Below are 254,110 nucleotides of genomic sequence, written 5' to 3'. Positions count from 1 at the left end.
CTCAGCTGAAGCAGTCATCAGTTTGGGCCAGCTTTCGTGTTGCTCAACTGATAGCAAGCTGCGGTAAACTTTTCAGTGAAGGAGAGTTTGTCAAGAAATGTTTGAATGTTGTCGTGGAGGAGGTGTGTCCCGATAAGAAAGATGTCTTGAATGCTTTGAGTCTGTCGGCGAGCACAATCACCAGACGTGTGGAAGAAATAGGGGGTAATGTATATGCCCAGCTGCAGCAGAAGACGAAAGAATTTGACTTTTTTTCATCAGCACCGGATGACAGCACGGACGTGCAGGACACAGCGCAGCTTCTTATTTTTATTCGTGGAGTTAGAGCAAACTTTGAGATGTGCGAGGAGCTGGCAGCCCTCCAAAGTCTGAAAGGCACTACGACGGGGGAGGATATTTTCGACAAAGCATGTCAAACAATGGAAGAGTTGGATCTGGACTGGGCAAAGCTCACGACTGACGGGGCTCCTTGTATGGTGGGCGCATCTCGGGGCCTAATAGGACGCATGAACTGCGAGATGGAAGAACGGGGTCTCACCGCCCTGCTACAAGTCCACTGCATAACACTGCATTCACCAGCAAGCGCTTTGCTGCAAAGTGTTGAAGTGGGATTCTGTCATGAAGGTTGTGGTATCATGCATAAACTTCATCAGAGCAAATGGACCTAAACACAGGCAGTTCCAACAATTCCTGTCTGAACTGGAGTCTGCGTACGGAGATGTGCTGTACTACACAGAGGTCCGATGGTTGAGCCGCAGCAGAGTTTTGAGGCGTTTTTACGAGCTGCTACCCGAAATTAACGCATTTCTTCATTCAAAAGGCAAAACGGTCCCAGAGCTGATTGACCCAGAATGGAAGTGACACCTCGCATTTTTAACAGACGTGACAGAAATGCTGAACGGCCTTAACTTGCAGCTACAAGGCCAGGGGAAACTCATTTGCGACATGTATTCCCACATAAAAGCATTTGAGTTGAAACTAGCGCTGCTTTTGGAACAAGTGAAAAAGCACAACTTCACCCATCTCCCTGCTACCCAAAACCTTTCTGCAGAGAACCCAGCAGTCCCGTTCCCAGCTGAAAAGTGTGTGGAAGCACTGGAAATGCCGAAGGCAGAGTTTGATGTGCGATTCCGTCAATTACATGTTCATGCAAAAGAAATCTGTCTTTTCCAAAACCCCTTTGTTGCCCAGCCAGTTTGAGCTGGCTGAGTTACAGAACTGTGATGTTCTGAAAGACGCATTCAAGCCCAACAGTCTCGTTGACTTCTCTGCCGCCCTCCCAAATGACACGTACCCTAACATAAAAAAAAAAAAAAAAAAAACACACAATGAAGATGTCCACACTTTTTGGCAGCACGTATATCTGCGAGCAAACCTTTTCACGCATGAAACTCCTGAAAACTCTGATGAGGTCAAGATTGCCAGATGAACATCTGCATCAGTATTTGAGACTGGCTGTGACTAGAATGGACATTCAACTTCTCACCGGCCAGATGCAGGCCCACAGTTCACACTGATGAACATACAGTACATAGGTAAGCTCACTTTTGTGACTTGAATTGAGTCATTCTGAGTATAAACAAATATAATCATGAGAAAATCTACTGGGATAAAACCCATCTCTACAACCATACTGGTATTGAAATGTATTGTGCTGTGTAGGTGCTGTATCACTTAGTTGGGTTTCTCAGCCTGCTTGCTTTGTGGTTTTCAGAGGGAAGTTGATGAGAGAGAGCAAACAGTGGTGTCTACTAGGCTAGCCTACTGGAACCTACAAAACTGGATTATAAGGAAAGAACACAAGAACTTTGAGAGACTGCTCATATGAGTCATTTAAGAGATTCTGCTCTGACAACTGAAGCTTAACTTTTACCTAAGATTGTGCACAGGACAACAGAAACTTTATTTCTGTGAAGAACCCAGAGAGGTTTATTTGATTATTTATTGATTTCATAATTAGTGTTATTAAATATTTCCTGAGTTAATTTTTTCTGTGAAGAACCCAGAGAGGGTTATTTGATTTCGGAAAGGGTGTTATGGCCCTGGCCATAATCTGTTTTGGTGGCTGTGTTTTCTTTGTCTGTGTCTTTAAATCTTTGCAGGCCCTGATTGGATGAGCTGACGGCTGCTGATTGGTCCGCGGATCATGTGGCCGCATTCAAAATCCATCACCAGCAGTTGTCCCGGGGCAGCCACTGACAGCAGCAGCAGCCATGATCCTGGCCTCCAAATCCATGACATTTGTGCCTGTGACTTTTGCAACTTTCTCAGTTCTGTATATAGTGTGTACATTAGTTTTCATTGTAAATAGCACATTGTCAATAGCACTGGAACAGAAGGGGTGAGCTGCCTTATTGTTTTTCCTTGCACTGTTTTCTCCTGTTTATCACAGTTAAGGAGTTAGGTGTAGTGCTTGTCTTTTGTTTGGTTTTTGATTTCGCATAGGGTTTTAGATAGCACCTCCTCCTGACTTAGCTTGTTTTGTTTGTTATTTTGGCCTTTGTTCACCCCGGAGCTTCTTTTTTCCAGTGTAGCAAAATAAACCACCATTCACTAAGAAATTGGTTTTCCCTCTGTGTATGGTTTTGGGGACCAGGGCGGGGCCATCTTTTCAAACTTATGTTGCGTTCCTGTACCCCTAGACTGGGGCGTAACAAAGGGTTATTAATATTTGGTTATGTGTGGCTTTCTGGAAAACAATAAATGTTTACATTTCGGCAAACCTGCGATTGTCACACTTTTTCTGTTACAAACTGACCCTGGCCCCCCATCAGAGAAGGGAAAAGTTATGTGGCCCTCACTGGAAAAAGTTTGGGGACCCCTGCTGTAGGGTGTCAGGCTGACAGCATGTTATAATTTATACACAATAAAGCATTAAAGTTTTTATATAACCCTTACACTTTGGGCTCTTGTTTTTGCTGTAATCAGACAAAATAATGTAGATGGTCAGATTTATGTGTGAAGTAATGCTACAGGGCTACTATGTGAAAAACAGTCAGAACAATCTAAATAAATAAACGTTTGATTATATGGTGAAAACGTTTTATATTATTACTGTTGTTGTTTTTAATAATAATAATAATAATAATAATAACAACTCTAATAACTCTTTTAGTTGCTCCCTTAAGGGTCACCACAGCAGATTATCTGCATCCATTTCACCTCATCCCCGGCCTTCTGTCACACCAGCCCTCTGCACATCCTCCTCCATCCATCAGGTTTCTTTGTGATCTCAGCCTGGCAGCTCCATCTTCAGCATCATTTGTCCAATGTAGCCAATATCTCTCCTTCGGACACTGTGAAACCATATCCATCCAATAACATGAGAGTAAACCTTTGCCAACGCAGCTCCCCCTCTGGCAGTATTTACTTTGAAGGGTATATTATTGTACTTTGTTTGTATTTATTTTAAAGGGGTTTTTTTTATGTTGTTATTTGACACAATTTTCTTTCACAGTTATTTTGTATTATTTTTCATTTATGTGGATATAGTACATGTGTAGTATTCATTTCATTGTTTAGTATGTTCTTTTACATGCTTATTATTAAATATTAAGTAAACATGTGAAATTGTTACATATTTAAACAATTATAACCTGTTACTGTAATGTACGTAACAAAGTCATAATAAAGTTATGTGCTATTTCAAATCCCAATTTATCATTCCCTACATTTTTTTTTTTTTTTTTTTTTTTTTTTAATTTGTTCATTTCAGGCACAACAATAAAGTTGAACATAAAGTGCACAAAAAACAAAAACAAACAACAAAATGTACCTGAAAAGGAGTGGGATGAAGAAAACTTATTAAATCCCACCCCTATATTCACTTATCAACAGAAACAATAAACTTCCCGCAGCTACGCCCAAGCAAAACAAATAGAACCTTCATAACTGAATACAGAATATATTAATTATAAATTGCGTTACCACAGGTAACAGGCAATAATAATTACAAGTAACAAACACACATACATATACATACATACATATATATCTACACACACATGTACATATATATACATACACACAAACTTTTTTTTTTTCTTTTTCTTTTTCCCCCTTGGAATCCATACCAGCAATGGTAAGAGAACAGACATTTCAGAGCACACTAACACCATCATTGAGTATACTGTGACCAGACCAACTGTTTGTAGAGAAATTTAAATCTATGAATATTTTTGCATTGTTTCAGTTGTAAACTCAGACTGTTCCAGATTTTCACACCACATACAGACACACAAAAACCTTTACGGGTTGTTCGAGTTCTGGGTAATTTGAATTGTCCAAAGCCTCTCACATTATAAGCCCTTTCTCGAATTTCAAATATAGATTGTAAATTTGCAGGTAGAAGTTTATTAAAGGCTTTGTATAAGATTATGGATGTATTGTAATTAACCAGATCCTGGAATTTAAGTAACTTTGCCTGTATGTTCGCAATACAAACAATGACAGTAAGACTGACACGGTATTATTATCACTTTCACTTTCAGATAAGTTTATTGACCTTGTGGGAGAGGTCAGAGGTCAAATGTGACATGGTTCTTTCTACACACTTGTAACATATCTGTTTCTAAGTAAAAAGACTTTTTGTCAATTTTCAATTAATAAATCATTAAGTTGGCCCTGAAGACCTCGGTGGATATAAGCCAAATGTTAGCGGATGGTTGACATCACCCATCTCTAGCTGTCCTCAAAGTTTTATCAGAATTCATTCAAAACGTTTTGAGCTATTGTGTGCTGACATAATGATGACGCAAACACACAGAAACAGGACCAAAAATATGACGTTCATCTTGGTGGAGGTAATAATCATAATCATAATCATAATAATGAGAAGAACATAATACAGCAGTTAAGTTTTAGCTAGTTTCTATGCAAAAATCTCTGTTCCAGTTCCTCAAATGTGCACACGTTACTGGTTTTTGTCATTACTTTACATTTTTATTCCAAACTCAGATTTATGGAAAAATTATTTATTACATTTAAATGAAAACTGAAATCAATTTTACAAAGTGATGTCTCTCTCTCTCTCTCTCTCTCCCTCTCTCTCTCACACACACACACACACACACACACACAATCACAACTAATGGCAGACATGACAGCTCACTCTGCCAGAAGACTTAATCAGAGAGAAACTGTTGCTCAGTTTCTGCACACTTCTTTCTCACTGTTTGTCCAAAGCTGTGTGTTTGTAGCACCCAAAAGACTTGTAACACATCTTTATTTTTATTGATTGATTCATTTTTAAATCCAGAAATAACATTCAAATAAAAATTTAAACGCCTCTTTATTCCATGAATTAAGCTAATGGCAAAATCTTTTTGAAAAGACTAAAAACTTTCCCAGATGTCTTAATGTTTCTAAAAGAAACAAAAGTCTAAATGTTTTCTTTTCAAGAGGTTGGAAAACTGTTCAGAAGCCAAAATCTCTGTATGCGTATGTTGTCATGACTGTGAGCCCAGTGCAGTATCAAGACATTATTACAAAGTCTTTAACAGAACAATGACCAAAATGACATTTGCATTTCAATACAAACCAAAAACATAAAATGTCAGGGACCTGAAAGCTGAAAACACAGTCAGGACTCAAATGCAGACACAATGAACAGCTGATTCCTCTGAATGAGGATTTTATTAAACACAGGAGACTTGGTTTACAGGGAATTGTAGGGAGTGAGCGTCACAGGGGAGGAGTTCACTGAAAAAGAGCAGAGGCAGATTACTCCACTTAATTTGAACAGTTAGGTTGGGAGGACATTCTCTGAGGACTGAGTGCTGTAGAATTTCTTACTTGGGAAAGTGGAGAGCAGTGATTGTGGGGTAGGCAGCCAGGTGAGTGTGTGAGGGAGCTGAGATGTAGTGATGGGATGCGCTGTGCCGAGGCTGCAGCGTGTGTGTCAAGAAATCCCGGAAGTGTTTCATCTTTAAAGGCCAATGACATCTGAAGCCTCAGAATTTCAGACAGTGTTTCAAGTGAGTGCTAATTTATGAATATATATAAAGCACAATGGATTCCTGCAAAAATATGTGTGATAGTCTTCATGTTCGAGTTTCACCTGTGACATAGGGGAAGGGTTTCCCCCTGTGTGGCAACACTTTCAGCTCATCCCTCTCAAAAATGTGTTCGCATAATGTTCCTGTAAATCTCTGATTGTTGATCAATGGTCATAACAATTTGCATATTATTGGCGACTGTCAAGCCTCTGAGTCGCCGAGCAGCTGAATAGGGGAATAATGTTGATGCGCCAGCTGTTCAAAACGTAAGTCAAAGTTCCAGGTTAAAAACTCCTTTATTTGTTATCGGGGTGGCTGTAGCTCAGGTGGCAGAGCAGGTCAGTCACTAATCAGAAAGTCGGTGGTTCTATCCCAGGCTGGGCAAGATACTAACCCCATGTTTGCCTACTGGTGGTAGTCAGAGGGCCCGGTGGCGCCAGTGTCTGGCAGCCTCGCCTCTGTCAGTGCGCCCCAGGGCAGCTGTGGCTACAATGTAGCTTGCCATTGCCAGTGTGTGAATGACAGAATAAGATAAGATAAGATGGCCTTTATTAGTCCCACAGGTGGGAAATTTGTTTTGTTACAGCAAAAGTGCAAAGTTATGTAGCAGAAATTAGAAAACACTGGAATGCAATAAAATAAAATAAAATAAAATAAAATACTATGTACAATAGAATAAAATAGAATAGAATAATATATACAATAGAATAAAATAGAAATACAAATACTATATACAACTGAGTAGGAAAATACAAAAACACAACTTCGTCAGAAGAAGAATTGCACATATAGCAGTCTTATTGCACATGTGTGGGTTTGTGTGTTTGATCAGCTGCAAAAGTCTTTATTGTAGAGTCTGACAGCAGTGGGGAGGAAAGACCTGCGAAATCTCTCCGTCCCACACCGTGGGTGCCGCAGTCTCCCACTGAAGGAGCTGCTCAGTGCTGTCACAGTCTCCTGCATGGGGTGGGAGATGTTGTCCAACAGGGATGACAGCTTAGCCGCCATTCTCCTGTCACTCACCACCTCCACTGGGTCCAGAGGGCCTCCCAGAACAGAGCTGGCCCTTCGGATCAGCCTGTTCAGTCTCTTCCTGTCCCCAGCAGAGATGTTGCTGCCCCAGCAGACCACACCATAAAAAATGGCTGAGGCCACCACAGAGTCATAGAAGGTCTTCAGGAGTGGGCCCTCCACTCCAAACGACCTGAGTCTCCGCAGCAGGTACAGCCTGCTCTGCCCTTTCCTGTAGAGGGCGTCTGAGTTATGAGTCCAGTCCAGTTTGTTGTTCAGATGAACACCAAGGTACCTGTAGCTGTCCACAGCCTTAATGTCCATACCTTGGATGTTCAGTGGTTGCAGTGGAGGATGCTTGTGCCTGCGGAAGTCTACCACCAGCTCCTTGGTTTTACTGGCATTGATCTGGAGGTAGTTCAGCTGGCACCAGTCCACAAAGTCCTGAGTCAGTCCTCTGTACTCCTTGTCGTCCCCATCAGTGATGAGGCCGACTATTGCAGAGTCATCAGAGAACTTCTGCAGGAAGCACTGGGTGGAGTTGTGGGAGAAGTCTGCAGTGTAGATGGTGAAGAGGAACGGAGCCAGAACCGTTCCCTGTGGGGGCCCCGTACTGCAGACGACCCTGTCCGACACACAGCCCTGAGTCCTCACATACTGTGGTCGGTCGGTGAGGTAGTCCAAAATCCAGGTAGTGAGGTGATGGTCCACTCCAGAGTTCTCCAGCTTGTCCTTCAGAACCGAGGGAAGAATAGTGTTAAAGGCACTGGAGAAATCAAAGAACGTGATTCTCACAGTGCTCCCAGCGGTCTCCAGGTGAGCGAGGGAACGATGTAGGAGGTGAATGACGGCATCATCCGCTCCAATGCCAGGCTGGTAGGCAAACTGAAGTGCCTACCATGTAGTGTAAAGCGCTTTGGGGTCCTTAGGGACTGAGTAAAGCGCTATACAAATACAGGCCATTTACCATTTTTTTAATCAAATCCATAGAATGTTTTTGATCACTGTTTCACTAATCACTAATCCTTCCCCATTTCTGGCGCTGCTGAAGTTGTGGCAAGTATTCTTTAGTCCATCTTTTCCAAAAAAGGTCAGATATATATTGAACTTGTCTCCATCGTTTACGTGCATAGAGATCATCCCTCCGGAACAGGCCAGGTGGTAAACATGAGTTGGACTTGAGAAGAAGGAGATGGTTTGGTATTAAGGCTTCCAAATAATTTGGATCGGTGGATTCCAGTGTAATGGGACTACTGTTGAGGATTGACTCCACTTCACAAAGAGCAATTTGGAGCCCTTCTTCGTCCAAATGTTGTGTTTGGAGAGTGGAATTAAGGACCTTTCTGACAGAACGAATCAACCACTCCCATGCTCCACCATGATGCGATCCAGTTGGAGGATTAAAGATCCATTTCACTCCCTTCAAAGACAGAGCATCAGAGATCTTTTCCTGATTCCATAGCTCGTCTCAGCTCGCGCTGTGCACCCACAAAGTTAGTCCCATTGTCTGAGCGCAGTTCTTGTACCTGACCTCGTCTTGCGATGAAACGTCGTAAGGCGTTAATGAAAGAGTCAGTGTCAAGAGATGAGGCAACCTCAATGTGTACTGCTCTAATTGCCAAACAAGTAAAAATAACACCATACCGCTTCACAAGACTTCTCCCACGCTTCACTTCAAATAAACCAAAATAGTCCACTCCAACAAAGCTAAATGGGGGTTTCTCAGGGGTCACTCTGCTTTCAGGCAACTCAGCCATCTGCTGCTGGCCTGCAGCTCCATGAAACTAAGAAATTTTTTCGGCATATCTTTTCCTCTGAGAGAACTTAATTATTTGCATCTCAGCATCCTCAATCTCTCCCAATGAAAGAAAGCCATGCCAGAACTCAACTTTATGTTGAGCATCTTTAGACTGAATTGTATCAGATGCAGACTGGAAATGTATCTTCCTGCGATGCAATAGCAATGTCTTGAACCTCAAAATCCAACCCATCACCCTGATGAGACGAGTCCAGGATGAGGCACGATGGATTAAAAGGGTCAGAGGATGATCATCATCGTGTGCTTGTGAGCGACTGTTGTGCAGCAACAGGTAGGTAACAGCCCCATAGCCCTTCTCACTCGCATCTGCAAAGTGGTGCAACTGAGCAGTGGTCGTCTCTCCAAAATCAGGAGGTTTTAAACATCGTCCGATGCTGATGTTGTTCAACAGATGCAATTCTTCTACCCAGCTTTTCCACTCTTGAGCAACTGCTGATGGTATGGCATCATCCCATCCTATCCCCCTCTGGCACAGATCTTGAAGGATCCTCTTGGCTGTGAAGATAACAGGAGCAAGTGTAACACATGATACTTTACCACTACTGAATGTAGAGAAAGTTAGGATCTTGAGCTAGGTTCTCCAGGAATTGACTAAGGAGCGAATGACACACAGCTAAAAGAACAGTCAACATTTATTCAAAACAAAACCAAAAACAGTCATACAACAGTTCCAATAGTCCATATTTGTCAGTCCGTGTATTCAGTTTTAGAGTTCAGTGTTCAGAGTTCTTTTCAGTCTTTTCAGTTCAGGTGTGTGAGTGTGTGTGTATAGTGTTAATGTTAGTAGTACTACCCGGGTAGTGTATTGTTCTGAGATCTCATAAGCTTATCTGTCAAGAAGTAACGCAGTTGTCACTTCTAAGTAGGCTGGAAACCTTTCCTGCATCGCAGCTGGGGATCCGGAATCCTGGCTCGCAACTTTAGACTCCAACAAAAAAACCAACCGGAAATGAACAAAAACCACAAAAACAGAGGTACATCGGCATCAACAAAAAGTGTCTGCGTTTCCCAACAAGCGGAAGAGTAAAATCCAATTTGTGTCTTTTTCTTGAACAAGGATTAAAGAAAAACTCGGTGAGTAGCTCTGACCAGCATACGTAGCCTTAGCACTATTCTCCTTCTCTGCATCAACTCAAGTTCACAAGCACTAAACAATCTCATAGTGCCACCTACTGATATTCTTTGGGAACAGCAGTTCATCTTCATGAGGCAAATTTTAGGTGGGTTACACAAGGAACCCCAGAGGGTCATAGAAGGAGCTTACTGTGGATAGGATCCCTCTCCGAGTCAATGGCCTGTTTGGGATGGATATGCAGAACTTAAATGCATCTGACTGTAGGCACCACCTCACTCCCAATGTCCGCTCAACAGGTAAAAGGTCACAATCCAGGTCTAGGTCCTTAACTTCATTTGCTCTTTCCTCCTCAGGTATAACTGCCAGAACGCTGCGGCTATTGCTGATCCACTTTGTTAAGTGGAAACCACCCTTGGCGCAAATGTCTCTGAGGTCTGAGTAAAGATTGATGGCTTCTTCTTCAGAGCATATTGAAGCAAGGCAGTCATCCACATAAAAACTATACAGAACGGTGTCAATCACCTGCTGGCTGAAGTATGCTTTGTTGTCCTCTGCGCATTTCCGCGGGGCATAGTTAGCACAGCTTAGAGAGGATGTTGCCCCAAACAAATGAACACCCATTCTGTACTCTTGCATGCTCTGATTGAAGTCACCACTGGGCCACCAAAGAAACCTCAAAAGGTCAGCATCTTCCTCTGGCACATGCACCTGGTGAAACATAGCCTCGATGTCAGACATCAAAACAATAGGCTCTTTTCTGAACCTCGTCAGTACGCCAACCAAACCGTTTGTTAAGTCAGGACCACTCAGGAGCTGCGCATTAAGAGAGACACCCTGGAATGATTCTGCACAGTCAAAGACGACCTGCATCTTCCCCTTGGTAGGATGGTAAACCCCATGGTGAGGGATATACCAAAGCTTCCCATCACTGCGCTCTAATTCTGCGACTGGCACTCTCTTCGCATATCCTCTAGATATGAGATCTGTCATGAAGACAGTGTAGTCTTTATCTCTGATTAACCTTTTCTTCAAACCTAAGGCACGTTGCTCAGCAATTGCACGGTTGTCAGGCATTCTTATGTCTCGGTCTTTCAGTCGCAGGGCAATGCTGTAGTGCCAATCCCTCAAAGTCACCATCTTGCTGGCCAATTCCAGGAACTTTAAGTCTTCCTTTGACAGCCCCATCTGTTCATCATCGCTGCTCTCAGGAAAGTCCATCTTGAACTGCTGTTTCCATAGCTTGTCCAGTGTGACAGCAGAAACTCTGTTGGCAGTAACTGTTACCAAACATCCTGGCCTTCCACAGCATTCTCGATTAATTGGCCCATTCACTGTCCAGCCAAGCACAGTCCTAATGGCAAAAGGTCCATCACCTACACTCCGGATGACCTCCAAAGGTTCTAGAGCTCTGGGCATATTCATGCCAATCAAAAGCTCCACATTGGCCTTAATTTCTGGCAAATGAACATGCTTCAAATGTGGCCAGTCATCCAGGTCCTGTTGATTTGGGATGTTACCAATATCTAAAGGCATTTTATGCTGAGTGAAGAGGTTAGGCATATCACAGTACACGTCACTGTCCAATCCAGCAACTTCAAGTTCAGGTACAATGAAACTGTCCACCACTTTCTCCTGTCCCATGGTGCGCAGGAGAATCTATGTCCTCCTCCCAGCAATATTCAGCTTGTCCATAAGACCCACTGTACAAAAGGATGCTAAACTCCCTTGGTCCAGAAAGGCATACGTTTCCACTATTCTTTGACCTCTCTTTGATTTTACTTTAACTGGCACAATGGCAAGCTTACAGTCTTGTTCACCGGCCCCAGTAAGACCACTAGTCTGGTTTGTAACAGGAATGTTATCTGCCTCATTATCAGGTTTGACTTCGTTCTTCTGCTTGTGGTGGATATGGAGTATACTTGCATGTCGGAGACCACAGATTTTACATGAAAGGCGTTTTCTGCATTCTTTGCTTATGTGCCCAGTACACAAACAGCCAAAACAGATGCCATTCTTTTTAAGAAAAGAAATCTTCTCAATTTAAGGTTTCTTATCAAGCAGAGCACATGACTCCAGTGTGTGTTTGCCTTTGCAGAAAAAACAAGCCTTCATAGTACTGTGGTGATCTTGAGCCCCTGTCCGATTCTGTCTCTCAACATCAGAGACTGTTGTGCCAAAGCTACTTCCTTTAGCTCTTTGATTTGGAGAACGTTTCCCTCCATTATTGCCTTTGGCTGCTAGATGTGTTGCTGGAACGTCACATAGATTTCCAAAGACGGGATCTGTAGCAATTTTAACTTGATGCTCGAGGAAGGAAACAGTGTCAATAAATGCAGCTCTGCAATGTTGCCTCTCCAGGATGTCACATGCTACTGTTCGCCATTTGTCTTTTAACTTATATGGCAGTCTTCTAATCACAGCAAGCATATTGGCAGGTGTATTTAATTCAGAGAGATCATTAATCTCTTCCATTGCATTGCAGCATCCACGCAGGAACAAACAATATGCCTGAAGAGCTTTTCCATCTTCCTGTCTAATCAGTGGCCATGAGTGAACTTTGTTCAAATAAGCAGATGCAATCACATATCCATTCCCGACGTGCTCACACAGCAGAGTCTTTGCCTTTACATATCCAGCACTCTCAGACATATGTTGACAGCTTTTAACAAGTTCATTGGGCCCTTGGTGTACTGTGCAAGATAATGCAGGCAGTCGCCAGCATCGCCAGTCTTTGCTTCTATGACCTGTTCAAATGAGCGCATAAAGGCCTGAAAATGTAAAGGATTGTCATCAAAGGTTTGAATCTCCCTTTTGGGCAGTGAAGAAAGACTTTGCTGATGGACCAACATACAAGTTAATTCATGTTGTTTTTCCACAATGGACAACAGATTTTCATTGGCTATTGGATGAGCAGCTTGTGGCTTAGGCAAAGGTGGAATTGGTCCAAAAGCATCAGAAGGCCCCATAAGAGGGGGTGCAGGCCTTTCCCTTTTCATATTCTGTTGTACTGTTTTTACTTGAAGCTCTGCATTCCCGGTGATTGCATTTCCCTTTGTAAGCATCTGTAGAACAAAAGTCTCTGCATCCGGATTAAGAATTTCAAGGTTGTTTCCTTTTATTTTAAAATATGATTTCATTCCATTAGATTTCCATGAAGCGACGCTCCGCATAGTGGATCCAGTTCTCAGCACGTTCACCTTTGCAACAGTTGCAGCTATATCTGCTTCAAGCTGAAGTTGTTCTTTCTTTCTCCTCAATTGTTCCTCTTTGTTACGCCCCCAGTCTAGGCGGGTGGAGACGCACATAAAGGTTGGAAGAGAGAGAGACAAATACCCGCCCTGGTTCCCAAGCCAAACATCCAAAACCAGTTGTGAGTAAAAAAGTGATTTTATTAAAAGTGATGAAGCATAGCTCCAGGGTGAACCCAGGCCAAAACAATAAACAAAACCAACTAAATCCCACCAGAGGAAACTAACTAAACCCTATGAAAGAAATAAAACAAACAAATGACAATACTAACCCTCGCTCCCTAACCCGGAAAACAGAAGAAAACTGTTCCAAAGAAAAAGGCGGCTCACCCCTTCTGCTTCAGCCTATAAGTGCCTAAGCACTAAGTTAACACACTAGGAGCTGCTCTCACTGAACACGCTCACACAAATACACAACAAAAGGTATAAGCTGGAAACCAGGGCCAGGACCGCCTCCGTCACCAAACCCGCCGCAACCTGGCTAATCGGGTCAAATGTAGGAGACTGAACTGCGACAGGAGCCTCCGCCCCCGACGTCATTCGCCCCTTGGAAGGTTTCGGGACGGCCCCAGCAGCTTCCGCCCCCACCGCCGTCTCCAAACTCCCAGACCCACCCGGCGAAGTTTTCATCCTCCCAAACACTCCCCTGTCCACCAGTTTGTCCACCAAACACTGTTTAATGTTTAAAGTTGTGTTTTTCTTTTTTGCTTTGCTCGTGATGTCGTTTGACATGGATGATTTTGCACAACAGCCCTCCATTGAGAAGTTGGAGCGGTGCACAAAAGCGGATTTGCTATTAGTGGCTAATTTATTCAATGTGGATGTTCCGTTGAATTCTAAGAAGGCGGAAATTAAACAGTAAGGAAGCCAAAAAGTGTTGGTTTCGTTCGTTCTACGTCTGCTTCCACTTCACCTGACAATGAAGTGAGAAGTGACAGCCTTGATGACAGCTACCGTCCTTTTGTGTCGGAAGGATTTGTTTCTCTGAACGGAAAGGAGGAGGATCGGGTGCCGATCACGATTCTGCGTGACACCGGAGCCGCGCAGACACTTATTTTGAGGGGTATTTTGCCTTTTTCTGATTTCTCTTTTTGTGGTTCGGATGCTCTTGTCTGGGGAGTGAAAATGGATGTGTTGCGAGTACCGCTACACAAGGTGTTTCTCCAATCGCCGCTCGTTTCGGGTCCGGTAACGGTTGGAGTGCGCGATTATCTGCCAGTGCCCGGTGTTGCGATGATTTTGGGGAATGATTTAGCAAATGGGAAAGTGTTTTTCACCCCGAGAGTGGTTGAGAATCCTGTGCCTGATACTTTGATATCTGACCCTGCTGCGGAGCGCTCCCACTCTGTTTTTCCTGCCTGCGTAGTAACTCGCGCGCACAAGCGCAGGTATGGCGACGTTGATTTGTCGGATTCTTTTCTCTGCGCTGGTGGTGAGCCGGAGTCTGAATCTAAAACCTGTGACCCGCTAATGGGCGACTCGGAGGCGATGCTGTCTGTTAGCCCATCCGTGACATCTCAACTGCCTTCCGGAGTTAACAAAAAGGATTTTGTTTTGGCACAACACAGTGACCCGACTCTGGTGGGTTGTTTTTCAGCTGCCCACTCTAGTGACCAGTACCCTCGTGTTTATAGTGTTGAGGATGATGTGTTGATACGTACCTGGTATCCGCCTGCAGCTGGTGATCTGGGTTGGAATGTGTCTAAGCAGGTTCTGGTGCCTCAACAGTACCGGCACAAAGTTCTTAGTCTTGCCCATGACAATTTTTCTGGACATTTAGGTATTAGGAAAACCTACCACCGCATTCTGCGCCATTTCTTTTGGCCAGGACTGAAGAGTGACGTTGCTAAGTATTGTCGTTCTTGTCACACCTGTCAGATTAGCGGTAAGCCTAACCAAGTCATTCCACCCGCTCCATTACACCCTATTCCAGTTTTAGGGGAACCTTTTGAACACATACTCATTGACTGTGTTGGTCCACTTCCTAAAACAAAATCTGGCCACCAGTACCTCTTGACTTTGATGTGCGTTGCTACACGTTTCCCTGAAGCGATTCCATTGCGCACCCTTAAGGTTAAATCAGTTGTTCGGGCGTTGGTAAATTTCTTTTCTACGTTCGGGTTACCAAGAGTTGTCCAAACCGACCAAGGCTCTAATTTCATGTCTAGGATTTTTGCTCAAGTTTTGCAGTCGCTTGGTGTTAAACATCAAAAATCCAGTGCCTACCATCCAGAGTCTCAAGGTGCACTTGAGCGGTTTCACCAGACCTTGAAATCCGTGATGCGAAAATTCTGCCTTGAGTCTGGAAAGGAGTGGGATGAGGGGTTGCCGCTGCTCCTTTTAGCGGTGAGGGAAAGTGTGCAGGAATCGCTGGGATTTAGCCCTGCTGAGCTGGTGTTTGGTCACATGGTGCGTGGCCCGCTGCGACTGCTCAGGGAGAGTTTCCTGTCTGACACCGTTGCTCCAAAGGAAAATGTGTTGGATTATGTGAGTTCTTTTAGAGAGCGTTTGCATAAAGCATGTGCAATCGCACGTGATGCTCTTGTGGCAGCGCAGGGTAAGATGAAGAGAAAGTTTGATAAGAAGGCTGTGCAAAGGAAATTTGAGGTCGGTGATAAGGTTTTAACCCTTCTACCGGTCCCTGGTTCTTCTCTCCAGGCAAAGTTCAGTGGTCCGTATACGGTGCAGGCAAAGTTGAGTGACACGGACTATGTCATCGACACCCCAGAGCGAAGGAAAAAATGTCGTGTGTGTCATATTAATATGATGAAGCCCTACTTTGCTGGTGGTGTGTCAACAGTTGCGACTGTGGGGGTGCCAGGTTTAGAAGCCCGGTATGACCCCGTAAATGATGATTTAGTTTTCGGTTGTGCGGAGGGCTGCGCACGTCTTAGAAACTCTGAAATCCTAAGTGACCTCAGGTCCCATCTAACAGATCTAGATGATGATGTTCAAGATGACGTGTGTCAGTTGATTGAGAATCATCTTGATCTTTTCTCGGACACTCCATCCTGTACTACCGTGCTGGAGCATGACATCGATGTGGGGGGCCATCCTCCAATCAAGCAGCATGCCTACCGGGTGAATCCCACTAAACGTGCTCTTTTCCAGACAGAGGTCTCTTATCTGTTGGAGAATGGTCTTGCTGTTCCTAGCTCTAGCGCGTGGAGTTCCCCGTGTCTCCTAGTGCCTAAAGCGGACAAGACCCCACGGTTTTGTACAGATTTTCGGAAGGTGAACAGCGTGACCAAGCCTGACTCATATCCTCTTCCCAGAATGGAAGATTGTGTTGATAGGGTCGGTTCTGCGAAGTTTGTCACTAAGCTGGACTTGTTAAAGGGCTATTGGCAAGTTCCTCTAACATCACGTGCAGCCGAAATCTCTGCTTTTGTCACTCCTGACCATTTTCTGCAGTACACTGTCATGCCTTTCGGGTTGCGCAACGCCCCCGCCACATTCCAACGACTCATGAACATTGTGTTGGGAAGCGTTCGCAAGTGTGAAGTGTACCTAGATGATATTGTCGTCTACTCAGACACCTGGTCAGAGCATATAGAAACACTCACTGACGTGTTCCATCGCTTGGGAAGGGCATCCCTTACCCTCAATCTCGCCAAGTGTGATTTCGGTAAAGCCATGGTGACATATCTGGGGAAGCAGGTGGGTCAGGGCCAAGTGCGCCCTCTTCTGGCCAAAATCCAAGCCATACTGGACTTCCCTGCCCCTCGTACTAGGCGTGAGCTCCGCCGTTTTCTCGGCATGGTGGGCTACTACCGGGGTTTCTGCCGAAATTTCGCGGAAGTGGTCGCACCCCTCACTGGCCTCACTAGTGTATTGAAACCTTTTGTGTTGTCTTCTGTGTGTCAGAGTGCGTTCCTGGCTGTTAAAGCGCTCCTGTGCAGTGCGCCAGTGCTGGCTGCCCCTGATTTTGCGCGCCCTTTTAAATTAGAGGTGGATGCCAGTGCAAACGGAGCAGGTGCTGTACTGCTACAGGAAGACCAACATGGTGTGGATCACCCAATCGGCTATTTCTCAAAAAAATTCAATGTCCATCAGCGACGGTATAGCACGATTGAAAAAGAGGCCCTTTCTCTGCTGTTCGCATAGCAGCATTTTGAGGTGTATGTCGGTTCCAGCCCCTCGCCTGTGATCGTCTATACCGACCACAATCCCCTGGTGTTCCTGATGCGTATGCAGAACTCGAACCAAAGGCTTATGAGATGGTCTCTTCTGGTGCAGGATTTCAATTTGGACATCCGCCATAAAAAGGGGACAGAGAATGTGTTGGCGGATGCACTGTCCCGTACCTTCCTTTAAACGTGAATGTCAAAACATCTACAAGGGCGATGTCTTTGATTTTGGGAAGGGGGGTGTTACGGCTGCGGCCATATGACCACTGTGTGCTGTCTTGTTCTGTCTCTCTACTGTGTTTTAGACTCTTTGCAGGTCCATCCTCTAATGAAGAGTAGCGAGCGGCTGATTGGCCCGTGGAGCACGTGCCCACGTTCAAAAGCCGCTCTGACAGCTCCGGGGAGAGAGAGAGAGAAGCGAGCAAGCGGTTTGACAGCCGACGCGGTCCTGGCCCTGGTTTCCAGCTTATACCTTTTGTTGTGTATTTGTGTGAGCGTGTTCAGTGAGAGCAGCTCCTAGTGTGTTAACTTAGTGCTTAGGCACTTATAGGCTGAAGCAGAAGGGGTGAGCCGCCTTTTTCTTTGGAACAGTTTTCTCCTGTTTTCCGGGTTAGGGAGCGAGGGTTAGTATTGTCATTTGTTTGTTTTATTTCTTTCATAGGGTTTAGTTAGTTTCCTCTGGTGGGATTTAGTTGGTTTTGTTTATTGTTTTGGCCTGGGTTCACCCTGGAGCTATGCTTCATCACTTTTAATAAAATCACTTTTTTACTCACAACTGGTTTTGGATGTTTGGCTTGGGAACCAGGGCGGGTATTTGTCTCTCTCTCTTCCAACCTTTATGTGCGTCTCCACCCGCCTAGACTGGGGGCGTAACACTCTTGTTCTTCAAGAGTGTTTTTCCTTCAGCATATGTTGACGTGCGAGCAAGGCAGCCATTTCAGCTTCTGCCCTGAGACGTGCAGATGAAGTAGATGATACTCTTGAGCTTGACCTACTGCCTTAATTTGACACACTGTCGGACGGCAACAAGTCATCATTAATAAAAATGAAAAAAGTCACCAGGTGTTTGGCATCCAGGGGCCACAACTGAGTACAGGAAGGCTGACCAGAGGGTAGTTAACATATTTCTTTTTACAAATAGACTGGGAACTGTTACTGCAGTTTCTACATAGAAGGAAAACGAAGGTAAATATATTTATACTTCAAACTAAATTTACCAAAATGAAGTAGCATGAGACAGGGATTGTATTTGGTGATGTGAAACTCATTTTTTCTTCATTACACATGTTTTCACTCTGCCATGACTGCTGAGTGTAATGCTAGCTTTGACTGCCAACCTTTGGGTTATAGCTAGTTAGCTATAAGCTAAGCTAAGTTTTCTCCAAAAGTTGATTCTGTTCATCTGGACGTAGCGTTTTGTGGGAGAAACGTTTCGTCACTCATCCAGGTGACTTCTTCAGTCTCAGCTGACTGCAGGTTTCCCCAATCTTGTAAGATGGCTTCTTACATCTTACAATGCTGTGATTGCAGCCATTCCCCAACTCTCTGTGAATGATACTCATGGCCATTGATCAGTGGTCTTTGATCAGTGGGTTTTGGTCAGTGGTTGTTGATCAATGGTCATGAGAATTTGCATAATTATGATTAAGGAACTGACCTCCCAGCCCATTGTTCCTTCAGTGGGCTGGTTTCAGTCATTATGTAAATGTACTGTTTATAAGATTGGGGAAACCTGCAGTCAGCTGAGACTGAAGAAGTCACCTGGATGAGCGACGAAACGTTTCTCCCACAAAACGCTACGTCCAGATGAACAGAATCAACTTTTGGAGATTTACTTTCCTGGATGATTGAGAATGCATCAAGACGTAAGCTAAGTTTGTCAGCAGGAGTTTCCAGAATCGTTATTAATGTTGATATTGTCACGGTCTGGCAGGCAGACCGTGGGGATATGGGGAATGAGGACCCAAAATGCAGACTCTGCGATGCAAACAGTGCTCTTTATTTACAGTGAAAAGCTGTAAACACAATTAATCCCCGTTGCTCCCTTGAACCCCGTGTGTGCTTCCCTCCGACGTCTGTGCTCGTGCTTGTGCTCCCCGCTGTTGTGTTTCCGCACACCCCGTGCGTGCTGCCTTTCTGGACCACTCCTCCTCCTGCAGGAAAACCATAGAAGCAGCCGTCAACACTAACCCTTGGCGGGCATACACGAACAGCACTGACATATACTGACATATGCTGACACACACTAACTTGTTATGATAACTCAATGCTCCCGCGCCGGTGGGAGCTCCAACACTCTCCTAAGTAGCTCCCCCGACGAGCCCTGATCACCAACAGGTGTGTGGCAGGAACTTCAGGTGTGGCCAGTCCTCCTGCAGGGCCACACCCATCAGGCCTGCATGTGGCTGTCCTCCAGCCACACCCGCAGACACACATGTACACACCCACACCCTGCCTAAGCATATAATGAGTGGAACACAGAATAACACAGCATAGTGCAGAAAAACACACATATCCCCAAATAATAACAATAATAATAACAACAACAGTCAAAACTGCTCACGGACCCCCGAGTCCTCCAGAGCCGGGTCCGTGTGTAAATACAGAAATAAAAGCCTATATGGCATTGCCACTGAATGAGTTTCTGTTAAACACTGAGATTTAAAGCACAGTAGACAAAGCCCGGAAATGACTACATGTTGCTAGAGATCTAGGTGCATACTGCCACATGCTGTCCCTGAAAGTGTAAAAACATGACTTTAAAATAAATAAGCTCATTTGTACATGCAGTTATTAAACCCCTGTTTGAAAGAGGAGTTATCTGACTCTTTTCAATTGTATTTATACAGCACCATATCATAACAACAGTTGCCTCAAATTTTCACAATTTCCTCTTAAAACTAAGTAAAAACTTTGTACAGTTGTGACTTCAGACACAGAAGTAGCTGTTTTAGTGGTATTTAAAAGTAAAATTTGTCAAGGCAGGAACAGCCAGTACAAAGTTGGGACTCAAAAGCAGACACAATAGGCAACAAGTGCAAAGCGTTATTGAACAGATGAGGCAGGGAGAGCGGTTCGCAGGAGTGGAGCCCACTGCAACAGAGAGAGTCAAGGTGAGTCTATTAACTGACAGAAGTGGTTGCTTACTTGGACCTGGCAAAGAGCCAAGGTCCCAGAGGGGAGGGTGTTGCCGGGTGAGTGCCAGAGAGAGTCACAGAGTGGAGAAAACAACAGGTCTGACTTTGAGGACTTGCAAAAAGCAGGATGGCAGGCAGGCAAGATATCTGATCTTTGAGTTTCCAGAAAGCTGGGGAGGGATGAGAGGCAGAAGCCAGCAGGTGAGTGTTTTTGTCAGGCAGCAAAATGCATAACCTTGGTTTGCAAGTCTGTATACATTCATTTCTACTTTCCAATCACAGTTTAAAGAAATATTTTCCACAACAGAGAAACACTTTATCTGCACAAAACAGATTCCTTTGTCTTTTTATATCCTGTCACTGAAAGTCAAACCGTCTTTCACCATCCATGGACCTGTTGAAGTGAAAAACAAAGTCTGCAACTTAGATGACATCATGTTGGGGTTTCATCTGCCTCCATTCTCACCTGTTCCTTACCTTAACCTACATGCTCTGGCACCAGCCAGCAAAATGAACTTCAAGTTGAGGCTTTGCTGCAGTTTTACTGGTTTATGGCAGTAGACAAAGTGGTTTTACAGCTGAACTCACACCAAAAGCAAATGAACAGATCCAGCTGTAGCAACCTTGTTTAGTGAGTGTCCATCTCACTGAATGAACTTTACATGACTTCTCATCCTCGGTTGACATTTTGATGCTCATAAATTTGAATACATAAAAAGTGCTTTAAGAGCTTAAGTAGAGTAGAACAGCTCTATTCAAGAATCAGACCACTGAGATTCTTCCAACTTGACATCATTTGAACAACCTTTGCTAAAAGAGGCCTCAAGCGCTATTATCAATTGTTCACCATCTCTTGGCTCTGTTACATTTCGGCTATACTAATTCTTCTGCTCCCAAGATCTGCATTTGTTACAGCTGAAGATGGTATTCTTACAAAAAACCTTGAATGCTGCATTAGAATGAAAGACACTGTTCTTACCTGTGTTATTCCCTGGACAGACGGATTGCTTTGTTGCTGTAATGTAGGAATTCTTCTTATCCCAGGGGTCAATTATTGTACTTATTGTATGCTTCCAATTCCAATTCAATTCAATTCAATTTATACAACACCAAATCACAACAACAGTTGCCTCAAGGTGCTTTATATTCTAAAATAAAGACCATACAATAATACTGAGAAAACAGAGAAAACCCCAACAATCAGATGCCCTCGTATAAGCTTTGGTGATGGTGGGAACAAAAAACTCCCTTTTTACAGGAAGAAACCTCTGAGAGAACCAGGTTAGGGAAAGGGGAGGCCAGAACAACAGTCAACAGCAGTGGACCTAATGCAGGCAGCCACCGCTGGGTTGTGTGCCAGTCTCCGGAGTTTGCACTGCTCCAGATTGGATGCTGGGCTGTGGTTGCTGCTAGGTCCTGCAATGCTCTTCCCTGCTGGACCAGATCTGAGTCTATGCTCTCTGGGTGACTGTTTCTCTTCCTGGCTCCTGACCCTGTGTTTTGCCCTGGGATGAAGTTCTGGAGGACACGCTAACTGTAAACTAGAGACTTAGACTCATGGCGAGTGGTTATAGGTTGTGTGATATCTGCACTGGGCTTATGGTCTCCTGGTAGGCCTTGGTATAATACTGTGGCTAAATCTGACTTTGTTTTTATTTGTTTTTATTGTTTATAGCTTTTAGAAAAATGTTATTCTCTCTGTGTTAACTTAAACTCTACATGTGTTGTGAGCAATAATACTAGTTCTTGTAGTTGTTTGGTTACCAGAAAAAGTATGCACAAGAGGCTATTAATGATGCTTTTATTGTTGTCTGATATTCAGCCTAACCCTGGGCCCCTGGCTTTATGTGATACATCAGCAGATTTTAAAAAACTTCCTGGTTACTGTGGCCCGACCCGGAAGCCAAGCCCAGGGATGGTGCGCAAGGGCGAGTGCCGGGTGGCCGGGCCTTAGCCCATGGGGTACAGCCAGGCACGGGCTGTAAAAGGGACATGGGCCCACCCTGCTGTAGGCCCACCACTGACAGGAGGCACCATAAAGTGTTCGGTGCAATGTGTGCGAGGGTGGAGACCGTGGTGGACTGACCCCAGCTACCAAGGCTAGCGACTGGGACATGGAATGCCACCTCTCTGATGGGGAAGGAGCCTGAGCTTGAGCATGAGGTTGACAGGTACCAGCTAGGTATTGTCGGGCTTGCCTCGGCTTGGATACTGGAACCAGTCTCCTGGAGAGGGGCTGGACTCTGTCTCAGTTTGGAGTTGCCCTTGGTGAGAGGCAGTGAGCTGGGGTGGGTAACCTGGTATCCCCTTGGCTTGCTGCTTGTACATTGCTGTTTCTCCCACTGGACGAGAGGATTTGTTCCCTGTGCCTTGGTTTTGAGGAGCAGGTCCTGACTTTCGTTTGCGCTTAAGTGCCGAACGATGGTTCAGACTACTCAGTCTTCTTGGAGTCCCTGGAGTCCCTGACCCTGGATCAGGGTTGAGTTGGATCAGGTTGCCGGGGAGGATGCTGGACAATCCTGGCGTTCCTAAATGTAAGTGAGGGTGCGCTGGGAACACCTGACAGATGCTCTGTAAATCCCTTTAATAACTCTCCCCAAAGCATTACTCGGGTCTCAATAGAACCACACTGCCGGATATCACACATGGGTCTCATCCCATCCACAACCTCGTTCCCAGCCCCATGGAGCTGCAATCCATTGCTGCTGCCCAATGACAACTTCACCTAACTTGTATTTTCAAAAGATGACTTTCTCCCACTGAATCAAACAGAGAAACAGCCATTTTCATACTCCATGTTTTGGGAATGATTAAAAGCCCATTTCTGTGGGGTGATCATTTCCTTCTCTGCCCATCTGAATAAAACCTGTAGAACTAAATTTAAAAAAATTATTTACTCACATTGCCACATTAGATCAGCAGATTGTTAGCTGTCTTTCGTTTAATTTACTCAACCAATGCACAACGGTAGACAGAATATGACTTAATTACTACCTCAGAGACAGAATGCCTTCTTCTACATTCGCTCCATGTTTTTTAAATATGGTGACAACCCAAGCACACCAACTACACCGTAATGCTTCCTCACGTCTGATACCAAAAAAAGAAAATGATCCAGCTGGCTAGCTAAAATCCAAATCCGCTTTATTTATATAGCACATTTAAAAAACAGAAAGTTTGCCCAAAGTGCTGTACAAAAACAAAACAAGAAATAAAACGAAAGATAAAACCATTCACATTAAAACACTCGCACAAAAGCATGAAAAGTATAACAACTCACACCGGTCCAAACTGTCACAGTTCTGGGTTGGTTCGACCCAGCATTCTGAGTTTATTATGTTTTGGTTTAGTCTTGAATGATCGTTTTGTTACCTTCGTGATTTGTTGATTATTATTAGAATTCTATGCTTCTGTTTATTCATGTTAAGGATTTGTTCTTCGGTTGTGTCTCACGTTTAGTGTAGATCAGGTTCCATGTGTTATATTCTGTCTGTCTCCCAGTGTCGAGTCTGCGTCCTTGTGTAGTGTTTTCTTGTTTCCTGCTTTATTTTGAAGGATTGTGTCTTATGTTAGTGTGTCCAGCTTCGCTCCCCCTGTCTCGTTAGCCCTGATCTCTCCCTCCTGTCTTCCATTCCCTGATTACTTCCTTGTGTATATTAGCCCTGTGTTTACCCTTGCTCAGTGTCGCATCGTACCCTCACGTTATCCGTGTGTTCCACTGCCTGCCTGCCTGCCTACCTAGTTTATTTTTGTATCCTCAGTTTAGTTTAGTTTCTGTTCCGTTTCTCCAGCAATAAAGCTGTGTATTCTGAGTTCACGTCTGCCTCCGAGTCCTGCATTTTGGGTCCTATCTCCCTGCCTGCCTACACACAGACATGACACAAACGCTATTGAAAAAAAATGGAAAAAGAGACTTAAGAACAGGAAGTGAAGATGCCTGTCTAACATTCAAAGACAAATTATTCCAAAGTTTGGGAGCCACAATTGAAAAAGCTCATTCTCCTCTAACTTTCAACCTAGTTTTTGGGACAACCAAAAGCAGCTGGTCGGCTGATCTAAGGGCCCAGGGGGGTATATATGACTGAAGTACATCAGAAAGGTATGGAGAAGCAAGACCGTTCAGGCATTTATGAGCCAACTTTAGGACTTTAAAAATAATTCTGTGATAAACAGGAAGCCAATGAATAGAGGACAGGATAGGTGAGATATGTTCATGCCTGTGTGTACCAGTTAAGAGACGGGCAGCAGCATTTTGAACAAGCTGAAGACGTGAGAGGGATCCTTGGCTGACTCCAGCATAAAGTGCATTGCAATAATCAAGCCGAGTTGAGATAAAGGCATGTATTATTTTCTCCAAGTCATGCCTCAACAAAACTGACTTAAGCTTTGCTATCTGCTTTAACTGGAAAATGTCACGGCTGGGGCAGCAGTCGTGTGGGGAAGTGAAGGAGGACCCAAGTTGCAGACAGCGGCAGTAAATGTAAACCTAAACTGGTGAAAACTAATAACAAACAAAACCTGAAACTAGTGATGGCCCGCTTGAAGCTGATGCTTCGGAGCGTGTGTCGAAAAAAACAACACACTGGTTCAGAAGCACTGTGTCGAGGCTTGCTTCGTTTGGCAAAAGTCACGTGAGCAGTGATGTCCGAAGCTTCATTACGCACGTAACTGCTTCGGTACCTGATTCAAACGGATATAAGGAAGTGAATCATCCACGGGATTTGTGGAGTGTGTTGATGGTGACAGATAGCGAAGAGGTGATCATTCCACTGACAGATATGGAGCCAGCGAGGAAGAGGGGACGTTCTGGCGTGTGGGAATATTTTCAGTTGATTTCGGTCAATCGGGTAGGTTTGCCAGCTTTGTGTTCTTGTTTGCCTGTTTTGCATTTGTTTATTTTGACTGAAAAGTATATATGTACATATACATATGTATATATATATATATGTATATATGTATATATATGTATATGTATATATATATATATATATATACATATATATATATATATATATATATATATATATGTATATATGTATATATATGTGTGTATATGTATATACATATATATGTATACATATACATACATATGTGTGTGTATATATAGAAAAGGATTGACTGCCCACAGGGGGCGAGTGGGGAATTTTTATATATCTAGAATATTCTAGAATATTTTATATATCTAGAGAGATATATTTTATATATCTAGAGAGAGGGAGATATCTATCTATCTGTGTTGGGGGGGTCGTGTGCATAAATAAGACCAGAATTACTCCATGTACTATTTAGGTTCGGTGTTTGGTCTGTGACCAGCAGCTGGCCTACAACAACAACACCTCATCGATGCTGAGGCATTTCCGTGCTAAGCACGATGCAGTCCCATCTACGAGTACAATGACAGTGAATCCAAGCATTTATGGTATGGATGGTTTGGACATCAACTGTCATTCAGTCATTCATTCATGTCTCACATCACTAGCACAAAATGTCACTAATTGCGTTTGACTTCACTTTCTGGGTGAGAGGATGCACTGGTTGGTGGTTCTTCCGCTTCCTATGAAATGTCCGCAGGCTATTGGTAAGATGGGAGACCCATTTACTTGATCCCACAACACATAATGACCATTGAACTACCTGCGAATAATGGCATTAAAGCCTAATCAACTTATACAACACAGTTAAGCCTATTTTTATCCTCATATTCAAATCTTTTTGTGTATTGAAGGGATCATGAACACAAAGCCCACTCAGACCAGACAGCAGGTGGTCGATGCTGCTTTGGTGAACATGATCGTGAAGGACTCGCAGCCCTTTTCCATTGTTGACGATGCTGGTTTCAGACAGTTTGTTGGTGTCTTGGACCCAACCTACACAATCCACCAGAAAGGCTCTAAAGGAAATGGTGGCGGAAAAGTTCAAGGAGGAAAAGCAGAAAGCAAAGAGAGAAGTGGAGAAGGCTACAGCTGTCAGTCTCACCAGTGACATGTGGACATCCATTCATATGGATGCCTACTTGGCTGTGACATGTCATTTTGTCAATGAACAAGATACACTGTCCACAGTGTTGCTAGGAGTGGGACATTTCTCCAAGGCACATACAGCAGAAAATATTGCTGAGGTGAAAAAGGTTTTGATGGAGGAGTGGGGCATCCAAAATAAAGTCAGATGCCTCGTCACTGATGCAGCACCAAACATGATTTCCTCATCTAAAATATTGAAAGTGCGCCACACAAAGTGCATTGCACATACTCTGAACCTCATTGTGAGAAAATCAATTGACAACACGCCTGGGCTTGAGGAGATCAGAGGTAAGGCTCGTAAAATGGTAAGCTATTTCCGATCTAGCGCAACAGCAAAGGAGAAGCTCTGTCAAATGCAGCAGCAGATGGGCAGATCACATCTAAAGCTCCTTCAGGAGGTTGACACCAGGTGGAACAGCACATACACCATGCTGCAGCGTCTGTATGAGGAGAGAGAGCCAGTTAGTGCTGCCCTTGTGTCAATGAGAACAGATCTCGCACCTGTCACTGCTGAGGAGTACCACTCAGTGAAAGAGTGCCTGGAGGTGCTTTCTCCTTTTTACACAGCCACTACTGAACTTTCTGGAGAGCAGAGAGTATCTGGGTCCAAAGTCATTCCACTTGTCTGCATGCTGCGGTATGCAATTGCTAAAAAACAACCTCAAGTCCTGGATGACAAAGCCCGCCAGCTATGCATGAACCTCACAAGAATGCTGGGTGAATGTTCGTCTCACTTGGAAACAATGAGTGTAATGACCATTGCTACCCTGCTTGATCCAAGATTCAAGGCTGTGGGGTTTTGCAGTCAGACCAATGCTCAAGCTGCAGTGAGACGTCTGACTGCAGAATGTGCCACCATCATTGAAAATGAAAAAGACCAGATCATGCCTGTCCCTCCTATCCCATCTACCTCGTCACAGCCAGAGCCAGCAACCAGTTCTGCAACTCAGTCAGGTATGGCTTTTGTTGACCTGAAGTCCATAACACAATGACAGGGTTCCAGCATATTCTAAAAATTTCTCAATAGTAAGAATATGCTTTAATATCCCAAAGTTTCAATTCTGTTATGGGAAATATGTGACTATAAGACGTTCTTTACAAAACTAAAGTCTGCTTGTCAAAATATAAATCTCATTAGATATCTTTAGTATCACTTACATTTGAATATTCACATTTGATGTAATGAGCGAACCAAGATATTTCATTTTAAAATACATCTGAAAATGTCAGTCTACAAAATGTGCAGCTATTTAATTTCATTAGTCTTTCAGGTGGTGGTCTGTGGGATTTGCTGGACAGCCATATGGTGGAGAGGCAGGTGAGGAATGCCACAGCAGATGCCACAGTGGAAGTACAGAGGTACATGGCAGATCCTTTGATTCCCCGGACAGAGGATCCGCTCCACTTCTGGGCAACCAGGAAGAATGTATACCCCCATCTTCATAAACTTGCTTTGCAGTTTTTGTGCACCCCAGCATCATCCGTTCCATGTGAGAGGATCTTCTCTAAGGCAGGAGAAATTATATCCAAGAAAAGGAACAGACTCAGTCCTCGCACAGTGGAACAAATTCTTTTCTTGAATAAAAACCAAACAGGATAACCTTTTAATGCATCATGTTTTTATTTGACATGTTCGCAAGAATTCTCCCCTCCCAGTTCACAATCAGTTCTTTCCCCAGTTTCAAAATATATCAGAGATTTAGCAAATATAATATGATTTATAAACATACCTGTCCAGGTGTCCAGTGGTTAATTGCTAAGTACCTGGAGGCAGGACCTCACAGCAGAGGCATGCGCCATAATGTGTTGTATGTTATTATATGTATTTTGCATGTATTTTATTTACCAACATCAGGAAGTGACAGGCAAAGAAATACCACACCATGGTGCATGTTTACATAAGAACGGTTTATTGATTAAATCTATCCATTACACTAATGATGGCCCGCTTGAAGCTGGTGCTCCGGTGCGTACCCAAACAACAACACACTGCAGAAGCACTGTGTGGTTTGGCCAGAGTCACGTGATCAGTGACGTCCGAAGCTTCATTTAGAACACAAGTGATTCAGTGGTTTATAGGCAAGTGAATCATTCGCGGGATTTTGAGTTTATTTTGCTCAATTCATTTTATCTGCCGAAGCGAAAAACTTGTAATGTCGAAAATCATGTTTTCATAATGTAAATATCATTACAGCATATGACTTTAGGAACACTTCCATGTGAATTAAAGCTAATGAAGACTACAAAAATGTATTTGACACTATACGTACATTACATTGCTACACATTTTAGTAAATCATTTTGTTTATTGTTTTTAGGTGATAGTCTGCAGGACCCAGGAATACCTGCATATCTACCAACTTGCAGTGTAGTTCCTGCACTTCACAGCCTCTTCTGTTCCATGCAAGTGGATTTTCTCCAGGGCAGGAAAAACTATTTCTAAGAAAAGAAACAGACTCGGCCAGCGCACAGTAACACTAATCCTCTTTTTAAATGTAAATAACAAAAGGGCTACCTTATATAGATCATGTTTTTACTTTGCAAGTTCATGATTAGGGGTGGGTTTTGATCATCGCTTTTCTGATTATAATCCATGCTAAATTGAATAAAGTGATATTGATTCATTCAAATCCTGTGTCGATTTGTAAATTAACGTTATTATGCCTGAAACGTCAGCATCTCAGGTTAAACCTCACAACATGTCGTCAAACACCATACAGCTAAAACAGTAACTGGGAGCAGGTTTACGGATTCTGCATACAAACGTAAACACAGAGCGCGGACCCGACGTGTCAGAATCAGATTTTGATGTGTCGGCGGGTCCGCGCTCTGTGTTTACCTCTTTTTTCCCGCTGGCTTCTGCAGCTGCAGGTTTCATAACTCTGTTTACTAAGTTTATTAAGTCTCACTTTTAATAGATACGAAATTATGGATATATACTGATAAATGATCAGAATTGTAATATTTCTGACTGAGGCAAAACTTTCCAGATTCCAATCAAATTGAATCGGATCCTGTATCGACTCAAAATGATTCTACAAATCAGTGACGATGCAGCCGTACTCAGCCCCCTAAGCATTTTCCCTTTCCAGTTCATAATTAATCCTACCCCTAGGTCAAAAATATGTATAGGACGATTGGCCTAATGTAATATTTTGTATGAACCTGTCCAGCTGTCCAGTGATTAAATGACAAGTAGATGGAGGCAGGACTTCACAGCAGGGGCATACTCCATAATGTGCTGTGCATTATCATATGTATATTATATATATTGCTCACTTACTGTATTTACCAACATCAAGGAGTCATGAGCAAAGAAAGGCCACACCATAGTGCATGTTTAAATAGGGAAAGTTTATTGATCAAAATGTATTACGCAAATATGCATTACATTTTTTTCAGCCCCCCAATCGCGAAAACAAAACCAATTACATGTTCAAAGCAACTGAGAGTTATCACTCTCTGATATTGGTGGCCCAATATCAGAGAGAACTCTACTCTGTGGAGTGAGCAGTGATAATTGAGCAGTCCGTTTTATTTTGCAGATTCAAGCTGCTCTTCAAAATTTCCACCACCAGATGTCACCGGAGAGGACTATGTTGAAAAGCTTCAAGTAATGAACCGTTTTTCAATACAAGCTTCAGTGCTTCAGAAAGCTTCATTTGGCCATCACTACCTGAAACCATAACTCTCAGAATCACATGCAGGGGAAAACATAAGGAGGTTACGCTGGGGATGAAGAGCAGGGAATGGAGCGCAGAATGAGGAGCAGAGAGACACGGAGATTACCAAATAACACAGATGAACCGACAAGGAACACAGGCAGGCAGGCACACACTATAAATACACACAAGGTAACGAGGGAAAGACACACCAGAGGGGAACACAGCTGAACCTAATTAGACACAACGAGACACAAACCTTCAAAGTAATACAGGAAACTCACAGACTGTTTTACAACACAAACTCAGGGACACGAACAGAGCACAGGAGAGAGACACACAGGTAGCAATAATAAAACACAAGAACCAAGCCCTAAGAACTAATACAAAATAAGAATTAACACAAAACATAAGATGATACCAAAATGAAACACAAAACGCTGGGTCTAACACGCAGGACCACGACAGAAAAAGCTTTTTTGCAACACAGAACTGATTTGTTTGTTAAATTTAAAATCCGAGTCCATAATAACTCCCAGATTTGTGACATGCTGTTTGATGAGTGACCCAAGCCAACCATAATATAGCCCACCAGATGCTACTGAGATGTAAAAATTGTTAGAACTTCAAGTTTACTTAAATAGACTGTTGTTGATAATCTTGACTCACCATTCAAAAGGTGATTGATGCTCACAGACATAATAATAATAAAGCTTCTGGCCATGATACATTTTTCTCAAAAGTCTTCAAAAGGTTTCATACTAAATTGACTCTATTGCTACATTCAGCCTATCTTGCATCCATTCAACAACGTTCACTCCAACCACTTTGGCCAACCAACACTCTCCCATATATTATTGCACAAGAACTAACCAGATTCATTCAGGGTGTCTTTTGTTTTACAATGTTTTCACCTTCTTAAATGTCATCCATTCACAACTTGATACTGCAACATCTGAAGTAGTCATCTCACTTGATGCTGAAAAAGCTTTTGACAGGGTTAAAGGGAACTGTTTACTATTCTTACTAGATTTAGTACATGGAACAGATTTATTTTAAGGGTATGCCTTCTATACACATCCCCACTGGCCTGCATGTCTACACACTACACACTAATCTTTTAAAGTCCTTGGGCACTAAAAGTTATCCCCATTAGTTTTTGCTTTGCTGTGGAACCACTGGCAATCTGTGAAAGAAAATCCCTCTCTTTTGCTGGTCTTTCCTGCTCTGGCACCAAATTTAAATCTCTTTATGCAAATTATCTACTCCTATATGTCCCTGATCCAAACAACTAGATCCCGGCAGTCCTATCGACTCTCCAAAAATTCAGTTTAAGGCCTTGAGGTTACAACAGTTAGATCTCCCTTTAAAGTTAAGCCACTCTGGCTTCAGATACCAGGGGATTCATTACCATAACACTAACCTCACTTTTCTCCAAATTATTTGGCTGATATTTCCAAAATGAAGCAGGAGTTCCAAAGATGGGCATGTCTCCCGCTCTCACTAATAAGCAGAATCAATGTTGCGAAGATCAAGATTAGGAATTAGGCTCGGCCTTTACGCTTTGGTGTGATAGAGTTGTGAAATGTTTTAAGGATCTTTATAAAGATGGTGTGTTTTGCAACTTCACTGTTTTATCCTTCAAGTTCTCCCCACTGCCCTCCTACCTCTTTTGTTACTTTCAGATTACAAACTGTGCAAAATCACAGTTTCCCATGTTCCCTGCTATAGCCCCTAAGCAGATGTGGGGGAAACTCCTTTGCTCTGATGTGCATTAAAAGTCATTTATTTCTAATATGCACGGCAGACTCCTTTCTGTTATTTATTCCTCAACATCTAAGGTTAAATCTGCATAGGGGGGGCGCTAGAATCAGCCATGATTGGTAGGAGGCAGCTCTTATCAAACTTTCATTGCCTTCATATGCACACAGTTCTTTCTTGCACAAGTGAAGGTTTTCAGTAGCATTCACCTATCAAAAAAAGTTTACCAGTGTCATTGACCACTGCAATAAATGTCAAGCTCCACATTCCAACCACTCACATATTTTACTACTATTTCCTTGCTTACGAGTTTTGGGAACATTATCATGACACCATTTCCAAAATATTTTCTTAACACATGACATAGTCATCCGTTACATGACCCTTTCTTTTTCTTCCTGTCGTGTTCAGGTCAAATCTGACCGATTTACAAATTAAAAAACTCATAAATATTGTGTTTTACATCCGATTTCCTCGAGGCCTTATGACATCCTCCACAGTTGAACACACTGCATTTGAACATATAAAAGTGATGAGCACCTCTTTCGTTGTGTGTATGTGTGTGTTTGTGTGTGTCTGTTTGTGTGTGTGTGTGTGTTTGTATGTGTGTGTTTGTGTGTGTGTGTTTGTGTGTGTCTGTGTGTGTTTGTGTGTGTATGTGTGTGTTTGTGTGTGTCTGTTTGTGTGTGTGTGTTTTGCTACTTCACATTTATGTACCATAATTGTATTTTTATTTTGTATTGTAGCAGATGGTAAGTATAAGTTGTAACTTCATTTTGAACAAATGTATGTATGTGACAAAATATATCTCGAAAGTATTCACAACGCTGTGATGCCTGACAGGAGCTTCCATGTGGTATTGAGGCAGGTTATTGGCCCTATCTTGGATGTCTGGTTCCTGTTCAGGGAGGTTGCTGTGGTCTGCTCTCAGACCCAATAGCCACCGAGCACTGCCGTTATGTAGAATAGAATAGAATAGAATAGAATAATCCTTTAATTGTCCCACAAGGGGAAATTTGGTTGAAACAGCAGCCAGAAAGACACATATACAAACAAACAGTACACAGGACACAGAACAGAAACATGCACAATTTTTCTTACATATTTACAGTAAGGACAATGGTTACTATAAACAGAGTACTGTACAGTTATTAAATTAAATATAAATAACTACAGATAAGAGGCAAACCAGGTTGTAGTGCGAATCGGTTGATTAACTTATTGCAGTTACAGCACAGATGTAAACATCTATGTTTGTTGGGAGCAGTTTTGATTGTACAGTCTGACAGCTGCAGGGAGGAAGGACCTGCGGAAACGCTCCTTCATGAATCTAGGATGCAGCAGTCTGTCACTGAAGGAGCTCTGCAGTTCAGCAACATTTCCATGCATAGGGTGGGAGACTCTGTCCATCAGAGATGTTATTTTGGCCAGAGTCCTTCTGTCTCCCACCACCTGCACTGGGTCCAGGGTGCATCCCAGAACAGAGCTGGCCTTCCTGATGAGTTTATCCAACCTCTTCCTCTCAGCTGCCGATAAACTGCTGCTCCAACATACCACACTGTAAAAAATGACAGATGCCACCACAGAGTCATAGAAGGTCTTTAAAAGCGCTCCCTGTACTCCACATGACCTCAGCCGCCTCAGCAGGTAGAGTCTGCTCTGACCCTTCCTGTAAAGAGCATCAGTGTTGTGGCTCCAGTCCAGTTTATTATTCAGGTGAACACCCAGGTACCTATAAGAGTCTACTATCTCAATGTCCACTCCCTGGATGTTCACCGGTGTCAGTGTGGTGGGTCTGCGTCTCCGGAAGTCCACCACCAACTCCTTGGTTTTCCCGGCGTTGATCAGCAGGTGGTTCTGCTGACACCAGTCTACAAAGTCCAGAGTCCACTGTTTGTACTCTGAGTCGTCCTCACCTGTGATGAGGCCAACTATGGCAGAGTCGTCAGAGAACTTCTGTAGGTGGCAGCGTGGGGAGTTGATGGAGAAGTCTGCAGTGTAGAGGGTGAAGAGGAACGGTGCCAGCACAGTTCCCTGTGGGGCCCCCTTACTGCAGACCAGCGTGTCAGAGACACAGCCCTGTGACCTCACATACTGTGGGCGTTCTGTGAGGTAGTCCAGTATCCACTGGGACATGTGGTGGTCCACTCCCGATAGCTCCAGCTTGTCTCTCAGAAGTCGTGGCTGGATGGTGTTGAAAGCACTGGAGAAATCAAAGAACATGATCCTCACAGTGCTTCCAGGCTTCTCCAGGTGAGTCAGAGCTCGGTGCAGGAGGTAGATGATGGCGTCCTCCACCCCAATGCCAGGCTGGTAAGCAAACTGCAGCAGATCCAATGAAGACCTCACCAGGGGGCGCAGATGGTTTAGAACCAACCTCTCGAGGGTCTTCATCAGATGCGAAGTCAGGGCTACCGTCCTGTAGCTGCTGAGGTCCTTGGGATGGGAGGTCTTTGGTACCGGTACCACACAGGAGGTCTTCAACAGCTGTGGTACTTTCCCCAGTGACAGGCTCAGGTTGAACAGATATCCTAGGATGCCACACAGTTCATCTGCGCAGCACCTCAGGAGCTTGGAGCTGATGCCATCTGGACCTGCAGCCTTCCGCACCTTGATCTTGCGAAGCTCGTTCCTCACTTGAAGTGCTGAGATAGGGCTTTGGAGTTGACGTCACGCTGCAATGCATTGTGGGAGCGCAGCACCATTTTCGGTGTCTACGAATCAAAACAAACACACTGTGTTGGAACGACGATTACAAGATGCTTAAAAGCAGCTCAAAAGAGAATGGACTGTATAGAGACCGATTGCGTCCAGAGGCGAAGCGGCGGTACCTGCAGAAATAGCGTGCATTCGAAATGTGGACCCGTATGAAATATGGCCGTGGAGTAGAAACCCTGAAGACCAACTACTATTGACATAGCCTGACATATTTTCATACCTTATCTGTGGAGTCAGCACGTACAAGTCGTCATTCAAACAAAGGTAAGTCAGCTCGAGTACTGCGAGTAAAATGCGTTTGATTTTCCCCGAACATTCAGGTTAGTGCAGCATAAATTCATTCATGAGGGGAAATTACAGTGAGAACATGTGGAGGCTCTGTTAGAGGGATAACATAGTGAGTTCAGTGCATTGATGTGACATTGTCCTGAAGGATTTAGTCATTCTTTATGGTTAAAGAAATTGCAATAATTTATTCATATTTATTATAAATAATTCTAATTATACATCTTGCTTCAATATTTGTATCTTGTGTCACTAAAAATACATTTTATTTTAGTTTTATACATTGATTAATGACCTGCATAATCTCCTTATCATATTAAGTGATTCATAATTGTCACTTTATGCTTTCTCCATCTCTAAAGTGATGACATCCTTGCATTACATACTTTAGGTTCATTTTCTGCAGGCAGGTTTCTGACAGAGAGCAGGCAGATTTACCCTATAAAATGCAGCGTTCTATAGATGGATGCATAAAGAAATGAAAAATTACATGTATGTGCTAACTTTCTAAACACTTTGTTACATTTATGATAAAGTAGATAAAACACATCTGTGTCGGCCTTGGCTCATAGTTCTTGTCTTTAAATTAACTTTGTGTGTGTTTCAGGTACTGCACTCTCAAAGACTGAATGAACCAGCATTGCAGCCATGGGTCACTGTGAGCATCACAGGGAAGGTTGAAGCCGCCCACTGCACCTGTATGGCTGGAGTCGTGGACACCTGCAGCCATGTCGCTGCTCTTCTGTTTAATGTAGAAGCAACTGTGCGGATCTGTGGCACAAGGCCTGTTACAGATGAACCTGCATACTGGGTTTTGCCTGGTAATATGACCAAGATACAGCCAGAGGTTGGCCATAAGATAGAATTCTCCTCTTCAGCTGCCCAAAAAAAGGCTCTTGATCAAAACATAAACAGACCATCCATATTGAAAGGTAAAAGGAGCCGTCCTCAAAAAAGAAAAATCCCACCTGCTACTGTGGAGGAGTTGTCATCGCTATAATGCCATAGTGTTTTATCTAGGGGTCTAGATTTATGCCTGAAGTGCACTGCCATGTAAATAATTTGCATTTACTGAATATGTACTGACTGAGTCCCACTGTTCAAAAATTGAATAAAGAAACAAACTAATTTTTGCCTTTTTTTATTATTATTAAAACCACTTTATAGAACATCACATCCGTGACAATGTAGAATCCATGTCATTTATAGTTTACAAATGACAAAATGTTTACATAAAATCATGACAGTGTTTACATGATATCACCCACTACTAACATTATTTACTGTATCTTTTGGAAAAAAAATTACCGCTATTTAAACAGCACAAGACTTAAGAATATTTAACAGGAGCAAGTTTCATTTTCCCTGGTTTTACTACCACACTGTTCACCAAACGCAGCAAACCTTCACCATCTTATCCAGAAGGGTCACCTCTTCACCCTCACATGGAAAAAGTAATCTGGTTTGCTGCAATAATGCCAAATAATTAGAAACTCTATAAATAGAAGGTAGTTCTGCAAAATCACTCAGTAGGATGTTTGTTCTAATTTGCTATGACCTCAGAGCGCATCGAAAATAAAACTAATAGGCTATAAAGAGTGATATGAACAGATTTAGAACTTACTGGAATGAAAATGTCTGGAGCACCAACAGATATTTGGAGATGGAAGAGAACTGGATATCAGCTCGTCTCACAGCTGCTATCCAGGCTAGACGCCTTCGTTTGGTAACAGATACACGAGCTGCCTCATGTTGCTTCCAGGTTGAGAAAGAATGAAAAGATAAACCATTTTCAAGCTTATTCTCTTGACAGTCGTGCGATCGAACATTGCAGCCGACCACACAGCAAATACGAACCATGGCTGTTGTGTATGCCTTCGCTCCCTTTTCACTTGCGCTAGACCCCCAAAATGGCGGATCGGGCCAAAATCCTTTCCACGCCCACCCCCGTGACATCACGCTCCAAAGCCCTATAGAAAGAGTGGATTTTGGGGGAGGGGGGTGTATGTTGGAGTCCACAGAAGCCGGGGGAGGGTGTGATGGCTGGGAGCTGAAAGGTGTGAAGCTGAGAGGTGTGAAGTCCTGAGATGAAGGACAGGCAGTCCCTGAAGATGAAGGAGATTGCAGCAGGGGGGACGATGCTGTGGGAGGGGTGGGTGTTTGATCAAACCTATTAAAATATTTATTTAGGTCATTCACCCACCCCAAGTCTCCTGCAGCCTGGGGGGTTGGTTTTTGTCCTGAGATTGTCTTCAGGCTGTTCCAAACCCCTCTGATGTTGTCCTGTTGCAGCTGCTCTTCCATCTTCCTCCTGTAGTTTTCCTTTCCTTGCCTTATCTTCCATTTCAGCTTCTTCTGAACAACTCTCAGCTCCTGTTTGTCTCCAGATCTAAAGACTCTCTTCTTCTCCTTGAGGAGAGCCTTAATTTCAGGATTTATCCATGGCTTGTTGTTAGAAAAACACCGTACCTTTTTGATGGGTATGGTGTTGTCCACACAGAAGTTCATGTAATCCGTAATGCAGTCTGTGATGCTGTTGAGGTCATCCTCCAGGGGGCTGCAGAGGTTGTCCCACACAGTAGAACGGAAACAGTCCCTCAGGGCCTCTTCAGTCTCTGCTGACCATTTCCTTACTGTGCGTTTCACTACTGGTTCTCTGTGTACTAGAGGTTTATACACAGGCTGGAGATGAACCAGGTTGTGATCTGAGCCCCCCAGGGGAGGGAGAGGTGATGAGCTGTATGCCTCCTTGGTGTTGGCATACAATAAGTCCAATGTTTTATTGTCTCTGGTGTGGCAGGTAACATACTGGGTGAAGGTGGGGAGAGTGGAGGACAGGGAGATGTGATTAAAGTCCCCAGAGATCAGGAAAAGGGCCTGAGGGTGCTGTGTTTGGAGTCTGCTGGTTACAGTGTGCAGGACCTCACAGGCTGCTGCAGCGTTAGCAGAGGGCGGGACATACACAGCTATCATAATCACGTGTGTAAACTCTCGCGGTAGATAGTACGGTCTCATGCTAACCGCTAGCAGCTCAATGTCCTTACAGCATAGCGTCTCTTTGATAGATAAATGCCCAGAGTTACACCATCTGTCGTTCACAAACACAGCCAGACCCCCTCCTCTCTTCTTACCACTCTCCGCTGTTCTGTCAACCCGGATCAGATGAAAACCGTCTATGTTTATGTGTGAGTCCGGAGTTAGTGCAGTTAGCCACGACTCTGTGAAGGACATCAGGCTGCACTCCCTGTAGCTCCTCTGATGTCGCGTAATGCTGGGCTTACACTGTGCGATTTTTGGCCCATTTTGAGACGATTTTTGAGTCGTGCAACAGTTTTGGTGATCGGCCCGAGTTTGGCCTTCATCGTGCATCGTGTAGTATACGTGGGGTAACGAGAAGCGATTAACACCTCATGACCAGCTCCCGATCATCAATCGCTTTTCAAACCTGTTTGAAATCCTCACGACCGTCGTGAGGGTGTCACCGTAGCCGCTCACACTGCGCACGCGCAAACACATAAACGTCGGTGAAAAAGACGGAGTAGCACGGCAGTGCAGCGTGTGATCTGGACACAAGCGATGGAGGCACTTGTAGAACTTTGGAAAGCTCATCCGAGCCTTTTCGATGTGGCCTCACAAAATTATCACGACCACAACAACTGTGAAAATAGTTGGATTTACACTACTGCTCAATCACAGCTGCCTGATCAATGTTTTTCATTAGCAATTTAGCAAAGTTGATGGTGGTGGTGTGAGTCTGTGTGAGTGAAAGACAGAGAGGAAGAGCGAGCGACAGATTTTCTGTTATAACCTTCATGTTATGGACGCACAGTGTGAGCACTCAGGTTGCATCAGAGCATCGGGCCGTATAGTGTGAGACCCTGCATCGTGACCTCCGAACTTATAACCCCTGCGAGTCAATCGTACAGTTTGAGCAGAAGCTGAATAACGCGACTGAAAAAAATCACACAGTGTATGCCCAGCATAAGAGCCGCCAGTTCATCTACTTTATTGGGAAGAGATCTCACATTCCCCATAATAATAGATGGAATCGCTGGCCGGTACCTCCTAACTTTACTGTGACGCCTGATCCCGGCCCGAGTACCGCGTCTCTTCCTCCTCACCTCGCGGGGGATGTTAGCTTGCTCGGCGGTAGGCAGGGCAGCGGAGGCTCCGAGGGCTAACAGCTGATCCCTGCTGTAAACAATGGGAGGTCGGACCTCCACGCGCTCTCCGGACAAAGACGCCATAAAAAAACGGGGCACTCGTGGCTGAAGAGTTGGGAGTTCGCCTTATAATCGGAAGGTTGCTGGTTCGAGCCCCGGCTTGGACAGTCTTGGTCGTTGTGTCCTTGGGCAAGACACTTCACCCGTTGCCTACTGGTGGTGGTCAGAGGGCCCGGTGGCGCCAGTGTCCGGCAGCCTCGCCTCTGTCAGTGCGCCCCAGGGTGGCTGTGGCTACAACGTAGCTTGCCATCACCAGTGTGTGAATGTGTGTGTGAATGGGTGGATGACTGGATGTGTAAAGCGCTTTGGGGTCCTTAGGGACTAGTAAAGTGCTATATAAATACAGGCCATTTACCAAAATGTAAAAAAGAACACCATTGTCCATAGAATTCTGAGCTCCATTGTGTGTGACAGCAGTCCACAATAGAAAAACAAAAACAATAAATAGAAAAACAACAAAGAAACATATATTAAAGAGAAAAAAAGGACTCGTTCAGGTCGGAGCTGCTGATACTGGCTGCCAGCTCGGAGCGGCGCCGAAGTATGTGTTGCGTCCTTCGAATTGAATTGAATTGAATTTTATTTATGTAGCGCCAAATCACAACAAAAGTCGCCTCAAGTCGCTTCATAGGCACAGAGAAAAACCCAACAATCATATGACCCCCTATGAGCAAGCACTTTGGCGACAGTGGGAAGGAAAAACTCCCTTTTAACAGGAAGAAACGTCCGGCAGAATCAGGCTCAGGGAGGGGCGGGGCCATCTGCTGCGACCGGTTGGGGTGAGAGAAGGAAGACAGGATAAAGACATGCTGTGGAAGAGAGAGAGGTTAATAACAGATATGATTCAATGCAGAGAGGTCGATTAACACATAAGCTGTGTCCCAAAATGTCGGCTGCATCCTCCGGAGGCCGCATATGAAGGCCGATTACATCACAGCCCGGCGACGAAGGCTGTCCCAATTCGTCGACTCCTTCAAATGCAGCTGACAAATGCGTCCTTCATTTCCCCGAATTTGAAGGATGGGTTGGGTGTGTCCTTCGTGGCCCACCATATCCCAGAATTCATAGCGCGGTCCAGCCAAATTTCAGCTGCCAACAATGGCGGCCGCTACTAAGTTTTAAAATTAGTCTTATTAATCTTTCTGGGTCACAAAATAAACTTTTAACATATTTTCAGGCGAGAAAGTGGCGGTGTAAATTTCAAATATCTGCTTGGTTTATCAAGACATCGCATATTTGCAAAAGTGCGCCGACGTTTTCGGAGACGTCTGTTACCCACCCGCTTGATAGCAAACCGGGGGGTTCAATGGTCGCTCGAGCCGGCGAGAGCAGCGGACTCCCGGCTTCATCGTTTTCAGACCCCCGCTCTTTCGCTACTCAGGTTAAACATGATATATAAGTCACTCGGATAACTTAAAAATGTAATTGTTTGCCTTATTTCGGTGTTTTATTTGTTCGTGAGTAAATTGGGTTGGCTGAGATCAAAGTTATTAGATTATTAGATTAAATAAAACTTTATTAATCCATCGGGTGGGTTCCTCCGGGATTTTCACACAGCTGAATAAACGTCAAACAGAAAACTGATTAAACAGAAGTGTGAGACAGTCGAGAATTTACGCCAGTGTCCTGTTATATTTTAGATAGCAAGGAGCAGATGGCCGAGTTTATTAAACTCCACCGACACAGCGGTGACGCAAATCTGAAGGCTAGACCATCCAATTTCACAGCCTCGCACTTCCGGCCTTCTCGGTCTTCGAAGGACCCGGCCCACGTAGACTGCGAAGGCCGGGTCCTCCGAAGGATGCAGCTGACGTTTTGGGACACAGCTATAGTGAGTGAGAAAGGTGACTGGAAAGGAAAAACTCAATGCATCGTGGGAATCCCCGGCAGCCTACGTCTATTGCAGCATAACTAAGGGAGGATTCAGGGTCACCTGGTCCAGCCCTAACTATATGCTTTAGCAAAAAGGAAAGTTTGAAGCATAATCTTAAAAGTAGAGATAGTGTCTGTCTCCTGAATCCAAACTGGAAGCTGGTTCCACAGAAGAGGGGCCTGAAAACTGAAGGCTCTGCCTCCCATTCTACTTTTAAATACTCTAGGAACAGCAAGTAAGCCTGCAGTGTGAGAGCGAAGTGCTCTAATAGGGTGATATGGTACTACAAGGTCATTAAGATTGATTGATTGATTGATTGATTTTATTGATTAGCATTTAAGTATCTCAGTGAATACAGAATACAAAATAAAGATTACCACAAAGCAAAAAATCATGAGACAAGGCTAATCAAAAGGTATTGGCTGAAGCATTTGCTTATTATGCCAACCCTTTTAACAAAAAATCTTTTGCATGCAGCTCCTGTACACAGGGCTCGAAGCAAAGAATAAAACAAAGCAAAGCAAAAACAAACAAACAAACAAACAAAAAAACTTTCCACCTTAGATAACTACATCAAAGCAAAACAATCAAGAGTTTCAGAATTATTATTTTTGCTCTTTTCATTCTTGATTAATATATTTTTCTAATACTCTATTTTTAAACATGTTTTTAAACAAGGAAAATGAACTACACCTTTTTAAATCACTGTCATAACTATTCCACAGGTTAACTCCTCTAACAGAAACACATCTTTGCTTTATGTTTGTCCTTATCTTGTTTTTTTTAAAGACATCTGTTCCCCTTAAGTCATATTGACTCTCTCTGACTTTAAACAGCTTCTGAATACTGCGGCAAAGCAAGTTATTTTGTGCTTTATACATTATCTGTGCCATTTTATATTCGACTAAATCATAAAATTTTAGGGTATTCAGATTAATAAACAAAATGTTAGTTGGTTCTATATAGTTTGATAAGATGGGGCCTGATTATTTAAGACCTTGTATGTGAGGAGCAAGATTTTGAATTCTGGATTTAACAGGAAGCCAATGAAGGGAAGCCAATACAGGAGAAATCTGCTCTCTCTTTCTAGTCTCTGTCAGGACTCTTGCTGCAGCATTTTGGATCAGCTGAAGGCTTTTCAGGGAGTCTTTAGGACATCCTGATAATAAAGAATTACAGTAGTCCAGCCTGGAAGTAATAAATGCATGAACTAGTTTTTCAGCATCACTCTGAGACAGGATATTTCTAACTTTAGAGATGTTGCGCAAATGGAAGAAAGCAGTCTTACATATTTGTTTAATATGTGCGTTGAAGGACATGTCCTGGTCAAAAATGACTCCAAGGTTCCTCACAGCATTACTGGAGGCCAAGGTAATGCCATCCAGAGTAAGAATCTGCTTAGATACCATATTTCTAAGATTTTCAGGGCCGAGTACAATAACCTCAGTTTGATCTGAATTAAGAAGCAGAAAGTTAGCGGCCATCCAGGTCTTTATGTCTTTAAGACATTCCTGCAGTTTAACTAATTGGTGTGTGTTACCTGGCTTCATGGATAGATAGAGCTGGGTGTCATCTGCATAGCAGTGAAAATTTATGCTATGTCTTCTAATGATGCTGCCTAGGGGAAGCATGTATAATGTAAACAGAATTGGTCCTAGCACTGAACCCTGTGGAACACCATAATTGACCTTAGTGTGTGAAGAGGACTCTCCATTTACATGCACAAACTGGAGTCTATTAGATAGATATGATACAAACCACTGCAGTGCAGTACCTGTAATACCTACAGCATGTTCTAATCGCTCTAATAGGATATTATGGTCAACAGTATCAAACGCAGCACTGAGGTCTAGCAGGACAAGCACAGAGATGAGTCCACTGTCAGAGGCCATAAGAAGATCATTTGTAACCTTCACTAAAGCTGTTTCTGTGCTGTGATGAGCTCTGAAACCTGACTGAAACTCTTCAAATAAGCCATTCCTCTGCAGATGATCTGTTAGCTGTTTGACAACTACTCTTTTAAGGATTTTTGATATGAAAGGAAGGTTGGAGATTGGCCTGTAATTAGCTAAGACTGCTGGGTCTAGAGATGCTTTTTAAGTAAAGGTTTAACTACAGCCAGCTTGAAGGCCTGTGGTACATAGCCGATTATTAGAGATAGGTTGATCATATTTAAGATTGAAGCATTAATTAATGGCAGGACTTCTTTGAGCAGTTTTGTAGGAATGGGGTCTAAAAGACACGTTGATGGTTTGGAGGAATTAATTATTGAAGTTAACTCAGAAAGATCAATTGGAGAAAAAGAGTCTAACTTAACATCGATGGTATTAAAAGTAGCTGTAGATAATATTACATCTGTGGGATGATTATTGGTAATTTTTTCTCTAATGATAAGAATTTTATTTGTGAAGAAGTTCATGAAGTCATTACTAGTTAACGTTAAAGGGATGGTTGGCTCAACAGAGCTCTGACTGTTTGTCAGCCTGGCTACAGTGCTGAAGAGAAACCTGGGGTTGTTCTTATTTTCTTCAATCAGTGATGAATAGTAAGATGTTCTGGCTTTGCGGAGGGCTTTCTTATAAAGCAGCAAACTATTTCTCCAGGCTAAATGATGATCCTCTAAATTTGTGACACGCCATTTCCTCTCCAGCTTACGAGTTATCTGCTTTAGGCTACGTGTTTGAGAATTATACCACGGAGTCAGGTACTTCTGATTTGAGACCTTAGTTTTCACAGGAGCTACAGTATCCAGAGTCGTACGTAGTGAGGAGGTAAAATTATTAACCAGATAATCGACCTCTGTTGGAGTAGCGTTCAGATAGCTGCTCTGCTCTATGTTGGTACAGGGCATTGAAGATGATAACAGTGGGTGGATTATATTCTTAAACTTAGTTACAGCACTTTCAGAAAGACATCTACTGTGATAAAGTCTACTCTCCACTGCTGTGTAATCAATTATTGTAAATGTGAATGTTATCAGGAAATGATCAGACAGCAGAGGGTTTTCAGGAAACACTGTTAAATGTTCAGTTTCTATGCCATACGTTAAAACAAGATCTAGAGTGTGATTAAAGTGGTGGGTGGGTTCTTTTACATTTTGAGAGAAGCCAGTTGAGTCTAATAACAGATTAAATGCCATGTTGAGGCTGTCATTTTTAGCATCTACATGGATGTTAAACTCACCCACAATAATTATTTTATCTGAGCTGAGCACTAAATCAGATAAAAAGTCTGAGAAATCAGAGAGAAACTCTGTGTAAGGCCCAGGTGGACGATAGATGATAACAAGTAAGACTGGTTTCTGAGTTTTACAGCTGGGGTGGACGAGGCTAAGCATCAGGCTTTCAAATGAATTAAAAGTCTGTCTTGGTCTTTCGTTAATTAATAGACTGGTGTGAAAAATTGCTGCCACACCGCCCCCTCGGCCTGTGCTTCGAGGTTTCTGGTAGTTAGAATGACTCGGGGGTGTTGATTCATTTAAACTAACATACTCATCCTGCTGCAACCAGGTTTCTGTAAGGCAGAGTAAATCGATTTGTTGATCAATTATTAAGTCATGTACTAACAGAGACTTGGAGGAGAGAGACCTAATATTTAATAATCCACATTTCACTGTTTTACTCTTTGGTTCAGATGTGGATACTGTATTGTTCTTTCTTTGTGATTTTTTATGTTTAAGTTGTTTATTGCTGGTTTTTAGTTTGTTTGTTGTCTGTTTGGGAGCTGACACAGTCTCTATGGAGATGGGTTTTTGGGGGGGTAGCAGGAGGAGAGAAGCTGCAGAGAGGCGTGTAAGACTGCAACTCTGCTTCCTGGTCCCAACTCTGGATAGTCATATTTTGGGGGGTTTAATAAATTGGTCCATATTTCTAGAAATGAGAGCTGCTCCATCCAAAGTGGGATGGATGCCGTCTCTCCTAACAAGACCAGGTTTCCTCCAGAAGGTTTGCCAATTATCTATGAAGCCCACATCGTTTCTGGGACACCACTCAGACAGCCAGCAATTTAAGGAGAACATGCGGCTAAACATGTCACTCCTGGTCTGATTGGGGAGGGGACCAGAGAAAACTACAGAGTCCCACATTGTTTTGGCAAAGTTACACACCGATTCAATATTGATTTTAGTGACCTCCGATTGGCGTAACCGGGTGTCATTACTGCCGACGTGAATTATGATTTTACTGAATTTACGTTTACCCATATGCTCTTCCAGTATTGCTCCATCTCCAGCGTTCCTCCCCCTTGCTGAAGCATTTTTACGGCAGAAATTGTTGTACTTCTGGATGGTTCGTCTCTCTCCAAGGAGCAGCGACAGAGCTCTGTCAGAGATGTTGGGTGTGGCTTATGGCTCAACTGCAAGGAAGGGTTGGTGCAGTGGGTTCAGGTGCAAGTTTGAGGGGATCATCTTCAGGTCATGGCTCGCCTATTTGATGTCTGTGAAGGTTCTCAGTCATCCAGGTCATCGTAGTCAAAGGAGTTTGCAAAGAAAAGACAGGACAGCCACTTCACAAGCGCATGGCACAACATAGAAGAGCCACCTCCACAGGACAAGACTCAGCAGTCCATCTGCATCTTAATTATAAAGGTCACTCTTTCGAGGATGCCAATGTTCACATATTGGACAGAGAGGACAGATGGTTTGAAAGAGGAGTGAAAGAGGCCATCTATGTCCACTGTGAGCGACCATCTTTGAACAGAGGCGGTGGTTTACGACACCAACTGTCTGCCATCTATAATCCAGTTTTGAGTTCCCTCCCCAGACGCCTTAACGCCCACTCACATCCTGGGCCATCTGACCTCAGGAATTCACATGACAAGGTGGGGCCAGGTTTCACAATGGGCTCACCCGAAACCCTGGCTGATTAGGTCCCACACCCGCTTTCACACCTTGGCGCATGTGATTAGAGGATCACCAGGGGGTCCTTTGTCCCTCCTTGGGGGGATACTCCCACTGGGTTTAAATCTGGGACTCTCGGCCATTTGACCTTAGAACTGAAGAAGCTTCTCGGATGAGAGGTGAAACGTCTTCAAGCAACTCAAAGAAGTCCAGACGCTTTTCTTTGCAAACTCCTTTGACCTCGCCTATTTGAATTGCATGGCAGGACCTGCAGAGGGAAGGAGCCCTGAGCAGATGGCTGTGCAAAGATCAGTTGCGACAGTGGAACATTGTGAGCTAGTGGGCAGTGTCAGCCTGAAAAAGGCAATGTGTAAATAAAGGACTGTGATACTTTTAACAACTGTGTCCACATCTCACTCAGCCAATTAGCACTAACATGTGTTACAGGGAGAATATATCAACATACTCTGTAGTTCTTGTGCTTTAATATTTTGTAGAGAGGGGTAAATGGGCTGGTTCTTACATAGTGTTTTTCTATACTACCTGAGCACTCATAGTACAACTTACTGTGTGTTTTCCTCTGCACAGATTCCTCTGGATTCCTTCCCTTGGGTGTTGGGAGCTTGCCCTGAGTTTGAGAGTGTTGTTTGGATTCCAGATGTGTGGATTCCCTTGCTACCTGGACCTCTGGATCACTATTCCACTTTGCACTGTGTGTTTTTCCTGTTGAACTTTTAGTAAAGAGTCCTGTCTTTGAGTTTTGCCTTCCTCAGTGGCCTTGACAGTATATACATTTTATGAACATTTCATACTGACACTGATACCATGAGGAACAATGTCAGGCAGAAGGACAGAGTAGGCCTAATATAATAATGGAGTTTCTACTCTGGGTCACGACTTGACAAAACTAAAACCATTTTAGGTTTTTGTTTCCTTGTATTTAGTGTATGTTTACAGCAATAACGCGGCCTCTCTTACTTTACCCCTTTTGTGTTCGAGTCCTGCCGTTGGATCCTACCTCTGCCTGTCACACAGCGACACACGACAAAATTTCAGTAAACACCATCAACTAGTTTATAGAGGATGGGAGTCCTGTAATGGCATCACCTGGCTAATTCCTCTGGTAAAGGAGTTGTTGTGACAGTTTTTAGATAAATTTATAGTAAGTCTTCATCAAATTATGATGCAGGATGTGTACATACTCTATCCTAAATCAGCGTAATGTTCCAATCCTCAAAATGTTAGAAATAGTAGAGTTAGTCAGTTTAGACAACAGGGCAAGACTCTTTTGAATGACAGTGCAACCGTTATTTTTCCTCTAAAGAATGCATACAGGCTGCATTGTTGTTTAATTTATAGCAAGACACTTTGAAATTCAAAAACCATCTAAATACCCTTAATTCACTCCACCTCACTGATTCACTAATGACTCCTCCTGTGGTTTTGGAAAGTTCTTGTTTCCATGTGCATGACAAACAATACCCTCTCCTAAGGTGATTTGAAAAAGGGGTCGCAAAAATGGTGTCTGGTTGACTTCCCTTTATTTTTTAACTGGTGCCTTAGTGCATTTGAATGAATAATAATAATGGATTGGATTTCATATAGCGCTTTTCAAGGCACCCAAAGCGCTACTGTTGTAGCCACAGCTGCCCTGGGGCAGACTGACTGAATCTATGCAGGACTACAACTTCTATACTTTAGCACAGTTCTAAAATTAAGCCAAACAGTTATTGTTTCATTTAGCCTCCAGATAGCTTTATGATATTAGTGGGACCTCTGTTGTTTGTCTCCTGTACAGTGCTCCACATCAGGACTCAAAGTACACGATACATTTAGAGCTTGGCATGTACACCTCCCAACACTGTGCATCACTTAGCATGAGCAGATATGAGCATTAAGGTGAATCTTGGGTGACAGCAAGAGAAAAAGAGCATTTCAAGCCAAGGGTTAGAGAATTAAGTTGATCAAAGTATCACTGAACATGAATACTGGGCTTCTGTGGCAAGTTTTTGCACAGTCTATCATGTTCTGATAACTACAACTTCAAAAACAATTTTAAATGTGTAAGTTAAAGCTGGGAAAGTAAGAGTAAGAAGAATTCACCAGCTTTGCTCTGTAAAATCAACACTGAGGCTGCAGAGGCACCGGTGGGAGGCCACACTAAAATGCTGAAACGGTTACATTGTGGTTGGCACATTCATTGAGCGGTGTAACCCAATGCCCCTTTTCTCTGCAGAGATACGGGAACAGGAACAGGAAGACCAGCTTGTGGTTTACAAATCGAAAATCAGCAATGGCAATGTTTTTGACTCCACTGGTGGCTGTGCTAGTTCTGCAAAACAGAATGCATGAGCGATTTAAGAGATAACTAAATGAGTGTAAAACTGGGTGGTATTGGTGCCAGATGTCTGTGGTAACTCTAAAACCAGCTGAGTGCGAGTGTAAACACAGAGTGAGGTGAATGTTAATACAATAAATCCTGAGCTCTGCCCTCATGTGCTCATCTGAAATTACTTCATGATAAATGATAGTGTTTATTTTTGCTGATGGCTGATCAATTAATCATGTAGATTAACAGCCACACCCCTTGCCCACACTCTGTGAGTGTGTGAGGCAAGAAATGAGTCACAGGATTTGGCATAGGCAGGGTTTCCTTTATGTTCTTTAGGTTGAGCAGGAAAAAGCTTCACCAGCAGCAGACTGCGTGGTATGGTACCCAGGTAAGCAGCACAAACTTGTTTTGATTTGTTTTCAGCGATTGGCTGTTAGTCTCTACTATATCATAATCATGAAATACAGCTGTTTGTGTTTTCAGATGAATGAAAAATGGGGGGAAAAGTTTCCCTTTTCTCTCTCTTGAAACTGTTCTGCTTTTAGACGCATGTTTGTGGTGTTCCCAGCTGTCACTGTGGCACTTTCATTTCAGAAGACTGCTGTTTAACAAATATATGAAAGAGATCAGAAAAGGAATGAAATATAGTCAGACATTACCTTGATGTTTTAATTATTCGATGAATATTTGATTATTAGTAAAAGAAACGCTGGATTTTTAAAAAATGAAACCTTAATCTTTTCATTTTTAGCAGCTACAGTTGGTGTAATGAACATACTGTTCATTCAGAGCAGAACGATGACACATTTTGAGTAGCAATGGCAGGGGTTGTGTACATACAGGTGTCATGTATGGGCAACAATTTTCCATATTAGAGCTAAAATAAAATGAAATTGTTGCTACATGCCTTCCACAGTTTCTGTCTTGGTTGATTACATCTTGCTCATGTGCAGTTCCTGCACTGAAGAGAGTGTGTGTGAAAGTTATAATAATATTGCTGATCTACCCTTCCTTCCCTTTTAGTGTTCCATACCATTGATCGGTGGCCTTTTGACCTGGAATACACCCAGCAGCCATGACAACATCTGGGCCAAGAGCCTGCTTTATTCTCTTCTTCTTGCATGTTGTCATTTTTCTCTCACTGCTGTTCTACAACAGCTTCTTGACCCACCGCGCGCTGCAGAGTCACCCCAACAGTGCTCATGGAGACATCAGGATCCTGGTGTGGCACTGGCCGTTTGGCCGCTCCTACAGTCTGGATGGGAACAAATGCCTCAAGATGTATAACATCAGCCGCTGTTTACTCACTGATGACAGAGCTGACTTCTCTGCTGCCGACGTGGTTGTGTTCCACCACTATGAGCTGAGCAGAGGTCTTTCATCTGTGCCCCTACACCTGAATCGACCTACATCTCAGCACTGGGTGTGGATGTCCTTGGAACCTCCTGTCAATAATGTGAACCTCACACAGCTCAACGGCCTCTTTAACTGGACGATGAGCTACAGGCGTGATGCAGACATATCCATTCCTTATGGGAAAACAATGTTGGGAGGTGATAATCTAAGTTTTCCAGCTGCTCCAAATCGCTCCTGCTTTGCCAGCTGGGTGGTCAGCAAATACAAGCCTCATCAGACTCGGGCTGCTTTTTATCAAAGACTAAAGAAGCATGTCCCCATAGAGGTGTATGGCAGGTGGAACAAGAAACCCTTGCCAGACAAGAAGCTTTTGCCCACCATTTCAAACTGTCTGTTCTACCTTTCTTTTGAGAACTCGGAGAAAAAAGACTACATCAGTGAGAAACTCTGGAGGAACGCTTTTCAAGCAGGGGCCGTACCAGTGGTTCTCGGCCCCAACAAGGCCACCTACGAAGCCATGACCCCCCCACATTCCTTTATTCATGTAGCTGATTTCAATAGCCCAGCTGATCTGGCAACGTATCTCAAGGTTTTGTCTGTAGACAGGCAGGCCTATGAGAAATACTTGGAGTGGCACAACACCTACCGAATTAAAACCTACAGTGACTGGAGAGAAAGGCTGTGTCAGATCTGTGTCAAGTATCCCAGTTTACCAGCCAGGAAAGTCTACTACAACCTGGACAGCTGGGTGAACAGCTAGTGTCTAATTTCTTCACCAAAGGGTTCAGACTGCTGATTCTGCTGAGTTTCCACATGCAAATGTAAAATGCCAAACACTGGAAGTACAGTGGAAGAGAACTTGCTGCACAGTCAGTCAGTTAATTGTGGTAAACGGTGAGAAACTGCAAATTGCGAAAGCAGATCTCAAGCAGGTGGGTAGGCTGCTAATAATCACGTTACACATGTTCGAACTACAGTGTATAAAGTGTGCGACTGAACAAGAAGCACAGTTTTTGTTAGTACTGTTTGCTGGTGTGTAGTATCGTCTCAAAGGACATGGGCGATGGCAAATATACACTACAGATAAATTTCATTACATGGTACCAGACTGAAATAATAATTCAGGGCTCCATGCTGGGCCACTGTGTCTTATTTAGGGCTGTCACCGTGTCAGATATTCTTTGTGCTACTGCTGGACATTTCTCTGCTGTTTATCAGAATATTGGTGCCCCTTCCTTGGAAGGCACATTAACATTTGCTCACTTTGTTCAATGCCGCTTGTTCAAATGTTCTTGATGTTCCTTTTTAAAAAACTAAGTGCACTAGACCTAAAACTGATCCCTGGTTAAACGATGTCACTCGGGCCCTCAGAAGGACCTGCAGAAAAGTGGAAAGAAAATGGAAAAAGGATAAACTCCAGATTTCCTTTGATATGTTAAGGGAAGCCCTGTTTCTTTATCAGGATGCTGATTGAAAAGCAAAAACTAAGTATTTATCAGATATCATCTCTAACCACAGCTACAGGCCAGTGTCTTAATCAACACCATTTATTCTGTTGTCAACCCTCCACCCACCACACATTTACCAGGGTCTCCAGCCACCTGTGAAAACTTATTACGGGTGTTTGTTGATAAGGTTGCTACTATCAGGTCCAGCCTTTGATCCCTCTACTCCCCCATATTCCTCGCTTGATCACTTTGAGCCTGTTTTCTCTTCTAATGGGAACCGTCCCAGTCAATCTTAAACATGCCGTAGTGCACCCATTTCCCAAAAAAACTGATCTCGATGCATCAGTTCTTTCAAATTTTAGGCCAATCTCTAAACTTCCCTTCTCGTCCAAAAACCTGGAAAAATTTACCTTTCTTCAGCTCCAGGTTTTTCTGGAAATTAATGAAATCTGAGAAACATTTCAGTCTGGTTTTAAAGTGCTACATAGCACTGAGATTGTGCTTTTAAAAGTTTTTAATGATCTTTTATTAATTGCTGACTCTGGTAACTTTGACATTTAAGTGCGGCATTTAATACAGTGGATCATGAGATTCTCTTATCAAGACTGGAGAGCTGTGTGGGTATTAAAGGAACTGCACTTGAATGGTTCAGATCTTATTTAACTGATAGAAGTTTTTCTGTCAGGTTTGGTGGCTCTTCATCCTCATGATGAAGGCTCTATTTTCAGGAAACATGGAATCTCATTTCACTGTTAAGCCAATGATTCTCAGATTTACTTAAAACAAATTCTGCAGACTCTCTAAAAGTTTTGCTAGACGGCCTTGATGACATTAAATGATGGTTTGCATTAAATCTTTTGAATGAGATTGAACTATTTGGACCTTCTGACCCTCGCTTTTCTCTTAAGGTTGACCTTGGTCCTCTGGAAAAGTCCAGAACTCCCTTTGCAAAGAATCTGGGAGTGTTCTTTGATAGCAGCTTTTCATTTGAGAAACAAATAAATTCTGAACATTTTGTCATTTGCTGACTTCGAGAAAGTGATCCATGCATTTTATTTCATCAAGGCTTGTTGACTGTAATAGTCTTTATTTGTGTATCAGCTCTGCTCTCTAATCTTCAGCTAGTTCAGAATGCTGCAGCCTGACTCTTGACAGGCACTCGTAAACACGACCACATTTCCCCAGTCTTGGCTCGTTTACAGTCATTGTACAATTGATTTTAAGATTTTATTGCTTGTTTTAAAATCTCTAAATGGATTAGCTCTGGCATACCTCTCTGATCTTTTAACTAAAAATACTCCAAACAGAACTCTCAGGTCAGCTGAGAAGTTGCTTCTAGTTGTCCCTGTCAGCAGGCTAAAACACAGAGGAGGCTAGGCCTTTGTGAACGCTGTGCCCAAACTTTGGATCAGTCTCCCTCTTCATATTAGGATCTCTCCAACACTTGACATCTTTAAAGCCCGTCTGAAAACACATTTTTACTCTCTAGCTTTTAACTGTGACTGAGTTTTTTTGTTTTATTCTTTGTGTGTGTTTGTTCTACTTTTCACTTTTTTACTTTGGTCAACCTGTGTTGTTTTCAAATGTGCTTATAAATAAATTGATTGATTGATTGTGTGATTTAAAAGAACTCACCTTAATGATATTATTGGATGTCTGCTATGTAATAATAAAATGAGAGTGCTATCAGTTAACTGTGCATTTTTTGTCTTTTTGGCAAATGATTTACACCCAATAAAGGCGACTGGAGCTGGAGAGCGTCTGTGTTTATACCGGACAACCGGATAATTTTAACATGTTGTTATTAACGTGATATTTTTCAGTTTGAAATACTGAAAAATATGTGTGTGTCTGATAGACGAGTCTGTCTTAACACGGAGTTTTCAAGGTGTGTGAAGGCTACCATCCAATCAGCCAGAGTGGGTTAAAAGTTACTCTTCAAGCAACAATCAAAAAGTATATGTGGAAATATCAGAATGAAACAGAACATAGATACAAATAGGCTGCCTCTAATTTTGTGTTTTAACTGACTTGTTCTCTGTACTTCAACATTTAGCTGCATCTGTTTTTTAAACTCACTTTTTCACCACCTTTCCATTGACACAGACACGATTTGCTGAGGATGACACGGACTAATTTGATGCTGGTTGAAGCTTCCGTTTAAAGTTGTTCTAAAACATGCTATGATATGCATGGTTTACATATGGTTTGGTGCATTTGCTCAGTGAAAAAGGTTCATTGTCTCACTGCAGTATGAACCATTTTTCACAAGATGCAAAACAGAATGCGAAGCATTTCTCTGAAGCATAAAGTGCCACTTCCTCCTGATGAGGGTGGAGTTGATTCAGTGCCAGTGTCCAAATCTCCACATCAGTAAAAACTTGGTGTTCGCCCCTTTCTTTGTGAAATGCCGGTTTGTCACAAGTCAAGTCAGCCAATGATTGTGAGTTATTGGATGAATAAAGAGAATAACAAATAATAAAAATGTGGTGTGTGTTATTTCAGCGATAGGTGTGATGGGTGCGTCGAGTGAGATAAAAGCATGTGGTTTCACACTCAAATCCACCCCTCACTAATTCAAACTCTGTGTGGAGGTTGGGGCAAAAACTTCAGAGTCGAGACTTCATTATACCACGACATCACTGTGGCCATGTTTCACCCCCTGTGGTTTCATCTGCTATGAGTGTCTGAGTTTCTGTTTTTATTGTGATGACCTTTTAAAATGACTACAACTAATACAAATGGCCCATCATGGGTGAGGTATATACAAATAAACAATATAGTTGAAATAAAATTGCCAAGAGCAGCTGGTAAGGGTCTTATAGTATAATATATATGTCAGTGCCCCAGTGTTTTGAGTTTTACATTATTATTGGACTTTGATTTTTCTCATTATTTATCATTTCTAGTCTTTTGGGTTCAGTTTTAGAGTTCTTAGTCTTCTGGTTTCTGTCTCTGTGGTCCATGGTTGCTGTCTATCCTGTCAGCTGTATCCCCTTGTGAAGTCCACATCTCTGTGTTATGTTTCCTGTTTTACTTTGAAAGTCTATGTCTCATGCTTCTGGTTTTGCTTCCCTTGTGCTGTTAAGTCTGATTTTCCCAGCTGTGTTTCCCTCCTGTCTCCCATTACTCCAGTGTGTATTTAAGTCCTGTGTTTTCTTTTCTCTGGTTTTGTACTTTCTCTGTGCTGTAGTTTCTTCTCTTGTGTTACTGCAGCTTAGTCTAGCTCTCAGTCTAGTTTGTTTCTCTTTTTCGTTTCTCCTAGTTTCTAGCTTCCAGTATACAGTTTAGTTTCTAGTTGTCGTGTTGAGGTTTTGGTTTGTTTTTGAAGTTTATTTCTGATGACAAGTTTTTCCAGCAATAAAGCTGCCGTTTTAAGTTCATTCCTCTGTGCAGAAAAGTTGGAACACCTGTAGGAATTAGTAGCACCAGCTTTCAAGGCTTGATCAACCTCCATTGCTCCAAATTGTTCACCCATGTTGTGCTCCCTGAAAAAGGCCTTTTTGTATAATTCTGAATGTACATTATTTTTCAGTTTTGGGTAACCTTAGCTTTTTTTTGTAAACTTTGGTAGTTCACCACTTACCTTTGTACCATTTCAAGCTATTCATCGGACATGAATTGCAATAAGTAACTGGAAAAATTTGGGTGTTCTAAAACTTCTGACCGGTAGTGTATATACTATAATTCACCTGAGATGTTGCCAGCAATGAGATGTTTATGTGTGGCAACACAGTGTAACAAGCATTTAATGCAATGAATAACTCTGTGCTATTATTAACAAAAATAATAAAAGATGGCCAAATTCAGAAGTTTTTAAGAATCACAGCACTAAGTGAATGGGTAACCACAATGAACCAATGAACCATAACCACAGAAACATTGAAATAATGGTCTAGTTGTATTAAAAAATTGTGCATTATATTACAACCAACAACAGTAACGAAAATAGAGTATGTGCACATATACCAAAAACAAAAATAAGAGCGACAGTAAATAAACTTAGACCCGGGTCTTTGAAAATATCAGTGCTATCCAGTTCAGGCCTTTTGGGTGATCTAAGCCATTGACTGTAGAAAAGATGGACGACGCGACCCCGCCTCCTACCATTGTGCAAAAATGAAGCCAAAATACCCCGTTTGTGGAGGCTGCCATCTTGCAAATTTGGAGCCAGAGTCTGCGCAGTAGTGACTTGAGGTGGAGCGACTGTGTAACGCTCCCGCCAACACACCCGCTGGACGTGACCGCAAACACGCCCTCTACACTTTTTACGTAGCCCGCCGACTCGAGTTTTTTGCTGGTTTACCACGACTGACGACTCGTTAAATTACGGTAAATACAACCATGTCACTGTTATAAAAAAAGACGCACAGCTTATCATCTTATAGTTCTAAAATCACTTTGTTGTTAATTCGTTAGTTAGATTAGCCGCTAGCATACGCACTGTGTTGGAGGCTTGTTGCTAGCTAGTTAGCGATGCTACACACCTGCTACTCTAATAGTCTGTGTTATTGAAGGATTCAGCACTTCTTGTGTTTGTTATCCATTTTTAGACAGCGATGAGATCATCTGCACACGCTACAGAGGCCCAGAGTTACTGTTAATATCAAACATATAATGCTGTCCTTTGAGATTTTAACATAAGACTGTGAGTGTCATGGATCTAAAACTGTTTGAATCTTCAGAGCCGTCTACAGCCTGGTAACATGGAGACTTTAAAAACATCAGCAGAACGTTTCAGTAGTGTAGTCTAATTTGTTCTTTTCATTTAATAATAATCCATATTTTATCAACAGCTACATTCACCCTGGAGAGAAACTAGTGAGGGAGACCACCAGGACCAAGCTGGGTTTCCTGTGTCCAGAGGTTTGGAGAAACTTCTTCCCTTTCTTCATCACAGCTGTCGTGTGCCAGAAGTTCTGTTGACCCACTGAGAGAGGCTTCATTTAAGAAACACCAGGAAGACTGAAGCTCATCGCATTGATCAAGCAGGACTCATGATCTTCACCAGCAGCTCCCTCACAGGGAAATCTTCAGCACTCCTCCGTAGGCCCGATCCAGGAGATGGATAAACCCAGCATTTCATGAACACTGTGATGGAGACCTTTGGTTTGTGTAATGTTATAAATACTCGGATACTCCCCAGAGGCTCTGGACTTTTACATAAACATAATATATTCAGTCCTGTAGAAAGTTATATATTTAAAAATATATGATCCTCTCTGGTTACTCTGGTATGAATAACTCTGCATCACTTTATGGTAAATAACACACTATCTGCAAAAAACTGTGAAAGAATTCCAGATGACAAGTTTGTAGTTCAACATACAAGTGACGACCTTTGACCTTCATCATGTTTTATTAAATTGTGTTAGAGAAAATCTCATATGCTCTTCATGCAGCTGAGTACATCAAGTGTTTAAAACAGAAGCTGTGCAGGTCTGAGATCAGCAGCTTTGTGAAACACCAAACTGAGGTCCTGTTAATGCTGATATATAGTGACACAGTTACATGAGTGATTAATCCTTTTGTTTTTTGTCTTTAACTTTATCAATAAAGCTGCAGCTTTCACTGACAGCACGTGTGATACTTTAACCTTTGTACTGTTTTCATCAGTTCATTTTGCAGTTAACATGTGAACATGTTGGATGATCTGTCTGCTGTCACTGGGTGGTGCTGAGGTCTGAATCTGAGGGCAGCTCCTGTAATCACAAAGAGAACAGAACCATCAAACTCAGATATAAATTTTATCCCTCAACATTGAAATAAAGCTGATCCTTCTGTCCTCACACACTCAGGATCTGAAGTTCTTCTCTTACATTTTTTCAGTATTACAGTACACTACAGTACTTTAATCCATAGTTCCTGATTAATGAGGAGTTACTGAAGTACAAGCTTTTAAAAAAATGTTACTGTCTTTACAGATGTGGCAAGAGACTGAAAACATGCTGTTGTTTGCACATATTTAATATTCAGCTCTGCACAGGAGCCGCAGCAGGGTGCAGCCTGTTGTTTTTAAAGTATAATACTTGTAATAAAAGTACAGTAACAGTAATTAGTGACTGAGTAGCCCGGGGCATTTCTCTTGATTTCTTTAGTAAATTCATTCACCTGCACAGATTAGCTAAACGAACCCTGACAGCCGAGTGCTCATTTTAGCTAGCTAGGTCTCAGGAGCTAGCCAAGGACGGTAGTTACGGAGTAGCTTACAAACACGTTTAACTTACCGAAAAAGTGCGGCGGGGCCTCGGGTCCTTCTGTCGGGTAGTCCAGTTTACTGAAGAACACCTCAGGCTGTCAGGTTAAAACACTCGGTCGTGTTTTCGTAGCGTAAACGCTGGCCCTCCTCTCAGAGCCTACGCTCTATCTGCTATTCCTGAACAGAGATACGCAAGTTTCTCCGTGACTGCAGCTGCCTGTCAAAGCTGCTATGATGACGTTTCACCCCAATTTAACATCACCGCGGTAGGAATTAGAATCAAACTTATGGGAAAGGAGACCCCTTGGACATCAATCAGCATGATGAGAACTATTGATAACAAAAGAAAGAATCTTTGGAAAAAAATTATCTAAGGAGAATAAATTTATTTTATTCTGACCCCAGTCCCATCCGCTAGCATGGAGGAGGCGGGGTTTATGACCTATACTGCAGCCAGACACCAGGGGGCGATAGAGACATTTTGGCTTCATTTTTGGGGTGCTGTCGCGTCGTCCATGTTTTCTACAGTCAATGATCTAAGCAGTTTACTGGTATGAAACCAGTCCAAGGATCAATGTATTTCTTTTCCTGGATTTTTTTGGAGGCAATGGCGGAGGCGTGCCAGTGGCCCACGGCGGGTGGTGTTGGAGTCAAATTTTTAAATTATGTCATTGTGTTTCTTAAATTTGTAAGTCTTGGTTCAAGCAGTGGGATCAAAGACATTCCTTTGTCTCTGACCACCTCTCCAGCTACTCTGGTGCTGGGGGAGGTTTTATTAGGCACATCCTATCTGAAAGATCTGTTTCTTGTGTGGCAAGCTTCCTGCTTTTATGATCCTTTTGGTGAGCAGGAGATCACACAAACGCACCCCCAAACACATTCTTACACACACATTCTCACATACTCACACGTACACACACACACACGTGCATACACATATACATACATAGTGCCTTGTCTTTTGTAACCAAGGGGGGTTTTACGGTGGGAGGTGCTTGTGTTGTGTAAACTGTTGTGTGTAACTGTTTTTCAATAAAAGGCAGCAAGCGGAGGTCGGAGTTGGGGTCATTTTGTGGTAGGATTCGAAGTGCGTTCCTGAGATACCAACAGGGGCCTCCCTTGCGCAAGTAAAACCAATCGAACGCTGACTGTCTTGTTTTCTTCATGAGGAATAAGTCTCTAAACTAGCGGGGCCTGTGGAAGCGCAGACTCAACAGGTGGTCACTGTGGCTACTGCCCCTGCTATCCAGGGAGGCACAGATATGGCCAATGAGCATGATGCCAGCATCTATCCTAGACTGGCTGGGGCAACAGCCAGTCCTGGCCCCAAGAAGAAGGCTTCCTAGCCCTCTACCAACACCGCCGGCTGTGGAGGAGTGAGTGAGGCAGCATACTAATCCCTTCCTCTCTGCTGTGTCTGCCCAAGTACCGGCAGCCTCCTGTGCAGGTGGAGCGGGTGGTCCGCGTTGCCCATCACCTTTCCCCAGTCCAGGATGGATGTACAGCGTTCTGTTAAGGTACCAGGGGGTATATGCCAAGCTATGGTGGACTTGGGCTGCACACAGATCCTGGTCCACCAAACCCAGGTGGACCGGGAGCATTGCTAGAGGCAGTGTGGGTGGAGGTTAGGTGTGTGCATGTGGACATTCATAAATATCCCATAATGCTGCTGCAAATTAAATCCAGGGGAAAATGCATAGAGTAAAGACTTCAGTTAGCTTGTGCCTGACGCATCCATTAATTCTGGGGACAGATTAATAACCTGTAGGGGCAGAGTGTGGGGCTGCATTCATGACCTTTAACGGCATTAAGTGACACAGGATGTCTGACTCTGGGAGTGATTCACTCCACGGGAGATTTCCCACTAAAGTAGTCTCACGATGACACTCTATGCTTGGCCTTTGACCAAGTGATGAAAACTGATGTTTACTTGGTGCACTCTGAGGTATTTTGTATTGATCAAACATAGGCTTTATCGAGTAACTCTTGACTCACATAGACGAGGAACACACTCGGTTGTTAGTGCCTCAAAGCCACGGGGAAATTATTTACCAGGTGGCTCATCATAACCCCATGGCAGGGCATATGGGATATGACAAAACTCTGGAGCAAATTATGGCCCGATTTTATTGGCCAGGCATTCAGGTGGATGTGTGCTACTGGTGCACGTCCTGCCCAGAATGTCAGGTGGTTAACTAGCTGGCCATTCCAAAAGCATATTTGTGATCGTTACCATTAGTGGAGGTGCTATTTAACCACATTGGCATTGACCAGGATATCGCTTTATTAGCTTTGGTCGATTATGCAACGAGATATCCCAAAGCAGTGCTGCTGTGCACCATTACTACATACAGTGTGCTGCATGTTTCAGGTCATATCCGAAGTCGGCAAAGAGATACTGACTGACCAAGGCATGTTGTTCATGCCTCGCACACTAAAAAAGCTGTAATGAATTATTGGCCAACCAGCCTCTACCACGCTCAGACTGATGGGCTGGTGGAGCAGCTGAATAAGACTTTAAAGTCCATGATTCACAAGTTCATTCATGAGGATGAACGCAATTGGAATCGCTGGTTAGACCCTGTGTTATTTGCAGTGCAGGGGGTGTCCAAGGTGTCCACAGGATTTTCTGCCTTTGAATTGTTGTTCGGCAGGAAGCCACGTGGGGTGTTGGACCTAAAGAAAGCTGGGAGGAAGGTCCAAGCCCAGCTAAAAACACGTTCTGCCCAGAACGTACCAGAACGTGTCAGAACAACCTCTTTGGGAAAATTGTCAACAAAATTTGCTCCAGGCCCAGGAACTGCAAAAGCACCTGTATAACAGAGGGGCTATTCTCAGGCAATTTTCACCAGGAGATAAAGTCCTTGTTTTACTTCCTTCTTCTAGCTCAAAGTTACTCACCAATTGGCAAGGACCCTTCTTGCTCACACAGTGAGTGGATGATATTGACTATGAGGTGATATGGTCGAACAGGGGAGGAGCCACACAGGTATATCACCTCAACCTCCTAAAAGCATAGAGAGAGGCTGAAACTGCTTCTCTGGTGTGCCTGGTAAAGGAAAGAGATGAGCTGGGGCCAGATGGTGCTAAATTTTACCATTCCCACCTCCCTCCACTGTGATAACCATGTCACACAGGTATCCAGAGAGCAGATCTTGCTGCACAGTGGTTTGCAGATGTGTTCTTTCCCTTGCTGTGCTGTACCAATCTCAGCACCATGCTGAGACATGCCCAGGTGTGACGGTTCAATTCAATTCAATTCAATTCAATTTTATTTATATAGCGCCAAATCACAACAAAAGTCACCTCAAGGCGCTTTATAGTGTACAGTATACTATATAATAACAGATACAGAGAAAAAACCCAACAATCATACTTGTAGAGCTGTGACGGTGCATTCACAGCTCTACAAGTTGGCTGAACATAAAAGTGTGGGAGCCACTTTCAGTTGTTCAGAGAGAATTGGCTGAAACGCTAAAGCTGGGAGTGATAGAAGAGTCACACAGTGCCTGGTGTAGCCCCATCGAGCTTGTAGTGAAGAAAGATGGGTTTATACGTTCTGTGTTGACTATCGCAATCTGAATGAGGTGTCATGGTTTGATGCTTATCCCAGGCACCAGGTCAATAAGCTCCTGGACCGGTTAGGCACTGCTTGTTTTCATGACACTGGCTTTAACCAAGGGCTACTGGCAGATTACTCTGTTCACAGAGACTAAGGAAGAAAGGCGTTCTCCACTCCGTATGGTTTGTACCAAATGGTAAATGGCCTGTATTTGTATAGCGCTTTAATAGTCCCTAAGGACCCCAAAGCGCTTTACACATCCAGTCATCCACCCAATCACACACACATTCACACACTGGTGATGGCAAGCTACATTGTAGCCACAGCCACCCTGGGGTGCACTGACAGAGGCGAGGCTGCCGGACACTGGCGCCCAGCAAAGGTAATTGCCCAAGGACACAACGACCGAGACTGTCCAAGCTGGGGCTCAAACCGGCAACCTTCCGATTACAAGGCGAACTTCCAACTCTTGACACTGGAGGCACTGGAACCTGAGCTGAAGGTGACACTGGAGGCACTGGAGCCTGAGCTGAAGGTGACACTGGAGGCACTGGAGCCTGAGCTGAAGGTGACACTGGAGGCACTGGAGCCTGAGCTGAAGGTGACACTGGAGACACTGGAGCCTGAACTACGGGTGACGCTGGAGGCACTGGAGCCTGAACTACGGGTGACACTGGAGACACTGGAGCCTGAACTACAGGTGATGCTGGAGACACTGGAGACTGAACTACAGGTGATGCTGGAGGCACTGGAGCCTGAACTACGGGTGACACTGGAGACACTGGAGACTGAACTACAGGTGATGCTGGAGACACTGGAGACTGAACTACAGGTGACGCTGGAGGCACTGGAGCCTGAACTACAGGTGACGCTGGAGGCACTGGAGACTGAACTACAGATGACACTGGAGGCACTGGAGCCTGAACTACAGGTGATGCTGGAGGCACTGAAGACTGAACTACAGGTGACACTGGAGGCACTGGAGACTGAACTGAAGGTGGCTGCTGGGCAGCTAACTGAGCTGAAAGTGGCTGCTGGGCAGCTAACTATGGGGCGCCGTTTGTAAACTGAAACATGCCGAAATTAGCGACAACATTTTTCCACATTTAGCGCTAAATCTTACAAAAACATGTTTTTTTGAGTCATATTTTTACAACATTTAGTAAAATATTTGTAACTTTTTATATTTAAAACAGAATTTTAAATGTTAAATCTAAATGCTAAATGTTAAATCTAAATGTTAAATGTTAAATGTAAATATTATATTTAAATGTAAATGTAAAATGTTAAATGTAAATATTATATATAAATCTAAATGTTAAATGTTAAATGTAAATATTATATATAAATCTAAATGTTAAATGTAAATATTATATATAAATCTAAATGTTAAATGTTAAATCTAAATGTTACGGGAAACTAAATATTTAGCTAATATGCAAATTTATTGTACGGGTCAACAGAAATACCAAAATAAAAGCTTCAAGAAAACCTCCCGCGCTAAAGTGTGCCGGTCGTGTTCAGGTTGTGTGTCTGCGCTCCTCTCAGGGTCACTTTTGACTGCCATGAGTTGCTTCACCTGTTCCCTACCAGCATGTCCAGCGATTTAGCTGAAAACATTGGAAGAGCCGTTTTGTCGGCCATCCAACGATTCAGCGGTAGTGCACCCTCAACCTCACAAACGCCGCAGCACTTGGTAAGTTCATTGTATAGCATTTTGGACGGGTTGATAGCAGTGTTAGCAAAACTAGCAAAGCTAAATTACTTAGCTAGTCCTCAATTATTTCATTTGGTAGGCAGCAGACAGAGATTGAACATCATACAACTCTATTTATTTATTTGGTAGGTAACAGTCGTTCTTGATGTAAATGTTTCCTTAGGGATCCAGCAATGCACCTGGACCAAGTAGACCTGCCGTCTCCACTGGGATACCGTACCGCTCGGTAGGCCTTCTTACACATATCATTTAGCTGACTGGTTTTGATATACAGTCAGGTTCATAAATATTTTGATACAGACGCATTTTCTAATGTTGCTTCTGTACATTACCAGAATGAATTAAAAATGAAACAACTCCAATGCAGTTGAAGTGCAGACTTTAAGTTTTAATTCAATGGGTTGGACGAAATGATTGCATAAAAATGTGAGGGGAAAAAAGTAATTTGTAAACACAATCCTATCATTTCAGAGGCTCTAAAGTAATTAGACAAATTAAATAACTGAAAATAAAATGATCATTTCTATTACTTTATTCAAAATCCTTTGTTGGCAATGACAGCCTGAAGTCTTGAAGTCATTGACACCACCAGATGCTGGCATTCCTCCTTACCAGTGTTGGGACTAACGCGTTATTAAGTAACGCGTTACAGTAACTACGTTATTATTGTGGTAACGAGCACGGTAACTAGTTATTATGCCAAAACCAGGAACGCGTTACTCGTTCCTGGGATTTAGATAGGCACGTTATTCGTTACTTCGTGTGGTGGCATCGCGGAGCTTCCACAGATTCAATAACATTAGCAAGTGGTGGAAGCCAGCAGGTGGATGAAGGAAAAGTGAGGCACGAGGAGAGCGGCCGCCGTGTCAGGTGAACTGAACTTCAGGTAAGAAGTTATGACCTGCAGTCTGTCTGGGTCAGATATAAACCAAGTTTAGGTGGAATTTATTTTCGTTATGCTGACTTTTTCGTACTGCGTGCTAGCTAGCATGACGGAGTTTCTATACAGCTGGGTGGGTGCTATGTTACTGATGTTGAACTTTATTTTGTTCATACGGTTAATTATTAGAGTTGCCAACTGTCTCAGAATCGTCTCGAATTCAGAGAAAATATTACGCGTTTCGTATTGAGGTGAAAAGGAACAGTTTGTCCCGGACTTCAGCTACAATGAAAAAGACACAAAGCTGGAGTTATTCTGTCGTTACGCTGCACAGCTGCCTCTTCTTCTCTCATTCTCTCCCCTCCCTCTCCTGTTTCTACTTCAATCATGAAACTGATCAATGATCAGCTGATCGGCTTGTCTCTCTTGTTTATTTATCGCCCACTTTGCGCCAGAAAGAGGAAACCAGCGGATGTCGCACTAAACAACAGCAGCACGTTTAAGCTTGATCAGCTGTTGTTAGAATTTATTTAATATTAATTGCTAGTATCAGCTGATGTTTGCTGGAGCCACAGCTGTGAAAGCTGCTGGTCATGATATCGATTTGGTTATCTGGTTAGAGGGAGACGTGAAGATGAAACCAGGAGATGTCCTTACTGAATCATCAGAGCTGAACAGGTGATGGAGAAACAGGTTTACCTGTTAGGTGACATGAATGAGTTGAAGGGAAGTTATGAACTGTTTCTGAGAGACAAATAACACCAGGATGCTTTCTTTCTTAGCTTTCTCTAGCTTTTAAAAAAATAATTATCTGAGTCTTACAACAAACGATTGATAGATTGATACATATATACCATCAGAACTAGGGATGCACCGATACCGATACTGGTATCGGGTATCGGGGCCGATACTGTAAAATGTGTGCGTACTCGTACTCGTAAAAGTTAACCGATACCATGAACCGATACTAATGTAGCCCGAATTTGGGAGTAGATACTCATAATTCCCATGGACTTGAACGCCACGGTAACATAAGGTGTTCACAGTTATGTGATGTAACTGTACCCTGAATTTAATTTGCCCTGTAATATGTCACAAGGTAAATACAGGTAATTAGAGCAATCAAACTGTTATGTTAATCATAAAGTATTATTTTATGGTATGTAACTCTGAAGGGAGTTAAAATATTGTTCAGAGTTCTAATTTTCTGGAGGCCCGTGAAGGTAGCATAAAACGGGACCTGTGTATCTGTTGCAATGGAGGAGGAGAAGAGAATGGCATGGAGAGATGCACGAGGTTAGCTGAACCAAAGTGAGAGACTCGGCTAGTTTTACTGAGGTTAACTAGCACAAAAGAGTGTGTAACTAGAAAGCTAACCGTGTGGGAGCTTCGCAACAGAGTGTGGGTGAAGTGACTTTTTGTTTCAACGGTCGCACCACCGTGGAAAACTGTGTTTCCAGCTACGATCGCCGAGGCTAAAGGCTAGCCCGGACTGCTTGGCTGCACCACGGAGGCAGCCGCTATGGACTGTCGGAGAGCTGGACAGTGACTGGCTAACGTGCTGTAGCAGAGACAGCATCGGGTCCGCAGGGAGTGGATTTAGTGTGGGACTGGTGAATGGCGACCTACCGAGCAACGGAACTGTAAGTCAGACTTTTGTGCTCTTACTGGGGAGAAGAGGATTTTTCTCCATCGTCCAGCGTGAGCAGCAAACAGGCCTGCAACAAGTGTGAATGTGAGTGTGTGTGGGGCCCATGTGTGAATATTGTATGTTTAGTGGAGTTATATAACGTGTTTTGGAGTGTATATTAGTGAGTCACTTACCAAAAGGTGATAACATAAGTTGGGTTGTTTAATATAATTTGCAAGGGAATTATTTCATTTATACAGTGTATTTCATTTGGTTAAGGAATTGGAATATCATTTGAGTTTTAAAAAGGGATGTGTTGTACAGTATTTGTCTCTGCCCTTACCTTCAGTAAACGTTTCGTTTGTGTTAAAGAGTTGTCTGGGGTCGTTTCTTTACTACTGGTTAAGTTTAACTTGTGTGTGGTAGAAGTATCGGATTTTGTACTCGGTATCGGCAAGTACTCAGATCCAAGTATCGGTGTCGGATCGGTTTGAAAAAATTGGTATCGTTGCATCCCTAATCAGAACAGTGTACACCACTGTCACAACAGTGTTTAATTTCATTCAAAGGCTTTATGATTTTTCCTATAATGGTGGGCCGGTCTCTAATTAAAATGCCCGGGACAATTTTTTGTCCCAGTCCAGCTCTGTATGCAGCTCATCTGCAGTCTGGTGTTACCTACATCTTCCTATTCAGAAGGCAGAATTTCCGAGTTCTGAGTACAATCAAAAGCACCACGACTGCAGTTTTTGTGTTGGATGTAAAAAGCAGGCTAGAATCATGGCGGCGGTCAATGACGGTCCAGGCGTGGGATTTCTCTCGTGGAAATATGCACATAATTTTTTCCTTTCTATTGGTAGGTGGCACAGTGCACGTGTGACAAGTAAGCAAGCTAGAAGACTGGCAATCTTGCTGGGTATCCAGTTACGGAAGCAACACATTAACAAGAGAATTCTGAGTAAAACCAAAGTTACTTTCCCTAGTAACTAGTTACTCTGAAAGTAACGAGTAACTTGAAGTAACTGAGTTACTTTTGTATAGAAGTAACTAGTAATGTAACTAAGTTACTAATTTAAAGTAACTTACCCAACACTGCTCCTTACTAAGGCTCTGCCAGGCCTTTACTGCATTGGCTTTCAGTTGCTGTTTGTTTGTGGGCCTTTCTGTCCTAAATTTAGTCTTCAACAAGTGAAATGTATGCTCAATTGGGTTAAAATCCAGTGACTGACTTGGCCATTCAAGAATATTCTATTTCTTTACTTTAATAAAGTCATGGGGTGCTTGGACTGTATGTTTTGGGTCATTGTCCACCTGTATTATTAAATGCCGCCCAATCAATGTGACGACTTTTAGCTGGACTTGAGCAGACAAGTATGTCTCTGAACACATTCAGCTGCTTCAGTCCTGTGTCACATATTCAGTAAACACTACCAGTGCCACTGGCAGCCATGCATGCCCAAACCATCACACTGCCTCTGCCATGTTTTACAGATGATGTGGTATGCTTTGGATCATGAGCCGTTCCATACCTTCTCCATACTTTTTTCTTGCCATCATTCTGGTAGAGGTTGATCTTGGTTTTATCTGTCCAAAGAATGTTTTTCCAAAATTCTGCTGGCTTTTACTAGATGTTTTTTTTGTTTTGTTTTTTGTTAAATCCATTCTAGCCTTTCTATTCTTGAGGCTTATGAGTGGCTTGCACCTTGCAGTGAACCCTCTGTATTAGGGCCGTTCAATATGACGATATAAAAACATCTATCATTTCATATTATATGGTATCATTTATTCTGTGGTGTCGCAAAATAAATTTTACGTCAATATTTTTCATTGTTTTGATGGTCACTGTAGTGGCTATATTAATTTCTTAATTTTCTTTTTTCTGTTATGTTCTCTTCGACCGCATGTTGTCTGTTCACAGTAAAATTTTCAAAATGCAAACACTACGTCTCAAATCAATTCCAGGCCTTTTATCTGCTTAATTGGTAATGACATCATCATTTTAATATGGATACCCTAAATTAAAGCTGAGTCTGCACATCATGTTCATGATATAATTATGATTGGAAAATGTTTCAGTAAACGGGCAACAAAATAAAACTTGTTAGGGTCCAAATACACATTGACCTAACTGCAGGCCTTTTCTACTCTAATTGAGTGCTCAAAGCACTTTATACAACACATCTCATTTACCCATTCACAGGCACAGATTAATACAAGCACTTTTTCTGTCCAACATTCGCACACAGTCATACTCAGATAAACCCATTGGGAGCTGTAGATTAGAGCACCTGGGGACTGAATCACCAACTTGACCAACAATCACCAAATGCTAATCTACAAGATACAAAAGGTTCAGTTTTCTGTGTAATGGGTAGACAATAGTAAGATGGTCTGAGTCTATTGTAATGCATAGATGTCTATCTGTATCTGTGTTTGAATTCATTTCAGGTTCCTCTTCCATCAGTTCCTCAAGCTCATGCTACGCGCTCACATTTTGTGAGAAAAAACAAGACCTGCAAACACTAGACAAAAGATGTCGTGTGCTTGCCCTTGTCTTCAGCATCAACGTTTCTCATACCGAGAGGAGATTCAAGAGCAAAACTAGCACAAGATGGCCTTATTGGGAAGATCTCCTTTACATCTGACTGGTCTGAAGCACAACTTAGAGAAGAAATAGCAGCAATCTTCAGAAGAACATTTGCACTGTCAACTGGCCAGACATTCCCTTTTGAGTATTTGAGTACAATTAGAGGATGTAAACGACTAATGAAACCAAATGTTTCTAGCAGTTTTCTTTGGGGTGGCCAAGAAGTTGGCTCGATTTGTTCCTCCACCTGCCTCTATATAATGGCAGGGATACAAAAACCTGCACAGGTAAACATTTTATATTGCAGTGCAGAAATATTTATTGTCTAAAAAGTTAGTCTGTTCCCTTAACATAATTTTATTAATTGTATTATTTGATATTGCACTTTTAGCAGGTGTAAACAGTTTTTAGTGCAGCCATGTGCCTCTGTGTTACCAGTGATTTGGTGCAACTGTATTTGATTTTATGTAGAACATGATTTCTTTTCCCTCAGGAGGAACCAGAAGAGCTGTCTGATAGTGACTTTGAAAGTCCAGTCTGCCGGAGAAGACGAGGTATGTGGCGTGAATGAAAACCTAGTTATGTTCTAAGCTCAATGACCAGTTAGATTTTGTTACTGCAGTGAGTAATAATTCCTGGGAGGCTTGTTTGATGAGAGCATCATTAATTTGTCAGATTTTAATGTTTACGGATTATCACAGGTGATTACAGCCAAGGAGGAATATGTGCCCAACTTTCACTTGAACTAATATAAGGATATACAAAGGCTCTGTTAACATTATGAAGCAAGTCATGCTGACCTTCTTTCCTTTGTTCAGTGCATCATGCGTTGCCTACAACACCAGGTGAAAGTGAGGCCAAGCATCAGGAAACAGAGGGCTGCATTCAGGAGAGTGAAAATGAGGGACAGCAGATGTTTCCATATAATGTGGCAGAATTTGTGTAAGCTGTTGTCTAGGGGTTAAAGACATCCTTCATTTTAGATGTTGTTTAGGATATTGTTTCGATGCAGGTTTCCAATTTGCATGTTTGGGGTTTTTTTGCTGAATGACTGCAACTTTAGTATTTACATTTAATTTCTTTTTTTAATGATGTGTGAGAAATTCTTCAAGGCTGACATGTTTTATGATTTCTAATATCTCTTGTTTACTTAGCCCTATTTTTCTGGAGGAAGATGAAGCTCTTGAAGAGGCAATTCAGTGTTGCCTCCTAGAAGAGTCTGATAGACAAAGTGAAGTTCATATTTCAAGGTAAGATTTGAAAGTAACCTTTGGTAATTGAATATCTTATTTGCATCTTTACTTGCATCATTTTTTTTGAAGTTACACAATTACAGAGGTAATTGCTCATTTCTGACTAATTTAATATGGACTATCACAACATAATTATCTGTAACTCTGTGCACTTGAGTCAAATGTACAGCAAATTTCCATTTTTCCCCAAGATCTGTTTGTCATTGTCCCTTTTTTATATAGGTCTTTTAAGAAGCTCAGCAAAGAAGAAATTGAAGGTCTTCTTAGAGCTCATAGTGAGAAAGTCATTACACCAGGAACAAGACAACTCCATATCAGTCGAGCCAATGTGTGGTCGACTGCTTTGCGTCAGTTCAAGAGACCCAAGTTTGCAGAAAGCTGTGAGATGCTTTATGTCACATTTGCAAGCGATGAACATGATACAGAGGAAGATGCTGCTGACCTTGGGGGGCCAAGGCGGGAGTTTTTCCGTTTACTGGTGAAGGCCATCTTTCAGGACAGTGGTGCTTTTGAAGGTAATATGATTTCATAGACAAACTAACTTACTTACTCAAGGCCTAAAGGCTTGTTGGCGACACTCATTTTTATAATGTTACAAACGCAACAACCACCTGATCTGAACATTGTTTGACAGAACATTAACAAGTTAATAAATAACTACAGATAATAAATCTGTTATGTTATCTTCTGTGTGTCTGAAACAGTAAAAAAAAAAAAGAGTAATACATTTTTGTCTGTCAATCTCAAGATATCAGTTGGTGTCTGCACAGAATATACTTTTTGTGTTATTTTTCAGCTACACCAAATGGATGCACACTGAAATTTAACATCCTACACTTGCAAAATGGAGTATATGAACCATTGGCAGGATGTTGTCCACGATAATAGTGCAAGGTGGAGAAGCACCAGCCTTTCTCTCTCCACATGTAGTAGACTACATTGTGTCAGGAGACATTCTTCAAGTACACCTAACACCGGATGATATAGGTGACCCTGAGTTAAGAGAGAATCTGAAAAAGGTGAATTGCAATATTATAACAAGAATATTGTAATATTTCCTATATTCACAAGTCTTCTGGTCTTCTTTTATAATATATAATAAATACACTTTTGGTTATTAGAGGCAATTCCATGTATTATATTTTCAATTTGTTTCCTTTTTCTTTAAAAAAAAATTATTGGTTAAATACAGCCAAATAAACCAAAACAAAAACGTTTCGAGTCCAATTAAAATGAACCATCTGCAGTATTTGTGTACACTGGTAAAAAAAACAAACATTTAAAGTGTTTTTCTTAAATATTTAGGTTGTAAATGCAACAACTCAACATGATTTGGAGAAAGCAGTCAGCTGCTGCGACTCATGGCGATATCAAGTTGAAGGTCTTCCACTCAGTCACCATGGCCAATAAAGATCTGTTTGTGAAAAATGCAGCTCTATACCTTGCAGTCCTGCAACGGCAAAGCTGTTTCGATCAACTAACTGATGGCTTGTCCTACTATGGAGTGAGATTTATATTTTTTCTGTATCAATTGGTCATTATTTTATAATAAACATTTAGAGTGAGCTACTTTTTGTATTTAAAACTGGAATTTAACCATTATTTAAACTTTTCTGTCTTCATCACTCCTGAGAGAGAACCCCAGTTTGCGTGTTCTGCTTGACCTATCGGGGGAGGACAAAGATCTGACAGCCAGTTTAATTGCTGGGGTTCTCAGGCCAAGCTATTCTGTCCTTGGGAGCAACAGAAGAGTTAGAGAGGAGCTGATGGTGGTCAAATTTCGGGAATTTCTCCAGTGTGTCGAAAGTAAGCAGAAATTCACATATAATGTAGTCTGGCCATGAAACAATTCAGGACACTAAAGTAAAACTTAATTTGTCTTTTTATGTCACATGCACACACAAAACAGGAATAAAGATGTATGAAAGCTTACAACTGACAAGCAAAGCAAAGACAGAACCTCTATTTTTTATAAATACATTAGCCATCATTTAGTTAGCTCAAGCTTTAACTATTTTAGTGTCCCCAGGTTAACGGGGGTTTTTCTTTGTTTTTAGATAAAGAGCTGAGAGACGCACTTGGAGAAAGGACTCTTACCAAGGATGAAGAGGCATTTGTGAAGGCTTTTGAGGCCTAGTCACATCTTGGCTTTTGCCACCGGGAGCAGCAGCCATAGGTTTTCAACCAGCTCCTAAAATAACATTCATTCACGATGAAAGCAAACATCTCCCGATTGCACACACATGTGCAAATGAGCTTCTGCTTTTTGTGAATGAAACATCAATGGCTGATGATGATGCTTTTCATTACTGCTTCTTAGTAGCACTCATGAATGGAGCTTTATTCAGCACCATCTAAACATGTTCCAAAAAAGTGAAATTAAAATGGTGGGTTTGTTAACTCTAATCCTGTTCATTAATTGTAGTTTCAAGTAACTTTGCTTCATACAAGATAGTTGAAATAAATTCTGACTGCATTTAATGTTGAAATGTAATAATTTTCAAAGCTTCAATAGATTTATGAAAATGCTAACTCTGTATTTTCAACAACAAATCAATAAAGTCACTGGTGTAATACAATTAATAATTTTATTAAGCTTTTTCTTTTTTTAAACAAGGACATTTCAAAACAGTTTATGCACAGAGTATACTAAACATGCTTTGTAGAACAAGCCAGGATTACTTGGACATCTAACAGCAACATTTATTAAGACTATTGCAACTTTAAAATGATTAGCACAATACTGTAGATAATCTTGTGAATTGATTTAAAGACTGACTGTTCCATGTTGATAATTTTCACTGTTATACTAATACTATTGTATTACACTGTTAAGTGTGAATTTGATGGCTTTACTGCAATTTGAATAACTGTTTTTACCCATAAACCAAATGTAGTTGTAGCCTTCTGAATAGCCTATGAGTCACTATCAGTCATTAACTTTGAGTCCTTATGCGGCAGGAGGTATCACTGCTAGAGGGGAGGGGGCTTCTGCAGTAGTACAAAAAACACATTTGCTGTACAGCATTTAAGAATACTAAGTGTCATCACTCTTTGGAACATCACTGGTATCCTGTGGTTGAGGTCACACATTTACAAGTTTGTTAAAAATATACTGCTGTGTTCGTTGAAACAATGTTTTACCATTATTGTTGTCTTCTTCAAAAGGGTGAATGCTTGTATATAGCTCTTGCAAATCGCTGTCATTTAATGGGACAAACCTACTTTGAGAGTTTGACAAGGAGGGTATGGAGACCTCTGCTGTAGAAAGTTCTGGGTTGTGACGATGAAACACATGAGTTCCGCAGGCAAAAAGCTGGATGGGAGTTCTATTACCTTCAGTGGAAACAGAGTGATTGTTATATCCAGCTTTGAATTCCTTCAAAGTGTGGTTGATTCGTGGTAGAAACACATAATGAAGGCAAAATAGGTCTGTTGCATTTTCTAAGTCTATGTGGCAGCACGAGGTGGAAATAAAGTAAATGCGCTTCACAGTTTACAAGACAACGCCACCCTGGGAATTTCACCCAGAGAATACTGGAGGTAACACTAATCACCAAAAAGGCAGTTAGGTTTGTTATACTCCGTACAGAGACGAGGTTCAATGATAAAATAAGTTAACAATTTATTAATTAAAACAACATAAAAGCACAGTCCTAAATATCAGTGTATAAATAGGCGTAAAAAAAAAAAAAAAAAAAAAAAGGTATCCAGAGCCGAGGCTTACCAGTGGAGGGGCAGGGATGCCACGCACAAACTCAAAAAAACAGAAAAGAAAACACACCAAGACACAAGTGCAGCAAACTATCACACACTCACGCTAATAAACTAAGAAAAGGCAGGTGTGTACACTCAGAGGATCCCACCACCAAGGCACCCTAGTCTCCTCCACGTCAGCACTCCGCATGTGAATAAAAGAAACAAAGAAAATTTAATATATTACAACAAAACTAATATTCACACGCTGGGGATAACCCAACTGCAGGAACACACTGGTGATCCGCAGCTAGAAAAAGGGCCTCCTACCAGTGGTGTAACAAAAACCCAAACTACAAATCAAAACAACAACAAAAAGAACAAACATACAGCCTAAATAAAACTTTAAAATATGGAGCAGACGGAATCGCCGTAGTACTCCAACTGGCCGTCTGCCCGACTATAAGTTAATCTTCCAGTCAGTCAATCAATATGCACGCCAGCTGACTCCCGTGGCATGCATATGGCCGTTGTCCACGCAGACGTCCACTTTAAAGGCTGGCAGCAGTAGGAAAGAAACCTCGCAGCCGGAACAGACAGTAAAAGTAAAGCAAAACAAAACAGCAGCACTTCAGTTCGCGTAGCGTGGCGTAAAACTAAGGCCCACACTTCCTGCAAAGAATAAGTAATTACTATAAAAGAACAATAAAAGGCAGAGATTGTAACAAACGTGGATTACGTACCGAGTAAGCCGCGTCATAAAACATGAGCAGAATGGCTCAACGGAGGCTTCTACAGCTACGACCTACAAACAATAGCCGTTTACCACCAAGTAAGGTAATGTACACACTACAATGAGTAAACACCTACCAGCCGCGATGGAGGCTTCAGAAGTGTAACCCGCAAATAATCTCGGCAACACCAAAGGGAAGTCAGGTGACCAAAAAGGAGCTCACAGGTAAGCGATCCAGGGACACTCAAATGGCCACTATTTATACTAGCGCCCCCTAATGCGCCAGGCTGAAAGTGGGTTAAACCAAGGAATAACATTCATCCTGCCACATCTAGGATACCAAGTGATTCCAATTCATAAAATATAGGTGCATAAATGCGGCTACAGTTATTGTTTAAGTCTCGGTTGAAACGCTCAATCCTCTGGTTGTGCACAGAACTTCCCATTAAGACAGAGCTTTCACCCCTGCTTGCTCGCATGTCCTCCCAAATCTGAGCATTCTCTCCTCCATGATCAGTCCTGATATGCAGGGGTCTGCCAAATTGTCCAACAGCTGCAGTAAAGAGAGCTTTCGCAGTCTCAGCTCGATTATTGCTGGAGCACTGAAGAAACTGATCTGATCTAACTCATGGTCACTGATTACATTGAATTTTGACACTGAGATATTATAGTCTTGCAGTAACTTATACAGAGTGGGATAGATGCAGCTTCAGTAAAAGATGTTTTCAGGGAAAGAACATTTTGCAATTCCTCTTTGGAAATCTGAAGCCTTCCTTGGTAACCATCCTAGAACACGGTACAGATAATCTCAATTAGCACAATTCTATAACAAAAGATGGGTAATTTGAGGCAATTACACTGTGACAGATTAGCTAGAGTGTAATATTTTATCAATAGTTTTAAAATATTAAAGTGAGTAATCAAAAGACACTTCACAGCAAAACAGTAATAAAATATGACGTAAAACTTGTGAATGTTGTTGGTGGTGATGTGACACTGCTAATGATGGACCCCTAAGAAGATGAAATGTATGTAGAATCAGAATCATTACTTTGACAGGATTTAATTTAAGGTGACATATTACACCAAAGAAAAAACAAAAACCAGTCAGCTAAATGATATGTGTAAGAAGGCCTACCGAGCGGTACGGTATCCCAGTGGAGACGGCAGGTGTACTTGGTCCAGGTGCATTGCTGGATTCCTAAGGAAACATTTACATCAAGAACGACTGTTACCTACCAAACAAATAAATAGAGTTGTATGATGTTCAATCTCTGTCTGCTGCCTACCAAATGAAATAATTGAGGACTAGCTAAGTAATTTAGCTTTGCTAGTTTTGCTAACACTGCTATCAACCCGTCCAAAATGCGATACAATGAACTTACCAAGTGCTGCGGCGTTTGTGAGGTTGAGGGTGCACTACCGCTGAATCGTTGGATGGCCGACAAAACGGCTCTTCCAATGTTTTCAGCTAAATCGCTGGACATGCTGGTAGGGAACAGGTGAAGCAACTCATGGCAGTCAAAAGTGACCCTGAGAGGAGCGCAGACACACAACCTGAACACGACCGGCACACTTTAGCGCGGGAGGTTTTCTTGAAGCTTTTATTTTGGTATTTCTGTTGACCCGTACAATAAATTTGCATATTAGCTAAATATTTAGTTTCCTGTAACATTTAGATTTAACATTTAACATTTAGATTTATATATAATATTTACATTTAGCATTTAGATTTATATATAATATTTAGATTTAAATCTAAATATTATATATAAATGTTAACATTTAGCTATCATATTTAGATTTTACATTTAGCATTTAGATTTTACATTTAAAATTCTGTTTTAAATATAAAAAGTTATAAATATTTTACTAAATGTTGTAAAAAAATGACTCGAAAAAACATGTTTTTGTAAGATTTAGAGCTAAATGTGGAAAAATGTTTCAGTTTACAAACGGCGCCCCATAGCTAACTGAGCTAAAGGTGGCTGCTGGGCAGCTAACTGAGCTAAAGATACCTGAGCAGGCGATAAGCAGTTTGTATTGCTATCCGCCGCATAAAACACAGCCCCTGAATGAACAGTCACACAGTCTGAAAAAGAAAAAGAGTCCTCACTCACCACAGCCAGCGATTCAGAAGTCCCAAAGTCCGTCTGTGGGGTGACGCGCCGGCGGCGTGATCAGCGTTTCCTCCCCGCAGACGACTCCGACGGGTCGGGCAAAACCACATCCAGCGGGTCGGGCAGCGATGCAGTAGTGGCTTGGAGAAGGTGTGGTGTGTTCCGGAGAAAGGCCTGCATGGTCGGGGGAAGCGAACCAAGCAGCCACGGAAGGCCGGAAAAGAGCCGTTGTAGCCGGCTTTCGACGGCGCGGCAAAGCTCTTCCGGAGGGCCTTCTAACCACAGCCCGAGGAGAATCTCCACATTGTAGATAATGTCGTCCCGGAGCTCCTCGGACGGGTTTAATGCCGCTGGGTCCATAGTGGCTGGTTTGTACTGTCACGTCCGGTGTAGCAGACGTGTGGAGTTGTAGGTAGGACCCAAAATGCGGCAGCTCTGGTGCAGGTGAGTATTTAATGAACAAAAGTAGATACAAACAGAAACGGCAAGGGTGAGCAGGAAACTAAGAAACCCTAAACTGGGAAACACTAACAGAAACTAACCAGAACAGATACGCAGGGAGGTACGAGGAAATACACGGAAGACGGACGGAGAGAAGCAGGAAGACCGAGGGGAACAACACAGACGAACCAGCAACCACTAAGACAGAAGACACGACTTAAATACACCCAGAGAAACACAGGGAGATAGCACACAGGTGGAGGACACAGCTGGGAGTGATTAACATGACGAGACCAGGGAGGCAAACCGAAAACACTCACATAAGACGCAGACCTTCACAATAAAACAGGAAACACATACACGTAATGACACAACACCCAAACTAAACACAGACTGGGGGGCACAGAACATAAGAACATGAAACGTGAAACAGAAGAGTACAAAAACCCAAGATAACCAAAACCACAGAATAAACAAGAACACAGAATATTATAAAGAAACACAAAACACTGAGTCGTCAGACTCAGGACCATGACAGCTGCCTGCCTAAGTTCATCCCTCTGTGTCTCTTGAGTCCTGCACTTGTGTCCGCTTCCTGCCTGCCACAGCCACACATGAAAGAACGACGTGACCACGACGTGACCACGAGATGGACCCAGTGGAGAGAGGGGCCTCAACTGTTCCAGAATGTGGTGAGGTGCATTTTCCTCGCCTTGGATGCAAGGATAATATCCGTCAGGCTAAACGCTACTGAGACAATATTCGAGTAAAGCCCTCACCTGCACCAGCTCTCTCAGGCTGCAGACTTCATTCACGATCTGGCCCAGGCTAGATCGCTTTGTCCGGTGTTGTAGCAACGTGGAGAAAGGGGTGCTCAAACCAGACTTGGAGCACCACACAGCAGCATCCGCAGCAGAGGAGGAATGCTTCTTCGTCACAGCTGTGGAATCTCTCCTCTTACATCTCCCAGTCTGACTTCCTGGCAGCAATGTGGTCGGAGGATGAGGATAAGTTAACCACCACATCGCCATCATCACTGGCCTCCTCTGTCATCTCTCCTCTGACAACGGCATCCACCCAACCAAGGCTTGAACCCAGGCCCTCCTCAGAGTAACCGGCCATGGTCAGTCAAAAAGGCTTTTATCTACTCCGGCCAAGCCTGGAGAAATAAAGACTGTTTATTTGGAGGTTGTTAATTCAAGCTCTATGGACTTAAAAGACTCATTTCATCCCGCTCCTTCCGAGCCCGGAATTATTCTGTCAGAGACCTTGTTACCTGTTCATGGGCACATTTATGAAAAGACTGGTCAGAGTGTTCCTGAGTGCTCAGGCTCCAAGTCTGTTTATTCTGGTGCCATTATTTCCAGCTCTGTAAAAAGAAGAGACTGTTTTTCTCCCTCTGAGCCTGGAATTATAATTTCAAAGTCTGTTTACTCACACACTGTGTGTTGTACAGCCAAATGGACCCATTTAGACACTAAAACTCTCCCCAGGGCCTACCCAGAGGCTGAGCCTGTGGTCTCAGCTGCCTCTGGACCCCCCAGAGGTTTTGCAACCCACACATCCTGGAGCTCTCTGCTGGGAACTCAGCCAAGTTGATCCAGCCACCACATGTTTCAGCAAAGAGCTCAGGCGAGCTCATTAAGGCAGCTATGGACTTCATGTTGCTGTCTTTGTCTGACAAGTGCCCTGAGCTGGTTGCGTGCCTTGTGCAGCTCCACCCAGCTTTGCCTCAGCCAGAGGTTTCTGCACCTGCTGGTCCTGCTTTGCCTCTGCCAGAGGTTTCTACATCATCTGGTTCAGATCCTGTCCTCGCTGGGGGCTCTGGAGAGTCTGCCAAACCGTCTCCAGCTGCCACACGGCCATCCGCTCAACCACCCATTCTGTCACCTGCTCAACCACCTGGTCAACTGCCTGTGGCTTCTCCGCCGCCGTCTGGCCCAGCTCCGTCTCTGCCAGAGGTCGTCGTGCCATCTGTCCCTGTTACTGTAGGTACCTCATATCCAAGAGTGAATAGGATTGTAGTCTTGTTGGTTCAATGTAGTGGCAGGCATCCAGCCATGTTTAGAGTGATATGAAGCATGTACAATGCTATCATAAAAGCCATCCCTATACACCCCTATACAGTGAAGTCCTTGCAACCGAATAGCACTTTGCCAATGTACACTATATTGTGTAAGTGTCACTGCAATAAGAGTTAATCTTTTAATATGGTTAAAAAAAAAATCCTCTTAAAAATCAACTATTCAATGATGTGATAATAAAATCAACAAGTTTGAGAAAACTCAATTTTGAGGCACAAAATCATTGTTTGTTTGACAAAAGTAATGGTTTTAACAACATATTAAATACATGAAAACATCGTGTTTTTCATGAACTACCAGGATCAAATTAAAAGATGATGAGAATCCAAATCATCTTAGCCTTAGGTACAATGTGTCATGAACCGCAGTTCACGAACACAAGCAGGACCCAAACGCAAACTCAATACGCTTAGTGCGAGCAAGCACAGGTTTTATTAATTCAACAAAAGGTGACCCGGAACAACTAAGGGAGGCAAAATCGCGGAACTGAAGGAAACCGGGGGACAAAACACACAGGCAGGGGAATGGAGAGGCGCAACAAGACAGGGCTATAGTAATCTGGCTTATGATCAGAGCTGGACCATGGAACTCGGAGGGGGGAAGCATTTCCTTGGAAGGCAAATCCGGGGAGCCAGGGACGAGGATAGATGGTGCACCCAGAAATCCAAGCAGGCAGGAGGACAGGCAGGTGGCAGGTACAAAACACCGGATAGTAACCTGAGCACACAGAGGCAGAATTAACACAGTTCATGCAACATTTTGAGCCAAGTTACCACTGAGGGGTGACTGACGGACTGGCGTGGAGCATCCGTCTGTGCAGGGTTAGATAGTCCTCCTGGTAATCGCCTGGAATGGGATGCAGGTGTGATGGTGATGGCCCAGCCCGGGGGTGTGGCCATCGGGTCATCCCACAAACTCCTCAGACACAGAGCCACGGACCATGACACAATGTCACATAAGCTTTTACCCTTTTGGATGCAACATCTGCTGCACAGATCATTCCTTCTGCTTTGGGATTGTTAAGCTGTGTTGCCTCACCTTCAAGGTAGCAAATCTATCAGTGATGTTGGACTGCATACCTTTCGTGGACCCCCTGCACACAGACTCACATCCAGTCACTGTACTCTAAAGACTGCTAAAGACTTCTGCAATTATCTTTTTTACCTTTTTTAAATTTGTATTTATTTATTTATTTATCCAACTTTTTTGTATTGTCTTCATCACCGAGGGCACCACTGTAAGTTTTATATTCTAGCAACATAATGACAATAAATAAATCTTGAATCAGAAAAGTGCTGCTCAAGTTAAGAGCATTCTGTCCAGACAACGAAAAACAGTTTCCTTTTGCGTTCCTCTGACTAAGTATTATTATTATTATTATTATTATTATTATTATTATTATTATTATTATTATTATTTTTGCACTCGTGTTCTTGCCTTGGGATGGTTTGTGTTTTGTGATTTTCTGGGTTTCTGGGTTGGTGCTCCGTCTGTTGGTTCCTGATGTTAGTGTTTCCCCTGTCTCATCAGGTTATTCAGGTCCAGCTGTGTCTCCCACCTGTGTGTGATTTCCCAGTGTCCCTTCGTTCTTGTTCCCTTCGTTCTTCTTCCCTTTCGTGTTCAGCTTTGCCATTGTATAGTTTAGTTTCTCCCAGTTTAGATTGTCCTTAGTTCTGTTTTTGCCATCCCTACTTTGTGTTCTGTCTTACAATAAACCTCCCTTGCATCTCAGTAAGTGCCTGCATTCGAGTCCTTTTCCCACACACCACACGACTGCTGCCCCAGCCGTGACAACTTAAGCCAATCACTGCATCTTTTTATGTCACTGCTTGGAACAGGTATGGTGTCGGTTTAAACCTGCTGTTACACACAGGAGAGTCTGGAAAAAGGACAGCATATACACTGAGGAGAATTGATAGAGTTTTGTCTTCAGTCCCACTGCCACAGGTGCTGATTCTTGAGAGGCACTCCATGGTGGCGGGGAAACTCAAGCAATTTCTAGCTTCAATTTCAAGTTCACATGGCTCCAATCCTAACTTTGAAACTGCTCTGCAAGTGTGACACAATGTGCGTAATATATTTGCATCTCTGACTTCATCAGCCATAATGGGATACATCCCTGGTGCCCTCTCACTTAGAATGGTTGCAGTTACTTCTAATGCAATTCAAGTCATTTAAAACCCTGAAACCAGCTTTGTTTTCCCTGTCAAACTGATCCTGTGGGTACATAGACAGCTTTAAGTGTTTAGGACCAGTGTTCTTGTCCTCTACGTCACTCGAAACGTCCTGAAATTTGTCTGTCTGGTCTGCTCTCCCACTCTACTCCCAGCACCTCTCCCTGTATTTCCCTTCTCTCTTGTACTGTGAATTTAAACCAATAACATGGTTAACTAGAAAAACATTTCGATGAATATATTGTAATTAGAATGTGCACAGACATGTTTTAAGTATGTTAATTCACTAGCTGAGCCCACGTCCTCATTTTAGGTTTGACAGCGTTTTAGTAGGTAAAGGTGGAGGCGTGGTCCCGCTCCTTAAATTCCGATACATAATCTCCAATAGAAAGCACACAAGCATCCATGAATTGAAATTTTTTTGTGACATGCAAACTCATGCCAAAAAATTAAAAACACTTCCAATAAGTCAGATTTGCTTGAAGTATTTAAGCCACTGTCCTTAAATGTAAACCAACAATGAAGCCCAATTTGATTGAAGGAAGAAGTCAGCATGAAGCAGAAACACCGCTTTGTCAAGAATTCCTTTGAACAGCTTTAAGAGCACCTTGCTTAGTTCCACTGCAGCACAATAAGGGCTGCATCTTCCCACACATTCCCTCTTGTTCTCTGGTTCCTCAGCCTAATCCTGCTGTGTCACCTAGTTGTGAACACAACATTACCCCCTTATTTGAAAAACTGCATGCACCCATTACAACACATCAATGAACATTAAGCTTGTTTAACTGCCTGTGTATGTGATATCATACGCATAACCTGAACTGTAATCACTTCTAGTTAAGCGGTTACCAGAGTACTCAAAACCAAACAAGGAAATATATTACCACGTGTAAACAAGATTGCAAAGTACAAGACCAGTTGTTTCTACACAAGCTTTTACCGTTAGATAAGTTCAACCTCTAACATGTAAAACACAAACACTTTTATTTTGGTTTATTTTTTTTAACCTTGTTTGAAGTCCACAACTGCACGGTGGTTAGCACGGTTGCCTCACAGCAAGAAGGTCCTACCCGTGTTTGTGTGGGTTCTCTCCGGCTTCCTCCCACAGTCCAAAGACATGCAGTGAGTGTGGATGGGTTAATTGGAAACTGGCTTTGTTGTTCTGAGTGTGATGTCTGCTGAATGAAAGCCTGGAAACTTGTCACTGAGTACAGAAGTACTTCCTAAACAGATAATGATGGTGTAAACTCCTTTGCAAACATGGTCAGGTGTTTTTGCCCTCTCCAGGTCAAATGTTGGTTTCTTTGCTCCACAAGGCTTGTCAGTGTACAGTTTAGACTTCTCCTGTTTTGTTTCACTGTCTCTTTGACAGTAGTTCATTTTTGGCTTCTCTATGGAATCAGGAAGATGTTCACTTTTTTTTTCATCCTCCTGTTGTGCAGGAGTTCTGATGGGGATATTCCAGTTGTGGCATGGGCTGTTGCTCTATAATTTTGCAGGAAATCAGTCATTGCAGTTTTCCAGTTTTTCTACATGTGTTCAGCAGTCAGGATAGTCTGTTTAAGTACTTTATTCCATCTTTTCACTGCACCGTTGTACTGTGGATGGAAACCACTGGTGTGAAGATATCATACCCCCTCTCTGCATAGAAAGTCTGCAAAGGAGCTGGAGAGGAACTGCCCATTGTCAGTCACTATGTAGTCAGGGTTCCCCTGTCTGCTGTAAATGGAGTGCAAAAATGTGACAGTAACTTCAGCAGTTACAGTGTGAGAAAATGAAGCCTCTGGCCCCATACTGTAATAGTCCACTAATGCTATAACAAATCTACAAGCTGAAGAAGCAGTTTTAAAGGGACCCACAATGTCCAACGCCACTTTCTCCCATGATTTTTGTGGCAGTTCAACAGGCTAGAGAGGAAGTCAGGTGAAGTCAGAGCAAATTTGTTATTCGTCTGGCAGGTAGTACATAAAGAATTAATAGACTGCACTGCAAACGACAACCTGATGTGTGTCATGTGCTAGATGAATGTAGCATGCAGAGAAACAGGGACAATGTACCAATGCTCACCTCTCATGAGCAGGGCCTGAGATGCAGGAAGTGAGGTCAGTGCCAAATGATCAGTCCTTAGTGTGAAGCGTCGGCCCCAGAGATCCAGTTTTTTTTAGCCCACACACGAGAATGAGCCTCCTTTTCATCAGTGGAGTATTTCCATTCTGTAATCATAGGAGTTAGAGATGCAAACGCCACAGGTCATCCAGTATTATCCGGATTCATTGAGGTCAGGAGTCCTCAGGTGAATGTTAGTTAGAAAGCACTAAGAAAATGTGATTGTGTGAATGGGTAAATGCACAAGTTGTGTGAAGCGCTTTGAGTGCTCAGAAGAGTAGAAAAGCACTATATAAGAACCAGTCCATTTACCAAAAAGAGCAAGCACTCGACTGTTCAGTAGAAATATTTTTTTAGATCCTTAAAAATGTGATCAGCTCCTTCAGTCCATGTAAAACCAGATTCAGCTGCATCCGTCAGTACAGCTCGCATTGGCTCCACTACTGTAGCAAAGTTGGCAAGGAACTTACTGTACCAAGAGATTAACCCCAGAAAGGAACACTGAGATGCAAGATCATGTGGTGGTGGCTGCGCTGTGATCTGTGGCAGGAAGAATGTCATCCTTGGAGATCATATGGCCTAGAAACCTGAGGCTGGACTGGCAGAATAAACATTTGTGCATGTTGAGTGTCAGACATCCGTATGTAAGATGCTGGAGAACAGCACACAGGCATCCACCATATTCCTGTAGTGAAGATCCTGCAACAATCACACCATCCAAATAATTATGCACACCGGGTAAACCTTTAAGCACAGTTTTCATCATTTCTTTTAAGCAACACAGCACTCAGTCCACGTAGGGCAAGGGTTGGCTGTCAGCAGCAGTGGTTATATTAGGTTCTCTTAAATCCACACACAGTTTTCGTCTGCCCTCTTTTCTTGTTGTCACCACAATAGAAGAAATCCAGGGAGAGATATCTCTGTGCTCAATAATGCTCTCCCTCAGAAGCAGGTCCAGTTCATCCGACATTGCTTCACGTATTGCAAAAGGAAGACGTCAGAGTTTTTGTTATACTGGCACTGCTTCCTCATGTATTTTAACTTTGTGCACAAAACCAGCAACATGGCCAATGGAAGCAAAGTCTGTGTTTGTTAGCAATACAGGTGCAGCAGAGGGAACATGACCAAAGTCAGAGGGTCAGAGTGTCAGAGTGTCCATTTCAGGGCTTTTGTTAAAGCCATCCCAGTAAAACAGATCCTCCTTGAATCACATACAAAGAAGCAGGAGCAGTGTTCGTGCCGAGGGTAACCATAGTGTCCAAACATCCGAGTACAGGAATGTCCGCTTGTAAGTTACTAGTTTCACATAAGGTGCAGTGAGAGGAAACTCAGGAAAATGTCTGTCGTACAGAGTCTCTGGTATGATGGAACTGATGATCCTGTGTCAAACAGTAGCTCACAGGCAGTGGCCTCCCCTGAAGCAGCTGAAAAATGCACTTTGCAAAACAGTCTGTCAGTAGTATTAACTTCCTTTTTCAGTCATCATGAGCACAACTATTTCAGGCATCACTTTTCTAACTATAGAGAAGGGAGGGTTTAGATCAGGGGTGTATGTCAAACTCACATACAGCCCCTTTGATCTAAAGTGGGCTGGACCAGTGAAAGTCCCCTTTCTGTCAGAGTAAAGAAGTAAAGAAGCAGCTGTCTGCTCCACCCTCACTATCACGGGACACCATCGCCTCATCTTAAAACCATCTGTTCAGAACTGCATAGCCTTCATCATGATTCTGTCTTAGTCTATTTTACCTTGTTTAGCTTTTATACTTTCATACTTGTTTGTAAGGTGTTCTTGAGGGTCTTTAAAGCCACCTATAAATAAAATGTATTATTATTATTATTATTATTATTTTTATTATTATTATAATATATTTAGTCTTTTTCTACATGATAAAGAAAAAGCTCCTGTGACAAAGACAGAAATCTGCCAGCATGACTCTTTGGACAGTTAGAAATAAATGTATAAATTACAGAGAAAGGTAGCGAAACCCAGACTGCGAAGTTATTGCTGCTCTTTGTGGAATTAGCTGAATTCAAAACGATATAAGCAGATTTTTCAACTCCTAGATGCTATGAAGCATATGTAAAAGGTGGAATTCAGTGAGTCTTCTTCATCATCATCATCAACAGAAACAAATGTAATTTAGATTTAGCCAGTCCAACAAAATGCATCACTTTAAATTTTATCACAATACTGCAAACAGATCAGTTTATGCTCCACTAAATTTACTGGGTTTTTTTTTAATCCAACATAAAATGTGTATATTTGTTTTTAATGTTAACGTGATGAATATTGATTTTCCAGCTTTACAACTGACGACAGGTACACATTGTACTGGAGCTATTTGCATTTCTGTTTTCAAAGTTTTTTGAATTGACCTATTTCATACACAAAGTTGAGGTCAGCATGGAGTTAATGCTTAAACTCATGAACTGGGCAGCTGAAATGTTCTGATTTGTTTTGTGTGATACAGGTCAGGATGAAGTGTGTACGCATCTGTTCATGAAGAGATCTGGAAGCTCACCAGAGTGTCATTCAACAAAAACACTGGAGCCTGTCTGTCGCAGCAAACCTCTTCCTCCTTTAGAGCAGTGAAATGATCAGGTGTGCAGTGGAAGATTATCTGGTTCCACCTGATTAGTACTCTAAGTGACCAGCATGAGTAACGGGCAGAACAATTACATTCTCTTCCACTAGAGGGCAGTGCAACTACCTGTTGTAATTAAATGGGTTTCAAACTGCCAGTAAAACAGAAGAAGATGAAAAATTACATGATGACGCATCAATAGATAAATATTTGAAAAGATAAAGTAGTCAGTCTGACCTGGTCTTGGAGAAAACTCCGACCCAGATTGATGCCCGAGCAGGAGTAGTGGTCAGAAGAAAGCAAAAAAACAAAACAAAAAAACACTGGGGACAAACCGAGCCTACACGTGGTGCTCGGGGAAAACTATCAATATGGTTTTTGTGACAATAAATCACTGAAATCTTCGTGCCTTGTCTGTAATAGTTGATCTTCCTAATGCATTTCTGTGTCATAGGGCCAATGTAAAGAAACAGACATAACTGAAGAAATCCTCACATTTGAATTTTATTTATAAAGATTAAAAATTCATGATTTACAAGATTGTTGTTTTTCTTCTGGTCGTTCCAAAGAAAAAAGTTTAAAAGGCATCCAATATGACATCAGGTGTACTGAACTTCAAACCCATTGTGCTGTATGATTTAAAACATTTGATGATACTATGCATGAAGATGAAAGTGAATTTGTGTAACTCATTTTTTCCTTTCTAGTTTATTTTGGTGTATTACATTCAAATGTTTCATGAAATGTAAATACAACCTAAGTAAATGTAAAATTAATTTTATGATCCTTTTACATCCATTTTATAATTTATCTGATTAAAATAAGAAACATGAAGACAAAGTGCCACGTGTTGGTGTTGTTAAAGTGTGACCTTTATTATTTATTAACTGCATCTCAGTCAAATGTGCTGAAAAGAAACATCTTACAGTATAGTTTTACTTAGTTATTATATGTGGTGCATATTTATATAGCGCACATATGTGAAAGCCGTTAAAGTGAGCTGGAACCTTGTGGAACAGTGCTCAGTAATAACTTCAAACAGCTCTACAAATATCCCCAAACACACAAACTGCTCCCATTCAGATTGTCTGTAAGATAAATACACTGTAGCTGTGTGATACAAGGACTGACAGGGTGCATGTATGTGTACCATGGAACGTGGAGCTCAGTCGTTTCTGAAGTCTTTCACTGCTCCTTTTTCCACTTGTACTTGAAGCTGTCTGCAGGCACAATGTCAATCATGACCACATAACTGGTAAAAGGCTGGAGCCTGGTACACTTATGCTGCAGCACAGAGATGATTACAACAATCTGAAATGCAATATTCTGAAACCCTAAGACCTGGTGTTGATGCAAAATCAGCATGTCAACAGTATTCTTGGACAGTAGAAAGCATAATGAACTCCATCACATATGGCAATACCCAGAACACACCACATCCCAATATTTAGGATTTAGGAGTGTGATCGTAGGCTCGAAGCAACGACCTATGGGTGTGCATGGCCTAATAAGCCAGAGCTGTTTTGGCAGCTTAATGTATTAGAAACATGTTTTTAAGAATAATAATAATGAGAATAGTAATAATAATAATGCCACCACCTTAGCTTGGTGGAGGGGTTTGTGTGACCCTATGAGTCAAGGACCTATGTTGTCAGGCTTTACCTTCTGGTAGAGTCTCTTAAGGCAAATTGGTTCTGGGTGAAGGGGGCAGACAAAAAACAATTCAGTTAACACTTATAAAAGAGGAATAAGCAAGAGCTACTGTACCCTGCCCAGGATAGGTTTACCAGGGCCCCAACTTAAAGCCAGGCCTGGGGAAGGAGCTCAACGGAGAGGACCTAGTGGCTGAGGCTTTCCCCAAGGGGCCCGCCCTGCGATAGGCTGACCCCCCTTCAGGAGACACCATAGGGTTTGGGTGCAATGTGTGTTGGGTGGCGGTCAAGGGCAGAGGCCCTGGCAATCCAATCTATTGGGCTATTGGGACATGGAAGAAGCCTGAGCTAGTGTGTGAGACTGAGAGATGCTGGCTAATATAGTCAGGCTCACCTCAACACACAGCTTCGACTCTTGAACCAGTCACCTGGAGAGGGGCTAGACTCTATAAAGTCTCGATTTACCCTCGGTAAGAGGAACTTCCAGTCCCTGTACAGATTGGACACTGTGTTTTTTTAGTCAGAAATTTAATGCTTCATGGCAACATATCAAAAGTTGTCATGTACTTGGATTAAAACTCACAACTTTGAACATAAAGTAACACCCTAAGATTTTGCTGACAAAATTTGAGATGGCTCTGATCAACCATCTTGAAGCTGTACCTGAAAGTGTAAGACATGCCTGTGACACACCACGGACCCACACAGCATTTTTTTAATGTCTTGGGTTGTTACATGCGTGGACCATATGGTCAGCTCAATCTGTACGCTGGGAATACTTTCAGAAGTGGCGCTGTGGAGCCTTTTTATATTCTCCAAATGTGAAACCCATAAAATGGGCAAATCCTCAAAAGACCTGCTGCATGTGTAGAATTTCATGAGTTTTAGAGTATGTTTAGGCTCTTAGGAAGACCATGCATTCGCCTGAATAATATCAATAATCAGAGCAGATACAATAAGGCTTTCACAGAGTGCTCAGGTCTTAATCATAACCATCATATTTCTAAATTTATACAATGTTTTATTAATAAAAAATGATAATATATAGTTGTCACAGTGCTGATGGTCTAAAATGATGCAGTGCATGTACACTGCATATGTACAGGTTTGTGAAAAAGCAGGTTTCAGTTTCATACCAGAGAAACATTCCTCCTGGAATCCTGTAAGACTGGACAGAAATATTTCCCTGACCTATGAAATGTTGGATTAAGATGATGCAAAAAAACAAACTAACTAACTAACAAAGAAAGAAAGAAAGAAAAACAAACACTTTACAACTAATCAGATTTCTTTAGTGATTATATAAATATTTATTTCTTTCAGCTCTGGTATATCCACAAGCATGCTAAACATGATGGTAATGAAGTTCTCCTAAATGTACAGAATCATAACACTTAGCCTTCAAACAGTCTCTATCACATGTAGCTCATGTAGAGAATGACTTGTTCTACAGTTCCTTTACAACACTCAGAGAACAACACTCATTTTGCTGCACAAGCTTAAGAGGTTTGGATTCAACAGTCTGTATAACATAGTAAAGGGCTTCCGTGTTAATATTCCCTGGTAGATATATGAGTTTGGATGTGGACACTTGTACAGCACATGAGCAGCTCCAGTGAAGTTTAATGTGTTCCTCCAGTATGGAAGTGCTGACAGGCTGAGGAGAACGGCAGCAGGATGAAGAAAGGAGCCGCAGACAGCGACTTTCCTGAGAGACGCGGTTACATCCAGGTTTCCTGGACTGTTTCACTGTTTGCAGCTTTCACTGGACACTCATTCTACATGTATGACGAAAATCTATGAGCTATGGAGTAGAGCTATATGAGGATATAAGGAAAGGCAGTTGTGCATATTATTTTCTAACCAGGTCAGGTCAGAAGAACAGCTTTAGTAAAGGAAAAGCAGAGAACGCCCAATCAGTAGAAACACAATCCAGTGTTTCTACTGTTAGTGACAGAGACCGTCTGCAAAGAAAAGGAGATTTTTTCATTTATTATAACGGTGCAGTTTATTAGGCAGAGCCCACAGAGCACATGGACTACATACTGTGCCTTCAGTAGGCAGCTTATTGGATAAAACTAATGCATTCTAATATAAAAGCCCTGGAACAAAGGCAGCTGAATTATATGGATGGCCTTTTTACATGATGATGAATGACAGGAACACTCTGTACAGTGCAGGTAAACAGTTTGAACGATCATAAAGGGAGGATTTGTTGCAAGTTTGCATTCGTTGTTTTAGATGAATGCATCGATGGAAATGTTGGAACAGTGAGTGTAATATTCAATCCATAATATTTAAATAAAATCATAAATCAAACTTCATGTTATTTGACTGATTATTATGCAGGACAAAGTAAAATGCACAAACATAGATTTGACAAAGGAAAGAAAACCTGATCCAACGTGTGCCAACACATGTTCTGGTTTCTCTGCATCTAGAATACATTTTTAGGACGCTGAAATAAAAATGTTCCCATCTCTTGGGGAGTAAATGTAAAAGCTTTGGATCGAATATTGGAAAAGGCTGCAATCCCACACTGCAACTGTTCATGCATAAAGGAAACTCTGTTTCTGCGACGCTTAAAGTTTTATATTTCTGGGGACTGTGGTCGGCGCCGTTTTTAAAATATTCTCAGTTGCTTGTTTTGTTCGGATTCTTTTATTTTAAGTTTCTTTTATGGTGATGTGTCCACAGCTACGTGGAATTTTCCTTTTTTTCATATTTTTGTTGATGTCTCAGCAGATTGAGACCTCTTCAAAGTAAAACTGGGCGGGTATGTTGAACATGAACGTGTGGCTCCTTGCTGCTTTCGTCATAATGGGTACAACAGTCGAATGCATCAAGTTTAACGTGTTATACATGACATTGTCTATTCCCAACAAATACAAATTCACATTAAGAAATCGAATAACAGATGTGTATTTGACACAGTACTCAGGATCTTCTGTACACCACACTGACTGACTGAGAGGTAAGATATCTCCTGTACATATCAGCCACTATTTACAGCTCACAAAACCATGAAAACACAATGTCAGCTGTAGACCAAATATACAAGACCATCTGAGTTCATACAGAATTTCCAAATTATACTGTGTGTGTGTGTGTGTGTGTGTGTGTGTACAACTGGTTAAGCCACCCTTAGCATCCAACGTTTGTGATAACTGGCAGTCGTTTGCAGTTCTCTCGGGGATCTTTGGCTCACTCCTCTTTGCACAATTCTTTTAATTCAGTCACACACAGAACAGTTTTCGAGAATGAACCACCTTTTTTAGGTCATGCCACAGTATCTCAATCAGATTCAGGTCAGGACTCGGCCACTCCAAAGTCTTCATTTTGTGTTTCTTAACCCATTCCGAGGTGGACCTGCTGGTGTGTTTTGGATCATTGTCCCGCTGCAGAACCCAAATGTGCTTCAGCTCGAGGTCACGAACAGATAGTCAGACATTCTCCTTCAGGATGTTTTGGTAGTCGGCAGAATTCATGTTTGCATTTACCACAGCAAGTCTTCAGGTCCTGGGACAGCAAAACAGCCCCAGACCGTCACACCACCACCACCATATATGACTGTTGGTATGATGTCCCATTTCTGAAATGCTGTGTTACTTTTACATCAGATGCAATGAGACACACATCTTCCTGAAAGTTCAACCTTTGTCTCGTTAGTCCACATTCCCACTCACTTTATCACACAGGGCTATGCAGGTATGGATTTTTCCCCTCTTAATAATAAACACCTTCAGTTTAAAATTTAATTTACTTGTGTTATCTTTGTCTAAAATTTAAATTTGTTGAATGAAGTGTGTGTGTGTGTGTGTTCATAAGAATGAAGAAGTGCAGATGCATGTAGACATGGTGTCAGCAAGATGGAAATCACCTGAAAAACAATGTTTACGTAACACATGAGACAAGTCGCTCAGCTGCATGGAGGTGTGTTCAGGAAACACCAACATTACATCTTTTTAAAATGCTGAAATAAAAGCAAAGCTCAGTGAGCTCATAAATACTGTGTGTAAGCACAGCATGTATGATTGAATATGTGTGTAATAAACAGTAAATAAATATGTAAACAAAATGGGAAAAACCAAATGTAGTATGGCTATTTAGGGTATGTGTCAGATCTGTCCACTGAAATAATTAAACTGATGTGTGTGGATTTGTGGATGTGTGTAAATTGAGCTATTTGTACATACAGGTGCTGCATTTAGCGTATGAAATGTCTCTGTGTCCAGGTTCATTTGTGGAATCTCTGCAGGTAGAGGGTGGAGTCATCAAACAATGGGTTCTTCACCTCCATTTCCCCCGTCTGAAGGAGAAGAAAGAGACAGATCGAAAGATTTTGGATTAACACACTTCCTGTCTTGGCCCTGGGTATTTGTTGAAGTTCAGTTATTGTTAAATATCATCAGTTTATTCCTCAGTTTGCTTATGTTTCTCATATATCTTTGTGCTTACTTTGCTCTTAGTTTTGGCCATTTTGAGTTTTGTATTCTATCTTTTCGTCTTCATGACTCTACGTCTTTGTTCTGACTCAGCAGAGTTCAACTTGAAGGAGCAGCTGAAAGGTTCGAGTGTTGCATAGAGAATCTCTGAGAAACCATCCTCTTCACACAGAAACAGCGTTGGAGACACTACAAACCTTGCCACAGTGAGTGCATGGTGAATTAACTTTCTTCTTTTCTCGGTTCACAGCGTGTAATCTTCTGGATTTTAAAATTATGCAATCTGTTCATTATTAGTAAAACTACTGTTAACACAGCTACATAAAAATGAATTCTACATAATAATTTTTAAAATAATTAAAATGTTTATTTATTTATTCATCGTCATGATTCAGACAGTTCCTGTAGTTTCCCATAAATTTTGTGTGATTTATTCCCTAAATTCAGGTTGACGGGTATGATAATGATGATGATGATGATGACGGTTTGATTGCACAATCCCAGGAAATGTGACAGAAAATGTGTTGGCTGCTGGTGCTGGAAGCTCATTAAGACCAGGTTGAAAGCTAATAACTGATAATTCTCTCCTACCTGTCCGCACATTTTTGCACCTGAGTATTAAAATTCACCACAAAGGTGATATACTAAGATTAGCGGCAGACAACTTAAATAAGCAGACATGCAGTGATGGGAATAACGGCGTTACTAACGGCGTTACTTTTTTCAGTAACGAGTAATCTAACTAATTACTATTCCTATCGTCACAACGCTGTTACAGTTACTAACAAGGAAACGCGGTCCGTTACTATTTTTCAACAAACGGAAGTAGCTGTAAGTAATCTGGACGCTACAGCTTTAAGCAGCTGCGCGCTCCCGCGGACGGTAATCACGATCACTGTCTAGCACAACACCTGGAGCTCAGGGGGCAAAACAATCGAGTGCTGCTGTTTGACTGAGGAAGAATAAAGTAGTCGTGGTAAGCCAATCACGTGACCACTTAAAGACAAAGCAACACGGTGCCAGTTTTTAAATTGTGTCGATAGGCCACGTAAAACCAGAGTCATGATCAACAATATATACGCGGCGTTTTTTCCTCAATAGTTTCGCCACGTTAGCGCTAGCAAGCACTCTCTGCTTATGAGCAAAAAACAAAACAAAAAAACAGTTTTAGGAGTGACGGCGAGAGAAAGAGAGAGGGAGAGAGAGGGCAGGAAAAGAGAGAGAGCGAGTTTTGAGATGTGAGATTTGTGACGTTTGGCGTGTTTGGAGTGTGTAGTTAATGTGTTGTCTTGTGTAGTTAGTGTGTAGTGTTGTGGATAGTTGTGTGTTGTGTGTCAGAACAATGAGGTGACTGCTGTCTCCAGGTATCAGGCTGTGATGTTCTCCTTTGTAGTGGACACAAAATATTTTTTTTGGAGTGGCACAAATAATTTGTGGCATCTTATTGAAGAACAGCTGATTGTTCTGTAAATAGTTTGAAATGGTTATTTAAAAAAATCAAGGTAAAGGGATGCAAATAACTTTGTTGTTTGCAAAACTTGTGCATAGGATTTTAAAATTGACAATTAATATTTGCATTTGAAGTTATGAAATATGATCCATTAAACATGTTTGTGGTTGTTACAGTAAAAATATAACTTTTTCTACTCTGATTTTAGATCAATTCTGGTTAGACAGTATGACAAAATGAGAACATAACTGTAAATTCAGGCACGTGAGGTTGTGCTAAAAAGAATGATACCAAACAAGGCAAAGCAAATAGTTTTTAAAGGTAAAATGTGGAGGGAAAATCAAGAGTAGTAAAAAAATGGCCAATTATACCCTGGACCCCAGGGGGTTAAACGTTCTTTGTTTTTTTTTAAAGTAACACAATAGTTACTTTTCCAAGTAATTAATTACTTTTAGAATATTGTAACTCAGTTACTAACTCAGTTACTTTTTTGAAGAAGTAACTAGTAACTATAATTGAATTACTTTTTCAAAGTAACTTGCCCAACACTGCAGACATGATTGTGAACGTTTCCACTGTGACTGATAATTTATTGGGAAAGTGTAAATGGTGAGAACTGCCGGTCGTTTTAAGCAGAGTGTCAGAGCTTACTGAATCCCTGAACAAATGTAAAAGATATAAATATACAGTGTAGCCAGCATGTAAATGAATGCACCATCACACTGCTCTTGGATACACAAGATATTACCACCAGTTTTCCTAAATGCTGTTTAGGGGCATTTCTACTCATGGTTGCATCGTCCACATCACAGGCGGGGCATATCATTACCACCAAGCAACAGCTGTAATCAGGCAGGAATCTGTCACACATTCACAACTGTCCTGTCAGTTCAGTGGCTTTATCTGAAGTACTGCCAAAATTGATGAATTCCACTGGCTCAGCATTACACCAGCACAATGACACAGTGGACACAGTTGAACTTTTACTGAACGTGGAGATAATAACACAGAGTTTACTCACTGGTGCAAGTCCAGGACACTCATACACTGTGAAATCTCCATCTTCATTCTCCTCATCTGTTGAGGCTGCGGAGTCAGGAACGTTTGGCTCAACCCGGTGTCTGTGGAGAGCACACACACGTGCAAACACACTATTCACACAGTAAATATTCACCAAGGATAGCAGCGAGACAGAATAGAGATATACATGCCGAGGTAGGATGACCATGTCTGTGCAGGGAGGGTGACTCACTTTTTCAGGGAGAGCATCTGTTGCTTCTGGTGCTGGTAGTGGTACATTTGGGCACTGTGGGCCAGCTTCTTGTCCCCAAGCTGGAAGTAAACAAGGGGCAGAGAGGGGAGATGAGAAGGTTCCTTCCCAAACAAGTAACCATCACAGTAACGGACATGCAAGAAAGAGTCTCAAGCCCGAAAAGTTGGACTGCAACCAGACCCTGACATGATTCACGCCTACTGGCTATAGAAGCTAACTGCACACCATGAGTGTCCCTGGATGAGAGACACCAAGAATAACTGAAGGCATGACAGTCCTGATTCCAAGGACCCTCAGAAGGAACCAGTCCCGTCCAACTACTGGCCATAACTTGGCTCAGCACTGGAAGCTCCTGTCTGGCATCATAGCGGCTAAGATTAACAGGCACATGGCTCAATACATGAGTGGGTGCCAGAAATTAACTGGCAGAAACACCAGAGGGACAAAACCTCAACTATGGGTTGACTACAAGTAATCCCCTCAGTGCCCCAAACATGGATCCTGGAATGCCTACAACTGTAGAAGATAAACAGAACCTTAAGAATCTTCATCAGGAATTCGATAGGGATGTGGCGTACAACACTAGAGGCCAACCTTTAGCCTTTAGCCAATAGGTAAATGGTAAATCTCCCACTACTGTTCTGTATGGGCCTCAGCCTGATCATTAACAAGACTGGCTACGCATATCGACTACAGCATGGAGCAGTTGTTAACCATCTCCTGTACATGGATGACATCAAGCTGTATGGCAGGAGTGAACCAGACATCAACTCACTGATCCACACCACTAGAATCTACAACAATGACATGGGAATGTCATTCGAACTAGAGTATTATAGTCGGATGGTAACAAAGAGAGGAAAGGTAGTCAGAACTGAGGGGATCAAACTACCAGAAGGCAACATTGAGGACAGCTACTCAGGCAAATGGAAACCATGAAGAGGCCGCTAGGAAACCTGCAACCACCAAATACCTGCAGAGGGTCAGGGAAGCCCTGAAGAGTCAGCTGAATGGGAAGAACATTACCCGGGAAATCAACACCTACACCATCCTAGTTGTCAGATACTCTGCTGGAACTGGAATATTGTCAAGGTAGAAGGAATCATCAAGAAAGAAGGATATATTTATAAAGATTTTGAAAGAACACCTTTAACATTCATCAGCAAAAAATGGGTCTGGATCATGACTTTGTCTTCCTACACAATCCAAAACGGATGAAGAACCAAAGTGAACATTCCTGACTGGCCTGCACAAAGATTTAACTTTAATCACACTGAACATCTGTGGGATTAAATGAAGATCAAGATCCATACCAGAAGAGTATCGAATCTAGAGGAGCTTGAGAGATTTGCCAAAGAAGAATGCACTGGGATCGTCTGTACTCCAAGATCCATCCGGTGTGTGTACTGTCAACTACAAGGGAGCAATAATACGATGGCCGGCTCAGCTGAGACTGAACAATCTTAGAAGGAAAGGAGGAAGAGGAAGAAGAAGAAGTGGCAAGTGGACCTACAGCAGAGCACAGCAGCTTCCAGGAATAAGAACCAAAAGCAGACATCCACCAAGGAGTCTCTTTAATGGTGAAAAAGATCTGATGGTACTTTTCTGAATTCATAATTACATCAATTTTCCCCAATCCATCCCAGAGCCTCCATCATGACTTTTTACAGATGCCCACAGAAGGAGCCCCTCCTGATCTCAGTAGCTCTCACATGATGATAACTCAAACCAGAAGTGTTTCATTTAGATTCATCATTTTAGAAGTCACTGATTTTCAGCCTAGTTTTTATGTAGTTATGGATACCTTACTGTTTTCTCCCTTATTTAAATAATTAAAGCCAAGTGCATTATATTTGAGTTTTTGAGGCTTCTACATCATCAGTTTGCTGGATTTGTTTTAGAATAAATTTGCTAAATTGCAAAAAAAAAAAGTCTGATGTAGCAAATATGATAAAAATATGCAAAATACTACAGAATTTTTTTAAATTTTAAATTTGAATTTTCCAGCGATTACTTCATGGTTGGGACTTTGAAGGGTTAAGAACTGCTTCTGGCAAACAATTCTTCCACTGGGGCCATTTCTGATGAGGCTTCTGTCAGCAGATGGAAACTGAAGGGCCAAATATCTCAGATCCTGTGTTTCCTATTTCGTAAGGACATGACTTTCAGATACTGTTCATCAGTTTAAGATTTTTGTTTAAGGCATTTTGGGTATTTGGTTTACATTATGTACATTTATGCTCACCAAATAGCACTCAGATTATGTACTGCATATGGAGCATTGGTGGTAAAGTTTAAATCCTTGCATCGTTCAGCACTGAATACAGTGGTGATCTGAGATAAATAAAGACACTGAAAAAAGTATTTTCAGTATATTTTCCCCCAAACATTTAGTCACATTGTTTTCTCACCAAATTCTCAAATGCCTGGGCACTCATCAGTCCAGATGAAGGGTAGTCCACTTTCTGACTTATATGAACACATTTCTGAAACCTGCAACAATAAAACAAAATAAACAGAACAAAACACACACAGTGAAACATTTGGAACTGACTGAAAAGTGCTGATGAGTTGTATTATAACACATTAACAGTAACACTTAAGGTTCAAAACACATTATCTTATGAATTTCACAACAAGAGTCAATGAGCAGCTCTTGACTCTGTTGTACTCCCAGTATGGTTGGAACAGCTCAGCACTCTGTGACTTACATGCAAACAAACCATAAAGAAGACTTAAGAAACGACAGAGTACACTGCAGGTCTGAAAATTGTCTATGTTTCAATATTTTGTTATCATTCAGATTCATTTAAAAACAGATTTTTTTTCTCCATCAATCTTCACAGAACACTCCTCAGTAATAAGTATGTGGAGTGTGGCACCTAAATGACTCTCAGACCATAAAAACCTAAATCCTGTAGTGGTGTAATGAAAGGAAGACTGTCCACAGTTTCCAACAACGTATTCCTGGGAAACCTGGAACTGTCATGGATGGGTAGACTAGTGAGGGAAAGTCAATTCAGAAAAATATAAAAATGTGTATTTCTATGTGAAAGCCTCTTCTAGAGTGCTCAGGGTGGGGCAGAGTTTACAGCTAAAAAACAAAAAAACACTGGGTTAAGGAAATGTGTGTGTAAGCCTGGGAGGCTCAGTCAGTGTCTGAATCTAAAGGGAATGAAAACACTTGAGTTTAAAGATTAAGATGTTTGGCCCAATACTTTTGCCCGCACAGCAGTTTCCTGTTCTCTCTATGATCACATTGAATAGCTGTTTCTTTGTCATCTCTTTTTAAGATTTATCAGAAAAACAATAAATTACATGGAAATACTGCAAATCAAATGGTTCCAATCAATTTAGCATCTCTAACAGAATGACTGTAATGATGATGGAACTGCAGGCCATCCTGTCCGCTCCTGAGAGGGATAGTGGGGACTTTTTGGTTTATGCAGCACCTTAGAGAGAAAATAATAAGCTTACCTGACCCAACAAGCCAATGCTACCACCAGTGCCAGGGAACCTGCCACAATGACGACGCTGCTCATGACTGAGAGGAGAAACCAACAGACAGCATGAATGATAGAAGTGTTTGCTGGTCTGCAGACATCAGAGTAAGACATGATCCTTTAGTGAAAGCTTGGAGAAATGAGGCAAGAGCTGAAAGGACAGCAGCTGAAAATAAATAGATGTAAGTGAGTCAGGCCTGTTTCCTGCAGCAGCACAGAAAACAACATTGATAACAGTAATGCAGTGTGGCAGAACTAATCACAGCAACATCTGAGTTCTGTCGTGTGTGTCCTGCATTAAACTCAGGTTCAGTCCCAAGATTTTAAAGTAGGCGGGGCTTAGATTTAGTTTGAGTTGATACACATGCCATGATAACATCAGGACGAGTTACTGACGAGTTACTGACAACAGTATTTTTGACAACCATTACTCCCATGAACTTGGCTGAAGGCTGAATTGTTGATTATGTGTGCTTGAGTGCATGTGCCTCCCACACTGACCATAGCAAATCCAAGTCAGCATCTCTTTTGGGAAATTCTCATCATCCCCTCTGGTTTTACATATTTTTGTCACATGATTATGTCTGTTGGTACAAATGATGCGTGCACTTGTTTGAAGATTTTATTGCCGATATTGTGCGTGTACATTTTTGGCACAATGGTGTCCAGAGGGTGCAAAAATTAAAATGTGACACTAAGATACTAATGCAATCAAATGAGTTGTGTTGCTAATATTTGACATATCCAAGCCCCACCTGTGGCCCATCCCCCTAATGCTCAGTACATGGGAAATAATTAGGGTTTTTTTAATGTGGTTTTTTGATGAATAATTTATAATTCAAATTTAAATTGGCACTTAAAGGATTAAAATCCTGAAAATGATTGCATATTTGATCATTTTGATGAGGTCTAAAGTTGATAAAGTGATTTATTTAAAAAATGTATGTGTGAGGATTGTGGTTTTAATGTGGGTGTACATTTGTGCTACACACAATTCTAGAGGGAAGTCAATTTGAGGAGGGGACAAGAACTATTTCTCTGGAACTCTACTGGATGATGATGGTCCAATTGGATTAAGACTGTGAAAGCCACGACATATAATTTACACCAGCGGTCCCCAACCTTTTTTGCTTCACGGACGGTTTAATGACAGACAATAATTTCACGGACCGGCCTTTAAGGTGTCGCGGATAGATACAACAAAATAAAATGATACGACCGAGACAAAAAACGGTGGTATTTTGTAAATATAATAATAAATGCAAATTCACTGTGTAACTGTGTAATTAGCAGCGTCCTCCTGAAATGTGCCAACAACATTGAGAGTAACATCCTCCTCTCTGCCCCTTAACGCCCTCTGGTCGCTATGGTAACGCATAAATGTTTCTTTCAAAATAAGACACACAACTACAACACGGGAAAAGACCCAGGGAAACCGAGTCAATGATAAAAACCCTGAAAACCATAAATTTCACACCTGAGCCTCAACTCTCGCGGCCTGGTACCAAACGGCTCACAGACCGGTACCGGTCCGTGGCCCGGGGGTTGGGGACCGCTGACTTACACCATGACCTCTTGCAGCAGAACATAAACCTGAACTTGATTTCATTTAGTCAAACAGTACCTTCTATAGTGTGTGTTTGTGTGTGTGTGTTAAATACACAGACCTCACCACAGGACTCAGGACAATGTTGGTAACTGAAAGGAGGGGTCAGCTGTATCTACGGGCTCCCTACCAGAAATACTGCCTTCGTTTTATGTGAGCGAGCTGCATTTTACTGCATAATTGCTTTTTTCACACATGTGTTCAGACATCACACAGACTTTGTACTAAGGTAGGTGAAAAGTAGTTTAAGTTGAATCCTCACATGGGCCTCTGTAAGGTGATGTCTTCTGTTCTATTGTTCAAAACGACTCTATAGCTCTCTTGAAATTAAGTTGGGTCCTAACTCAAGGACAGAAAGACTTACCAATGAAGACATGGTCATTAGATGGGTAGTGAAGGATGATGGGATTGCTCAGAGCTGCAGTGTGGTTCACAGTGATGGGTGAAGCGATGCTAGTTAACAGGACACTCTGAGTAGGAGGCTGTTCCACAGAAGATGCTCTGTGAGTGTAGCCATGCTCTTCAAACTGCTTGGATGTGATCTCCTGGGAGGATGGGGCTAAAACAAGAAAAGTAAAGAGTGTGGATTAATTACTTCTTTAGGGAATTTTGTCACATAACAAATATGGATAAGGAGAGTGTAATACCTGAGCTGTAGGACTCAGGTCTCTGTTCCCTGATGATTGCAGAGAGAAAGTCAATCTCCTCATCGAGTTCAGGGTGTGGGCTCACTTTATCTGGAGGAACACAAAACCAGAATTCTTACCATCTTCATCTGAACATTTGTTTACTAAAGCTCAGGTCCACCACTGAGTAGTATCTTAGCTGTTCCTAGGACAGACTGCGCTCTTCTGGACAGAGATCTCCGATGTTGTTGCTGAGATCTGTTGGAGCCACTCGCCTAGTTTGGGAGTGGCTTCACTGAGTGCTCCGATTACCACTGGGACCACTGTTACCTTCACCCACATCTTCTCGAGCTGTTCTCTGAGCCCTTGGTACTTCTCCAGCTTCTCCTGTTCCTTCTTCCTGATGTTGCTGTCATTCAGTATCGCTACATCGATCACTACGGCCGTCTTCTTCTGTTTGTCTACCACCACTATGTCCGGTTGGTTAGCCACCACCATTTTGTCCATCTGTATCTGGAATAGGATGATAAGTCGGCCATTCCTGACCACTCTGGGAGTGCATCTTTACACAGACTGCACATGGATCGGCCTCTCATGGATCAGGGTGCTGGACTTGGGGTGTGTATGTGTGTGAGTTTTGTATTATGGATATTTATCCCATACCACAAAATCATCAGCTACTGCTCCGTGTCGTCTCCTACTAATACATCCAACCACAGTATGGAGTAGGTGGTATGACCAGAGTTGTGCCGATGTACACAGGGTGAACAGTTTCACAGTTTTAATAGCAATGTCGTTTGCACAGTTATAACCTGCCTTTGCACCTCCTACACTCATATACACCAACACATGCACCCAACATATCACTCCCAACATCTTCGGTATGCTTGTATGTGTGCCGTGTATGAGACATGCCAGTTCTTGGCTCCAGGAGAGCTGACCTCTGGTTCTCTAGGGCTCTTGCCCTTTGACCATGAGGGCTCAGTGAGTCTGAGGCCTCCCTCCTTCTCCTGCTGGAGTGGTCACCCCGTTGTCATGGAGATGTATGGCTTTGAGTCTTCAGTACTGTTCGAGGGCTGGAGATGCTCTGTGTCTTCTGGGTCATTTTCCTGGAAGGCATCACCCTCATTATGAAGTATGTTTCATGACACACACACACACACACGCGCGCGCACACACCCCCTCAGTGAACATCCAGCAAACAACCAGTTAGTTTAAACATGACAACATGGAACATGTGGACTTCTTCTAAGGAAATTGTTAATTAGTTAAATGACTTGTTTGCAGGGAGTCATTGTGTTTCCTGTGCGGAGCTTCATTTGTCCAAACCGTCTGTACACACTCACTTCTCCAACTCTACCAAAGAGGTGCAGCCATATTAATGAACAGAAAGACAAACGTCGCAACTTGCAACACTATAACAGATCCAGAAGTTAGATTCATAATAATTCTTTAATCAATATATGCATGCATGTAGTACTAGTATTTATGGAGCAAATGTTAATGACCTCTCTTTGTTACATTGTTTTTCACCTCACTCTCTGATTACTGACACCACAGTTATAGTACGGACTTCAACCTTCAACCCAGAACCTGCCAGGCTCAGTCCAGCAGTGAGTCAAAGAACCTGCACGTCTACACACAGTCTTACACTCTGAGTGACTTTGGTCTGTGCAGAGTTTGGTGTTCACATCATCCTACTCTCAGGGATTTCATCTCCTCTTCTTCAGTACACCACTCACACTCTCGTTTAGTTAGCAGCTCCATTATGATGGATATTACAGACACTCAGATGCCCTCTATCACTATCAGTGCACCAGTCACATCACCAATTAGGAACTGGAGATTTAATACTTTATTACTGGAAAAACTGGTTTCAATGTTCGAAACCTGAGAAATTCTTCAGAATTGTATGAGGTCTATTAATGCTGGGCTTCCACTGTGCGATTTTTGGCCCATTTTGAGCTGATTTTTCAGTCGTGCGACCGTTTTGTTGATCGGCCCGAGTTTGGCCTTCATCGTGCGTCGTGTAGTATACGTGGGGTAACGAGAAGCGATTAACACCTCACGACCAGCTCCCGATCATCAATCGCTTGGTCGGGAGGGTGTCACCGTAGCCGCTCACACTGCGCACGGGCAAACACATAAATGTCGGTGAAAAAGACGGAGTAGCACAGCAGTGCAGCGTGTGATCTGGACACAAGCGATGGAGGCACTTGTAGAACTTTGGAAAGCTCATCTGAGTCTTTTCGATGTGGCCTCACAAAATTATCACGACCACAACAACTGTGAAAATAGTTGGATCTACACTGCTGCTCAATCCCAGCTGCCTGATCAATGTTTTTCATTAGCAACTTAGCAAAGTTGATGGTGGTGGTGTGAGTCTGTGTGAGTGAAAGACAGAGACGGAGAGCGAGCGACATAATTTCCATTATACCTACATTAGACCTACGAACTTCTAAAACCTGCGAGTCAATTGTGCAGTTTGAGCTGAAGCTGAATAACGCGACTGAAAAAAATCGCACAGTGTGAGCCCAGCTTACACTGAAGAAGAAACACCCAGTGCATCATGGGAATCCCCGGCAGCCTACGTCTATTGCAGCATAACTAAGGGAGGATTCAGGGTCACCTGGTCCAGCCCTAACTATATGCTTTAGCAAAAAGGAAAGTTTGAAGCCTAATCTTGAAAGTAGAGATAGTGTCTGTCTCCTGAATCCAAACTGGAAGCTGGTTCCACAGAAGAGGGGCCTGAAAACTGAAGGCTCTGCCTCCCATTCTACTTTTAAATACTCTAGGAACAACAAGTAAGCCTGCAGTGCGAGAGCGAAGTGCTCTAATAGGGTGATATGGTACTACAAGGTCATTAAGATAAGACGGGGCCTGATTATTTAAGACCTTGTATGTGAGGAGCAGGATTTTGAATTCTGGATTTAACAGGAAGCCAATGAAGGGAAGCCAAAACAGGAGAAATCTGCTCTCTCTTTCTAGTCCCTGTCAGGACTCTTGCTGCAGCATTTTGGATTAGCTGAAGGCTTTTCAGGGAGTTTTTAGGACATCCTGATAATAGTGAATTACAGTAGTCCAGCCTGGAAGTAATGAATGCATGAACTAGTTTTTCAGCATCACTCTGAGACAGGATATTTCTAACTTTAGAGATGTTGCACAAATGGAAGAAAGCAGTCTTACATATTTGTTTAATATGTGCGTTGAAGGACATGTCCTGGTCAAAAATGACTCCCATGGCTTCTTACATATTTTCTATTTCTCAAGTTACCTGTTGGAAGATCTTGTACAAAAAGTTAATGCATGTTCTGCATGAACTAATATGCACTAAAAGTTGGAATACAGAATCTAATTGCGTGAATACAGAACATTCTGGTCATCCTGTGAAAAGAGTCTAAGTAATATGAGGTAGGAGCACCTAGCACCTACCTTTAACAGAATGAGTGTGAGGAGCATGTCTCCTTTTGACCACGCAGCGTCCACGGGAGTTTTCCACCAGGGGGCGCAGACAAGGCCCACAGTGTGAGCTGCCAGGTTGGCAGAAGTGTCTTCCTGCCAGGGCACATTCTAAACTCCGAGGGCACAGAGGAGAACCTGTACATGAACAAATGACACAGCACAGCATTATGTTTCACAATACTCTGAAGTGAAGATGTCTCATGTTTCTATTTTTATTTTCATTTTACACTTTGAAAATTTAATTTTACTTTAATTACCTTTTTATTTCAGCATCTCAGTGGTCACATTTTGCTCCCTGGATTTACACTGAAACACTTTGTCTCTCTCAGCCCATTAGTGACAGAATCATTACAACAGCGCACAATTCATCGTGTATGTTTGTGGAAACTTCCTACAAGGTATAATTTAGATATGTGTTAACATACCAACAGAGTGACGCCTCCTCTGTTGGTTAGCACCAGTATGGAGGCATACATGATATTCTTCTCCAGCAGCTTGAATTTCTAACAAATATTCAGTAAGTCGAAACAGAGAACAGCTATTCTGACAGACTTTTGTGCAGTGATGGTAACTGAGCCGTGCTTAACTCTACAACACACTGAGTGTAAAAACAAAAATAGAAAAAAAGTCTCCTCAGACAAGCAAAGATCCGTAAGTGAAACCAACAAAGTGACACTGGGCCCTCAAATGGTACCAACTTGTCAAATAGATGATTAAGCAGGACCATCCTAAAGCATACTCCGCTTTATATACTTCTGAATGCTAATGAGGACCTTACAAAATGCACATCTCATCATGTTCAATAGAAAATGAAATTAGCAAATGAGCCCAAAAACTTGTCTTTTCCTGACAGACTTCTATAGAAACTACACGTCTGTTTGCAAATGAACAAGTTTCTTTCAGATCAGGAAACAAGCTGTTAACTTTTTTTCTTTATGCATCACAAACCCACACAGAAGCTGAACAAGCTGGGCTAAAGTATTCTGAGATATTCTAGTGAGATATTCTATGTGCTAGGCTAAGCTAAGCTACTGTTTATAGCATTTTATTAATATTATTGAAAATGTCTTTAAGGGACAAATATATCAAACAAGATATTCTGTTCAATTTGGTGCTAAACTCAATAGATATTCTAAATATTTATAAGAAATATAAAGTACTGAGCAAAGTCTTAATGAAGCCCCTTTCATCTCTTTATGTATTCCTTCCAATTAACAATTAGCCTTATAACTATAAAGGGGCTTTAAGCCAGCGGTGTCAGAGTCATTTTACTCTGTGGGCCACATACAGCCCACTTTGATCTTAAGTGAAAGAAGCTACATGTTTAACTGTTTTTCTACAAGATAAAGAAAAGGCTGCTGTGTCAAAGAAGGAAGTCTGTCAGCACAACTCTTTGGACTTAAGCTGTAAGAACTAAATGTATGAAACAGCTCATTGCCCAGACTGTCCAGTTTTTTGTTTTGTAGTTTAAAAAAAATCAGAAGAAATGTCTTTTATTTAAGACACAGCTAAGTGTTTTGCATTTTCACATAATTTGTGAAAGTTGAAATGTCTTTGGTGTCCAGTAGCAGAAATTAGGCCTTCTTGTCAGAGGTCATTTCGGGGGGAAAAAAACAAAAAATCAGCAACATTGTACACAACTGTACAGTGGTGTGTAACGAACAAGCAAACAGATACAACAGATGTGGTGGTACAGCTTGTTAAACCAGATGTTCTGGCCTGTACCTGTACCACTGCACTTCCTGTCTTTGGAACATCTGCCCAACTGCAGACTGGCTGCTTTTTCAACTATTTTCAGTCTAATCTTTGTACCTGTTTTTTTTTTGTACCTGAACAAACAATTTTTGTGTGTGTTAAGTCAGTTAACAGAGTTAATGGTGACATATGAATTCTTCAAGCATCAAAAAGCCGCCTATGAAGCAGGGTTGTGTCTAAACACACAGTTTAATATGTGCAAAACTAATTTTGTATTAACAAGACGATTCCCAAATAGCTTTTAAAGATACACATAAAGTGTTTTATTTGTCATTTGTACACATACACTAGATGTGGGTACATAGAAATTTTGTGCAGAGCTAAGAGTCAGGGTCAGATAAATATAGACAGAAAAAAAAACACAACATGTCAAGTAGTTTCAGATAGTGCTGTGGTATGAGAAAACATTTGTCATTTAGAGATGTATTGCATGTTGAACTGAATTAGATTGTGTGTGCGTTTAAGTCTGTCCTTATTTTGTTTCTCCCATCAGGAATACTGTGGCAGGAAAGAAGCTGTTGTGGAAGTGTGCTGTGTGTATATCATCAGACTCTCTGCACTGCTGCAGCTCAGGCCGGATGTTCATTTTTTTGGTCTGAGGAGGCTGTGACCTGGATGATAACTATCTCTGATGATAGAGTTGGTACCAGGACATCAGGTGCAAAGACAGTGAGCACAGGGACCGCCAAAGCCGTGTGCTCAGTCCACTCCTGTACAACCTCTTCACATAAGCACTTGTTTTACTTCATTTATTATTTTCTACGATCAGAGTCCAGTTTATTCTTTATTTTAGTTAGTTGTTTATTTTGTTGTGTTTTTCCTGAAATCTTACGCTTATTTCAGATGTTTTGTCTATGTTGCATTCTCTTCTGTTTGGGCCATGATGTTTTTGATGGAGTCCCTGTAAGTGGACTCAGCTGCACTCTTTATGAGGCCCAGGATGCTCGTGTCATCAACATACTCGATCCTGCCAGTGTTAAGCTAGGTGGCAACACAGTCATGGATGCACAGGGTGAAAAGTTTAGCCTGAGACAGCAGCCCTGTTGTGACTGACTGTGAGCTCAGAGAAGACCCTGCCTCCCATCCTGAACACCTCTGCTCTGGACATCAGAAAGTCCAACTTTCCGGGTCTGATTGCGTTGAAGACAGAACTGTAATCCAGGAAAAGCATAGGTTCGATTGCTATCCAGGTATTGCAGGCCAGCACATGAGTACCAGTGGCACCAGTGCACTTTCTGTCCTGGTATTAATAGTTCTCACTGTGACTAGGCTAGCCTTTAGCTGTTTGGTGTAGGCGGATCTTAGCAGACATGGTCAGATTTACCAAAGGCTTGGGTTCAGCAGTGCATGACTTCCTGATGTTACTGTAACAGCGGTCCAGTGCATTGTTCCTGAAAACTGATGCAGTTCTGGCATGCTTTGTCAGCTGATCCAGGGATTACTGTCTCTTAGAATGATGAGAACACTGTCCAAATATGTGTTTTTGTGCTTACTGATCATGTGGTGCATCCTTTGCACAGGTGGGAATGTACACAACACTCAAAATGTTGCATTGCTGTTGTCTGGATAAATAAGAAGAATTGCACTTTAAAATCAGGTATTCCATATCCACTAGCTTAACATTTGCCAGATCTTGGCATGGAGTCGCCTTAAGCATTCTGAGGACATTGGATAAATAGATGAAAAAAAGTGGCAGGCCTAAACAGCTATCTGCAGCTGATGACCAATATCTGAAAGTCACATTCTTAAGAAGTAGGAAAAAATCTGGCAAAGACATTACACAGGACCTGAGAGACACATCTGGAACTTCTGTTGACCCATTTATGTTTCATAAAGGCCTTAATGGAAGGGTGGATGTCCCACATACCAAGTTCTGACTGTGTTGACTATTTGTCTAAGGTTCAAAACATCAGTGGTGAATCCACACACCTTCACACACCGTAGCTGAATATAAGTGTGTCTCCTTAAAAGACAAAGGAACTTCGGATCTGTTTGCCAATAATATTGGTTTCCACTCCTGAATTCCGAGTCCCCAAAGATCGTTTAGACACTTAATATGCACCTGCAGACCAACAGGGATCAGAGAACAGCACCAACTGTTCCCTACCATTATAAACTTGGTGGGCACCCAAAGCCAGTCAGGGCATGCCTGCTGTATCTAGGCCAGATGGACAGATGGTCAGCTTAACACTTATAACCATGATTTTAGGGTGGCATGGGACTTAGTGTCAATCACTGGCTAATGGCTGTGACCTCACAGGGTAAGAGAGAATCAAAAGAGAGTTATGCAAATTACTTCTAACTGGCAGGTTGGATGGATGGATGGATGGATGGATGGATGGATGGATGGATGGATGGATGGAAGGTTCTTCTGGATAAAAAAGAGAACTTCAGTTTTATTAATACTGGATCCAGATCCCAATGCTACCGTGAGAGCGATGTCTCTCCTCATCCTGGTGCAAGGAAGGAGTCAGGAGGCACAGAGAAAAAAAGAGTAATGAGAGCACTCCCTGCACCTTTTTTCTTAATGACAAACCTTCATATTTTCCCCAGGAGTCTCAAGGAGGCTTTATCTTCTGGGAATAAGCAACTACAACTGAGAACCACAAACTGCTACTTCTTTATTTTACTCCCACCTCGCCCCTTCTCGGGTTCCTTCTTCCTGATGTTGCCGTCATTCGGTATAGCTACATCTGTCATGTAACAGACAACATACAACAACTTCCTCTGCTTGTCCAGAGCTACTATTACCAGTTGGTCAGCCATCACCAGTTTGTCTGTCTGTATCTGAAAGGATCTCAGCTCTGTCATTTTCAACCACTTTGTATCCCATTTTGATCCCGGGACAAATGTTCCTGTATTACTACGCCAGTCAGTAATGTTATGGCTCTCCATGTATGCCATGCACCCTGCTGGATTGTCTCAGGAGCATCTTTACACAGCCTGCACCTGGGGTCTTGCCTGGTGTGATAGACCCCAGCCTCTATGGATCTTGTGCTCAGAGCTTATTCCTGTGCTGCCATGATTAGTGCCTCTGTGCTGTCTTTCAGTCCAGCCACTGGTAGGATTTCTCAGTATCAGCAACTTCTTCTATCTGCCTGTGGTACACGCTGTGCAGGGACCAGCCCTTCCATGATGGTGCCTCTTCATGCTTGGTTATGAAGGGTATCTGACGACGGGCAGGGCGTCGGTGTTGACAGCCCGGACCTTTTGTTTAGCATTCAGCTGACTCCTCGGGACTTGTGTGATCCTGTGCAGGTGTTTGGTGGTTGTGGCTTTCCTAGTGGCCTGTTGGTTCCCATTTCCTTGTGGAATTCTTTGTATTACCTGTAGCTGTCCTCCTGTCTACAATTTTGCCTTCTGGTAGTGTAATCAGATTAGCCCTGACCACCTTCCCTCTTTTACATATATGTGTATGTGAGTATGCGGTCATTTAATAATCACACACACATAGAAATAAACACATATAATAAAATATGATAAATTACAAATATATTAAAAATATAATAAGAATTTTTCTCATAAAAATCTTACAAATCACAAATAAATGTTCTTTGGGTAGTAAAGAAACAATGAAGCAAAATATTTTAGTTTTTTTTTGTTTCTTTGGGTATTTTTAGGGGGATCAGCATACTTGATGTATTTCCAACTGTATTTCCTCGTTACTTTAACAGTCTTTAACTATAATAGCTTCCATCAAACAGGCATTGCCTTATTTAAGCATTAACAGCTCCACATGTGTATAATGAGATAGGATTGCCATACTTTATAAAGAGTTGTGCAAAGGTAGTTTGCATATTGTTTTCTGACTGTTACACTTTCATTGGACAGTTTGCTAAACATGGCAGGGTCTAGTGGATTTACACATTATACCTAAAAAACAAACAAACAAAAAACAAAAATACATGAGGCAATGAAAAGCAAAAGAAGAAATTTCTATCATTTTTATTTCCAGTATGGCAAAAACATCCCTCTTTAGGAATATTAACTGCTATGGAGACTTAAACATTTACTTGAAAAACTTTAATTATTCAACAATGACTTTTTAAATGTCCACTCATTAGGCAGAGTACCCATATGTTACCCAAGCACATTTCACAGAAATAAGACAGCAGCTGTGTCTCCATCACACAGCATAGTCCATAATCAGGTTATGTGGTCCAACACCCCGAACAGGAGTCTAGATTTAGCTCATCAAGAGTCATTGCTACAGGCCTGACGTGTCTAAACTGAACGAACCGAGGTTCTTAACAGTTCATTCATCTGACAAACACTCGTTTGGACCTTTGTTTTAATAAAGCTACTACATGATAAGAACACCAGCTGATCCCTGGCACATTTTAGGCGTTCAGGCTGTTTGCGCATCCAGCAAGCACTAATTTAGAAATGGTGATTGAGATGGTCATTACTACCCATAAAACCATTGTTGTCCATGAAGTATTAGACACAGTGGGCTACCACGGTGAACTGAGCTACATGTTCTTTCACTGAACACACAGACTGTGATATTTTATGAATCAGTTCTGCATGTACCCCCATTCTGCCACACACAATAACTAAAGCACCAAATGTGGCTTAATCCACCACTGCATACAGAAACAACTACTTTTTTTTAAAAACTATGTATAATGTTTTTAAAAGTATCACAGCTCTATAGATATGAGCTATAAAAGCAACTGGAACTTTAGACCAGCATGACTGTACGTGGCCGCTGACGTCTGTGACAGGGAGCTCTTCAGTTGCGACATCAGGAATGTGCTCCTGAGAACCTCCAGGCCACAGCAAACAAACGCTGTTTAGATAACAGATTTGCTAACAAATGCATCTGGAACAACACCTGGAAAACATGTTCTTCCTCTTCGCTGCCTAATAGGATTTGTGCTGTTGTGGTCTTCCAGCCTGACACAACAAGACACATCACAGGGTGAGAATACCCCAGAACTACTGTAGTACCACCCCCACTGTCTCCACTGCACTGACATACATGCACTACAGCCCAACAAACATATAGGGACATCTTAACCCTCGAAACTAAAGACTCAGTGAGGACCAGCATGATGCAACAATAACAGGCTATGCTGTAGCATCACCTTTAACTTCTTTTTCATAGGGCAGCTGTTACTGACTCAGTGTCATCTTAGTCATCTTCAAATAAATCAGTATATATAGGCAAAAACTGATAATCCCCATTAGGATAAACACTCTGTCCCTGCACGCTGACAACATCAAATCACTTTGAAATCCCATAATATACACAGCAATATGCTCTACACACTAAATGAAACAAACAGTAATTGGCTTCATATATTCACTGGGCTAACATATAACCGATGTCCATTAGATATAATCCTCATAGACAGATTTCTGTAGAGAGCACCTCCTCACACCACAATAATAACTGTTTCCAGGGTGATGGTGCGCAGTGCTGGAGGCCCGGCGCGGTTTCATAAAGCCTCCAAATGTGTCTCCTTACCTGCCAGGCAGCTTCTCACCGCCAAAAGGGCAACGAACACCACCGTGTGTCCGAGCAGCCGAGCCCTCATCCTGGGCACAGACACCAGACGAAGGCGGAGGACGGGGAGATGGTGGCGGCACTGATCATTCCCCCATCCTCCGGTGTTTAGAGAGGAGAGGGACGCAAGAAGACAAAGGAATAACGAAAAACGGCGAAGACACGAGGATCAGCGAGTGTCGTCGGGACGCTGCTCTGTGTGTTTTCCGCAGGATGTCTGCATTTTTCCTCCGGCCCTGCTCCTACCATCTACCGGACAGCAGTCCCTGCTGCCGCTGTGGCTCAGCTGTGGCAGAACGACACCAGGCTATGACGTAAGCACGCTGCACTGCCTTCACGTGCCGCTGAGATCAAACGCGTCTAAAGTCAGATATAACTTAGACTTTATACAGAATTACCTCACTTAAAGACACATTAAAAAACAACTTCTGTTCATCATTTTGATTATAAAGTCGAATTTTCAAGATTTCTGAGGAAAAGGTGAAACTGTGCAGATTACCTTTGTTGTTTCCTCTACAAAATGCCCTGTGCAGATGACTTAGTGAGACAAACCGGTCAGCCGTCTTGAAATACACGTACATCCTTAGTGGACGAGCGTGGAACCATCGACATCCTTGCATCTGTCCACTGCCGGCTTTCTGCACCATGTTTTCAGCGTCCTTATACTCATCGTCAAAATGTTTGTGTGCAAAAAGAGAAATCCTTTAATTCCTTGTTACTAAAACCAAGCCTGAAGCATGATGTCACTCAGAGGGTACAGCAGTTTGTCTTGAAATGATAACTATATCTTTTTTCTTTTAAATAAAACCAATTTCGAGTTTTATCTCAAAATGATACTGTTTTTTCTTAATGTGGCCCTAATACTCCTTTGTATGGTCTATAGCTAACCTGGTGAAACCTGGTGAGCAATGTGCGATTGGACATGTGGGGCATTATGTCCACTCAACAAATTTCTTAAAATTTCTCAAATACAAAGAAATAGAGGAATTGCTTAAGAAAGAAACACAGTCGACTCTTTTAACGGACTTAATCTTTACATCCGGTGGGAATGAAAGCAACAAGGAAATGCACAGGCTTTTAACTCGTAAAGGAAACGTGCTACAGGGTTATTTTGCCACCACTGATCCCTAAAGCATGTGGAAGGGTGGAAACACATCGCTACAAAAGGAGGGACGTGGACTGCCCTCAGCATCCATTATTATCTGATGAGCTGAATACCGCACGCTCTGCTCGAGTCATCTTACTCCACCCACAGCACCAACCTTCCACTTTCGCTGCTCTCAGTGTGGCTGCGAGGACACTGCAGAGGATCATCTCCACGAAGAGTTCATGAAATTAGTGCCATAAGGTGTCCTCTGCACTTGGTTAGTTTATATATTATTATTATTATAATTATTATTATTATTATTATTATTATTATTGTTGTTGTTGTTGTTGTTGTTGTTGTGTTAAGTTTTTTATTTTATTTCATTTCATCGTTTGTTTGCTTGTTTGTTTTTAATATGTTGAATAACGATAAAAATGCTCTTTTTTCAACAGTGGAATTTTTGAATTATGAGTGTACAGCACACAAAGTACTGTGACTATATGGGTACAGATAAGAAATTAGTGATTCTGATTCTATTATTGATATCACTTATTGATTCAGTTCTTTTTCGATTCTCTCATCGATTCTCAAGAAGGAGAATTAATTTCCATGAATGTAATGACTCATGCAAATTAACTTCATGCTGTGTGGTAAAATGTCGGTGCATGTTGGAGGCGTTTCCCCTCTTTGTTGGGGTAATTACTTAGAAAAAAGTAATGTATTACACAGAACACTTAATAATGTAATGCGGTAGAGTACTTAATTATTCACAGGAGAAAGTGATTTGTTATGTTACATTACATTACATACATTACGTTACATTAGTTTTGTGTTTTTCTGTAAAATGATCTGAAGTGCATTGTCTCATTATTGCCTCACCTGCACGTGAACCTTCGCCGCAGAGAGTGGACGTCACCACCAGGGTTTTAATAGTTTTGCAATTTTCATTAGTTTTTTATTTTTATTTCGTTTTGACTTCAGATTTTCAATTTTTATATTAGTTTTAATTAGTTTTTACCAATTGTTTGCTAGTTTAGTTTAGTTTTTATTTTTTGGAAAATCCTTAGTTTCAGTTTAGTTTTGATTAGTTTCAGTTATAGTTTTAGTTGTGTTTGCAATAATTAAGTGTAACAAAATCCCAGTTTCATCATATCAGTCATTCTCTTCTGCTTATCCTTGGGTATGTTGCTATTCCAGCTACCATACCCTGCACCCTGCACAGGTCGCCTGTCTGTCACAGGGCTAACACGCAGAGACAGACAACTCACATTCCCACCTATGGGTTCTTTAAATAAATAAATAAAGGCAGATGAACAACCATTGATACCAGGCAACTATAAAATGTATATCTTGGCCCCAATGAGACTATTAACTCTTGCAGCACCGGGTGTTAAGGCAATTGACTCACACAGTTATGTAGATATCCCAGTCCTGTTGTCTCGGGATGCATCACGCTGCCTTGCCTGGTGTTAGCTTCTGTTTCTGGGGATGAGGGTTGGGCGTGCTCCCTTACCTTCTCCAGGTAAGCTAGGTTAGCCTTCTTGTGTGAGCTTTTCAAGTGCACTTTAAGGTTTGTGGGATTTCTTTCCCTTTAGAAATGTCCCTCATAATTTGTCTCGTTCCACTACAAGACACTTGCTTTATCCAAAACAGTCATATTCAAAGTAATCCCAAATTGGACTCGTGGACGGAGCGGCAACACAGACGACCCGACTGAGGTACTTGCCACCTGCAGGCATAATAAGGCACAGCAAGAACATAACCTGGAAAATACACTTCATTCTCACCCTACACCAGGGGTCTGCAACCTTTTACACCCAAAGAGCCATTTGGACCCGGTTTCCACGCAAAAGAAAACACTGGGAGCCGCAAATACTTTTTGACATCTAAAATGAAGATAACACTGTATATATTGTTTTTTATCTTTATGCTTTGTGTGAACAACTAAGGTGTGTTGCTTATGAAATCCATGAAGTGCTACAGAGAAAATTAAATTATATTTATGTAATCAACACATTTTGAACTCTTAAAGAAATATAACAAAAGGAAAGACACCAACCTGAACTAAAATGATCCATGTAGCAAAGAAAAACTGTTGTGAGCCGCCACCCTTATATCGCCTTTGGGCTGTTGGAGCCTTGACCTGACTCTCAAAAAATAATTTGAAAAAAGCACTATGCTGCTAAAAGATGAAAAATAGATCTTTGCAAAATTCTGCCTAAATATGTATTTTACCTGGTTAGTGCGTGCGGCGGGGCGTGGTTTGCAGCGCCGCTGCAGGGGAGTCGGACGCAACTGAGCGGCACCCGCAATCGCGCCTCGCCCCCTTAAAGTCTGTGCTCTCTCTGCTGTTGTGTTGTCGGGCTGTGAGCTGAAAAGCTACAGCCGGCTGTATGTGTACAGCAACCGTGAGAATCTCAATAAAGAGATTCTCAAAAGCATGCTCATGCAAACATCGTCGGGTCTGCCGTGATTTGTTTACAATGGGACTTCTGCTCCTGAACCTCTGCGCACAGAGTCCGCAAATCGGGGCTATAGAAGTCAGTTTACGCAGGACTGTAAGCTGTCATCTGTCAGGCGTGAGCGGTGTTTGTCTTTAACATAGTTCACGGTGGAGAGCAGCTGCTGACATAATGTGGATCCGAAGATCCATAATTGGCCTACCTGGGGTTGAAAGTCTCGATAAATGCACGGCGTTTCGGCGGGTACACCGGCTTCCGCGAGTGTGACTCTTATTTTGAGCGATGAAAAAATAATAGAATATAATTTTATTTTTATATTTCAATATCACAATAATCTTCCAATTTAGAACTACGAGTTAAAAAGAACTAAAATAAATAAAATACACTTCAGCTAAATACTTCTAATTTATTTGCCCAAACCACGCGGAGCCGCAGTATAAGGACTAAAGAGCCGCATGCGGCTCCGGAGCCGCGGGTTGCCGACCCCTGCCCTAGACTAACGTATGACACATACACATCAACGAAAACTAAACACATTTTCTCTATAAATTCAGTTAATTTTAGTTAGTTTTGTGAACGGTCATTTCAGTTTTAGTTAGTTTTCCTTTTATTGCAAAGTCTCGTTTTTATTTTTATTTCCGTCAACGAAAATGTTTTTTATTCGTTATTTCGTTAGTTTTCGTTAACGATAATAACCTTGGTCACCACCAATCTTCGGCTGCCCACTCTCTTGCCTCTCCGCTCCTTGCTTGTCCGCCTGCTGCCTCACTCACAAGCGCTCCCACCTCGTCGTGGCGTAACAGCTCCGCCTCCAATCTCAGCTTGATGGTGGATCCGTTGTTCAGTTTTCCTGCTGTCACCGCCAAGAGGAGCCAAGGCTGAAGTAAGCTATATCTAGCCTGTACCTCTCAACGTCACACTAGCTCCTGCTGGGGCCCATGATCCAGGTCATCCAGCCTTTATCCAGGGGATGCCATACCCTGCATTTATGGACTTCCTAAGATCCACAAGGAAGGGGTCCCACTCAGACCCATAGTCAGTAGCATAAACTCAGTCACTTATAACATTGCGAAACACCTTGCTACCATCCTGGCACCTCTCGTGGGGAACACCCCACACCACATCAAGAACTCCACCGACTTCACCGACAAGGTCCAGAAACTTACCCTGGATCCAGATGAAACCATGGTGTCCTTTGATGTAGTCTCTCTCTTCACTTGCATACCCACCACGGAGGCAGTGGAGACTGTCAGAAAACGACTACAAGAAGACAGCTCCTTGGAAGACAGGACCAACTTCACACCCGATCAGATTTGCACACTGTTAGACCTCTGCCTTACCACCACATACTTCAAATACAACGAAGGCTTCTACAGACAAAAACATGGCTGTGCCATGGGCTCCCCTGTGTCACCTATTGTAGCCAACCTTTACATGGAGGAAATGGAAAGAAAGGCTCTTGGCTCTTTCAAAGGAAGAGCATCCAGCCACTGGTACAGATATGTAGATGACACCTGGGTCAAAATCAAGACACAAGAAGTGGAATCCTTCACTGCGCACATTAACGCCGTGGATAAAAACATCAAGTTCACCAGGGAAGACACTAAGGATAACTGTTTGCCTTTCCTGGACTGCGCTGTGCACATTGAAGAGAATGGCAACCTCAACATTGAAGTTTACCGGAAGCCCACACACACGGACCAGTACCTCCTCTTTGACTCCCATCACCCTCTGGAACACAAACTTGGAGTAATTAGGACCCTACACCACCGGGCAGAACATGTTCCCTCTAAGCCTGAAGGGATAAAGAAGGAACACACACATGTAAAGGAAGCACTGAAAACATGCGGTTATCCTAACTGGGCGTTCATAAAGTCAGCAAAGAGGCACAGAAAAGAAGATCAGACACCAGCGAGGGAGGATAAGAAAGACAGACGCAACAACGTTGTCATCCCCTATGTAGCCGGTGTATCAGAGAAACTCAGGAGAGTTTTCTCCAAGCACGACATCCCAGTGTACTTCAGACCCAGCAACACACTCAGACAGAAACTGGTTCACCCGAAAGACAAAACTCCAAAACACAGACTGAACAACGTGGTGTATGCTGTACAGTGCAGCGAGGAATGCCCAGACCTCTACATTGGAGAGACCAAACAGCCACTTCACAAGCGCATGGCACAACATAGAAGAGCCACCTCCACAGGACAAGACTCAGCAGTCCACCTGCATCTTAAGGACAAAGGTCAGTCTTTCGAGGATGCCAATGTTCACATTTTGGACAGAGAGGACAGATGGTTTGAAAGAGGAGTGAAAGAGGCCATCTATGTCCACTGTGAGCGACCATCTTTGAACAGAGGCGGTGGTTTACAACACCAACTGTCTGCCATCTATAATCCAGTTTTGAGTTCCCTCCCCAGACGACTTAACGCCCACTCACATCCTGGGCCATCTGACCTCAGGAATTCACATGACAAGGTGGGGCCAGGTTTCACAATGAGCTCACCCGAAACCTTGGCTGATTAGGTCCCACACCCGCTTTCACACCTTGGCGCATGTGATTAGAGGATCACCAGGGGGTCCTTTGTCCCTCCTTGGGGGGATACTCCCACTGGGTTTAAATCTGGGACTCTCGGCCATTTGACCTTAGAACTGAAGAAGCTTCTCGGATGAGAGGTGAAACGTCTTCAAGCAACTCAAAGAAGTCCAGACGCTTTTCTTTGCAAACTCCTTTGACTATGTTGTTAATACTCCTAGACTGTAGGGGGAGCTAGAGAGCTAGAGGGGGTTACCTCAGAGCAGACTGTGATGGCGAAGCTTTGTTTACATGTGAACCACAGTTCGATAAAATACCTTCTCTTCAAGTAATGGTGTCATTCTTAAGAACCCACAACAACATAAAGAAATAAGACAACCAGCAGAGCCCCAGAGTTTGCTCGTGACATTTTATATGGTCTGCTGGTTCCATTCCATCACCCTGCAGGATAAGAGCCATCTGCACAACATTGTCAACATTGTCTTTGTCAAGGTGTGTTCAAAATTACTGGACTTTCTTCCCTCTCCCTGATATCTGTATACAAGCATCAATGTTCCCGGCCTGGCTGCCCACATTTTCAGGGACTCCTCCCATGGTCTTTCTCCTGCATTTGAGCAGCTGTCAGGACCAAGAGAATGACCTATGTTCCTCAAGCTTTCTTTCCTCAGAAAGGAAGATGATGATGAAGATGATGAGCAGAAGACATCATCTGAAGATTGAGTCGTAGGCCTCCACTGCAGCAAGTAACAACAAAAGAGCCAGCACCACCTGAACACTGTGGACCCTCTCTCTCTGCTCATTTTTGGTGTTTTACAGTACGAATTTGGATTTGTATTGTTTCCTACTGTCTCCCTTCCTACTGGGTTGTATCTACACAGAAGAAATAAGTGCATCTTCAGGCCTCGATGTGCTCGTTCTCCTCTTTAATCTCTCTTCTTCCAAAGAGTAGAATAAAATCAACATTAGCTCAGAGTTTAATTAGATAAATATAATTCAAGTGATTTGATTATTTCACTTTGTGAAACAGTAAAGATAAAAACCTGAGTGTTATTATTCATTAGGATGAACAACTCTTACAGGTTACTCCAGCCCTTTAAAGCTAACAGACACTTGATGCTTAGTTTTTAAAGCCACTGAATTCAACCGGTTTAGTTACAAGTGCACAGATCTAGATGGGAGCTGCCGTTAACGGGTGTGACTCAGTTATACAAACGCCAGACAAGAGTAACACCTGTCGGCATTCTTAATAGGGGAGACAGTACACCTGTCACTTGTTGAAGAGTTATTTGTCTGCTTAGCTGTGCTTGAAAGAGCAAGAGCAGAATATTAAATGCAAGTTATCTCCACAGACTTGCAGCTGTCATAGAATCAGTGTTTGTTCTGCACACTGTTAAACCAAGCTAGAAGCTGCTGTGACATTTTTAAATAAACAAGATTAAATGTCTTTTCCACCTAAATGACTTTCATTAAGGTATCATAAGCTAACTGTGACTAACTGCAACATTTCACCCTTTCACACTTAGATCTGAAATAGTCGAGGTTCAGAAGTTTAGTGGACGATGAAGTTTGTTTGTAACAAACACTGCTGTGATGGGATCTTGTGATATGAGCAGGCTGTTTGACTCAGAGTCTCAGGTTTTGCTTCCACTGAGCCTGCATGCCTTTCTGCTGTTTATGAGATATTTCCACCAGACATGTTGGTGGAAATGGAAGAAGAGGGAAAATCTCATTTGTCTCAAGAATTGTTAATACATTAATGGATGTGATTTCTCATGAATTTCACACTTTTTTCAGCTGCACAGAATTCTGCTGATGTGCTAAAAAGTGATTTCCAGTTTTTCTATGTGTACCATTGCTTACAGTAGGAATTTGAAGGGTTTATAAAATAAAATAATGACTTGCTTTGCAAGTATCTTTGTGACTTCATGACTTTCAGTTATTCCCGTGCTTTTAAGCAGCTTTAAATCTCTTGATAGTACTGTGATGTTTCCTCTGCTCCTTTAGTGAAATCTGTGTTGAAAATACATTTTTAATGTCAATTACATTTAAAAAAAACTTTTTTATAAAAGCGAAAAACTGGTAGCAGCTTTGACCTTTGACCTCGCATGTTCTTTCTGACTCATCATTTTCAATTATTCATCAGAAACATGTTTGGAGCAAGTCATTCACAATAGTTCAAATATGGGAAATCAGTTTTGGGCAAATAGCCGACCAGAAATCCCTCTTTGGTTAAATGTAGAGAAAAAGAATAGAGTTGAATTACAGCTGAAAAAGTCTTCCTGTTTTTCTCTCTGAAAGCACAGCTGGTTTCTGTAGAGGTGCTTTAATGAATTTACAGTGCAGTGTGCTGCTCTCTCTGTTGATATGAGTTAGTGGCGCTCACCCAGCATCCTTTTACCAATCTTGTTTATAAACATGATCAAATACGACGACATGTTGGCTGATACTGTCGTCCATCCTTATTTACACTTTGGATTCTGGTATTTAGGTGGATGGATATCCTACATTAGTCTTCACAGTCCACAGCAAAAAATAATGATTTTCTTTTATACATGTGTGTGTATTCAGATGGTATTAATAATGTTTTGGTTTGATATAGTGGATTGTTTCTAAATCTCTACACGAGTCCATGAACCTGTCCAGCACCAGGTCAGTGATCTCGCTCTGCTGCTCACAGCAGGAAACGATCTCGAGCAACAAGTAACGTTTGACTGCCAAGGTCAAGGAGCAACTCTGGATTTACAGCAGTGTCAGAGGAACTGTTCAGATTCTTCTGGAAATATACTAATCATAGATTTAAAAAAAACGGCATATAAGGAAAAATACTCACTGGAGAAAAATGTCCTCAGTTTATTTGTGCTCAGAGTTTAAAAAGTGAACACAGACACCAGGAAATACAGCACACAGTGGAAAAGTGCACAGAGGACTGTTCACGTCACCCTCATAAAAATCTATAGTTTAAAGCAGATGTGATCATAACCTAAAAACACTTTATGCAGTAAAAGATGTCAAGATTCAACACAGTTTATTTTAATCCAGGGAATATGGTTCAGAAATTAAGTGCAAACTGAAAAGACAAATACAGTTTAAATTCTTTAATTTTCTACCAACAGTGATGTGGGGATGTGTTTATAAGTGTAACACACAGAGATACAAACCAGAGCAAAGGATGGAGGACGATCAGTCGATGCAGCAAACTGTGTTACTGTTCACGCAGATACAGAACTGCTCTGTAATAACACCTAAATGTCAAATATTAAAGAAAATTATAGCCTCAGTGATTTTGTTCATTTCCAAGTTGAACAGAAAGTTTTCTCTGTTGTAAAAGGAACAGTTTACATTCTGCTCGTCTCTACAGGGAAGACCACACCAAAAGTGTTCTTCAGGATTCAGGTCATCATCTTTAGAAGGTAACGTGTGATTTTAAGAGTGTGGATCATTGGAAATATGGGTTACACATTCACACCCATTACCTTTGACCCTATTCTATGTATGTACACACATACACTTGCATTCTCCCGTGATGTAGTTCGTAGGTGGAAAGGACCTCAGAAACGTCCTGGATCACCTGGAACAGCTTATGTACGGTGACGTTTAACAGAGTGAATACCCTTGTGTTTCTTATTGGTCCATGAGCAATCAATACATCAATCACTGTTTACATTTTACTAACTGAAATAAAATTTTCATTATAGCTTTAAGTTTTGTTTTAGTTCTCTATACCAACCTTGGTGTGCACACGTGGCAACAGAAACGATGACAAATAAATTTTTGATCGATAATTTATTATCAATAAATCATTTGCTTCAGAAACTTCAATCTAAAAATAAAAAAGTGTGCAAAAAGATGAAATGATAGAAAATGATGTAAAATTACAGTTAATAAAAGCTTTCTTGGTAAAGTGGTTACTCATGTAAAACAGTGCCGTTCCCACCAACCCAAAACAAACTGTCGGTGCTGACATGGACACGATCGTCTGCATTTAGGATTCATTTTTTTGTCACACGTTCTTTAAGCTGTTCATTACTCAGTGACTTTTTAATGCTTACGGTTTGAATCAGAGCAGTTAGAAAAGTCAGATTGAAGGTCAAACACACCCAGCTTCTTAAAAGGCACCTCAATCCTGGTGTTCTTGCACCTTGTCACATTTATACACAGCACACAGACTGGTGCATGTCCACCGTGCTCATGTTTCTACCATGTGAAGACAAAGTTTGGGTTGTTGTGGTTAAAAATTATATTTAGTGTCTTAAACTTGGTATAAACTGGAAAAGCAAAAAGAACCGGGCAGGATTCACTTTAGTCACTGGTCTCCTCCTGCAGCTACGCTCGTCTCCTTAATCTCAGACTCCTTTTGTGCTGCTGGAGCAGGTGGCAGGAGTAAAACCTCCTCTGACTCCTCCTGCTTGGATGATGGCTGCTCTTTTGCCACAGCCTGACTTTCCTCTCCCTCTCCTTCCTCAGCAGACTCGATCGCCTGGAATTCCTCTTTCTGCTGCTCCTCGGGTTTGTTGTCGTCTTCTGGCTTTTCTGTGGAGGCTTTGAGACTTGCAAATCCATTCTGGTCACACAAAGGCTTGTTTTCAGAGTTCTCCTCAGCTCCATTCTCTTTCTGCCCCTCTCCATCTTCCTCTGGTATGTCTTCAACACCAGGCACCTCCAGGCATGACTCGCTGGGCAGGACCGTACTGCCTTCCATCTGGATCAAGGACACCACCTGCTTCACTCTTTTCTTCTTCCGGGACGTCACACTTTTCACCTCACCATCGTACTCAGCATCATTCTCTGCCCCATCCTCCTCCTCCTGGTCGCCGCCGTACTGTCCTGCCCAGTCGATGGAGGGATTATCTCCAAGCAGATGCAGGTTGGGGTCACTGTTGCTCAGAACAATACTGTCCCTGTACAGATTGTGTCTCCTTTGGACTGCTGCCTCCTTTACAGCTGCAGACAGAGAGAAAAGGGTTCAAATGCGGATTCTCACAATAATGATTTATAATTATGTTAAGTGCACAGAGAATACAGTGGGGACCAATATGAATGATGATGTTCTCCCAGTTTAAATGGATCCAAGATGCCACTTTTATATCATATTTTAATCTTAATATCTTATCATTGTGAAAGCAGCTGTGAGCACTACACTGAGACATTTTTTAAACACTAAATGCTTCTTTAGAATTCAAGGCCTACTTTTCTTCATGTTCTTTTCATAATGTACCAAATGTAGGAATTGGATGAATTAGTGGATGACCTGTCTGGACTCTAGGAATGCTGGTAAGCATCTGGACCTCTCTGGGGAATTGTGTTGTTTGAATGTGTTTTGGCAATATCCTCAAAACTAAACACGACCTTCCATGAAAAAGACTTTCTCTGGATGGCAGGATATTTTGCTTAAAAACCTTTTTGTCTTGTCCAGCATTAATCATGTCTTGTCAGATTTGTTACTTTGTGAGTCTATGCAGGCTTTCCTCATGACCTCTTAATGGTTCCCACTGGCCTGTGTGATTCCAAGGTCCAAGGTGCCCTCACTGTCTGCAGTGTTGCCTCCTGGTAGTATAACACCCTCAGTTCTGACTACTTTCACTCAGTCTTTCTTCATCTATATAGATGTACCACCAAAGAAGACTGACCCATTATAATGTCCTTCATGACTGACTGCAGCACAACCTCTTCAAAGATGTTTTCTACCAGGATGAAGCGGGAAAAGTCCTCGAAGATCAGCTCCTCAAAGCGTGGCAACTCCTGGTGTTTCAAATAAGAATGAAACCAAGGACAAATACACACAACAATAAACCAGTCACATTGCTTTTCTTTGTTAAAAAAAACAAAAACCTAACTGTGCATTATTAATTTTCCAGGTTCTTGGGAAAAGAAATGGTGATGTACTCACAGATACAAAGCAAGGGTTGAGCTGCTTTAGAATGTAGGGGATGAAGATCTGCAAGAGAGCCTCGCGGAAGAAACGCTTCCTCACTGTGCTGCTGTCATAGTCAAATTTCTGAACCACAGGAAAGAAGGAAAAGGACAGCTTTACTGTGTGTGTGTTTTGCTACTTTACATTTATGTACCATAATTGTATTTTTATTTTGTATTGTAGCAGATGGTAAGTATAAGTTGTAACTTCATTTTGAACAAATGTATGTATGTGACAAAATACATCTCGAAAGTATTCACAACGCTGTGATGCCTGACAGGAGCTTCCATGTGGTACTGAGGCAGGTTATTGGCCCTTTCTTGGATGTCTGGTTCCTGTTCAGGGAGGTTGCTGTGGTCTGCTCTCAGACCCAACAGCCACCGACCACTGCCGTTATGTGTTGCGTCCTTCTCCCATATGCTCTTCCAGTATTGCTCCATCTCCAGCCTTCCTCCTCCTTGCTGAAGCATTTTTGCGGTAGAAATTGTTGTACTTCTGGATGGTTCATCTCTCTCCAAGGAGCAGCGACGGAGCTCTGTCAGAGAGACCATCCGGTTCTTGGTGACCTCCATGACTAAGGCACTTCTGCCCTGATAGCTCATCAGGCCACGAGTTCCTGCCCCAAAGTGGAGGAGTTCAAGTATCTTGGGGTCTTGTTCATGAGTGACGGGAGATTGACAGATGGATTGGTGCTGCGGCTGCACTGATGTGGATACTGTACCGGTCTGTGAAATGAGAGCTGAGCATAAAAGTGAAGCTCTCAATTTACCTGTTGATCTATGTCCCTACCTTCACCTATGGTCACCAGCTGTGGGTAGTGACCGAAAGAACGAGATCGGGGAAAGAAGCGGCGGAAATGAGCTTCCTCCGAAGGGTGGCTGGCCTCTCCCTTAGAGATAGGGTGAGGAGTTCGGCCATCTGGGTGGGGCCCAGAGTAGAGCCGCTGCTCCTCCACATCAAAAGGAGCCAGCTGAGGTGGTTTTCTGACAAGGATGGACCCTGGGAGCCTCCTGTGTGAGGTGTTCTGGACATGTCCCACCGCGACCGGCCCAGGATAAGCAGAAGAAGATGGATGGATTAATATGCTCACACTCTATATGGATGTTGTAAAGTGGAGGGGATCCAACCACCAACCTTCAAATCTAACCCCAGCCCTTCTCTTCCTGTGTGTTTTTGGTTTAGGATAAAGTGGTGATCTAACAGGTTTTTACTGATCATGTGTTTTACCTTAATAACTCTGTCCTGGCAGCGCTGGATGGTCTTACAGAGATCCTCACTGCCCTGAGACTCCAGACTCTGATGAAGGATCTGCTCAAATGTATAAACAGCATTGTCCATTTGCTGTAAACAGACACAGAGATGGGGACACTATTTTATCATGAGTGCATTCAAATGTATCAGTATATTTTATAATATCTTGACTTTGATAAATATCACAAAAATATGATATGAAATAAGATCTTTTAACTGATCCAAAACTTGATGACTCTGCTCCATGATGTGCCTCCACCTATTCATACTTCCCCTTCTCCTAAGCTTGCCTTCCTGCAGTTCTGTTGTGTTCACAGTAGTCAATTCCTCTGCAAACTGAGCAGCAACTATTCAAGTTTAATTTATTCTTACAACACTGAGAGTAGAGAGATGCTCACGCAAAATTAAAGCAGACGTAAGTACTGTATGTTGACCTCAGAAAAGGAGGCAGGAAATGTTTCGAGTTCAAACATGGACAGTAAGACTAACAAAACACCAAGTATTTCATAATTCAATAATAACTAAACTGTTCTCTTTAGAAATAAAACATACTAGACTCATTCAATCCCTGAGAAATCCACCTCAGTGAACATCCCAATTCTAAGAGATGAAGGCGACAACATAATGTACTTTGTATGTGATTTAACACACAGGAATGGAGTATATTTACATAAGAGATGCTCAGTACATCACACAAAGAAGCTCCTCAGTTTAAATCCAGACTGGAGCATTTCTTTGTGGTGTTTCATGCTTTAGCCATGTCTGCTAGTGCTCTCTGGGTACTTAAGCTTCTTCCTACAGTGCATAGGTATACGTCAGTGATTCTAATGCATTTACCTTTTCATGGAAGTCCGCTAATACAAGTTTGTGTGTTACTTGTTTCTTGAGTCACTGTTTTCGTTCCCAACTGTATTTTGTTCTGGAGGTTTGTGGAGGCAGATCATTTTGTTTCACTATATTCATTTTGATTTACGTTACCTGTATTTGTTATACATTCATGGATCTGAGAATGGGTAAGTTCCTAATACAGTGGGGAGTTTGTTTTTTAAGGAAGTATGTGATGTTTATTTACCAGTAAGTGCTGATTGTAACCTCCTCCCTCTCCTCCGTTTATATCGTTTGTAAAGTGTTGTTTCATAAGAAAATGTAATAAAATGAATTTTTCAACAAATAAAATGCAGATTTTTAAAAATACATTTGACCAGAATAACATTCATACAGTAAATTATGATTGTAATTAATACATCATTTAGACCTCCAGCAACATGTTTAAGCATGCAGTACTGCTTTGAAAAGCCAGCTGCCAGTATGTGATCATCACCTCTCTCATGAGGATCTGGACCCTCTGGATGAACACTGAGGGACTCGAGATGTCAAATCTCTGATCCAGACCTTCCAGACTCAGCTGCATCACCTTCTCATAGCAGCTGTACATCTTCACTGGATGGAAGGCAAGCATTGAGATCTTCTCCATGTGCTGAGGAAGAGGAAAAGATTACAAACACTGAATGTCACTAAATGTTTCTGAGTTCAATGGAGGCAGAGGGAGTATCTCCTTAACTCAATTCCCCTCTCTAGAAGGAGTACCTGTTCTACGTGCTCACCTGTGCCACCACCTCCTTAGTGCCCTCATTCAGCACGTTTTTGCTCATGTCCACCAGCTCTCGGAAGAAAACCTCGCGGACCTCGAAGAAACCTCGGCTGGTGGGCTCCATCAGGGCCTCTAGGATGGAGCTGATGTAGGGTTGAATGCTCACCTTCAGCAGCTTCTCTGCTTTGGGAAGAACCACAGCTGCAAAACAAGAGAGAAAAGCAGACTTGCAGTTTCAGGCAAACGTCTGTGATCGTTAGGTCAGATTAAAAATGTGTGACAACCTGTAAACAAAGTATGCCTGGCTTCAGGGATGTAGAAACATGGTGACATAGCCTTGGTCAGGTTGCTGAGTTTTAATCTGATTTAGTGCTCAGCTCAGATAAAAGAATTATTGTGATTTTAACATCCATGTAGATGCTAAAAATGACTCAACACAGCATTCAATCTGTTATTAGACTCAATTGGCTTCTTTTAAAATGTAAAAGAACCCACCCACCACTTTAATCACACTCTACATCTTGTTTTAACATATGGCATAGAAACTGAACATTTAACAGTGTTTCACTCTCTTATCTGATCATTTCCTGATAACAATTACAATCATTGATTACACAGCAGTGGGGAGTAGACTTCATCACAGTAGAAAAGCCTCCAGCTGTTCAGTTATAAATCAGTAATTTGTCTACTACCTGTGTATCTACCTTCCTGTATGTCACCTAAACAGACAAACTAAAACCTCCACTCACAAGCTTCTATCAGTCACTGTTCCATCAGTACGTACAGAACTTGGGGGAAAGGCATTTTCTTACAATGCTGAACAGCTGAACTGAACTGAAGGGTTTTAAACAAATCCTAAGGACAATGGAGGAAGCACCAGGGCTGCTCCTGTTCGTCATGTTTTATTGTTACTGTCTTTTATTTCATTTTTAGCTGTATTTTTCCAGTTAATTGGTTGTTATATGAACTATAATGACTACAGTATGTTTATCAAGCTGTACTTTTGTAAGGATATTTAAAACAGGTTGCTGCTCAAAATGAGACTTTGTGTCTCAATGAGATTTACCTGATAAATAAAGGTGAAATAAAATAAATAAATAAAAAAAAGTTTATCCAAAATGCTGCAGCAAGAGTCCTGACAGGGACTAGAAAGAGAGACCAGATTTCTCCTGTTTTGGCTTCCCTTCATTGGCTTCCTGTTAAATCCAGAATTGAATTCAAAATCCTGCTCCTCACATACAAGGTCTTAAATAATCAGGCCCCATCTTATCTTAATGACCTTGTAGTACCATATCACCCTATTAGAGCACTTCGCTCTCGCACTGCAGGCCTACTTGTTGTTCCTAGAGTATTTAAAAGTAGAATGGGAGGCAGAGCCTTCAGTTTTCAGGCCCCTCTTCTGTGGATCCAGCTTCCAGTTTGGATTCAGGAGACAGACACTATCTCTACTTTCAAGATTAGGCTTCAAACTTTCCTTTTTGCTAAAGCATATAGTTAGGGCTGGACCAGGTGACCCTGAATCCTCCCTTAGTTATGCTGCAATAGATGTAGGCTGCCGGGGGATTCCCATGATGCACTGGGTGTTTCTTCTTCACTCACTATGTGTTAATAGACCTCTCTGCACTGAATCATATCTGTTATTAATCTCTGTCTCTCTTCCACAGCATGTCTTTATCCTGTTTTCCTTCTCTCACCCCAACCAGTCGCAGCAGATGGCCCCGCCCCTCCCTGAGCCTGGTTCTGCCGGAGGTTACTTCCTGTTAAAAGGGAGTTTTTCCTTCCCACTGTCGCCAAAGTGCTTGCTCATAGGGGGTCATATGATTGTTGGGTTTTTCTCTGCATGTATTATTGTGCGATCTACTGTACAATATAAAGCACCTTGAGGCGACTTCTGTTGTGATTTGGCGCTATATAAATAAAATTGAATTGAATTGAATTGAATGTCTCCTATCTGCAGCTGAAACCTTCTGAAACGGTCTCCCTGCTTTCTACTGGTCAACAGTGATGTTAAAATATCAAACTGTAAGATATTGCTATATTTCTATTATCTTTTTTTTTTTTTTTTAAACCAAGACAATGTAACATCTATGATGCTGACACACACACACACACACACACACTTTTACAATACATATGTTATGTATTTTTACAACTATGTAACAGTAAGTTGGTTCCTGATTAGCTGTGGCCTTTTTGTTAGTTTGTGTGTTTTCTTTGTGCTTGCTTGACTTTTTCCTGGCTAGTCTCTCTCTCACAGCTACATTTAGAACCAATCATTTAACTGCATGGATGCATGTCTTCAGCTTGATGTCATGGATGGATACACGGTCATTCCTTGTTCTAGCGTTCCAAAAGCAGGTAAAATATAGGCTTCATAGGTTTATATACAAGCATTTTCACTGATATATTACTGCCATGGTGCAGTTTTAAAAACAAGCAATAAACATTCCTATTAAGATATGAATCTACATTTACAGCTAAAAATGAACCCACACTAAAGAATTTTAAGCCTTGTAGATATTTAGAACAACACTGCTTTAACATTTACAGTTATTATTACGACTTCTACTTCCATGAGTATTCTATCGATGAAGGGTTATAACGAACCAAATGTGCTGCTAGTATTTGAACAAGGAGAAGTGTTGCTTTATGCCAACCTCTGATCTTGTTGGTCACGTGTTCCTTGGATGTGATGATCTGGTCCATGTCTGTTCGTACGGAGGCCTCTAAAGAAGAGCGGTTAGCCTCACACTTCTGCAACACTGCTTCATACTGAGTCTGGCACTGCGCCTGCACCAGGCTGTACACAGCATCACTGATCTACAAACACAAAACACACAGCTGAAGCCTGAAGCTAATGTTGCCAAACTGACACCTATGCGGTACATCGTCTGTTTAAGTTCCACATAGTAGCCTAAATGGTTTTGAATATGCATGTAGTAAATAAATTTGTATATCTGCATAACACAGAGTATTGAGTTTATAGGTGAATTTGTAACCAGTTGGGCTGTACCTGCTGGAGAGGTCCTATGGAACTAGAGACCTTTGAGGAAATGTAGTTCACCTTTTTTCTGTTGCATTCACATTACTAAAATAAGCTCAAAGCTTATACATACACTACCAGTCACAAGTTTTTGAACACCCTAATCTTTCCAGTTATTTACTGCAATTCAAGTCGTTCAGTCCAATGAAGAGCTTGAAATGGTACAGAGGTAAGTGGTGAACTGCCAGTTTAAAAAAAAAAAGGTAAGGTTACCCAAAACTAGATTTAATGTTCATTTCAGAGTTATACAAAAGGCCTTTTTCAGGGAACACAACATGGGTTAACAATTTAAATGTGTTCTGCAGGAGTGGAGGTGATCAAGCCTTGAAAGCTGGTGCTACTAATTCCTACAGATGTTCCAACTTTTCTGGATTACTTCCCCTCTGTCTGCATAAAAGCAGTGTTGGAACACACTGTGGTACCATACAGTTGTGAGCATCAGTTGAACAGTATTGTAACGGAGAAAATAGAGTGTTGCTACAAAAATGGGGGGAAAGGAGGACAAGTTTCTGAGAGTTAACAGCTTGTGTGATAGGCGGCTCACACGACAACAGCTTCAAGCAGCTTAATAGTGGTGGTAGTAAGAAAGTCTCAGTTTCAGCTGTGAAGAGAAGACTTTGAGCTGCAGGTTTGACAGGACGAGCTGCAGCAAGAAAGCCAGACGTCAGATTAAAACAAAGAGGCTTGGCTGGGCCATGAAACACAGACACTGGACTACTGCAGACTGGAAGAAGAATCAAAGCTCGAAATCTTCGGTTGATCGTGCAGGATCTTTGTACACCTTGGAGTAGGTGGAAGGATGGTTCCACAGTGTGTGGCATCAACTGTCAAACATGGAGGAGGAAGTGTGATGGTCTGGGGCTGTTTGTTGGATCCAGGGTTGGTGACTTGTACAGAGTGAGAGGCTCCCTGAACCAAAACCGCAGCAATCCATGCAGTAGCCTCTGGTATGGACCTAGTTGGTCAGGGGTTCATCCTACAGCAAGATAATGACCCAAAACATGAGTCCAAGCTGTGCCAGAACTACCTCAGGAACAAAGAACAAGATGGTGAGCTTGAAAACACGGCGTGTCCGGCACAGTCTCCAGACTTAAACCCCATCAGGTGGTTTGGGATGAACTGGACAGAAGAGTGAAAGCAAAGCCACCTACAAGGTCCACATTTATGGAAACTTCTGCAACAGATATGGGAGAATATTTGATTTCTATTGCAGAAAGAATGACACGGCTGTGTTCAGCTGTTACATCTGCCAAAGGGGGCTACTCTGATGAGTCAAAGTTTAGAATACACTTTAGTCTATAAACTGATCCCATGATTTCTTGTTTTAACTCCACATGCTTTTTGTACTATGCTTTCATTTCAGAGTGCAATGAGACATTAAACTGCATAATTTTCAATAAAAAACTGGAAAAATTGGGATGTTCTAAAAATTTTGGCCGGTAGTGTATATCTGAATAAATCACACAACACCTTTGTCATTAAAGTTATCCTGGCAAAATACCTACTATGTTTAAAACAAAAGTGCTAGAAAGACCCTGAAAAGTCCCAAGAATTTAAATCAACTATGATACATTTCATGTGTACTGAAAGCTTCTTATAGTCCATGCTTTCAACGTTCCAGAAGGACAAGGAGCATTTCAAACAGGTGATGTCAACATTTACAAGTCCCCCGATCATAGGTGCAGTATCCACCAAACTTGCAAGTTAACGATTATTTTGCAAAAGACTGAGTCTAATGATCGCACAGTTGTTTCTCACCAGTATCCAGTTCCTTTGTTTCTCATGCAGTTTGCCTTTGAGGCGGGGGGAGATGAGTTCTCTCAGCTCAGGGAGGAGGCACTCCATCACCAGGTTAGACAAGATCTACAAGGAAAGCAATTCCCACATACAAATGAGAGGACCACGAGCACAACCCACTCATTTGATCGTCATGGTAACCTTTCTCTGTACGTTTTCCAAGTTACCACATGTAAGGAAAGCAGAATGTAACAGAGTGACACACACAGGCCATGTGAGATGAACTACAGCGTGTGCAATTAAGTTGTCTTCCACGGAAGACAACGTAAGGTGGTTATGCTTCCATCAAAGTAACTCTGTTATCACATAATTAATAATACTACATTTTATTTGTGGGCGCCTTTTTAAAGCATAATCAGACAAACAGTAAAGAATGATTTAAAAACATAGCATTAGACAATAACTGGATAGTTTAATTTAAATGACATAAATGTGATTTGGGTTTGCAGAAGCATCTAGAAAAACCTGCTCAGTACTGAAACATGGACAGCATGTGCATAAAGCATATAATCATCCTTCTGACCATCAGAGGTGTTTGGTGAAAACTTTGAATAACCTCATGTTGCAATTCAATGAAAAATCAGGTTGAGGGAGGGCATTGAAAAAAAATATTTTTTTGATTAAATCAAGTGATTACTGTAACTTTTATATGCACCATGTTACATTTCTGTAGCAATCATCACACTTTGAAACCAGGTCCGGTACATTTTATGACATACCACCTGATTTAATTCAAACCCCCCCCCCCCCAAAAGTCAGATTGAGGCCACAGAAGAACATTTCTGCCAAAGCTACCTGTGATGGTGCACCACACATCATTTCCCAGGTGCCATACTGGCCTTGAGCTTGACGGTAGAGTCGCACTGCATTAGTGAAGGCTGGTGTCTGAACTTTTTTCTCATCTGACAAACCTGGAATTGAAGAATTAGCAGCCGTCAGTGAACATTTAACTGATAACTGTAGGTCTTCTATTAGAGAAATTATGTAAGTAAAACAGGAGGAAAAGCAGGGCTGGTGACAGAATGCAGCATCGTGAGATTAAGGAGACGCTTTCAAATAAACTAGTTTTCTCTCCTGGCTTCAGATGGTACGAGGGGATTTCAAACAAAAACAAAAGTGGAACATATCTGGGTAGTTTTACCAAAATTAATTTGACTTTTTTTTTATACTTTGATCATCAATCACACAGCTCCTAAAATGATCCACGGTTCATTTAAAATTGAATCCTTTTGTAAATGTAAACTAATGGATGGAAGGATAAATTACAGTTAACAGCTTCTAGTTGTATGCCTCCAACCAATCAAGTTGTAGTTTAAACCCATAACACACAAACTGTCACAGTGTCATCATTTTATCCTGTTGAAGAAAACACTGAGTTCACGAGCATGGACCTGGTGAATGAACAGATGACCCACTTATTAAACTGGGGGCTGGTTGGGTGCAGGAGCCCAGATGACTTTTTACAATGAATGAATTTTGTTAGCTTCATATTCAGTGTTTTACACGAGAAATGTAAGTTAAAATGATCAGATTTCATTACTCTGCTTGAACAACATTCAGGATTCATGTGCAAGTTAGTTTTAATTCTGTAGTAAAACAGATGTATGTACCTTGGTAAGGTAATTGTTTTGCCATGTAATTATAGGTTAGTTGTGTAAGGACACCGCTCTGCTTTTCATGTGTATCAGAGGGATTAATGACAATTTTGAGATAACGGAGGAGTTTTTGGCCATGTAATCTGTAAAGGGGAAAATGTGGGGAGGACTTTAATGACAGCGGGGCAGAGGTCATCAAGAGGCACAAGCTACCTCGGAGTACACTCGTCAGCGCCACCACAGATGGATCGCCGAATCTGACTGGAAAAAAGGTCGGGTTGCTCAAAAGAATCCAGGACAGGGTGAAAGAGGACAACCCTGAGCAGGAGGTCGTTTTTTTACATTGTATAATCCACCAGGAAGCCCTGTGTAAATCTGTACTGCACCTCGATTGTGCAGTGAAGCCAGCTGTAAAATGCACGTCATTAGAGTGAGGGGACCAAGCATCCAGAAGATGTCACAGAGGAAGCTGGTGTTGTTTGGCTCCACGTATGTGTGTGAACAGACGTTTAGTGTGATGAAGAACAACAAAGCATCCCACAGATCCCAGCTGAGTGATGAACACCTCAGATCTGTTCTGAGATTTGCCACAACAAAACTAAGAGGAAATTTCGATGCACTGACAAAAAGGTTGATCTTAATGTTTATGTTTGATATGCATGCATCTGGTGCTGGCCCTCAAATTTTAAAAGTCAATGTGGCCCCCGAGCCAAAAAGTTTGCCCACCACTGTTCTAAACTCAGATAAAACACAGGTTATTGTACTTGGCCTTCAAAATCATAGAAATGCAGCGTCTAGCCAGATTCTTACTCTGGATGGTATTACTTTGGCCTCCAGTAAGACTGAGGGTTCGTGGAGTCATGTTTGCCCTTCAGTCTGCATATCTGTCTCTAAAATCAGAAATATCCTGTCTCAGAGTGACGCTGAAACACTAGTTCATGCATTTATTACTTCCAGGCTGGACTACTGTAATTCTTTATTATCAGGAAGTCCTAAAAACTCCCTGAAAACCCTTCAGTTAATCCAAAATGCTGCAGCAAGAGTCCTGACAGAGGAAAGAGAGAGCATATCATGCCCATTCTGAAAGAAAAAAACCCCCCCAAAACAAAACAACAAGTTATCATAGAAGTGTATTATCCCAGTAGAGCACTGTGCTGTCAGGCTGCTGGTTTACTTGTGGCGCCTATGGTGTTTAAAAGTACAATGAGAGGCAGAGCCTTCAGCTTCCTCAGACTCAGGAGACAGACACCCTCTGTTATGATTCCTGGTAAAAGTTTCTCCTTCCCAAAGTGCTTCATCCGATCGTTGGGGTTTTCTCCGTCTCTGTGCTGTTGTATTGTACTCTTTACTAGAGATGGACCGATCCGATATTAGGGGAGACCGGGGATAGTTGTAACATTTTTGACATTTCTGTCTGTAAATTGGAGCTCTTTTAAGGCAGTGGATTCAAAATGTAATGCAAAGTATTTACATGTCTCGGCTATTAAACAGTGCAGCTATTTTCTCTGCAGCACAATTACCCATTGCATGGTACGGTCTCAAACACAAAGAGTGAAATGTTACAATTAACCCCATAGTCTGGGTTAGTTGTAACATATCCTGGGGTGAAATGTAACACAATGAAATAAGGGTACTGACAAAACATTAACATGTAATCTTTGATTATTCAACACATGAATGCACATAGAGCCATTTATGTAGCTATGTGTGTGACAGAATGCAGAAATCTAGCTATTGAACATATTCCAACCCCCCAAAAAAGACAAATTATGGAATTTTCTGCAACTGAATATTTCATTAATTTTGGTTGGTCTTCCCCGAGTTTGGCCTCATTGGCTCAGTGGGCATTATAACCTACAACTCTTGCATCAATTTTGAACATAACAATGAAGCTAAAAAAATGTAGTTGTGCACCAGCATCGCAATTCCATTACTTTTTATCATGGCTTACCTTGGTGTGGTTTGCAAAGTGCTTCAGAAAGATGAGGAAATCTGTTTCTTGCACCCATCCTGATTTATTTCCACTACCAATACTTCCTACTGGTCCATCTCTGACACAGTGGTCTGCATAATGTATGTGTGGGAACACAAACAGTGGAGGAATTGTGTTGCCAATGGCATTAACCGCATATACACAAGCGACCAGTGAACCTCTCTCTGCTGATGTCGTTGCCCCAACTTGTTTAATATAAGTTAAAGTAATTGTGTGGTAAGTTGTAACATCTGCATTATTGTTACAACTAACCCAGACTGTTGCTATTACAACTGACCCAGACTCCTATAGCCATGAACTAGCTAACATTACAGCCAATGTGTGATAGCCGAACTGAATTGGGCATGCACAGGATGAATCCCATCTAGTGATGCGCGAATCATGAACGAATCGTTCAATACTCGAGAATCACTTTACTGACTCGTGAATCATGATTCACAAGCGCAACTGACTCACTGACTCATCCCTGTTGCTGTTAGCAAACTAATTTCACTAGTAGAAATATATCTAGCTTATAATTCAAATTGTGAAGAAAAACACAACATCCAGTATCTTAACAAAAACATTTCTGCTCTGAACTGGAAGAAAAAACCCTGAGTAGAAGCTCACATCAAGACAATAGCTCCTCGGTTCACAGTAGCAACGCTCTGCTAACATGCTAACAGCACATTTGAGCTACTCACCCCCTCCCTTCCTGCGCTGAATCGTAGAGCGCGCGAATCACTCATGACTCGCTCACCCCCTCCCTCCTGTGCTGAATCATAGAGCGAGCGAATCACTCATGACTCGCTCACCCCCTCCCTCCTGTGCTGAATCATAGAGCGAGCGAATCACTCATGACTCGCTCACCCCTCCCTCCTGTGCTGAATCATAGAGCGAGCGAATCACTCATGACTCGCTCACCCCCTCCCTCCTGTGCTGAATCATAGAGCGAGCGAATCACTCATGACTCGCTAACCCCCTCCCTCCTGTGCTGAATCATAGAGCGAACGAATCACTCACTCACTGGTCGTGTCCAAATTCATGGGCTGCATCCTCCTGAGGACCCGGCCTTCGCGGTCTACGTGGGCCGGGTCCTCAGAAGGTCGGGTAGGCCGGAAGTAAACGGCTGTGAAATTGGACGGTCTAGCCTTCTGATTAACGTCACCGCTGTCTCGGTGGAGTTTAATAAACTCGGCCGTCTGCTCCTTGCTATGTAAAATATAACAGGACACTGGCATAAATTCTCGACCATCTCACACTTCTGTTTAATCAGTTTTCTGTTTGACGTTTATTCAGCTGTGTGAAAACCACCCGGGGGATTAATAAAGTTTTATTTTATCTTATCTAATCTAATCTAATCTCTTTAATCTCAGCCAAACCGATTTACTCACGAACAAATAAAACACTGAAAAAAGCCAAACAATATCCTTTTTAGGTTGTCTAAGTGACTTATATATTACGTTTAACCTGAGTAGCGAAAGTCCGCGGTGATCTGAAAATGATGTGCCGGGAGTTGTGCCGTTCTCGGCGACTTCAGTGACCCTCGAGCTCTCGGCTAGCTATCGAGCTGGTGGGTAACAGACGTCTCCGAAAACGTCGAAGCACTTTTGCAAATATGCAATACCTTGATAAACAGAGCAGCTATTTGAAGTTTACACAGCTACATTCTCGCCTGAAAATATGTTAAAAGTTTATTTTGTGACCCAGAAAGATTAATAAAAGTAATTTTAAAACTTAGTAGCGGCCGCCATTGCCGGAAACTGGAGTTTGGCTGGGCCGCGCTATGAATTCTGGGATATGGTGGGCCACGAAGGACACACCCGACTGTTAGATTTGTATTGTTGATTGTCATTTATGCTTAGAAATATTTACTCATATATGCTTAGAAGTATATAATCATTTGTAGATTGAAAGAATGTCTCATCCTAGGAGGCCTGTAACAACTCTGTGTAGCATGAAGAGGGGAGTGCATTTACTCCTCTTCAGAGTGTTCTGGCATAGATCACACACCTCCTAGGAGAGGTCGTATCTTCTCTTGCTGATATATGGTATAGCAAACATACGTATATCTGTTTTAGGCTAAGTGCCTTTTGTTTAGATGGACGGCTCTGGGGAGTCTTCCTGGGGTCACAGTTTGACCCACACACACAGATACACACATACACACACACACACACACACACACACGGTATTCTTTGTTCACATGCATACCTATGTTATATGTTAATGAACCTATGCATATTCATGTAACCACAATAAAAGAGCAGTGTTACGGGGGAGCGGACGAGAGCAACTGGGGTCAAGCGAAGGAAGGGCGCCTGTCCAGTTCTCTCCCGTGCACGTGAAACATAAAGAACTTGCCTACTTCGTGTCTTGCTTGCTGTGTAATCACATTGCCTTCAACGTTCCAGCGAATAGGGTTCAAGCTACGAACCTATCACCGACCCATCCTTCAAATTCGGGGAAAAGGAGGACGCATTTGTCGGCTGCATTCGGAGGAGTCTACAAATTTGGACAGCCTTCGGCGCGTCGCTGTGACGTAATCGGTCTACAAATGCGGCCTCAGGAGGATGCAGCCCATGAATTTGGACACGACCACTCACTCACCCCCTCCCTCCTGGCTCGCAGCTACTTCTTCTTCTTCTTCGTTGGCAACCAATGTTAAGGCGCACTACCGCCCCCTGGCTCACAGCTCAGTGGACATTTAGATGAGAAAATATATATTTGACACATGTAAGGAAAATACTAATAAAATAAAAATAAACAAAAGAAATGTTCCCTTTAGAAATTCTTTTGCTCTTTTTTGTTATATAAAATAGTTGTTTTCTTTAAGAATCACTCATCTTAGCAGTAGGATTTACATTAAAAGAGAAACAAATTAAGTTTGAGTGAAAATGTACATTTTTTGCACTCTCTGGTCAACTGACTCAGTGACTCAAATGACTCAAAAAACCCGATTCACTTTGGTGAGTGACTCATTAAAACTCGATTCAGTAAAAAGAATCAAATTTACCATCACTAATCCCATCATTTGAAACTTAGCCCTGATTGGAGAAATTGGAAGTGTTACAACTGACCCACGTTACAACTATCCCCGGTCTCTCCTACGTATCGGTCCGATACTGACGTAAATTACTGGATCGGATATCGTAGGGAAATAAAAAAATATAATCCGATCCATTAAATATCAAAAAAGCACCTCACAAAACTTGCGACACGGCGTAACTCGGCTCATAACCGTAGCACGTCGGAGCAGTGTGCTCACGTGATAGAGCGGCTGTGTGTATTTGTAGCCTCACTAGCAATCCGGCATTTCATCTCCGAGGAAGTTATCCCAGAGAGAAGTAAAGCAAGTGTGTAAGTTCATCTCTGAATGTTTGTAAAGCGTTCCCACGTTAAGCTTAACAACCGATACGTGGAGCGACTGCCTCTCTCTCTCTCCCTCCCTCTCCTGCCGCTACTTCAATCATGAAACTGATCAATGATCAGCTGATCGGCTTTTCTGTCGCGAGTCCGTCTCTCTTCTTTGTTTTTGGCCCACTTTGCACCAGAAAGAGGAAACCAGCGGCTGAACAACAGCAGCACGTTTAACCTTGATAAGCTGTTGTTAGAATGTATTTAATATTACTTTCTACACCAGGATCCTTTTCTACGTAGCTGACGGCTGGTAACTGTGCAGGGGCGGATCTAGCAAAGTTTAGCCAGGGGGGCCGATAGGGCATGAACAGGGAAAAGGGGGCACAAAGACATACTTTTCTTTCTTATTCTCATTTAAAATGTCTAGCTTTTAATAAATAATTATCTGAATCTTACACCCAAAGTTTTAATCTGATGTAAAATGTATAGAAGTCCATTACTGTATATAGTAACTGTTAAGTCTAATATACCCTAGTAAGCTATAGTACTTTTTCCTTTGGGAAGATACCATCTGTGCAGTCTGCAGTTCTGTTGAAGAAAGATGTTGAATCTATTTAATTATTCTTGAAAAATAATTGATTTCTGTGCATTTTTTTTCACACTGCATCAAATTAAAGTTGATTACGTCGATTAAGCATCATGAGGTGGAGGGTGGGGGGTGGTTCCCTATTTTTTTTTGCTGGGAGTTTGTAACCCTATTAGTTAGGTTGCTTAATATTTCTGCTAAGTACTCTTTAAAATACCAGAATAGGGAGGATGGAGTAGGTTTAAGTTTATTAGATTGATCAGTGTTGCTGAACTATGAAATACTTTGGGTGCAGTGTATTTTTTACATACAGGTATAACAGAATAGCTTTAGTGTTGTTGTTTATTTAAACTTGAGTATGAACTTATACAAAATGCAGCAAGATATTAAAAAAACAATTTTATTGATTAAAAAACACACTATATCGGATTCATATCGGTATCGGCAGATATCCAAATTTATGATATCGGTATCGGACATAAAAAAGTGGTATCGTGCCATCTCTAGTCTTTACCTTACAATATAAACTGCCTTCAGGCAACTGTTGTTTGATTTGGTGCTTTTATTTATTTATTTATAAACAAAATGTCAAAAAATTACAGACAGAAGCAAAAATCTTCTGAATCATGTTTAGTGTTAAATTTAGATCATCTCAGTATATTTGGGATTCAGGTATTTGTTTTAGTTTCATTTCTGATGGTTAGGGTAAGCATTATGTCATTTAGATGTCCTCACTAAGATATAAAAACGTGTGTGTGTGTGTGTGTGTGTGTGTGTGTGTGTGTGTGTGTGTGTGTGTGTGTGTGTGTGTGAGTGTGAGTGAGAGAGAGAGAGAGAGAGAGAGAGAGTGTGAGTGAGTGAGTGAGTGAGTGAGAGAGAGAGAGTGTGTGTGTGTGTGTGTGTGTGTGTGTGTGTGTGTGTGTGAGAGAGTGTGAGTGTGAGTGTGAGTGTGAGTGAGAGAGAGAGAGAGTGTGAGTGAGTGAGTGAGTGAGAGAGAGAGTGTGAGTGAGTGAGTGAGTGAGTGAGTGAGTGTGAGTGTGAGTGAGAGAGAGAGAGAGAGAGAGAGTGTGTGTGAGTGAGTGAGTGAGTGAGTGAGTGAGTGAGTGAGAGAGAGAGAGAGAGAGAGAGAGAGAGAGTGAGTGAGTGAGTGAGTGTGTGTGTGTGTGTGTGTGAGAGAGTGTGAGTGTGAGTGAGAGAGAGAGAGAGAGAGAGAGAGAGAGTGTGAGTGAGTGAGTGAGTGAGTGAGTGAGTGAGTGAGTGAGTGAGTGAGAGAGAGAGAGAGAGAGAGAGAGAGAGAGAGAGAGAGAGAGAGAGAGAGAGAGTGTGTGTGTGTGTGTGTGTGTGTGTGTGTGTGTGTGTGTGTGTGTGTGTGTGTGTGGTGTGTGTGTGTGTGTGTGTGTGTGTGTGACAGTACGAGGACTAAATTATTTCACAGGGTATTTAATGAAAACAGCTTTATTTCATTCACTATAGTCAGACTATCTGGGAGTATATATGACTTAATGGCCTGTCTTAGCTAATGCTGATTCTTTGAGTATGTATGTAGTTACTGTTATCAGCTAAGCTCAGGCTTCAGCCAAGTGGCTGACATCTTTATTGGCAAGTCTCAATCACAGTAACAGACTTAACAGTCAGTAAAGCAAAGACGGAAAAGAGAGCAGGAGCGCAGAAGAAAGAAAAGCACCGTGCAGATCTAGTTTTTGTTTACACCACAGAGAAGAATCCAGAGCTCTGACAAACATTAATAAAACTACTGAAAGTACTGCTCCAGTGAAATACCAGCTCTCTCTTTGTTTTGCAGCCTGTCCTCTAACGTGTGCCTTCCTCCTGCTTTGCATAGATTCCTCTAGTTTGTTATTTATTCTTGCTGTCCTACTATCATATTTTTACACCATGCACAGTTGGTGTGGAGCACCCACCATTTCGTTGTTCATGCACAATGACAATAAAGGGTTATTCTATCATTACATTAGCATGACTCACCATTGTTGGAGTGTCTGACACAGTCTTGGAGTACCATATGCCACTTCTGCTGCTCTTTCTCTGTCGTCACACAGAAATAGTAGTGGCGGGCATAAGGGTGCCACATTATCAGAGGGTACTGAGTGGCACACTTCAGAAAGGGGGAACTTCCCACCTTGGCTTTAACACCTAAAAATAAAATCATTGCATTAATAATACACTGAAAACCTGCCTTGAAGTTCCTCTGTAGAGTTAAACTGTAACAAAAATGCAACCAAGACTTCATCATGTTGCTCACTCATAGTGTGCAAACATTTCTGATTTTGCAGTCAACAACATTTCCTTTTAGAATAGAAGAATAGAATAGAATAATCCTTTAATTGTCCCACAAGGGGAAATTTGGTTGTAACAGCAGCCAAAAAGACACATATACAAACAAACAGTACACAGGACACAGAACAGAAACATGCACAATTTTTCTTACATATTTACATTAAGGACAATGGTTACTATAAACAGAGTACTGTACAGTTATTAAATTAAATATAAATAACTACAGATAAGAGGCAAACCAGGTTGTAGTGCGAATTGGTTGATTAACTTATTGCAGTTACAGCACAGATGTAAACATCTATGTTTGTTGGGAGCAGTTTTGATTGTACAGTCTGACAGCTGCAGGGAGGAAGGACCTGCGGAAACGCTCCTTCATGAATCTAGGATGCAGCAGTCTGTCACTGAAGGAGCTCTGCAGTTCAGCAACATTTCCATGCATAGGGTGGGAGACTCTGTCCATCAGAGATGTTATTTTGGCCAGAGTCCTTCTGTCTCCCACCACCTGCACTGGGTCCAGGGTGCATCCCAGAACAGAGCTGGCCTTCCTGATGAGTTTATCCAACCTCTTCCTCTCAGCTGCCGATAAACTGCTGCTCCAACATACAACACTGTAAAAAATGACAGATGCCACCACAGAGTCATAGAAGGTCTTTAAAAGCGCTCCCTGTACTCCACATGACCTCAGCCGCCTCAGCAGGTAGAGTCTGCTCTGACCCTTCCTGTAAAGAGCATCAGTGTTGTGGCTCCAGTCCAGTTTATTATTCAGGTGAACACCCAGGTACCTATAAGAGTCTACTATCTCAATGTCCACTCCCTGGATGTTCACCGGTGTCAGTGTGGTGGATCTGCGTCTCTGGAAGTCCACCACCAACTCCTTGGTTTTCCCGGCGTTGATCAGCAGGTGGTTCTGCTGACACCAGTCTACAAAGTCCAGAGTCCACTGTCTGTACTCTGAGTCGTCCTCACCTGTGATGAGGCCGACTATGGCAGAGTCGTCAGAGAACTTCTGTAGGTGGCAGCGTGGGGAGTTGATGGAGAAGTCTGCAGTGTAGAGGGTGAAGAGGAACGGTGCCAGCACAGTTCCCTGTGGGGCCCCCGTACTGCAGACCAGCATGTCAGAGACACAGCCCTGTGACCTCACATACTGTGGACGTTCTGTGAGGTAGTCCAGTATCCACTGGGACATGTGGTGGTCCACTCCCGATAGCTCCAGCTTGTCTCTCAGAAGTCGTGGCTGGATGGTGTTGAAAGCACTGGAGAAATCAAAGAACATGATCCTCACAGTGCTTCCAGGCTTCTCCAGGTGAGTCAGAGCTCGGTGCAGGAGGTAGATGATGGCGTCCTCCACCCCAATGCCAGGCTGGTAAGCAAACTGCAGCGGATCCAATGAAGACCTCACCAGGGGGCGCAGATGGTTTAGAACCAACCTCTTGAGGGTCTTCATCAGATGGGATGTCAGGGCTACCGGCCTGTAGCTGCTGAGGTCCTTGGGATGGGAGGTCTTTGGTACCGGTACCACACAGCAGGTCTTCCACAGCTGTGGTACTTTCCCCAGTGACAGGCTCAGGTTGAACAGATAACCTAGGATGCCACACAGTTCATCTGCGCAGCATCTCAGGAGCCTGGAGCTGACGCCATCTGGACCTGCAGCCTTCCGCACCTTGATCTTGCAAAGCTCATTCCTCACTTGAAGTGCTGAGATAGAAAGAGTGGATTTTGGGGAAGGGGTGTGTATGTTGGAGTCCACAGAAGCCGGGGGAGGGTGTAATGACTGGGAGCTGGGAGGTGTGAAGCTGAGAGGTGTGAAGTCCTGAGATGAAGGACAGGCAGTCCCTGAAGATGAAGGAGATTGCAGCAGGGGGGACGATGCTGTGGGAGGGGTGGGTGTTTGATCAAACCTATTAAAATATTTATTTAGGTCATTCACCCACCCCAAGTCTCCTGCAGCCTGGGGGGTTGGTTTTTGTCCTGAGATTGTCTTCAGGCTGTTCCAAACTCCTCTGATGTTGTCCTGTTGCAGCTGCTCTTCCATCTTCCTCCTGTAGTTTTCCTTTCCTTGCCTTATCTTCCATTTCAGCTTCTTCTGAACAACTCTCAGTTCCTGTTTGTCTCCAGATCTAAAGACTCTCTTCTTCTCCTTGAGGAGAGCCTTAATTTCAGGATTTATCCATGGCTTGTTGTTAGAAAAACAACGTACCTTTTTGATGGGTACGGTGTTGTCCACACAGAAGTTCATGTAATCCGTAATGCAGTCTGTGATGCTGTTGAGGTCATCCTCCAGGGGGCTGCAGAGGTTGTCCCACACAGTAGAATGGAAACAGTCCGTCAGGGCCTCTTCAGTCTCTGCCGACCATTTCCTTACTGTGCGTTTCACTACTGGTTCTCTGTGTACTAGAGGTACTTTTATTGAATGCAGCAACATTCAGAAGCACCGGTGGCTGCCAGTGCGACCCCTCAGCCTCCAAGAAGACACGTCTGCAGTCTCAGTGTTAAACTCCTGCATCGCCTCGTTCTCCAGTTACTGCATTCACAAATGTGCGTGTCCAAGCTGCCCGCCCGCTTTACCCCATCAGCCTTTTACAGCTAAAAAAAAAATATGATGATATAGTTTTAGAAAATAGAAGCTCTCAACTAACAGTTAAGAGAAATGGTGGTTTGCGTCACCACAGAGAGAGAGCTCAGTACCTTCAGTAACAACATTCAACCAGTAAGACTGAAGTCCTGTAACCTGTTGTGACAATTGAACACTTTGGATACACACTATCCACCCCAGCTTCACCCCACTGTGGTCTTCTGGGGGCGGCGGTTATAAGGTTGGAAACCTGCAGTCAGCTAAGACTGAACAAGTCACCTGCTGCTGATGATGAAACGTTTCTCCCACTGAAAACGTCCATCATCATCTTTCTGGGGTTTGGGGCAGGGTACACCCTGGACAGGACCATGGGCTCTCACAGTCACACGTTTACAATGACCAGTTAAGCTAACCCCACTGACTGCATGTCTGTCACAAGTTTCCTGTTGATTGGAGTTTTTTTTCCCCCTCATACTGTAATAAAACAGTTATTACCCGTTTACCAACCATAAAGTACACTCTCAGTACACTCTCCTTACCCTACCAGCTCCTCACCTGGCAAGCTGTTGCTGATCAGACTCAAGTATTGCTCCATAGATGTCAGGACTTTATAGCCGGCACAGTTGATAGTTCCTTTGGGATGGAGGAGTCTGTCATGGGACTGGTGGTGAAGCCAAGGAAGAACAGAGTTGATGTATTAGACAGTGAGTAAAACTTGCTCATGTACAGAGAACACTCCACCCATCTTACCGCCTTGTTGTCGTAGTACTTGATGTCATGGGAGTCTGGGATGAAAAGGAAGTGGTTCCTCCATTTCTTGTTTTCCTCCAAGTACTGAAAGAGGGACCCTGAAAAAATGGCCTTGTTCTCCAGAGAAATCTGTGACACATTTCACAACCAAAGAGAATCCTTTGAGTCATTAAAGTCTCTCTCTGTCCATTCAGTGCCCTTCTACAAGAGAGCCAAGAGGACCACTCGCTATGCTCGTAATCCAATCGATTAACAGACTACACATGCCAGCAGAGTAACAACAAACTCAAAGGCAGACAAAGACTTTGGAGCACAGCTCACTAATCTGTGAGGAGCATCAGTGTGACGCTCAAAACAATGAACCATGTGACACATCCTTACTGCAATGATCACTCATTGATGTTTGGAATAAAATCAGAGCTTTCAGAGGATTTTTTACCTTGCGGTGAAGCAGCTGAGGTTGCAGGGTAGCTCCTCCCTCTACGTCAAAGCGAACTTTGTTGAACAGAGCTACTGCGTACTGCTGCTCATACAAATGTCCAAACTCAGCAATCACCTTTCCGGTCCAAGCTGCGCACACACACACACACACACACACACACACACACACACACACACACACACACACACACACACAGAAGTGGAGTGATCTTTGCACAGAGTTCAAAACTATTTTACACTGTCATTTTTTTCCATTTTCTACGTACAAGGACGGGAACAGCTGGCACACTGAGCATTAAAGCTTCAGCGTATGAAGCTACGGTGGACCAACACTGAGGTGTCATTGGAACAGCATACAGGTAATGTTAAAAAAAGAAACACACCTCCACATTAAAAAAAGATATAAAGATAATCTTCCAAATATATATCTATACGTGTAAAAACAGACAGAGAACAATATTTTATTTCAGGCTGAGATTCTTCCCAGCTCTAAGCTTAAATCAGTCATTTACATCACAGGTTCTCGCCATTTTGCCCCCACAGGAGTTTCTGCATAATGATACAGTTTCATTAGGCTGAGGTCTGGGCTTTCATGGAAAACTGAGACACCTCTTCTCTTTTTCAGCCATGTAGATTTGCAGGTGTAGCTATAAAAACTGGGTTGTTGGGCCACACTTGCAAACAGTGCATACAATTAAATCTGTGCAAATGTTTCATGATGAAAGAAAAAAAAATCTATAATCAGAATTTTGAACCTAAATTCGTTTTACAAAACAAATTATAAGGGCCTGGCTGTCTTTACACTGATGCTACTACTACTGTTAACAACGACACTTCCCTTTGGTTATTATATACAGCAAAGCCGTTTACCAAATTGTCATATTCTAACAAGAAGCTCAGAATTAAAATGAAATTAAAAAATTACCACCATGTAAAGAAAATGAAAAGACTCCCATTTTCCAAATGGGACTGTCTTATCCCACACAGCCTGGATCTTACCACTTAGTCTAATTTCTTGGCCCTGGCCCACAGACAGTGGAACCATTCCTGTCTTCCTTCTGGACCTTGTTAAAGTTTCTTCAGGCCGATTTGCTCCTGCGTTCTTGCCTTTTTGGTGCTGCCTTCTTTAAAAACAGTCACAGCTTTCTCTCCACTTCACCTCCAGCTAACCTTGTTTCCTTATATAGAGAAATCAGGGCGTGGCGGTATGCAGATAGTAAGCAGACTACAAGATGTAAGCACAAGCCTGTGGAGGCAAACTGACTAACATGTGCACGGCGGTAAGAACAAACTGGTCGGCATGCACGTGTCATGAATCCAGCGGTGAAATGGATTTTATTTTTTTTGCACATGTTGAGAACATTTCCACACACATACAGGTGAATGAAGCCCACTGTTCTGTTGTATGATCAGTTTTATGAACAGTCACACAGATGGTCTCACTGTCAGGTTCAAACAAAGCGGCCTGAGGCTGAATTAAATTCATCCAAGGCCAACCTCTGGCCTTTATTATTGGAACAGGAATTCGGCCCGCTGAAAGCAACTGGCCTCCTTTTATACTCGACCTGCCTCAGGTGAGCCTCAGGAGCCAAAGTCTAAGAATGGAAAAACAAAATGTCTGAAGAAACCAGCAGAAACCAAACCACAAAGAAGAAACATTTACATGTATACAAACTCTTACAGATAATGAATAATTATACAAATACTATTTGTATTCATTTATCCTCTCTCATTCTGTCATCCATCTGTCCCCAGCCACCACCCCAACTCCCACCCAGAAGCCTGAATCATCGTCCCCACCTGTGCTCGACGGGTGGGGGCAGATAAACTGGGTTGGACCAGTGTGGATGGCTAAACATCTGAATTACGGAGTGTCCAACTCATTTTACACACACATGCAGCCCAGATTCCAGTCTCACGTTAAAACTGTGCAGCGTCTTCACCGTGTGTTCAGTGTTATCAGTGTTTGTGTTTAAAACTGGGGGCTGTGTGGGCTTAATGTTGTCACTTTTTATTCAGACGCTGTTTGTATTGCAGGTCTGTTTTCAGAGGTTGAAACACTCTGGTTTAACATCGGCGCGCTGCAAAGCTGTACGTTAAAGGAAGCATAGAAGCAAAGACTGCATCAAGAGTTTTTTATTATTGAATTATTCAAAATTCTCAATGTATTGCAGCCTAGAAGGGTTAACACAAATCATTTAGACCCACAAATGAGTGACCTGGAATGGTGAGGAGTCATAGCAGAGCAGTCAGTTCTGAGGAGGCTTTGAGGTGACTGTTGACATTATATGAATAACATTGAATTTAAGTAACATATTGAAGTTGTAGCTGCAGTCAAAACTGCAATAGTAGAGCAAAGGCTGAAAAAGTTGGTGGCAGGTTTCTGTAAACATTTGTGTCGCTGTTTTTCACATCATAAACTGAATATCAATGACTGGGGTGGCGGTTGGACACAGATACTGCAGGCGCATGTGGGAGCTACAGGGCTTTGGTTTAATCATTTCACTGGTTTTTGCACATTAGCCATGAAGAAAAAAAAAAAAGGAAAAAAAGAAAAAACTCCAATCCCCTGCATCCATCCCAGAGAAATGTCATGTTATGTAAGACATGGGGAACCTGTAACAACTGCAGAGAGCACCTCTCACAATAAATGAAAAATAATTTACTGCCTGGAAATAATGAGAGCAGTACTTTCTGCATAAGCTACACACACTGACAGTGACAAGCTCCCATGAACACCAGAGATTACCAAACCTCCACAGCACATTAAACAAAACTACTAATAACTGTATGCCATATCCTTATCTTAAATGCATTTACAAAGTCATTCATTGTTTGTCTTTCTCTAACACAAAGCTGGGCAGTATTTTTCTGTCTACTTCTTCATTGTGTGATAAATACAAAGCGATGGAAGGAACCGTTGGCCACCTTTTCTGGTCCTGCTCTCGGGAGTTTCTGGGAAGAAATATTTAATATATAAAACCTGATTTATGACGGCATACTTGCAGTGTTGAGCACATTCAGATAGCCTTAATGTTCTGACTCAGTGAAATCTCTGTTGCCCTGTCCAACACAGAAGATTGTTCTCGTCAGACTCTAATATTTCTCTTGAACTTTTGATTTGAAGCTGTGTTTTTCTTTTTTTTCTCTCCGCTGTTGTTATTGTGGAAAGTTTTTCCTTTGTCTTGTCTGATTTTATGTAATTTTGAACTTAAAATAAACATTCAAACAATACCATTTACAATACAAACTGACCAAAAGTTATAGCAGGGCTCGCAAAATCGCTAGCCCGACGTCCCGGGGCTAGCGATATTTCCAGTCGGGCTACCATAATCTATCTCAGCCCTGCCCGTCGGGCTATCATAGGAAGTAAAAATATATGTCAATGCCTTTGCTTTCTTTCGCAAATTTAGCTGAGTAATTATGTCATTGGCATCGATGAGCCTCTGTCAATATGTGCCATATTGTAATCGCGTTTGAATTTGCGCTTGTTTTTTACCTTCAGTTTCACTTTGCGATCGCGCAAACTGTGTATAGAGAGTGGCAGTATTGATTGGTGAGTGACGATTAATTGCGCACCAATTCCTCGGCAATCCTGTTATCATTTGTAGCAGCGACAGGTAATAAACCAGTCCTCATCAAAGAACAGTGCTCTTTAATGAATGCAGCACATAACTTTACATCGTAGAGGTAACAGGGAGACGCATCGAGTTATCAGTTAGAATATAGTTAAGACGGCTAACTCTACAATTTCCCGACTGCACTTTCCTCTTATTTCACGACACCACCCTCTAGTGGTGCAATATGGTATAGTCAGACAGGACACAACATCACTTACTAGCTTACTCTTCAAACGTGGCAAGTGAAATCTCCCGCAGCAAGCTTAAACGTGCTAGAGGTTGATTGCGCAGAGAATAAAAAAAAAAAAAAAAAAAAAATCGCTGGCATGTGTAAAGACAGATGGATTTACGCAGGTATTTTAGTTCTGCTGAGCCAAAAAAGACAGGTCAGGATGAAGAAGGGACAGGCAAAGAAAGGCCTACCACAAAGCGGAAAAGTTACGACAAATCAGACTACGAGGCAAAAAGAAAGCGCAGTTTTTTGGTTTCATGGACAAAAGAATTTCTGTGGCTGGAATATGACAAGGTAAATAACATGATGTCCTGCCGGGTGTGTCGTGAGTTTCCCTCGATTTCTGAGTCGACAAGCACCTATGTTACTGGGACCAGTAATTTTAGGAAAGACCCCATCAGAACTCATGAGAAATCTCTGCATCACAAGAAATGCATTGGTGCTCAGTCCGCAGCATCTGTCCCAGAACAAACACCAATTGCAAAAACCATACTAAAAATAAACCAAGCACAACAAGAAGTCCTGAAAAAGCTGTTTAGAGCAGCGTACTATGTTGCAAAGAGTGAACTACCACTGGCAAAATTTAGCAGTCTTTGCAAACTTCAGAAAGCAAATGGCCTCGATCTTGGTTCCACTTACCTCAATGACCATGCTTGCAGAGAGTTTATTGGAGCAATAGCACAAACTTCAAGAGACCAGATTGAAAAGGAAATTCAAGAAAGCAGGTTCTTATCCATTCTTGCAGATGGCAGTACAGACACTGGTATAATAGAACAGGAGTTGGTTCACGTCAGGTATGTGAGGGATAATGGTGACGTATCCACATACATGATCAAATGTCAGCCAGTCAAGAGTGCAAATGCTGCAGGTATTTTAGAGGCTATTGATGAAGCAGTGAACACCATGGGTATCAGAGAAGACACATGGAAAAAGAGTGTGCAAATTTTGAAGGTGCTGCAGTGATGATGGGTGAGAAAAAAGGAATAGCTGGGAGACTGAAACAGAGGATACCTCACATCATAACAATCCACTGTGTGGCACACAAACTAGAGCTAGCCGTGCTGGATAGCGTGAAAGGCTGTGAGTACCTGGTGAAATTTGAAGATACACTGAAAACCATCTTTAAGATGTACTACTATTCCCCAAAGAAGCGAAGAGAGCTGACAGAAATAAGTGAACTGCTAAATGAGAAGATGGCACATTTCAGTGGCCTGAAGAGCACACGGTGGCTTCCAAGCTGGCTGAGATGTCTAAAGGCTGTGGAAAAAAATTACACTCCCACTGTTGTTCATATGGAGAACATGGCAGAAGGAAGTGATGTCAAAGCCGAGGATGCAGCCAAGGCTAAGGGGGTGGTGCAGGAGATGAAGACTGAGAAATTTGTTTGCTTCCTGCATTTCATGTTGGACTACAGTACCATCTTATCCAAGTGCTGTACTGATTTTCAGCATGATAACCTAAACATCACACGAACAAATCAGTTAGTTGAGAGCACAACATCACGCTTACTCAGCCTAAAAACAAAACCAGGAGAATATCAGAAAACCTTGGACACAAAGTTCACAGCGAACCAGGATGGTAGCATTTGCTACTGTGGAACTCGGCTAACAAAAAGTCAGCGACCTGCTAGAAGAGGTGAGGGAACAGACCAAGACACCTTTGGTGCAGAGATCCAGAAGATTATTGACAACACAGTCAAGTACAAGTACAACAGATTTAAAAATCTCCATGAAAAGCCTCTCTCTTGTTTCAAGGTTTTTGACCCTTGCACTCTTCCCTACCCCAGAGAAGAACTAGCAAATTGTGGGGATGAAGAGGTGGATTATCTTGTCACACATTTTGCCTGTTTGCTAGATGCAGAAGAGAAAGAGAAAATTCCACAAGAATGGATGGATCTAAAAGTGTGGCTTGCAGAACGCCGGGGTCGCAAAGTAGATTGCTTGTACAGAGATCTCCTCTCTGACAAGCCAGAACACCTCTCTCATATCTTGTTGCTGGTGAAATTAATGCTGAGACAGTCCATCAACAGCCATCTGTGAGAGAGGATTTTCTTGCATGAACCGAGTGAAGACAACACATCGTACCTCTCTACACCCTGAAACACTGAATGACTGCATGCAACTCTCCATTAATGGGGAAACAGTTGAATCTTTTTGCCCTGACAAGTCGATTCGTTTCTGGATGTTTTCTGGAAAAGGTTCAAGACACCTGGATCATAAAACCCCGACAAGAACAAAGAGCAGTGAAATGGAGGGCAATGCACAGGAAGAGAAAGCTGATGAAGGAGATGCTATGCCCTCAACGTCGAGTGGCATTTTCTCATCCGAGACTTCAGTGGAAATTTCAGATTCAGGATCTGACACAGACTAATTCATGTTCTACACAGTTCTAACAAGTTCACAGAAATTTCTGTTTAATTAGAACCAGATATTTGAGTTGATTGTAATGTTTATACAGTTGTTGTAATTTGTGTTTTAACAATTTTTTGATTGATGTTTTGTTTCCTTTACAATATTATACAATAAAAATAATCTTTTTTATTTGGGCTACTTAAATTTATTTTGGGCTACCAAAAACTAAAGAGTGCCTGCCCGAAGGGCTACCAGGGATTTTGAAATTTTGCGAGCCCTGTATAGTCTTGATATTCTGAAGATTGTATGACAAAAATATTAGATTCCAAGTGTCTTTGGATTGATTTAAACACTATGTGGAAAAACTGTAAGTCATTCAGTTTTTCAATCAATTTTACTCACACTACATTGCCAAAAAAATTTGTTCATCCGTTTTCACAAGCATATTAACTTGAGTGACATCTCATTCTTAATCCATAGGCTTTAATATGATGTTGGGAACCCTTTGCAGCTACAGTCAGGGAAAAATAATATTTGAATCCCTGCTGATTTGAATTGAATCCCTGCTGATTTTTCCCTACTAACAAAGAACTGATCAGTCTACAAATTCAATGGTAGGATTATTTGAACAGTAAGAGACAGAACAATAAGAAAATAAATCCAGAAAAATGCATTTCAAAGAAATTATGAATTACTTTGCATTTTCATGAATGATTTAAGTATTTGATCCCCATCAATCAGCAAGATTTCTGGCTCACAGGTGTATTTGATACAGGTAATGACCTGTGTCAAATACACCTGTGAGCCAGAAATCTTGAACTGATGTTGGGGCCTTCTCAACTCGTCACCTGTATAAAAGACAGCTGTCCATAAAAGAAAATAACTGATAAAATAACCATAAAATGACTGCCAATCTCCCTCATTATGGAGCTCCCCACAAGATCTCACCTTGTGGAGTTTCAATGATGATGAGAGCAGTGAGGAACCAGCCCTGGGTGAAAGTGTTGTGGTCAGATGAGACCAAAATCGAGCTCTTTGGCATCAACTCAACTCAGCGTGTTTGGAGGAGGAAGAATGCTGCGTATGACTTCAAGAACACCGTCCCCACTGTCAAACATGGAGGTGGAAACATTATGCATTCGAGTGTTTTTCTGTCAACTGCTGGACAATTGCAGCGCATCAAAGGGAGGATGGACCGCCAAATCTGGGGTGAGAACCTCCTTCCCTCAGCCAGGGCATTGAAAATGGGTCATGGGCAGGTATTCCAGCATGACACACGCCTAAGGCAACAAAGGATTGGCTCAAGAAGAACCATATCAAGGTCTTGGAGTAGCTGAGTCAGTCTCCAGACCCATAGAAAATTTGTGGAGAGCTGAAGGTTCGAGTTTCTAAACATCAGCCACAAAACATTAATGACTTGGAGATCTGCAAAGAGGAGTGGGACAAAATCCACCCTGAGATGTGTGCAAAAGCTTTCACTAAATACAAGACACGTCTGACCTCTGTGATTGGCAAAACCTTTGTTGGCACAAAGTAGTAAAGCACATTTTCAAAGGGATCAAATACTTATTTCGTTCATGAAAATGGAAATTACTGTGTAAATTGGAGTGCATTTTTTTTGGATTTTTTGTTATGGTTCTGTCTCTCGCTGTTCAAATAAACCTCCCATTGAAATCATGAACTGAACATTTCTTTGTTAGTGGGCAAACTTACAGAATCAGCAGAGAGGCTCCAGGAATTTGAACCGTGTAACTCTTCCTGGAACGCTTTCCTCAAGGTTTAAGACTGCAAATATGGGAATTTTTGACTAATCTTTTACGAGCTGCATTGTGAAGTTGGACACTTGTTTGATGAGAACACCTGGTTGGCAATCTCTGATCCAATTTATTCCAAAGGTTTTCTACTGGGTTAAGAATAGGACTCCATTCAGGCCAGTTCTTCCACACCAAAGTCACTCACTCATGTCGTCATGGAGTTTGTGCACTGGTGCACAGTCATATTGGAACAAAAAGGGCCCATCATCAAACTAGTTCCACAAATTTGGGAGCATGAAAGTGTTTAAAATGTTTTGGTATACTGAAGCATTACAAGTTCCTTTCAATGAAACTAAGTAGCAACTCCTCAAAAACAACCCCCTCCAAACTTTACACTTGGCACAGTGCAGTTAGACAAGTACTGTTCCCCCGGCAACCGCTAAACTTAGACTCGTCCATCAAACTGCCAGACGGAGAAGTTAGATTCCTCACTCCAGAGAAATGTTGCCACTGCTCTAGAGTCCAGTGGAAGCGCGCTTTACGATTTGGATGAAGCTCATAGGCCAAAGTTGGCGACCTCTACGCAGCAGATTTAGAGTGTAAAGACCCTTTAATATTACAGAGAAAGCCCCCAAAAAACACAATAATCTGTCTCCAAGTACTTGCTTAACAATTAACAATCATCTCGCTCCCCCTTAAAAAAGAAAACAAACAACAACAAAAAACAGTGTTGCACTTCATTGTCATATTTTCTGTTCTTTATAGATTTTTACAAAATTTCTGTTGTAGGTATCATAGTGATCATTTTCTACAGTCATATGACTCAGGTTCATCTGATCTAGCCCCAACTATTTGCCAGAAGTGCAAATAGAAAACAAACCAAAACCTGGAGGTGCCATTCCTAGGAGGGAGAGCGCAGGCCTATTTAAACCATCCGGATGCCTCTACCCTGGTGTAAACCAATCAAATTAACTACCCTCCCCACCACTGAACCTCTGCAGGGAGTAACCCTACTGTATACAAAAAGGGGAGTGGCCATAACAAAACGACCTGCTCTACTCCCTGAGCTACAGCCGTCCCAGACACAGAGTGAGTGTATGTGCTGGTTCCACAGAAGAAAGCTGAAGACTCTGCCTTCCACTCTACTTTTAAACAGACCAGGAACCACAATTAAGCATGTAGTCTGAGAACCAAGTATGGTACTGGGTGAAACGGTCTTTGAAATAAGATGGGGCTTCTTGCTGCAGCTGATGGAGCTACAAACTACAGGGTAGCATTTTAAATTTTTGTCAAAAACAAACTAGCCTGTCACATAATTTTCTCATATTGATTTTCAGGGTGAACCTCTTCACTTGTTGAAATAACACACAGCACAGGAACAAGTACCTGGGACTGTAAAGACTTGAACTGAGCGTGCATTGTTTTAATAGGTAAAAAAGTCAACTTCAAAAACAGGTTCTAGTTTTACAAAGGTAAAACTATTTTAGTAACCGAGTAATCTATTGGTTAGTCCATTGATTAATTGGATAAGAAATACTTTTGTGTTATTAATGAGCAATAATAAATACTCAAAAGAGAAAAAACATTGGTCTTTCAGAATAAACTTCTCATTGGTTTTTAGTTTAAAGGCTTAACTGCATACATCTGTCAACAAAAAAGAACAAACTATTAAAACCTTTCACTGTATTTATTGGCCATATGTTTTGTTTAAAGAAAACATTTTCTTAAATACAAAAATATAGAAATACTCTCACGTACAGTGAAAGGTCAAAGTCAAATAAAAGAAGATGTGTGCGATATGTGCGTAAAGGTATAGAAAGCGCACCTTTACTCTGTGTTATTAGAAAGCTTTCTACATTAACAGGAGACAAAAACAGTTGATGCAGTGTCTGTGCATGTTTGTGTGTGTAAGTGAACAAGGTAGGAGTTTGTGTCTGTAAGCCTGCATCACTGCATGGTACGGCAACACTACTGCTATGGACCGCAAACGCCTGCAGAGAGTGATAACAACTGCGGAGAAGATCATCAGGACCCCGCTGCCCTCTCTGCAGAGCATCTACCATTGCATTCCTGAGTGTCCACATCTCTGAGGATCTCACCTGGACGACCAACTGCTCCAAGCTGGTCAAGAAGGCTCACCAGCGCCTCTTCTTCTTGAGGACTCTGAGGAAGAACCACCTGTCCTCAGACATCCTGGTGAACTTCTACCGCTGCACCATCGAGAGCATCCTGACCAACTGTATAACAGTCTGGTACGGGAACTGCTCTGCCTCGGACCGGAAGGCGTTGCAGAGGGTCATGAAAACTGCCCAGCGCATCGCCGGAGCACCACTTCCTGCCATAAAGGACATCTACAGGAAGCGGTGTCTGAAAAGGGCTGGGAAAATCATCAGAGACCCCAGTCACCCATCACATGGACTCTTCACCCTCCTGCCCTCTGGGAGGCGCTACAGGAGCCTCCGGACTAAGACCACCAGGTACCGGAACAGCTTCTTCCCCACAGCTGTCAGACTCCTGAACTCTGCCTCCTGACATCTGACCCACGTTAAACTCATGGACTGAACATACACACACCCACAACCACCTACACACACACACACACACACACACACACACACACACACACACACACACAATGGACAACTGTACCCTCAAACACACAATAATAACATGGACTGAACCACCACTCACAACCACTAGCACTTTATACAGCCTCTGTAGAAATTATCCACATATCTCACTTATCTTAACTGCACTACTGTATAGTTCTGTGTAAATAATCATTCTGTACATACAATAATTTTTAATCCTACAACTGTTTATAACTTACATAGTTCACATTTCTGTATAACTGTATATCTCATATTTCTGTATAGTTTTTATTTCATATTTATATCCTGTTCATAGCCTGTACATACTTATAGTTATAGAATATTCATAACATACTTCATACCGTGTACATTATAACATACCATAATAGACCCATTTCTGTAATATACTTACATATCTATATTATTGCTAATATATATTGTAATATATCTATATCATGGCTAAAGCACTTCTGGATGGATGCAAACTGCATTTCGTTGCCCTGTACCTGTGACATGTGCAATGACGATAAAGTTGAATTCTATTCTATTCTATTCAGAGTCCAGAGGAGAGCTGCCTCCATCCTCAAAGACCCCACACACACCCAACACGGACTGTTCACACTTCTGCCCTCAAAACAAAGGTTCAGAAATGTGAAATGCAGGACATCCAGACTCAGCAACTCCTTCTTCCCCACTGCCATCAGGCTAATGAACAGCTGACCTATTTTAACAGTAATAATAATTTTTGCACATCAGGTCATCCATCAGGTCATCCTGCATATTAAGCTCATAGCTCTGTTGCACACATCTCTGTTTCACACTTCAATATTTTGTCTCCTTTTATTTATTTGTACTATTTGTATTTTATCTGTTCTATTTCTATTGTATGTATTAATCGGCATCTGCGTGTGGACAGCAAAGAAAGAATTTCAGTCCACAGAGAAATGCCTTTTTTTCTTTGGACACATGAACATAAACACTTTGAATCTTTGAATCCTTGAATCTCGAATTTTAAAGTTTGGCTTGTGCTTCAATAAAAAAATCTTTGTACTGCTGAAAACTGGTAATTATGATGGCAGAGATGTTAAATAATATTAATAATAATTCAGCGTGTTACCTAACAAGCCTCAGGTCATTGGCTCAGAGTTTTACCAGCCTGTCTTTGTTATTATCAGCTCGTGAAAAAAGCTTTTATTTTTATATTTTAAAATATTAATGCACTTTAATTAACACAATATTTTATATTATTTCACTTTCAATCTGAAAAATGTCACAGAAGCTTTTGGAAAAAGCTCTACCTGAGCTCAGTCTGTCAGACTTTTTACTTACACGTGACTGCTGAATACGTTTGTCCTGCAGGTCTGGCTTAGTCGCTAACGTGGCTGAATCACTCGCATTTCCATGGTGACAATAGCGCACTATAGAGCCTTGCATTACACGAAGCGTTGAAACAAAGAATTTGTGTCAATTAAATTAGTCAAATGGCTGCATCCCTAACACATACATTGTCCAATTTGAACCAAACGTTTCAAGTGTGATAGGGTCCACTAGGACTGGGCAATATATTGAGTTTTTAAATATATCGATACATTTTTATACGAGATATGAGATGTGACAATATCGTTTATATCGATATAGTCTATGTTATGTTATACTTGTGGACCCGGAAGTTTGCCTCTCTTTTGTCCACTTTTGTCTCTACGCTGCTTACTCTGCCTTGCCTCTCCTTGACTGAACACAACTCCCCCTCCCCCATCACTTCACCTGCAGGCAACGACAAAATGGACTGGTCGGTAAAAAGAAAACATTTGGAGATTACTTTTTTAGTGCTGTCAGCGTTACTCTCATTATGACATTAATGACATTAACGCGGCAAATCTCCATTTACGAGTTACCGCGGATCGCCCCATGCGTGGGGCTGCACGGCGTCAACGAGCTAACCGCGGCAACATGTTGATGCCGTGCAGCCCCACGCACAGGGCGATCCGTGGTAACTCGTATATTGTATATCCCAACTGAACATTGTTCAATCTGTCCCAAATGGCACGTTGAATCATCCAGTTAAGGAAACCCCAAAAAAGTTAAGTCTGTTCATCTGGACGTAGCATTTTCATGGGGAGAAACTTTTCATCACTCATCCAAGAAGTCACTTGTATATGTCAACTGTAAAAACGTTACATCCAGATTCAACTTTTTGAAATCTATCCCAAACTCCCAAATTCCTGATGGAAGACAGAGACTGGAGATATCTATGTGCCAATATTAGGTCATGTTTATGGTGCCACCTAGTGTCACAAAGAAACACACAGTAGGCTATAATCATGCATCAAACAGACTGTCTCTTATATTAGCGCTTTTCTGCTCCAAGCACTTATGAGCATTTAGTGAGGAAGTGATGTAACATTCAATCAGCCATGTGACTGTGTGACTCGGCCAACCTGCAGCACACTGGCTGTTCACAGGGTGCGAGGGCCCTTTCATTGCTGCTTTAACTGTCATGATTTTGTTGGCGTCTGTCAAAACATGGATAGAATGAGTTCTGTCGACTTCTTATTGACCATGTCATGTATTTCTATTGAGGAGAAGTTAAAATGAGAAATACTTCTTGCAAAGTTATCAAACCTATTTAAAACAATCACCTGTGCGCTTAGTTGGGTTATATGCTGAAGGTGAGAGGACCACATGTTACCAGGCAACAGAAAGATACAGGTCAGAGGTTAGAAATTTCACAGAGCCAGGGAAAAGGGGAAGGGGAGGGGGGATTTCCTGTTTCCTGCTCACTCACTCATAGACCAAGCAAACCTCTACATTCATCCATGTAAAAACAAAGTCTTCATTAAGCAAAACACTAAACACTGACTGTGACAACTGAAGCTAATGAACCCAACCAATAGTGTCCATTCTTCCGTGAGATACCTCTTGGTTTTAAACAAGAAACCCATTTTATCTTCAGTACGTATGACTGAAGATACTGACTGGTAGAGTTAGAGAGTTTTCACAAGTGAAGTGAAAATGAAAGTTTGAGCTCTCTCTCAAACCTACTGTGTAAATATAAAAAAAAAAAAAATTCCCCTCTCACCCCTGCGGGCGGTCTATCCTTCAAGCTCGGATCCTCTACCAGAGGTCTGGGAGCTTGAGGGTCCTGCGCAGTATCTTAGCTGTTCCTACGACTGCGCTCTTCTGGACAGAGATCTCCGATGTTGTTCCCGGGATCTGCTGGAGTCACTCGCCTAGCTTGGGAGCCACTACACCAACCGCTCCAATTACCACTGGGACTAGGGCTGGGCTATATCTTACCGTTCACGGTAATACCGGTGTAATTTTGGGCAATGATAGGAAAATGAAATATCGCGATAGAATGTGGGTAAAACGCGCATGCACAGTGCCTATGTTTACATACGCACATGGCAGCGACGCAGAATGAGAAGAGCGAAAGTGGATCGTTAAATGAAACGGATGAACCAGAACTGGTTTGCAAAAATGCTGCAACTTCAGTGGTGTGGAACTGGTTTAGCTTTCGTCCGTCAGATACACAACAAAGCACTATTTTTGGTAGCGCATGCTAGCGGGCCGTCGTTATTACCGTGTTGTTTGGAAAATACGGCACACTTAAAATCAATCCTTTGATTTTTCTGAAAATCGACAGTGTCCCTTATAATCCCGTGTGCCTTATGTATGAATTCTGGTTGTGTTTACTGACCTCGAAACGATTTTATGTACACGGCGCTCAAAAATCTGTCAAATGTTTTAGTACGACTTTGCTAAGCTACGAAGCCGCACCGCTTGATGGATCGTCGGAGCATTACGGCTATCGCAGGCAGGAGCCTCGCGGAGTGATACGTACTGTGCTTCAACATAATATTACCGTATTGTGTGTGTATAACCTCTTTTTAAGTTTTGTGGATATTATACATGGTTATGCTGAGGATATGTCGGCCAATTTCCACTGGAAATGCCTTTTGGTTAAACTGTCAGTGAGGAATTTGCACTGTTACATTTTTATATAACTTTAATGCACATAAAAAACAGCTGCTTGTTTAAGTGAAAATACATTATTAGTGCAAAAAAACCCATCAAAGTTGTGGAGTTGTAAAGTATTTTGTCTAGTGTCAATTATATCGTCAGTTATATCGTTATCGCAAATTTTCAAATGTATGTTGTGATAAATATTTTTGGTCATATCGCCCTGCTCTAACTGGGACCACTGTTACCTTCACCCTCTCCACATCTTCTTGAGCTCTTCTCTGAGCCCTTGGTACTTCTCCAGCTTCTCCTGTTCCTTCTTCCTGATGTTGCGGTCATTCAGTATCGCTACATCAATCACTACGGCCGTTTCTTCTGCTTGTCCAACACTATTGTGTACGGTTGGTTAGCCATCTGTATCTGGAAGTCCCACAGTACCGTAGGTCGGCCATTCTCCACCACCCTAGGGGGCTTTTCCCATTTTGACCTCGGGACTTAGGTTCCCCCATGCAGAAGTAGGTTGGAAGGCAAAAACAGACAAGCCCAGGATGGGGTTTAGTCAATGAACTGAGGTGCAGGATGACATCATGAGAGACATCTTGGATTAGTAATCCATATTCTGGAGACTCTGTTCAGTGAAACTATGATTCTCCTGCTGCCTGGTTCTTCGTGTGTCCATAACCCACTCAGTCAAAAACGGTTCAGTTTTCTCTAACTACAGTCTGTTAGGAACTATGTCATTTTCATTTTCACATGTCATAATGCCAATTAAGTGCTGAAAACTCAATGCCCAACAGTCAGTATCTTCAGGCATCCTGACTAAATGTTAAAACAAAGAGGCATTCCAACACTATGTGATGAGTTTAATTTCTCTAATTGTTACAGTCAGTTTCAGTGTTTTGCTCAACAAAAAACATCACAAAAAACCCAAAACACATACAGTGGCTGGCTGTATTCACAAAGACTTTCTTTTTACATGCATGCTCATACTCCAAAATATAAATGTAAATAATCTGTTACTAATCCAGTCTTGCTTTTAAACCATGTGGTATCAGAGGCCACTCCTCAGTTTTCAGTAACAGGACTCAGCTTCTCAGTGTGCTAAGGTTTCCATCCAGCCACACAGAAACATGTTTTTTCATGCATTCCTCAAATTCCACATGTGATACGTGTGCGTGCTACACTCTGAGTTGTAATGACAGTGAAGGAAAAAATTATCTTTAGCCTCAATCAGGGCATTCACCAAGTTTCCTGACATTTAGGTAATCCTTTTAAACTTTAAGCAGAAATCAAGCGTGGAAGTCAGTGTTAAATACAAAGGTCACTGAATGTGTGTAGGTCTATATCACTGAGGTTTATCCCACATTTCAACTTTCTCCATTCTCTGTAGATTGTATATGTATTATAGCTAGATGCGAGTCTAGTATTACTCAAATTTTCTTTGGTCTTTCTGGGAATCTGTGGCCAAAACTTGCAATTAATTCTGAATGAATGAAGCATAGTCCCAGACTAAACTTAGATAAAGTTTTGAAGCCTGGGATTATAATTAAAGCAGACATGAAACACTACATATACAGTGGCTTGCAAAAGTATTCGGCCCCCTTGAACTTCTCCACATTTTGTCACATTACAGCCACAAACATGAATCAATGTTATTGGAATTCCAGGTGAAAGACCAATACAAAGTGGTGTACACGTGAGAAGTGGAACGAAAATCATACATGATTCCAAACATGTTTTACAAATAAATAACTGAAAGTGGGGTGTGCGTAATTATTCAGCCCCCTGAGTCAATACTTTGTAGAACCACCTTTTGCTGCAGTTACAGCTGCCAGTCTTTTAGGGTATGTCTCTACCAGCTTTGCACATCTACAGACTGAAATCCTTGCCCATTCTTCTTTGCAAAACAGCTCCAGCTCAGTCAGATTAGATGGACAGCGTTTGTGAACAGCAGTTTTCAGATCTTGCCACAGATTCTCGATTGGATTTAGATCTGGACTTTGACTGGGCCATTCTAACACATGGATATGTTTTGTTTTAAACCATTCCATTGTTGCCCTGGCTTTATGTTTAGGGTCGTTGTCCTGCTGGAAGGTGAACCTCCGCCCCAGTCTCAAGTCTTTTGCAGACTCCAAGAGGTTTTCATCCAAGATTGCCCTGTATTTGGCTCCATCCATCTTCCCATCAACTCTGACCAGCCTCCCTGTCCCTGCTGAAGAGAAGCACCCCCAGAGCATGATGCTGCCATCACCATATTTGACAGTGGGGATGGTGTGTTCAGAGTGATGTGCAGTGTTAGTTTTCCGCCACACATAGCGTTTTGCATTTTGGCCAAAAAGTTCCATTTTGGTCTCATCTGACCAGAGCACCTTCTTCCACATGTTTGCTGTGTCCCCCACATGGCTTGTGGCAAACTGCAAACGGGATTTCTTATGGTTTTCTGTTAACAATGGCTTTCTTCTTGCCACTCTTCCATAAAGGCCAACTTTGTGCAGTGCACGACTAATAGTTGTCCTATGGACAGATTCCCCCACCTGAGCTGTAGATCTCTGCAGCTCGTCCAGAGTCACCATGGGCCTCTTGGCTGCATTTCTGATCAGCGCTCTCCTTGTTCGGCCTGTGAGTTTAGGTGGACGGCCTTGTCTTGGTAGGTTTACAGTTGTGCCATACTCCTTCCATTTCTGAATGATGGCTTGAACAGTGCTCCGTGGGATGTTCAAGGCTTGCGAAATCTTTTTGTAGCCTAAGCCTGCTTTACATTTCTCAATAACTTTATCCCTGACCTGTCTGGTGTGTTCTTTGGACTTCATGGTGTTGTTGCTCATCACAGGGCAGTTGTGGAGCTGTTTTGCAAAGAAGAATGGGCAAAGATTTCAGTCTCTAGATGTGCAAAGCTGGTAGAGACATACCCTAAAAGACTGGCAGCTGTTAATTGCAGCAAAAGGTGGTTCTACAAAGTATTGACTCAGGGGGCTGAATAATTACGCACACCCCACTTTTCAGTTATTTATAAAAAATGTTTGGAATCATGTATGATTTTCGTTCCACTTCTCACGTGTACACCACTTTGTGTTGGTCTTTCACCTGGAATTCCAAGAAAATTGATTCATGTTTGTGGCTGTAATGTGACAAAATTTGGAAAAGTTCACGGGGGCCGAATACTTTTGCAAGCCACTGTATAAAGGCTAATTTACATCACGGAGCCCTGCTCTCAAAAAGTGACACAAAAACTGTCTGTGAAGCTGGATTTAACAGTGCTTCAAGTTAACATTTATTACATCTGTTCAGCGCCATCTTCTTTCAGTACACAGTGTTACATCACTGGGTTGGTTGGTTTCAGTCATTACCAGATAGGTAACATAAACTAATGCAACAGACCCAATAGCTCAGGGGAAGGAAAACTCAAGATGACTTTAAGGGGATCACTTTTTTGCTGCAACAATGAGTTTCATATTAAGACCAAGGACATACTGTCCACTTTCACTCTCTCTTACCAGTAAGTGTTTTTGTTGTGTAGCTAGCTGCACTGATACGGGAAAAGCCACCTGTTGGCTGTAACATTCAGGTTTGTAAAGCACTTTAAAAATGAGAAAAGTGTGGAGAAGGGCCCTCTTGAGTTAGCTAACAAGTGGTTCACAGACATGCTGGAGTCAGAAACTCCAAGTTTTCCTTGTCTGTGATGCTGTAAACAGTTTACCGATCAGGAATCCCATCAGTACATCTGCTGCGAAAATAGGTCATGTGTGCGCAACGGGGGGGAACATAAAACCCAAAGAGAGTCCAAGGAAGAGATGCCACACTTTTTTCATGTCAATGTTTAAAAGTTTAACTTTAATCTGTCAGAAAAACAAAAACAGCTAATTCCTTTGATTGGATTTATACGTCAAACTGAAATTCAATGTTTTTAAAGTAAACATCTCAAGTATAGTCAAAGGTCAAAGTCAGCTAAAATAAGATGTATACGCAATCTAAACTAAGGCATAAGAAATGTACCTCGACTCTGTCTTCTATATTTTTAAATATTAAAGCAATTTAATTAAGATTTTATATTATTTCTCTTTTAATCTGAAAAATGTTACGACAACCTTGAAATAAATATGGTCTAGTACACCCCATGCCCCCCTTTAGCTGCACCCCTGTTTGCTGCAGGTATTTGCTTCCATTTAAAATATCAGCCTTCAGCAAACGACGTAATTGAAACATGTATCAGACTAAGTTAACAGTTCATCTGCATATGTGAATATTTCTGGAGGCTTACTGGATGGAGCAGCTACAATGTTTGTTTTTCTTCATGTCAGAGTTTGTTGGTGCTTTGATGAAAGAGCTTTCTCCCAGTAAAGGTTTTAATAGTGGTGACAGGAACAGGCGCTACTGTTCTGAACTCTAGAAACTCGTTTTCTTTCACTCCACCTGAGCTCACCAGAGAGAGACTGAAAGTGAACAGTACATCCTTCATTTGAACATAAATATCACTGTTGCAGCCAAAGGTAGTACAAAGTGAAACCCTTTAATGGATTTTTAGTTTAAGCCTCATTATATTGGTTCAGTTAATAATTAGTTTATGTTAACTAATTAAAGTCTATCAGCAGCAACCAACCAGCCAATCAAACGTTACTTAGATGTAATGTTCTGTAGTGGCAGGAGATGGCGCTAAACACGTTTCTAAAACTTTAAGCACACTCTTAAATCCAGCTTCACAGACAGAGTTACATCTATGTCAGGGCTCAATGATGTAAATTAGCCATTATACATGATGTGTTTCATGTCTATTTTAATCCAGGTCTAGAAAACTGAGCCCAAATATCTACCTTAATGTGCTGTCTTCTTTATTTTATGTATGTTGCTTCATTTTCTAAATGAAAAAAAAAGGTAAATACTAGAAAGTATGATCTGCAGTTTGGGTACAAACCAAACCCTGTACAGGTCACTGGTCTATCAGGTCAGGACTGGTCAGGACTAGGTCTATATCACTGAGGACATGGAAGTTCCTGAAATCTGGCTCAGTTCAGGAGAAATTGTAACCCCCCCAACAAAAGTTACAACATACTTGTGCATTCTTCTGTCAGCTGTAATCCTCACAAATAAAGAGAACTGAAGTAAAACAAGCCAAAAATAAGGAATTGCTAAACCTGAACTTTCCACTCCTAACACACAAACTGCAAAGTCACAGTCACAGAGTCCAACTGAACCTTCCATCCAGTCTTGGGCAGAAGATGAATGGAACATCAGGAGATCATCAGTGATGCCTTTTATCCTGTATATGAGACACATCTGTGTGGACGAGGCAAGAGTACTGTGACACTTAAAGTCCAATAGATACAACTGTACACGTGTGTGCTGCTGAAAAATGTCAGCAGCTAAGCTGATTTGCTTCAGACTCAACAGCAAGGAGTCCATATTAGAGAAAACCTGTGACATGTCCGAGGCAGGGCCACTAACAGGAGTTCTTTATCTGCTGCACTCTTTATTTGTAACCAGCTTTAACGGGTCACATCATTTCCTCTTACGTTTCCACAGTTTTTCCTTCTCTTTTGGTGTCGTGGAAGTGCTTTAGTATGACAAAGAACAAACCCTAACCCTAAAGACAGAAAGCTTACAGTTTGGTCCAGCTAAGGAAAAAGAGCTTTTTGATGCGGTGCTACGTGGATATTTGTGGTTTATTAACGAAGCAGATAAAAAGCCCGTTTAGTTAGTAAACAAAGAGGTGCTGGACTCACGCTGACACTGTGGCAACTTACGTTTTATTGTCCTAATTACGCAAAGTGGAAAACACGCCAAACCACCAAAGCAGCACTAATCACCCCGCGGCTCTCCTTACCTGTGATAATCTCCCGTTTGGCTTCATCCAGGTGACTAGAAATCACATCCCCCATGATCAGTGAAGCGTCCCAGGCTAACGCTGCGTCAGACCGACAACTACTTTTTAAGACAAGCAATAAACCCGATAGAGACGCGTCGCCTGCCACAGCAGCCCAGTCAGCTCATGAAATGACTGCAGCGTCAGTAATAACGGGTGGTACCAAACACTCAAGCCGAAGCTGTCGAAAAGAAGTTCAAAACTGTGTAACAACTGTGCGTTTTTTCTCGGACAGACACACCCTCCTCTAAAGTAGGAGGAGAACTTCTGCCGTGCAGCCACGTTACGTTAAAGTCTCGATGGGAAACAGCAGACCCCAGCGCTGTGGGACAGAGAAGGTTATTATAGAGCAGTTGGACAATGACGAAGAAGTCAGAGAAGTAAAAGAGAAGAAGATACAATGGCAAGAGAGAGATGTGATCATACAGGTTTAAATTACAAATTAAAGAAGAGGAATAAGCATGAGACAGGGAATGATGAATTTTGTGGACAAGAGGAGAAATTTGAACATGTGATGTTAGAATGCGGTAAATGCAAGCAAATAGTCAAATTTCAGAAAAACAGAGTTCAGTTAAGGCTAAAAGAAATATTACAAATGAATACAGGCCGATATTTGGGTTTTTAAGAGCATCTGGTATTTATATGAGAATATAGATGTAAAAACTGACTGAGCCACACTCCAGTCCCGAAGGTGGCGGTAATGCACCTAAAGTTGCTTTCCAACCGCAACGAATAGATAGTAGACGAAGAAGAAGAAGACCCCCTCCCTCCCCCCCTTTCTATCATGGCTACAGCCCTGATACAAAGAAATCCTGAGGCCACAGGTATAAATTTGGATACCAACATAATCACCATTATTATTTTCCTTTTCTTTGACCTTGATACAAAACATCATAAAATCAAGAAAAGCTTTGAAGGATAATTGTTTCTGTAATTTTATACAGGTTTTTTTGTTAAATGTTTCCATCATTAATGTTTGTTAACTTTGGATAAGAAGATCTAAGAAGAAGGAAAACAGTAAAATACAGTTTTATTACAAAATGAGTTTGAAGAATACATGTTAATGTATTAAAGGGTCAGGGTGTTTCCAAATCAAAAACCCTGGATGAATAGCGAAGTGCAATCCCTCCTAAAAAGCCGCAACACTGCCTTCAAGTCAGGGGACAGGGCTGCGTATAGGGCGGCCAGGGCAGACCTGAGTAGAGGCATCAGGAAAGCTAAGGCTGCCTATAGGAGGAGGATTGAAGATCACTTTGCTGACAACGACCCCAGAAAAATGTGGCAGGGGATCAATCACATTACCAACTGCAGAAGCAATAACCAGGCGACATCTAGGATTGATGCCTCGCTGGCTGAGGATCTAAATCGTTTCTTCGCCCGCTTTGAGACGACCAGACCCTCAGCTGTCACACCACTTCCACCCGCCCCCAGCACCGGCACACTAACACTTAGGGAGCATCAAGTGAGGTGTGCTCTAAGGTCAGTGAATCCCAGGAAGGCGGCAGGTCCTGATGGAATACATGGAAAGGTTCTCAGAGCATGTGCTGACGAACTGACCGGAGTCTTCACTAAAATCTTCAACCTTTCCTTGTCATTAAACACCGTCCCGCCCTGCCTCAAAACCTCCACCATCATCCCCATCGCCAAGAAGACAGCTGTGGTCAGCCCAAATGATTACAGGCCTGTTGCACTTACGCCTGTAGTGATGAAGTGCTTTGAGAGACTGGTCTGTCAGCACATCAGGGCCAGTCTGCCTCCCACTTTGGACCCCCACCAATTTGCCTACAGGACAAATCGATCCACCGAGGACGCTATCACCATAGCGCTCCACACTGCGCTGAGTCACCTGGAGCACAGAGGAAGCTATGTGAGAATGCTCTTTCTGGACTTCAGCTCAGCATTCAATCATATCATCCCGGAGATCCTGGTCCAGAAACTGTCTCACCTGGGACTCTCCACCCCCATCTGCCTCTGGATCAAGGACTTCCTGACAAACAGACCACAGTCTGTCAGACTTGGCCCCCACCTGTCCAGCACCATCACACTCAGCACCGGGTCTCCACAAGGATGTGTTCTGAGTCCCCTCCTGTTTACGCTCTACACATCCGACTGCTCCCCTACCCATCTCTCAAACACCATCATAAAGTTTGTGGACGACACCACTGTGGTTGGACTCATCTCAAGGGGGGATGAGTCGGACTACAGAGATGAGGTCAACAGACTGACTGAGTGGTGTTCAGTTAACAACCTCCAACTGAACACCACGAAAACTAAAGAACTCATCTTGGACTTCAGGAAGGGCAGAGCAGACCCGGCCCCACTTTACATTCACGGGAACCATGTGGAGAGGGTACACTCCATGAGGTTTCTGGGCGTGCAGATCTCTGATGATCTCTCCTGGACTGCAAATACCACGGCGGTGGTAAAAAAGGCCCAGCAGCGTCTCTACTTTCTGAGAGTGCTCAGGAGGAACAACCTGGAGGAGAGGCTGCTGGTGACATTCTACAGAGCCACCATAGAGAGCATCCTAACGTACGGCATAACAACATGGTATGCAGGGTGCTCAGCTGCAGACAGGAAAGTACTGCAGAGGGTCATCAACACAGCCCAGAAGATCACTGGCTGCTCTCTGCCCAGCCTGGAGGTCATCGCAAACTCTCGGTACCTCAGCAGAGCTGGCAATATCATCAAGGACCATTCTCACCCCAGCAATCATCTGTTTGAACTCTTACGGTCAGGCCGACGGTACAGGTCACATAAAACCAGGACAAACAGATTCAGGGATAGCTTCTTTCCCAGAGCTATCACCATAGTAAATAAGCACAAAAACAATTGAATCTGCTTAGCTATATCATACTGTCACTGTCATTATATTATGCTGCTATTCATACTGTCATTATATTAATGCTGCTATCCTGTAAATATCATACTTACTTTTGGAAGTACTTACGTTTGTTTTATTGTACCTTTTATATTTTACATTTATATTTATTATTGCATTTTGCACCAAGGGAGTGGCACTCCAATTTCGTTGTACCCTGTACAATGACAATAAAGGCTATTCTATTCTATTCTATTCTATTCTATTCTATTCTATTCTAATGCCTCTCAAACTATATTAAAATTACTGTTGTTAAATATCATTTAGGCCCACAGGATCTTAGCTTGGTCATTCTTTTTTTTAGTGTCTTCTCTCACGGTCCTTCTTCCCCTCTGTTTTTCTTTCCCTCCCTTTCCTATTCCCCAGTCATGTCTGTCCCATCTGTAACAACTTGAAATAAAATAAAACAAATAAATAAATGAATAATAATAATAACAAAGGTCAATCAAACGGACAAATATGGCAAGGCTGTGATGGTCCACATAGTAAAGTAAATCAGTTGGGCATCTTTCTTGGCCTTCAGGCAATCATTCTGATGGCTAAAGAACCAAACGGGACAGAAAACAAAAATAGATAAAATGTGTTAAAGGAAGATGTCCAGCGATAAAACAGACAGGCTGTCCTTCTTACACAAGAAATATCTTGTAACTCACCAATTGCATGGACACACACTCTCATATACATAAACTGTCCCCAAGCACAACTTCTGCTGATTGACACTGCGTCCATAAACACCATTTGTCATCCCTACAGAACTTTAGAAATGGTAAACAGGAGACACCACTCACGAATCATCTCAAAGAGGGGCCGGGCTTTGTAAAATCGGTCAGGACTCTCATTGCTCTGCTGATTGTCATTGAAATGAATGGAACAGTGTAACAGGTGGAATCACCTCCTTGGCATGATATCAGCTACCACATGAAAATGTGACTCATGGTGCCAGTAATCATGGGAAACTGAAAATGCCCACATAAAGAAGGATTGCTAAACCCTCTATTTTGTCAGGGCTAGTCTTAATTGGATCCCCTAACTGCTGAGCAGAGTACAGATTTGTGTGATGAGCAATTGAATCATATCGTCAGTGAAAAGCATTTTGAAGTATTGGAAGTGTGTGTGTACGGCCTCAGGGGGTTCACATCTGGAACCTGGAATTCTTTGATGTCTTCATGCCTCCATATGAAGCCAACATGAGCAGAGAGCACAAACATGCTGAGGGATTGGCTGTGTTAGACCAGTGACAGAGTCACAAACTAATGTGTACACTTATGTCTGCATTCATATTTTGTTAAATACGAACAAAATGATAGCAGAAGTGCTGCCACGCGTGTGCGTGAGCAAACAGAGAGGGCATTTAACTGTCCATCCCCTCTCTTCTGTCCTTCTGGCTCACATTTGTGGATATTTAAACTCACAATTCAAATGTATATTCTGGAGCATCTCTACTATCCCGCGTAACTCTGCACTGAGTATGTTGACTTGTCTTCTACTGCCCTCGCATGGACACCAAACTGAAAAGTCACCGTTTTCTAGAAGTGTCTAAGTGCGCCATCATACCCTAATCATCTCAGTAACTCTTGATGTATATTACATATAGACCCACATTATATATACCTAATACTGATTTATTATCCCCGATCCATTATTTCATTTTCATGTAAGGGCTCATAAGTGAACGGCTCTGATGAGGGTTTCCAGAGTTCTGCCTTCAAAATAAAAGTACGTAAATTTCAGTCTGTGGGAGATTGACAATTTAGGGACAAAACTTGACCTAATAATCTAGAGGTTTTTTTTTAAAATCCACAAGTAAAACACCTACTTTACATTTTTCAATATAATAACAATAATTATTATTACATAGAGCATGGTGTGAGATATAGCCCCTTTAACTCAAAAGTGTCCAAACAGATTACAGTTATGTTGCAGTTCAGTCCAGCGAACTTCAGCGTTTTCTGCCCATCACAGCTTTATGACTATTTTTATGTTAGTTTCACTCCTCTCAGCTTTTTGGTAGGTTAAACTAGAGCTTACAGGATATCACATTTTCAGTTTACGTTATCCTACCTATTCCAAAATCTAGAATAAAGGAGGAGTTGTCGATATGTATTAGTTGACTTACTTTAGAGCACTTGCTATTCAGTATTTTGTTAAAGGGAAACCAGGAAAAACCAGCTCCCGTGCATGATTTGACTTGAAACCTCAGGAGAGGTTCTCTCTCTCTCCCTGTCTCCCGTTTACCCGGTTTTGCTATGCTCGCCTAACTGGAGGCTTTTATTTTGGATTTAACTGGAACGTCTGGGTGTTCCCTATTATGATGAGCTTTACAGTAGTAATAGCTCCACTCGGTTTTCTTTGGAGAGCAGGGCGCGCAGTGACGGGATCATCATGGCACCGCTGGGACTAAAAGCCATTGCTGGAGACAGTAAGATTTTTTTTTAATTCTTATTTAATTCTTATTTTTATTCTTATTGTTGTTGTAACGTGGGGCCAAGCTGCTCCTTACTTTTTATTAATGAAATGTTGATGCGCTAAGACGCACGGAATCACTGGAGCAATGCATCTGCCGTGAAGTGTCGCAGGCAGTGAATTAATTGCACTATTCGCTGGTGTTCTGCTAGATTCTGCCGTTATTGTGTTGTCAGTGTATAAGCATGGAGCCCAGGTTCGATGTAAATCCGGTCGCGCTAATCTTTGTGCGGATTAAATGCTTTGACATAATTCTCTGGGGAAGACCAGAGGTGGAGGAGGACAGATCCGACTCTGACTGCCTCAATAACCGAAGAAGCCTTAGTTTATACTACCTTTACTACCCCAGACCTGTTTTTTCCCCTCGTGCATTGATTCCACGGTAGTTGTCAGTACAGTATGGAATTAAAAATTCATGTGGCAACGGATTTTCGATGTGTGTTGGTTGTGCTTAATGAATCGCACCAGCGCATCTTTAGACTTCCAAAAACAGTACGTACCCAAACGGCTAAAGGGAGGTTCTTAGAACTTGGCAGTGATGCGCCTTTACTAACTCATTGAGTAACCATATTAATAAAGCTAGTTACAACCTATCAAGCCTTTGGATAGTGACTGTGCAAATTATTGAAATAAATGTCGCAATTTAAATACATTTTTGCTGTGACATGGCACGCTGACACGGAAAGGTCTGATATTTACTCTAAACCAGTATAACAGCTCCAGGCAGATCATATTTCCATTTAAAGGCAGAGATTTAGGCTCTTTAAAGGATGTTGAACAAATTCATCAAACAAAATCAAAAAACAAATCAGTTGCTGTCAAACAGTCGTATTGTTTAGATTGTGATGGAAATGAGACAGCTAGGCTGGAAAACAACATGAATATCAAGTGTTATTTAAAAACAAAATCACAAGGTAACATTCACAGGTGAAAGAAGTGCTCAGAAAAATACTAATGCAATACTGTAAAGTACTTAATTGCTAAGAAAAGTCGTAGGATGAAAGCACAGGTGTAGGCGTCACAATATTTACGACACAAAGACTCGTCCCCTGCTCTCGTGAGCGTCCCCTGAAAATCGTCTATGTCGAATTTCACTGGGTGCAGATTTCATGTTTTAAACCTTGAAATCTATGCAGAGAATTAGACAACTGTAAGCCTGTAAAGCTCACAGTTGTCTTGGTCGAGGCTCCTCAGAGAAAATAATAGTAACATTTAGCTGCATAAGTGTTGTTGATTTCAGTTGATGGTTAATGTACACATGCTTCAACAGAAGAAAACACAAAGTATTCACATTACAGTGCATTCATGCTCTCATCTGATAATGTGTCATCATCAGTGAGACTGTCTGGGAGTCCTCAGAAGGAAACTTCCAGGTAAATCTGAGCAGTGAAGGGTCACACCAGAATGAATGATAGTGACCCTGTGATGTCAGAGGGTGTGCCCAACAGGTTATCTGTCTTATTCTGTCTTTAGACCAAAGTCATGACCATAGATGAGAGATTTAGTGTGGGGCAAATCAAAATGCTGCCAAAACATCAAATCTTTGTCTCTCATATACACATTGTACAACATGATGACAGTGTTTGTCAGGAAAGAGGAGGTTAAAATCCAGCGAATTCATGTGGACAAGACAGCTAGAACTGAAGCAACAGCCTGTGGCTGCTGCTCGTCAGGCGGTGCTCTGTTCTTCCACAGGCACTTACACCTAATCCAGCTGACTAATTGGATAAACAGGACTATTCACTGACTTCACTGTAATGTATCTCTGTCAATAGCTTTCCTTGTCATGTAGCATGGTCTACCTGACAAAGGTGTATTGGCTTATTGAGGTGTTGTGTAACAAATAATGTGCCTAAATTGATCATTTACAGTTATTGTACTTAGCCAGAGAGATGGCTAGCCTCATTGTGTGACTGTCATGTCACTGCAATGGGCGTATGTCACCTCAGCAGCAGCTCTTCAAGCTTATTGATACCTTTTGGAGGAACAGGATATGTAGACTTCTTTTGGAGAGTAAGTGTTTGTGTTTATCAGTGTGTGTGTGCGCGCACACTGATGCATCCATGTGTGCTGCTTTCCTGTGATGTCATGTCCGCTGACACAGAACCTAGAAATAGCTGTGGGCAGTAGGGAGCAGTGGATGGGGTAAGAGGATTGGGAGCAGATTAGAGGCAACAATTGCAGTGGGCCTGTCTCTCAGTCTCTGTCTCTTCGTGCTCATTCTCACATCCTGGACATGTGCTTAAATCCCCAATAAGGGAAACGTTGACACTCCATTTTAACAGAATATTGGGAAATACTAGATTTGGTCTGCTTAAAAGACAAGAAAAGAAAAAAGAATTAACTAATATCTTTTAGAAATGTCTCTTTGTGTTACTCTGTCTCTGTGAAAACAGTATTTTTTTTCCCTTCCTAGTTCTCTAGTTTTCACAACGAAATGTTTTAAATTGTCAAACATTAGATTTTAATATCAGACAAAAACAAACTGGGCAAAGAAGAAAACTAAACTTTAACAGAATCTGAATCCAAAGATAAACAGACATACAAAACTAGAAAGAATATTGAACCCCAGAACTCAAACCCAGGGGCCACGACAGCTGTGCCAGAAACTTGAACACTTATGATTCACCAAATGTAACCAGTCATTCTTCAGTTTGTGAAAGAAATGTTGTAGAAAATGGGCCGCCCGTATCATTGGTCTGCAAATATGGAAATAAGTTTGAAGTCTCATCAGTGCATTGTTCATACATGTTGCAGTGATATTATTCTCTATTTTATGGTTAAATTGTTATAATTTTTTATTAAAATTAGACACAAGCTCTGAAAAAGAATTTATGTTACAAATTTGACGTCAACATAGCCAAACACATAAAATCAGTGACTTCGGTTCAGTGGTTACATTTCTGTGGGAGATCTCCTGATTTCTGATTTATACCCGCTTACAAATATTAAAATATTCTGACCGAGAGCAAAATAAAAGCATCTGTGATGATTTATATAGCGCTTTTCAAGGCACCCAAAGCGCTTTACAATGCCATTATTCATTCACGCTCACATTCATACACTGGTGGAGGCAAGCTACGGTTGTAGCCACAGCTGCCCTGGGACAGAGGCGAGGCTGCCATATCGCGCCATCGGCCCCTCTGACCAACACCAGTAGGCGGTAGGGTAAAGGACTTGCCCAAGGACACAACGACCAGGACAGAAAGGCCAGGGATCGAACCGGCGACCTTCCGGTTACAAGTGCACTTCCCAACCCCCTGAGCCACGGTCACCCCTGATGCCTGAGTGTAACTAAAATTCAGCAATGAATGGATCCTCACATTATTCCTGAGGTGGTAGTAGCACGTCTGTGTTTATGTGTCTCTCAAAGGTGAGATTAGAGTGGAAAATTACCACCAACTGATTTTACATGCATACATAAAAGACCTGTAGAGGACTCGATGCAGCTTTTCCGAACCAATAATAACAGTTTTTGTTTCATCTTAGTTTAATTTCAGGACATTTGCACACATCTGTTAGACAGTTTATAAAGTGGGAAAGGTTAGCTCAATCAGTGGCTCTCACTGGAATGTAGAGCTGTCATCAGCATAGCAGTCTTATTAAATGTCATATGCCAGTATAATGTTAGTGTTAGCATATACAATGTAGACCTTTGGGGGACTCCACTGCAGAATATGGAAAAACATACAAAACATGATTTAAACCACTGCAGAGCTGTCGTAGATATACTAACCCAGCGCTACAGCCTCAATGAAAATGTAATGGTCTACTATATTTAATGCTACACTTGGGTCACATAGTACAAGAACAGAACATTCGTCAGTATCGCTCCAGTACAGTTAGCTATGATATATCACCCTAACAAGCACAGTCTCAGGACTGTCCAAACCCTGACTGAGATGTTGTTCTGACTGAATGTTTCAGAAGGCTGAAACAGCTATAATAGGTCACTTTTATAGCAATGTGGACTGTGATTGTAGCAGTTAGAAGAATCAGAAGAATCAAGGATGAAAACATCACAGAGAAATTACGGGAAAATATTATCAATAAAACAATCAAGAGTTATAATTTTTTATTTGATTTTGTTCATTCTATTCATTAAAAAAGGTTACAAACTTTAATCTGATTCCATTTTGCAGGATTTAAGTGATGGTTCACTGTGTTAAAAAGACCTCTTTGCTTTGCTTAGTAGTAATTATTAACATAGAGAAATATCTGGGTCTTATCTTCTTAACGTGATCATCAAAGCTTTCATCTCTTGGTGATGATGATGATGTTTTGTCTTCATCCATCTCCGTTCTAGTCTGCAGCATTGTCTTTTAAGAATGTGAATGTCTTTATTGATCCAGGCCACAAAACATGCAGCACATTTCTTCTTTACCTTAAAAGGTGCAGGAACCTAGAGTGGACATACAAAGGAGGTTAACATTATTCACTGGTTTATTCTGTCTGAGATAGAAGGAACATTTCTGAAAATGTTTCTCATTAAGAAAGCTCCTGCTTGTTTACTTGGAAACATGATATATTAACTCATTAACACTGAAGCCATGTGAATGTCCACAGTTATGTGTAGACCCAATAACATGCTTTCATCATCATGTTAATTTATTATACTGAGGAACTCTGAGACGAATCATTATCAGTGTCAACATTAAGATTAAAATCCTCAGCGCAAATAATTTGATCTCTGAGCTGAAGCTTGACAGTCACATTGACAGTCAGCTGGCTAAAACAGAGCCAATTCTGTCACGGCAGCTCTTTGAGACAGTTATCCATGCCTTTGTTAGCACTCAGCTGGATTACTGTACTTTATAAAAGGATCAGTGCTTCATAGGTTACTCATCTACAGAGGAGGCAAAACGCTGCAGCTCGTCTTTTAACTGGAACTCGAAAGTTTGAGCACGTCTCCAATTTTAGCTTCACTTCACTGGCTGCCCATTCCTTTAGGATTCATTTTAAAATTCTTTTATTTGCTTTTAAAGGCCTCCATGGCCTAGCCCCATGTTATTTCTCTGAGCTGCTACAGCTTTATACACCCACCCACTCTCTCAGGTCAGCTGATCAGCTGCTCCTGAATGTACCCAGGACTGAGCGTAAACTTAGAGGAGATCGTGCTTTTGCTGTAGCAGCTCCAAAACTGTGGAATGATCTGCCTTTAGAGATTAGACGGCCTCTTCTCTGCCTGAAAACCCATCTCTTCACCCTGACCTTTGACTCCTTGTAAGATGTTGGATTTTAGTTTATTTTATTTTAGTTGTTATTTTAGTTGATTCTATGTTGGGCTGTTTTAATTTTAATTTATTATGTGTTTTATTTTTTTGTTGTTTTATTTTATTCTATTGTCTTAACTTATTTACTGTACAGCACTTTTGTCCTGTGCTGGCTATTTTAAAGCACTTTAAAAATAAATTGCTTTATAAAGTGCTTGGATTACTTAAAAGAAACAAAGATGGTAAAAAAACAAAAAACAAACAGGGAACAAACAGATGGTGTCAGTAACAGCGGTCTCTCTGCTGTGACACCAGCAATGCTTTTGTTTTGTCAACATTGAGAGATAGATTATTGTCCTTGCACCAAAGTGCCAGCTGTTGCACCTCCTCTCTGTAAGCAGCATCATCATCGTCCCTGATGAGTCCCAGCACTCTGGTGTCATCTGCAAACTTGATAATGTAGTTTTTGGTGGAGCAGGAGCTGCATTCGTGGGTCAGCAGGGTGAAGAGTAGCGGGCTCAGCACACGCGCCTGCAGGGTGGGAGGGGGCTGTGCTCAGTGTGATGGTGTTGGATTCCAACCTGTGCTCTCTGGGGTCTATCAGTGAGAAAGTCCAGGATCCAGTTGCAGTGGATATGTTGAGTCCGAGCAGGTCAGCCTTGCTGGTCAGCTGTTGGTGAATGATGGTGTTGAATGCTGAGATGAAATCAGTGAACAGCATTCTTACATGGGCGTTACGTTGATCCAGGTGTGACAGGGCCAGGCAGAGTGCCAGTGAGATCGCATCGTCCGTTGATTTGCTTTGAGTGGTACGCAAACTGTAGCTGGTTCTTGATGTAAGTCAGGACTAGTCGCTCGAAGCGCTTCATGATGATTGGAGTAAGTGTTAGTGGGCGGCAGTCTTTAAGCTTCGAGGCTGTAGCTGTCTTTAAAGCACTGTGACACAACAGCTTGGCTCAGGGCAGTGGTTCTCAAAGAGTTCTGACAGGTGGGGCGCAAGTTACCTGTCAGAAAAGTTATGCAGAACTAATGTTTAACATCGGAATCACTTTTACGGCGGAACAAAGGAATTCACGGCAGTTACGTTAATAATATGCGCATCTGCTGAAAGGCTGCAGCCGTGTGTGTAAGTCGACAGCCGCAATAAAGAAGTGTACTGAAAAGTGTGAACATGTGGTCGGGTCTGTCGTGCATCGTTTACAATGGTGCTGAAACCCAGGACTGGGGCACGAGAGAGCTTTTCAGCTACAGCCTACACACATCAACAACAACAGTAGGACCCAGCTCATCTGTTTTAGGCCGGCGAGGCATGATGGGGGATGCCGCTCAGGTGCGCCCACCTCCCCCGCAGACGCGCCGCAGATCATGCCCTGCCACAGCTCTGCAGTCCAAAACAGGCTCACTGCAGCCACTAACAGTGAGTAGTATTAAACTCTCACTAAATTATATGGATTTTTTTTTTATAAGACTAAGACTGAACTTTATTTTTCCATGTTTGGCAATGCTCACATTAACTTGTTGCTTTTTTGTCGAGTGACAAAAGTTACAAATAGTTGTTTGAAATGAAAGTTGTTTGTTTAAAACAAAAAGGATTCATTCACAACAAATCCTTCAGTAATCCTTCATCGTTTTGTTTAGATGGGGGGTGATAATATTTCTTCCTGCCATGTGGGGAATGATGTAAAAAGACTGAGAACCACTGGTCCGCTCGGACATCTTCAACAGAGCACAGGCTCTGAGCACAGTATATTGTCTGGTCCAGCAGCTTTGTGTGGGGTGACTTTAGCGAGACTCCTTCTCACACTGGCCGGGGACAGGGACAGCACTCGTTTATGTGGCGAGGGGTGGTTTTCTGTGCTGGCTCCTTGTTTTGAGTCTCAAACCTGGCATAGAATGTGTTAAGTGCTTCTGGCAGAGAGGTGGGGCCTTGTAATGATGGCTTGGATGTTTTGCCACATTCGCTGAGAATCTCTTGAACAGGCGAGGTAATCACTGATTTTCTTTTTGAGTACTCAGGCTTTGCTAGCTTGATGCCCCGGCACAGATCGGGTCTTGTCAGTCTGAGCGCTGTCTCGTCGTTGGCCTTGAAGGCACCAACCCGTGTTTTCAGCAGTTCGTGAACGTCTGCAGTAAAGCATGGCTTCTGGTTAGCGCATGTTGTGACACTTCTGATGATGGTGACATCTCCAATGCATATGCCACTGTCTCAGCATACTCATTTACAGTGGCTTGCAAAAGTATTCGGCCCCCGTGAACTTTTCCACATTTTGTCACATTACAGCCACAAACATGAATCAATTTTCTTGGAATTCCAGGTGAAAGACCAATACAAAGTGGTGTACACGTGAGAAGTGGAACAAAAATCATACATGATTCCAAACATTTTTTACAAATAAATAACTGAAAAGTGGGGTGTGCGTAATTATTCAGCCCCCTGAGTCAATACTTTGTAGAACCACCTTTTGCTGCAATTACAGCTGCCAGTCTTTTAGGGTCTGTCTCTACCAGCTTTGCACATCTACAGACTGAAATCCTTGCCCATTCTTCTTTGCAAAACAGCTCCAGCTCAGTCAGATTAGATGGACAGCGTTTGTGAACAGCAGTTTTCAGATCTTGCCACAGATTCTCGATTGGATTTAGATCTGGACTTTGACTGGGCCATTCTAACACATGGATATGTTTTGTTTTAAACCGTTCCATTGTTGCCCTGGCTTTATGTTTAGGGTCGTTGTCCTGCTGGAAGGTGAACCTCCGCCCCAGTCTCAAGTCTTTTGCAGACTCCAAGAGGTTTTCTTCCAAGATTGCCCTGTATTTGGCTCCATAATAATAATAATAATAATAATACATTTTATTTGAAAGCGCCTTTCAAAACACTCAAGGTCACTGTACACAGTAGAGTAAAAAGCAACATAAAAGCAAGGAGTTTACACAATCATAAAACATAAACAAATTTAAAATAGCAGAGTGGGAAGCTATTTTGAACAAGTGGGTTTTGAGTTGGGACTTAAAGAGAGAGAAAGTAGAGATATTTCTTAAATCAGAAGGTAGGGAATTCCAGAGTCGAGGAGCAGAGCAGCTGAAAGCCCTGCTCCCCATGGTGACAAGACGGGGGGAGGGGACGGAGGGTGAAAGGGAAGAAGAAGATCTGAGACAACGAGATGGGGTGGTGATGTTAACCAGATCAGAGAGATATGGAGGAGAGAGATGATGAATAGCTTTAAATGCGTACAAGAGTATTTTGAAATTGATACGATACTTGAGCGGGAGCCAATGAAGCTGAACAGGAGTGATGTGGTGGATAGAAGGGGTCCTGGTGATGATACGGGTAGCAGAATTCTGGATGCGTTGAAGCTTGTGGATGGATTTTTGAGTAAGACCAAAAAGAAGTGAATTACAATAATCAATCTGGGAAGTAACAAGGCTATGGACAAGAATGGCAGTGGCATGTGAGGTGAGAAAAGGACGGAGACGATTAATGTTGCGCAATTGAAAATATGCAGACCGAGTGACATTATTAATGTGTGAATTGAAAGATAGAGTACTGTCGAGGATGACACCCAAACTTTTCACAGAGGAAGAAATGGAGACCGGCGAGTTATTGATAGTAATAGAGAAACTGTTGGTTCTGGATAATGTTGATTTAGTGCCTACTAAGAGGAGCTCGGATTTATTACTATTGAGTTTAAGAAAATTAGAAGAGAACCATGAATTTAGTTCAGCTAAGCAGAGGGTGAGGGAGGATGGGGGAAGAGCAGAGTCAGATTTAGTGGACAGATAAAGCTGGGTGTCATCGGCATAACAGTGAAAATGGATATTGTATGTAAAATGTGTCCAAGTGGTAGAAAGTAGATAATGAAAAGAAGGGGCCCCAGGACAGATCCCTGGGGCACGCCAGTGGTCAGAGGAAAGGGCTGAGAAGTAAAGGATTTGAGTTGAATGAACTGAGTGCGATCAGACAGGTATGATTTAAACCAGGCTAGTGGAGTATGGGAGAGACCGATGGAGGCTAGCCTACTGAGAAGAATGGAGTGAGAAATAGTGTCGAAGGCAGCACTCAGATCGAGGAGGATAAGAATGGAAAGTAAACCGGAGTCAGCTGCCATAAGAAGATCATTGGTTATTTTTATAAGTGCTGTTTCAGTACTATGGGAGGGGCGAAAACCAGACTGGAACTGTTCATACAGATTATTATTAGTTAAATGTGAGTGGAGTTGTATGGCAACTATTTTCTCAAGAATTTTTGAAAGAAATGGTAGATTGGAAATAGGCCGAAAATTCTCAAAATTATTGGGATCTAGACCAGTTTTTTTTAATATTGGGGTGATGGCAGCAATTTTGAGGGAAGCAGGAACAGTTCCAGTGGTAAGTGAAGAGCAGATGATAGAAGATATGAGGGGAAGCAAAGAAGGTAGACATGCCTTAACCAAAACTGTAGGAATGGGGTCTAACTGGCAAGTAGAAGGTTTTGACTTACAGATGAAATCTGAAATATCAGTAACCGAGGGGAGCTGGAAAGCAGAAAAACAGTGTGATGGGAGAGGAATTACACAGGAAGAGCTAAATGGAACATCGGAAACCAGGTCTTGGTGTATTTTGTGAATTTTCTCGATGAAAAATAACATTAAAGAATCACAGAAAGAAGACGAGTAAAGGTGAGTAGGTAAAAAATCTGGTGACCTGAAAGAAGAGTTGAACAGTGAAAACAATATCTTGGTTGAGTCATCTTTTGAACAGGTAATGGTGGAGTAGTAAGCAGATTTTGTTTGATTAATACACTCCTTATAATACATGATATGATTATTAAACATTTCCTTGTGGATATTCAGACCAGTTTTCTTATAAAAGCGTTCAAGTTGACGTCCTTTTGCTTTCAGGAGCCTGAGTTCAGCTGTGAACCAGGGTGCTGACTGAGAGAATGATACAGATTTGGTTTTGAGTGGGGCAACAGAGTTTAGGATACTATTGAGACTAGAGTTATAATAGGAAACTAAGTCCTCTTGGGTGAGCAGGTTATGAAAATGCAAATGACTAGAGAAAGCAAAAGAAAGAGTATCAGGATTGATTTTCTTAATATTCCGAAAAGAAATGGTACGAAGGTTCTTGGTTATAGAAAAGGTCATTTTGACATTGAAAGAAAGAAGCAAGTGGTCAGAAATTAGCAGTTCATCAGCTTTGCAGTTAAAAGGAGTAAGTCCAGAGCAACAAACTAGGTCCAAAGTATGGCCCTTAGTATGAGTAGGAAAGTTTATGTGTTGTTTAAAGCCAAAACTATCGAGGCAGGATGAGAAGTCTTTGGTGAGAGGATGATCACTGTTATCCATATGAATATTAAAGTCTCCCAGGAGTATTATATTAGGGGAAACAGTAGCTATGTGAGTCAGCAGATCAACAAAGTCATTTATGAAGACAGAATTAGACTTTGGAGGGCGGTAAATAACAGTTATGACAGTCGGAACAGGTCCTGACAGTTGACAAACAATGGATTCAAAGGAACTGTAGACAGGTACAGACAACGGCATGACTTTCCAGTTCTCGCGATAGATTACCGCGAGACTTCCACCACGGCCGGACTTACGAGGTTGGCAGGTGTAAACAAACCCCGGGGGGGTGGAGTCGTTGAGCGGCGAAAAGTCATTGGGCTGTTGCCACGTCTCGGTCAAACAGAAAAAGTCAAACTTACAATCTGTGAGTAGATCCCGAATTAGATGACCCTTGCTCGTAAGCGAGCGGATGTTAAGGAGGCCAAAGTTGACAACGGTGTTGTCAGACTGGTCAGAGGTGTTAGCCGACCTGGGCAGGCTTGCTAAAACACTGTGGTCAGCAGCCCTGTCGGAGTTCCGTGGAGAACGACGAGAAGTGGACCAGAGGGTCTGTATTGGCTTAGAGTTGTCATGGTGAAAATTCCGACGAGAGCCTCGGTGAATGTACTTTCGGCAAGGGAGGAAGGCGATGTCTGTGTGGAGATGAAGTGCAGCCGGCGATGGAGAAGCCAGGTGAAAGTGGAGACGGAGAAGCTCGTCAGCTGAGTATTGGTGAAATCCAGCACTAGGTCGGTAAGCCAATGACATAAAAATCCAGACCCACACGAGCAAGACGCAGAACCTGCCAGACCACATCATGCACAGTCAGGTAGGCCAAACAGTCAGGTGTACGGATCCGAGGGAGGCAACGGCCAAAACAAACAGGCAGATGAACTAGACCCAAAACACTCAGGCACTTGCAAAATTCGCTGGATCGCCAGTAGTATCAGCAGAAGACAAGGTTTAAAATTTGTTAAGATGTATCAAAGAATATATAAATAAAAGATAAAAAGATAAAAAGATACCAGTGAGTAGCGGCAGCAAGTTGCGCCAGCGTTCACTCAACCGGAAAAGGAAAACCATCCATCTTCCCATCAACTCTGACCAGCTTCCCTGTCCCTGCTGAAGAGAAGCACCCCCAGAGCATGATGCTGCCACCACCATATTTGACAGTGGGGATGGTGTGTTCAGAGTGATGTGCAGTGTTAGTTTTCCGCCACACATAGCGTTTTGCATTTCGGCCAAAAAGTTCCATTTTGGTCTCATCTGACCAGAGCACCTTCTTCCACATGTTTGCTGTGTCCCCCACATGGCTTGTGGCAAACTGCAAACGGGACTTCTTATGGTTTTCTGTTAACAATGGCTTTCTTCTTGCCACTCTTCCATAAAGGCCAACTTTGTGCAGTGCACGACTAATAGTTGTCCTATGGACAGATTCCCCCACCTGAGCTGTAGATCTCTGCAGCTCGTCCAGAGTCACCATGGGCCTCTTGGCTGCATTTCTGATCAGCGCTCTCCTTGTTCGGCCTGTGAGTTTAGGTGGACGGCCTTGTCTTGGTAGGTTTACAGTTGTGCCATACTCCTTCCATTTCTGAATGATGGCTTGAACAGTGCTCCGTGGGATGTTCAAGGCTTGGGAAATCTTTTTGTAGCCTAAGCCTGCTTTAAATTTCTCAATAACTTTATCCTTGACCTGTCTGGTGTGTTCTTTGGACTTCATGGTGTTGTTGCTCCCAATATTCTCTGAGACAACCTCTGAGGCCGTCACAGGGCAGTTGTGGAGCTGTTTTGCAAAGAAGAATGGGCAAGAATTTCAGTCTCTAGATGTGCAAAGCTGGTAGAGACATACCCTAAAAGACTGGCAGCTGTTAATTGCAGCAAAAGGTGGTTCTACAAAGTATTGACTCAGGGGGCTGAATAATTACACACACCCCACTTTTCAGTTATTTATTTATAAAAAATGTTTGGAATCATGTATGATTTTCGTTCCACTTCTCACGTGTACACCACTTTGTATTGGTCTTTCAAGTGGAATTCCAAGAAAATTGATTCATGTTTGTGGCTGTAATGTGACAAAATGTGGAAAAGTTCACGGAGGCCGAATACTTTTGCAAGCCACTGTATGTCTATGTGATGGTCAGTGGTCACCGCTTCTCTGAAGATGCCCAAAACTGTAACTACACAGCACTCTCCAGATTTTATTTTACATTTCTGTAAAAAGACCAAACTTAACCAAGGTGGACAGAAGTCACAACGGAACTGTAGGTTGGAAATTTTCAGTTTCAGTTCAGTTCAATTTTATTTATATAGCAACAACAGCCGAACACTTAATAAACTGGATGAGGCAGCAGATTTTCTAGGTTTGCACAAACTAGTCAGTTAATTATTAAGACTGGAATATCAAAAATGGGCAACTGGCAGATTTATGAGCTGATGTGTGAAAATCCTCTAACTCTTGACTGAACTGAACAATATACACAAAATATTTTGTTTACAGAGATAATGAACAACGTCATCAAGAAGGCAAGAGAAAAAGGAAAATGGAAGGTAATTGTCATTAACATCATTATTCATATGAAGTTGGATATCTCTGATTAAAATGATCAAAAATAAACCAAGACATTAATTAAATATCAGATATAGCAGTTTCATTTGCTATGTGTGATTTTTATTGTAGGTTTTGGTGGTGGACAAGCTGAGCATGAGGATGGTGTCCTCCTGCTGTAAGATGACAGACATCATGTCTGAGGGAATCACTAGTAAGTACAACCAACCCAGCCACACCCAGCTCAATTGACCTGTAGCTGTGTAGTTAGTTTAATCCGTTTTAAATAAATCAAATTTAACTCTAAATTCTAATTAAGTTAAATTTATCCAACAGTGTTTACAGTGTGAAAATATTTCTATATTTATTTATTTTTTTGCAAGGTAATTGAAATATTAGAAAAGGATAAGATAACCTCTGTGGTTCCTCGGTCGTTGATCCAGTGTCCTTTGTTCTCAGTTTAAAGTTTGTTATTGATTTCCAGTGTTCTTGTAATTATGTTGTGAATTATATGCTGGAGTTCAATGTTCGTAGTTGTGATCTAGTCCCAGAGTTCGAGTTCATGTTTATTCTTCTATTAGCATTCTGTTGCATACTGGGTGTTTAGTCTTCTCTAAGTATCCCATGCCTGGTGTACGTGTTCACATGTTTTGTTGTTTCCTGTCTTATTTTCCAATCCATCAGTCATGTGTCAGTTTTACTTCCCCCTTTGTCTTTCTTTAGATTCTGTTCACCTGTTCATTTTCCTCATGTGTGTATTTAAGCCCTCTGTTTTCTTCAGTTCCTTGTTGCATTCTACCAACAGGTGTGTTCCAGTATTGTTTTTTACTTTTGCAAGTTCCAATAAAAAAGCTGTCTTTTATGAGTTCACCATTTTGAATAAAAATGTCAGATTAAAGACAGGCTTTGGTACCCGCTCCCACTAGAACATTGCTGACTAAATAGTACTTTGACTGTAAGAAACATGGGACCAGGTAGTGATGGTGGGATGAAATCCCTTGAATGTGTCGACTTTTTCCAGCCAATTGCTTTGCCAAAAGGCAGATCACACGAAGCTCCGTCCAACAGCTCATTTAGAAGTACTGCTGTGATGATGCATGTGGGCTACATAACAAACGTAATGATTAGGGATGTTACTGGCCATTAATTTCTTAGTTGACTAACTGTGGGAACAAATTCCACTAACAACTAGTCTAAAATTAAGAAAAACTGACAAACGAGACTGGATTGATTCTGTCATAGGTTGTCATCGAAAGTGGTAATCCATGTGATGAATCTATCTTTAAAAAAGTTATATGATAACTGAGATCTGAATATTTGGACTGATTCTGTTAAAATGATGGGTGGCAAGGTGGTGCAGTGGTCACACTGCTGCCTTTTTTCTTCCAGCTACAAACCTTTTCTTTGCAAACCTGTAGTTTCAATTTAGTCATAGTTTAAAATCTTAAATTTAAATGTAGAATGAATACCATTTTTTCAATGTTAATGTTAGATACTGCATTTACTACTCTTAAAATCGGCAGATTTTAAGATTTCAGATTAGTTTAAGAGAGAAACCAAGATAATATGTTGGATTGTAACAACAAGAAACTGTTGTGCTACTCACTGTGTTTATATTTCATTATACAAACATATGGATACATGAGAATATATGTATGTATAAAATATGTGTGTGTTTTTGTGTGTATGCGTGTATAATGTATTGTTGAGTTTGAATATATAATCTTAAATGCTAATACGCTGATTATATTGGTTTATATAATAGAGGCCCAACTCTTAGTACAGTTTGTGCCGACAGGACTGACAGCAAACCACATGCTTTTGCAGAAGCATGCTTTTGCAGGCCAAAGTGAAACTAAACAGAGTGTTTGATCAAAACGTAAAGTGTGTGTGATGTCAAGATGGAGTATATAAATATAACTAGGCTTCCTGTTTGTTCTTGAGACCTGAGGTTGTGTTTGTTGTGCTTGGGTCTCCATATTCCGGAATATGTAAAATTAAAGATCACTGTAAAGTAAAGACCACTTTTGAGTCGTGTCTTTTCCGCCGTAAAGAATCTAAAGAACCGGATTTAATACTTGGTGCCGTGACCCGGATTCTTGTGCGGCTGAGGGGACTAATTTGGACCTTAAGGTACAATCTGATATGAGGTGGACAACAGACCGGTCTAAAAGATTTATAGGTAAGCGCAAACCTGTTGAAAATCGTTTACATTGGATGAATTCTAAATTAGTTGTCCACTGAATTGATGATTGTTACCATTAAATTGGCTCACTAGTGGAAATTAAATTTAATTGTAAAATCTGTTAAGTAGATTTTCAGTAGTGACATTTCCATGATAATTTTGGGTAATTAGAAATATAGAAAAGTAAAGTTTGGGGATATTTGATGAAAGCTCATTGTTGTTAATATTGGGGTGGATTTTTAATTGTTGTGATGTATATTTGAAGTTGGTGTGTTATGGGTGTTTGTTACGTCAGCCAAGAAAAGAGATATTAGATTAGGGTATTTGGTCAGGGAATTTTATTCCCACATTGATTTTAGGGACATCAGATAACAAACTGGTGGTTAGAGTCCACAGTGATGTTCCTAGAATTATTTAAATTGTAGGACTGAGACGGCGTTTCTCTAGGGGTGCAAAATGTTCTGAGGGTTATGCCTCCACTTTGTTCCGGACGCGGAACATTGTCCTCCGGCGAGAGGGTTAATTCAGTTGGCCGCTGCGACAACTGGGGACGGTCGTTAATGGCTAGTGGTCAAGCACCACTTTACTTGCACCGTTTGACTGACAGGGCGGGGTCCCGGCCGTGACCATTCAACGTGACTGACAGGTGAGCTTTAAGTAAAGCTGTAAGGCGCAAGTGGGATACTTAGACGCTGGAGGTGGAGCTTCCTGTCCAGCCGCGGGAAGTGGTTATAAATTAATTAGGGCCTAGAAATTTGACCGCTATCGGAGAGGGCGTTCCCGAAGCGGGTTGATTGACCAGGAAGGTGGGCGAACCTGGGCCTCAGAGGCTTTTAAAGTGGTCGAAAAGTTAGGAGTACCGGTACTGAGGTTTGGAAAATGTGATATGGAAATGGTAAATAATATAGGTTTTGAAAAGGTGATATGGAAATGGAAATAATTTATCTTGGCAGTTACTGGCAGTCTTTTGTTATATATAAATGTGTGAATGTATAAGTGAAGTGTAAAATCGTTATTTGGATGAATAATTAAAGGTGCACATTGTGTTGAGAGAAAGAGGGCATGGTGTGTGTGTGTTTGAGACGATTTATTTTTTTATTTTTTTTTAAGGAAGTTCAGGGAGGAGTGTAACATGCTGATGAAAGTATTGCGTGGATGATGCTACAAAAATGGACGGAAAGAATGGTGATGTGTGTGCGGAAAATTGTTACTTGAGACGATGTCTGAAAGAAGACGCTGAAGAGTGTGATGTGAGTGCTTGCAAAAACCAAAGAGCTTAGTATATTTAAAAGTATGTGCATGAAATAAGGGTGTATTGTTTTTAGATGAAGACTTAGTAGAACTAAAGAGGGTTTATAGACTGTAAATGTAACAAACAAGAGTTTGATTAATCTGTAGAAACAGGAAAGAGAAACAGAAAAATACTGCGCTGCTGTGTGTGTGAGAGGAACTTTGCATGCCCATAAAAGGAACTGAGTGTGTCAAGGGAGCACCCGGAGAAGAGAGAGAGACGAGTTAAACTTCTTTATTTTTTCACGAGTAGCACATGTCTCCTTGTGTACGACCGACAAACCTTACTGGACATAAAAGACGGACTTTCTCATCACTTTCCGGAGTTCAAGTTTTGCAACACGGACCCTCCGTTTGCAGACCCCCCATTCATCTCACCTGAGACGCCTTTGTTCTGGGCCCGTGGAGGCCGCAAACGCCGACGCAGAGGGAGAAGATCTGGCGTTCTGGTTCGACTGAGACGGCGCACTAACAGACCACCGTTACCCAGCTTATTACTGGCTAATGTGCAGTCTCTGGAGAACAAGCTGTGCGAGCTTCGGGCACGGATCTCATTCCAGCGAGAGATGCGGGACTGCTGCGTGATCTGCCTCACAGAAACCTGGCTATCGGACAAGGTACCGGACTCCGCAGTACAACTACCGGGGTTCTCTGTGCACCGCGCGGACAGGTCACAGGAGCTTACTGGGAAAAGCAGAGGCGGTGGTGTGTGTTTCATGATCAACAACAGCTGGTGTGATTATGCGAACGTGCACCCGGTCAAATCCTTCTGCTCACCGGACCTGGAGTACCTGATGGTTAAGTGCCGGCCATTCTGGCTACCGAGGGAATTTACAGCAGTGATTATTACGGCTGTTTACATTCCCCCACAAGCCGACACTGACCGAGCACTCAGGGAACTGTACAGCGCGATCAGCAGTGAGGAAACCTCACACCCAGAGGCGGCGTTTATCACGACCGGGGACTTTAATAAGGGTAACCTGAAGAAAGTCTCACCAAAACTCCACCAACACATCCATTTCAACACTCGTGGAGACCGGCTTCTTGACCACTGCTACACTTCTTTCCGGGATGCGTACAAAGCCCTCCCCCGCGCCCCATTCGGCCAATCAGATCACCGCTCCATCCTGCTTCTACCCGCCTACAGGCAGAAGCTGAAACAGGAAGCTCCAACCCTGAGGGCGGTGCATCGTTGGTCGGACCAATCGGAGTCTACGCTGCGGGACTGTTTTGATCACGCGGACTGGGAAATGTTTCACGTGGCTGCTAAAGACATCGATGAATACACAGACTCAGTCTGTGGATTTATCAGAAAATGCGTGGAAGATGTCGTCCCATCCGGAACAGTTAAATCCTTCCCAAATCAAAAACCCTGGATTAACGGAGATGTTCGCACGGCGCTAGCGGCACGGAGCACCGCTTTTGCCTCCGCGAACACATCGGACTACAAACACGCACATTACCAACTCCGGAAGACGATCAAAGCAGCCAAACGTGAGTACAGGGACAGGGTGGAGCAACAGTTTGACAACCCTCGGAGTATGTGGCAGGGACTAAACACGATCACAGACTTTAGAGGGAAAACCAGCACACCGCAGACCACGGCCTCTCTGTGTGAGGATCTAAACGTATTCTACGCTAGATTCGACACAGCGAACACCAGGAGACCGGACAGTGTGCGCACCGCGGATGACGTCAGTGCGCACACTGTGTCTGAGGAGGATGTGCGGAGGTACTTCAGGAGAGTGAACCCACGCAAAGCTACTGGTCCGGACGGGATTCCCGGCCGCGTCCTCAAGTCATGCGCGGCTCAGCTGGCTGGAGTGTTTACACATATCTTCAACCTTTCCCTCTCTCTGTCTGTAGTCCCAGCCTGCTTCAAAATGGCCACCATCGTCCCTGTACCCAAATCCTCCACCATCTCATCATTGAACGACTGGCGACCTGTAGCCCTGACCCCCATCGTGAGCAAATGCTTCGAGAAGCTGGTCAGGGACTTCATCTGCTCCGCACTACCCGACTCACTGGACCCTCTACAGTTCGCATACCGCCACAACAGGTCCACTGATGATGCCATAGCCCTGACACTCCATGCTGCCCTGTCACACCTGGAGAAGAGAGACACGTATGTGAGAATGCTGTTTGTAGATTACAGCTCAGCATTCAACACCATCGTTCCCTCGAAGCTGGACAGGAAACTGCAGGATCTAGGACTGAGCAGCTCCCTCTGCAGCTGGATCCTTAACTTCCTGTCTGACAGACGCCAAGTGGTCAGACTGGGCAGCACCACCTCATCCCCCATCACACTGAACACTGGTGCTCCACAGGGGTGTGTACTGAGCCCTCTCCTGTACTCACTCTACACCTACGACTGCACGGCCACTAACAACTCCAACATCATTGTGAAGTTTGCGGACGACACTACAGTGGTGGGTCTTATCACCAACGGTGATGAGACAGCCTACAGGGAGGAGGTCAGCGCCCTGACCCACTGGTGTCAAGACAACCATCTCACCCTCAACGTCGCAAAGACAAAGGAGCTGATAGTGGACTTCCGGAGGTGCAGAGGAGTACACACCCCCATCACCATCAACGGCGCCGCTGTGGAGAGAGTGAGCAGCTTCCGCTTCCTTGGTGTACATCTGGCTGAGGATCTTACGTGGTCAGTACACATAAACAAGACAGTGAAGAAGGCGCAGCAGCGCCTCTTCTTTCTCAGGAGACTGAAAAGATTCGGCATGAGCCCCCGCATCCTCAGGACCTTCTATCGCTGTGCCATTGAGAGCATCCTCACTGGATGCATCACCACCTGGTATGGCAACACCACCGCTTACAACCGCAAAGCTCTCCAGAGAGTAGTGCGGTGTGCTGAACGGATAATTGGAGGTGAGCTTCCCTCCCTCCAAGACATCTACAGGAAGCGGTGCCTGAGGAAAGCGGGGAGGATCATCAAGGACTCCAGTCACCCCAGCCATAAACTCTTCAGACTACTTCCATCAGGAAGGAGGTTCTGCAGCATCCGGTCCCGTACCAGCAGACTGAGAGACAGCTTTTTCCACCAGGCCATCAGACTGCTGAACACGTCATAGACACCTCACCCTCACTACTGGAACTTCAACATTATGCACTCCATACTGTACATTAATGCCACTGTTTTGCACATACCTACCTCTGTATATTTTATATTTTATATATCTTATTTTATTGTTTACTCTATTTCATTTGTAAAACATGTATATACACACTCACACACACACACACACACACACACGTAGAAAAACATATTTAGTACACACATTCAGTAATGTATATACCTTTATATATGGTACATATATTTATTACTTTTTAGATTAACCATTTTTATATTTTGCTTGTTGCACGTTATTGTATTTTGCACAACTCTGTTGCTTGTGAAGCTTGCACACAAGAATTTCACTCGCATGTACTGTACCAGTGTACCTGCACATGTGATGTGACAATAAAGGTGATTTGATTTGATTTGATTTGATTTAAACTCTAGGTAGATGAAGCGAATGGATATTTTAAGAAAATAAATGCAAATGATATTAATTCCATGCTTTAGTGTGTTAATACAGGTGGATTTCTCTCAACATGGAACCTTGAGTACAGCGGCAAAAGCATAGATTAACAGAATTGGGAAAACAATGAAAAAAATGTTATAGCTTGACCTCTCACTTTGTCCTCGACCCTGAGAGGAAGCTCAAAGGACAGTTAATCTCGTGATGAAGACCGACAGAACATCGTGGACTTGAAGAATTAACAGCAGGCAAAAGACAGTGCAAAATGAAACATAAGACTGACTGACAACTCGAGCAGCAGCATGAAAAGCACGTGATGCAACATGCACAGTGGCTGGTAAGAACAGTGTGACATGACTGTTTGAAGGCACTGAATGTGATATTTTGCCAGGCTGGGACTTAACTTAAAAGAGAAGACTGAAAAGATGAATGGTGAAGAAAAACTGAGAAGAAACAGATTGTGTTTGTTGGAGCTTTGAAGGCCACACAGGACACTGTGAGAAAGGGACAAGGACCGGTGAGAGGTGAAGCTAGGACAAGTTCGACTGCGAGAATACAGGATATAATTGGATTGAGATTGAAGCCGGAACTCATGATGGTTTAGAGATGTCCACCAGATCACAACAAAGAGGTAAACAATAGAAAAGGTAAATATAATGAAAGAAAATAACTGACAATTACATTAATGAATAGAAAACACACATACACAAATTGTTACATGTGAAATTATTTTTGGAAAGAATCAGAAGTGAGATAGTTTGAACTCAGAGCTCAGTGAAAAGCATGAATTAAACTTGATTGTAACAAACATATGCAACGAAGAAAGCAGCTTACACTGCATTAACATGGCCCGATGACGCAATGAAGACACGCTTACATACATGACATAATTGGTATTTCTGACCAGAGAGAGAAACGGGTCGTTTAAGCACTGATGATAATAATGAAAATGTCTCAGTTGTGTTATTTTCAGGGGCAGAGCAGACCTGGATCAATTTTCCACATGTAGCGGTTGGAAGAAAGTTATAGGTTAACATCATTAGAAACGCTCAGGCAAGTTTCTGGTTGAATTGTTTACAGCGTCATGTGTCCCTGGACCTGAAAAGCAAGCCATGACTCCTGGCTGAAGACAAGGGATGCTGTTATTTAAGGTGGGAAATCAAAATTTGGGTTAGCAAATTTGGGAAAGACAAAACTGACTGTTAAAGTGGAGAATTGTAAAGGAGTCTGAAAACTGCAAAAAAGAAACATTTACAAAATCACACACACCAACAGAAAATGCATTAACCTTACAAATATAAGAGAGCTCATGAGGATTAGACAGTTTGTTGAGCATGTGAGTGTGTCTATGAGTGTCGAAGTAGTGTGAATTTAGCATATTTAAACCCTGAAGTAGTTTTAGAAGAGTGAACTGGAAGGGCTCTTGTGTCGATTGAACAGAACAGGTGATTACTGTAGGAAGAAAATAAAATAATTTAATAATGTGGTAAGATTTAAATATGCCTTTCTCTTGTCGCGGAAACTTATTGAGATATGACTCAGTATGCAAATTATTATTATTATTATTTTTTTTTTTTTTTTTTTAAGGCTATTCCTTCTTTACTGTCATTCTTTGGCACAACAACACAGTAATGCAACCACAGGCTTACAGGGTGGTGTACAAGAACTTGTAGGTAGGGGTGTGTGGTCTGCAAACAGAACATATACAAAATGCTGAATATAATAAACATTCAAGTCATGAATTAAAATTCATTCACTTTCTTCCAAACTAACCAGAAACACAAATGGAAATTCCTATATGAACATCTTCGCTCACAAGTTTTGTACACTACTCACCAAACCTTCCTGTACATGATATTAATTGCCAATACACCCAATAATGTTATATCACAGAACAACTAACAAGTGTGTAACATAACAGCTAGCATTAGCAGCATGAACTAGCCACATAGCAAACAGATCAATACACATTGCACTTCTACATATACCAAATGCCTGAATGGCATAAAAGGCTCAAGACTGTTCTTTCCAGGCAGGGCTCACTGTCTGCTCACAGTTCTTTAGCAACGCACACAACTCACACCATGCATAGACATCCACTGCTATGTCAGTCTGCAAGGTGGCTCTTGCTATATGTTAGCTCAAACTCTGTCCTCCGGACCGGACTCAGTATGCAAATTAGCTGAAATGAGTGGTGACAAAGAAGCTTCCTGTGTGTATGTGTGTCGGAGGCGTAAAATGGAGGAAACAAGGTCTGTTCAGAAGTGCAGAGTTGGACAAGAAATGTATAATTTAGTGATGATACATTGTTATAACGTGTTTATATCGTATGCTAAATCTAAGTATGTTAAAGTGCTTAAAGGGGAACATTACTGTGTGCAAACTGTGTGGCTTTTAACAAGATTTTCTGTGTATTTAGCAGGTGAAATTATGTCAGTTGACCTCCGACTCTCAGGACGCTGTGGAATCTGAGGCCAACAACTAGATATGATGTGGGGAAAATGAACAGAGGAAGTGTTAAGTCTGATTTCAGACTATGTAAGTATTAATTAAACCAAGAGTAGGGCAAAACTTTTGTGGCCCTGAAGTTCTAATCCCCACAACATATAGATAGATTAATAAGCAAAATTTTCTGTTTAAGATCTTTGGGGTTGTTGTTTGAGTGCTGGGTTGATTGTGTCAGTTAGGTTTGGGTTGTTTTCTTATTTTAAAAGAGGGAGTTTTAGTAAACATGGACATGTCTAGAATTGGGCCCTTTAAAATTGTAACAGTGCACTTAGAGAAAACCTGTCAGGTGATTATGTTTTGTGTTTTGATGAGCTAATAATCAGCTCTCTTTTTTCTCATTTTTTGTAAGCAGGCCTGCAACAATTAATTAACAGCGTTTTTTCAGGAGAATAAATGTAAGGTGGGCTTTTTCAGATTACAATTGGCTGAGGAGAAGGCTACCGGCGGGGACCTGGAGTGCCGGTCTAAAAGGATTGCGGCGTGTCAATCCACACTAAAATGATAGACAAGTGTTTTACTTTTGAGTGAATGACTGGACTGTGACTGGACTGTGACTGGACTGACAACTGGACCAAAGTTGGCATGAATAAAGGGGGACAAACAATTGACTAAGTTGGGGAGAGAAAGGGGATGCTTTGCTTTGTTTTGTTTTGCTTTTGGCACGAGGAGGAGAGAGACCATAGAGGAAGAGTGTAGTTCCACATGAGTGTGGAGCTGCAGACTTAATTTAAATTTTTTGGTTGCTGATTTTGGGTTGCTGGTGTTCGCTTTAAGTAAATTGTGTGTTATTGGCGGGGTTTAGATTATGGTAGTAAATTATATAGTGGGGAAATGGCCAAAAGGGGAGAAACTTTTCGATATAATTCATGTTACCATTAACAAAATAGGCCACGGTACAAGTCAATTAAATTTTATATAGGAAAATAATTACAATCAAAGTAATATTTATGAGTCACATAGGGGATTGCTAGACTTTTCACATAAAATGCAGTTATAGAATAACAAACACTTGTCGAAGTGACCAAGGTTTTTTCCTTTAAAACAGGAGCAAAGTAAGGAAAGCATATATTTTGGTTAAGTCTGATAAAGTATAATTAGAATGTACCGTTACATTAAGAGGAGCAAAATGAAATCAGAATATGCTGTATCAAGAACATGTTATATTTGACACATGAGGTGTGTCAAGAAGGGGGGATTTAAGTTTTAATTTGAAATAAGGGGCTTTATGATCATGGCAGGACCTGGTGGGAGTTTGTTTTGGTTATGATAAAATTTACGCATAAGTAATTGCTTCTATGCTTAAGCTTAATTGATTAAAAATGTCTGTTTTCTGTTTGATGATTTAGTAGAATAAGCGGTCATAATGATTTTCTTCTGATCTATTGTGAAAGGTGACACAAAGGTCAAAACAAAATGCTTATAGACATAGATAACATGAAGGTTCACTTGTAGGTGAGAGTTAAGACACATTTTGCTTGGAAACTTTTGCACTTGCAACAGTTTTTTTAATGCACGCTTACGGACATAAATATTACGTAGATTGATTTGTGGGGTAGAGGTGAAAAACATTTTGCTTTGTTTTTGCTTAGCAAGCAGTGATGGTGTGATAGATAAGCAGGCCCTGAGTACAGGACGTGCTTGAGATGATCAGATAAGATAAGGGCAGCAGAGCGGGCAATCGGCACTTCACTAACTCCCCTCAGAGACATCTATACTGGCAGACTTCAGCAGAAAGCCAGCATCATCATCAAAGACCCCTCGCACCCTGGACACTCACTTTCCCCCCCCCTTCCCTCTGGTAAACGCTACAGGTCCATCAGGTCGAAGACAAACAGACTCAACAGAAGTTTTTACCCACAGGCTGTCAAACATGCCCTACCTCCACCCTGATTGGAGGATAACTGCACTGCCAACACTCATGGACATTACACCTTATTTATAAATCGTATTTCTGTTTATACTTCAATGCAAACAACACCCTTACCACTTTAAACTGTATTTATTATAACATTATTTAGTATAGTTCCAACAGCACCCCCCCCTCCCCCCACTCAATGTGCAATATCACTGATCACACTGCACCTCTCAATGCACCTGCTAGTTAGATGGCATGTATGTGTATGTATATAGATGTAAGCGTGTATGTGGAAATATGTGTGTGTACGCATGTACGGATGCAAATATGTATATATACATATATGTATGTATGTGCGTGTATGTTTGCAGGTGTATGTATAACTTGTACATATCTTTCTTGTGTAAATGTAAATTTGTCATTGTGTAAATACTTACGCTATTGTGTACTCCACACACATGGAGAGATGCCAAACTGCCTTTCACTGTTCTTGTAACAGTGACAATAAAAAGCTATTCTATTCTATTCTATTCTATTCTAAGAGAAGAAGAGAGTTTCTTAAAAGGGTGTCAAAGGTTGTTAAAAGTGTCGCTTACCCAAATGAATAAAATTGAAGATTATATATGTATAAATGATAGACCCTAGAACATGATAGGTTGTTGTGGAGATCAAAGAAATATTTTACTGATACTACTCATAACCATCATGATTACCATTGCATTAACCAGGATTTCATCAAAGCATTTATTGAAGCTGTTGGCATTACGTTAAAACTTGTATTACAGGTGTTATCATAATCACATATTAACCTTTTTGTTTATATCCTTTTTATTAAGCTTTGAGTAGTGGCATTTAAGTAAAACATTTATTCAATATATTACACATATAGTTTCAGTTGTGTACGTGCTGGCCTTCTGTCTGGGGGATAGGTTACAAGTTTTAGCTGAAGAGGTGAGAGGTGAAACTGAGTGCATCTGAGGTGGACACATACACACGCACACGCACACACACACAGTAGATAGACTCATTTCTAGGTAAGACTTCAAACATATTTTGCTTGTAACTGGATTTTGTGCTTACATAAGTGACAGTTTGTTCTAGGACGTGCGTCTGCTGGAGACGGAGTGTCAGGAGTTTTCCTGCTATGCAACTCAGGTCAGAATAAAACGCTCAGACAGGTTAACGTGTACACGGGGAGACTCAGAGAGACTCTCCGCTGCAGCAAAAAGAAGCAGTCTTTTATTAAAAGCACATACAGGAAGAGATACAGGAAGAGATAAAATAGCTGCTGCGTGCAGGCTTCCCGTGGAGTACAGAGTGTAACTTCCCCATTTAGGAGTCTGCACAAAGTGTGACTTACTGAAAGAGCAAACATAAACATAAAGAGCAAAAGATAAAGTAATAAATAATTATTAAGTAATAATAATAAAAATCCCAAAATCCTGAAATCTTTTGACATTCCCACCTGTTGTTTGATCTTTCCTTCTATATATGTACATAGCGACCACTGACAGCCTATGGCCACTTGTAGACATTTTTAGCCAAGACATCATAAGATAGTGGGTTTTGTGAGTATGTTATATCCAAGTGTCTATCTCATTATCATCTTCTTCATTCTGTGATAGGGTGATGTAAGCATGAATTGAAGCAGTTACCGTTTTTGATACCATGTTCTTCAAACAAGGTATGACACATGAAGTGAACAGACACAATAACAGTATTATAACACCAACAAAAACAAGTCCGTTAATCAGCAGGGACTTCCAAGAGCCGCTTAAAAGCCACGTAAGCCAGTCTTCTGTGTTTGTGGCATAGTCTCGTTGTTGTGCATTCCGAAGTTGTCTGAGTGTTTTCAGAGCATCAGTCATGTTCGGTGAGTGCACATTATCTGGAATGTATGTGCAACATGTGTTGTTAAAAAGGATACATAGCCCGCCCTTCTCGGCGAGAATCATGTCCAACGCTACCCTGTGTTGCATTACTGCAATGCGCAGGGCGTCAATTTCCTGATCCTGTTCATCGTCGATTTTACATGAAGCATTCAGAAAAAGTCCAAAGCGGTAGTTCAGAGTCTCTATCCTTAAAGCGTGTTTTCCTACCCCCACCCATGGGAAGAGTGCGTGAATAACTTTCTGTCTGTCAGTCCAAAGTTTGAATTCCTCTGGGACATCGGAACCCCACACAGAATCATGCTGCTTGAGGTTCGGGGTGCTCCGTCTTTTCCTTGTTGTTGATGTTGAAGTTGACGTGGCGTCCATGGTTATCTTGAAAGTGTGGTCAGATATGAAAATGGGAGCGCACTGACCTGTCCAATTCCCAGGAAGGATAAAATAGGCCTGTTGGCCACAGATCCAGGCCATCCCTTGCACCCAGAAGGTGCCATTTGAGATGTTGTTGCTTTTCACGGGCCCTCCAGGAGTGTGTGTAGCTGGCGTAGCTCGCGGCACACTTTGCTTGAATTATGTCCATTCCCTTCGCATACAGGGTGGCGTATTGTGTCGTTGGGGGCATGTAGGAGCAAACATAGCAGTCTTTTCTGGGTGTGCTGTCATGTATATATCGATACCATGCGTTGTTCATCCATGGATGAATGTGGTCTTGTGTCATGTCACGGAGATGTGAGTTGTCATGTGTCCATCTTGTCTGCAGGTGGTGTTGTTCATCTTTTCTCTTTCGGGTGAGTGTTAATAAACTCACCAGGAGTGCAACAGTAGCCATTAGGTGGACAAGTGTCTTCATGATGACCAGACACACCTGTGACCTCTGATGAGTAGACTACTGGCAAGAAGAAGAAGGCGGGGTATACCCGATCAGCCCTCCCTCCACCAATAGATCACCATACAGGAGTTAGGGGTGTCGGCGTCTAAACGTTTTAGGTCGTCACTCACTCTTTTGCAGTGGATCCAAGACGGTCTTTCTGCTATTTTGCAGGCAGTGGGAGTGGTGAGTAGCACCTGATAAGGACCTTCCCACCTTGGTGAACTCCAATTTTTCTTTTGGAGTACTTTGATCAGAATCCAATCACCTGGTTTCAACCTGCAAAATACTGGAGAGTTGTTTAGAACAATCTCTTCATTTTCAAGTAATTTCAAGTTGTGAGTTTCTGAGAACTTTGTGTCAGTCTCATCCACATTTTTACCAGGCCTATACACTCAGGCCATGGTCTCCCTGTTTCTTCCATGCATTTTCTCAGTCTCTGTTTTATTTCCTAGTGCTTCAGAGACCTTACTGATTACTTCATTAACAAAATGTGTCCCATCGTCTGATCTTATCAGAGTGGGGATGCCATCTATTGAAATAAAATGGTTGCACAAACATTTTGCTACTGAGATGGCGTCTGCTTTTTTACTGGATAGATTTCTATTTTATTTTGAGATCACGTCTATGATCACTAGAGCGTATTCTGAGCCCTGGCATTCATTTAGCTCAATAAAACTCATGTGGATTGTATGAAAAGGATGAGGTGGTGTGCATTATGTTTTTGGCAAATCATGCATGTTCCGACAAATTTCTGAAAGTTTATCTACCTCTCCTACCCCCCCTCCTGTTGACAATAATGCTGCTGATATGTGTAGGGACTTTGGTAGTATTGGTTTGCTATTACAAGTCATCAAATCATTTTCTAGCTGTGCTCCACATTTTAACCACTTCTTTTGTTCTCTAGTTGGTGCGGCTTTCTGTTCGTATATAAGCACATCAAGTGGTATTTGCATTGAGGAGTCAGACATTAATGTGTCTATAGTTTGTTGTGCTGCTGCTTTTGCGGCTCTGGTCTGCCAAGTTATTGCCTTTAGTGACCTCTGAGCAGCCTTTCTGGTGTGCAGCACATTTACAAAATGCTAACCGTTTTGGCAATAAAATTACTTCTAATAGTGTCTTTAGAAGATCTCAAAGTGTTGCACAGCTGAAAAAACATACTGTCTGTCAGTGTATATATTTATATCTTGGCCTGCGTGTGTGAGGATGTCAACGGTTTCGCTTCTACAACTCTATCTGCTGTGTAGATGCAACACTACATTTTGACTTAAGGCATTTTAGGCAATTCCTATTTCTCAAATAATTCATACATCTTACATATTTCAAACTTTTAAGTTAGGAAAAACTTTGCATTGCTTATAGCTCATAGCTCACAGCTCTAAAACTCGTCACTGTTAAATCATGTGCCTAATCATTATGTGTCACTGTGATCCACAAGTATGATCACAAATTTGTTTTCCAAACTTACAAAACAAACAAACAAAACAAAACAAATTGCCTATGGCATCAAGGCTTTGCGTTCATATTAATTGAGTGTAAGCTGCTTTCTTCATTGCAAGTGTTTATTGCCATAAGGTTTAATTCGTGCATCATATCACTGAGTTCTAGGTTCAAATGATCTCTTCTGACCCTTTCCAGAAATAATTTCACATATAACAAGTTGAGAATGTGTTGTCTATTCATTCTATTCATAGAGTCTATTCATAGAGTTCTGTTTCTCTCTGTGAGCTGTCTAAGATGACAGGTTTACAAGCAGGTCAAGTGTCTCCATGCACCTGATTAGTGTAGTTAATTCCTTATTTTCTTCATCTCATATATCATTGTACTGAGTTTGAGCAAACCTTAAGCTTGATTTAGACTACTTTTAACAATCATCCACCTCACATCATAACTGACTGAGGTGCCTCTTCTTATTAATAGTATGTCATTATTAATGTTATCATTGTATTGTTTTTCCTTTTTATAACAGCAATAGTATATACACTACTTCACTACTTTACTACTAATATACAATAGTATATTAGTTTATATTTTATTATGTATCCATCACGGGTCTGTGTGAATCTGCAGCTGCACACCTTCCCAAGCTGGAGACATTTTCCTTGGCTGGACAATGACGCAGCCTTAATATACCTTATGCATCTCTCTTTTTTATTTGATATATCTTTTTTGTGAATTATCTGGTTTCATGCATTCTATTCATTCTAGGCACGGTCATCATGCCAACTATGTTTCATTGTTAATACCAGTTTACAGGTTGTTAACCTTCCTATTATCTCCTATTATCATGCTTATCACAGATAAGCTCTGCTTTAATTTAAGTTAACCTTAATTTAACCTTTTGTTTATTCCACTTCATTCCACTTTCCATGCTTTAAAATGTTACAACTCTTGTGTACGCTTTGATTTCTTTTTAGCTTCCTTTTCAGCATTTATTTCTGCTTGGAGGGTTTCTTATAGTTTAGTCAATGCATTTTCCCTCCCACGTGGGACATTTTTAGGTTTTCTTCGGATTTCTCCATCTATATGCACTAATTTGTCCGGCACCTGGACATTTCTTTTCTAACCACTGCTCGTCAGCAGTGAGTTACCCATTTTAATCCTTTTAATTTTAATACTTTACTACACAACTGCGGCACCTTCTCTGGCACGAGAATCGAGAGAAGTAGTTGACATGGCCTTCTACTTTCAAGCTATTCTTGAAAGCGGTGTCAACACGACTTGTTTCTCTCTTTTCACCAGTACTTGGGTGGCCAACAGCAAACAAAATAGTGGAATAGTTCAGCCTCCTTATTGTGCTGTAAAATCAACTTATTCCACCAACAAAAATGAAACAACAACAATACCTTTTCAACGCGTACTACGTCTTACGGACCAGGTTTATCTAAAATAGCTTCCAGCCCCTTCCAGGCGAGCGTTTACTTCTAGAAACCCTACTAAAATAGCTTCCAGCCCCTTTTTCAGGCGAGCGTTTACATTTAGAAATCCCCCTAAAATAGCTTCCAGCCCCTTCCAGGCGAGCGTTTACTTCTAGAAACCCTACTAAAATAGCTTCCAGCCCCTTTTTCAGGCGAGCGTTTACATTTAGAAATCCCCCTAAAATAGCTTCCAGCCCCTTTTTCAGGCGAGCGTTTACTTTTAGGAATGCTACCAGCCCCTCTGGGCGAGCCTAGACGTTTTACGCGAGGTGTCTGAGTGTTAATATTCACCTGGTTGCTGCCAGTCTCTCAGGTTTACCTCATCGACCCCCACCGCCGTGGACCACTTATAAGAACGCCGGCCAGAACCCGAACGTTACGTCTCTGGACTTTATATCCTCTACCTAGAGAGGAGCTGTCGACAGACTTCAGCGCGGGCTTCTCACGACGTCAGGACTCGATGAGGCTTTCCTGTGGGATCTCACAAAAATGCTGTATCCCATCCGGCTCGAAGGACCAAGAAATGTCAGGAGTTTTCCTGCTATGCAACTCAGGTCAGAATAAAACGCTCAGACAGGTTAACGTGTACACGGGGAGACTCAGAGAGACTCTCCGCTGCAGCAAAAAGAAGCAGTCTTTTATTAAAAGCACATACAGGAAGAGATACAGGAAGAGATAAAATAGCTGCTGCGTGCAGGCTTCCCGTGGAGTACAGAGTGTAACTTCCCCATTTAGGAGTCTGCACAAAGTGTGACTTACTGAAAGAGCAAACATAAACATAAAGAGCAAAAGATAAAGTAATAAATAATTATTAAGTAATAATAATAAAAATCCCAAAATCCTGAAATCTTTTGACACGGAGAAAATGATGTTTTTAAATGTGTCAAAAGTTGACAACAGAAGATTTGTGGTTTTGAAATTTATGCATGTATTGTACCTGTGACAATTTGTCCACAGAGAACCAGAGTTCTAGAAAATGTGTTGTTTAGGAGACTAAAAGCTCATTAGACACAGGCTAAGTGTGGGCATAAAAGATATGAGCTACCTGTTAAAGGGGGCGAAGAAATTAGGCCTAAGTTTTAAGATAAAAAGGTTATCATATATAGAGGATGTTTAGAAAAGGTTGACAAGATATTATAGGAAAAGCTAATTATATCTTTCTTGGGGTTTGCAGGGAGCACTGAGGGAAGTCAGGAATAGTTTTAAATGGGGATTGAAAGAAAATTAAACTGGGTGAAAAGGGGGTGGAGGAAGTAGATTTAGGACAGGTCATAGCTCATTTGTTTGATTTATTTGTTGTGGATAGAAGTAATTATGACAAAATAATAAGGAAACATTGAAAACATACAACCCGTTGAGGGGACAGATAGGGTTGGGCAACTGAAAGGATTGGTTTTGTTTAGAATAACGTGTGTCGGGAGTGTCGTGTGTGAAGGCTAGGAAGAGATGACCCAAACGCTGGACTCACGGTGCAGGATAATGGTGTTTTATTGTCGACGGAGTGAACAAACAGAACAGAAGTAGGAAATGGCTGGTTGGCTGGACGACTGACTGAATGAACGAATGAAGGACTGACTGACTGAAGGACTGAATGGCTGGCTGACTGATCTGAACATACATGCAGAGAGACGACATTAACATCAATGACACGACACTGGACTGGTTGAACTGAGGAACATAAATACACAGGCTGAGTGATGAGTGATTAGAAACCGATGAGTACACAGCTGAACATAATGAACTAATGGTACATGGGAAGAGGACTGAACATAATGCACACAGACCAAGGCTAACACAATAAAACAGGAAGTGAAACAGGCAGAAGATAAACAGTGAACATGAACTAAAAATACTGGGTCAACGACCCAGAAACCCTGACAACGTGTTTTGTTATATTTTAGCTTGTAAGATGGAAGTAAAACTTAATGGGATAAAATTAGGAATTATGTTGTGTTTCTTGGGGAAACACGAAAAGGGGGAACTGTTGAGTTTGAATATATAATCTTAAATGCTAATACGCTGATTATATTGGTTTATATAATAGAGTCCCAACTCTTAGTACAGTTTGTGCCGACAGGACTGACAGGAAACCACATGCTTTTGCAGAAGCCGAAGTGAAACTAAACAGAGTGTTTGATCGAAACGTAAAGTGTGTGTGACGTCAAGATGGAGTATATAAATATAACTAGGCTTCCTGTTTGTTCTTGAGACCTGAGGTTGTGTTTGTTGTGCTTGGGTCTCCATATTCCGGAATATGTAAAATTAAAGATCATTTTAAAGTAAAAGACCACTTTTGAGTCGTGTCTTTTCCGCCGTAAAGAATCTAAAGAACCGGATTTAATAGTATGTATGACAGTGGTAAACTGCACATGCTTCTAATAGAATACTTATGTACATGTTTTTCCTTTTGCTTGTTTGTGTGGGGGTTTTTTTAATAAATTTGCAAGAATTTCAAACAAAAAAAAAAATTAAGAAAAACTCAGATATTAAGTTAAATTTAAGAACCATCCATTTAATGGAAAGCGTCAAAAAATAATATTAGAGGTGTTTTGGAGAAAGCTAAAACCGCCACTTATATCCACGATTTCACTCTAATAGTGTTAACAATAAGATGAGACTAAGGAGCTTGGAATGTAAAGCGTCTGGACTTCTTTAAGTTTCTTGAAGACGTTTCATCCGAGAAGCTTCTTTAGTTCTAATGTCCAGTGGTGGAGAGTCCCAGATTTAAGTCCTAGGGGAGTGTCCTCAAGAGGGCCCTGTTGATCCTCTACCTCAGGGGTCCCCAATCCCAGTCCACGAGGGCCGGTGTCCCTGCAGGTTTTAGATGTGTGCTTGATCCATCACAGCTGATGTAAATGGCTAAATGACCTCCTTAACATGTCTTGAAGTTCTCCAGAGGCCTGGTAATGAACTAATCATGTGATTCAGGTGTGTTAACCCAGGGTGAGATCTAAAACCTGCAGGGACACCGGCCCTCCTGGACTGGGATTGGGGACCCCTGCTCTACCTAATCACACGAGTCAAGGTGTGAAAACGGGTGTAGGTCCCAACCAGCCAAGGTTTTGGGTAAACCCGCTGTGAAACCTAGCCTAGGCCCATATCCTGGGCCTAGGCCACCTAGGCCCAAGATGTGAGTAGGTGTTAAGGCGTCTGGGAAGGATCTCTAAACTGGATTATCGATGGCAGACAGTTGGTGTCATAAACCACTGCCTCTGTTGAAAGATGGTCATTCACAGTGGACATAAATGGCTTCTTTCACTCCTCTTTTAAACCATCTCTCTTCTCTGTCCAAATCCTCAAAGAGTGAGCTTTGGCCTTTAGATGCAACTGGACAGCCGAGTCTTGTCCCATCAAGGTGGCTCTTCCATGTTGTGCCATCCATTTGTGAAGTGTCTGTTTGGTCTCTCCAATGTAGAGGTCTGGGCATTCCTCGCTACACTGTATAGCATATGTCTTGATGCATGCTCAATCATCCAGGTACGTAAATCTCCAAAAGTTGATTCTGTTCATCTGGACGTTTTCAGTGGGAGAAACGTTTCGTCATCATCCAAGTGACTTCTTCAGTCTTAGCTGACTGCAGGTTTCCCCAACCTTATAATAAATAAATGTTTCTCCCACTGAAAATACTACATCCAGATGAACAGAATCAACTTTTGGAGATGTGCAGCATATACTACGTTGCTACGTTTATGTTTAGGAGTTTTGTCTTTGGAATGAACCAGTGTTGAGGTTTCCATTCCCTTCAATGCGTACGGCACAGTTCACAAACCGGAAACTGTTATCTTTGTGTCTTCCCTGGTGAACTTGATGTTTTTATCCACTGGGTTAATGTGCGCACTGAAGGATTCCACTTCTTGGGTTTTGATTTTGACCCAGGTGTCATCTACATATCTGTACCAGTGGCTAGGTACTCTCCCTTTAAAAGACCCAAGAGCCTTTCTTTCCACTTCTTCCATGTAAAGGTTGGCTACAATAGGTGACACCGGGGAGCCCATGGCACAGCCATGTTTGTCCCTGTAGAAATCCTCGTTGTATTTGAAATATGTCGTGGTGAGGCAGAGGTCTAACAGTGTGCAGGTCTGATGGGGGTGAAGTTGGTCCTGTCTTCCAAGGAGCTGTCTTCTTGTAGTCGTTTTCTGACAGTCTCCTCTGCCTCCGTGGTGGGTATGCAAGTGAAGAGAGAGACTACATCAAAGGACATCGTGGTTTCATCTGGATCCAGGGTAAGTTTCTGGACCTTGTCGGTGAAGTTGGTGGAGTTCTTGATGTGATGTGGGGTGTTCCCCACAAGTGGTGCTAGGATGGTAGTAAGGTGTTTCAAAATGTTGTAAGTGGCTGAGTTGATGCTACTGACAATGGGTCTGAGTGGCACACTTTCTTTGTCGATTTTAGGTAGTCCGTAAATGCAGGATATGGCATCCCCTGGGTAAAGGGCCGTCAATGATTTTGTCCTTTTCAAGGTCTTGAAGGCAAACTATAACTTTCTTTTTGTAGCTGCTTGTGGAGTCTCCTTTTAAATCTTCGTAGGTATTGTTGTCACTGAGGAGAGTAGTGATCTTTGTGTGGTAATCCGTTGTGTTTAGGACCACGGTGCACCTTCCCTTGTCAGCTGGTAGTTGTTAAGGTTCAAAAGTTGGAGAAAAGGAGTACGGAGGTCTCACCAGCAAATAACAACTCTGGTCCAGAAGATGTGATCAAAGCAAAGATTTATTGATTACACGCGTGGAGTCCGAAGCTGGGCAAAGTCAGCAATCGAACTGAACTTACAATAATTAGACAAAGGTTTTATATGGGTACAACAACAAAGCCCCCTCTTTTGCAAAAACAGACACAATACAACATACGTCAACCTAAACCACAAAATGTTCCTACTAACTTTTAACATAGTTTTAAGAACATTACGTCTCATCTCCATCCCGGTGTCGCACCATGAGCGCCTCCTTATCTCCCCGAACATCAGGTGCACTTCCTGTAAGCATCTGACAATATGCCGGCACAATTTGCAATTGCAGCAAAAACACATCTTCACTTCTTACCTACCAAAATAGATCTATTATGGTGTGTATGTGTGTGTGTGAGTGTGTGTGTGTATGTGGGTGCCTGCTGTGTAGGCTATGTATGTGTCATGACCTCGTCTGCACCCCAGCTCACCTCACACCTCTCGTCCTAGCCAGACATAAGGCCTGCGCACATACACAGCTGAACTCTGTGTGATTTCTAGGCTAAATGTCACACTCAAATGATGATACTCAAACCATGAAGGAAACTTACTCAAACTGAACATAAATGAAACTTAAGACTTACTCAAAAGGATATAAGGTGTAAATGATAAAAACTTAAATCTTAACTCTAAAGGATATAAGTAATAAAAGATAAAAATCACTCCAGGCGTATGTCATGTAAGCAGGTGTGTTGCCATTCCTTTCAGAGCTCCTGTCCTCCTCACCGTGTATTGGCTGATCCTTAACGCCTGCCAAGAGTTTCTGACCCTCAGTTGACCAGGAGCCACAGCTCTTTAATAAGCTCAAATGCAATCATGTATAAAAGATTAAAATCATTTTCATAACAAAAGTTCTCTCTTCTCAGATCTACCAATATGTTTGCTCGTCTCTACTACAGTTTAATCATTGAAAATTACACTGATCAGCATACTTTGTGGAAATTACAGATTACATAATGGCAAAAGCATTTTTCAGACCCCTCATAATATAGTGATGTTGTGGTCTTCTTTTCTTGTATTGTGAGGTTAGATGGAGGATCTTTGGCACTGGAGAGGGTGGCTGAAACTTTCATCCTGATTTGCTCTGCTTCTGTTTGTGATAATTTATGAATCTGGATGGTGGTTTCTGTGGCTGTGATGAGGTCCACTATGGGTACTTCAGACCCAGCCACACACTTAGAAGTGCCACCTCGACGGGACAAGACTCGGCTGTCCATCTGCATCTAAAGGTCAAAGGTCACTCTTTCCAGGATGCCAATGTTCACATTTTGGACAGAGAAGACAGGTGGTTTGAAAGAGAAATTAAAGAAGCCATCTATGTCCACTGTGAACGACCATCTTTGAACAGAGGCGGTGGTTTACGACACCAACTGTCTGCCATGGACTAGAAAACTGTAATATGCAAATTATGCAGGAAACCGTTCCCCACCTCAGACTCAAACACTGCAAATCTCTTCTACTACATATGCAAAAGTCATGTGAAAGAGTATGGAGAGATTTTACAGATGAGAAGCAAAAAAGAGCCGTCAGGTTCTCAAAATAAACCTTAGACTTAAACGTTAAAACAGGCTTTTCCCCGCAGCACGCCCTGTAATAAATACTCACAAAGAAAATGGTGACTGTTACAATGTATAGTTGCACGCATCGGTCAAAACATTAGACTCCAGGTACACGACGCGACAGCTGAAAACACTTCACGCGTCGAGTTGCCCGAGATTCACAGAATTTACAGAAAACTTAAAATTTTTGTGATTATATATCATTGTTGGGATAATAAATGTCTTACACTGGGATATGAGATTTTGTTCATATCGCACAGCCCTAAGCTGTGTTCTAGTTTAACCAGCCTGATGAACGCACTGACCTTGCTCTTTATCCTCTTCAGTTGTCGAAGATATAACAAAGCGGCGTGAACCTCTGCCCAGCATGGAGGCCATCTACCTGATCACACCCTCAGACGAGGTAAATAAAGCAGTTCCTCTACAGCAGGGGTGTCCAACGCCAGCCCTCAAGAGCTGCCGTCCTGCAGCTTTTAGATGCATCCTTGTTCCGACACACCTGAATCAAATGAGTGGCTTATTATCAGGCCTTTGCCAAACTTGATGGCATACTGAAGAGGTATCCCAACCATTTGATTCAGCTGGTTGGAGCAGCGATGCATCTAAAAGCTGCAGGACAGCAGCTCTCGAGGACTGGAGCTGGACACCTCTGCTCTATAGCCTCATTATGCGATTTTCTTCATTGCAAATTGTTTGTCCATCAAATTAGAAATGACACTTTCCTTTGATTTGAATACTTTATTACAATACATTTAGTTTGATGTTTGTTTTCAGTGATATGTAACTCACTCAACAATGTAGCAATGAATTATCATTCTGTTCATCTTTGCTATTTCAGTCTGTCGAGGGTCTGATTGAGGACTTCAGAGACCCTCGGTCTCCGAGGTACAAAGCCGCCCACGTCTTCTTCACTGACAGTGAGTAGACCAAAATCACACCCACAAAATACACGATTTAGTTTTATTTATATAATTCCAAGTCATAACACATGTGGTCTCAGGACACTTTCTATAACGAGGTTAAGACCATATCAGGAAATCCAACGCTACTTTCTTTAACTCGAGGCACGTGTACTGTATTTAAAAATCTTCCCAGGTGTCTTTGGTTTCTGTATTTTTTTCATCTGTCAGTATAGTTTTGCAGCTCTTACTGGCTGAATGATGCTGTTTTGTCTTTGTTTCTTTTTTCCATTGGGAAATAAATACAATTGAATAAATGTAACTGAAAGTAAAATATCCTAAAATTTTAAGTTTTACAAAATTTAAAATAATAAGCAGCTTTTAGCTGCTTATTATAAGCTAGTGTAAGCTATTATAAGCTAGTGTAAAATAGGCTCTTCTTTGAGGAGTCACTATGACTAATAAACACCAGTGCTAGTCCAAAATAGTAGATCATACAATACTGAAAACACATTTTAACAAAGTCCAACATGCCACACTGCAGCTGTGCTTTGTAGATAAGTGGGCAAAGTTAGAGTCATTTAATTCGTGGCAAATCCACATGAATATAGTATGCCTACATTTCCTTTTCAAAAAAGGAATCTAATTTGTCAGAGTGAGACAACAACAGGGGCCCTGAACACGCCCTGGTCCTCAAACAGCTACAGATGCATCACATATTTTCAATCATGCATGCCAGTATCACAGTATTTCACTATGTTAAATGACTTTGGTTGTGCTTTTGGCTTTTTTTCCATTCCTTTGGCGTGTTTTAGCCTGTTGTGCATGTGTAATGTTTGCCCAGCTTCCACAGCAGCATCTTGTTTTTTCCCCGCTGTGAAAGCTGAATGAATAAAACACCTCCACAGCAGCGCAGGCTTTTCTTCCCTTTATCTGCTTCAGTGCTATTTTACAAAGTGAATTACGTTTTTAAAGGTAGACACGTTCTCAAAATTTCATGACATTTTGCACACACAGACACAGGTCTGGTGGAAATGTGTGTGTTTTATTAAACTCAGACATGGTCGTTGCAACATGGCTCTATAGCAACACCTCGTTAATGAAGTTGGTCTTTAGCATCGTTTATGCTAGGTGAATGAAATTTGTTACACACATGTTACATCCCAAATGTGGAAAAAAAAAAAGTCTGTTGGCTCGATGATCCAAAGTTGAACTGAATTAAATTGACAATTTTATGGGGCTGATTTGACCATTTCCAGGTATTAGACCATTCCAAACTCCTCCTGGGGATTTTATTGGAATTATTGTTTGGACCTTGAGAGCTGGTCAGTCTCAACTACTGACCTTTTCCATTTTCATTAAATCTGTCTTTGGTGTAAGCAAATTTTTAATAATTTGCCATGGACCAAACCTGGCTGTGATAAGCCTTTGTGACTGAACACATCCATATGGTAATGTTTCATATTAGTCATAGCACCAGCTAGTGAGAACAGGGAGCAGGCAGGTACCAGTTCCACCTGACTGACCAGAACCATCTAAAACGTGGTCATGAAAGCCTTAAAAAGTTAAGTGTTTCTTTTTATTGCCACTTTATTAAGGAGGTGACCCTGACAGCATGATGAACTTTGCACAATATTTACTGTAACTCAAAGACACATTCCAGTCTGCTCCAAATGTCACATGTTTGACAAAAGTCATGCCCTGAAACCAAAAAGTATTCAAAGTATTCACTCGTCTGCCTTCAGACACACATGAACGTGAGTGACATCCCTTTCTTAATCCATATTAATATTATGGGATTTTTTGTCTTTGGCTGTATTTTTAATAATTTCTATATGTGGTATTCCTCTCTTTGACTTTAATAAGCTGCCCATTATTACTGTGAATATGGACAGAAAAACTACCTGTGCTTAATTATACTTTCACCTAAGACTGATTTAATGCGGTTATTTACAATTTTCACTGAAAAAAAACCCCACTCCTTTGTTCAAATGTGTATTTTGGACAGAAAAGGAAAAAGAAGCCAGAACAATAAATACCATGTTGAGCAAAGCAGATAAAATAAATGAAACATTTAATTCTTACTTTGTAAAACCTACAGTTTATCTAAGTAAACCAAAATGTTTTTCTTCAATTGCTTGCAGCAATCCCAGACTCTTTATTTGGACTCTTGACCAAATCCCGCGCTTCTAAAGCAATGAAGGCCTTGACTGAGATCCACATAGCCTTTCTGCCCTATGAGTCTCAGGTAAGACAGAGTTAGGCCCGGCCCACCATCAGTCATGATTGATGGGTAACAATACTCTTACTGAATGTTTTGAGATCTTTGTGTTTGTATAATTTGAATACAGATGACTGAATAGTCAATAAAATCTCAGCTGTCTTTCCACGATTTATTGAAGTGAATTACAAGTTGACCTTTCATGCTGCAAGAAAGTGAAGAGAAAAGAGCAACTGATTGTGCTGAAACCATGTAGCACATTTATGACCAGATTTAAGAACATTGCATTATTAATGAGTAGAAGGAGATGAATCAGCTTCTCACTATAGCACAAGGTTCTGAACATTTTACTGATAGCACGTCAGTTGTTGAAGCATGTATCCTACATGAAAACAACAGTTTGTCTTACATAATGCTGAAATCAATCACATGCAATAGTGCATAGCCTTCCATGTGTTGAGTTTAAAAACAATATATTTAAGATTTAAAGAGAAATACAGTTCTCTTCAGCACAAGTGTTCTTGTGCTACAGTGGCAATCTTAAACTAATATGAAAGTTTAGAGTTCAGCCACTGCAGAAAACTGTATCCTGTCAGTTATGTTTTACATACTATCCTACTCAGTGGAGCAGTTGTACTTTGCAATCCATTAAGTTTTGGTGAATTAGTGTTTAAAAAATGTCGATCCACACAGCTTATGTTAATGGTTTTGCCATCATTTTGATCAGTAAACACTGATGTAGCAGCATTTTCAGAACATAATTCATTTATTGAAAACAAAGAGTAAGAGACTAACAAAAAACCCTGCAGGCATGAAACGACTGAATACAGCAAAATATTTTTTAATTTTTTTTACTGTGCTTTTTTCTCAGTGAGTATTATTACTAGTTGTACTCCTGTTTGAAACTGACTTTCAAGCTGGGCTGACTGCTCGTGTTTCTTGCCGTAGTGCATTCAGTGTTCGTCTGCAAATGGGAAGCCACAAACACAACTTCATATTATTATTTTTTTATTCAATATAGCCAGTATGTCAGCAAACAGTTTAATTCATGATCGGTACACTGGATGAATGTAAGTTTGATGTTTTAGTGTGTTTTAACTCAGTTACCTCAGGAAGTGGAAATTGTACAAATGTTGCTGTAAAAGGAGGTGGGAATCACCAGCCAGCTCAGCTTGGGCAACATACTGAGCCCAAGTTGTTGCCCGATGCATCCATTGGAGTATGAAGTGTGTAAACAATAGACAGAAAACACTTCAGTCGAAAAACGCGTGAATGGGTGAATGAGGCGTTTTGAATACTCGGGATAGAAAAGCTCTCTGTAAGAACCAGTTTGTTTACAATTTAGCCCATGTTAAGATATTATCACAATACTTCACTCAGGATACAGTATCATTGGGAGTTTTGCAGTAACATGTATAGCAATTTATTACCCATTTTTAGCTCCAAATTATGTCCTCAAAGTTTGTTTGTCAATATTTGTTTTACACAATAAGATAAAGTTAGCTCAAATCTGCAAAGATCCAAGATCATCAGTTCAAACAATTGTACAGAAATCCCAGTTATTTGGATGTGTCACTACTTTACAAAGGTCTTGGAAAACCCAAACAATCACCCTCAATGACAGGACATTGATTAGGAATGTTTAGGCACAACCAGTAACCACCCAGACTCAGGCCTGCATTAAACTGGGAACTGCTGTAACACTGAAACACTGTGTACATGGGAGGTGTTGGGGATATATCCTGTAGTTTTGCCTCTGTATATCACTATACAATATTAAATATTAAATAAAATAGTCAGCCCAGTTATTGTCCAGTTATTTCTGAGCCTGTGAAAACTGGGCACTATGTAAAGAAATGGCTTTAATTAGTTAATGCTGAAATTCAGTTCGATTAAAGCTGAACCCCTGCACTTCAGTCGAGTATTGCTGAGTCTAACATCCAGTGCTGTGGTGCAGAGGGGAAACTATCCAACTGTGTGTCATCTTTGTACTGTTTTCTGTTGTCAGGTCTTCTCCCTGGATAAAGTGGATGCTTTCCAGGACTTCTACAGCCCCTTCAAGGCTGACGTGAAGAATAACATGCTCGAGCGTTGTGCTGAACAGATTGCCACCCTCTGTGCCACGCTAAAAGAGTATCCAGGAGTTCGATACAGAGGGTGAGCTCTTTTTCATTTTTTTAAAGACTGAATTGGGTCTCTATTTAAAAAGTCATGGGCTGTATCCCAATTCAGGGTCTGCAGCCTTAAAGTACGCAGCCTCAACGGTCCTCAAGGGCCGCGTACTCAAAGACCGCTAAGGCCGGAAGTGCGAGGCTTGTGAAATGGGACGGTCTAGCCTCCGTCACACTGCCCAGGTTGCCTAGCAACCATGATAGCTGGAAACGTGTGGTTGACAGAAATGAAGGGGAACATATTTTGTTCATTTGTTTGTTTGTTTCTACACGAGCTTTGTGTGATTTAATAAGTATCTGAGGCTGAGACCACAGGACTGTAAAACATCATTGTTGGCCTTCATATCTGTACTGAACAGTCATTGTAAGATTAGCTAGTAAATAACAATTAGCTAATGTTGTTCATGAGACTAAAGTCAGTGTAAATATGATATAGCCAATATTATAGTTATTATATTAATCATTATTAGTTATTACAGCAGTGAGTTTGAAGTCTCAAATCAAATCACTTTTATTGTCACATCACATGTGCAGGTACAGCACATGTGAGTGAACTCTGTGTCAAATACTGAGCTTCAGTAAAGATTCAAGCTGCAGTTATTTATATGTCCTATCACCTTAAATCTTCACTCAAAGACAAGTATCTCTGACAGTGTATATACAGATTTATTATATATAAGAGACAAACATTGTTCTTTCAATATGTTGGCATTACTAAATTTGGCCCAATGCTTACATATATGTGTAAAAAGAAAATGTACGAGCTGTGATAACTGTTTCTGATAGAATGAAGAGTAGACTGATATATGAAATATTCCTTTATTGGGTGAGAAAATCAGACCATGTCATAACTGCTTTAAGTCATACAGAATAGATATCAGAGCCTTAAACAGGCTGACTTCTGCTAAATGGGTCAAACTGGGCAGAAAGTCTACAAACACATAACATCCTTATAGAATATGATGTAACACTATAGATCAACTTAGCTCAGAATATATAAAGCATATAAACAATTACAGCAATATGATGCAACAAACACAGCAGTGCTACTGATCCAAAATACTCAAAGCTTCATAGAACTGAAACAAACATTTATTTTTAGCTCCATTCTGCTGCTGATACATACTTTAGGTTTCTGAATATTAAACTTGTTGCTGCCTTTCATAGTGTGTAACTTGAAGGCCCTGAGTACTTTCTCCCACACTGAAAACACTGGGATGATAACATTATTTGAACATTACCTAATAAGACTGATTCAGGACAGACAGTTAGTTATGTTAAACTTTCCTAGCAGTCCTTCACAAACAGGGAACAGTCTGTCTATTCTCTCCATCTGTCAGCTGCTGCTGGCTCTTCCTCCTCCTCTTCCTCACACACTGCTGAGTTTGTCCTGGTGGATCATCAGGGGTGCAAAGCCTCACAGATGATGTGCAGCAGTGGGTCCCTCAGTCTGTCCTCACTCTGGACACTTGCAGTTGTCACACATGGAAATCAAATGTGTGATAAGCTGCAGGATTCAAACACAAGTGTAACTTATAAATACATGTTCATACTTTTATTCCACAATCAGAGAGAAAGAAACAGAGAGAGAGTGCAGGACAGACAGACAGGTGACAGTCTCAGGTGTACACACTGCTACAAAACAGCACAAGAGAAGGAGGATTTAGTGTTTGTGTTATTACGAGTGCTAAACAAGAAGAGTTCCAGATGGTCCAGTGGACACATGTGTGACTCCTGTGATTAAAGCATCTTTCTTTCAGCTTAACGAGTGAACCGTCAGCTCGTTCAAACACACGTTAAAGTCCGTTTGGCTCGACACCACCGAACAGAGGCAGCAATATAACATAGCTAACATTAACAGTGCAGTGAATCCTGCTTGTGCCGTGATATTCAGGACTGCAAACCGAGCAGCATCACTGACTTTCAGCTTGTTGTGTTTGTGGATATATGACTGACTTTAATTATCCACAAAATCATCACATTCTCTGTAAGATTAAGGTCGACTACATATATATATATATATTTTAAAGTAAAGGCTTTAAAACCAAGTAAACGCTGAAAGTACAAACATCACTAATGTCACATAACTTTGCCGACATGTGGCCAACAGTAATGTTTTAATGTTCTTTATTATTAAACATTTGCACATAAATAAGTGGCATATTATTCAGTACTTACTTTTAACAGTTCAGTCTTCGGCCGCTCCGCGTCTGCCGTCTGCGGCAAAATTATCCACACCGACTGCCGCGCTATGAATTGTGGGATATGTTGGGCCACGAAGGCTACACTGCCACAGCCTTAAAATTCAGGGAAATGAAGGACGCATTTGAGGGCCGCATTTCAAGCAGCCTTTGAATTGGGACAGCCTTCGGCGCGCCGCTGTGACGTAATCGGCCTTAAAATGCGGCCTTTAAGGCTGCAGACCCTGAATTGGGATACAGCCTATGATCTCTGATCCTATGGGTCTACCCCAGTGGGCGGTGCAGAGTTTGGATGGAGCCAAAGGGGATTTGCCTAGAGAGGGACTAACTGCCTTTCTCCTCCGGGTGTCTACCCTGCCTCCTCTGATAAAAAATCAGGAGCCCTGAGCAGGCTCAGTGCTGTTCTGACCATTCCCTCAGTGCTGTTGGAATACAACTGGAGAATATAGCAGACTGTAGCTTTAGCAGGAGCAAAGCACTTGGATTATATTTATCTAATCAGCCTGCTACAAGCTGATGCTGACTTTGTTCTGATCTTTGTGAGGAAAACATTTGAAGAGGATGAGCACAACCAGATCTGAAGATTCACTTATCTAGCAGCATTCCTTGGAAATTCAATCCCCCAGGAATACAGTGGAAATCCAAAGTCTCTTGAATCTGTAATCTGTAATCTAACACGACACAAATGAGCAGAGAAAAATAGAGTAAAAGCATCAAAACCAATTTGCAGCTTCACAGTTTGTGGTCGATCCCTCTGGTGTGGTCTGTGCTTCAAATTCCAACTTCTTATTTCCAATCTTCTGACCTGCTCATCTTGCAGAACAGAATGGGAAGAACGACTTATCTCCTCTGCACAACACTTTTGTTCTTCTGGACATTACATCATTCGAGATGGCCTTAGTCCCACTGTGACATCCATTCACCGTTGTGGACACCTAATGACCCGAAGTCCAGCAGCACCTCAGCTTCCTCTCTGTGACTTTTCAACAAACATGATTTGAAACAAAGTTTAAAATGTAAACTTTAATATCACTTCATTTCATTTTCTGTCTTTGTATGATGCACTTTACAAGATTTGTGTGTGTGTGTGTGTGTGTCAGTCATAATATACTCAATACAATTTCTTTTCTCACTCACTCCCTGCTTCCCATCCTACACACACACACACACACACAAACTTGTTTAAGTCTAGATTATGTCTACACACACACTCATTTCAGAGATTACACCTCTGATCAAGAATGAAGATGTTTCATTATTAGCAAAAGCACATTTAGACTCTGTTTTCATCACTTTTAACATGAAAGGCTGGATGTTAAGGCCTTTTACCCTCTCTCACATGTGATGGGAGGTGAATCATGGGACTTCAGTCTCTGCCTCAGCTTTCTTGACAGGGTGGTGTATACATCTTCCTCAAAGTAGACTCCTCTACCAGAAGACGAAGAGGCTTGAGGGCGTTGCTCTGAGGTTTAGCAGTTTAGCAGAAGAGCACTGACACTGTACTCTCTGTTCCTGGAAAATGCTGGAGCTACTCTTCCTGTTTGGATGTATGCAGCACAAATGTTCTTGTAGTCCACTTGGTTGATCCAAGTGCTGACTCAGCTTGCATCGTCCCATCCTGCTATTATGTACCAGGCTGTCTGCAGGACGCCTGAAGCCTGCAGGTTGGGTCTTGGTGCCTGTGATAGACTCCTGTCTCTATCTGGATCTGGCACTGTTCTTGTGCTGCCTTGATCAGAGCTTCTGTGTTGTCTTTTAGGTTGGCATCTTTCCATTGCTTGTAAAGCCACGTGATGCTGGAATTTTGGGCGTAACCCTGCATGCATTGTGGAGAAAGTGACATCAATATCCTCCTGTTGTCAGCCTATTATTTCAGTTGAGTATCTGCTGACTGGGATATGTGTTGATATTCCTATCAAGGATATTCTTATTCCATCCCACTGAGCTGTCTTCTCGGCCCCTGTCTTACCCCATGGAGGAATCACACCGTGGGTAAAGTTTTTGTATATTTCTTGTGGTTCCTGTCAGTCTGTGAGATACTCAGGCCCCTCCTCTATCCTGCTTTCTAACAGCTTCCCCCCTTGAATTTGGATGACCTTCTTTTTGCCAACACTTATCCACTGTTTTATTAGAATCTGATTTCTAGATGATTTCTCTTCCTTGTGATTAAGCCAACTGTCTTCTTTCTGGCTATCACTTCCATGCTGTTTGATTTTTAAAATGTGCACCTGGATAAATGAATACGTGTGTGTTTTGGATTAGGGACTACAAAGACTGTGCAGTTCTGGCTCAGATGCTTCAGGAGAAGTTGGATGGCTACAAAGCTGATGACCCCACCCTGGGAGAGGTAATGAAGTGAAATGACTAGATAATGAGTGGAAGAACCAGATTAAGGTAAATATATGGAAACTTCTGAAACAAGAGAAAAACAGAGGAAATCACACACAATGGAATTCCTAAAAAATCGTACCCAGCTATAATCTGCCATAATATCCAGGTTGCTTTTATTGATCATTATGTCTTTTAGCAAGCTGCATTAAAAACTGTACAGGTATTACATGTGTTAATTAGAGCTAAGTAAGAAAAGAATAAACTAAACTAGTAAATAGAATTTCACTCAGCTGTAGTTTTAGTTTTCTGTGTTGGGGGAGATCAGCTGGACTGCTCCCATAACTCAAGCATCTACTACATCGCTGTTGAGTGGGTAACCATCCACAGAGGATGAAACAGACGTTATGGTCTGTCTGTGGGCTCCATTGTTCTTGGGGCAATAACTAAGCTGCTTCAGGGGTTCTTCCAAAGGTTAAACTGATTGCTGTTGGAAAAAAGACGTGTGTTACATGTTAAAGCAGTGTTTTGTATATGCTCTGGTGCCTCCAGGGTCCCGACAAGTCTCGTACTCAGCTGCTCATTCTGGACCGAGGCTTCGACCCCGTGTCACCTCTCCTGCATGAGCTCACACTACAAGCCATGGCCTACGACTTACTGGGTATCGAGAATGATGTTTACAGGTAGAGATGCTACTAAAGGAGGTCTGACATCTGCCACGTGTATTTTTTAATGTTATGACAGAAAGTTTGGGTCACACATATAGAAATAACAATCATGATGTGAAAATCAAGCAGTCTGTTAACACGTGTCTGTTAGGTTTGAGACCAGCGGGATGGGAGAAACCAGGATGAAGGAGGTATTGCTGGATGAGGATGACGATCTGTGGCTGAGTCTGAGACATAAACACATTGCTGAGGTGTCAACGTAAGTGGCTTTCACCTCCTGCTCACAAATGCAGTCAAACAAAGGATTAGTCCCTGCTGTTACTAAAGTGCTTCCTCAGGATACTGAGAACTGTTTTTTTTACTTCCCTTGTCCTCTTTGTGTTTCACTACCCACAGAGCTGTGACTCGTTCACTCAAGGAATTCTCTGCCAGCAAAAAGATGAACACTGGAGAAAAGGTAAAGGACACGGCGTGTCTCTGTGTTCAGCTTTCTGGGTCCTCTGTTTGTCCTTCACATAGTTACAGTGAAAAGAATATGACCAGATTCTCAGACAGTTCATATGTCGAGTTATCTAGCTAGTCATCAAAAGTCAGCATTATTAGTTTGACTAATAACCTTTCATTCACACTAGTGAGTCTCTTGTCTTTGTAGATGAAAGGTATTTGTTCTGTGTGTAGTCTCTGTAAGAAGCTCGGCACACTAAGAGGCCACTGTTAATGTGCACAGAATCTTCAGGATACATTTTTTTATCCGTAATTGGAAACTTTTGTTCTTAGAAATTTTCAGTTACAGGAAAAATATTCACAAACATACAAATCGATATGTACGCCAATATACTGAGCTGTAAACTTGTACTTTACTTACAACTACTACTCTACTAAGGAGTATTAGAGCCACATTCAGAAAAAAAGTTATTGTACATTTTGCAAATAAACTCAACATTTTTTAAATCAAACTTGAAATAATATTTATATTAAGTCAATGTGGTGATAAAAGGAGTTGTTAGTGCAATTCAGCTCCAATGGCTGCTACAAAATGCCTTGTGTAAATTAGTTAGTGAAATTGTACTTCTACTACTACTAAACACAAGTGTGGTGTAAGGATGTTGCAGAAACATGCATCCAATCAGAAGGCATACAGTGGGTGTAGTCATGGCGATGGCTATGATGCATGTTATATCAAAAGACACAATAAGACAGGCGATTGGGCTGTCTCACTGACCCATCAACACGAGGCATCTGCAGAGTGTGTAGCTGCAGTGGCAGCTGACTTAAAATGACAAGTTCAACTTTATCCTGAAAAACACTGTTTCGACGTTACTCTCAAAATGAACAATGCATTTCTTTCCTAATCCACTGTGGATTTACACCTGCTTGATTGTCTCTGGTGACAAATTCATGAATTTGCATGCTTTGACTTTTCTAACACTTCTTGTGCAGATACCTGAAACCCTCATTCCTCATTAGGTCCAGTAGCAAAAATGAGAGTAAACAAGCATTTTGGCTATCAGTAATAATGTTAGCTAACTAGCACTCTTGCATAAATAACACTGATCAGTGTCTTTCTGTGACATCAGTGTGTTCTCATGCAGTTTGGCCCATTGTTAGCAGCAAAAGAGGACTGTCAGCTGACATCTGAGCCCTCACTCTCAACCACAGGACTCAGGGACACCAGGACATTCCACTTTAAATGATGCAAAACTAATCTTCCTCAGTACCTTCTTGCTTCATGCACCCATGGTGCCAGTGCGCTCTGCCAGCCTGCATGTAGGCTATATCAAAAAAGAAAACACAAATGATATTGACCCACAAGCTCTTCTGCACTGCGTCCCAGATTACCAGTCCAGCCCTGTTCTTACCAACAGCCAAAATGATCGTTCGCTCTCAGTTTTGCTTATGTACCAAGGAATGAGGGATTTCCAGAGTCTGCAGTGATTTCAGTAAGAATAATGGCAGGGACTTGAAAGAGACAGTGTGTTTCTCCCGTATTAGCTCCTCTTCACTGGCTCCCTGTCAAATCCAGAATCAAACTTCAGATCCTTCTCATCACATACAAGCTACCACACCCCACCTTATCTTGGTGACCTTATAGCACTGCACTGTTCGACTTTTCATCTCCACTTTACGGTAACATACTGGCATCACTGTTGCCAGCGTCATACCGTGACGCCGTATTACGGTAGCTTACCGTTCTGCAGGATGATACCGTTTTTTGCTGTTGTGGTATAATACTCTTGGACAAATTATGGTAACGCACCGTAGCTTTTTTTTACGGTATCTCACTGGCGTCACTGTCACCAGTGAGATACCGTTATGTCGTAAATTACGTCAACAAAGTAACATCATATTGTGATTAAGAAATTGGTATACTACCATTTATTCACGGTATGTCACTGTAAGCCCGCTGCAAGATAATAAACTGCAATATATTTACCAGTAACTTACCGTTATCACGCATCATCAGTACCAAAAATATTAATCTCTACTAGAGGATACCGTGTTCCTACAGGCGGTCATTTACTGTTTAACACGTCGTAATTTACCGTAATTTAAGGAAACAGTAACATACTGTAAGAGACTGGAGGGTTCCAAAAAAAAAAAAATAATTGTATTGTATTAAAAAAAAGGTACCATTTATTTATTTATATAAAAACATGTATATACCCACTAAAGATCGATTGATCGAGATAGATAGATAGATACACACACACAATAATTCATGTGCTTTACACCACTTTTTATTTCTGTTCTGATTTTTCCCTGCAGAAATACACATTTCCAAAATCCAGAACTGAAAAGAACTGAAAACATATTTTCATTGAGGAAGCACTTGTTTTTACTAAACCATGTAATCCATTATTTTCTCAGATGGTTGTACAAACAATAACAATATTATGTCATATTTATATCATAAAAGCCAACATATGCTCAAGTGATGAGTTTTCTTAGTTATATTTTGTAGGGTCTTAAACCTACACTGTGAAGTGCCCTGGCATTCATTTTGTTGGCACCATACAAATAAACTGAATTGTAATGAATAGAACATCAAGCCCCACACTTCTGCCTGTATACACACTTTATCCAAAATACTGGCTCACACCACCAAATCAATGCACAAAGCAGGGTCCACAAGGACATGGATGAGCGTGTGTGGTGTGAAGGAACTTGACTGACCTGCACTGAACCCTGACCTTGCTTTGAGGACTGAGTTCATTGATTTGTAGGGTGAGCCAATACATGTGACAATTAAAGTGTAAGTAGCTGAAATAATTTTTAACAAACGGGTAAAAGAAGGAAAAAGAAAATCAAAACTGTTGCACTCAAAAAACCTATTGGACAGAGACAGCGTCTTGCAAGATGGTGAGAGAGCTTGTCTTCATTGTTGTTCGTCTTGTGTAAATGTCCAGAAAGCATGGGCCATGGATCATCTGTGGAGACACAGGAAACAACACATTGGTCACTTAAATTAAACAAGAAATTCACTATAAATGGCAACAACAGTTACCTAATTTGAAGTTTTCCACTCAAATTCAGTAAGCCACTGGAGGAAAGTTGTGACATGAAGGTTAATGTGAACAACCTTTCACTTCACAGTGGTCCCAGTCCTTCTGCTTGTCCCAACCTTGGAGATACATTTTGTTCCCTCTTCAGGGTTTATCCTTACAAAAAACCTTAAAACATGCCACAATAAATAGTAACATACAGTAACATTGAGTTGTGATTTGAAATAATGAGTTACTTAGGGATAATTTATTCATCATCTATCACTATTAGCTGACTGTTCAAACATACTTCTGAATCAGTTCCAATGTTGCACACGCTGACTCCTGGTATTCCAGGTTCAATACATAGAATGAACCAAAGAAGACTGACATCGCATCAGCAAAGGTGTTCTCTTTGTCCAGCTCAACAATTACACGCCCCTCTGCACTCACCATCCAGCTGGTGGCGGTCATTGAACTTTGTCCTGTATGTATAGGGGCAACATGTTGTCATTATGCAACATAAAATAATTTCAATACTTCACTTCTTCACACTGTCTAGATAGTCATAAAGCAAATAGCTACGTACAGTTAATTATTAATGGCCTTATGTACATAAGTCCGTTTTAACATATTATAATTGTACATAATTGGGAATTATTCTGCACATTAAACACACCTAACAAAGAGTCAGCCCAATTAAATTACCGGAGATGAATCAACTGTATGGTTATTTCAGAGTTTATAGTGTGTGCTGCTGTTAAACTTTACAGTATTGACTTCAGTATTTCTGCTGTTGGTGTAGCTAGACTACCATGTTGATCAGTAATATGTAATGTGAAATGTGATATTGTTACCTTGCTGGGTTCACTGAGACACATGTCCAACAACCTTGGTTTATAAAGGAAATTACAGAAATTTGAGCTACGAAAAAAGAGACTGGATACCTGCATCCACGAAAAGCTCCTGTGCCAAACAGAAATTGTAATATGGTCTAATCAGCTCTATTTCATAAATGACTTCTTACCAAGTGTTGTGGCCATTTATGTTGAACGTTTATAAAATGCAATTTGTATTCATTTTTGTTTTTTCTTTGCAGTTGTTGGAATATACTGACCTAGTTTTGTTATGTAAATTTGTAATCGATTTGTAATCAATTTTCTTGGAGAAAGTTTTTTTTGGAAAGTGATTGGTTTATTAGCTTATGGACCCTCCCATTAATCAGGGGATTAAGAGCACCCTGGAGGGGTGTGGTAAATGTTTTTTTGTTTTTTGTTTGCCAAATGTCAGATGGGAGGACGGGAGGGTTAGAAAATGATTTTTTGACCACTTTTGAAGTTGTTAAAGCAAATTAAGTTAACTTTCGTTTAATTTTAAGTTTTAAGAAGTTATTTGGCTGATTTTTGTTTATAATTTTCCACGAAATAAATGGCATATGATTTTTAAACAATGGAGTCAGAAGTGCGTTCTAAAACAAACCTCCCGTTGCCACCCACGGCCTTTTCTTGGACTTTTTTTGGTGTTTGGAACATGTTTGGAACATAAAAGGCCGTGATCAGCCTTGGAGTGATTGGCAGGTTGCTCTCTGCTTCAGGGGACATCCTGGTAGATGTTTCCTGCCAGAAAAAGGACCAAAACATTTTATGTAACAAAAAACAAAACAAAAACAGGACAGCAAGCAACAGCATTAAACATAGAGCTGTATGTAAGAAGCTTACATCTGCTAAGACAAAGAGGGAGTCTTCATCTTCCTTGTAATACTTCATCATGAGAAGTATGGCTGCTGTGCCAACCTTGTTGTTTGTCAAAACTCCCTCACTTTCTATCTGCTGGATGAGTGTCCTTATACCAAGGTTCCATTTGAGCTTCTGGCTGGAGAAATAGTTAATAATCCTTCTGCCTTTGGTTATGAGGGCCTGACTTAAGCGCTCACTGATATCAGTGCCTGTGAGTTTGTAAAAGTGGTTCGAAAGACCTTTCTGAGTAAACAAGAATGGCCACTGCTCCTGAATTTCAGCTACTGAAAGTGAGGGACAACTGTTGATAAGCTGCCGCTGAGAAATATATGTGAGGCACATGAAGTCATCCACATCAGGTCTCTCCACAGCTCCAGGTCCTTCTGAATTAAAAATTGTTAACAAGATGTGCTTCTTTTCCTCTAAAGAAGCTGGTGTTTCCCCCTCAGGAAGTTCAACTGGCTGCCAATTTATACAACCATAGCTATCAACAAGGCATCTACCTTTTTTTAGGTGAGGTTGCATTACTGTTGGGACTTCAGTCTTCCTCATTCCTGGTTCTCTTTGTTTGACGAAGTCTATGTGTTGTATTATCTCGATTAACATGTTCAACTCTAGATTTGATGCTTCTTAGTAGTGAATAATGTCCACAACCCAGTCTTTCTCCCTTTTCAGTAAAATCTGCAAATGTTTGAGGGTATCTGTTTACAATGATTTTAGCAACCTCTTCACAAGATGCACGTTTAGGGTTCCTGCAGTGAACTTGCATGGCCTCCACAACAATTCTAACCATACATCTCCTGTCCTCTGGATGAGCTCTGTCCCCTCTTGTGATTGCATGCGACAGTCGGAGTGGAAATCTTTCCCAAGGAATCTGTAAGTGTGAGACCCAAGAGCTGGAGTAATGGTTGTACATAGTGGTGGACGTGGAGGAGGAGGGGTGAGGTGGATGGCTTGATGTTTCAGCTGATGCAGCAGGGCAAAGCTCCAGAGTAATGGTGTCATTCAGGTTCTCTGGTCTGTTGCCATCTAAACAAATAAATAAATAAAGATCATTGGAAAAGTTACCTTAAAAAGCTACTATGTCAACAAATATGTCCTCACTAAAAGATGAACCCTTCAATTAGGATTGAGTAGTAATGGCAAGGCAGTTTTTGGGGACCTTGTCTGAAGATGAAAAGAAGCAATCCCAGGACTGCAAAAGAACTACAAACTCAAGGTCTTGCATTGAAAAGACCTTGAGTCAATATATTTTACAGTATGTCACAATTTCAAACCCTTAGTTGTACCACTACCAATGAAAGGTTAATGGTGTTAGATTTAGTGTCTACTTTTGTTTATGTTTTCCGTGTTAAGTATCTACCAGACAATGTGAGCCCCAAAACACTCTTCAATATTATACTGTCAAAGTACATGTGTAGTATGGTGAAGAGAAAAAAAAAGCTAATCAAGCTAATCAGTGACATATGAGTCTATGAGTGACCTTCAAATCATAGACTCAAGTCTATGATTTGTACAGAACCTACACAAACCTTTAAATGCAAGAAGTAGTTTACGTATTTGAATTGGTGTGGGAAAGGGTTTGAGATCTTCCGCCTCCACAAACAAAAGATCACTTTTTTGTTGTACACCAATAACGTCCGTCAGATGTTCTACAATGCAGATTATTTTCTCTCTGTCTAGTGTCGGCAGGAGGCTTGTGAGTTCCTCTTCAATTTCCATCCCTGAAAGAGAATTAAGAGGAAACTGAATGGTGTAGGGAGACAACAAAAAGGCCTGCCATGTTATAAAGTGGTGGTGGGTAATAATCCATCAGACTGTCAGCATTTACACAAACACTTCTTTCTGTAGGGCAACGCAAGCAGTGAAGTCCAAGGTCAATGAGGAGTACTGAGTGATGCAACTCGAGCACAAAGTACAATTCAGAATCATTAACAAGTATAACAGCTATCTTCCCAAAAACCAAGCCATCATCAGTGTCATCTACAATGGAAACATACTTGGTACCTCTGTAGACAACTGCTGACACATCTAAAGTTTGCCACAGCTTCTTGAATGAGAGCGTTGTAAAGATGAGGATTGTCAGGAGATTTCCTGTATTGCAACTCAGGTCAGAATAAAAACGCTCAGACAGGTTTAACGTGTACACGGGTGAGACTCAGGGAGACTCGCACCCTGCAATAAAAGAAGCCTTTATTCATAGCACGTACAGGAAGAGATAAAATAGAACTGTGCTGCGTGCAGGCTTCCTGTGGAGTCTGCACAGAGTGTAACTTCCCCATTTAAGCTGAATACTGAAAGAGCAAACACATTTAGATAATGAAATGTACTTTTAAGCATAACATAATAAAAATCCCAAAATCCTGAAATCCCTTGACATTCCCACCTGTTGTTTGATCTTTCCTTCTTTATATGTACATAGCAACCACTAACAGTGCATCAGTCTATGGCCACTTGTAGACATTTTTAGCCAAGACATCATAAAATAGTGGGTTTTGTGAGTATGTTATATCCAAGTGTCTATCTCATCATCATCTTCTTCATTCTGTGATAGGGTGATGTAAGCATGAATTGAAGCAGTTACCATTCTTGATACCATGTTCTTCAAACAAGGTATGACACATGAAGTGAAAAGACACAATAACAGTATTATAACACCAACAAAAACAAGTCCATTAATCAGCAGGGACTTCCAAGAGCCGCTTATAAGCCACGTAAGCCAGTCTTCTGTGTTTGTGGCATAGTCTCGTTGTTGTGCATCCCGAAGTTGTCTGAGTGTTTTCAGAGCATCAGTAATGTTTGGTGAGTACACATTATCTGGAATGTATGTGCGACATGTGTTGTTAAAGAGGACACATAGTCCTCCTTTCTCGGCGAGAATCATGTCCAATGCTACCCTGTGTTGCATTACTGCAATGCGCAGAGCGTCAATTTCCTGATCCTGTTCGTCGTCGATTTTACATGAAGCATTCAGAAAAAGTCCAAAGCGGTAGTTCAGAGTCTCTATCCTTAAAGCGTGTTTTCCTACCCCCACCCATGGGAAGAGTGCGTGAGTAACTTTTTGTCTGTCAGTCCAAAGTTTAAATTCCTCTGGGACATCGGAACCCCACACAGAATCATGCTGCTTGAGGTCTGGGGTGCTTCGTCTTTTCCTTGTTGTTGACGTTGAAGTTGACGTGGCGTCCATGGATATCTTGAAAGTGTGGTCAGATATGAAAATGGGAGCGCACTGACCTGTCCAATTCCCAGGAAGGATCCATTGGCGTGGATCCGTTCTCTTGGCGGCACCATAGGCTGTGGCACAAATTCCCATTGTTTTCAAGAAAGACTGGGAATGATTTAGCCTTACTTCTGTGCTTCACTTTCAGGTACACCCAGAACCATTCGTCACATGTGCCATTTTGTAGTCCTATCTGGAGAGGTTCCTCATGGTTGACCACGATTCCCTGGAATTGATACCCAAGGCTGGCGTAGCTTGGGGCACACTTTGCCTGAATTATGTCCATTGCCTTCGCGTACAAGGTGGCGTACTGTGTCGTTGGGGGCATATAGGAGCAAACATACCAGTCTTTTCTGGGTGTGCTGTCATGTATATATCGATACCATGCGTTGTTCATCCATGGGTGAATGTGGTCTTGTGTCATGTCACGAAGATGTGAGTTGTCATGTGTCCATCTTGTCGGCAGGTGGTGTTGTTCATCTTCCTTCTCTCGGGTGAGTGTTAATAAACTCACCAGGAGTGCAACATTAGCCACTAGGAGGACGAGTGTTTTCATGATGACCAGACACACCTGTGACCTCTGATGAGTAGACTACCGGCAAGAAGAAGAAGGCGGGGTGTACCCGATCAGCCCTCCCTCCACCAATAGATAACCAGGAGTTAGGGGTGTCGGCGTCTAAACGTTTAGGTTGTCACTCACTTTTTTGCAGTGGCTTTGATGGATCCAAGACGGTCTTTCTGCCATTTTGCAGGCAGTAGGTGTGGTGAGTAGCACTTGGTAAGGACCTTCCCACCTTGGTGAACTCCAATTTTTCCTTTGGAGTACTTTGATCAGGATCCAATCACCTGGTTTCAACCTGCAAGACACTGGAGAGATGTCACTCGGCAGTTGGTTGTTTAGAACAATCTCTCTTTGATCTGCGAAGTTATTGCCTTTAGTGACCTCTGAGTTGTCTTTCAGGTGCGCAGCACATTCCCTCATGCAGTTGACAGGCACGTGACAGGCACGTGTAACAGAATGAAGAGCTGCACAGAACAGCGCTCTGTGCAGAGTGTGAGGAAGTTAGTGCTTTTGCTTCTAAAATTGTGTCTACTGTGGTTACCGCATAACCTACACAGTTCCGCCCAAGGCTACTTTTGGACGCTGAACCGTCTACAAAGATATCAACGAAACCAGCCTGTGGGGTGCTGTGAAGGTCAGCGCGTGATACAGCATACAGCAATTCTGATGTGTGACAGTGTAAGCAAAATGCCTGCATAGGAAAGTTGTCTGGCATGTGTCAAACTTCTGAGTTAGGAAAAACCTTGCATTGCTTACAGTTCATAGCTCACAGCTCTAAAACTAGGCATCAACAAATCATATGCCCAAATCATTATGTGTCACTGTGATCCACAAGTATGATCACAAATTTGTTTTCCAAACTTACTAAGCAAACAAACAAAACAAAACAAATTGCCTATGGCATCAAGGTTTTGCGTTCATATTAATTGAGTGTAAGCTGCTTTCTTCATTGCAAGTGTTTATTGCAATAAGGTTCATGCATCTTATCACTTAGTTCTAAATTCAAACTATCTCTTCTGACCCTTTCCAAAAATAATTTCACATATAACAATTTGTGTATGTGTTGTCTGTTCATTAACATAGTTGTCAATTATTTCTGTCATTATTTTACCTTCTTTTGTTTATGACATGGCGGACATCTCTAAACAATCACGAGTTCAGCCTTCAGTTTCAACCCAATTATACCCTGTATTCTCGCACTTTCCCAATTAATCTATGCTTTTGACGCTGTACTCAAGGTTCCAGGTTGAGAGAAATCCACCTGTAGTGACACACTAAAGCATACAATTAATATCATTATCATTACTTTTCATAAAATCTTCATTCGCTTCATCTTCTTAGAGTTTAACTCGTCTGTTTCTCTCTGTGAGCTGTCTTGACACACCACAGGCACACATATTTCCTGTTTCTGCAGACTAATCGAACTCTTTTGTTTTTCTTTGTATTCATAGTCTATAAACCCTCTTTAATTCTACTAAATATTGATCTAAAACCAATACACCTTTATGTCACGCTCACACTTCTAAATAGAGCCCTTTCAGACATCAGGAATCATCACACACATCATCTCTCAAACTTCCACTTGTTCACTCACTCTGCTATGAACCTTTGTAGTGTTATTATTACTTATTTTTTATTATTTTTGTACAGATCACACCCAATCACTCAAAACCTACTACTCACAGCATTCACAGTTAAAATCACTCAAAATATGCTTTCATACGAGTATTTTAGACATGCTTTTCATAATCAGAAAGTCAAAGAAGAACAACTGAAACCTCTAATCATTCTCACAGTACACACATAAACTGTTACTACTGAAAGATATATAGTGGTCACTTACTATACATCCAGAGTAGTGAATTCAAACTCTATTTATACGATTGTAATGAGCAAAACCAGCATCTCAGTCACAGGCATTTAGCAACATTTGCAAACAATAGTTATAAAGCTCAACAACACTCTAAACCGAAAGCAACAATCTCCATGCGCGTCACCGCTCCTCATTAGCTTGGTAGTGTCCACATATTTAATTCAGCTTCTCAATCTTGTAGCTTTAGCTGTTGTATACAGGGTTTGGCTCATTAGTTGTTAGTATAGGTTTGCTCTTCATCTTAACAAAGTCTCATCTAAGATGACAGGTTTACAAGCAGGTCAAGTGTCTCTATGCACCTGATTAGATTTGGTATTTTCTTTATTTTCTTTATCTCATATATCATTGTACTGAGTTTGAGCAAACCTTAAGCTTGATTTAGACTACTTTTAACAATCATCCACCTCACATCATAACTGACTGAGGTGCCTCTTCTTATTAATAGTATGTCATTATTAATGTTATCATTGTATTGTTTTTCCTTTTTTATAACAGCAATAGTATATTACAATACACTACTTTACTACTAATATACAATAGTTTATTATTTTATATTCTATTATGTATCCATCACGGGTCTGTGTGAATCTGCAGCTTCACACCTTCCCAAGCTGGAGACATTTGCTTTTCCTTGGCTGAACAAAGACGCTGCCGTAATATACCTCATGCATCTCTCATGCATCTCTCATGCATCTCTCTTTTTTATTTGATATATTTTCGTGTGAATTATCTGCTTTCATTTATTCTATTCGTTCAGCTTGGTTGTCTTCCCAATTTTGTTTCATTTGTTAGTACCAGTTTACAGGTTGTTATCCTTCCTGTTATCAGTTTGAATACATTAGATAAGCCCTAATTTAATTTAACCTTTTGTTTATTCCACTACATTCCTCTTTCCATGCTTTATAACATTACAGCTCTTGTGTACGCTTTGTTTTCTTTTTAGGATCCTTTTCAGTATTTATTTCTGCTTGGAGGGTTTCTTATAATTTAGTCAATGCATTTTCCCTCCCACGTGGGACATTTAGTTTTCTTAGGATTTCTCCATCTACATGCACTAATTTGTCCGGGGCCTGGACATTTTTTCTCTAACCACTGCTCGTCAGCAGTGAGTTTTGAAGCTTCGTTACCCATTTTAATCCTTTACAACTACACAACTGCGGCACCTTCTCTGGCACGAGAATCGAGAGAGGTAGTTGACACGGCCTTCTACTTTCAAGCTATTCTTGAAAGCGGTGTCAGCTTTACGTGATGAAACACGACCTGTTTCTCTTTTCACCAGTACTTGGGTGGCCAACAGTAAACAAATTAGTGGAATAGTTCAGCCTCCTTATTGTGCTGTAAAATCAACTTATTCCACCAACAAAAATAAAACAACAACAATACCTTTTCAACGCGTACTACGTTTTACGGACGAGGTTTATCTAAAAATGCTTCCAGCCCTTTTTCAGGCGAGCGTTTACTTCTAGAAACCCTTCTAAAAATGCTTCCAGCCCTTTTCCAGGCGACCCTTTACTTTTAGAAATCCACCTAAAAATGCTTCCAGCTCTTTTTCAGGCGAGCGTTTACTTTTAGGAATGCTACCAACCCCTCTGGGCGAGCCTAAACGTTTTACGCGAGGTGTCTCAGAGTGTTAATATTCACCTGGTTGCTGCCGGTCTCTCAGGTCTACCTCATCGACCCCCACCGCCGTGGACCACTTTTAAAAACGCTGGCCAGAACCCGAATTCACGCTTCTGGTCTTTATCCTGTACCTGGACAGGAGCTGTCGACAGACTTCAGCGCGGGCTTCTCACGACAGCAGGACTCGATGAGGTTTTCCTGTAGGGTCATACAAAAGTGCTGTATCCCATCCGGCTCGAAGGACCAAGAAATGTCAGGAGATTTCCTGTATTGCAACCCAGGTCAGAATAAAAACGCTCAGACAGGTTTAACGTGTACACGGGTGAGACTCAGGGAGACTCGCACCCTGCAATAAAAGAAGCCTTTATTCATAGCACGTACAGGAAGAGATAAAATAGAACTGTGCTGCGTGCAGGCTTCCTGTGGAGTCTGCACAGGGTGTAACTTCCCCATTTAAGCTGAATACTGAAAGAGCAAACACATTTAGATAATGAAATGTACTTTTAAGCATAACATAATAAAAATCCTGAAATCCTGAAATCCCTTGACAAGGATTCTAATCTCTTGTTTCTCCAATGATTTGAACTATGGGTGGAAACATTTGGCCCACTGAGAGGTAGGACTGCAGTAACTGATGCCGTTCAGTCTTGCATAAGTTGACAAAGTTATGCAAGACTGAACTTGTACATGCTTTGAAATACGAGTGCTTGCTCTCAAACCTAAGGGTGCACAAACGAATGAGTGGTCCAAAGTGAAGGATAAGCTCTGCATAATGTAACAAATAGTGATGTTTTGCTTTTAAAGCTTTGTCAGGAAACCTACTGTGTCTCAGATATATATAGTCCTCTATGAAAAAAGTTCTTGATTGATTTTGTCCACTTCTGCTTATGGAATATTAAATGAAGACAGTTTGTCAGACAGTATTGCAAGAACATCGTGCATTGCACAGCTATGAAGATCCTGAAATTCCTCTATGATGCTCTGTATAGTGCTGGTTGATAAGAGCATTTTAGCCTGCATTTTTAAATTACACAAAGCCAACTGTCTTCTAATAGATTAACTGTGTCCTGTCCTTGTATTATGGCAAATCCCCCAATTTCTTGTTGCCTTGACTGCTGAACTGTCTACTTATGTTTTCAAGAAACACGGCTGGAAAATGATGTTCGGACACTGAAGTATTTAGAGCAATCCTCAAATGGACATAATACTTTTTTCCCGTCTTTGATGTGAAATCTGAGATGGGCACAGAGTTGTAAAGTTTTGTGCAGCATACCCACATCCAGGAACTTGACAGCTGAGGTCACCCGTGAACTCATAAAACTCCTCCTCAGTGGTCTCCCTTCTTGTTCTGTGATTCTTATGCATATGTGAATGAAAGGCAGAAAATCTTCTGAAAGTGGCAGGACAGTTCTCAGTTCCAGAAGAAAGCCTATAGTTAGCTACATGTTTGTGGCTTTTAACATGCAAACTGAACAATATAAATTTGCGTGCACGGAAGCCACAAAATTTACAAATACACATAGTTGCAAAAAGTTCAATGACCAATTACCTTTCCTAAATGACATATGCAATGCAAATAAATAAATAAATAAATAAATAATAAGAGTATTGTCAATAGGGACCAATTCCCAGTTTTTACATGATCAAAATTATTAACAAAAGGCTTCAATAAACAGAAAATGTGTGCTGACAAAAGACAAGAGAGCAGTGCACAAAAATGAAAAGATATTTGAGCTCGACGCTTTAATGGGTTTAGCCTGACTAAGTCAGCACTCCGCACTGTACAGGTAGTACAAGCACACCTGAAAACACTGACCAGCTAACAGCTTTAAGCATTTGGGCGCAACCTCGGTAGTTCACCGATTCACCTGCTGCAAACGTCCAACTTTCTATAAAGTCTCATAAATCCATCGGCAGCTATTACCTAACTAGACTTTTGAGTCTCCACATTCATAGATATTGATATTTTGTCTTAGCATTTGAATGAAAATAACCTGGCTGGGTAGCTTAAAAGTCAAAACAAACAGTAATAAGAACGCATTTCTGACTTCTCTCGAATAAGTGAAAAAACACTTACCTTCAGACTGATTAGCTGGTGTCAGTCCAACATTAATGTTTCCCATGTCAGTCCGTTTTAGGGAAGAAGTGTTAAGTTTAGTTGTTTCATTTACTTTTGAGATACTCCCTCATGGACGTGAAATTTGTGTAGTAGAGTTGTCACGAATAGCATACGATCTTCAGATATAATCCAATCAACCGTGCATTTAGCCTGACTGAACTCCATCCAGTTACCTCTGACTACTTCTAAGTTGCACATGTTAACGGTCCGTAAATTGTCTCTGTTGTTCTTCCACCATCTCATCATCACTCTGTGCTGCAGCGAGCTGGATCTGTGGCACAGAATAATTGATGGTCATGTTGTTCTCCTGCTTTGCAGCTTTGTTTGAGTCTGAATTGCGTCTTAAATGTGCAAAACTAAGAAAAGCAGATAAATATTTTCTTCTTGTTGTTATTTAATGGTGGTTGGCCACCAGCGAAAGGAGCATTAGCCGCCGCCTCGATCAATATCTTCTATCCGCCATTGTTGTTTTGAAAGTGTGCGCCATACGTCACGTTGTACGTCAGGTAAAGGTGTGGTCTCGACTAATGCGCTCCCATTGAGATGTGTAACCAGTGCTACACACACCTGTCGCATAACACGCTTTAAAAACGTAACATTCGCTTTAAAAACACAACCCAACGCGCTAAACATGAACAAACAAAAACACCCGTGTTACATTATCATGTGTATCCAGGACATCTCTTCTGAACCAAGATGAAGTGGTGCTACAAGGAGAGTGCATTTTATAGCAGTCTGGCCTGCCACAAAATGCACCGCTAAAAATACAGTTTCTGCTTGTCCCAGAATTTATTAAATTTGAGAGTGCAGTTGTAGGACTGATGCTGGTTAGTGGTGTAGGTTTCATGGATGTGACACCTGAACTTGTGTAAAATGACCACCAGAGCATATTCCGAGACTTCTGGTTAGTTCACTGTAGTTAGGCAGAGGTGTCTTAAAAGTACCACCTTATACAGAAAAAATGAAGTTCCAGTATAAAAAAGAATAAGAAGAGTAAAAAGCTACACCCTGCTAAATGAAGTAACTTTTAAACATTAGTCTAAATGTAACATATAGAAAGGAAATCAGTCTAAGTATACGTTACCTAGTAAGTATACTAATAATGCTTCTTGGGGACTACATTGGCCCCCGTTTTAGTATATAGAAATATACTTGAAATGAACTTTTAGATGTACTTTTTGTTCACTATAACTGTACTACCATAATGTCCTTTCCAGTCTATAAGAGTATACTTAAAATATACTCTACTCTAACACAATACTAAACTTACAAGTATACTATTGATTTACTTTTTAGTTTATATTTGAGTTACTTCTGGTTGAAACATAGTAATTAAAATCCAGTTGAAACATATTTTTCACATGTAACAAATCACTCCATTCCTCAGACAGTCAGATAATAGTTCTAACTATCAGAAGGCTTCCTTTGCAGAGAACTACACTCATAGTTCAAGTACCAGAATTATATTGCAAACAGGTGAGAAAATGATTTGAGAGTTGAGGTTTATTAACTTATTAACCCTTTTCACTCACGGTTTAAACATTTTTTTTTATCCCACTTACTCTGTTCAGAAGGTAAAAGACATTACACAAGAATTTGTGACAAATTCTTGTTTAAAACATCAATTATTTGTTTCATAGGTGTTTTAAGTTTACAGTTAAAGCACTGCAATGCTTGCTGGGTATTTCGTTATACTTCTTAGTATACTTCTATATACTAGTACTAGTATACTAGTTATACTTCAAATACTTCAAATAGTGTAGCTGCAACTTACTCAAGTTGAAAATGATGCTGTACATTGTAGTTTACATGTGATACTACTCTCACAATGAATTGCATTTTATGGTAATACACTCTGCATGAGGATTTAGGTTATTACTCTTAGATCTACAGTAGAAAACAACAGAAATCCCGATGGTGTAATAGTATAATCTCAGTAACATCACCAATTGTTACATTTGCTGTATTTATAGCTGTTTCCATGAGTACGGTGAGTTACCGTAAAAATAATGTAATCTCATGGAATTTTCCCATAATTACTTGCAAATTACAGTACTAAACTGCAAACATCCTTTAGAGTTTTTTACTGTTGATTTTGCAGTACTAAGCTATGGAAATTACTGCAAAGGCTAACAGTGTGTGTCACCTTCAGATGATGCACTGGTGGCCTCCCCTCCCATGGCCTGGCTCTGCTGGAGGTTTTTCCTCACTGTTGCCCAAATGCTTGCTCAGAGGTGGTCATGTGATTGTTGCAGTTTTCTCTGTTTTCTTTGCATTATTGTGGGCTCTTTATCTTACAGTATAAATCACCTTGAGGTGCTTGATTTGGTCCTATAAAAAATAAAATTGAATAGCCTGTCTTGCCTGTAGTGGGATATTGCCTGTATTGGCTGATACTACTATACAAATGTTTGGTGTTTCAATCACTGGCTGCCTTAAAAAATGTTTTTCTCTTTTTAAATACACAGAATTCTACAGACGACTCCTTTAAACATCTGCTCAGCCTACAGGACATACTCACAAAACCTCAAAAACCCATCAAATTGAAGTTCTTCAAAATTATTCTATTAATATAACATTACAGTAAATATGATGAAATTATACATTAACATTAAAATCAATTAAATATTGATATTTAGGATATGTTAGGGTTCAATGTCGAGAGAAGAATCCATAAATAACCACAGATCCAGTCCGGTGTGCAATTAGACAGTATTTTAATAAACACATGTGTGAGTTCAACAACCCAATCAGTGTTGAACCGTCTTTACCATATTCAGACAACAGTTTTATAGGGTTAAGATAGTACAGCCCCCTTTTCTGTTGGTAGGCAGATTTAAACAAAGCATACGTCAGCCTAAACCACAAAATGTTCCATGAACTTTAACATAGCTTTAAAGAACATTGTCTTCGGGTCGGTGCTTCCCCTCAGCTCGTCTTCGCTGTCGCTCGTCTGGTGCGCTTCCTCTAAGTACGTCGGCACACTTCTGCATTTCTGCCCTACCAAAATAGATCTACCATGGTGTGTATGTGTGTGTGCGAGCACGTGCGAGGGCGCGTGCATGCTGTGTACTGCGTACGTGTCATGACCTCTCACTATTTGTCTGTCTGTACGTGCAGAGTTTGCATCTGCTTTCTGAACCTTAGTTGACCTCAACTTAAGCAACCAACCAGGCTAAGGCCATCCTGTGTGTAATGATCTTGACTTATATGTAAAATATATAACAACTGTTTCAGTCTACCACAACTACTTAAGGCTTAATCCGCAGTATGCATAATAAACACCCTGCTCTTCACTTGCACTCACTCTGCTTTCGGTTTCACTTCTGCAAAAGCATGTAACTTCCTGTCCCTGCAGTCAGCTTCTCACCCACTGAAGACTTCAGTATAAGAATATAAAAACATTCGAAAACCTTTAAATTTTAGAACAACCTGTAATAAACATGTTAATATTTGATTATGATAACCCCTGTAATACAAATTATAACCTAATGCCAGCACTTCAATAAATGCTTGGATGAAATGATAATTAATGCAATGATAAAGATGATGGTTATGAACAGTAACCCTAAAATAATTCCTATAATTCTACAGATATTAGAGGCTTTGTACTCCTTTATGGAAGACATTTAAATGAAGGTGCACATAATAAGTAAAATAAATGAATAAAAACATGATCCTCATCATTATGAGGGTAAAAAGCAGCATCAGTCAGTGGAGAATATAATGCTAAAATCCGTTGGTTTATTATTTTAGTTGTGTAGCATTATTTTATTTCAACAACAACAGCTGATGTTGTTGTTGCAATGATCTTTCATATCAAATGACCAAATGAATGAAGACATTTTATTCACTGCAGGTGTCTCATTGTCTTTCAGACCACCATGAAGGAACTCTCGCAGATGCTGAAGAAAATGCCTCAGTATCAGAAAGAGCTCAGCAAGGTAGGAGCTAAAGTCACAACAGACAACGACAACAGCATTCATGGAATACTAAATCTGCATATATGTTTACCCTATTATTCAAAACTGTGGTCACATTTAATATGAAATCATGATGTTGTAGAATTATACTGTAAACATGACAGAAACCAAAAGAAAACATAGAAGCAGCTTCTTCTGAGGGACAAGCAGCAAGTACATACAAAGTGCTGCTTAAACCATAAATTATAAAATTATAATAAAGTTTTTGTCTTTTTATTCTCAGTCCATATGAGAATACTTTGTTTAATATGTTGAATTTGTTTATAGCTGTGAACTATATTGATGTAGAGATGTGTGGATGATCCACAACACATTTGGTTCTGACACTGCATGGCAAACAGTTAGCACAAGGAAACAACCTCATCTAGAAGCGTTATGTAGAAATTATTAACATTATTATTAAAAAATAATAAAGTTTAGATCTGATGGTGTTATCAACCTGAACCACGTTATCAGCCTGACTGGCAGCGTCTCTCCCTCTCTCACCCTGCTCAGTATTCAACCCACCTCCACCTGGCTGAGGACTGTATGAACCGCTACCAGGGCACCGTGGACAAACTTTGCCGTGTGGAACAGGTAAATCATCAAAACTTAAACTTTTCTGTTGGATCTGTCAGTACTGAGGGAACAGACCTCAGGGTTGTGTTTCAGTGTAAGCGACCGCTGGGAGCATTTAGAGTGCCATAACAAAGTATTTGTCCTCTTCTTCATTTCTTTGCATATTTCTCACACTTAAATATATTACATCATCAAACAAATTCTAATGTTAGCCAAAGACAACCTGAGTAAATACAAAATACAGTTTTTGAACATTTTGAAAAGTTTGGAAATTTCCTGAGCTGAAAATAGTAATTAAAACCTGTTAGTCTCTATTGCCCCTGCTTTTAAGCCAGGATCTAGGAATATCCAACATCGGCTTTATTGTAGAGCTAAGTGCTGTTGTAGGGTTTCAAAAGTTCAGTTTAGTGAGGGCAAACCAAACCATTGAGACTCTATTGAGACCTTCACCTGAGCAAGCCGGCTCCAGGTGTGAAAACATCAGAATTGTGGGCCTGGCTGAGAAGATCGAGGATGGATGCTCGATGTAATTCCTCACAGAGTTTTTGGCCGAGCTGTTGGGGACTAGCAAGCCAGTCGAGGTGGACCGAGCTCAAATCCATAAACCAGCTGAAAGTCTCATGTCCCTCCTTGGTATCCTTCACAGGTGTGACTCTCAAGGTCCCAAGAAAGTGAGAATAGTCTGTCACTCTTTTAATAATACATCCTGGACCCATACAGACCATCAGCCTATCTTATCAAAAGAGTGCAACATGAGTCAACATGAGGTCAAATGTCTGATGATACAATTGTTACACAGTGAAAGAAATAAAACCTTTTAACACATGAGAGGAAATCTACTATCTCAGTATCTTCCTCTCAGTTTCCTTGATCCCGTCCTCACTTTTCAGGCCCTCCAGCATACCCTGAAACACTGTAGGAAACACTGTACACACACCTCCCTGAGAGCATGTCTAAGACCTTCCTGTTCTATACCACCATTAGTGACGTGTAAACAAATTGTTCAAACAAACCTTCGGTTTTATTTTCAGATTAAATTAGCCAATTAAACAGACTTAATCGATGCCATCCACATTTTGTTAAGAGTTACTCAACAGTATGAATTTAGACTCATTTGCAATTTAGGTAACACATGTTCATTAGACACACCTCTTAGAACTTCAATATCACCAGTTTGTATCAAAATCTTTATTAAATGACGATCAAAATTCAGAACGGTTACCTGAGACAGGTTCAACCAGTGTCCTGTTACAGTCACTGGAAAATTAATTTGACCGTCATACAGGTTCCTGACCAAGTCTGAGGCGTTAGACCGGTTCATAATGTTTATTTTTTTATTACACCGTGCAGGCTGCACGTCACCTACCTCTGTGGCATTAATATGAATTAGACATGTGCGATAGCCTCCTTTGGCGTAGTATGGTCATGTTGGATGCCTGTGAGAAGAAAGAACATAAAAGTTAACATAGGTATGGTTCATATGCAAAGCAATCATACAGTGTAAACCTTTTGATTCTGTAAACATCAAGTTTTCTATCAGTAAGACAGCAACAGCATGTGCTGGTGATGAGTAAAAGTCTGGCAGTATCAGTTAGAGTTATGAATGATTGAGGTAAAAGCATTATGGCAAAATCAGAACTAATAAATAGACTGATATTTAACAGAAATGGCATTCATTCATTTATTCTCCATGAATTGAAATCCACTTCTTTTTAAACAAAATCACAGATCTTTGGTTTAAAAAAAGGAAAAGAGAAAAACAAATGAAATGGAACAAATTAAAAAAGGATTTCTGCATTTCCTAAAGCTGCACAACGTTCAGCAAAATTAATGTTCAGTGTGAAGGATATCACTGTCATTCTCCAACATTTGTATGCTGTTCAATGCAAATACAACAAAACAGCACAAACATGTTCTCTGAAGGTTGCAGCAGCCATGTTGATTCTGTCTGTCCCATGGATGAGGTATCGCTGTGAGCATTTGTTTTTTTGTTTTTTTCAAATGCAGCTAGTTTTTTTCATGTTGTCCTGTTTTTAAGTGTAGTTCAGCAGTAGATGTCATCCTCCCTCCTTTTTCTGAAAAAGTACAGCATTCACAATGCCACCTTTTTCAGAAACATCCAACTAAAAAAATTCTCAAGCTGTAACTTGGCTTGGGGCTAGTTTGGTGGTTGTGAAGGGATCTTCTTGCCTCTTTGTGTTTTTGGACACTCCCTCTGCTAATGTCCTCTTTCTCCGCATGTATTACTGTTAGTATACATGCTCTGTAGAACAAGTGGGCCCCTTGATCTCTTTTGGGTCCGTATTTCTCGCCATGATATTTGCTGTTGATGCACAACATGGGCTGGTTTGGAGGCGTTCCCCCATATTGCTGGAGCAGGTGGGTTTGGCTGCTGTTCCTTCTGCTACTGCTTGCTGTATCTCAGCCTCCAGATCCATAGATTTGTCCAGATCTAACCTTGGTCTTGGTGGCTTCCCTGTTCTTCTCTGCTACCTGATGTTCCAGCATTTCTTCTGTCAATTTTTCCATTTTCTTGCAATATTGATCCAGCCTTTGACTCATTTTCACACTTTGGATTGCTTCTTCTTCCAACTGTTGTTTCAGTTGCTCAATTTCTCTCTGTTTAACTGCTAAAAGCTCCTGGACTTGCTTCAATGTAGTTTCTTTCTATCTTTTCTCTTTGGTTGAGGTGAGTTCATTAATCAGCAGGGATGCAGATGCAGAAGCATAGGTGTGGCCTCTGCAGCAGCTGGTCCAGTTTCATTAACACTCTGGCTTCATGTTATGTTTTCTGCTGCATCAACACATTTTTTTTTAGGTATTTACAAATTACTAACTATGTTGTCAGAGTATAAAAGACTTATATGTCTTCCAGAAGACACCGGATGTTACACGCTTCTGTTTGGCCTCCAAACTAAAAAAACTTGGTTACTAATTTTGTTATTCTCTGAGACTAACTCTGATAAACAATCTATTAAGATATCCTGGTCGGGGTCTGGGCTGTTGGGCTTCCCTGCTGCTGCAGGACCGGGGGCGGTCTGCTTGTCTCCACCCTAGAGTTAAGGGAACCATCTCCTGGGTCTGGCGCAGATTGCCCCTCTGGGGGTGATGGTGCCTGGACCTGGGAGCATAGAGTATGTTTGGGGGAGTGTGAGTGTGTGTACAGTGTTCATGTCTGTGTCTCCATGTTGGGTGAGTGCTGAATATTTCTATATGTGTGCATGTGGGAATAAATGTTTTTGTCTGTGTGTGTCTGTTTGTTTAAGTTTATGTGTGAGGTCAGGGGTTAGACTCCACCTCTGGGAACATCTCAGGCCCCCCTAGGTGTGGGGCCTATCTTCCCCCACCAGACTCCCTGCCAGTGGCTGATGCTCCCACCCACTGGTGCGTTGGTGGTTCTTGGTGTCCGGGGCTGAGTGCTCGGGTGTGTATGGCTCACTCCTGGCGGCTGCTTGGCGGGGCCTTGGATCAGTCAGTCCCCTTCCAGGGTGTGGAGGCCCTTGGGTCTCGGGTCTCTCGGCCCGGTGCTCAGTCTGCTCTGGCGTAGCCGGCTGCCAGCAGAGCCTGCTGACTTGTCGCCGAGGATCCCTGTGGCTTCTGCACTGTGGCTCCTTGGTGAGCCAGATGCGCTGCCAGATGTTCATGCAGTGCAGTTAGCTTCTTTAGCCAGGCAGGACTCATATCAGGGCCCGGTGGTGTCCGACTCTTTATGCTTGAGATTCTTTTTTGGATGTCTGCACTGTAATGGTTACTGGATAGCTACTAGATAATGGGTCTATCTGTCTCTTCTACTCTGTATAGTGACATTTTTAATTTTTGTTTTCCATAGTAAGATAAGATAAGATAAGATAACCTTTATTAGTCCCACACGTAGGAAATTTGTTTTGTCACAGCAGGAAGTGGACAGTGCAAAAGTTATATAGTAAAATTAGAATACAATAAGAATAGAATAGAAATAAGAATACTGTACACAACTGTAAAGAATAGAATAAAATAAAATAAAATACAGGGTTCGTACGGGTGCTTGAAATCCTTGAAAATGCTTGAATTCTAATGTAATCTTTTCAAGGTTTGAAAAGTGCTTGAATTTCAGATGTGGTGCTTAAAAGTGCTTGAAAACGTAACTGTATTTCATTCACAATAAATAGCTATCTGATTGAATTGTTTTCTTATCAGATAGAGAAATAAAATGAGACGCAAAAGCAAAATTTCCCCACCTGGGCTGCCTTGCATCTGTTTCAATATGTGACCCCGCCCCTCCCTCGGACAGTCGGGGATGAGTGCACTAACATACCTGTAGGTTGCTGTTTTAATGAGTGTTTGATGGAAAACAACAATGGCGGAGTTTGCGTTCTCCAGTCGCATGATAGGTGAGTCCTAGTAAATAATTTCCCAGTACGTGTACGTTACACATGCTATTTTTTTTAAATTATGGTTATTATTTTGCTAGCTATCAAACTCGCTGGAGAAATGATTGAAATGCACTGAGTGTGATGCAGTATGGCAGCGCTATTACGGAATATGCTGTGAACTTAGCTAACATTACTTAGCAGTAATATGAGTTAATTTACTCAAGTGAAGGCTTTAAACATTAGCCCGATACATGACTAGCTAACTTAAGGCTTTCTGATTAACCCTCTGGGGTCGACGGACCCAGAGTCTCCATTTCAACTTGGGTCGAACATGCGGACTTCAAGCTACCAGTTTTTAAATTGTGTTGATAGGTCACATAAAACTGATTATTTTGGGGGGGTTTTCTGAATAAAACAGCAGCGTTTACTCCGGGAAGAAACGATAAAAACGCCGTTTTTTATGGAGAGCGCTAGCAAACATGCTTTGCTTGTGAGTGAAAAAAGAAAAAAACACTCCTTCCCTATTGGTGGAAAAATGTACCATGTCGACCAATCAAAAAATGATACGGCAACATGTGGTATTTGGTTGTTGGGAAGAGAGAGAGAGCGAGTGAGCGAAAAAGAGAGAGAGAGTTTTGATACGTGAGAGATTTGTGATGTTTATCATGTTTGGAGTCTCAAGTTAGTGTGTTTTCTTGTGTAGTTAGTGTGTAGTGTAGTCATTTTGTTTTGTTTTGTGTGTCAGTTCTACTAGTGAACGTCACAGTTGCTGCAACTGTGTGCTGGAAAAGCTTAAAAAGGGACCTTGAAAGTGCTTAAAAAGTGCTTGAATTTGACCCTGAAAAAAGCGTACGAACCCTGAGTCTGACAGCAGTGGGGAGGAAAGACCTGTGAAATCTCTCCATCCCACACCGTGGGTGCCGCAGCCTGCCACTGAAGGAGCTGCTCAATGTTGTCAGAGTCTCCTGCATGGGGTGGGAGATGTTGTCCAACAGGGATGACAGCTTAGCCACCATTCTCCTGTCACTCACCACCTCCACTGGGTCCAGAGGGCATCCTAGAACAGAGCTGGCCCTTCGGATCAGCCTGTTCAGTCTCTTCCTGTCCCCAGCAGAGATGCTGCCACCCCAGCAGACCACACCGTAAAAGATGGCTGAGGCCACCACAGAGTCATAGAAGGTCTTCAGGAGTGGGCCCTCCACTCCAAACGACCTGAGTCTCCGCAGCAGGTACAGCCTGCTCTGCCCTTTCCTGTAGAGGGCGTCTGAGTTATGAGTCCAGTCCAGTTTGTTGTTCAGATGAACACCAAGGTACCTGTAGCTGTCCACAGTCTCAATGTCCATACCTTGGATTTTCAGTGGTTGCAGTGGAGGATGTTTGTGCCTGTGGAAGTCTACCACCAGCTCCTTGGTTTTACTGGCGTTGATCTGGAGGTAGTTCAGCTGGCACCAGTCCACAAAGTCTCGAGTCAGTCCTCTGTACTCCTTGTCATCCCCATCAGTGATGAGGCCGACTATTGCAGAGTCATCAGAGAACTTCTGCAGGAAGCACTGGGTGGAGTTGTGGGAGAAGTCTGCAGTGTAGATGGTGAAGAGGAACGGAGCCAGAACCGTTCCCTGTGGGGCCCCCGTACTGCAGACGACCCTGTCCGACACACAGCCCTGAGTCCTCACATACTGTGGTTGGTCGGTGAGGTAGTCCAGTATCCATGCTGTGAGGTGATGGTCCACTCCAGAGTTCTCCAGCTTGTCCTTCAGAACCGAAGGAAGAATAGTGTTGAAGGCACTGGAGAAATCGAAGAACATGATTCTCACAGTGCTCCCAGCGGTCTCCAGGTGCGTGAGGGAACGATGTAGGAGGTGAATGACGGCATCATCCACTCCAATGCAAGGATGGTAGGTAAACTGAAGTAGGTCCAGTGATGAGCTCACCAGGTGCCGAAGCTGAGCCAGGACCAACCGCTCCAGGGTCTTCATCAGGTGGGATGTTAGAGCCACCGGCCTGTAGCTGTTGAGGTCCTTGGGGTGTGAAGTCTTTGGCACTGGTACAACACAGGAGGTTTTCCAGAGCTGTGGGACTCTCCCCAGCCTCAGGCTCAGGTTGAAGAGGTGCTCGATCACCCCACACAGTTGGTCTGCGCAGGACCTGACGACCCTTGAGCTGATGCCATCTGGACCCGCTGCTTTCTTTGCTTTAATCCTTCTCAGTTCCCTCCTAACCTGGGTGGTTGAGAGAGACAGGCTGGAGCCTTGTGTTGAGTGTGTATTGGATGCTGTTGTTGGGGGTGGGGAGGAGTGAGCAGGGTGAATAGAGGAGGTGTGAAGTGTCTGAGGTGTCAGAGGTGGAACAGCAGCAGTGGGGGTGGGTGAGTCTGCAGCAGATGTTGGAGACTGCCTCATGGCTGAATCAAATCTGTTGAAGAAATGATTCAGTTCATTTGCCCACCTCACATCCCTCCCAGGCAGAGAGTTCTGATGTTTGTGGCCTGAGATGGTTCTGAGGCCTCTCCAGACTTCACCAACGTTGTTTTGCTGAAGCTGGTTCTCCATCTTCTGCCTGTAGCTGTCCTTCCCATTCCTTATCAGTCCCCTCAGCTCTCTCTGCACCCTTTTCAACTCCTCCTTTTCTCTGGATTTGAATGCCCTCCTCTTCTGCTTGAGGACGGCTTTAATTTCTGGGGTAATCCAAGGTTTGTTGTTGGATTATTGTTAAGTATTATTGTTCTTAGTTTATGCCGCATCTGTGTATTCATTAATTTTTTGCCCTGTCCACTCAGTGTAACTTTTTTTAACAGTCTATTTTCAGGTATGTTAGCATAATTAAAGATAAGGCCCATTTAAACTCATTAGACTCATCTCCTGTTTATCATTGAATCGCTTTTAAAAATTCTAATCCTCTAACATCTCCTGTGACATCACTTTTAGTAGACTACAATTCAAATACAGCTTAGAATTGTGACATGAGTCTCCTGTTACTGTGTTAACCAGTGACTGGCATTAATTTCAGCAAGAAACAACTCTAATAATGTTCTCCATTATTTTGAAGGATCTTGCGTTGGGAACAGATGCAGAAGGTGAGAAGATCAAGGATCCCATGAGGCTGATTGTTCCCATTCTGCTGGATGCCAATGTCAGTGTGTCCGACAAGATCCGCATCATCCTGCTCTACATCTTCCTTAAGAATGGTCAGATATCCACTGTCATCCTGTTTTTCATGTCAGCTGAAAACCATAGTTTTTATCTCTCTGATCACCTGCAAATGAAAGACAGGCAACCCACTACCAGTCTTTCATTGTTTTATCCTTAGACAGTGTGTTATTATTACAGTTTAATTTTTCATATGTGTATTCATAGGTTTTGATTTATTTTCTTCTGTCAATCCATTCTTTTTTTTCTAAACATGGATGTGCCCATGCGTGTGAATTGCATGTTTGGACTGGGTATTTGTACTGCATGCATTTGTGTGTCTCACTGTGTGTGTCAGGTGTGACTGAGGAGAACCTGTGTAAGCTCCTTCAGCATGCTAACATCCCACCAGAGGACAGTGACATCATTTCCAACATGGCCCACATGGGTGTTCCCATTATCTCTGAGGTGAGCAAATCTGGCCAACAACCTCATCAGGTCATTTAGCATGAAAAAAACAAACAAATAACAAACAAATAAAAGCATTTGGAAATGTTACTACTGCAGCGTCCTGAATCAAAAAGTCTCAATGCTACTAAGATAAGACCACCATTACATATTAATTTATTTAGTCAAAAGAATCAGAATCTCCTTCTCCCTAGCCAATTCCTGCAGCTTATCCAGTGGAACACAGAGGTTTTTCCCATGTCCTGGGTCTGCCCTTGGGGCCTCCTTCTGGTGGGACATGCCTAAAACACCTCACCCAGGAGACTCCAAGGAGGCATCCTTGCCAGATCCCTGAACTACTTTGACTGCCAATCTTGGATGGCTGAATTCCTCACCCTATTGCTAACAAAGAGGCCAGCAGTTCCTGACATTTGTAACTACAGTCTCATTCTTTTCTCATTCACTACCCAGAACTCACGAGGTTAGGGAGGTAGCTCGACTGGTAAATCGAGAGTTTTGCTTTTGTGCTCAGCTCTCTCTTTACCATGATGGACCAATGCTGTGTCCACATCACTACAGCTGTGTTCCCATTTGGACCCTGACTCGCAGTAGGCACTCCACTCTTTTCCAGCTAAGGACCATGGTCTCAGACTTGGAGGTGCTGATTCTCCTTCCAATCACTTCACACTCAACTGCGAACTATCCAGTGAAGTCAACAAAGCCACATCATCTGCAAAAAACAGAGATGAGCTTCTGAGGCCACCAAAGTGCAACCGTCCACCACCTGGCAAAGAAATTTGATCCATAAAAACTGTGAATAAAACTGCTGACAAAGGGCAGCACTGGCAAAGTCCAACACGCACCAGGAACAAGTCCAATTTATTGCTGGCAATGTGGACCAAGCTCCAGGAAAGGTTATGCAGGGACTGAATGGCCCATAGCAATGAGCCAGACACCCTACATTCCCAAAGCATCCCCCACAGGATGAACTCTCCAACACCCTGGCATAGACCTTTTCACAGAGTCTGAATATTGTGATCCTCTGGTAGTTGAAGCTCACCCGCTGGTCCCCCTTCTTAAAAATGAAAACAACCATCTCAGTCTGCCAATCCAGAGGCACTGCTTCAGATATCCACATGACATGTCAGAGGTGTGGGAACCAAGAATGCCCTACAACATCCAGAGCTTTTAGGAAGTCGGGGTAAACCTCGTCCACCTCTTAGGCCTGGCTACCAAGGAGATGTTTAAAGAAGACATGAAACACTACACATATAAAGGCCAATTTACATCAGAATGATGTCAGTACATAACGTTACGTCACCAGATTGGACTTACATTAGTTTATATTAGCTAACTAGTGACAGAACTGATAACTCAGTGGAAAGCAAGGGGACTGAAACTAAAAATATGTTTAACACTAGGTTTACTATCCTGCGCAAATTTGCGTAACTTCCCTAAACCCAATACCCCCTAGAATTACTGGCTTTTTTATTTTCTGGTGCAAGTCCCGAGGTGTTAAGCACCCCTGCTGAGATTTTCACAGGTCGTCAGCTTGTTTCTCCTACAGCTTTTGTTGTGCAAACCACCCATTGTCCTTGAGGCCTGGCACATTTGCATTTGCTCACTCAGAGTTGCTCAGATCCAAGGCAGGCCAAACCTCTGTGTTACAACTTTCAGAAATGCCTGATAGAAATGCTTCAACTTACTCATGAGATTTTGACCACATTTTTTGCGGAAGTCACAACTATACTGAATGCACGACCGTTGTTGCCAGCTGCAAGAAATGCTTGGTAGGGAACAGCTGTTCCCTACCAAGGTTCGTTTCAAAGTTTGAAAGACTTTGAAATAAAACAGACTTGTGTACCCATATATTGTGAATGTCTGTCTTTTGTATGTAGGTTGTAACACAGAGGTTTGGCCTGCCTTGCCAATGTTGCACAAACACACACACACACACACACACACACACACACACACACAGCAAAACTGCATTTATTTGTCCCACAAGTTGAAAATCTGCATTGTCATTGCAAAAAAGTGAACAGAGCACGGTATAGAAAGTGCACTATACAAACATTTTATATATATATACATATTGTATATATATATATATATATATATATACATAGTTATACACACACATACATAGTTATACACACAGACACATCTATATCATATATACACACACACACATATATATATATACATATATATATATGTGTGTGTGTGTGTGCGTGTATATATGATATAGATGTGTCTGTGTGTATAACTAGACTTTATGCATATTATATAAGGTGTGGCTATATAAATATATAAATATATGTACAACTCTGTGTATATATGTTTATGGACAGGCGTGCAGGCAGGTAAGGAAGGAAAGCAGCCTTGCAGGGAAGGAAAAACTTGAATCTCTCATGTTTAGGGGTTGGGGGAGGGTGTGTTTGCACAACAAAAGCAGGAGAACAATGGAGCTGACGACCTGTGAAAATCTCAGCGGGGTGCCAAGAGGTGTTAAGGTCGGGGGGAATTTACGCAAATCTGCGCAGGCCAGTAAATCTAGTAGTAGGGACTTGCACCAGGGAAAAAAGGCTCAGTAATTCTAGTGTTAAGAGAATCACTTTTGTGCTGCCCCTGGCTGCAACAATTAGCTTTATGTTAAAACCAAGGATATGCTGTCCACTTTCACTGTTGGTCTCTTTAGGAGTATTTGGCTCTTCATTGTTTGGTTGGCTGCACTCAAATGGGAAAATCCAGCTGTTTGCTGTAATATTAATTTTTGTAATGGACTTTATGAATGAGGACTGTGTGGACAAGCGCCTGTTTGACTCAGTTTACAGGTGGTTCACCGGAGCGACAAGCTGGAGTTAGAAACTGATTTTTCCTCGTCTGGACTAGTGTACTGAGCGGCGCAATCAGCTTATGATCTTCAGCTTGATGCTTCCTTCACCTCCAGTATCCACCATGTGGTTCGGGGACAAGCATGAAGCTCCTTGCAGCTGCCTCAGCAATGAAGGTGGAGAACATGGTCCCCAGCCTCCCTCAGAACGCTGTTGAAGATCTCTGGAACAGGGTCAGATGTTCCCAGCGCACCTTAACTAAATGTTTGGGTGTGTCGGGTCTGTTCAGCAACCTTCCCTGCCACCTGATTCATCTGGTCAATTGACACCTCAGCTACTCTCTTTATCTGAGTGTAATCACATCACATCAGATCTGTGGCCACATTTATTGTACAAAGTCTCTCAGCCCCACACACTCAGGCTCCTTCCCCATCAGGTCCATGTCCCAATAGCCAACTTTGGTAGCTGAGGATTGGAGCACCAGGGCACACATTGCACCCGACCCCTATGACACCTCCTGTGGGTGGTGGGCCTACAGAAGGGTGTGCAGAATATCCATTTCTCCTTAATTTAAAAAAAGTCAAACTATGATAGCCTTTTATTAGGAGTACCTTGTAGCAAAATATGAACATTTTAAAGAATAGTAATATTTTTTGGCTGAACAAAAGTCATTTTTTTGGTGGTCATGTGTCAACAGTAAAAACACTTCAGTTAAAAAGAGCATTTGTTCACAGGGCACCACCAAGAAAACCAAGAAACCTGATCGCAAGGAACGGATCAGTGAGCAAACCTACCAGCTCTCCAGGTGGACCCCTTTTGTCAAGGATCTCATCGAGGTACTTTCCATGTGCTGTTGCTCTGTGTCATATAACTACAAGCTAATATTGTGGGTTAGTGTTATTAGACACATATCTCTAAAAATTAGAAATACGTTCATCTTATAAAAGCAATATGATAATGATAATAAAGACAATCATTATTATATTATAAATAACAGTATTGATAATGACTAGGAGAGCACTCAGAGTTTGTAGGATTATTTAGGAAACAAATATGTTAAATAGTATTTGGGTTAAAATTGGTACTGGTACATATTGTTGCTACTTGCATGTCTTCCCACAGGATGCAATTGAAGACAAACTTGATCCCAAGCAATACCCGTATATTTCCCAGCGACAAGCATCTGCCAAAGCCAGTGCTCCATCAAGGTGTGTAGTTAAATACAGATTTCAGGTAATACAAAATAAGAAGATGATTGCCACTATCGTTGTTTCAAAGGGTATACGTATACATGTATAAAACTCTCAGGACTTTGGCATAAATATTTGTCTGTTACTCATCATACAGTGCTCGCTATGGTAACTGGCACAAGAACAGGGGCCCTACAGAGGTGAAGACAGGGCCCCGGATAATTGTCTTCATTATTGGAGGCATGACATACAGTGAGATGCGCTGCGTGTATGAGGTCACCCAGGCCAATGGCAAGTGGGAGGCTTTGATTGGTGAGTTAATTTGACTGAGAATACTTATAGGAGAATTGGGTAATCTGTTAAAGGGCGATGCACATATTTTATACAGGTGAATTGGTTTGCTCAACACAAAGAGTACTACTCAGCCTGTACAGATTTTTTAGCCCTCCACCATAAATAACTGATGGAGTATCGCTGTCACCCCTATAACTGAACTTAGAACGAGGTGATTTCGAAATTCATGCCACAGCTGCATCTTCTAGAAATCTTAGATTAGTTTGAATCTCACTAATCTCCACCTCAAGGTCAGAGGTCAAGTTTTCTCAGAATCTTGTGAATGTGAAGAAGTAAGTAATTTAGGATTTTGAAATCCGTACCATAGGTGAATCTACTATGAGGCTGACAGCAAGCACTGGACAAAATACACTTTACAGTATTTTTAAAACTCTTGCAACTCATGTTTATCAAAAGAGATCTGATCAGATCCAGGCTCTGCTGTGTCCGTGACTGTCCTCTGAATCTCAAAAATCATCTGGGTGTTTAGTGTAGAAACACTGACTTCTGTGGACAGTAGAGCTGGGCGATAGAACGATAACAATATGTATTGCGAAATAACTTTTTCTCGATAGAAAAATTAAACTATTGCGATAGGCCTCATCTCTCTTGTCCTCTTAAAAAAAAAAAGAACAGCCAATCCAAATTAAGTAGCGCAGAGCCGAACCAATCACAGCCGCAGCGTCACGTCACGTGACTTGTTACGTACAGCACAAGCGCCAAGGCGCACATGTGTATTTGTTTTTGCAGCCGTGCAGCCCGGGTAATGAAGGAAATGAATTTGCCGACTAGAGAAAAATCAACTGAGAGCTTGAGCGAAGGTTACCGAAGAAAAAACAGATAATGGTTCCAATTCCGGAGAGCTTGTCGAACGGAAGGGCCACAGAAGTTCCGTAGTGTGAAGGTATTTCGGCTATTTCAAGTCTGACAAAAAACAGAGTAGCGCGCACTGTAAATTGTGCCGAAAGCAAGTCTGGAAATACAATAAAGCGGTGCATGCTCAATCTCTGACTGAAAGCGCTAATTCGTCATTCGGCTTTTGTCAGACTAAAGTAACTGTTAAAACTGTTTGAAAAGCTAAGCTATACAACAAGGAGAGATTGAGAATTTCCTTTTAGTTCTCAGTTTATTTGATATTGACAAAAGTTAGTCAATTTTGTCTGTTCTTCTGTAAAACGACCTAAGATTTATTTTTAGAATTAATATTTTGTTTCTAAGTGGAATTGACAATTTAGTGGTCTGTTTTGTTTGTTCTATTTTGAAACTTAAACGCTTTAGCGGCTGCCTTTTGTGTAGTTTGCAATATTTGCCTTTATTTATCTGAAACTGAAGTCTCATGTTCCTTAAGTACATCTACCCTGTTGAACTTATTATGGGAAATAAATATTTTAATTAAAACAAGCTGCTAATTATTTCACATTTTACTTGTGAGCAACGGCACATTTAAATCTTACAAATATAGTTATTTGGCTTATATCGTGATATATATCGTTATCGCCTGAAATGAAAAAAACATATCGCGATATGAAAAAATCTTATATCGCCCAGCTCTAGTGGACAGTCTAGCATTTGTAACTTTTCAGTAAAACCTTTGCAGAGTATTTGTCTGTGTCTCACATTATTAACAAGCTTTCACCCAGCGCTTGCTGAGTTTTGAGAATTTTGTTTCCTGTAGGTTCCACCCACATCCTCACCCCGCCAAAGTATCTAAAGGAACTACAACACCCAGACTTCTTGGACCCCAATGCCCCACCAGAGGGCGCTGAGGAGCCTCCTGTATAATAAAAGAACATCTGGAAGTAAATATTGAATGCCATTTTGTTCTTTGTCTACCCTTGTTCCCCACATCATGCCAGTGGTTTTCACAAACAGTCAGAATCTGTGTGTGTCAGTGTTTTAATAAATCGTCCTGCAGGTGAACTCGACTGTCACAGAAATCCTATTCCTACTGGAATTCTGCCATTCCTTGTGTTGGATAGCTGTCTGAGGCAGGACTGTGTTCTGGTTGTAAAATGGCACAGGTTATCTACAACATTTCATACCATGCAATCTTTGAAAACTGCATTTTGTTCTAGCGATAACATAGCATAACATTGTTGAAAAACATTTATACATTTTAAAGTCATAGCACCTGTCAGTTACAACAAAGTGATCTTCTACATAACACATACAAGGACCCAACACCTCCAGTAACACTGTGAGGAATCTTGGTGCCGATTTTGACCAGGACATGTCCTGTAGTCTGCATATTAGATAAATATGTAGGACTGCTCTCTTGCATTTGTGCAGTATCTTCATTCATTTGACTTCTTTTTATTTTATTCTGATCATTTTGCATCCTCACCTCCATAAATCTCCATATCCTGTACATGTGTTAAAAACCATAAACTATAGTATTACATGATGCTCAATCATCCTTTCACTCTTGATCCAGTAACGACAGCTTACAGTGCATCCAGTAACTATTCGGAGTCCGGATTTTGTCATGTTACGACCTTATTCTAAAATGGATTAAATTCATTTTTCCCTTCATAATTTTACACACTATCCCAAAACAACGAAGGACAATGGTTTGCTTGAAATTTTTTGCAAATGTATTAAAAATAAACAAAAATATAACATCTAATTAAGTATTTACAGCCTTTGTCATAACACACAAAACTGAGCTCAGGTGCATCTGGTTTCCTCCAGTCATCTGTCAGATGTTTCTACAACATGTTTGGAGTCTACCTGTGGTAAATTCAGTTGATTGGACAGCACCAACACTGGTCTGTATAAGATCCCATAGTTGAGAGTGCAGAGCACAAACCACACCATGAAGTTCAAGGAGTTGTCTGTAGACCTCCAAGACTGGATTGTATCGAGGCACAGATCTGGGGAAGCGTACGGAAACATTTCTGCAGCTTTGAAGATCCCAGTGAGCACAGCGGCCTCAATAATCCATAAATGGAAGAAGTTTGAAACACTTGGACTCTTCGTAGAGCTCGACACCCAGACAGTTTGAGCAGTCGGTGTAGAAGGGCCTTTGTCAGAGTGATCATCAGTTCTTGGTCACCTCCCAGACTGAGCTCCAGCATTGCTCTGTGGAGAGAGGAGAACCTTTCAGAAGGACAACCATTTCTGCAGCACTCTATTAATCAGACTTTTATGATAGTGTCCAGTTGGAAGCCACTCTTCAGTAAAATGGCCCGACAGCCCTCCTAGAGCTTGCAAAAAGGCAACCAAGGACTAAGACCACAGGAAACAAAATTATCTGATCTGATGAAACAAAGATTTAACTCTCTGGCCTGAATGCCAAGAGTCATATCTGAAGGAAACCAGGCACTGTTCATCTGGCCATTACCATCCTACAGAGCAGCATGGTGAGGCCAACATTATGCTGTGGAGATGTTTTTGGCAGCAGGAACTGGGAGACTAGTCATGGTCAAGGGAAAGATGAATGCAGGACAACAGAGACACCCAGAGCACAGACTTGAATCTGATTGAACAGCTGATCTAAAAATGGACGATCCTCATCTAATCCGATTAAAGTGAAGAGGTTCTGCAAAAAAGAATAGGGGAAACTCCCCAAAAATAGGTGATCCAAGTTTGTAACATCAAGCTCATAGACTTTAGGCTGTAATTGTTTAAAGTTTCAAGCAAACCTTTTTTACTTTGTCATTATGGGGTGAGGGGTTATTTTAAGGTGAGAAATGAAGTTAATACATTTACATTTCCTCCATGAGTACTTTTATGACTACACATTTTACAATTTTACGTTTATATATATACACACTGCATATCTTTTCAAGGCAGGTGATTATACTGTGTATCACATGTTCTCTGAATCCACCGTTATACAGGGTTATATAAGCTGGGTAGTCCTATGAAAGCTACAGCAGCCACATAACAAAGTCTGAAAATACAAAAAGTACCACAATCATAGCAAGCTGTGTAAGTAGTTAGTTACACTCACTGGATATGTTATTAGGAGCACCTTGCCAGTTAGATGCTTTATTTTGTTAGATAAAAAACCTTCAATGTTAGACTCTTGTAAATATGAAAATAAAAATCTGTCAAGTAGAATTGTCTGCACATTGCACTACCTATACAAATAAATTTGTCCATAAAACAAAACAGAAATGTAACCACCTAACATCCTCTGAGGAAGTAATTACATAGACAACAACTCTAATGAGAAGATGATGATGTGAGGTGGTGGGAAATGAAGTCTGGTGGTTAATAGAACAAATGTAGGGCATGCAGTCAGTGTTTAAATATTTAATCAGCTTGGTGTCAGCAATACTGCACCATTTATCCTGCAACATGTAATAAACTGAAACAAAACAGCACCACCAGAAAAAAACAGAAGCTGAAGCAAAAACTGACAAATTAATGGTGAAGTTCAGCAGGGTTTAAAAAACACTTTTCAAACTGCAGAATTTCAAAAATAACATTTTATTTTATGTGCTCTGTAACATATTTATATTCACAGCTATTACTTTTGAACAGGCGGATATGCTAAATGAATATTTCCAGTTTATCATAATGTGTATTCATCTTTTTTTTAGCCTTGGCCTACCCAGAAGACATCCTTGTACTGTTAAAAGCAGAGAGGATGTCTCTGTGCTTTCGAGGTTGATCTACCATTCAGAGTTTTGTTTGTGAGGAGATTTAAAATTCTGAATTTAACAATGAGCCACTGAAGAAAAAGAAAAAGTTCTTTCTTTTCCCTGAAGGCTTGAGCAAACAGAGTGGTCATACATCATCTTGTGTCTTTCAGAGTCAACTGAAACCTTTACTCCTTCTCACCTTTTAAAAACCCTCAAAGACTTGGAGAAAGAAGAACAGACCACTGCCTGTAGAACTCCTTCATAGCATACTCTTACTCTAGATTCCCCACCCACTCACACATCAGGGCCAAACTATATATACATGTATACAAATCAGTTGTTAAAACTCCAAACATGGAAATTGCTAATCACGACTTACTGGGAAAGCTGGGATCTTTGTTGCTGTTAACTCTGTATTGTGGGATTATATTTGTTCATCAAAAAAATAACAGCTGTATGAGATGCATTATTTTTTATTTGCTTCACAGTTATAATGGAGCACAATCTGTGCCATGCTCACACAACAGAGTATGGCACTTCTCATCTAAAGTAGTGCTTTTCATGTAGTGGATACCATGTCATATTGTAAAAATCATTAGCTTTATAATTTATAATGTCTGACCTGGAAGCCGCCAACATAAATGTAGCTGTATCTCCATCATTTACTACTCAAGTAGATGTGATAGTGATTGTTTGTTGTACACTGAGTATCATTTTTCCTTTTATTTGACCTTTTATTTGTTTTTATTTTATAGTAGTTCTGTACGACTAGTTATCAATTGCTGTTTGAAAAGAGATTGCAGTGTTATCACAAGTTTGTACTTTGTCCTCATGAATAAACAGTACTTGCTTCAGGTTGTGTGTTCAACTAATAAAGTGACTTCCATTAATCTCTCCTCTCTCTGTGAGTTTCAGGGATTAAAAGACAGCACATGTGCTGTACATGTGCTGTACATGAACAGGACTGTGCAAATGTTTTAGGCAGGTATGGGAAAATGCTGTAAACACAGAATGCTTTCAGAAATATAAATGCTTGTTTATTGGCCCCAAATGTATTATGCAGCAGGTTGACCACAAACACACAGCAAAGGTCATTAAGAACTAGAAAGTGCATTTTCATCATGAAACTTAAACTGGAACTGAAGAAAAAGTATAATAGATATTGAAAAGATAAATACAAGTTGGATAGTTGAATGTCTTGTCTTCGTTTTAAAGTTTGAATGGTGGCTCTACGTCAATGTATGTGGAAGTAGTAGGAGTTTAAAAATGAGTAAGTTGAATGATGATTTGAAGGGTCTCCCCATTGAAATACATGGGAAATTTTTGTTGAAAAAAGTTGAATAATTTTAAAAATATAAATGTTAAAAATGAGAAAAATAGAAGCAGTCGTGTCCAAAAGAAGAGGAATCTAACGGTGTTTGAATGGTTTTTCTAAGTTGAACGGTTTTGAAGGAGTAGGACTACAAAAAACGTACGGAATATATAATAAAATATAACTAGAAAGTGCATTTTCTGAAGAAACTGCAGTGTGAATGCTTGAATCTGAATGTATGCACTGAAATGAATTAATTGCTGAATTTTAAGTTAAAAATGTTGAATGAGATGAAAAATACAGAAATTTGCACCTGAAAAAAAAAGTGCTGAACTGCTAAAAGCTGACAACCACAGAGAAGAAGTTGGAAAATAGCTGAAAATGTTTTAATTGTAAATTAGAAAAACCTAAGAAATGAGAAAAGAAAATTTAGAGTCAGAAAACATCTGAATGAATATTAAAAGTTCATAATCTTTGAATCACTGAATGACTAAAATGTGATCCCTCCACTTGGATCCACACAGTTTTAAAGGTTTACATCTCTGAGCTTGGAAAGACACGCTGTTGGAAAGAGAAGAACGATGGCGACGTTTTGAGGGTAAAATGATGGCTGTAGAGCAAACACTGTGGACACAGCAGCAGTTGAAAGAGAAGTGTTTAAGATGAATCTTGGCACAGTGAGAGACAGAGCTCGTTAAGCAGGCAGGTGTGAGCCTGGTTGCTATAGTGACTGCACCCAGTGGCTCCATACACACGCACAGAGACATGCACCTCACTTTTGCTGCTTAAAATGAACAGAAAAGTCAGCCCCAAACAAATCGCTCCCAAATGAAAAGTACAAGTCGTATTGACAAAATTCTTTCACTGTGAGCGTCAGCAATGTCCAGTCTACCTAATTCTCAGTTTTCATGCCTGTGGAGTTTATTATATGGACATGGTGACAGTGTAAAGA

The 254,110-nt window shown here is 41.7% G+C and overlaps 7 protein-coding genes and 1 long non-coding RNA gene across 13 annotated transcripts; 3 read left to right on the top strand and 5 right to left on the bottom strand.

Annotated features, from left to right (window-relative positions):
- The first annotated feature begins 48,366 nt into the window (after nucleotides 1–48,366).
- LOC100690516 (alpha-(1,3)-fucosyltransferase 7) lies at nucleotides 48,367–52,625 on the top strand. Its single transcript, XM_003459732.5, has 2 exons — nucleotides 48,367–48,515; nucleotides 49,151–52,625. Exon 2 carries the CDS (start codon nucleotides 49,203–49,205, stop codon nucleotides 50,241–50,243), a length of 1,041 nt encoding a protein of 346 aa, XP_003459780.1. The 5' UTR covers nucleotides 48,367–48,515; nucleotides 49,151–49,202; the 3' UTR covers nucleotides 50,244–52,625.
- Nucleotides 52,626–62,121: 9,496 nt separating this feature from the next.
- On the top strand, nucleotides 62,122–70,301 carry LOC109194355 (uncharacterized). The gene is made up of 9 exons (XM_019366222.2): nucleotides 62,122–62,388; nucleotides 62,573–62,635; nucleotides 67,368–67,793; nucleotides 68,000–68,060; nucleotides 68,325–68,448; nucleotides 68,661–68,756; nucleotides 68,982–69,274; nucleotides 69,556–69,778; nucleotides 70,065–70,301. The coding sequence occupies exons 3-8, from the start codon at nucleotides 67,686–67,688 to the stop codon at nucleotides 69,642–69,644; spliced, it is 771 nt and encodes a 256-aa protein (XP_019221767.1). The 5' UTR covers nucleotides 62,122–62,388; nucleotides 62,573–62,635; nucleotides 67,368–67,685; the 3' UTR covers nucleotides 69,645–69,778; nucleotides 70,065–70,301.
- Nucleotides 70,302–70,822: 521 nt separating this feature from the next.
- On the bottom strand, nucleotides 70,823–76,871 carry LOC109204396 (uncharacterized). The gene is made up of 7 exons (XM_019365227.1): nucleotides 76,711–76,871; nucleotides 76,070–76,082; nucleotides 75,309–75,583; nucleotides 74,574–74,721; nucleotides 74,327–74,389; nucleotides 73,199–73,974; nucleotides 70,823–73,127 (listed from the first exon to the last, which is right to left on the bottom strand). The coding sequence occupies exons 1-6, from the start codon at nucleotides 76,869–76,871 to the stop codon at nucleotides 73,828–73,830; spliced, it is 807 nt and encodes a 268-aa protein (XP_019220772.1). The 3' UTR covers nucleotides 70,823–73,127; nucleotides 73,199–73,827.
- Nucleotides 76,872–87,631: 10,760 nt separating this feature from the next.
- npdc1b (neural proliferation, differentiation and control, 1b) lies at nucleotides 87,632–110,305 on the bottom strand. Of its 2 annotated transcripts, XM_013267347.3 has the most exons (10): nucleotides 109,944–110,305; nucleotides 102,686–102,850; nucleotides 99,275–99,364; nucleotides 98,992–99,186; nucleotides 96,996–97,062; nucleotides 95,930–96,011; nucleotides 93,498–93,577; nucleotides 93,267–93,366; nucleotides 90,547–90,659; nucleotides 87,632–90,230 (listed from the first exon to the last, which is right to left on the bottom strand). In XM_013267347.3, exons 1-9 carry the CDS (start codon nucleotides 110,011–110,013, stop codon nucleotides 90,588–90,590), a joined length of 921 nt encoding a protein of 306 aa, XP_013122801.1. In that variant the 5' UTR covers nucleotides 110,014–110,305; the 3' UTR covers nucleotides 87,632–90,230; nucleotides 90,547–90,587. The 2 variants fall into 2 exon arrangements, with proteins under 2 accessions (XP_013122801.1, XP_005465476.1); XM_005465419.4 differs by having other exon boundaries at nucleotides 87,632–90,659; nucleotides 109,944–110,304.
- An 8,839-nt stretch (nucleotides 110,306–119,144) lies between these two features.
- niban2b (niban apoptosis regulator 2b) lies at nucleotides 119,145–163,876 on the bottom strand. The gene is made up of 14 exons (XM_005465418.4): nucleotides 163,558–163,876; nucleotides 143,227–143,357; nucleotides 142,788–142,916; nucleotides 142,593–142,698; nucleotides 139,154–139,321; nucleotides 130,453–130,568; nucleotides 129,619–129,723; nucleotides 127,475–127,637; nucleotides 124,831–125,018; nucleotides 124,548–124,703; nucleotides 123,203–123,316; nucleotides 121,952–122,059; nucleotides 121,692–121,803; nucleotides 119,145–121,005 (listed from the first exon to the last, which is right to left on the bottom strand). The coding sequence occupies exons 1-14, from the start codon at nucleotides 163,610–163,612 to the stop codon at nucleotides 120,368–120,370; spliced, it is 2,289 nt and encodes a 762-aa protein (XP_005465475.1). The 5' UTR covers nucleotides 163,613–163,876; the 3' UTR covers nucleotides 119,145–120,367.
- A 4,937-nt stretch (nucleotides 163,877–168,813) lies between these two features.
- LOC100712335 (syntaxin-binding protein 1) lies at nucleotides 168,814–252,736 on the top strand. 5 transcript variants are annotated; one of them, XM_003459729.4, is made up of 20 exons: nucleotides 168,814–168,896; nucleotides 181,951–182,000; nucleotides 182,131–182,212; nucleotides 205,656–205,732; nucleotides 206,168–206,246; nucleotides 208,373–208,476; nucleotides 210,458–210,606; nucleotides 215,084–215,168; nucleotides 215,702–215,832; nucleotides 215,969–216,076; nucleotides 216,214–216,274; nucleotides 234,308–234,373; nucleotides 234,908–234,988; nucleotides 242,368–242,506; nucleotides 242,806–242,915; nucleotides 246,466–246,567; nucleotides 246,854–246,939; nucleotides 247,079–247,233; nucleotides 248,930–249,053; nucleotides 252,017–252,736. In XM_003459729.4, the coding sequence occupies exons 1-19, from the start codon at nucleotides 168,860–168,862 to the stop codon at nucleotides 249,034–249,036; spliced, it is 1,809 nt and encodes a 602-aa protein (XP_003459777.2). In that variant the 5' UTR covers nucleotides 168,814–168,859; the 3' UTR covers nucleotides 249,037–249,053; nucleotides 252,017–252,736. The 5 variants fall into 5 exon arrangements, with proteins under 5 accessions (XP_003459777.2, XP_005465474.1, XP_005465471.1 ...); XM_005465417.3 differs by lacking the exon at nucleotides 247,079–247,233; XM_005465414.3 differs by having other exon boundaries at nucleotides 248,930–252,736.
- On the bottom strand, nucleotides 218,899–220,243 carry LOC112841838 (uncharacterized). Its single transcript, XR_003213229.1, has 2 exons — nucleotides 219,323–220,243; nucleotides 218,899–219,245 (listed from the first exon to the last, which is right to left on the bottom strand). It is a non-coding gene; the product is annotated as an uncharacterized LOC112841838 (long non-coding RNA).
- Nucleotides 220,314–222,981, bottom strand: LOC109204605 (uncharacterized). The gene is given in 4 exon segments (XM_019366000.2): nucleotides 220,314–220,915; nucleotides 221,018–221,551; nucleotides 221,553–222,064; nucleotides 222,568–222,981. Coding segments are annotated over 4 exon segments (1,410 nt in total). The 5' UTR covers nucleotides 222,758–222,981; the 3' UTR covers nucleotides 220,314–220,741.
- Nucleotides 252,737–254,110: the final 1,374 nt, after the last annotated feature.

Source organism: Oreochromis niloticus, linkage group LG12, assembly GCF_001858045.2.
Source record: "Oreochromis niloticus isolate F11D_XX linkage group LG12, O_niloticus_UMD_NMBU, whole genome shotgun sequence".
Taxonomy (NCBI): Eukaryota; Metazoa; Chordata; class Actinopteri; order Cichliformes; family Cichlidae; genus Oreochromis; species Oreochromis niloticus.
The sequence above is the reverse complement of the archived record's forward strand: the minus strand, read 5'-3'. Positions and strand labels throughout refer to the sequence as shown.

What these genes read in the sequence shown, in the direction of transcription:
- LOC100712335 (XM_003459729.4), top strand. Translation starts at nt 168,860, where the DNA reads ATGGCACCGCTGGGACTAAAAGCCATTGCTGGAGACA. An exon ending in CCACGTCTTCTTCACTGACA is followed by an intron (nt 206,247 to 208,372) that starts GTGAGTAGACCA and finishes AATTGCTTGCAG; the next exon opens with CAATCCCAGACTCTTTATTT. An exon ending in CTACATCTTCCTTAAGAATG is followed by an intron (nt 242,507 to 242,805) that starts GTCAGATATCCA and finishes TGTGTGTGTCAG; the next exon opens with GTGTGACTGAGGAGAACCTG.
- niban2b (XM_005465418.4), bottom strand. Translation starts at nt 163,612, where the DNA reads ATGGGGGATGTGATTTCTAGTCACCTGGATGAAGCCAAACGGGAGATT. An exon ending in CAAACGGGAGATTATCACAG is followed by an intron (nt 143,358 to 163,557) that starts GTAAGGAGAGCC and finishes GTGTGTGCGCAG; the next exon opens with CTTGGACCGGAAAGGTGATT. An exon ending in TCCAGATCCTCATGAGAGAG is followed by an intron (nt 123,317 to 124,547) that starts GTGATGATCACA and finishes GTCTGTTTACAG; the next exon opens with CAAATGGACAATGCTGTTTA.
- npdc1b (XM_013267347.3), bottom strand. Translation starts at nt 110,013, where the DNA reads ATGAGGGCTCGGCTGCTCGGACACACGGTGGTGTTCGTTGCCCTTTTG. An exon ending in TCACACTCATTCTGTTAAAG is followed by an intron (nt 99,365 to 102,685) that starts GTAGGTGCTAGG and finishes GTGTTCCTCCAG; the next exon opens with ATAAAGTGAGCCCACACCCT. An exon ending in CCCAGGCATTTGAGAATTTG is followed by an intron (nt 93,578 to 95,929) that starts GTGAGAAAACAA and finishes GTTTACTTCCAG; the next exon opens with CTTGGGGACAAGAAGCTGGC.
- LOC100690516 (XM_003459732.5), top strand. Translation starts at nt 49,203, where the DNA reads ATGACAACATCTGGGCCAAGAGCCTGCTTTATTCTCTTCTTCTTGCAT.
- LOC109194355 (XM_019366222.2), top strand. Translation starts at nt 67,686, where the DNA reads ATGAAACCAAATGTTTCTAGCAGTTTTCTTTGGGGTGGCCAAGAAGTT. An exon ending in TATAATGTGGCAGAATTTGT is followed by an intron (nt 68,449 to 68,660) that starts GTAAGCTGTTGT and finishes TTGTTTACTTAG; the next exon opens with CCCTATTTTTCTGGAGGAAG. An exon ending in AGTGAAGTTCATATTTCAAG is followed by an intron (nt 68,757 to 68,981) that starts GTAAGATTTGAA and finishes TTTTTTATATAG; the next exon opens with GTCTTTTAAGAAGCTCAGCA.
- LOC109204396 (XM_019365227.1), bottom strand. Translation starts at nt 76,871, where the DNA reads ATGGCCGGTTACTCTGAGGAGGGCCTGGGTTCAAGCCTTGGTTGGGTG. An exon ending in CACAAACGCCGCAGCACTTG is followed by an intron (nt 74,390 to 74,573) that starts GTAAGTTCATTG and finishes ATGTTTCCTTAG; the next exon opens with GAATCCAGCAATGCACCTGG. An exon ending in CTGGGATACCGTACCGCTCG is followed by an intron (nt 73,975 to 74,326) that starts GTAGGCCTTCTT and finishes ACCGTGTTCTAG; the next exon opens with GATGGTTACCAAGGAAGGCT.